At 40.3% G+C, this 230,386-nt stretch overlaps 16 protein-coding genes across 30 annotated transcripts; 7 read left to right on the top strand and 9 right to left on the bottom strand.

Moving 5' to 3' along the window:
- Nucleotides 1–5,408: 5,408 nt before the first annotated feature.
- On the bottom strand, nt 5,409–29,325 carry ldb1b (LIM-domain binding 1b). Of its 3 annotated transcripts, none has more exons than XM_031753515.2 (11): nt 28,897–29,325; nt 15,335–15,437; nt 13,839–13,883; nt 13,523–13,598; nt 13,332–13,434; nt 13,080–13,252; nt 11,657–11,779; nt 9,910–9,993; nt 8,636–8,759; nt 8,395–8,543; nt 5,409–7,638 (listed from the first exon to the last, which is right to left on the bottom strand). In XM_031753515.2, exons 1-11 carry the CDS (start codon nt 28,922–28,924, stop codon nt 7,408–7,410), a joined length of 1,239 nt encoding a protein of 412 aa, XP_031609375.1. In that variant the 5' UTR covers nt 28,925–29,325; the 3' UTR covers nt 5,409–7,407. The 3 variants fall into 3 exon arrangements, with proteins under 3 accessions (XP_031609375.1, XP_031609366.1, XP_031609382.1); XM_031753506.2 differs by lacking the exon at nt 28,897–29,325 and adding an exon at nt 21,093–21,228; XM_031753522.2 differs by lacking the exon at nt 28,897–29,325 and adding an exon at nt 17,891–18,284.
- Nucleotides 29,326–39,676: 10,351 nt separating this feature from the next.
- si:dkey-93h22.8 (uncharacterized protein LOC449943 homolog) lies at nt 39,677–50,667 on the top strand. Of its 2 annotated transcripts, none has more exons than XM_031753484.2 (11): nt 39,677–39,828; nt 41,975–42,079; nt 42,165–42,320; nt 42,726–44,409; nt 45,009–45,062; nt 45,151–45,931; nt 46,004–46,207; nt 46,514–46,580; nt 46,665–46,786; nt 46,878–47,029; nt 49,720–50,667. In XM_031753484.2, exons 1-11 carry the CDS (start codon nt 39,733–39,735, stop codon nt 49,818–49,820), a joined length of 3,522 nt encoding a protein of 1,173 aa, XP_031609344.1. In that variant the 5' UTR covers nt 39,677–39,732; the 3' UTR covers nt 49,821–50,667. The 2 variants fall into 2 exon arrangements, with proteins under 2 accessions (XP_031609344.1, XP_039469725.1); XM_039613791.1 differs by lacking the exon at nt 39,677–39,828 and adding an exon at nt 39,903–40,343.
- A 3,255-nt stretch (nt 50,668–53,922) lies between these two features.
- ogal (O-GlcNAcase like) lies at nt 53,923–61,723 on the top strand. The gene is made up of 17 exons (XM_031753472.2): nt 53,923–54,317; nt 54,488–54,539; nt 54,919–55,016; nt 55,944–56,074; nt 56,355–56,526; nt 56,655–56,753; nt 56,858–56,997; nt 57,093–57,237; nt 57,786–57,884; nt 57,973–58,229; nt 58,308–58,482; nt 58,921–59,006; nt 59,554–59,646; nt 59,732–59,820; nt 60,171–60,291; nt 60,381–60,510; nt 61,262–61,723. The coding sequence occupies exons 1-17, from the start codon at nt 54,245–54,247 to the stop codon at nt 61,396–61,398; spliced, it is 2,097 nt and encodes a 698-aa protein (XP_031609332.1). The 5' UTR covers nt 53,923–54,244; the 3' UTR covers nt 61,399–61,723.
- Nucleotides 61,724–61,764: 41 nt separating this feature from the next.
- cant1b (calcium activated nucleotidase 1b) lies at nt 61,765–71,415 on the bottom strand. 2 transcript variants are annotated; one of them, XM_031753440.2, is made up of 6 exons: nt 71,132–71,415; nt 69,026–69,206; nt 66,350–66,937; nt 66,119–66,259; nt 65,100–65,303; nt 61,765–64,121 (listed from the first exon to the last, which is right to left on the bottom strand). In XM_031753440.2, exons 2-6 carry the CDS (start codon nt 69,093–69,095, stop codon nt 63,751–63,753), a joined length of 1,374 nt encoding a protein of 457 aa, XP_031609300.1. In that variant the 5' UTR covers nt 69,096–69,206; nt 71,132–71,415; the 3' UTR covers nt 61,765–63,750. The 2 variants fall into 2 exon arrangements, with proteins under 2 accessions (XP_031609300.1, XP_031609308.1); XM_031753448.2 differs by lacking the exon at nt 69,026–69,206 and having other exon boundaries at nt 71,132–71,414.
- Nucleotides 71,416–72,364: 949 nt separating this feature from the next.
- On the bottom strand, nt 72,365–78,991 carry afmid (arylformamidase). Its single transcript, XM_031753461.2, has 11 exons — nt 78,694–78,991; nt 77,497–77,587; nt 76,710–76,814; nt 76,569–76,617; nt 76,400–76,485; nt 76,215–76,287; nt 75,902–75,999; nt 75,702–75,780; nt 74,094–74,229; nt 73,562–73,666; nt 72,365–73,247 (listed from the first exon to the last, which is right to left on the bottom strand). The coding sequence occupies exons 1-11, from the start codon at nt 78,718–78,720 to the stop codon at nt 73,218–73,220; spliced, it is 879 nt and encodes a 292-aa protein (XP_031609321.1). The 5' UTR covers nt 78,721–78,991; the 3' UTR covers nt 72,365–73,217.
- Nucleotides 78,992–80,601: 1,610 nt separating this feature from the next.
- tk1 (thymidine kinase 1, soluble) lies at nt 80,602–85,428 on the top strand. The gene is made up of 7 exons (XM_031753429.2): nt 80,602–80,814; nt 80,978–81,009; nt 81,418–81,531; nt 82,108–82,201; nt 83,972–84,061; nt 84,342–84,461; nt 84,801–85,428. The coding sequence occupies exons 1-7, from the start codon at nt 80,743–80,745 to the stop codon at nt 84,978–84,980; spliced, it is 702 nt and encodes a 233-aa protein (XP_031609289.1). The 5' UTR covers nt 80,602–80,742; the 3' UTR covers nt 84,981–85,428.
- Nucleotides 85,429–85,662: 234 nt separating this feature from the next.
- Nucleotides 85,663–94,836, bottom strand: syngr2b (synaptogyrin 2b). Its single transcript, XM_031753415.2, has 4 exons — nt 94,580–94,836; nt 90,068–90,305; nt 88,506–88,642; nt 85,663–87,947 (listed from the first exon to the last, which is right to left on the bottom strand). The coding sequence occupies exons 1-4, from the start codon at nt 94,697–94,699 to the stop codon at nt 87,657–87,659; spliced, it is 786 nt and encodes a 261-aa protein (XP_031609275.1). The 5' UTR covers nt 94,700–94,836; the 3' UTR covers nt 85,663–87,656.
- Nucleotides 94,837–96,622: 1,786 nt separating this feature from the next.
- On the bottom strand, nt 96,623–102,952 carry si:dkey-93h22.7. Its single transcript, XM_031753403.2, has 13 exons — nt 102,713–102,952; nt 102,589–102,615; nt 102,352–102,478; nt 102,088–102,269; nt 101,640–101,823; nt 99,641–99,744; nt 99,250–99,522; nt 98,848–99,153; nt 98,670–98,771; nt 98,555–98,582; nt 97,687–97,735; nt 97,521–97,586; nt 96,623–97,439 (listed from the first exon to the last, which is right to left on the bottom strand). The coding sequence occupies exons 1-13, from the start codon at nt 102,741–102,743 to the stop codon at nt 97,371–97,373; spliced, it is 1,548 nt and encodes a 515-aa protein (XP_031609263.1). The 5' UTR covers nt 102,744–102,952; the 3' UTR covers nt 96,623–97,370.
- A 131-nt stretch (nt 102,953–103,083) lies between these two features.
- On the bottom strand, nt 103,084–112,243 carry LOC116330917 (Fc receptor-like protein 5). 3 transcript variants are annotated; one of them, XM_039614088.1, is made up of 12 exons: nt 112,085–112,243; nt 111,969–111,995; nt 110,728–110,763; nt 110,334–110,615; nt 109,946–110,242; nt 109,441–109,713; nt 108,149–108,481; nt 107,733–107,783; nt 106,006–106,116; nt 105,884–105,908; nt 104,598–104,685; nt 103,084–103,310 (listed from the first exon to the last, which is right to left on the bottom strand). In XM_039614088.1, the coding sequence occupies exons 1-12, from the start codon at nt 112,227–112,229 to the stop codon at nt 103,290–103,292; spliced, it is 1,689 nt and encodes a 562-aa protein (XP_039470022.1). In that variant the 5' UTR covers nt 112,230–112,243; the 3' UTR covers nt 103,084–103,289. The 3 variants fall into 3 exon arrangements, with proteins under 3 accessions (XP_039470022.1, XP_039470023.1, XP_031609243.2); XM_039614089.1 differs by lacking the exon at nt 107,733–107,783; XM_031753383.2 differs by lacking the exon at nt 110,728–110,763 and having other exon boundaries at nt 112,085–112,242.
- Nucleotides 112,244–113,749: 1,506 nt separating this feature from the next.
- On the bottom strand, nt 113,750–124,564 carry tmc8 (transmembrane channel-like 8). Its single transcript, XM_031753372.2, has 16 exons — nt 124,244–124,564; nt 123,212–123,461; nt 122,096–122,244; nt 121,881–122,012; nt 121,741–121,793; nt 121,513–121,652; nt 121,293–121,440; nt 120,550–120,714; nt 117,402–117,559; nt 117,246–117,321; nt 117,050–117,147; nt 116,729–116,915; nt 115,832–115,989; nt 115,532–115,675; nt 115,336–115,414; nt 113,750–115,003 (listed from the first exon to the last, which is right to left on the bottom strand). Exons 1-16 carry the CDS (start codon nt 124,284–124,286, stop codon nt 114,932–114,934), a joined length of 2,052 nt encoding a protein of 683 aa, XP_031609232.1. The 5' UTR covers nt 124,287–124,564; the 3' UTR covers nt 113,750–114,931.
- Nucleotides 124,565–126,973: 2,409 nt separating this feature from the next.
- tmc6b (transmembrane channel-like 6b) lies at nt 126,974–149,627 on the top strand. Of its 4 annotated transcripts, none has more exons than XM_031753329.1 (22): nt 126,974–127,058; nt 128,119–128,198; nt 131,845–132,008; nt 133,604–133,734; nt 133,908–134,066; nt 137,541–137,696; nt 137,799–137,907; nt 138,170–138,254; nt 140,416–140,673; nt 141,405–141,604; nt 141,685–141,829; nt 141,959–142,114; nt 142,501–142,679; nt 142,775–142,865; nt 142,970–143,067; nt 143,209–143,304; nt 143,403–143,478; nt 144,495–144,628; nt 148,343–148,519; nt 148,619–148,697; nt 148,828–148,914; nt 149,022–149,627. In XM_031753329.1, exons 3-22 carry the CDS (start codon nt 131,953–131,955, stop codon nt 149,034–149,036), a joined length of 2,487 nt encoding a protein of 828 aa, XP_031609189.1. In that variant the 5' UTR covers nt 126,974–127,058; nt 128,119–128,198; nt 131,845–131,952; the 3' UTR covers nt 149,037–149,627. The 4 variants fall into 4 exon arrangements, with proteins under 4 accessions (XP_031609189.1, XP_039469159.1, XP_031609212.1 ...); XM_039613225.1 differs by having other exon boundaries at nt 126,985–127,075; XM_031753352.2 differs by lacking the exon at nt 128,119–128,198 and having other exon boundaries at nt 126,985–127,058.
- notum1b (notum, palmitoleoyl-protein carboxylesterase b) lies at nt 149,628–159,841 on the bottom strand. Its single transcript, XM_031753362.2, has 11 exons — nt 159,092–159,841; nt 158,222–158,274; nt 158,045–158,140; nt 156,356–156,416; nt 155,265–155,323; nt 153,629–153,731; nt 153,359–153,550; nt 153,017–153,114; nt 152,777–152,924; nt 152,646–152,693; nt 149,628–150,690 (listed from the first exon to the last, which is right to left on the bottom strand). The coding sequence occupies exons 1-11, from the start codon at nt 159,454–159,456 to the stop codon at nt 150,357–150,359; spliced, it is 1,557 nt and encodes a 518-aa protein (XP_031609222.1). The 5' UTR covers nt 159,457–159,841; the 3' UTR covers nt 149,628–150,356.
- Nucleotides 159,842–163,086: 3,245 nt separating this feature from the next.
- On the top strand, nt 163,087–186,077 carry aspscr1 (ASPSCR1 tether for SLC2A4, UBX domain containing). 2 transcript variants are annotated; one of them, XM_031753317.2, is made up of 17 exons: nt 163,087–163,210; nt 163,434–163,489; nt 163,941–164,055; nt 166,837–166,937; nt 169,522–169,579; nt 169,680–169,753; nt 170,916–171,447; nt 171,804–171,863; nt 173,289–173,428; nt 174,306–174,387; nt 174,470–174,536; nt 174,894–174,956; nt 176,114–176,166; nt 180,571–180,622; nt 180,750–180,819; nt 182,572–182,759; nt 185,801–186,077. In XM_031753317.2, exons 1-17 carry the CDS (start codon nt 163,121–163,123, stop codon nt 185,809–185,811), a joined length of 1,812 nt encoding a protein of 603 aa, XP_031609177.1. In that variant the 5' UTR covers nt 163,087–163,120; the 3' UTR covers nt 185,812–186,077. The 2 variants fall into 2 exon arrangements, with proteins under 2 accessions (XP_031609177.1, XP_039468891.1); XM_039612957.1 differs by having other exon boundaries at nt 182,572–186,077.
- LOC116330846 (UDP-glucuronosyltransferase 2A1-like) lies at nt 184,637–196,887 on the bottom strand. Of its 5 annotated transcripts, XM_039612958.1 has the most exons (8): nt 194,939–196,887; nt 189,378–189,858; nt 189,109–189,257; nt 188,893–189,024; nt 188,600–188,687; nt 187,662–187,881; nt 187,157–187,471; nt 184,637–184,957 (listed from the first exon to the last, which is right to left on the bottom strand). In XM_039612958.1, exons 1-7 carry the CDS (start codon nt 195,191–195,193, stop codon nt 187,192–187,194), a joined length of 1,605 nt encoding a protein of 534 aa, XP_039468892.1. In that variant the 5' UTR covers nt 195,194–196,887; the 3' UTR covers nt 184,637–184,957; nt 187,157–187,191. The 5 variants fall into 5 exon arrangements, with proteins under 5 accessions (XP_039468892.1, XP_031609160.1, XP_039468893.1 ...); XM_031753300.2 differs by having other exon boundaries at nt 184,637–187,471; nt 194,939–196,886; XM_039612959.1 differs by having other exon boundaries at nt 184,637–187,471; nt 189,378–189,877; nt 194,939–195,152.
- A 7,892-nt stretch (nt 196,888–204,779) lies between these two features.
- On the top strand, nt 204,780–208,090 carry LOC116331653 (myeloid-associated differentiation marker-like protein 2). Its single transcript, XM_031754414.2, has 3 exons — nt 204,780–204,813; nt 204,909–205,322; nt 207,117–208,090. The coding sequence occupies exons 2-3, from the start codon at nt 205,042–205,044 to the stop codon at nt 207,766–207,768; spliced, it is 933 nt and encodes a 310-aa protein (XP_031610274.1). The 5' UTR covers nt 204,780–204,813; nt 204,909–205,041; the 3' UTR covers nt 207,769–208,090.
- A 10,033-nt stretch (nt 208,091–218,123) lies between these two features.
- On the top strand, nt 218,124–227,151 carry pycr1b (pyrroline-5-carboxylate reductase 1b). Its single transcript, XM_031753289.2, has 9 exons — nt 218,124–218,275; nt 218,805–218,888; nt 219,007–219,077; nt 219,200–219,379; nt 219,762–219,869; nt 219,995–220,108; nt 223,856–223,948; nt 225,636–225,799; nt 226,016–227,151. Exons 2-9 carry the CDS (start codon nt 218,822–218,824, stop codon nt 226,191–226,193), a joined length of 975 nt encoding a protein of 324 aa, XP_031609149.1. The 5' UTR covers nt 218,124–218,275; nt 218,805–218,821; the 3' UTR covers nt 226,194–227,151.
- Nucleotides 227,152–230,386: the final 3,235 nt, after the last annotated feature.

Here is a 230,386-nt window from a genome sequence, read left to right as displayed (position 1 = left end):
GGGAGAATAACTCGTTGTAAAATGGGAATAACTGAGAGGGTCACATCTCTGCAAGACCGTCAAAAATATGCAGCAGTAAGGACAGATGTTTAGCAATCACGAAAAAACTGGAGCATGTTGTGGTTCACAGAAAAAGTTTTGTTGCACATATAAGTGAAGCAGAATCAAACCAAATAGCAGTACAGACCTATTTCACTAGAGATTAATTCATATAAATTCATTAATTCATTCATATATACAGCAGGTCCACTGCCGGTTCAGATAGAGGGAGAGGAGGTGGAGGTGGAGGTGGTCATCAAGTACAAGTACCTCGGGCTGTGGATGGACAACAAACTGGACTGGTCATGCAACACAGAGCACCTGTATAAAAAAGCCCAAAGCCGACTGTACTTCCTCAGGAGGCTGAGGTCTTTTAACATCTGCAGGAAGCTCCTGAGGATGTTTTACCAGTCAGTGGTTGCTGGAGTACTTTTCTATGCTGTGGTGTGCTGGGGGAGCAGCACAGCAAAGAAGGACTCATCCAGGCTGGAAAAACTGATCAGGAAGGCTGGCTCTGTGGTCGGCATGAAGCTGGACACTCTGGTGACAGTGGCAGAGAAAAGGACACTAAAAAAATTGTTGGACATTATGGACAATGCTGGGCATCCTCTGCACACGGCCATAAACAACCAGAGGAGTCTGTTCAGTGACAGGTTGCTTCTCCCAAAGACAAGAACCAACAGACTTTAAAACTCCTTTGTCCCACACGCCATCAGACTGTTTAACTCCTCTCTGGAGGGGAAAGGGAGGGGAAACAGGAGGACAAAGGAGGGGGAAAAACTAAGCTGTAGTGCCTCTTCACTTCACTGTGCAATACAGTGAAGTGAATACTTTTTGTGCAATACTTTTTGTTAATAGCCAACGGTGCAATAGACTTCAATACTTGAAATGTGCAATTCCCTTGTATTCTTATTCCTATTTATTCTATTTATCCCTTTTGTATATTTTATTTATATATGTCTCTGTATTTATTTGTGTGTATATATAGTATTCTGCTCACATTCTGTAACTTCTGTTGGTGCTGTGCTATTGGAAACCGAATTTCCCAGAGGAACCCACCCGAGGGATTAATAAAGTTTTATCTAATCTATCTAATCTCTAAATATAATGCTGTCTTTACTTGTGAGGACATTACTAGCCACTTTCTGATGGCTATTTTCGGAAGGGTTTTTTTTTTGCTTTTGTTTTGTTTTGTTTCATTTTTGAAGTGGTGACGATATTAATTTGAGAGTCTAAAAGTTATTTTTGCATTTTCTGTAGCCAGTGCACCTTTACTACACAGCCCCTTCTTGATGATGTTGAGCCCACAACAACCTGGGAATACAACTATTTGCTTTAATATATCACAGAATTTTAGCCAAAGATTCTAAATTACAAAACAAATAAAGTATTAAAATATTTACAGTACTTTTTATGGAACGGCAGATTTGTGTATTCTATTAACACTTAGATGTTTGTGACGATTTATTAAATTCTGTTAAAACAGTTTTTATAAAGACATTGTGTATTTTCACATATGTCAAAGGTTCAGAGAGAAGAGCATAACGTCTGAAGGGTTAAAGCTTGTCTTAAAGTATGTAACTTTATTGTTTGACCAGCTTATTTCAGCTTTCGGCCTTCATTACAGTCCAACTATTAAGCTCTTCTTTATACCACAGGGATTGCTTGCGGTAACAGAAATAAACATTTACCCACATCTGACTGTAATTCATTTTCAGTACATTAAAATCCTGGAGCTTAATTTCACATCTTAGTTTTATTTCTGTAAAAGTTACAGTCTTTTAATGGCTTTTCAGCAGCAGTTTTCAGTCATATTTATGTGACTGCTTCCTATGGAGTTGTGTGGAAATTATGCAGTGAGTTGAGATGAATGAACTCCCTTTTAACTACCTCATACTGCACGTTAATTTTGTCTGTATCTGTGAATTAGAACAAGTGCTTTGCCGTCTTTATGGTAGACCTGTTTCTCTGGACCGAGATAATATATATCCCAATGGTTTTGGCTGTAGTTCAAAACAGCAGTTAATGCATCCATATTTTGACCTCATGCGTTTTTGGTAAATTAACTTTTACAATCAAGGGGTAATATTTCTGGTAAGGAGTACATGGACCACCTCAATTTCCAAAATAAATTAGACAAGCTCTGCTTTTACTGTGTCATTAGACAGAGAGGAAGATGAAGCAAGAGAGTGGAAGAAAATCAGAACCTAATGAGAGAGGAGTAGAAGAGATACTGGGTTTAAAGAGTGAGAGAACATTAAGAAGCTCAGAAGCAGCCTGAAGTTACACAATAACCATCTATGCACACACGCACACACACAAAGTAAATATGCAAAGCCTATTTGGTTTTAACTTTGCAGGTGCTCATTGCTTGAAACTCTTTGTTAAGGTTGAAATTGATGATGAAACAGAAAGGAAAGTTAAACACTACCGCAGTCATTTCTGTCTGCCAGCTACTTAATGCCAGCACAGCTCAATAGTTCTGTTGTAACACATCAGCAGACATAATGACCTTTGAAAGAGAGTGTTTCACTAGATTTCACGCTAATGCACTGCGTTTAAATGAAGCTGTGGGCAGCGTCAGACAGAGCTAATAATGCAAAAATATTATGATATATTTCAGGATAATCTAATAACACAACAATATTGTAACAATGTAGTTAATAAAGAACAAGTACAGAATTAATCTGGAACAGTTTGATACATCATTCAAAAGTACTTCCCTAATAACTGTTAAAGAGGGGTCTAAAATGTTCTGTACATCAGAATGGTATGCTTCCAATATTATAAGATCCAAATATAAATGCTTGCATGGTTGTTTGCCAGCTTTAAGTCATAGTCAGAACCGTATAAGTGGAGCATTTCCACACCTGAGTCACTATTTATACACTGGGTTCAAACTCCTGAATAATCACAATGAGCTCAATCAACAATCAAGAGGGAACTTGATAAAGAATCAATAATCAATAATATCTTTTCATTATCCACTTATACGTCTTGGACAGTGAGTATGTAATAGATAACTAATTACTAGAGATCAGAGTGAGAGACACTACATTAGTGAATCTTATGATTAGTTCATAATTATCCTGCCATAGAGCACAATGATTCATTTTATTCATGAGTCATTTATAATTAGGCCTGTTGCAAACAATGAGCCTCGCAAAAGACTAACTACTCGTTATTACTAATTTCTTTAACATATGTTATTCTTTCTATCAGGAGTGTCTGTCAAACTTGTTTCACTTCATCCACATGCCGATTTGATTTCATGTGGGCTACGCTAGTAAAACCATTCCATAATTATGGAATAAAAACACCTCACACCCCATTTTCTTAAAATTTTTCAGACAGCGGAGGGCATTATTTCTTTTTTAATTGTTTTCTATTATTACATAGACAAGTCTGAGATGTCCAAAAAAATAAGTGCAGTTTGAAAAATAATATCTTAGTTTTTAAATTAAGTAAAATAATGCACATTTGATGTGCATTAAAAGAATACAGTAGAAAAGCACAAAACCTTCACATGTAGAGTTTCTGTAAATAAACCAAACTAGTATTTTTTAATACAGCAGCCCATTTTACACTTTGCAAAGCCAAACACCAGGCCAGTTCAGGGCCTTGGTTCCAGCACATGTTTGTTTGTTTTTTGGTCTCCCAACTGTTCAACTGTCCCAATCAGTCATACATAATTTTTTCTACTGGGACTTACAAAGACAAGTGACTCCCCCCAAATCTTCTATTCTGTCCCAACCGTCTGCTCTTTGACCCGGCAGAAGATCAAATGATAGCCTTTACAGCTGTGAATGTACCATGTGGCACAATAAGTGGAATAAATACCTGTTTAAAAATAATGATGGTAGGTAGGCGGGGTGTATGCAAATGTCTGAAGGATGTTGGTAACCCACAGTGAGCCTCCTGATTTGACTTCTGTAAATACAAGTGGAAACAATTTGGAAATAAATAAAAAGCTTTTTGGTACTGAATGGGTGAAGAAGGCACATAAACAGTGCATCATTAATGAGGTTGGTTTGGGGTTTTTTGTTACATAAACAAAGGACTGATGATGAAAGACCTGAATGACAGAACTGTTGGTTGCTGCTCTCAGGGGATATGAAATCTGTCTCACCAATAAGGGCAACATTTCTGGTTCCTTGGTGTCAGAAGCCTACTGGTTCTCGCTCTTCTCCCCATCAATGTTATTTTAGATGTGTGTTTCAGGGCACATGTAGACTTGGTTGACAGCCATTAACCACCCAGTAGGGCAGAATACCTGCAGGCTTTGGACATCCAGAAGGACAGCTTCAAGCCTGTGAGGCAGACAAATTCACACTGACTTCTAGAACAGGAGCTGGGCTCTAAAGGGTTGAGGGGTCTGTTTCAGAAAAAACAGAGGGATGTGCTATAATGCATAAACTAGCGAGGAGACAGGCAGGAGAGCAACAAAAATATTTGTCACCAACGCTTTCTGTTTTTCACCCCGGGCATCTGTGGTTACTGTATGATGTGATTGTTGTATGCAGAAAACTGTAGCTTTACTAGGACAACACCATTGCTTTTTTTGTTTTGTTTTTCAGATGTTTCACTAATGCAAAATAATCTTGTGAAGATTTGGAGGGGTTTTTAAACATTGACAACTAAAAAAATTTTTTGCTACTGTTTATTAAATTGTTTTTTTTATTCTTGCTCCACAAAACTAAACAGCATACTAAACATGTTGAGAGGCTGTTAAAGGCAGTTTACATGAAGGAAACCCAGAGTATCAACACCTCCAGTGGCCCTATTTGGAATTCAAAGAGTTGCATTTTTATGAAATGACGTACTCCAGGTTCTAGGTGATTTGGGTAATTAAACATAAAGTTACATAACGTGATATAACAGAGAACCTGCCCGATAAAGTGTCCAGTTAGGGCCTCTAGCTTTTTAAAATAATAAACTTGCACAAAAGGGCATTGTTTTTTTTCCAGTGCATTTTTACAACAATCTAATGCCGCTTAGTCTTTGAGTTGTGATCGAAAGTGGAAAATATGAAACATATTGCTGTAATTGCACTTTTTCTAAAGCACACTGTTAATCATGGGCTTGGTGAGACATTTCCTTATGCTTATTGGCTTATATGGTCTCACTTGTCTTGAGATGAAAGGGGATCAGTCTATGTGACACACAAAGTAAAGTGTGTATAATTTGTCCAAAAATAAGCTTTCAATAAACGGGTTTAAGCTGGTTAACCTGTTTCGTGTTTGTCGAATATTCACTACATAATGTTGGTTAAAGTTACGTAAGCCAAAAGGACACAAAATGCAACTAAAACAGTGTTGGCTTAAATAAGTTTTGAGTGTAAAATTTAGAAAAATAAACTACAAAGAAGCTTTTTAAAGTGAAAATGTATCTTTTTATTGGTACCATACATTAATTATCAAGGGCAGAAACTAACCAAATCAAAAAAATATATATCAAACAATGATTTTCCTACAGGGTCTGGAGAAGGTACAAGTCACCATTCAAACTCAGTCATAACTGTTGCTGGATTCAACAGTAACAAAATGGAAATGTACAAAACAATGACAGAGCTTCAGCTGTTCATTTATTAGACTTTACAGACTCAGCATTGCTACCAAATATGCAGACTGAACTCAATGTGAGGCTGGTTTAAGAAGATGTGTGTATGATTCTGGTTATGAATACAAATAAAGACAATTTAGACAGAAAACCTCTTAAAACAAAAAATCTGTTTAGCCAGTGACGAAACATGAAAGTCACTGGATAACTAAAGTTCAGCGAGCACATTCACTTGACATCAAGTTGTAATACACAAAATTGTGAATGTTAAGTGAAAAAAAAAAAATCACTTTCTGTATAGATGAATACATGACTGAATTTCTGAATAAATTAAAGAAAATAAACAGTAAAACCATCTCTCTATGGTGGCATTGTACCCCCAGGGGGAGTTGTAATTTACACGTTTTTAAAAAAGAGGAAGGAGGAAAGAGAGCAGGTGGGAAGGTAGAGGGGATGGGTTCATGAATTTTCTCCTTTTTCCTATTTTTGTTTCTTTACATTAGATCGGGATGGCTTTAGGTAAATCTAAGTAAGAATACATTTTATTACAGTCAGACAGAACTTTGCTACTACCTTAAATATACAAGCACAAATACACAAAAATTCAAATCTCAAACAAACAAAAAAAAAAAGGAACAAAAAGACAAAATAAAAACATCCACACTAAAGTATTTCTCTTTTATAAACATAAAAGATAAAAACAATATATTTTAGAGGGGGAAGGGATAAAAGTCCTGTGTTGCTCCTTGGTCTGTAGCTTTTTCAGTATTGGTAGAAAATAAAAAAGTAACAATTGAAATGAAGGCGTTTAATACAAATTAAAAAACATTCTAGGGAAATATATACTGTATAAAAACTCTTAAAATGTGTAACTGTGTGTGTGTAAGACTGTGCATGTGTGTGTGGTAAATGTTCTGTTTGAAAGACTGCATTCACTGTAGTCTAATCAGAGATATTTGGGCACTAGGGGGACTCAAAATCCTTCAATCATTATGTGTGTTTGTGTGTGTGCGCGCGCGCGTCTGTGTGTTTGATGTTTCCCTAGTGCCACATTTCACCTCTCTTACTAGTGTGTTCATTTCAAATGGTTTTACATACCGATCCTAAATCCTGGTCCATCTGCTTTAGCAAAGCCACCATTAAACTCACGCTGCTGCTTTTCTCTTCTCACAACTTTCACAAACACACACTCACACGCATGCAAGCGCACACGCACACACACACACACACACACACACACACACACACACACACACACACACACTCTATTAACAAACGTTATGGGCGACCCACACATCAGCAGAGCAGACCAGAATCCAGAGGCATGTTTAGCGTACGAGTGGACGAGTCGTCCCTAAGCGACTCGCCACCATCTTGAAGCCCGACTGCCACCTTCCCCTCCACCCCACCTGTTCCTACATGTGAACTTCAGTATGGATACTTTAGCGTGCACAGTTCTCCCCTGACTAAATCATCACTCGTGCTACCCGGTTGCCATCCAAAACTGAAAATTGGCAAGAGCAGATGGGACTTTTTGTCTATGAAATGAGGAAAAGGGAGCGAGAGGTGGGACACAGTGCCTAATTATCAGGAAGTCACCGCAATAATCAAAGTTGTGAAACTTCCTCCAGCTCGGCAAAACAGTCCGAGCCCCCTCGGGCTACCTGTGCTTGAATCTGAGCGCTACAGTGGTGTTTGGATTGGAGAGCAGATGATGGACTGTTACTGTTGCAGTCATGGCTATTGAGGTGGGGTGGGGGCCTAGGAGTGACAGGGAGGGGTTAGGTTGAGGATGCAGGGCTCTGGGCTCTACTGTGATGCCTGTGAGGTGGGGTTGTCGCTCTTGCTCTCCTGGCTGGAAGGAGCCTTGTTGTTCCAAGGCGAGTTGGAGCCCAGCGCCGGAGAGTTGTTGAAGCTGTCCTCATCATCTATGCCATTGGCAGCGTCGAACTGTGTGTTCTCCAGCCGTGTGATCAGGCGCTCATCCTCGTCGCCGAACTCCCCTCCCATCAGAGTGGGCTCTCCCACCACCATCACATCCTACGGAGTTACAAAACAGCACCATCAGACCACATGAATATCAGAACAGATGGCATACGATTTTATATCACACAAGTGATGCATTTAGTGCCTCTGAAACCACCCTGTAAAGCCACCTCTCATTTGTACCTGCTGTAGTTTTGGCAGGAACTTTGACCAACCAGCTGTTAATAATAAAGATGTATTTACTGTTAAAACACTTGCTTTGACCTGATAACAGTCAAACAACATCTAAAATGTTAATTCCAAAAGTAATGGCTATAGACTAATGACAACAACTGAATTTAAAGAAAATTTATACATTTTCTACCATGAAAATGAAACTATGTAACTGACCCAGAAGTCATAGCACAGTGCTTTTATTTTCCTGGGTTGCTATTAGTAACTTTTCCCAGCTATATTAAAAATGCATTAAATGGCACAAATTTATCTTCCAGTTAAACAAAACAAGAATGAACCCTGATGAGGTGTTTGCAAAGACGTGAGAGGGTTTAAAAGTGACATTTGTACTTCTACTAGCTCAGCCAATAACAAGACATTTCAACTGTGTTTTAGTTAGGGTTACGGTTAGGGTTACAGAATCTGAGTCAGTCCTCATATTTTTGTACACAGAATTACTTTGGTTTATTGAGTCCCGCTTTTTTGTTGCCACAATGACCTGAACTTTCCTTAGCAAATCCATGGAGCAGTTTACCAAAGAGCAAAACGAGGATGTGTGCTCAAATGACGGACACTAGATGGCACCAGAGCACTCACCGGAACTTGGCTGGACAGTGGGAAGCCACTACCAGGGCTCTTCTTTTTGTTGTTGTTGTTATTGTTAGTTCCTCCTCCTCCACTGATGGTGCTGCCGCCTGACATCCTACGCTTCCGCCGTTTGTTAGGGGCTTGTCTTGATGGCTCAGCTACAGATAAGGAATAAAGAGAGAAAGTTACACATCCAGTTACCACATATCAACGTGTCTGTGCGTCCTATCTAATCATGCGGTTCACCGACCGGGTGGTGCCACCATCCTCTGCCATTTCTGGAACAGACAGGTCTTGAGGCAGTCTCTGGGGCTGAGGCTGTAGGTCTTGTGTCTGGACATCAGCTCCTGCATGGGCTCCAGAATCACACACAGCTGGAAGAAAGAACAGAGAGATGCCACAGGTTAGTGATTACCCATTTTTCAAGGTAATTAGAGATGCTCCGCTTGATTTATTACCAGCATTATCAGCTGGTGTTCAGCATTATTAGCATCACTGGTTGACTTGAAAGTTTGAGATCAGACAATGCGATGGGACAAAACATCAAGCAAAACAATTTGTTATCACTTCGCAGCAACGTTAGAGTGGCTTAATCACTACAGAGGCATCTAAAGCTCATGTTCCAATCAATTTTCACATGGATGTGAGGTGGTGCTGCGTGCTGTGTTTAAAATGAGAAGCACGCCAGATGCAGAAAAACAAACAGCCTGCTAGTATCCAACTGGGTCTGTTTGTCAAGCATACAAGAACATTTAAAGCATTACTGTTCTGCAAGGGGATGTCAACAATAACTAAAGAGACAGTATTTTTCTCATGTCTCACACACAAAATTTAATAAACAGCTGTGATTATTTGACAGTCGGGTGGAGGATGAAGAGCTTTTTTTTTTTTTTTTAAAGCAAATGGGGAAATAGCTGTTCAATGAAATGTAAATTATGCAGACATAGATGCTAGTAAAATGATGCCAAAATGATGACTTATAATATCCCCTTAAAGTTTTAAAGGTTCCTGTCAACAAGCAGCAGCTCCACGCTTGTAAAACAAGATATTCAAGCAAAGCAATGCTCTCCAGAGCCACTACTAGTCAAAAACGCTCTACATACAGGCTCAGTTTTTGGTAATAAACAATTTCAACCATTCTTGTATCTTTACTGTACATGAACACAATGTGCTTATGTTGGTTGTCACCCCACAGGATCTGTAAAGCGTCCAAAAATAAAGTCTCCAGTTTGTACACACCTTGACTACAAGCTATATATTCATTTATAAACCAGAAGGTAATCATTCAAAGTGCTTTAAAAGCAGGAACTGTTCTGAACAGTCTTCTCACTCTACTCAGTGATGATGTATATAACATGTGCTGCTTTTTGGCAGGTTATTCAATGTTCCTAATTAACTGTTTAACATTCTGTAAAGTTTTCAGAGATGGAAATGTTTTCTTACGAAATTACAACTGGACCACGATCAAGACACAAGGAAAGAAAATTTTTCCAAATCCAAATGTTGCACATGCACTGTACTCACTCGGAGGTAGTTGAGGGTGGAGTTCGACAGGCCACATCTTGTTATGTTTTTGGACAGCTGGTCCAGCATCTGAGAGTCTTGGGCCTGGAACATATGGATAGGAGATCAGAAAGCTAGCAAACAGCGTGTGCCGGTGTGGGTTCCTACTTCCTCTGCATAGCTTATCCCACATAACCTCTCCATTCGGCTATTTTAAATTTGTTTATGTTTTATGATTGTGTAAACTCTTTGCTTTTATGTTGCTTTTTACTCTACTGTGTACAGTGACCTTGAGTGTTTTGAATAGAGATGGACCGATCCGATATTACGTATCGGTATCGGTCCGATACTGACGTAAATTACTGGATCGGATATCGGTGAGAAATTAAAAATGTAATCCGATACATTAAATATAAAAAAAAACACCTCACAAAACTTGCGACACGGCGTAACTCGGCTCATAACCGTAGCACCTCGGAGCAGTGTGCTCACGTGATAGAGCGGCTGTGTGTATTTGTAGCCTCGCTACCAAACCAGCATTTCATCTCCGAGGAAGTTATCCCAGAGAGAAGTAAAGCAAGTGTGTAAGTTCATCTCTGAGTGTGTGTAAGTTCATCTCTGAGTGTGTGTAAGTTCATCTCTGAGTGTTTGTAAAGCGTTCCCATGTTAAGCTTAACAACCGATATATGGAGCGACTGCCTCTCTCCCTCTCTCTCTCCCTCACCTTCCTGCAGCTACTTCAATCGTGAAACTGCTCAGCTGATCGGCTTTTCTGTCGCGAGTCCGTCTCTCTTCTTTGTTTTTGGCCCACTTTGCGCCAGAAAGAGGAAACCAGCGGCGGAACAACAGCAGCACCTTTAACCTTGATAAGCTGTTGTTAGAATTTATTTAATATTACTTTCTACACCAGGATCCTTTTCTCACGTAGCTGACTGCTGGTAACTGTGCAGGGGCGGATCTAGCAAAGTTTAGCCAGGGGGCCGATAGGGCATTAACAGGAAAAGGGGCACAAAGACATACTTTTCTTTCTTATTCTCATTTAAAATGTCTAGCTTTTAATAAATAATTATCTGAATCTTACACCTAAAGTTTTAATCTGATGTAAAATGTATAGAAGTCCATTACTGTATATAGTAACTGTTAAGTCTAATATACCCTAGTAAGCTATAGTACTTTTTCCTTTGGGAAGATACCATCTGTGCAGTCTGCAATTCTGTTGAAGAAAGATGTTGAATCTATTTAATTATTCTTGAAAAATAATTTAATTCTGTGCATTTTTTTTCACCCTGCATCAAATTAAAGTTGATTACATCGATTAAGCATCATGACGTGGAGGGTGGGGGGTGGTTCCCTATTTTTTTTTGCTGGGAGTTTGCAACCCTATTAGTTAGGTTGCTTAATATTTCTGCTAAGTACTCTTTAAAATACCAGAATAGGGAGGATGGAGTAGGTTTAAGTTTATTAGATTGATCAGTGTTGCTGAACTATAAAATATTTTGGGTGCAGTGTATTTTTTACATACAGGTATAACAGAATAGCTTTAGTGTTATTGTTTATTTAAACTTGAGTATGAACTTATACAAAATGCAGCAAGATATTAAAAAAACAGTTTTATTGATTAAAAAACACACTATATCGGATTCATATCGGTATCGGCAGATATCCAAATTTATGATATCGGTATCGGTATCGGACATAAAAAAGTGGTATCGTGCCATCTCTAGTTTTGAAAGGCGCTTTCAAATAAAATGTATTATTATTCACTCACATGCATGGCCAGTATACTACGAGGAATGAGTTCACGGTGTTGTCGGATACTGAAGTGCCACGTCTTTATCCTCATCATGTCGTCAAACATGAACTCCAGGTACAAGCGCCCTTCTACACACACCTGCAGAAGATCAGAGAACTGGAGTTAGTACACAACCCAAGAGAGACGAATAGAATCTATGCAGGAGTGGGTACATGTTTACACATTTAAAGATTAGTGTTTTTTGCAGCAGGGAATTCATTAAGAAATTTTTCAAAAATACTTTTTAAAATAATTCTTGTTTCTCACTACACGAGTAAAACAAATCCCTACGTTATCTGCAGAAAAGGACAATGCTATGAGCCAACTTCAGGATCAACAAAGTTGCATGTTGCCTTTCATTTTTGGGACAGTAATTATACTCAAAATAAGAGTGGAGAGAGGTGGAAAGAGAAGGTCACATCTATCATCAATGCAATGTCAACCAAGTTAATAATCACTTGCGGAGAGCCTGGGACAGATTCTGTGCACGACAGAATGCATGAAACACTCAAAATCTGATTAAAACGGCAACTAACCACGTCCTTAATGCTGTGGTAGCATGCAGGTAACTCGAGGAGGCGACCAGTTTTTGATCTACACAATCGGTTTTATTATTTTTAATTTTATTTCTAAACTTGTGTATCTGTATGTTAATAAGAGGAAATATTCCTGATACGATTATTTCAGGGACACAGCTCTAAACCCAGATGCTTCAATCAGCTGTTTGGAATGGACAGCCAATCAGATGAAAAGTGTCTTAAAGTGAGAGAAGCTAAATTTATATCTTATTGGGTATTAGGGCCATATTAAGAAAAAAAAAAATGTTGATCACTTTGGGAATAAAGTTAAAATTTTGAGATTAAAGATGAAAATCTATTCTGAGAAATAGTCAAAATTGTATTTCGAGAAAAAAGTCTAAACGTGGAGATTACAGTTACTGTTTCAAGACAGTTTTCTATACCCTCTACAAAATGCCTTGTTTAGATGAGTTGGTGAAACAAATTAATCAACTGTCTTGTGATACAGCATACATCCTCTTTATTGGATGAGGGTGGAACTATTGATATCCTTGCATCTGTCCACTGCCAGCCATTACATTTTTTACAAATCCTTTCTGCACCAACTTTTTTAACGTCTTAATACTGATCACCGCACTGTGTTTACATGCTAAAAGAGAAATTCTTTCCTTCCTTTTTACTTAAATTAATTATAAAGTACAATTTCACTAACTCCGTTTTTCTTGAAACAACTTTAATCTCCACATTTCAACTTTTTTCTCAAAATCAAATTACTCAGATGGACATAAACAAGAAATTTCATCTTTAAATATCACAGTTATTAGAAGTACCAGCTGTATTTGTCCCCAATACCTCCACAAACATCCCCTGCACATACACACCTGTGTGAACATGGGTTTTCCATTCTGTGTGACCATAGTGCACTGATCACAGTCGAGGGAGACAAAGTTATTGTGGAAGGACTCCTTGGGATGTTTCAGTACATAGTAGAGCTCAGTGGCACCGCCCTCAAATATACTCCGGAAGTACCTCGGGATTAACGTCCGGCCAATTGCTGTAAGAAGAAATCAGAATCTGAAAAATCTGACTCTGAAAATCTGAATCTGATTTGTGTCATTCAAACAGTTCCCTACTGTAACGTTTGGGTCCATCCTCCAGACAGAAAGTAATGGTCAGCATGGCATCGTCCTCAAAGAACTCTGTAGTAAATGCATCCCACCACAGGTTGTCACACTCCTACGTTGTAGAGAGAAGAAAGTTATCCATTAAACACCTTTTTGGCGGCGTTTAGCGTCCGTGTATGTGGCTGTGTATGCACACAAACCTCTGTCCAGTTCTGTAGTCGTTTGTTGAGCTCATATATTCTGTAGTCTGTCTGGTTGCCATATGGTGTGTGCCTCCTGGAAGAAACAAATTGAAAAGAACACAAAAGCTGGCAGTCATCAAAATGCAGTAGGGTTAACGCTCTCATAGATTCTTTAGATTTAGCTGGGTTTAACCCAGTTGAGGCTTACAGTCTTACTGCAAGATCTCTAGGCAATTAAGATAAGAAAGAAAAAAAAATCTCACAATCTTATCTGTATTTGTATTACTACAGTTTTTAAACCTGCCTGGGATAATGGGAAACAATGTAGTCTTACCCTATTCCTGGCTCCAGGTATGTGGGAGGGTACATTGGAGTGGGGCTATAGAGAAACAGGAGACAGAGACATTATTACATTCAGCAATAGTGCTAATATGCTCTCCTGAAGGAGCTAGTCTGCCTTTACAACCCCGGGACATGAGCCAAACATGGCACAAATTGGATGAGACGGTAAATATCAATTCTCAAATGCACAGACACAATCAACAACTGCAGCCGATTTATTTATTTATTTATTGCAAAATGACATCGGGTGGAAAAACAATCAAAATAAAAAAAGTGTATTCTCCAACTTTACTGAGCTACACAATTCAATGCAGTTTTTTGGCAGTAAATTTTCGCCTCATACAGCAGTTAACGGTTTAAACATTGCTCACAGTAGCTCAGCAGGTAATTGCCTTTATAATTGGTGGCGTAAATGATGAATGAATAACATTTTTCTACTCTGGATCACAGCAGTACTGATGCTCACTAAATGTTCACTAAATGACAGAAGATCAGCAGGCCCCCCTTTGCTTAAATACAAGGAATAAACCTTCAAATATTAAAGGTGTTTTACCAGTGCGTGGTAATATTGTACAACGTATGCAACACTTTGAAAAATGGCTTATATTTAGGATCTGATACTGGGAGGTAGCATCACTCAGTTATTACATTATTATGCCAATAGATGATCTCAAGGCTTGACGCTTTTTTAAAGCATAATGCGTTCAATTATTAATTGAGGTTTGCATGTTCTCCCAATCCCTGTGTGCGTTCTCTCTGAGTACTCCGGCTTCCTCCCAGAGACCAAAGACACGAATGTTACAGTAATTGGTGAGTCTAAATTGGCCATAGATAGGGACGTGAGTGTGTCATCTCTCTGTGTTGCTATGTGATCAACCATTTCAGCTGGGATAGGCTGTGCCCCCTCGCCCGTGAGTTCCATAAGTAACTAATAAAAATGGATGGATTAAATAAATACTGAACTAAAATTTCCCAGGAAAATTCACGCTTCACGCCAGCTTCACTCTAATATAACACACTCTTGCAACACTGATGTGCTCACAGTCACACCTACTACATGTGCTCATCTCTCTACACACTTTGAAATGAATGTGCAAGCGTTGAGTGGCTACACTGATCCCTCACAAAACGTGGGAAAACAGACTGAGGAGGATTTCTATCTGTTGGTTTGATTTTAAATTAAAGGCTTAAAGTAATTACGCATTTTCAAAGATACAAGATTTCCTCCATCTCTGTTATGCCGTGTTTGTAGAGCAGAGCTGAGACAGCTAAAGTGAGGATAATGCTACTTAAGTTGATAACTTGTTATGTTATTGTAAATCCACTGCAAAAACTTTGTGACAACAGTTTGAATGCACAGAAGCATTTGAAAAACATTTGACAGCTAACAGAAAACATACTTTAAAAACAACACAGTTGGCCCAATAAGCAGTCAGCTAGACTAATTTTTGGCAAGCTTTACAAACACAGCACAGAAATGAAACTCACCCCACGTCTCTGTCCAGCATGGTGCCGGGGTGGAAAGGGGGGAAAGTGCTACCGTTGGGGGGCTCCTTGGGGGAGTACAGCTTGAACGACTTGGAGGAACAGCCTGGAACAGAAGTGACGGCAAATGTTGAAAAAGAAAGCTTTGTGTACGGGGTTCAAATATATTACAATATATATTTGTAATATATATTATTATATTTAACTTATGGCAGATGAAAACTTGTGAGACCGCTAAACCTGACAGAGAACATGACGTGTGTATAGTAAGCATGTCAAATTTAGACACAAAAGATAAAGATAAAAAATTAATTAACTGAAAAAAAGTAAACTTTTCAATATCGATAAAGCTGAGGTTATGGAAAAAAACCCAACAAAACCAAAGATGATGAAGTCGAACAGGGCTGTACGAATCTGTAATACTGAGATTGAAAAGATGCAAAGGCCCATGATACGGCATCAGATCTTGCCTTACCTACTTGAAGCATGCTAGTATGGTAAAGTTGTCATGTTTAAAGATTATTTGGCTAAAAACTGAAGTGGAGATACATAAATACAGTTTCTTTTTTGGTCCATGATCGAATAACTGGACCTTTGCTAAAAATTGTTATTTTGAAAACCAAAGTAAAAAGTAGAGAACTGTTACACCTCTGATGCCTAATCAGCCTGAAATAACCAGTATGGTCCAGTTTTAACTGCACTCATTCCATGGCCTTCCCTGAATGGCTCATTTTTGGGGCATTAAAATATATAACAACACAATGGAAGAAGCCTCATGCTGCACTAACATAGAAACTGCTGCCTTACCATGAAGTACTAAAAAGTAAGTCAGAAGGAACCCCAAACACAATAGAAAACATACTGATGACACTGACACACACACACACACAAAGATCCAGTCCCTGTTCTACTCTAATTGCCTGGCTCTCTTATAAAGGCCATCCAGGCGTGGCGGCCTCTGGGTCACGACCTCTGCGTCACCATGGTGAAGCCCCACCTCCTTCATATCTCTCTGTGGTGTCTCTGCATATTAAACATATTTATGTCACTGTATTTCTGAAGGAAAGATATAACCAAAGAGGGTGGCTTGTCTCACAGGAAAGTTTGTTATGAAATGAGAACACAGTGACGTAAGATGTATAGTAAACAGTTAAACCAGTAAAAAGTACTAGTAACACTTAATAGCACATATCTGCAGACACACTGTGGTGAGGTGAGCAGAAGAGGCTGCCTCACCTTTAAAGTCACACACATTAGGATGGTGTTCCTATAAATAACTAATCTATGCATCATTATGAAATCTATTCTAGTGAAAGGAGGAATTGCATTCCAAATATGTTGTGAATAACAGCAGCCATCACAGCTTTTACAGACCCAGAGGTCAATTAATAAAAAAGTTTTCCATAAAGAGTATAGAGCCATAAAACATTTCCATCTTTCTAAAAAGTTAAAAAGAAAAGGCAATAAAACACTCATCTATTTGAAACCCTGGCTTCAAATCGAGTTAAAAACAAGCTGTTTACTATGTGCAACACTATGCTATGGGCTGGATGCACCACCAGAAGACTGATAAATAAATAAATAATCGATTCTTTGTGTGTCCATTAGTTGTTGAGAGCTCCATTAGCTCCTCTCCTCTCCCGTTAGCGGTTAATGACAGGCAGTCACAATCACATCAGCTGGACTCCACTTCCTCCACTGGGAATCGTGTTCCTCTCTTTTACAAGCACACAGTACACAATGTCGACAGAAACATACACATTAAACATACACACATCTGCTTGTGGACAGAAACTTTTAGAGCAGATCATCTGTCAAACTGGCACGGATGCCAAAAAACACTCAACTATCGACTTTTCTTCATGCTCAGCCGCCAAAAATCCACCCAACATCACAACATCAAGTCTCCTCTAAATGGGGATATAACCTGTCGTGGTTGTGGACTCCTGCCACTCAAGACTGCCACCATGATTGGTATAAGGGACAAGTATCCAAACGGAATTTGTGAGCCGGATGAACCTGAACCATATTGTGAAACTTTGAACGTAAAGTGACACCGGTTTAGGTTATTCGGCATCTATGCTTCATAAATTTAACTGCTAAAGAAGATTAGATGTAGAGTTGTGCGGCTACAAAGGCAATTAGAATGGCACCAAGCTAGCATATAGTTGCTAGCTAGGCTAAATTTATTACGGGACTCGAGCGAGCCTAACAACAAAACGCCAAACAATAATAATCTGAAAAGCAATACATTTATGTGAACAAACAAGACACAATACATAATCCCGATCCCCTCAACCACAGCGACGGTGACTGTGTACAACACTGCCTCGTAGGCCTGCAGGGTAGGCTAACGTCAGCTAGCCAGAAAACTGTTTGTAACCAGTTAGCTGGTTTTAGCCTTCCTGCTAACGCCTTAGCGTTAAATCCCTTCGCAACGAAAAAGCACTTAAAAAGAGGAGCAATTACACCGGCGGCAGTTCCTACACCAAATGTAAACGCTAAAAAAGCAAAACGTTAGAGTCAAGTAGTGTGTTTGGGGGAAAGCCGACCCTTTACCTGCAAAGAAGTCCAATCAGAAAATTGATGTTTACAGATCCGTGCTGATAGACCGTGTGTACGCTCCGTGCGTAAAAACGGATAGGCCCGCTGGACGGCGGTTGGCTGGACGCAACGTACCCACACAATACGTCCCTTTGAATTGGATCAATAAAAAATCTCCTCGAAACGGAATAAGGCCTAAATTGCGGGAGTCGGTCGGTTATGTTTTGTCCCGCATGAGGCCTTGTCAGTGGGCTGAAGCCTGCTGTGGGTTTACATATGGACCCCGATGAGCCCTTTGTTCACGGGAGGACATGAACAATAGCTGTAGGCCCTCCTCCTCCTCTCCCTCTGCAATGCATTTGCTCCTCTCTCCTCTGCCCAGCACCGCCAGCCGCCCTCTCCCACTTCTCCTCCTCCTCCCCCCACTAATGCACAACTGCACATAAAGGTTGTCTGGTAAGCATTTTTCCCTTCCTCCTCCCTGCATCCCATATCCCTTCCTTGTAACTGACACAGATGAGAATTGTCCTAATGCAACTCAGTGGAGATGAGCGTGGAGACAAAGATCATGCTGACTGCAAAGTGGTTGTCATGTTTACCTAATTAGTGAACATAGGCTTGCTGCAATCAGCTTGAGCTGAGGCAGTGACAACCAAGAACCTGGACCCAAGCAGGATGCAAATGTGATGCACATACATTTGCAGTGGAGCAGTCCCATTGGTCAAAAGTACACCAAGATCGTATAAATTTACACTTAAAGACAGCAGGATAAGTTTGTCAATTAATTCTGCCTTTCAGTTTGTATGCTGAACTGCCCAAGGTGGACAAGTAAATCCCTTAACATCAGGAATCTCTACCCTCTTTTCCTCTCTGAGTCTACGCGCGCACACACACACACACACACAGATCCACGCACACACACAAAGCACTAAGCCAAAAGGAGAATCCCACAGGCCTCTAAATCTGCTTAAATCGCCTCAAATAATAATCAGATATTCAGATCACAGCCAGCAGAGATCTCACCCATATGTCCAAAGTTGTGATATAAAAAGAACAAGCAGTATTAGGACAGCAATTTTTCCATATTTATGCAAGTGTCATATCTAACACGCAAACTGTTTGATCTACAGCATCTAACCCCAAAGGACAGAAAAGACAGATTATCCCGTATCGAGGATGTAAAGTAGTTTCCTTTCACCCACTAAAGAACTTTCCCCTCCTGCTGCACTCTTAAGGTTGTTACAGCCACCAGCACGAACACGGTTCTCATTAATACACCACCCATGCACACTGGGAGTGAAAACAATGTTTCATAAATGATTTATTCATAAATTAAGCCGCTGTTGCGAGCTGCTCAGTAAACAGGTCTTCACAGAGGATGCTGTGAGACTAAACACTGGTGCTGATCAGTAATATTACATTATTGCAACATTATAATAACATTTATCATCATCGTTGTTATTATTATCATCATCATCATCATTATTATTATTACGTTCATCTTCACCTTTTAACTGCACTATAGATAACACATATAAATGACTGGAAATATATACACCAAAAGTGACATGAGTAGAAATGTGATTTTTCTTTTTTTTAAGTTTATTTTTACACATTTTGGTATGCACAATTTAAGCTTCAAGCATCAGTTAAAACAGTTCTTTCAGTAGGTTATGACTTGCTGCCTTGTCCGATATTTAAAATCCCATTTGTTGTTCTGATGGTGTAATATTTTATCCTGAACCGGACTTGCACTTTGGTGTATTTGCAGTGGTATGCATTTTGTGTGCCCGTATACATGTTGCTCCATGATTCTTTATTTCAACGTACACAGGATATAAATACATGACAGTTTTAATGCAAAAATGTAATTTTCAGATACTTATAAGTCATTTAAATGTGTGCAGTAGATATAAGTAAAGATGCGATTTTTGTGCATTTTTTTAAACATTATTCTCATAATTTCATCCAGATTATTTTTTACTATTATTACTATGTTATATTTTTTATTCATGCTACCATTTTGATACGCTGAATCTAAGTGTGATACATTTTATTGTATTTTTATTTTTATGTTTTTTTTTTCATTTATACATTTAAAATACTTGTATTTGTTTTTCAAGTGATGGATCTGTTTGTTGGACATCTATCCCGCCGGGATCTGCTGCTCTTATATGCCCAAAATGAAGACAGCAACTCAAATATGAACCTCTTTGTAGACTCTGATGTATGAAATCCAGAGTATGGTGAAGTGCACTGTCTCCCAGAGCCAGGCATGTAGAGAGGATAAGCCTCTATAAGGCCTGTCTCTCACCCGACCAGCAACAAAGATGCCCGGGCTGACTTTATGTATATTGGTTTGACCATGGTAAGCCTGTGACATGAGCTCTTCACAGCTCACGAGGCTGCTGTCAGTCCTTTGGCAGCATCTTTGTGTGTCTAGTACCAGGAGGAGGTGTAGCCTGTTGTAGCTAAGAGTGTCTGTTGTGGGTGACTTATGTGGATTTGCCTATCTTACATTGGCTGGCCCCTGTCACTATGGCAACATGAGCAGTCATTGCTGACACAACCAGAGAGAGAGGCTAAGAAACATCCATGGAAATGGACACACAAGGGTTAATCCTGTGTGTGTGTGTCTCCCCAAGCTCACCCATTGAAATGGTACATGACGGGGTTAATCCCCAGTGCGTGTGTGCGTGGTGGGGTGATGGAGAGGAGGTGGGGGTGGGAGGTGTGTCAGGATAAGGCTTGAAGGGCTTACACACACCATCTCCTTTGCTCTCAGGCATAGGGACAGCCTTATCTTCAACCAGCACCCCAACCAGTGAGGCACACGGGTACACTCACACAGATCTGCCCAAACCTCGCTTCGTCAGCTTGCCTCATTTTCCTACAGTTAAACATTCACACCTAAAGCCATAAAGCCATGTATAATAAGTGCTCAAAGCGGGCACACATGGTGTTTTCACTAAGCCTACACTTTAAACCCACAAGTGCAACCTGTTTAAATTGACCTTTGTTAAAGTCAATAAAAAGAGAGTAAGAGACTGAACTTGTACAGCATTTTGGTATAGATATGCTGTACTAGTTCTTGCTTTTAAATAAAAGACAAATCAGAAATTCTTCTTTTCGACCGTTTTGTTTGACCTCAGAGGTTTTTGTTACCTCGTCAGCTGTGAGAAAGGCAAAAAGGAAAAGGTCAGCAAGACAGACTTACCTCCTTCAGACTCTAGCTGTTCTGACATCGCCATTTTGTCACCTACAAATGCACTTTCACAGCTACACACTGATCTAACTCAGAGCCTGAGTCTGTGTTTTCATGCCTCTCCCTCTCTCTGATATCTTCCATGTCCAGACTGTCAGGCTCAGGGGCACGAGGAGGGGGAAGGAGGATGCCTACAGTCTATGTGTGTGTGTCTGCCTCGCATGTGCATGTGTGTGCGTGCATGCTATCGTGCACATGTGCAAATGTGTGCAATGTGCCACTTCCACTTACTAGTCCACAGGAAACTCAACTGCACATGCATCTGCCAGAGTTCTGATAAGAACCATTCCCGCCAGCCTCCCTTCAGCACAATCCTAAGCACTGATCTCAGGACAGTTTTGTGTTGGTATGACTGCAGAAAAAGCCCTGACCGAGCTGATCCCAGCTCAAAGATGACTTCCAACTGTAGAATGAGTGACATCAGTTAAGTGCTGTTTTTTCCGTTTTTTCCACAAACAGGAATGAAAACAGAACCACTCCTCTTTTCATAGATAGCATTCACTGCATTTCTTTCCCAAAGCTAAAAGCAAGCCTACTGTTTCTCGACTTTTCCCACTTCACAATATTAAATAAGTACTTTAGACACATCAGTGGCACACACTGTCCACACGGAAGCTAGCTACATGTCTCTGGGGCTCGTTTCACTGGTGTCTGCCTGCCAGATTTGATACATTTGGCAGCTCAGGCCTCTTTACTCCATTATTGGATCAGATGGTGGGGGGGGGGGAGACAGAGATCTCTCTGTCTGATTCAGCTCTGATAAAAGATCCAAAAGACAAGCTGCCACTTTTTGGAGGAATGAGCTCTAACAGAGTACAGTGGCCAGCTTTAGATCAAAGAGACTGTGAGCCAGAAGAGCTGCAGACACTTAACTGCAGCAGAACTTCAGCTGTAGTTATTTTAATGGATTCAAGGTTAAGGGTTAAAGCAAAATGTCTTATCTCCGCAGAGAAATGTACAACAGAAGAAAGTAGCATTCACATTAATTAGCAGCATGGTGGCTCACAGCAAGAGGATTTCTTTGTGGAGTTCAAATGATCTCCCTCAGCCTGGGAGGGTTTTCTCTAGTTACTTCTGCCACTGAACAGCATCCCATCTGGGCCCAGGACACGCTCACAAAAGAGATTCCTAATCTCAAGAGTTGTACTTAGTTATTACATAAAGGCAAAGTTGGACAATGTGACAATACTGTGAGATTAATAGCAGTCTACTATCAGATTTTTTTTGCTACACTGTTTATAGTGTGTCGTTGCTGAAGTGTACTCAAGTGGGATGCAAGTGTATCTTGTGTAATATACACTGCTCAGACAATTTGTTGGGTACACCTTGCTAGTACTAGGTTGGGCCCCCTTTTCCCTTCAGAACTGCTTTAATTCTTTATGGCACAGATTCAACAAGGTGCTGGAAACATTCCTCTGAGATTTTGGTCCATATTGATATGATAACACAGTTGCTGCACGTCCATAATGTGAATCTCCTGTTGCACCACATCCCAAAAGTGCTCCGCTGGATTTAGATTCTATGACTGTGGAGCACATTAGAGTACAGTGAACTCATTGTCATGATCAAGAAACCACTATGAGATGATTTGACTTTGTGACATGGGATGATATCCTACTGGGAGCAGCGATCAGAAGATGGGTAGACTGTGGTCATAAAGGGATGGAGATGGTAGGCTGTGGCATTTAAACAATGCTCAGCTGCTAGTAAGGGGGGCAAAGTGTGCCAAGAAAATATGTCCCACACATTACACCACCAGCAGCAGTCTGAATTGTTGGTAAAAGGCAGGGTGGAGCCATGCTTTCATGTTGTTTGTTGTTGCAGCAGAAACGGAGGCAATGTTTTTCCAATCTTGTATTGTCCAATTTTGGTCAACTTGTCCAAATCAAAGCCTCAGATTTCCTATTCTCATCTGACAGGAATGGCAACCGGTGGGGTTTTCTGCTGCTGTAGCTCACCTGCTTCAAAGTTTGGCATGTTGTGCATTCAGAGATACTCTTTGGCATTCTTTGGTTGTAACAAGCGACTATTTGAGTTACTGTTCCATTCATATCAGCTTGAAGCTTTCTGTCCATCTCCTAATATTTATCAGGGCATTTTTGCCCAGAGAACTGCTGCTCACTGAATATGTTTAATGTTTGGAGGATTTTTTTAACATCAGTTCAAGATAATACGAACATCACGTTCTGCTTCTGTATCACCTGATCAAAGAAGTGCACAGGTAGCCTCGCAAAACAGCTTTACTATAGCTTGTTGGGGGTTTTTGTAGTCTTTCTTTACATGAACAACCACTGGAATCAAAAGTTAGAAATAACTGTCTAAACATCAGTAATTCTGACTTATGTATTTAAATCACAGGAGACCCCAAAAAGAGGGTATGTGTGTACGTGCATATTTCCCCCCCATAATTATATCTCGACTGTATCTTGCAGAAAAGCAATATAGGTAATAAGTTGAAAACCCTTACATTTAAGAACCAGTATCAAATGGTCTCATTTATAAGAATTTTATCCCTCTAACCTCATGAAATACTATTACTGCTGTGTTTGTCAGCTAGTCTGTACAAAACAGTGATATTAAACTCATTTCAGTGGAGCTTAAGTCCCAACTGGGTCTTATTTTTCTCCCTCAGTGTTCAGATTTAGATAATAAAAAGATATTGTAATGCTCAAAGCTTGAGTAAGCTTATTTTATCCATTCAGAAAATTAATTAATAAAAAAATATATAATAGGATTAATATTAATAAATTATTCATTTCTATCGCTATTAAATTTTGGATAATGTTAACATCCCCTGTCCAAAATAATGAAGCATAACACAGGGACTCTTGAAATTTTGTTATGAAAAATAAATAGTTTTTAATTTTAAGTACATTATTTTTTAGTGAAGGACTTTTACTTTGAAAGGACCTGACTGCTTTTACTTAAACGATCCGAATCTCTTGCACCCTACAGCTCAACTGTCAGACGGGAAATTGTTATTGATGCGTCTCATTTGCAAGAGAAAACAAAAGTGCGACAATCAAAACAAGCGACACTGAATATAAATGGATCTGCTGTTGCTCAGCAGAGATCCATCACTCATTCATCTGCTTTACAGTCAGGAGAAATCACTGTGGAAAATTCGGACTGACCTACAATCTGCAGCTTGTCCTTTGATAGCAGCGCCCTCTCGTGGCCACAGTGAGCCAGCGTCTTTGTTTTCATGCTGCCCTACAGTTTTTTTTCTCACTCACTGGGTGAATTCCCTACTCAGGATCGTTTTGGCAGGCAAACACAGACACACTGCAACCTGGGAAGTTCAGCGGCAAGTGCGTCACATGTTATAACAGGCCAAGAGGTGAAGGGATTAAATCAGGAAAAGGCTCAGCCGTGAGCCAGTTTGGCATTGAAATATATTATCTGTGTGTGTTACTTTAAGTGTCAAAAAAATCATGCATGTGCTGTAGTAACTTAATGAGCTATATTATTATCCATCATCTTCACTGTTGCAGTCCCCCCCCAACACCGCCACCCCCTTTTCTCCCTGGCATTTTGCAGGTAGCTTAGATTTAAGTGTGTGTGTGTGACAGATGTGCGTGAGAGTGTGTGTGGCGGCGGCTGGTGTCAGCTGGCAGCTGTGTGAGTGGAGATGACAGTGCCCTGATGCTGCGTTCTCTGTTCTCTGGGAGCCATTTTGTCTGTCTCTGATCTCAGAGTCAGGTCTGCCCCCCACCCCACACCCCCTCAGCCAATCACGTCACCGCTCAGCCTTGCAGAAAACATAGAAACACAGTCTGATCTCTCTCTCACTCTGTCTCACCCACTCCATCTCCCTCCCTTTCCTACAGTGTTCATCTCCTACTTGCTTCTCTTTTCTTGGCTCTTCTGCACTCTGCCCCCCCTCCCCCCCCATCACCTCTTCTCCCTCCTTTCTCCTGTTTCCTCCTCCTCCTCCTCTTCCTCCCTTAATCCACATCTTTCCTCGGTGTCTGCTCACTCCCTCTCTCTTCCCCTCTGTCACACCCTCCTCCTCCTCCTCCTCTCCAGGCTCTCTTGTTGTGCAACCCGTTTTTAAACAGCTCAGCCTTTGTGCGTTTTTGTCTGTTGCCATTTCAGCCAGAGCTGCAGTCTTTACTCATTTTCCTCCAATCAGGGACACCATGTGACTCTCTGCATGAGAGGGCACAGTCCCTTCCCCCTTCTCTCGCTCTCTCTCTCTCTCTCTCTCTCTCTGTCGCTCTCTCTCCTTCTCTTTCCCTGTCTCTCTCCTTACTCCTCCCCACTGCTTCCCCCACTCTAGCCAGCCAGCCAGTCAGCCAGCCAACATACGCTAGCAATCAGAGGAGTCAAAGAAAAAGAGGGAGTGAGGGGAGGGTGAGAAGGGAAAGAAGGATGAAGGTATATACACAGTGCAGACTGAAACTGTGTGGGAGAGGGGGGACAGGGGAGATATGGGGGAGAGATATCACAGAGGTGTGTGTGTGTGTGTGGGGGGGGCACAGAGTAGTGTGGATTTTACTGTAAGGTCAGTGTAGACTAGTATGAAGTCATCTAACTGATCTCCAAGCAGAAAACACAATAACCATTTAGTAAAGTTATTCCCTCACACACTTTGGCCCACTGTTTATGTCATCCACATGTCAGGACACATGCTGTGTGTGTGCATCCAGACACACACACACACACACACACACACACACACACACACACACACACACACACACACACACACACACACACACACACACACACACACACTCACGTACAAACTGTGAGCCCACACAAGAAGGGGGAGGATCCTTGTGCGTTGAACACGGCTCAGGAATGTAAACAACAGAGAACAAGACGAAAGCAACCAAAAGGCAGAAATTATATAGTTTCACATTTTACATGCTGTTGTATTTAGTCAGCCTTCACAGAGTCTCTGATCGTGGTTTAATTATATAAAGAGGGTGGCAACTTAAGCGTGTAAATTAACTAGCGTCACTTTAGGGTCAAGCTTTGGGTTCATTTGAAGTTGACTTGAATGAATGGAAGTGATTGTTCCATTTTAGGAGGCAGTGTTTACATTGGTCTTCAGTTACCTCATGTTGTGTATACATGTGTATCTGTGTGAGTGACTGAAGCTGTGTTAATCACACGTATTTTTTAAGGTCACCAGATGTGCATGAGAAAGTAAGATTGCACAGTTGCGTTGTCTTTTTAAAGTTTTGGTTTTGCTAAATATGCGTCGACATCTATGAAGCCAGGAGCTGAAAAGTGAAAGATGTCACCAGACAAGAAGCTACTCTGTCAATAAAATTTTTTAATTGAAAAAATGAAAAAGAGAATACAAAAAAAACAAAAAAAAAAACAGAAAAAAGCCAACAGCAAAAAGGGGAACACCAGAGAGAACAATATGAGAGCAAAAGTGGAGCGCAGAAGAGTGCAGTCATACATCTTTTTGGAAATTTCCATGACCACGTTGATTAAGTATGCAATCTGACCACAAGATAGCTAAGGCCCGGTTCTAAACAAATGCTCTCGCCTCTGCTGCGCAGGCTTGTTTAACGGCTGAGGTGGCAGCGTTTGCCTTTGTAACACGGAGCACTGCGCAGAGATTGAAAACACATGATTGAACACACACACACACACGAAAACTCTGATGCACCATATTCCCTGTACCATTGTGCGCTCCAGACAAATTGTTATCTGGTGCGTCTAGAGAGTTTGCCCTTGCTGATATCAAATCTGTCTGCCAATATCTTTCTATACTACCCAGCTTTCTGATCTGTCATCCTCAGTCGTGTCTCTTCCTATTCATCTGTCTACAAGCTTAAACTGTACAAGCCAAGAAGAGCTGACATTGTCTCTCAGTTTGCTTCTCCGAAACTTTCCGCCTTTAAAATAATCTGCAGGCTAAAGAGTTTCCAAACCGCAAAACATGGGACCAGTTAGTGCTCCATCTCTCTAATGACTAAAGTCGAGACTGGCACCAGGGAAATATGATACTCGATGAGTGGTTGGCTAAATTTCTTTATCCACATCCCGGCTGTTTGAGGGTTGACCACTGTGGCCGCTGTGGCCTGGTAGGCAGGAGAAGAGAGGAGGCCACGTCAGGGTTATGCAGCACCCTACACACACACGCACATAAATACACACAGCAACTCACAACTTTATCACACTTCCTTCTTCCATTCCTGCTGCTGAGAATTATACAGCAGCAGATTCTGAGAGCATCTATCATGATTATGAATACATTCGCAGCTATAGGATTATATTTCATGTCCTACACGTCCTATCAGGAGTGGTACATAAATCGCTGTAACACTTAATAATATATTGCCTGAGGCTGAGCAGTGCAGGGTTTATTTCTAGACCTTTATTTCTCTTGTTCTTTCCACCTCTGCCTGATTAAAGTCAATAAAACCAGAAGAATTATCTGTTTGCTGTCAGGCGTCCCACACCTAAACACAACTGTTTGAGGACTGCGGGGAGTTCCTCAGAAGTCGCACACCTCTCAATATGGTAGCCTAATATGACGGATATTACTCCCTCCAGGTCGCTCTCCGTGGCTCTGTTCCCAGAAGCCCTGTAGCCGATACTCAACTTCAACCGATTTTAATAAAATGGTGACAAGCGACAGTCGGTCTGCAGGGCTGTTTTTTTTATCGTGGCACGAAATGAAAACGGCCTATGAAGCTACGACTGTGGCGATATGACTGACACTTCTTCAACCCCAAAGACAGATATTTAACATGAATGAAGAAGCCTCAGATGTCACAGAAAACAGCAGCGAACAGAGAGAGGTGCAAGTAATTGTGTTAGAGTAAGGTCAGCGTCTCCCCTTCTCCCATTCGACTGTGCACTTGCTGACCTCGTTTTGTGAACTTAAAGAGAACTTCTAGGTAAAAGGCTCCCTAACAAGGCCATTATACATCCATGCTTTGGTTAAAGAACAAGACTTGAATCTTTAAAAATCACGTCCCACAGATGTAGCAGGGCACTTTTTTCCCCACTTTGATATCAGCGATAAAAACTGCTTCTGTACCTGCAAGAGAAGCATCCCCTCATCTCCCTCTTCACAAATCCTAAACAGCATACTCCTGTGTGAGCTGCGAAACATCAAGCATTCATTAGTAACTCTTCTGTGAGAAGAGGAGCAAAATCAATCATGCAAGCCTTTGATTCATGCCACTGATCTTTGCCCTTTAAATGTCACACTTTGATCCTTTTCCCCCCTCTCTTCTTTTCCGCTACCTCCGCTGTCAGATTTCCACTTTGGATGAGAGAGTAACTTATAAAGGACTCTGTTGTTAACCTGGGCCATTAGTCAGAAAGCATCAGCATCATTAGCAACAGCAGAAACAGCAAGAACAACAACTGGTGGAGGAAGAGGAAGAAGTTGCATTAGTGGCGCCACTGCAACAACTTCATGCACAGATGTGCGTGCCGCAAGCAAATATCTTCAGCATTTGATCTTGAAACTAAAAGAGTAAGATGATAAGAAGAACGCATGTTTGCTGCATATATCCTAGTATTTTCTTTGCACTTCATCAGCCATCGCAGAGGGTGACCTCCCATGAGCCTTTGCAAACAGAGCCCCAGGGCCTCGGGGCACCTCTTTCCCCATCTCTCTGCCCCAGTCGGTCACGCCACAGCAGCCGCTGCACTCACCAACCAAAATACAACAACAACAAAAACAACCAGAAAAAGTCAGCGGCTGGCAACAGCAGCAGAGGCAGCAGCGGCAGGGCTGTCGTTAAAGACAACCATCACCACGGCAGCTACTTACCGGGACACGCGCAGCCGCCCACGGACATCTTCTCACATGTCTGGTGTGAATCCGATCAGAATGATGGTGGTGGTGGCTCTGTTATCCCTGCTCTCTTCCTCTCCTCTTCTCTCTCCTCTTTCTCACCAGTCACTGCTGCCGCCACTGAGGCTGCTCACATGAGCGTCTGTTATCCCCACGGTTCACACACACAGACACATACACACACACATACACACCGCCAGGGAGCAGAGAGAGAGAAGAGGGAGTGAGTGAGTGAGGGAGGGAGTGAGTGAGTGACGGCGAGGGAGGAAAAGAGAAAAGAGAGAAAGAGGGGAAGAAAAGGTTAAAAAAAGAGCACACACAAACACACACACACACACACAAAGGATCAGATTCTCTCAGTTGTAGCTGTACACTGTGAATCACACTGCGAGTGTGTGTCCAAGTGTGTAAGTGAGTGCGTGTTATCGAGTGAGGAGAATACTGCTCCTGCCTCTGCTCTGCCCTCACCCTCATCAGCCCTGCAAATTACAGCTCAGGTGGGAGGAGAGAGGGAGTAAGAGAGAAAGAGAGAGGGAGGGAATGAGCGGCTGAGTGCTAGAGAGAGAGAGAGAGCGGGAGAGAGTGTGTGTGCGAATGTGTGTGTGAGCGAGCAAGCGAGTAAGCTAGGGCGAGAGAGAGAGAGTGGACTGTCAAAGTGACCTGAGAGGCAGATTTGAGAGAATAACAACCATGTGATGTGGGTCCCTTTTTTCCCCCCTTTAAATATGTAGAGACTGTTTTTTTCCCTTTTTTTTACTGCTGCTGCTGCTGCTACAATGACACACACACACAGACACACGTGAGCACACACACGTAGAGAAGTGAAGCTTTAAATGATCCTCAGGAAATCTGGCTGTGTGTGTGTGTGTGTGTGTGTGTGTGTGTGTGTGTGTGTGTGTGTGTGTGTGTGTGTGTGTGTGTGTGTGTGTGTGCGCTGCAGCTGTCTGAGTGGCTTGTTACCATCCAGAGAAGGTCTGCTACGGGCAGGGGGAGGGAAACGGGTGAGGAAAAAGGGAGGAGGATGCAACTAACATGCCTCCTCTCTCTCGCCTCTCTTTCTCACCCATCCGCTCTCTCGCTCCGTTAGTCTTCCTGTCTGCAGTATGTCACACAGTGTTGCTCTCTTGCTTCACTCATCTTCCTGTCTACTCGGCCATTTATCTCCCCTGCCCTTCCCTCCCCCCTCGCTGTCTCTCTCTCTCAGTCCTTATTACTCTTTCTTCCATTCTACCTTTCCCTCCCACTGTCTCCATCTCGCCCTAATCTTCCCTCCATCACTATGTCATTTCTCTTTCTCGGTCAGATGCTCAAGTTTGTGTCAGGAGGAGAGAGTCGTTAGGTCCACATTATAAGCGACATGACACCCGACCGCTTAAGGACACATCAGGTACTATCCTACTCTAATTGCCAAAAAAATAAATAAATAAAAAAAGACAGGACTCTGTCAGTGAGTTGTTGCGATTAACAAGTATTTTTTCCTCTCTGCCAAAGAACTATTAAGCTACATCACTGAGCCATGTAGTTGTACATGAGCTCTGCAGTTTATCCCGAGTGCACTTCCCTGCTACTCCAAAATACTCAGTTTGAAACTAAATGCGTATTAATCCACAGCTGACAATAGTTCCCAACAAATGCATGTCTGCTTTTGATCAAAGCCCCAGAACCCAGTAATTTGAGGAAAATCACATTACCTTTTTTTTAAGTTTAGATAGATATTATACTTAAACGATTTAACTTAGAACAAATTGGCTTTGTGGCTGAGTGCCACCTACATGGATGGTTGTGGTCTTTTCCTGGCATTTGATATCTTGTAAACTGGTGGTTCCTAACCAAGCTGCTATTTCAATGCTGAAAAAGTGCCAAAAACTCCAGTTCCTTGTATGGCCACTTGAGGCTGGCTCCTGAATCAGGTCTGATCCCACAGACTTGCATGTTCAGCCTTTCAGCACAAATAAGTTTGCAGCCTGGCACATAAAATATTATTAGTGGCAGGTCTGCTTTGATGTAGATGCAAACATAGGCCGCTACAGTTAATGGAGGTCTGCTACACTTCACCTCAGCTAATCTAAGTCACTGAAATGGACTTCTCAAGTGTGGGCGTTGGCGCCTTTTGGAGCACTTTAAGGCAAATGCAATTATAAGACAAATTAATTGTACTAACAGGCTGTCCAAGAAATCTGTGCTCGGGTTTGACATGTGAAGTTCTTTCACTGTATTTATAAGTTACTTACCACTAATTAGCAGTTAGCTGTTTTTATGCAGCTTATTAGTTCATAACTTAAGACTTGCAAGTTGGAAGCTTAGGAGCTTAGAAGCTTATAGTGTGTTGCATGCAAATTAACAATTTGCTTCCACACTAAGTCACCCAGCTCTGGTTGCTACTGTAGAACTCGGTTACCCAAATTTATCTTTATTTTCATATTCATAATTTTTGCAGTTATTTTCTCGTAAAATACTGGTAAAATCTTTCTTGTTCACCTTAAAAGAAAAAATAAAATAAAATAAACACCTACTCACCAATCAGCTACACTGCTAAACCAATTATAGTATGGTGCTGTGAAAGCAGCTCTGCCAATCAGAATATGTGGAGTTTTCCTGTGATGTCTGACACCTGGCAGCAACTTTGGGTGCTGGGTTGGTCTTGTTCTGGTGCCTCCCAAAGATGCTCATTTGGATCGGGATCTGGGGCGGTTTGACGGTCAGATCAAGATGTAGGGGCTCTTTATTGTGTTCTTCAGCCATTCCTGAGGGTGGGTTTGGGGTGAGGGCAAGGTCTCTGAGTAGAACACTGCATCGTAACAAGACAATCAATGTTATTCACTTCACCTGTCAGTGTTTTTAATGGTTGTGGCTGATCAGTGTATAAATTGTGCTTATTCAGGGATTTTAGCCATTAGAAAGGTCATGACCCCCACTGACATCCTAAGACTGAATACAGCACATTCTGCACATACGCACATTGCTGAGATGTCTAATTATAAACAAGAGCGTGCCGTTTCCCTCCAGAATGACATCACAGAGTTTTGTTAAATCTGGTTCTCTCTTTACATGCAACACAAGTCTGCGTAGATTGCCTCCCCCACATATTCCTACTTGCCTTTTTTAAGACACTTGCTCTTTGTCCCCCCTCCCTCTCTTCCTCACCCTCTGTCTCATTAGGCAGTATCTCATTTTGAGGAGGAGAGCGTTAAGCCAATCAGAGAGGGGAAGAAAGAGCAGAGGAAGGAGGGAGAAGGAGAGAGGGAAAGACGGCGAGGTTGCAGAAGGAAGAGGGCAGAGATGGAGTGAGTGAGAGAGGTGGTGAGGGAGAGAGAGAGAGAGACGAAGGAAAAGAGAGGGAGATGGATGGAGGGAGAGAGGGAAAGAGGGAGGGTGAAAGAATAAATAGCTCTGGCGCACTCGTCCCCCATTACCCCGGGAGGGCACTGTCGCCATGGCAATGTGGCAGAAAAAGGATAGCACAAGCATGATGAGCTTCTACACACACACAATTTTATAAATGAAAACTGTGATTCACACATGTATCTGCCCACATTAACAGTTTCATGGAGACATATTTGACAAGTTCATACTTTCAAATGGGTGTGGACACAAAGCACGCCGTCTTAAACTCTACAACAATCATTTATACACAGGCATGCACACGCATTAACAATTTGCCAGTTTGCAGATAGTCAAAGCCTGCATAACAGAGAAATAACCGAGACAAAGGAAGCCGTGGAGGGAGATTACAGTATAAAAGACAAGCAGTCAACACAAAACAAGAAGGTGAAGAAAAGGCACCGGCGAAGAAAATAACAAAGGAGAACAAGAAAGCCGTTTTTTAAATACCTAATCAAGTATCACCGTTGCCTGCTGTGTTGCCTTACAATAGACTTTATTGGATTATGATGCACATTTCCTTTAACTTATTTTTTTCTTCTTACCCCCTTTTTTCTCACTAATCTATAAAACAGTTCAGTAAACCCAGCATTAACTGATTATTTTGGCTCCACTTGGGGAAAGACAAATACAACATTGACAAATTATCACTTCAATAACTTGTTATAGCTAATGCATCAGCAAGCAGTTGCCAATTTATGCACCCAGAAGATGCAAAGCAGCATTAATGTTCATTTGAAATGTTTTTTTGTTTGTGTGTTTGTTTGGTTTTTTGTCCACCTGAGGAATGCTAGCTTAATATTTACTCATTTTTTTGCTCCTCCGTGATGCCCGACAGCTCTTGAGGGAAGTCTCTCTAGGCAGTCAACATTTTGCTGACTCTGTGTGTGGTGCACAGCAGGTAGCATACAGCATGTATATCAGGAATTCCCAAGCTGACACCAGAACAGGAACAAAACTGATGAAGTTGCCAGAAATGCTCCTGTGATGGTGATTTTCACAGCCCCACGACTGAAATAACAGGTTGTTAATCTTTATCCCCTCATAAATCCAACATACAGATTTATGGTTTCATACTCTCCCACATCAGCACTATACTTAGGTTTATTTCTGTTTTACTCTCTGGATTTACAAAAAACTTTAGGTTGTTAAGTGAAGTTCTAACTAATTGTATGCATAACTGGTTTAGACTCTTATTAATAAATTCAGTTACCTGTTGACTCCTCCTGTACTTCATGGTTTGATCAAACAAGAGGGTGAGGGCAGAGTGGACTGAACCATGTTCTGTGAGAGCATGGGTGGGGGTGGAGTTTCTTTGCAACTGTGTTCAGTTATTGTCCCGGTGGCTTCCCCCTTTTTCATTAATAATGGTTTGCTCTGCTTGTATATATGTTGAGTTCTTCCTCAATAAGTCAGCTTATTAACTGACCAACTTAACAGGTCCACTTGTACTTGGGCACTCAAAGGCCTTCATACTGCAAGTCTCATTCACCCATTTGTGCAAGCACTTTTTTTCTATAGAAGTGCTTTCTATCTAGCATTCACACATATTTACACTCCGATGAAAGCAGTATCTTGCCCAAGGATATTTCGTCACGCAGACTGGAGCAGCCAGGAATCGAGCTTAGTTCCCATTAGAAGATAACCTGGACTACCTCCTGAGCTATAGCCACCCCTGAACGAAAAACTAAAATTGCCCGTTTTTTTTTTTCAAATATAGGTTACAAGAGTGTGTTACAGCAACAGCAACAGTTTCTTATTTGTGTCGCATTACTTAAAAAGCATTAAAAATGTTGTTGGAATAAGTTTAACAGTAGCTGAAGTCAGTATGCTGCTAACATACTCGTGTAAAGCTGATGTAATGTTTGCCATCTTAGAAAATGCAATGCTCTAGTAGATTTTAACTTGTTCTGCTTTACCTCATAGGATATAGCCCATCAAACATTAATATACCAAGTCCTACTGAACCTCTATCATGTCTCTGTGACCCTCTGTGACCTGGATTAAACACGACACGTGCTTAGGTGCTGGCAGGTTTGACTATATCAGTATGTGCGCAGCAGCAAAGACAAAAGTTCATTTCCCAGGTCATTAGTCATGCCTGTTAGAAACAAGCCTGTTGCAATACTTTAATAATGTAGGAACCAGCAAATTAGCAGCTACAGAAGCGCTGCTGAAAAATTTTGCTCTAGAGAGTAAAACAAATCACCTAAAGTCAGTAGACTGAAGTTAAAAATGGCTTTAGTGCCACTCTCATGCCTTTGTTGCTGCATAGTTATCTGTTAAAGTTGTTTGGAAGGCAAATGTGGTGGTTAATTAGCTCAAGAAATCTTGTGTGCATCCAGCCTGAGGGCAAAGCAGAGAATGAAAGAGGCTGTTCTGAGCGAGCCAGCCGTCTGTAAACTCTTATGTAAGGCAGAAACTGCATCCTGTTTCTCTCAGCTACATTATTGATGTAGGTTTCTGTTACCATGCTGAGTGTGTTTGTATGCATACGTGCACGGAAACATGTGCACCTGTAAGTCACTATCTCTCGGATACCTCTGGATAGTCTCACCTCTGCTGATCTGCAGAAAGGGTGGTCTCCTCCAGCTGAGGTCTTGTCACTCTCCCTCCTCCCCTTTCCACCTCTCCGCATGCTCTCCTGTTCTTTCTTCACCTCCTTTCGTCTTCTGTATTAATGTAAGTCCCCTTGCACCACCTCCCCCTCCTTCTCTTTCTCTCTCAGGCCTTCATTTCTCACTAACAGATGTTCTCTGAACCATGTGGGAGGGCATTCCTCCACTCTGCTTTGAAAGCAAAGAAAAAAGAAGACTTACTTGAAGCAAAGAAAAAAAATCAAACGAGGACGAAAGCAACAGAGCTCCCCAACTCAGCAGTCTCCAAAGTAATGCCTGTGTGTCCTGCTTTTCCCCCATAGAGAAGGTGTCAAGTTAAAGATCAGAGTGCTTTTGCCTTTTTATAACACACTGCTCCCAGTGTTACACAATATTTGAAAGGTCACATAAGAGACACGTAAAACATTGCATGACCGAGCAGCAAAGACGACTGGAAGTCATAAAGACAAACACACACACACAGAGAAATGCAGCAAATGTGAGTTAGAGTGATAAAGGAAAGCTTATACCTGACTCCTTAGACCTCACAGGTTCTTTAAAAATTCAAACATGCCAAAAGAGCACTGTGGGAGTCTTCCTGCAGGTCAAGAGTGAGGAAAAGATGAGAAGTACAGGACAGATGAGGCATGAAAGAAAAGCAGGAGAGCTTTTCCTCCCACCAAGAATGAAAGTAAAGGCTGGCACATAAGTGAGTGAATTTTATATTTCTTTTTTTAAGGAATAAATAAAAAAAATGATAAAAAAGGAAGAAGAAAAAGGATGGGGGGGGGCATGTGGTGTGTGGAGAGTGGGTTAAATATGGGTGTTTGTGATTGTGGGGACATATACTGGCAGGGTGGCTGTGCGCTGGATGCGGCAGTAAGGTGACCCACTTACACAGAACTGCCTCTCCTGACACACACACACACACACACACACACACACACACTTGCCTCTGCACACTCCTGAACACACTCACACTGGAGACTGGAGGATGCTTTGGCCCCATTTCAGGCAGTAATGTGTTTCAAGAGTTGTGGAAGATGAGGTGGGAGGTCGTCGGTGTGTGGCAGCTGAAGAGACCTGAAGCAACAGAACAGAAGAAGACAGGGGATTAAACTATATAAAGCAACAAAAAGAGTGGGAAACAGGCGACAAGCTGAGCAGACTGCATGGTAGACATGACGTACAGTATAAGTACACATCGGGCAGACTTGTAAATGAGCAGGGTATGTGTGGTACCTTGTTAAAGTGTGTATCAGAGAGCACATTTTTCCTCCCTGCTAATCTGGTGCAGCCATTGACTCCACCGTGACATTCAGCAGAAAGGTCAGCTCCTTCCTGGTATGCACAAGATAACAGGACAGACACATCCACAGTCCTCCACAGGAAAAAAAGACAAGATAATACAAGATAGCACAAACAGAAAGGTGAACAACCTTGACATTTATTATGCAAATGTCTATGGCTATTTAAATAGCTTTAACTGTAGGTGGCTGGTATGGAGTTGAGAATGAACTGATTCACAACTTCAGATGGCCAATAGAAAACAAAAGAATGAGTGGAACGTAATAGCAGGTGTACAATATCACCATCTAGTGGGGAAAATACATTGCAGCAGTGGAATATTTCCACCTCCATGACCCATAAATAGGAACATGAGTTATTTCCCCTGAAATATATTTAAATAGCCAGGACCTAAATGATGTCAGTCATATAAAAGTGTAAAATTAAGGCTATACATTTTATCTGTCTGACTTTGATTTTGCTGGGTATTCAATTCAGCTGATTTCAGTTTAATTCTGTTTTATTGATTTAGCATCAGATCACCAATTAAAGTAATCTCAAGGTGCTTTTTATTGTAAGGAGAGCTTCTCTTATATCAGAGGGACAATCCCAATGATCAGGTGATCCCCTATGAGCAAGCAGGAACAGACCTCCAGCAGAACCAAGCTCAGGAAGGAGCATCTATATGCAACTGGTTGTTAATTGACAAGAATAAGAGGTGAGAAATAAGGAAAGGACAAACAATAAACACATTGGGGAGTGAAAAGAACTTCTCAGTACATTATGGGAAATCCTCCAGCAGTCTGAGTCTATAGCAGCATAATTAAAAATGGTTTACAGTCACCAGATTGAGCCCTAAATATAAGCTTTATTTTAAAAAAAGACACCTGAAGGCCCATTTTGAAAGTAGTGAGGGTGCCTGTTTCCTGAAGCCAAACTGGGAGCCGGTTCCACGAACAGGAGTCTGATAGCTGAAACCTGCCTCCCACTCTATTTTTGGAAATTCTGGAAAACACAAACAAGGCTGCAGTCTGGGAGAGAGGTGCTCTATTGGCATAATATGTTAGAAGAATTAGCACCACAGTCTCAAGGAAATACAGCATGACAACTTGTGCACAATTTTTAAAAAAGGATCTGATGCGTGCACAACAACTTTGACCTTCAGGTGCATATCTCTCCTCTGGCTTGTACAGAAACGAATAATTAGACAGTTTATCTTAAAACCAATGGACTCCTTCACGTAAAATATCCACTATAAATAGCTCATAGCGTGCTTCGTCTCATAGGTTTTATGAGTTAGCACTAGCTTCTTTTCACCTGGTGGAGATCTAACATTTACATTTACAAAAGACCTTTGTGTTAAATCCTGCACTTAGTGCTAACCATGTGAATAAAGTGAATAAAAAAATGAATAAGATCTCTGTTTTTAAAGCTTAATATTTATTAGGTAATAAGAGTCCAGATCTCTTTATTTCATTTCATCTTCCCAGCTTCTTCACATGCAATGAGGCAAATGGCTGGCAGAGTCAGACAGATCAGGGAATTCCTTAATAAACTAAAAATATAATATAATATAGCCACACCTGATCAGAGTCTGAAGCTTCGTGTATTTGCCATCACTTGCAGGTGAAGACTCACACAAACTTAATCTTCTTCACTTAAGCATTTCAAATGATGAGACATTATAACTACTGACGGCCACCTTCACCTGGTTATGGTTCAGACAGAGGCAACAAACTGACAACAATCTGTTGTTAGATCGAAACAAAGCAAACTCCCCAGCTACTGCTGAAATGATTAAGCGATGATTGGCTCAACTTCATAATCAAATAGAAACAAAGTGTAACAGTAAATAGAAAAGGAAACAAGAGGAAAGCACATAGTTGATGTACTGAATATGTAAATGTAATCAACCACAGCTGAAAATACTGATTTGAGCAGTTGTATTTATTACTCAGACATATAATAACAATTGCTCATATGTGACTTAACATGATGTGGAGCTGCAGAAGATGAAGAGGAAAGAAACGAAACAAAGCACCAATCACACCGAACTGCAAATCATATGAATAACAAGCAATAAATACAATCAATCAAACTGTGTTCACTCCTTTAAAGCTTTCTGTGGCCTCGAGTCTATGAGAAGACTAAACTGGAAAAACTGGACCTCACAAAGGTCCCATTTCAAGTTAAACAAGTTAGTAACGCCGTTGTTAATCGCTAACGGAAAACTACTGGCAAAGCAAATATTGTGATGTCTGAACATGCGCACAATCAGTTAGCCTGTTTTGTAGATGGGGCAGAAACCAGGAGGTTACAGTCACCATTTCAACGACTGACTTTTAATGTAGCTTATTATGGTATCTAACATTTTATGAAGCCACTGATGCCGAACATTTGCACTGATATTTTTACTGCACTCTCAGCAATTATAACACCAGCGATAATAAAGCACTAGAAGATAACTCCCACTTACACCATTAGTGCTCTCTCCATCAAAGCTTCATGCCATAAAACAGATTCAAACAAATGTCAGGCAGCCTGAGTTGTATCTGACTGTTTCTGCCTTTATTTTGATAAAATGCTACTTAATAAATTATACATATTTGTGTGGCATGTGTCCTTCTCTGCACAAAGTGAGATCTTTTTTCCAGAGCCAGCGGGGAGCAAGAAGAGCAGCGAGGCCAGACTATGGAGGCTGTGAGGGTGGGTCTTCTTACAGCAGTGGTAGGGTACCTCATGAAATCTTGATGCAAAACCTCAGGGACAAATTAAGAAGAAGAAAGGTATCACTTAAAGAGCCAGAAACGCTGAATTGTGTTTTCACTTTGCTAGATACTTAACTAGATACTGATATGGATCAGGTATACTTTATTATTGGAACAGGAAATCACTCCTACCTGGACCATTTTCACTTGTATTCATTTTAGAATAATTAATTTTAATTTAACATTTCACTTTGAGTGTCTTGGTTTTATAGAGAGTTTACATTTTCTATTGCTCATATCTATATTTGTACGTAGCATCTGTAACAAGACAATTCCCCAGTGAATATAAAGTATTCTGATTCTTCGGCCACAAGGTGTCGCTTTGAGCAATAACTAATGAATGAAAAATTTAAACCTGTAACAACAATCAACTTTTAATAAGTTAATTTTTTACTTATTTGATTGAATTAATTATAATTGGGTGGCATGAAAGAGTCCAGAAACATTTAAGTGCTTCTGAATACAATCCTGTAAAAAGAAAAGAAAAACAATTCCTTTAATAAGCTGCCTTTTATTTTACCTTTCATTTTCAAAACCCGCTTCATTTATTTGTCCCTAATTCGTCTCGCTTTGTGGGTCACTAAAACTATTTTTTAAGCTAAAACTAATTAATAATCAATGAGAAACGTGACGAGCAGACGGCTGACCTGGGATCTGATTTCTACTCGTGGCCTCGCTCTAATTAACTGAGTTGGGCCTAAAGACCCGATCTCAGATCAGTGCTATTCGCGCGCTTACAACCGGTGACCACGTGTCTCCCTTCGGCCTGCCAGCGGACCATGTGGAGAGGCAAGATGGCGGCGCGGTGGAGGGGGGAAGACGGGGAAATAAATGCCGGCAACAGCGACTTTATGGCCAGCAACACCCCCAACGAGGTACCGGTTTCCTCACTTTAGCTCATCGGTCATAAAATAGACCGCATGGTGGCGGGTTTCGGTGCTTTAGTCGGGCGTGTTTCCCCTGCGCTCGAGGCCACATGCGCGAATAACGACACGTGGCTGAAAAGAGCTCATAGTACTACTCAGGTAGTGATCAGGGAGCGGATCGATCCGCCTGTCATTTGGGTGCTGTCATTGGATGCGGGGAATGCTAATTGACAAGCTAGTTAATGAGGCTGTTCGTGTCTAGTTTAATGTTTATTAGTTTAGACGTTTAAACGGAGGGAAGCCGGCGAGTTCCCGCGGAGGTACAAGATGTTCAGATAAGGCAGCGCCCTCCGTACGACCCACACTGCTTTATTTCCCTCAACTATCCCCCAGCTGCTGTCCTTGCTTGACTGCCTGAAGCCTAATTTTAACATATTTCCAGGCACAGAAATGAACCGCTGCCCTGTCAAGCAAATGCTTGGTTAGAGGAGTGCAGGAAATGAGAGCTGCTTCACTTCCCAGAGGTGCTGTACAGATGTTACACCCGCCTCTAGGGCCTTAGCCGGCTTCCTACTCATTCAACACCACTTGCTCTTAAAAGCTGAGGTTTCACTTTCCTGTTCTTTCCTTTAAGAGAAATCCTCTGCTGTCTGACTGAGTGTCTGCTCCTCTTTGTGTTTAGTTATAGTATATGAATTAAACCCCACACAGTTCTTGTTTTAATACCATGAGCCACATAATCCCATTTAGAGCCTAAAATAGTTACAGGGGTCTTTTAAATAGCGGTCCCAAAAAATAGGCAAAGTTTGTTAATAAAATTAAATACTATTAAAACAAACATGCGCACTCCTGGTTCCCAGTGAGTTATAAGTGTGCTGTCACAGATTTAAATCTTTAAAAAAGAAATAGTATTTTATAGGGTTTCTTAGGTCAAATTATTAGACCCAGTATCCAACGTAACACAGGCACCTTTCCTTTCACCAGCTTCTTGATTGAGTTATTCCTTGTATAATAATGAGGTGGTGGGTGGGAGTGGTTAAGGATGGCTTCATTTATGTTTAAACTATCCAAAGAGGCATTTTTTAAAAATTATTTTGTGAATAATGATGTAAGAAAATGTACGCTATATGGACAAAAGTACTGGTACACCTACAAATTAAACTTACAGTAAGTGCTCTGGCATAAAAACCCAAACCATGAAGCTGCTGGTGGACCGTTTTCGTGCTGATGTTAATGCCAGAGGAGGTTTGGTGCTGTGGAGTTACTGAGTCAGCAGAGCACGTGAGACTTTTATGCCCTGTGCACCTCAGCGACCCCGCTCTGTAACTTTATGTGGTCTGACACTACGTGGCTGAGCTAAGTTCCTAAATGCTTCTACTTTGCAGTAATATCATTTACAGTTGATTGTGGAAAATCTAGGAGGGAAGAAATTTCACAAACTGACTTGTTAAAGGTTTGCATCCTATTATAGCAGCTCACTCAAATTCATTGAGCTCTTTACAGCAAACTGTTCTTCATGAATGTTTGTAAATGTTTCACTAGATACTTGATTTTATGCACCTTTGGCAGAAGGACTGAACACACCTGAAGATTAAGAGATGTGGTCCATTATTATTGTCCATGTGATGCACTTTTTTTTTCACTGGCCCACAGTCATTGAGATGTTGGTTATGTTAAACCCTGAAATGGACAACATTATTTGGGGAGTGTAAAAAACCAATGTTAACATTTTATTGACAACCGCTGTATTTCACAAACTAATTAACAACTTAGCTGCACCACCATTCAGCTACTCTAATGCTACAGATAGTGCTGAGTGTAGTAAGCAATCAAGTTATCGTGTTCTGTAAGAACAGCATTTCATTTAGGACGATACATAAGTCAGTATGGGTTTATGTGTGATCGACAAGTACTCGCTTTTTAAACACGATTCAAGTGTCAGATCTAATCAGTTTTTTGAACTTTTGTCAGAACTGGGACTTCCTGTTTTTGCTCTGGAGTTAGTCATGCTTCCTGATCTTTTGGTCACACCCAGGGAAATGAGTGTTTTGGGGGTTTTTTTGTTTTTTATTAAGCACGAAGTGTAAATACACTAATGTGTGTGCATGCAAATTAGTATAACATGGACATTGAAGTGTAATGTCTGTGTTTACAGCCAGTCCTGAGCAGGGCAGGTGTGGAAGGTATGGACATGGACACACAGTCCTGTGTGGATCACTCCATCCTGGCCATCTTGGAAGACTCCACCGTTGCATCGGAGGTCAGAGTCAAAGCAGATTGATCTAAATGATTTCACTCAGTCACACTGGCTGTGTATGTATTTTGATTTGGCATTCTCACTTCAGTGCAAGAGCAGAGCTGAGGAAGAAAGCGAGCGCCTGCTGTCTGCCCTGACTGAGATGCTGGACTGTGTGGAGGATGACGGCAGGACTCTGTCTCCTTTCGACACCCTGCCAGACACCAAGTTCCTCAGCCAGGCAGAGTACAGGGACAACACCGTGGTGAGTAGAAACTAGAATAAAGAATTACTTGTATTGTCCACAGTCCATTCTAGTAATCAGAGAAGAAGTAGGAGAAACGTTTCGACTGTTTCATCATGAAGCTAATGATGATCAGCTAATGTGGAACTTTACAAAGCAGGATTCGTGGGTTAGTGAGGTGTCTGTAAATAAAATACAGATTTTTCTGTGTCACAACTTCAGCTCTTTTAGATCACCATGGTAACACATGTTTATGTAGGAAGGAAGTGACATGTTACTGGCACAGTTGCAGTATGAGATTGGCTTCATTGACATGTTAGATAATGAACCCTGCTCTCACAGTTAACCATGTCTGCCTCCAATATATATATATATATATATATATAAATATTAGAGTCTTGAGACCCCTCTCTCTCATTTTAATAGGGATCATCATTTGCTCAGAGACTTAGACCAAGATCTAAAACACCAACTACAGCATCCACAACGAAGAGTGATGGAGAGAAAGGCAAGGAGGGCACACTAGAGAAAAGCGGTCTGTCACAGATGTTTAAGCTACAAGGCCAGATGTTTCATCCCAAAAATAAAAAGGCAGATGCCGAAGTCGAGGTTTTTACCTCGACTTCTCTCGTCAGCCTGGTGAAGCTCATGCACCCCTACTGTCTGAAGCTCCGTGTGGAGGAAAGGGATAAACCGACACATCCCACCATATTCTCCCACGAAGAGGTGTGGAAGTATGAAAGACCAACTGAAGACAGTGATGAAGAGATAAATGTAGTATCTGATGACGAGGCGCCTGTAATAGAGACCAAGATACGAGATGAGGTAGAGGAAAGAAGAGATAGCGGGCAAGTCCTGAAGAGCGTGCTGTTGAATGGAAACTCCAGATCACCCCCATCCAAAGGGAAGAAAAGGGTGAGCTTTGGCCCTGTTCGAGTGGCTTCGTTGGATGAATCAGTGGAAAATGGATTAAATGAGAGCAATTCCACAAATTGCCATACTAGTGAAAGTGAGTCACTTCCACTGAACAGCACAAGCACACTTGAAAATCCAGCAATTGAAGCCTCAGCAACGTCCTCGGAGGTGAATTATAACAAAACTGAGGACCAGCAGCCAAAAGTTCAGACAAAGGCCAGATCACTCAGCCTCCAACAGTACAGACAGCTGCGCCAGAAGAGACAACCCCTGGTAGAGAAACAGGGGAACTACACTACCAAGTGGCCCTCTGTTCCTGAGCCCCCTAAAGAGCTGACCCCCATCCTCTGTTTGCAGAAACAAAACGGCTGCAAACCTAAGATGCCGCAGCACTATCCAGACCCCCGTAAACCTGATTTCAAGTCATCCCATCTTGCCTCTTCACCACGCAAGCTTCATCCCTCAGAGGCCAAATATTCCACTAATGTAAATCACAGCAGACTGAACCACCAAAGGACTGAATCCAAAGTCCTCTCACCTGCCAGTCCACTGCTGGACATTCATCATGAAAGCAAGAAAAGTCCAGTGAAGAAGCCAACAATACTTAGTAGTGACCCCCCAAATCCTGTACTCCTTCCCCTGCCAGTTCCTCAGACAGCATCACCATCCACTTCCAACTCTTCATCAGCATCTAAAGTGGAGTTTCTGTCCAGGGATTCAAGCCTGCAGAGCAACAGACAGCCTCAAGAACTCCAGACTGAATCCTCAGCTGCACCTCTCCAGAGACAGACATTTTCCTCAGAGCTAAATCCCCAGGTGTCACCTCTAATCAAAGATTATAGCCAAGAGAGCCCTGCACCGCTTCAGGATATGAAGACAGCATTTAGTGAAATAGCAGATGATTCCTATATCTCTCAGGAACAAGAAAACTCACAAAGCATAAAATCACACATTCAAAAATGCAGTCTGAGCCCACCCGAAGGACCCCAGCACTTACCAGAAACTCCACAGGCACCAAGTCCTGACGCACAGAGACCAGTAAAATGTTCCTCTGTCAGCCCACATTTCAGTCAGCCACTTACTCACATAGATTCTGGAGCAGTAACCGAGGTCCTAACCCACAGTATGAGTCCTCCTGAGGAACCACCACCTCCTCAATCCAGGTGCAGAGTGCAGAGAGCAACAGCTGATTCAGGTAAACACAAAGGAATAGTTTCACATTTTAGGAGATATACAGAAGTTGATAGACTGTGAAATAAATGTAGAGCAGCCAGTTAGCTACACTTAAAGACTGGAATCAGGAAAAAACATTTTCAAGGTGAAATCTGCCTGATTTAAAACAACAGTTATGTTTTATGTTTTTTGCCACAAAGCATGCTTTCTCCATGTTTTTTGCTAGTATATACCATGTTGCTTTCACCACAGTGCGGCAGTAGAGCACTTATAAGCTGTTTGGCATCTACAGTGAAAGCAGGAAAATAACATGTTGCGAACTACCAGGAAAAACTGGTAAAACTTGTGTGGGACGATGACGTGTAGACAGGAGACGCATGCAAAGTTAAAGGCTGTCCAAAAAAATAAGAAGATGGTAGACTTGTGATAAACTCTGCATACTAGAAGATTCAGTCTTCATCTTTACTGTTTTCTCAAAGAACATATTCAGCCCAAGCATTTTGAGCTTACATGTGTGTTGTTATTATTTTGAGTTAAATGTGATGATGATAGGACTGAGAGAGAACTAAAGGCGAGCATCTTCCAAAGCGCTCTTTTCACCTTTGTTCTTTCCTTCATCAGGAATTGAAGCGACTGATCTGACCAGCTTGTTGGAGCAGTTTGAGGAAACACAAGGTGAATTTTGTCAGATTACTAGCAGCAGTGTAATAATGGAGGCTTGTGTCCTCTGATACATAACCTCCTTTTATTTGTCCTCCTCCAGCTAAAGAAGAGAGAGTTTGTGAGAACGAGCCATCGCTTGTTCGTGCTGCTTCATTAACAGCGATGTCCTCTGTGGGACCACTTGAATCTTTAAGCACTGCAGAAACTCAGAAACTCCAAGTGTTGGAGGCTGTGGATATCCCTGAGCCCCTCAGCACTGAAATCATCCTGAGCACTCAGCAGCCTGCAAGACGGAAAAATCCTCCATCCAAGGCCATTCAGATAATTGACCCCCGTCCTCTGCCGTCCAGGAAGACTCACACAATTCAGTCAGAGTCAGCTGCAGCTCTTGCTTCTCCTCACATGTATGCGCACGTATCTGCCGATCACGATTACTGCGGCTCTGTAGATCATTCTCCTGTAAATGCTTCTCAGCGTAGCAGAGCTAAACCTCCTTTACTCAAGGATGCTTCTCAAACCACAAATGAGCACCATGTGATGACCCAGGGTTCGCAAGCTGCAGGTGAAGAGAAGAACCAGATTACAACTGTTAAAACACAGTCTGTGCTTCAGCATCAGTCCGATCAACCCAGGGCCAGATCAGAGACCACAGACAGAGCTCTGCAGTTTGCAGACTGTGCTGCCAAAGAAGATCGTGGGAGGAGTGAAGACAAGCCAGCTCCGTGCACCTTCCCGACACCTCCACCCAGCCCTCCTGTCAGAGGCAGAGAGAAGAGGAGATACAGGAGAAGATCACCACGGTCTGACTCAAGCTCCAGCTCCCGGTCCTCCTCTTCTTCTTCCTCCTCCAGCTCTGCATCTCGCTCTCCAAAAAGATTAAGGTACTCATCTTCTATCATTCACGTTCAGCCTGAGCTTTTGCCTTTTGTGGCTACAATCTGTCGATCTTGCAGGCTCCATCGCAAGCGTTCAGAGAGCAGCTCGTGTTCATCGTCCCCCTCTTGCTCCGTGTCCCGATCCCCTCCTCGGCGGTACAGGTCAGGGTGCTGCACACCAAGATACAGCAGGTCACGGTCCAGATCTTGGTCCCGGTCCACATCCCGGTCCCGGTCACCATCTCCACAAATATGCCGTAAGCGGTGGAGAGACTTTTGCAGGTCAGTGAATATTGTTGATGAGCTGTATTAAATGCACGATGTGATATAATGAAAATCAAATGTAGGTGTTTAGATGGCACGCACAGTGAGATCAGTAACAAGATAAAATAACATTCTGTTGCTGTTTGGCTGTGTAACCATCCTGTTCAGATACAGTGCAGTTATTGCTAACTTCCAAAGAGAACTACTGCTAACTTTTGACATAAGGAACAATCGCACTGACTTCTCGATGCCCCTGATTTTATGTGATAACTGAGACATTCAGTGGGAACAAAATCTCACTCTCCATTTTCTTCATCCGTGCAGCAGCAGCAGAGAGTCCAGGAAGCTCAGGAGAGAGCACGAGATAAGGATTCAGAAACTGAAAGCCATAGTGAGTAAAAATCATCTGATGTACTGATATTTTTTCACTTTTCCAGTGGGCAGTAACTATATCGCATTTAATTCTTTCACACAGGACGAGCGCCGGGTGGTGTACGTTGGCCGCATCCGCAGGTCCATGACTCACGACGAACTGAGAGAACGCTTCTCTCAGTTTGGAGAGGTGGAGTGTGTGTCACTTCACTTCAGAGATAGGGGGTAAGCATGCACCATTACAGTTTAACACGTTTTTTATTGGCTTTACAGTGAAATGGGTCACCATTAAACTCAATATCTTTGGTTCCCACAGTGACCACTATGCCTTCGTTACTTTCTACAACATGGAAGATGCTTTCGCAGCCATCGATAATGGTGGGAAACTACGGCAACCTGATGAGATGCCTTTTGACATCTGCTTTGGTGGAAGAAGGCAGTTTTGTAATACAAACTACACAGATCTCGGTAGGTCCAACACCAACAGCCAAGACAAACACTACACTATAATGAAAGGAGAGAGTTACCGGACAAACCGAGAAATTTTTTTTCTCTGGAAAAAACTAAAAAAATTGCCCTAAAAACCACTGTGTTATGAAACAGCTGATATTGTCCAGGTGAACCTACACACGCTGTATCCTTTAATTTGTTATGACTGTACAGACAGTATACTGTGTATTCTACACAGTATAAGAGCACCAGCAGCACATGCAGGCTTCAAACTAAGGTCTACAAATATAATAAGAACAACTACTCATCTGTGGCGTCCGCAAGGGAATAAAAACTCAGCCTTATAATAGCTGTGTGAGAATGGACAGGCTGAAACACGCTTGGTTTATTCTACCAGAATAAAGAAAAAAAGAAGTTGAATGAAATCATATTAAATGTAGCCAGACAACCAAAAAATTAATTGAAGTTGTAGAGATGTGACATTGTGACTAAATCCAACAGATTAAAATTGAAAGGTGCTCTCAGGCATTTTTTAAAAAAAAGAAAGAAACCACAGTACTCGTTCAGACATGAGGCTGAGATGTTCAGCACAGGAAAAAGGGGGTTTATACCCAACACAGTCAACTGTTGTTTTTGCTCATTAATTTGCAGAGCCAAAGATACCAACCCAGTGATGTCCCAACCTGTACAACGTGGGCCATCTCTTTGGGTTGGGAATTAAAATTGGTCTTATATATGATAATTGTGCACATTTAATCTGTTTCATTACAAACAGAAACCAACTGTTAAAACACCTCATGACTTCCCAGCAGGACTAGCATGTTCGATTCGAGTCTATCGTGACGGATGATCTGATATCGTCGTGTTGGTGTTGTTCCCAGATCATCATGAAAATGTTGTTCCAGGTTCAACGTTGCAAGTGACCAATCACATTGTTGTGACGTTATTCTTTTGCGCGCCAAGTCATTCGTGCATTCCACGAAATTCCAATGTTGCAAGGACAATATCAATTCTGCTTAGCGTTTATTAAAGGGTTAGGATTAGGGTCAGGGTCCGTTGATCGGTGGACAGAGGCGGTTTCTCGCAGCTTAAGTACAGTTTTTTGTTTTACGGCGTTTTTTCCCGAAGTCGCAAAAGTATGACGTCACAACATTCTGGTTGGTCACTTGCAATGTTGATCCTGGAACAACATTTAGATGATCTGGGAACAACACCAACACGACGATATCAGATCGTGCCTATCATGACAGTCGCCTCACTTCTGTGAGAATAGAGCACTCCAAAAGCACCACTGTGTACAGCTGAAAACCTTAATCAGAAAGTCTCCAAAAGTTGAATCTGTTCATCTGGACGTAGCGTTTGGTGGGAGAAACGTTTCGTCACTCATCCAAGTGACTTCTTCAGTCTCAGCTGACTGCAGGTTTCCCCAAACCTTATAAACAGTACATTTGCATAATGACTGAAACCAGCCCACTGAAGGAACAATGGGCTGTGAGGTCAGTTCCTTAATCATAATTATGCAAATTCCCATGACCATTGATCAACAATCACTGACCAAAACCCACTGATCAAAGAACACTGATCAATGGCCATGAGTACCATTCACAGAGAGTCGGGGAATGGCTGCAATCACAGCATTGTAAGATGGCGAAAGATGTACCCTTAGGCCCCTCCTCGATTCAGAGATGGTCTTTCCTTTTCACGTAAATGGCCTCCTTGACTCCGCGCTCAAACCAGCGTTCTTCCCTGTCCAGGATGTGTACATCCTCATCATTGAAAGAGTGTCCACTGGCCTGTAGGTGTAAATAAACTGCAGAGTCCTGGCCTGACGAGGTAGCTCTTCTGTGTTGTGCCATCCGCTTCGCTAGAGGTTGTTTGGTTTCCCCGATGTATAAATCCTGGCAATCCTCCTGGCACTTAACAGCGTACACTATGTTACTCTGTTTGTGTCAGGGGACCCGATCCTTGGGGTGGACCAGTTTTTGGTGCAGCGTGTTTTGGGGTTTAACGTTTCTCCCACCAAACGCTACGTCCAGATGAACAGATTCAACTTTTGGAGATTTACTTTCCTGGATGATTGAGAATGCATCAAGACCCCTTAATCAGAAAGATGAATGGTGTAACTAGCGTAAGTTATAAATTGATTAGGCGAGTGATTTTCTAACTTTTTGTGCCCGAGGCGCCTCGTAAAGGTGAAGGTGCAGCTGTATCTGAATCCACACAGGTCCAGTAAACGGGCTTGTTGCTCTTTTTAAGCAGCTCTATTTCTTAGAAGGGCTGTTTGGTTTTAAGTAAACATTCCAGGCTTCAGGGAGGAGAGCCACCCAACAACTAATCCCTATTGACTTTTGTAGAGCACCGGCACTCTGGGCCCAGGTGTTGCCAGTGTTGCTGATTGAAAATAAGGCACACATCCTCTCCAGTGCGCAGGGAAAAGAACTGCCACACAGACAGGCTGAAAGGAAAGGAGGGCAGAGTGGGTTATCACACAGCCTCCGCAGACAGATGAAGCACTTGGATTAAGGGCCGGTGTCACTGCTGGTCAAGAGTTACAGTGCAACAGTGTTATCATAAACTGAAATTTTGAAGCTTCACAAAAGCTGTATTTGCTACAGTGCTCTGACACTATATTGTAGTATACGTCGCAGGCACCCTCCTCAACTTGTTGAACACAGCAGTGAACATGTGCACATCCCTCTCTTTCTCAGATGCAAACAGAGATGCAGAAGCGTCTCCTTCCAGGACCAAGTTTGAGGACCTCGACTTTGATTCGTTGCTGAAGCAGGCTCAGAGAGGATTAAAGACGTAGCAGAGCCGAGAGGACAAACGGCAGCACAAACCTGGAAGAAAAGGCCGAAGCATTTGTTTTGGGTTTTTTCCACAAACCTCAGAGCATTGTGCTCATACTGGCATGGGAAAAATTTTGTTATGAGTTTTCATGTTTTGCTAAACTATATTGTAAATGCATGAAGGTTTTTATGTGTACAGTTTATATGTACAAATATGTAGCACTTGTATGCATGCAGTTACTCGTGTATAAAGTTGACATGTAGCACTTGATGTGAGACAAGGTTTTTGTGTCATTCCAGAGCAACTGAGAAAAGTTTGTATATGAAAAAAAGGCAATTTATTGTTTTTCTGTTTAATTGGGTTCATTTGAGTGATTAGATATTTTCATGTAGATATTTACCTCTGACAAGGAGCTTTTGTTATTGTGTTGATTTGTGTTTCTTTGCTGTTCTGGACTGATTTAAATGAAAGTTTTTGAGGGCTTGGACTAATGTAGAAGGGATTCACTTTTCGAGTAGGTCCACATTTGGATCTGTTCTAGTAGTTTATTAGACATTTAGGATTATATCTTCACAAAGGTATACCAGACTTAAACAGGAAAATTGGGTGACATCATATTGATGTTGAACCAGATCCAGATAATTGTGGTTTGCTCCACTGCTTTACTTTCCATTGATGAGCTTGAAATAAAGGGTGTGATTTATTGTTCTTTACATAGAATAAACAATATTTATGGCTGTAACCACACTGCATTACCTCAGTTTCATCTTGTGCATTAATCTGGCTGCTATGTTTTTCATGGGGGTCTCCTTAATTGTTGGTTCACAATTAAAATCGTAACCTGTTGAATTTTCAACTAATTGTCATCAAGTGTGAAATTTATTTCAGATAATTTAATTATTTCCCATGGGCCCACACAACTGATTTTTTGGTCTCTGCAGTGCCCCCATTTTTTTTTTTTAAGTCTTTGAAAAACCTCTGATTCAAACCTGTGATTCTGGACTGCAGATACTGATAGTGACTGCACCTCTAATTAAATTGCTGTCATATTAAAAATTCTATAACTAGAAAGCACTGGTCCTCTGTGGAGAAGGTGTTTGTACTGTTATAGACTGTCTGTTCAAATATCTTGACATCATCACAGTACTTAGGATTAGATTTAGTTTCCAGCGCCACAAAATCCTCTCCTGGTTTCAAAAAACTAGAGCCAGCAGTTTTGTGGCTAAAAGTAAAATTAGCCTGATGATGCATTCGCAAAACCATACACTCGGGAGTGGGAGTCCTTTGGGTGATCTCCTAGCAGTGTGCTGATTTATATGCAAAGATGTAGTCAGTTTATTTCAATAGTTACTGTTAAGGTTCAAAAATATAGGGAAGGAAACACAGGAGGAATGCAAGTAACCACACTGGTCCAAAGGGTAAAGACGATGATTTTAATGACATGACACGCGTGGGAGAATGAGCGGACTCTGTAAGCAGACAGCCCCACAATCTCATCCTCCTAACATCAAAATACAGTTTTATATGCATCAGAGTATATTTAGTGACGCCCCCTCATTGCGTCATCACATACATCAGCTTCAAAACCACAAATGTTCTATTTGACAACTCAAGGCACAATTAAAAGTACACTGGCTTCCATCTTCTCCCCGGTGGTTTCCCGTAAGCCAGCTCAGCTCTCGCATCGTGCATCTACTGCTTCATCAGTCAACTCTCACCTACACCCTAACAGTGTGTGTGTGTATGTCTCTGCGCGTGCACAGAGTGTGCATCTGCTCTCTGCACCTTAGTTGACCTCACGTAGGCAACCAGGCTAAGGCCATCCTGTGTTGTGATGATCTTAACTTCTATGTAAAATGTATAAACTCATTATACAAACCCAGACTCTGGTTTTGGTTTCACTTTTGCAAAAGCACGCCGTTTCCTGTCAGCCTGCAACTCAGTTTTCTCACCCACGGAAGACTATATGTAAGAATATAAAACATTCGAAAACCTTTAAATTTTAGAACAACCTGTAATAAACCTGTTAATATTTGATTATGATAACCCCTGTAATATAAATTATAACTGAACCTGTAATAAAAACTAATATAATACCAATATATTTGAACATCTGAATGCATCTGAATGCAACATCACATGAAATGGTAATGACGATTATAAAATAGCAACAAATAATAGCAGTAAAATATTTCTATTCTCGATATTACCTACCAAGAAGAACCTCAATTTGTGCCTCAGAAAAGATGAGGGAGTGTGATATAAGGCCATTGGATCCATGGATCCATCCTCCCATTAAGACAAGACTTGCTGCTTTCATGCCAAATTCTGACGCTACCATCTGAATGTTACAGCAGAAATCGAGACTCATCAGATCAGGTAACATTTTCTCAGTCTTCTGTTGTCCAATTTTGGTGATTCCTATAAATTGTAGTTCTGTTTAGCTGACCGGAGTGGTACTGCCGTGGTCTTCTGCTGCTGTAGCCCACCTAGGTTCGACGATTTGCCTGTTCAGAGATGCTCTTCTGCATACATTGGTTCTAACAGGTGGTTATTTTTTGCTATCCTCCGCTGACTTTTGCATTCAACAAGGCATTTTCACCCAGAGAGCATCCCTCTAAATCCTCCAGATGTTTGTGTGGGAAGATTACCAGCACTTCTGGTACAACCAGCCATGTTTGAACTGTTGCTCAGTCTGAACTTCAGAGGGTTGCCTTGATTGTGTCTAGAGGCTGAAATGCATTGATTTTCCTAAATTGTGATTGGTTATTTATATTAACTGCTGTGCAATACTACACATTTTGGTATTAATCTGATACCAAGTAAATACAGGGCCAGTACTACCGATAGCGGTACCAATACAGATACTTTTAACCTATAAAGGCAGCTTATGAATGTGCGAGCATTGTTTCAGCTACAGGTACCTTGGTGTTCATCTGAACAATAAACTGGACTGGACTCATAATTCAGATGCTCTCTACAGGAAAGGGCAGAGCAGGCTGTACCTGCTGCGGAGACTCAGGTCTTTTGGAGTGAAGGGCCCACTCCTGAAGAACTTCTATGACTCTGTGGTGGCCTCAGCCTTCTTTTACGGTGTGGTCTGCTGGAGCGGCAACATCTCTGCCGGGGACAGGAAGAGACTGAACAGGCTGATCAGAAGGGCCAGCTCTGTTCTAGGATGCCCTCTGGACCCAGTGGAGGTGTTGAGTGACAGGAGAATGGTGGCTAAGCTGTCATCCCTGCTGGACAACATCTCCCACCCCATGCAGGAGACTCTGACAACACTGAGCAGCTCCTTCAGTGGCAGGCTGCAGCACCCACGATGTGGAACGGAGAGATTTCACAGGTCTTTCCTCCCCACTGCTGTCAGACTCCACAACAAAGACTTCAACTGATCAAACAGATACATCCACACATGTGCAATAGCAATAACACTAAGTACATTACTCTTTTTCTGGCATCGTTGTATTATACTTAATTGTATACAGCATTTGTATTCTATTTTATTAGATTGTATATAGTATTTTATTTTATTTTATTTTATTTTATTCTATTCTATTGTGTACAGTATCTTATTGATATCTTATTCCAGTGTTTTTTTCTAATTTTTCTATGCAACTTTGCACTGTCCACTGCTGTAACAAAACAAATTTCCCATGCGTGGGACTAATAAAGGTTATCTTATCTTATGATTTATTAATGTGCAAATTCTGAACACATATTAACAGTAGGTGATTTTTACTATCCGCAATAATTAATTAATACAAAAAACACACCTTTCAATCTTTCCACTTTACCTGGAATATAAATGTGCCTGTCTCTAAATCACGTCGGGTCAATCTGTAACTGTATTATAGGCTGTAAATAAAATAGATGTGACCATCAACACAGAAAGGTTCAGACATTGTTAATAGCTTGCGTTACATCTTTTTCATTAAAAAAAAAGTAAAACCGTTTATTTAAAACTCTTTAGTGGGCTACATACTGAACTTCGAAGAGAAAAACAAAATATCGATCCTGTCACCTAAGTACTTGGGTACTGAACTCCTGTGGCATCCTGCTTGTTTTGTGTGTTGTCCCTTTAAGCTGTGGGCACACTGTCCCTTTAAGACGTCCACCCGGTAGTCAGACACATGCGTCTGAATATGAGCTGAACTTCAGTTATCCGCACCAAACAATAGCTGCGATTCTGTATCGACCATTTACAGCTTTGGACGTTTATTGGCGTTAGCGCGATGTTGCGCAATGCTGCAGGTGTTTAACGCGACTGTTACTGCGCAGGCGTGAGAATAAGGTGCAATAAATGCGAATCAATTTAAAGGTTGGCGTGCATCGCTGTGTCACAGCTGTCAGTATCGCTGTGTCACAGCTGGAGCTGCAGACTAAGCATTGTTAAAGGCAAAAAGCAGGAAGAGACGAAAACTTTTAATATTACAGGAAAACATGTCGAAACCGGACAGTACCAAGCGACAGCCCGTCACCGGGACTGGGCGCTTCATCAGCGGCGTAGTAGAAGGTGAGCAGACCCGGAATCAGGGGCCCAAACACCACGGCTCCGCTAGATTACAGGTTCTTGAATGCTTCCAGCTACCCGCTTTAAAATGTATCTGATTAATCAATGATGCATTGATCAATTTTGGTAAGATGACGGGTTTTGAAGTCTAAGTCGACCTTTGCTTGTTACAGGCTTTTATGGGCGGCCGTGGACTATGGAGCAAAGAACAGAGCTGTTTAAGAGGTATGTGGCCTTAGGCACCGAGCGAAGAACTGGAAATGATGAACACAGTTCCTGAAAGTAATAACAGATGATAATAACAATAGCGACTCAAGCACCTGTTGCTTTTGACATATGTAATATAGCTGTATTCGCATTCATGTATTCATTTTTTTTTTTTTTTTAAATATCCAAAACTACAGTTGCGCTGAATCATTTGCATGAATGAAATGACATGCAGGTGATTTGCACTTCTTTTGCCACAGTTTCTCTTACGCTGGCAATTTCGGTTGTTATTTTCTGTTATTACTAGAAGCTTTTATTGTGATCAGGATGTGCACCAACATTTAAAAATGTTGCACTGAGAATTTCTAACCTCTGGCATAATGTTTTGGTTTTGCAGGGAACAGAAGTGGGGTTTGAACACATACCTGTACGCCCCCAAGGATGATTACAAACACAGGATGTACTGGAGAGACTTGTACGCTGCTGAGGAGGCGGGTGAGTCTCACTGTATCACATTCATACTTCAAAACCACAAAAATCTTTATGGTCTTGGAAGCAGATGAAATTCAGTTACACCTGTCTGCTTGAGTGCAAATATTTTCTTCTTATTTTTAATGATATGGTTAAAAAACAATCGGTGCACATAGCAAAAATGCTGCTGCGCATAAATATAGTTGAACCAGTTTTCTGAAATTTCTTAATCTCAACTATCCAGAAATAAAAGGACAATTTTAAAAGTAACACTGACTAATTCCCTGATCTATTAGCAGAGCTGTTTTGCCTCCATGCAAAGTCCGCCACCTTAACAAATGCCCATTTAGATTAAAAATCTATACTATATTTCCTCTCAGTATGTTAAACAATTTACTAATTTGCAACGTCCAGTTAACTACAATGGAACTGAAACTATGTGTTTAAATTTACGTGTGCATATCTGAGTCTTCATTCAATAGTCGTGCAAAACTCTGGTTATAAATTGAGCCCCAAACAATAAAAGTAAATTAAAACACATAAAATGATAAAAGTTTGGTCATTTTGCAGTTGTCAGCTCTTCCGAACTCATCCCCTTACGACTCATTGTTATCTCCTCAGACATGTTTAAAGTGTCTTTGGGTCGACTGTCTGGATGTTATCAAAAACATTACAGTCTTAAGTGCAATGAAGACGATTTGATGTTTAACCTTTTTCAAACTATCATGTCTTTGATGACCCCTCATCAAGTCAGTGGACTTCAGACCCACCTGTATATCCTCATAAAGTTTCCCCGCAGACACAAAAGCAGCTAAATCTAAGGTTAAACCATGTCACTTCAACTCTTTGTTTTAAATCTGTTCATTGATGGGAAGTAAAGGAATTGTTAACAGAATATGTGAACTGCATCATCAAATAGCATGTCTTCTTTGTCCATTTTTCTTTTCATAGAACAACTAATGGGCCTGATATCAGCAGCGAAACAGCACGACGTCGAGTTCGTCTATGCAATCTCACCCGGCCTGGACATTACTTTCTCCAACCCTAAAGAAGTAGCTGCCCTGAAGAGGAAACTAGATCAGGTAGGACTTTGGAAGCGGAGGTGATGGGTGCAGCAGAAAAAAATATAATATAATTTATAATTGGTTGTATCTCATTTTGTGGCTCTCCGAGGGTTTGGACAGAGCATCGCTTAGCAGTAAAATGGATGCATTTGAAGTGGGGTAGTAAAATTATACAGTGGCTGGTGTAATCGGTGTAATTCTAGGTGGAATAGCCTTTTTTATGTCATTGGCAGCAAGCAAAGTGATGCTAACTTTCACTTGACCCTGTTCACTGAAAGAAATTACATTTGTTCCTTAGGTCAAGGAGTTTGGCTGCAGGTCCTTCTCTTTACTCTTTGACGACATCGAGACTGAGATGTGTCCAGCTGACAAGCAGGCTTTCAGCTCCTTCGCCCACGCTCAGGTGGCCATCACTAACGAGGTGTACAAGCACTTAGGAGAGCCCGAAGTCTTCCTCTTCTGTCCTACAGGTCAGACAGCGAAACTGAGTTAAACAGGAGTACATGTGGTATACAGTCCAGTTAAACAGGGAGCGTTGTGGTAGAAAATGATGCACATTATTCTAACAGTTTCTTAATGATTCACTCTTTATCTTCAGATTACTGTGCTGTTTTCTGTACGCCCAGTGTAACCCAGTCCTCGTACCTGAACACGGTGGGAGAGAAGCTCCTGCCTGGCATTGACGTACTGTGGACCGGTAAGATTACACTCAGCCGGAGCCTGAACCTGTTTCCATGATCTTGAATTTCCCCAAGGTTAATTATTTATTTGTTTTTACTTTTTTTCCATTATTTTATTTAGGTCCAAAAGTAGTATCCCACAAAATCTCAGTTGAATCCATAGAGGAGGTATCCTCAGTCCTGAAGAGGGCACCAGTCATCTGGGACAACATTCATGCCAATGATTATGATCCCCAAAGGCTTTTCCTTGGACCCTATAAGGTTTTTTTTTTTCTCTTCTTTATTTTAACAGTGTTAGATTGTGTGTATGTACCAGTATGACTCCAGTGTCTATATATTATTGTTTTTTCAAAAAGGATAGACCCACTGATCTGATCCCAAAACTGAAAGGAGTGCTCACAAATCCCAATTGTGAGTTTTACCCAAACTTCGTGGCCATTCACACTCTGGCGACATGGTGTAAAGCACCTGCTGAAGGAGCACCGAGGGATGTGGAGATGGGTGAGTTTCTGTTAGTCATGATTTAAGAAATGCATTTTTTTTTTCTTTTTTGTAGAAGGTAAAACATTACAGGACTACCCTCAAGTGCATTCGGCAACTGTGTAGGGAAAGTAATTTGCAGTCACAATATACTGAACCCAACCTGCTCCTGATGCTTTCAGGAGTGCTCAAAGCTAACAGTCTGGCCTTTCTCCTCTGACCTCTGGCATCGACAAGGTTTCATCTTTTCCTTTTTTCCACGAAGAGTGCTTCAGCCTGCCTGACACCAAAAACTACGCCATGACAGTCAGATGTCATATTTAAAAAGAAAAACATGCACTTTTTTGAATATTTTGAATAGTATTTTTTGCTTCATAAGACCCACCCTGACTGAATCACTGTTGCCTGTGGAAGCAACATCAACATCTATTTATGGTGCAGATTTTTTTCCAGTTTTGACAGGAAATGCTGTCAGTGTTGTCGTTATGTTTGCTGGAAATCCACTCCATGCTGTCTGTGAGGTCACAGAGCTTAAACATTGTCTCACTTTCTCTGACCTTCACCTTCAGGTGATGAAGAGCAGGATCCTTGCTACAGCCCACAGAAAGCCCTGAATCTGGCCCTCACTGACTGGCTGGAGGAGTTCATGAGCACAGATCAACCAGGAGGTAGAGTCTTATTAAATATGGTTTAATGATATTAAAAGACATGAACAGGTGGTTGTCACTTTAATACACGATATGTCTGTGCTTCCAGGCCCTTGTCATCCTCGTCTGAAGAAAGAGTCGTCAGAAGAGGAGCCCATGCAGACAGACATGGGTGAGAGCCCCTACGTTCCTGGTCCCGGGGAGAACCCGTTGTACACAGCTGAGCCTCTGACCCTGGATGACCTGAAGCTGCTGTCAGACCTCTTCTACCTGCCCTACGAACACGGTACCACAGCCAGGACCATGCTGCAGGAGCTGGACTGGCTCAAAAACCAAAGTCAGGCAGCAGCTGCAGAGACAGACAAGGTAGTATTTATATTTAAATACAAACGCAGGTCATTTTTCTACATGTTGTCCTCCTACAGCTGTTTTCTGTTTTTTCAGACAGCAGAGTGGTGCTCAAGAGCCCAGCAGTTCGATAACATGTGTGAGGCAGTGGTGCAGATGTTCAACCGCCTGTCAAATGCCCCGAACCGCAGCATCCTGTACGATCTGTACAACTACATCTGTGACATCAAGAGTGGGGTCGGTCTGGCTCGAGCCTACGTGAAAACACTAGGTGAGAAAACGAATATATTCCACTGATATTGCAAACCAACACTGAAGGACTGCTCTATAGATGAAGACGTCGGGGCCCCTTAGTAGCAAATTAAATATCAAAATCACAATACGGACAAAATAACACTTGATAAACAACAATAAACTCAAATTTACATCTATATTAGCAAATACTTCTTGATTTCTTTGAAGAATTCTGAAACAGTTTGTGTGATTTTTCTGCTCCCACTGTTACCTGTAATAAGAGACGAGCTTGTAACCATTTTTTTCCAAACAAACATGAAAATCAGCAGGGAACTGCATTTAGATTATCAGCTCGATGATTAATCCTTCCGTCTTTTTAAAAGAAGTGATTATGCTTTCGTTAAATGAGGCGTGAAAGTGTGAACTGAAACTGCTTACTGTAGCTTTTAATATTTTGGTGTGTTGCCTTCCACAGGAGGTCACAGCCAACCCTCAGCCCAGTTATTGAACGATGATCCTGAACCTTGGGGCTTCAGAGGAGGCCTCTCTGGAGAATTCCAGGTAAACTAAGCAGTGCAGTGAGTTGTTATATAAAATCAGAGCAGTGATAATAGTCAGTAACAAGGCAAGGCCTCCAGCTGATATTTTGTGCTCCATATTTTATTTTTGCACTCCACTACAGTAGCTTTGCATTATTCACAGTTCAAAATAATGAATCTTTATCTTATACTGAGCCTTGGTGCAGCTCCTCGGTTCTTCTACTGTCTCAAACAAGCTGCTTTAGATCCTCTCCCTTCAAACCAGCTTTCATCTGATTGGCTGCCCTTCATAAAGGTGGGCAGGGCCTCCAGTGCTGTGTGCCTTGACATCATTAAGGTCCAAGAGTTAAAAAAAAACTGTCTGTGAAACCAAAAGCAATCTGGTGTCTGAGCTTCTGGCTTACAGTGATTATGAGCACAAACGTTTATTTTATTGTTTTGAAACCTGATCATGTTTAAAGTTACCATCCATCTGTAGTACATACTATATAAGCACCACCTTGTGATGCTAGATCCACCTGATTTTTAAACTTTGGGTTTCTGGTGTCTATTTTCTTCCACACCAACAGAGAATGCTTCCAGGACATGGAAACAGAGACCTGTTCAGACATCCTCCCATGACAGCAGTTTACTGCATACGACCCTACTGCCCCGAGGACAAGGTGAAGATGCTGATCATCAGTGATTTAGTTTTCTCTTAATTAAAATTTAGGAGTTATGTTATGGAGTATTTCTTTCTCTTTCTAGCCAGAGGTAGAGAGGATTTTCAGGGAGATGCAGAAAGCAGGAGAAGGCAAAACTGCTCTGATGGCTCAGCCACCACTTATCAGTGACAGGTAAGAGTCAGCTACTCTGTTAGTGATGTGACCTCACTAACCACTTTCCTCATGTTGATTTTTGGAAACTGTGTTCCTCGTTATTAAAAGTCCATGTGATTCACAAGTTGCACAAGCAGGAAGCATGCATCACTCCTCGAGTTCTCAGGAAGATCCGCCTCTCACTTTGAACATCCATTTTCAAAACACCAATATAGCAACAAGTGAAGTCATGATGGCTACAGCTATCTTTTATATACAGCAGGTGTATTGTTAAAAGGTGCTTTAAATTACTTGGGATGATAAACCTTTTTTCTTCTGTGAATGTGATCTTCCTCTTCATCTTATTTTTTTTCCCTGGGGCATTGCAGCCTGTCAGCAGGTGAAATCCCTCCTTCCCCTCTCTGTGGTCTCATCCTGGAGGATGACCTCGGGCTGTGTGGTTATGCACTGGCCCTCATTGATGCCAAACCAGCCGCAGCCAAGATCCAGGTGATTCAAAGCAAGATGTGAAAATTTTTCTAGAATGCAATATAACCACAAATGCTGTCACTTGACTGTATTCTATTTCCAAACTCCAGAGGGCAGTAAGTGGTTCAGTGTTTGAAGAGTTCCCCTCAGTGATTGCTCTGGAAATGCTCCCTCGGGTCACTGATCCTTCTCCAGCCAAGCGCATGATTGGTCAGCTGTTGTCCTCCATCAGGAGCAGTGGTAGGTCGAGATCTCACACTGTGAACTTGATCATTCTGGATGAAGCTCATCTAACTGCACATGTTGGGGTTTATGAGGCAGAAAATTAACCACATGGGGGAGCTGTTCCATTTAGAGCAACATCATTTTATATCTATAGATGTTTATGATATAAGCTGCTTTGCTGTTTAAGGGCCCTATTATGGTCTTTTCCAACGTTTGTTCTTGGATTCCAGTAGAGTGGCTTTGCATGAATCACAGTTCATAATAATCTTATGCTGTGTCTCAGTTCATCCTGTATGAAATAAAACATTTAGCTCCTCTTGTCTTTGAGGCTTCCCTCAATTTAAGACAGCTGTCTTCTGATTGGCTGCCCCATTCAGAAAGAAAGTTTAAGCAGGAGATAGGTGGGGCTTTGATGACCGTACTAGGGATGCATGCAGTCACCAACATCATAAAGAAAAACTGTAGGAAACTGAGTGTTTTGAGCAGGTTGAAGCCCACGCTGTTAGCTCTCGGGGGTTACTTTTACACATGCTGACCTTATGATTTGAAATGCTTTCCAAGATTATTGTGTGTATCCACCATTCTAACAGTATATGTATGAAAGAAAGTAAGGGAAAACATAATGGTCCCCTTTTAACACCCCCATATATACCTAATTATAAAGTAAGTCTCAGGATATTTACATCTGTGGTATACTTCAGATGAAGCTTTTATTGCTCCTTTTATTACAAAACTCCAAAGTAACCATTGTTTTTTTTCCTTTTAGGGTCCAGAGGAGCCTTTTGTGAGTTGAGGCAGAGCAATCGGAGGATGCTCGACTTTTATTCCAAACTGGGCTCCTTCAAACTCGTACAGATGGACGGGCTACCGCAAGACATCCTTGTAATGGCAACGAGCCTGTGAAAAAGATTGCTCATGAGTACTTTCCTCAGGTTTGAAGTGAGGAGATAAAAATCTGCTATGTGACTAATCGCTAACTTTGGAGCATGTTGATTCAAAATGTTGTCACATTAGGCGGTTAATCGGTGTGATCTTGCACCCATTGCCAAGTCTTTGTAATGCCTGATTAAATCTGAATAACTAACTAATGTATAGTGAAAAGTGTAATGCATTACTATTGATTTTGTAGACATGAAACTGTAAAATGTATAGGTATTTTTTAGATGAATTTGTTGATTTAATCAAGTTAAATAAAAGCCACGAAATACCACAGCAAATGCAACATTAAGATTTTGGTTTCTTGTTTAAATCACGATTCACACGCAAACATTTAAAGGAGAAGAAATTTTAATATCTTTTCAGAGGATACAGGGAATATATTAATGATTAATTATGGTTACATTAAACAGCTGGTGATTCACATGTTCTCTGGCTTGAGAAGCTTATCATAATTACTCGACACATGTGAGGCAACATTTAAGCTGAGGGGTGTAATAGGAAGCAAGTTTGCTTTAGCCAGGCTTTCTTTGCATAAGCTGGTTTGACAAAACCTTCAGTGACAATGAACAGGTGTGTGCGTGTGTGTGAGAGAGAGAGCGTGCTCTGACAAGCTTACACACAGAACATGTGGACAGTACCCCTCTGATCTGAAAACCATTATTTTCAATGGTTTGTGCAGCAACAACAACAGTTTGTAGCTGCAGTGAGCAAAGCACATGTGGAGTGCAAGATCTCTTGCTGGCACCACTGTCAAAATTTTAAAAAAATGTATGGCCTGACCACCAACCAGCCAAAAGAAACCAGGAATCCATTGGTTGTGTTCTGATTGGCTAACAGAAAATCAAAGAAGAGGTTATAGTGTGTGTGTGTGTGTATACAGAACTGTACACCTGTTGGTAACTAGACCACATGATTAAAGGCCTTATACATTTCAATCCAAACAATAAGTCTACAGGTCTACTAAAGCAGTAACAATGATATGAAGTAAAGAAATCAGAGTGACATCCTGCTGGAAGATCTGAAAACTGTGTGAAAGCAGCTTTAGGCCTTTTGCTTCAGGCTCTGTGCTCACTCACATGAAAGGGGGGCATTTGATGTCCTTTGACTCTCTTCTGCACAACATAAACCGATGGAGTGCCAATCAGCAGAAATGGGTCATGAAGTGATATAAAGAACATACAAAATATTAGGCTATTTTTCCATGCAGTGCAAACTTCATACTGGGGTTTATTTCTAATATGACAGCTGCGTATTATAGCTTTTAAACTGGATCCATTTAAACATTCAAACTGCATTCGAGTCTGAGAGTTCCTCATAATGAAGACAATATGGGTCTCAGGCTTTGGACTGAATTAAAGTGAATAATTGATTTTCTTAAGTGAATATTCTATTTAATAATTACAGACTAATCGATTCTCTGATTGGTCTTCTATCAGGATGTCATACCGACAGTGTAAACTAGACTCAGTAACAAAGTAAGACCAAAGAAAAACACCTATTTATGCATTTTCTGCATCACTAAGTTGACACAGTTTGTGCCACAGTAACTTTACTGCACTGTTGATCAGCAGTGCCTGAACAGGTTCTATATAAAAATGTATCCCCTCAGACGGGAACGTATCACTCTTAGAGTATGTCATGGGAGAACAAGTGAGTAAAGCATGCTGGTCTGTAAAGCCCAGATTACATTCAGCATAATGATCTCAAACAAAAGTAAAAGAGAAGATCTGAAAACTTTGACTCTAAACTCAACATAGCTCACTACCTGCTTAATTTTGCTGCATAGTACACCCCTCTAGACTTACCTAGAATAACTTATCATTTACAGAACAGCCGATATAAAACAAGTGAACATGTTTGGGCCTGTTCCATTTCTATTATGACAAAACCTCAGTGTGTCCAAACAGATAAATAAAATCCAAAGCAACAAGTGACCTTAAATATTTCAAGTAATGTATGAACATTAACTTTTATTTTTTTAAACGCTCTTTCGTCTCATTTCCGTGAGTGTCTGACCAGCAGAGTTCGGCTGCAGGAAAGGAGATCTACATCTTATCTGGTGTTTAACAGACTCAGTAGTGTCAAACCAGGAGGTTTAGACAGCAATGTAGCAGTGCTGAAATTAAGTAGTAATGCCTTTAAAACATTTGTTTTTTGGCTGCATCAGTCAGCCAGTCCGTGGTTGGCGACACACAGCTATGCTTCAGGGTTTCCCTTTTATCTTTTCTTGTGTCTCTCAATAATCGTAGTTATATAATGTCTGAATTTGGTCACATCATATTGCACAGGAACGCTGCAGATTCAGCACTGCCTCTTTCAAATAAACTCTAGCCCTTCATATTTTACATCTCCTATCTTTGTCTCAGGCAGCAGCACCTGGCCGCCTAGTGTAAACGCAATGATGTAGGTGGAAATCTTGCCTGCATCCTCCTCTGATTTTATTGCTAGGATGATTTGATCATCTGTGTCTGGGACAAATTTAAAAGAGGAGAAGCCGCGTGTGAGGTTGAGCGGTCCGACGCGCTGCACGCTGACGGAGCGGAAGTCTGCAGGGCAGGACAAGAGGAGGTTGGTGGCACGTCGCTCATCTGCCGTCTCTTCATAACGCTCGTGACTGGCACGGCGAGGGAGGAAGAACCACCGCTGGAGACGCTCACTCCAAGCTGCTGATTCGTGGATAAGGTAGCCTAGAGAGCAAGGAAAGGTAACAGAAATGAATGCAAGGAGTTGGAGGTAATTTCCACATTTCACAATGTTTTGTCCTTTCCCAAACATTTTGGTTTCAATAATTTATAAGCTCTTCGTTTTGTGCCTGAATTTGGCTTTTATACATTATCAAGCTTCCCATTAAGCCCAGTTACACCAGAATTCAAACCCAATGTGGAAAGCAAAAGGGGGATGAAATGAAACCCACTCACAATTGTCTCAAGACAATTTAGCTTTGTATAATGTTTTTTTGTCCACTTGCCTCCATTTAACAATGACATTCCCACAGAACAGGATGCCTTAGCTCGCATATCTAGTTGACTACATCAGAAGACAAACAAAGCGTTGGGAGGACAAAAGTGCAACTTTCTCTAATGTTTAGCCAGTTCGTGAGAGAAAAGTAGTTGACCTCTTACTTAACAAGTGCTGATTGTTACTTGTGTGTTACTGTTCTGTTAAATAACCCATAAACCAAATGTTTTTGGCTGCACTGAAGGTAAAAAGAGTAAAAAGTTGGATTAAGCTGAGTTTTTTGGTAATGTACAACTTTGTGGACTGCTGTTGTCCTCATAGCAGCCATGCTGGCTCCTGCAGAGGATTACAAGACATTTCCTGTCCCCGTCTGTATTTCGCTACACTAACAGGGAAAACTGGACCAGCTTGATTTTGGTCTGACTGCAGTTTCAGAAGAAAACTGCAAATACTAGTCCTAAAAAAAGATATGAAATCTGTATTTAACAAAAAAAACCCCCAAAAAACAACCCTCAAAGCAGTAAATGTTTTAATTAAATAGGCAAATATAACACAAGCATTTAGCAAAATTTATAGGTTATAAGTTGGTTTACACAAAGTTTAATAGTAAAAAGAAATAAAGCCTGATTACTAATTCAGACTGTACTGAAAAAAAAAAAAAAAAAAACCCAAAACAACAAACAAACCCAAAACACACCCAACAGTACCTGGTGGTTTGATCCCCGCTGCACTCCGTAGGGCGTTGTAGTGAGGCACCCAGTTTTGATGCTCCACCTCTCCACTGACGCCAACAACTTTTACCCACTCGGGATTGTTGTTGATGACGTCCCCAGAAGTCGTTGTCCATTCCTTCCCCAGGCCTCCAACAAACAGGTGCTCATCCTTTACTGCAAGCCACTCTGCCTTGAAACCTACACAAGCAAACAAAACACACACGAGTGAGACATTTTTGGGTGTTTATTTTCCAACGAACTAAGAAAAACATTTTTGACAGCACCAGTGTATGACTATCCAAGTGGACTACCATGCAGTGGTTTAGTTTTATCATATATAATTTATTGCCTAATAGTGGATAACTATTTACATGAGCAGTGGTATGCTGAATTATTGCTAAATAAATGGACCATTAACATCCAATGGACAGTGCATCACAAGTCTCATTACAGCAGTCTCTCTGTGGCATTATAAACAGGTTTGAATAGTCTCAACAGGGTGATTGTCCCCTGAAATGATCCCTGAAGTTTTGGAGTCCATATTGTGTTTTTAATTTACCAACTTAATTGGCCATCTTTAGTCCACCTTAGCATGTCCACAGCTGCTGTTATCTCTCTTTATTTCATTAAGAACTATATTGTGCTGTTCAAGACCAGCATATTGTTCAGATTGTTTTCCTCCTCTGGACATAAAGATCCGTATAAACCCAGTAATACATTATATTTGAAAGCGCTGCATTCTGGCACGTTTCAGAAGTCTCCCTGCAGGGACACTTCCAGGTGTATTTTTTCAGCACCAGGTTTATCTTTTAGAGAAGCCAGATCAGGTTTCACAGAGCAGGTGGAGAACATGACAGGAAGTCAGACATAGGAAAAAATCTGGTTAGTTAAAAAAAACAAAAAAACAGAATAAACTATTTGCTCTTGAAACACTCCCAGTGCCGCCTGAAGCTGTGGGAAGAGCACTGTGGGGTTTGCAAGTTGAGACTTCAGGAGTTTTGAAAAGGACTCACCTTTGGAGACTGAGCCATCACCATCAGGTAATATAACCCAAGGAACTGCCTGGTTGCCCTCAATCCTGTACACCACACCTGTACGGTCGTCCACAGTGTACAGGTGACCATTGAATGCTACCAGCTCAGATAGCTCCATACCTGCAGAGGAGTTAACACATGTAATTTTAAGCACAAAAACAATATTTAGATGCAACTATAAATCTGAGTTCCTTCACTGAGTTCACATACCTCGTCCTTTCTCAGCCAGATGGCTCTCCAGGGTGACCGTCTCCGCATCCCATTCCACTTCCAGTCTGTCGCCGGAGGCTGAAACAGTCAGGTGACCTCTTTTCATGTAGCTGAACCACGTCTGATCCTTCGAGCTCTTTGACGCCTTGTCCAAGTCTGCAATCACTCCTATGCGGTAACGGGTGCCGTGCAGCGTCTTCTCAGGTGGACTCAAAGGATATGTGTGATTGTACGGTTTTTCCCTCCTCTGCTGGCGGCCGGGCTTTCGTGCAATTTGTCTATTGGTGTCCCTGAATAAGTCATCCTCACCCTCATCGAGCATTTGAAAGCTGTGAACCCTGTTCCGGTAGTAACCTTTGGTTGGACGCTCCCAGTCCTCTACAGTCCCGTGCAAATATAACATGAGCACTAACGCGAACAGGGTCGCCACGGCGATCGCTCGCCATTTTGGGTGGAAGCGTGTGTCAGAGGTAGCAGTTTGAGTCATGGATGCTAAGGCCAGAGGGAGGCCTCGCACAGCCATGCCAAAGGAGGTCATTGAAGTATCCTTTTCATCCTTACTGTCTGTGGTCTGGGGGTGATTATGGTCTGGAAATGAACACAAAGAGGATTATCAGCAGAGGGGCATGATGGGGGATACATTAAAAAATGAAATATAAAAAGTCAAAATCTGACAAAGAACAAAGTGCTCGGAAAAGAAAATAGTTCCTACATCAAACTGCTCACACCAAGCTTTACTGAATATTTATGTAACCGCATTTTGATGTTTAAAACAGAAACTGATGATGATGAGCTCTCCCTTTCCAACAATGGAAACAATAAACAAATGATATAGACACATATCACATCAAACATTTCATGTGCATTATGAGGTACTGTAAAAAATGAAAGCTGATAATTAAATTTGCAACTTTGATCAATTTTCAACAAAATATTTAAGTAAATTTTGAGTAGAAAAATGACTAAAACTTGAAATATATAGAAAGAATGAACAAAGGGCAGAGGACGACCAGAAGGAAAACTGGGCTCTTGGTCCTATTGTTCTGTATTCACAGCAGGTCTTTGTTGTGCTGTTCAGGCAGAATACTGAGGAGGTAGCTGACCCATCCTACTTCCTCTGAACGGAGGGGGTGCCAGTTACCAGATCTTTGCTCCGTTTGTTTCATCGGTTTATTTAAAAATGAAGGCACTGGTAAATATTATTGGTACATATGAGCTATGTGACAACAATGTTTAACCATGTGGAGCTGCCATCCCTGGTTAGACATTTAAGACTTTAAACAATCAGTTTAATAGTAACATAAAACAGAGTCAACATAAAACAACAGGGCAGATTAATCAGACTGCATACAGGAAGCTTTTGTCCAATTTACCTTTTTTTTTTCCCCCCCAAATGTGAACCTTATGTTTCTTTTGTTACTCTCAACAAGAACAGGAACAGGACAGAACAGGAGGGTGCAGAATAAAGGGACTTACAGGCTAAAAGTTAACGTTTTGTATACAAATACGATTTAGCAACGTATATCACAGCAGGAGATATGCTAGGATCTGGGTGGGGGTACAGGATGTACTACACTAAGCAATGTCCCTCTGTGGTTTCAGAGAAAAGCTCATTAGATTACAAGAAAAATGCAATGTCATCCAGTTACAAGCAAGGCTGGGATGCTCAGTTCCTGATAACACAATTTTTTAGTTACTCTGTGACACAAAATTTGTGTGGTAAACATGTTTTTATGATTGTGCAGTGGTGTGGCTGTATCAGTTTGTTATCTTCTCCTGGTAGTACATTTAGTGAATGAATGTATTAAAGCGTCACATCAAGAAAAAAGTTAAACAGTATGCTCAATAAACGTTGAGTTTAACAGTAGTGACTGTTTTAACAAACCACGGTCTACTCAGTTAAAAATGGGTACTTGGATCTACTGCGTGTTTCACAAATAGTTAATGAGTTGCCTGAAACACAAGAAGTGTGTTTGTTTTGTAAAAACAAAGGGTGCCAAGGTGACCCTCGATAAACCGGCACAGTAAAAAAAAGCTGCACCACTAAAACAGATTGAGGGCTTAATAAAGTATTGTAATAATGTGCCATTATCATAACTAAAAAATATATTTAGCATACATCTTAAAAGATTACCTCACTTTATTTGCTATACAACAATTTGCAATCCGGCAGAACTTAATCCTAAACAGTGAACATTACTGCAGCTATAAATTAAACACTGATAGCAGAAATAAATAGAACAAAATATAGTCAAATTATATCAGCAGCATTACAGCAGCATCAATAAAACTCTGTCTCTCTCTGTTAAAGAGCAACGACATTAACCAGGAAACAAGCCTATGCTTCAAAAGCCTCACATCTGAAAATTTGTGTAAAAAAGGAAACCAGAAAAAACTTGGCAACATCCTGTTTTGTGTTATTGAAATAATTCACATAATCTCACACCACAGTTTTTCCAGCGGGTGCCTCTTCAACAGTTCTCTAGACAAGTTCAGACTTCCCGATTAACATGCTCTCCAAACCACATACACAAATACACACATGTCAAATTAGCAAGCACTTGGCTATGAAACAAACCCTTCATTGTTGCTACTGAATATACGGCCCATAATTCGTATCCCTGGAGAGCCAGACACAGCCTCACTGTACGTTGTATGAAGAATTCAATTATTCACCCTTGCCTCGCCTCTTCACTCCTGAACACGCCACGACTGTCATGTTTGTTCTCCTTTGCACGCTTCCCATAATAAACTCCCTGTCCGCCTTCCGCCAGCCCTCATTCCCACATGAATATCTGATCTCGCAGAGTCGCCTCCTTTTCTCTCCTCGTCGGCTATCTCAAATTTCTCCCCCTTCCTGCAGAGCCAAGAAAGTTTCAATAATGAATTAAGAAGAACAAAGGAGCCCTGGTCAGCAATTACAGATGAGTAAGCTCAATGAACTTTTAGGTCATCCTGAAGCACTTCGAATCAGGACCAAGCTTTGCTTTCTAACAATATATTGGTTACATTTTTAACAAAACTAATGAACAACAGGGAACCAAGAAAGACAAATAAAGGTAGGCACAAAGGTTGGCAAATTCAATTTCTACTTTGATCTTTTTTTTATTGTGTTCTGTAAAGGGCGTTGTAACCATGTTTTATAAAGTGGCCGAATGACAAAGTTTATTTTCTTGACTTTTATTGCTTTTCAATGTCCAATAAACCCTGGTCATTTCTCAGCTATGTTAACAAAGCTATCACCTAAGAAGTACACCCTGTTTTCAAGGTCAAGATAAAACCTTTCTGAGTAAATAAAGAAAAATATCATTTTTTTTTCTCTAGTTACTAATCATCAACTTCTTTCTTATCTTATTTAAGGCTGAATAAACGAAGCTGGGCTTGGAACCATGAATGGTATGAAAAATGGGTGGAGTCAAAGTAACATCACACACTGGTTTGTGGTCATGTTGCGAATTCCTGTTATACAATGTCTTCTGATTGACAAATCCTTAACCAGTGACGATATCCTGGTAATCCTCCTTTCTGATTCTCAGAATGACCATAATTATATAAAATAGACTTGGAGTTTTACTCAGTATGACCTGAAAGGAAAAGGGTTGACTGAGGTCAGAGCATAGGGGCAGAGGGCCGTTTTCAACCTGAAGCCCTTTTGCAATCACCTGAGTCGCTTCTTGGTGCTCATTAGAAACAATGCAGTTCATTTACCACAGGATGGACCAATAAAGTTACAACAGTCTGAGGACGTTAACACATCTCCGTTGTGAGATCACTAAACAAGAAAAATTAGCTGCACAATCATTAATACTTATATTATGATATATCAAACTTAGAAAATAAACACAAACTGGGCAGATTAAAGGTTTGGCATCAATAATACGAACAACTAATATATTGCATTGTATTTAATTGCGGTTTCTACTTCTTCTATCATAAATGCACTCTGTTACACCGAACTACGTGTTTAATAACCATTTAATATTACTGTATATATTTTAACTTTAAATTATTTGTATAAGATATAGATAATAGAGCCTTTTTATTTTTAATGACCTTTATCGCAATCTACTTATTAGAGCTATTCCATCTATTCTGTTTAGGCTGTGTTCATTATTTAACAAGTATAACAAATCTGAGAGTTTCCCAACTTTTGGGATAAATACAATATATCCTGTGGTTTGTTTTATGGTCTTATATTACAGTTTTGTAAACCTCTGCGTTCACTTTTCTACTGTAAAGACTAGTTTAGCTGATCTCCTTTCTGCTCATCATCTTAACAACTGGGACAGATCAGCACATCTCTCTAAGCTAGTAAATACGTGGGACACTGTTTAAACGTGTAAATAAGTACAAAATAAAAACGCTTAAGTCCCAGATAAAGTGAGGTATCTCTCACTAGTTGCCTGTTGAATAACCAACCCCCCACCTCCCCGTCGCTTGGTGTCTACCTGCGTCCACGAAAGCAGAGATAAGGCGACCTGTAAAAAACCAAACAAATCACCCCCTGGCTGTAAACTTTGCCCGACTTTCTCACACAAGCACAGCCGTAGACTGGAGCCTCAAACTGTGAAAACCTAAAGGATTTAACGTATTTAAAGTAGCCACATAAGAGTTGGCTAAACACTTTGAGAGTTAGAAACGCACCGGCACCCGTTAGCCACGCAGCTAGCGTCGGCTAGCATCTTAACGTTACTAACAACATTTATTCCTCGGATTTAAAATCAGTGAACTACTTCAAGGGTTTAATAGGTCGAGCTCTTCGCTGAGACTCTGAGGACTCACCTGGTGTAGACAGTCTTCTGTAAATCAGCCCGACTGTCCATCTTTGATGGGACTGTTCGGTTGGAAGTTTCTCGATGATTAGCTCCTCCTGTTCCGAGACTCCGGAGCAGCTAAACTGGGCGTCTGCACATCCAAATTATGGCTCAGTAATCACCATGACTACTAACTTACTAATGATATCCAGTTGACGGGAGAAATGTCATCATAACCACTGTAATCATCACTATCATCGTTTTAAAAGGCTTCAAGATCAAAACAAAGCGCTCCTGAACCACCCGAGTACACATCAATTACCCACACCATTACGTCAGTGAAAACAACACATATTTTTACTTTAAAATATGTACTTTAAAAAAAAATAAAATATGTACTTTTTAAACTTATTTTTAATTTATGGCATGATTGTGTTATTTAAAAGAAAGCAAGGGGGTTTCCAGACTTTTAAAGGGGGAGGGGGGCTTACAGTACTGTAAGTAATATTAGTATCAAACTACCTTATTACCTTAGTACTCAATATGTGGAATTATTTACATTATAATGTGAAGTTTTTTTTTCCTATAGCCTAAAGTTAGGTTTGTACACACAAAAAGTATGGCACTGACTGTGAAAAAAAGTATAGGCAGAGCTTTTTAAGGGAGGAAAAACAGCATTTGGTGATGTCCATGACTTCAGGCTGCAAAAGACTGCAAAGGGTTTTCATCCAAGGGTCAAAACAGTCCTAATATTGTGACTTATTCTAGTTTATCCATTTTCTTTTAAGCCTCTGAAAATGAGCAGCTATGCGAAAAACATTTGCTGTAATCCTTAAACACTTTTGTTAAAGCCCTTGAATTAAAGCTGAAAGTCTGCACTTCAATCACTGCTTGAGTTAAAATCTATCACTATCCAAAAACTTATGGGCCAAACTGTACAGTAAAACTGTTGCTGGAACTGCCTTTAGAACAATAAAACAGAACTGATTAGTTGCCATTTATAGTTTTCAATATAAATTTTCAATTCAATTCAATTCAATTTTATTTATATAGCGCCAAATCACAACAAAAGTCGCCTCAAGGCGATGAATGAATGAAATATCTGTAATATTTTAAAATGGAATATTGCATTAGTTATACTGCATGAACATGTAATTGTTGTTTTCTAAGTATAGTAATGGATTTAGAGTCCCTCACCACCTTTGCACACTTGTATTCCAAGTTTAAATCATTTGCTAAACAAGAAAACAATAAACAAAGATAAATTTGACTGACAGCATTATCGCTTCTCAAATATAAATATTTACTGATTGTTCTCTTTATAAGTAACAATAAACAGAACACAGTGTACATAGTCATGTAAACAGTTTTGTCAGATGTTAGAGTAATGGCCATAAGTAGTGATGTGCATCAGTTTCAATTTAGTTGTATCTGCAATTTAAAATAAAGCCTGAATATTCAGATTCTTGAACTAGATTAAAATCAAATAAAAAGTGCAAAGACACATTATTTTCAGCAACAACATATTAAAGTTCCCTGGGTGACATATAAGCATTGTGGAAGTTATCATAAAAAGCTACATTCGGTTTCATTATTGTTGACCTAAACTCCTATTGTTGTCCAGCTCATGGAAAAAATACAATAAAAATTCACAAACCAGACAGACCCACCCACACACAAACACCGGAAATATACCAAAACTAACAATCGACTCTGCAAGGTATGAGACAGGACAAACATTTTGCACAATAGCTGTTAAGTAATCTGTTAAACCGAATCTAAAATTATAGTTTTACTACCACTGCCATTTTTATGTGACTTAGTTTTAGGCACACAATTCATAGCATGGTGGCTGAAACATACAAAGCTTAGGCCTTAAAAAGAAAAAAGGAAGCAGTAACTACAGTGAACAAGGTCATAAATAGTGAAACTAGACATCAAAACAATCCACGGCACCTCATTGACAAAGGATCCAAATGGACACAAAATGTAGATTTACCACAGTACAAATCTGAAACAATGCATATTTCAGTCAGTGTTGCTGCATGATGGCTCTGTTCAGAGGTGTTTGTTGATACCGAGGTATGTTGATATTAGATGATGGATAAAACACCTCAGCTCTTCCCCATCATCTTCAGGAGAAGCTACAAAGAAACCAGGAAATTAAGATGATGACAAAACGTATAGTCCATAAACATGTGCAGAAATTAGGTTCAAATCAACTACATTTGTTGAACATTTGATGGAAAGATAATCTACAAAGGCACTTTTTTGACTTGTAAACTTTTAGTCTTTTTAGTAAAAGAGCGGCTGAATGTTAGGAGGTGAAATTTGACTAGGCTATAAGTTAATACAGTATATTGATCTCATAAAGCTTTGAAAGACAGGGTGAGTGGTAAATAAAAGCACTGACATTCATAATCATTTTCAATAACTTTGGTTTTGTTTGCATATTTACCTTTGTTAGGTGATACTCTCCGTCAACCAGCTTCTCAATAATACTGAAGTGATCTGTATTTGCCACATCCTCCATGGTCACATTCAGTCCTGACGCCTCCAAAGTCTTAAAAGGAAATACAAGAGGTAGCAAGAAAAACGAGCAGATTTGCATAACATCGTATTTAGAAAGTATATTGATGTTTCCACCAACAAAAGACACACAAAAAAGCTTGACCCCATGTTTCCGAGTCAAGTCATAATGCTTGTGATTTCCATCTTAAAAGACTGTGGCTTGTTGGGTGGAGACACCAAATCACCACAAGGCCAGGAGATGATTTAACAGAACATTTTAGGAATACATCATATGTTGTTTACAAGAACAATGACAAGCATTTCCTAGTTTGAATTTAGATTTTTTGGAGCTTTTCTTATATTGCAAATTGAATACGAGCTCGAATTGAAAATTGGACAAAACAAGCAATGGAGCAAAGAAAAGGCACAACAGCTAAATCATTTATCTTGAATGCTTCTTCTCAAACATGGGTACTGACTTTGTAAAATTCCTCAGACTGCTTGCGAAACTCTGGCGAGTCGTTCTCAGCAACAGCCACAACAATCTGACAGCTGGAGGAGGAGAGTTTGAGCTGAGGGACCAGCTTGCTGGGGCTGTTCCTAACTGCCACCTCCCTGCAAACAGCAGACACCCGGGAGACAGAGGAATGAGGCACTGACTGGCACCACAGGCCAACAGAGGACACACAGATGCACACCAGGACATTTACACGCACAGTTTCTCCATTGTGATGAGCATCACGACATTCGTTCACACAATGCTCTTTACGTCACACGCATTGGCACTTGGAGCCAAATGCAAATGGATTACTGCAGGAGTCCTTAAACTCATTTGGACAATGACAAATGAGTTTAAGGACTTTTTAGATTTACACATTGAGAAGGAAGACAAATGTGCACATCAACCAACCTCAGCTACCAAGCTTGAGAAAGTAGGATAATTAAATCGGGAAATTGCATAAAGTGTTTGCAAGTTGTGAAAGTCTAATTACTTTTTAAACCCAACTTCAGTTGGTAAACAATGGGATTACACCACTAAGCTTCCAAGGCAACCTCCTCCAAACATTCAGGTGTGTTAGCACCAATTAATGTAGCCTCAAGTAGAGAAGCAGGCTAGATCTGGTAACTTATTTCTAACTACACCCCCTCTGTTTTTAAACACTGCCAAGGAGGTTAAGTGATCGGTTTGGTTTGTGTGTTAGAAAGAAATTTTCCTAAAACAGTAAGAAAAATCTTAACAGAAGTGGGGTTTAGCCAAACTTCAAGTGACTCAGTTTTGCAGTTTATCCTGATCCGGCTCTGGATCCAGGAATTTCTGATAGGATTATTACATAAAACACAAGACAACAAAGAAGTTAAATAAAAATTTGGAGACATCATATGAACGTTCTCTAGAACATACTCTTATTATGTCTGCAGCACATGTAGTAGAGTAGGACAGCTTAAGAGGTAGGTTGCTAGCTAATTTTGAAAGGTTAAACTGTAACACCATAATCTTCCTCTTATTCATAGAATCCAGCTTACTTTATCCATATATGTAAATATTATGATACTAGTTAATAACCAAATTTTAAAGGGCTTTGAGGCCTTAAGCGCTCATAATAAACAATAAATTGGGCAAAACTGGTGAATTTGGGCTTTATCAGGGCATATTAACTTAGATGTTTTTTTTGGTATAATAACCAACTGGAATGTAACTTCAACATTAAAGGGAAAAAATAATTCCCAGTAATTCCCAGTGATCCAGAATTAGATCTGGATCATTTCCCCTTTCAATGGACAATGTTGCTGGGAATACATCTGCTGGACCACCAACAACACTACAGTCCAAGACAGTGCTTCAACAGATGTTCAGTTGAGAGTATACTATGATACCACATTGCCGCATCAGCCTCATTCATTTATTAATTTTTTGAAACCCACCCTGTTTAAGTATAACTACTGTTACCAAGCACAGGGTTGATGTCCACATTGGTGTTTCTAAATTCAAATAACTGTAAAAAGTGAGTTGCAAACACGATGGGGATGGTGCATGTAGTTGTACTAAAGAAGCTCTCCCACAGTCTGTAGTGTGGTGAGGCACCTACTCTGTCATCTTCAAAGGCTCATTGACGTAGGTGGACAAGATGGGCAGCAGGTCATAGATGCCACTCACAAGAAAAGCACCTAAAACACAATCAGAAAACCAAACTGTATCATGTTTTAACCTCCTATTTTGTTAATACTAAATTACTTCTGCCTCATTATATTACTGATTACATGTCCCGTTTCAACTGGCAGCCTTCACCTTTAATCTGGGGAGTGATGCTGTACTGGGACCAGTCAGTTGAGAGGACCATTGCAGCCAGGTGTGCCCCAGCAGAGTGGCCACACAGGTACAGACCACTGAGTGAATCATCAGAATGACACAGTGCATTTACAGCAGAGACAGTGACATTTTAGTCAGCTGCAAATAGAATTTCATTAGATTGGGAGGCTTTAAGATGACATCCTTCAAGCCTGATGATGATGAGCTTTCACATTCTTCATCATCAGGTTTAAAGAACTAAAGAAAGAAAGAAATACAATACAATACAAATATAAAAAACAAGCAATGCTACCTGATGTGAGAATACTGCTGAATGACAGACACAATACTCCTGCGAACTTGTGATACCATCAGGTCCATGTTACCTGAAAAGAAAGGCCACAGCAAGGAGCTGACATTTTTCAGTTCATATTCTGAAATCATCCTTTTTCACCTGAGAGAACGGAAACAATACTGTCAAAAATGGAAAGGCTCTACCTTTGGGGGCAATGTCGTAACCGACTGCAACCACCACTACACCTTTATCAACAAGCGGAACAGCCATGAACCCAGACTCCTCTTTGCTGTGTGACCACAAAACCCAAAATGAATGACCCAGAAATCTACTTATGGATGGAAATGTAGAGATTCCAGCAACAGCACAGACCTGAGAAACTGCCAGTAGCCTCCATGTATGTAAACAACAAGATGGACATCTGAAAGAGAGAGGAAGAGGCCTGTTAATGCTATACCAGCTTCCCTGTACTGGGAGGATAATAGTGTGTGGGGGAACCATGCATGTCTGTACCCAGAGAGTTGATGTTGGGTATATAGACGTCCAGTTTCTCTCCATCTCCCTCCCCATATGGCACATTGAGTAACGTTTGAGCCACACTACGGGCTTGCTCCGTACCTGAACAGCAGACAGCATTAGGTACAACGCCATGATTACAGATACAAAGAGATCAAATGCATGTTTGCTGACAAATTAATTAGAAATCATTCTGAGCAGTGCTGCATATTTTCATATCAGTAGACTGTTTTCTGTTTAAAGAAAAACATTTTACCACTTGAATTAAAAACATTTATCAAAAATGAAAACAGGCAAAACTGGTGATTTCTATCAGGAAAAAGGTCACAGATCTAAGACTTATAGATCTAAAAAAAAATGCCCCAAATTTGTTTAAAGCTCTTTAAAACTACATGTATAATGACAGAGGGACTTATTAGCATTACTTATTCACTGATGTTTTGTTTTTAAAAAGTACTCACACTACATTAAAGATCCAAAATACGTAGTTTTATGAGTAATATGCACAGGTGTAGGATCTTGTAATCTGGCAGATTAAAGAGTAAGTCTTAGAGTAAGTCATTAAGCACTGTGAGTGTTTTTATAAATGCTGCACAATGAAAAAAAATGTGGCTTCTCTGTCAGAATGTGTGTCAAGGCTTCAAAGTAAGGCACAAATAATCGACCCGGACACAGATTTCCCCGAGTATCCGACATTGGCACGACACCTGTGTTCCTGCTGCCCTGCCTGTTCGCCACAGCCGGGTTTCACAGTCGTGCGTATCCAGCTTCACAACAAACCCACCTTCCTTTAAAGCCTTCACGTGGGCTTTGATCACGTCGTCGGCCGACATCCTGCGGGACCACCTGGTGGGGGAATACTGCCTCTCGAGCTCCTGCAAGACAGAGAAACTCCTGAGAGCTGCGCGGCCATGAAAGAAGAGACACCAACCACCACCAGCCGGCGACCAGCGACGTAAATACGGTGAACAGCGCCCCCCGCTGCCGCAATTACACCGCTGCTTTGGTGCTTATATTACTCCAAGTTCTTTTTATTGTTATCAGAATGGTGAGTCATGTGATATAGTTGACGAAAACATGAAAAAAAATATTTGGAAGGTGAAATAGCTGCGTGAAATTACACCAGGGCTGCTAAAAAAAAAGAAAGAAAAAAAATTATACTGAAAAATATTATTAAATTCACACTGCAGGAACTGTCCACTACAGTTAGACTGTGTATTTTGAGCCACTTTATCTGACAATTACTTAAAAAAAACTTTTACAAACTGTAGTAGTGTACCTGTTTTTCTGATTTATTTTGCTTTGTTGAATTTATTAAGCTTTTAGTAAGTAAGTAAAATGTATTTATATAGCACTTTTTAAGACAGATTCTATTACAAAGTGCTTTACAGGGAATATAAAGACATATCAGACACACCAACTTTATAGAGGCACTTCATCACATTATATTCAGCTTTTTATACATATTTCTGTTGTAGTTTATTTACATTTTTATCATTCTTTATTACACTATTTAACAGAATTCTTTTTATTTTAATATTTTACCTTATTGAACTATTTTGTTGTGTGACTGTGTATTTATTTTTATTGCTCTGTTCTTTTTTATTAGACTATGTTGTTGTGGGTTGTGTTTGAGTTTTGGCAGCGATATCGCAGTAATTTCCCAACTTTAGGGATCAATAAAGCATATCTTATAATCCAAAGTACCAATATCCGGGTGTCTGCCCTCTGTGGGGGATTTAATTGCGCACTCCATTTTCTCATTACACGGAAGCTTAAAAAATAATAGCAGAAAAATATGTCTTATAGGTTTTATATTACTGCCCAAGTCTGTTGTTTCAGTAAGCCAGGTAATTTTGCAGACGGTTCCTAACTCAATCCTGTGCAGGGTGGGTGATCTCTTCTTGTTTTCACACTGAATTAAGACTGGACTAATCCTAATAACACAGAAAAACAAAAATCATAAAAATTAAGCTCTTACCTCTTTCTTCATCTCTGTCCAGTGCATCTTTTTCTCCTGTGGTGTTTAAAGTCGTCGCTGGCTGATGAATACAGAAGGCGTGCTGTCAACTGTGGACTGAACTTCAGACTGACCCTCAGTTTAGAAAAATAAATAAATCAGCCATGCCTGTTGTGGACGTGGTCGGCTATAGTTCAGAAATGTTTAACCCGAACATGTCAGACAGGTAGTGGGAGAGGCTTCAAACCGTATTGTTTACTTTACAAAAATGGGAAGTAACGGTTGCTAAAAGCTACATTTTCTTTATTTATATCTAGTTCCGGGATTTGATCAAACATGTGACCTAATGCACAGCTATACAGGAAGTACAGCTTTACAAACAGTGCAGTTAACACTAATGTAATGTAGAATAAACCTACACTACAAGGAGTCATAGGACAAGTAATAGCATAAACTATAAATTATTCAAAAAAGCTGACAAAACAAGGAAAACAGAGGGTAGCTGGAATCTATTTACCACAGTCATTTGGATGAGCCATGGGGCAGCTGATGGAAAATACAGACTGTGCATTGAATGAAAATTGGATGTTTAGTAAATTAAACCTAAATAGATATTAAACAAAATGAAACATGAAAATTTTTTTTTATAGTTAACAGTGGTGAGGTTATTTCTTGAAGAATACAGATACATACATATACATATACATATACATACAGATGAATAGCATGTAAATACTGTGGGTCTTTAACCTTGTGAATAAATACTTACTAATACTGGCTAAAATAAGTAAACATAGGCCCACTGTTTTGTTTCATAAACACCAAAGATAATAATTACTAAACTCCATATACATATCATTGTTTTAATAAAATGGATGAAGACAAAAAAAAAACAAGCTTTGTTATAAGGTGGTGCTTAAATTATGCTCAGTTGTTACTAAGGAGCCAAACTTTGTCAAGAAAATATACAATATAAAACCATGGGTCCATCCTGATACAAGGCATACATCCACATTCTGGACCTATCTGAATCTCTCAGCAGACAAACGAAGCAGCATTTTCCCAATCCATTTCCATTTTTCTTCTATTGTCCAATTAAGATGAGCCTATGCAAACCGTAGCTTCAGTTTCCTGCTCTTAGATGAAACAGGGTTGCCCGGGTGTTTGTCTCCTGTTGCTGTAGCGCATCTGCTTCAAGCTTCCACATGTTGTTCATTCAGAGATGCTTTTCTGCACACATTGGTTGCAACGAGTGGTTATTTGAGTTGTATTTCCTATTAGCTTGAAGCTGTCTGTCCATTGTCCTCTGACATCAACAAGGCATTTTGACCCAGAGAACTGCCATTCAGTGGATATTTTCTCATTTTTGAACTATCAAGTAAAAAATCCCACTAGGCCAGCAGTTTCTGAAACACTCATGATCACCTTTCTTTGAACTTCAGCAGGTTGTCTTGACCACCTTGCTTCCATGATTAGATACTTGTGCAAACAATCAGTTGAACAGGTGTACTTAATAAACTGACCAGCCAGTGTATATTACAGTGAATTGTTATCAAGTGGCCCTGCAATTATATCAAACGAGTAAAATTACCCCCATGCATCTACAGTAGATACTCCTGACATGTTAATGCATAAAATATATGAAACAAAACCTTTTGCTTTTATACTTAACATGCAAACATTACTTATATTATTTTACGTAAGCGCAGAGGGGTTTTACTTTACAAATATTAACATAAAACTGTAAATTATTAAAGAAAATATGCGCTTTTAGCCTAAAAAAGAGAGTTTTTCTTTAGCCCTCCATTTTTTAGGGTAACGAAACACCCCTCTTGGCTCTGATTGGTCAATAGTGGCAGACATGAGCCGTTGAGCCTGTTTGGTGCAAAAGATATCACATGACTCTCTGCTGATTGGTGGAACTGTGGATAAATTCGCCGACAACTGCCGGCGCGGGAGATTCAATTTCTTGTTTCCTGACTACTTTACCATTTTGTAGATAGCAGCGGTTGTAATTACCTGTTTTTTGTGTCTTTTATTGTTTTATTACTAAGTTATTGTGTATTTTAAATGAACATGGACTGCGTAGATTTTCCAAGAGTCCTACCGAACTCACCGAGGAAAGCCCGGGGACAAATTCAGGTAGGTGTCTACAACAAAAATCACCCTCAGGTTAATTAAGAAAATATAAATACTTTAAACGGTGCATACCTGTGGTGATAAATACTGTTAGCTGTTTATCTAAAGGGTAAGAGTAGTCACCGGCTTTCACGTCCTGACATCGGCTCTTTGTTGTCGTTTGCAGGTCATCTTTGGACCGATGTTTTCAGGCAAAAGGTGAGTTCTTCACTTATAAACCTATAAAGAAAGCATTTTTAGAGGCGTTAATTAGCCTTTTTTTTTTACTTGTCCAACGTGTAAAATTATGTTAAAACAAACTATATCAAGATTTTCCGCCCAAACCGAAACAGCCCGCCAAATTCTGCATTGTTTATCCGGCTCCCATTCATAAAAACAGTTCATGTTACTGTACAGCGTGCAGTTGATACACATTAATACAGCATATGGTACATTTTAACAACCTGTGCACTGATTTTTGCACTATTTTCATACTAATCATGTTACGTAGCATTCATTACCGCGCTTACGTGTGTGTGTGAGAAGGCCTGCACTATAGTTTTATGTCCATGTAGAAAATAAACATCCGGCTTTAACTGATGTATGCAAACTTTATTTACTCTGCAGCACTGAACTGATGAGAAGAGTGCGCCGTTTCCAGATAGCCCAGTACAACTGCCTGGTGATCAAATATGCCAAAGATACACGGTACTCCGACGCGGGCATGGCCACTCATGACAAGTAAGCCTCGTTTTTTCTGTTTACTTTGTTGTTTAGCTGAGCTGTTCATCTCCACAGAAATACCCTCTGGTTTTCATAATAGGAGGAAGAGGAGACATTAGCCCTATGCAGTCTTGCTTAGTAGTTCATTTTTAATTTGTGCACAGCTGCATGCAATTTTCCGACAAGTACACCTTAGGCTGGAAGTGCTCTCCTTGGACACATTAGTCCTTAACAATAATTTTGTTGTTATACAGCAGAGGTAGAACACCTGAAAGCATAATCCTACTGATTGTCTTCATATAATTATGAACATCAAACAAATGCAGCACTTAAGTAATTCTCTAAAAGATGAGTTTTAATAACAATAGAGGAGAATCTGCATTTGCTGCTTCCTTTTACCTTAATCCAAGTTATGACACGTTAGCACCAGCTGACCTCTAGTGGTGAGACTTCTTAGATGTGCATTTTCTTGTGGAGGAGTTAAGTGTGCAAATGGATTGTGTAAATATTTCAGCAGGTCAGTCACAGCGAATGCAATGACTGTGCAAGTCATCTGTCTGAAGTTAAGTTCCTTCTCTCTGGTACATCTTTTAGAAGCACAATGGAAGCTGTACCAGCAAATTGTCTGAGGGATGTGCGGCCTCTGGCACTGCGAGCTTGTGTGATTGGAATCGATGAAGGACAATTTGTAAGTCTATATATTTACATTTTACATTTACCCCATTGTTTTTTGTTGTTTTTTTCCCTCCTTTTTTGAAAAAATCCTATACTGCTACCTTTCTGACTTTAAAATAAAGTCCTTGTTTTTTATTAGATATTTTGATAGACATTTACTTTGTTTTTATTTAGTTTTTCCATTTTAATTAATATATTGGTTTTATTCATTTTTTTTGTTTTGGTTTCTTACACTCTTAAATTTTTAATAACAATTGTGCTATTTTTTTTTTAAATTTTCTCTAGCCTTATTTTTAGTTATTGTTATGTTTTTTCAGCCTTTTTCTTAAAATTTGGGGTTTAAAATATTTCTTTAATGTAATTTCTGAATTTCATTTGATGTGATCTTATTCTAAACTTACATTTTAGCTTATTTTTAATTTATTTAAAATTGGTCATCACTGCATCACTGCAAAGTAACATTTTGTTACTTTGTCAGCCATCTGAAGAATTACAGTTGGACTAGCCTGTAGTGATGGTAAATTCGATTCTTTTTACTGAATCGAGTTTTAATGAGTCACTCACCAAAGTGAATCGGCTTTCTTGAGTCATTTGAGTCACTGAGTCAGTTGACTAAAGAGTGCAAAAATGTATATTTTCACTCAAACTTAATTTGTTTCTCTTTTAATGTAAATCCTACTGCTAAGATGAATGAAAGAAAGAAAGAAAGAAAACTATTTTTTTAGAGCAAAAAAGAGCAAAAAAAATTCTAAAGGGAACATTTATTTATTTTTATTTTATTTTATTGGTATTTTCCTTAAATGTGTCAAATATATCTAATCTAAATGTCCACTGAGCTGTGAGCCAGGGGGCGGTAAAGCGCCTTAACATTGGTTGCCAACCAAGAAGAAGAAGCTGTGAGCCAGGAGGGAGGGGGTGAGTGAGTGATTCGTAACAGGAAGGGAGGGGGTGAGTGAGTCAGTGATTCGTTCAACTCGTTTGAGCTGTGAGCCAGGAGGGAGGGGGTTAGTGAGTGAGTGATTCGTTCAACTCGTTTGAGCTGTGAGCCAGGAGGGAGGGGGTTAGTGAGTCCTGAGTGATTCGCTTATGCTATGATTCAGCACAGCAAGGGAGGGGGTGAGTAACTCAAATGTGCTGTTAGCATGCTAGCTGAGTGATGCTACTGTGAACCGAGGAGCTATTGTCTTGATGTGAGCTTCTACTCAGGGTTTTTTCTTCCAGTTCAGAGCAGAAATGTTTTTGTTAAGAAACTGGCTGTTGTTTTTTCCCCCACAATTTTAATTATAAGATAGATATATTTCTACTAATGGAATTTTACTCAGTTGTATATAGCATTTGTACTCTATTTTTATCTCATTGTATATTTTATTCTATTTTATTCTACTGTATATAGTATTTTATTTTATTCTATTCTGTACATTTGTGTACTGTATTTATTCTTATTTTATTTTATTCTAATTTTTGCTTCATAACTTTTGCACTGTCCACTTCCTGCTGTGACAAAACAAATTTCCCACATGTGGGACTAATAAAGGTTATCTTATCTTATCTTATCTTATCTTATCTTATCTAACAGCAACAGGGATGAGTCGGTGAGTCAGTTGCGCTTGTGAATCATGATTCATGAGTCAGTAAAGTGATTCTCGAGTATTGAACGATTCGTTCACGAATCGAACATCACTACTAGCCTGAATGACCAGTGCTAAAAAAATTATTTGACTTAATAGTTTTTTACTTCCGTAGAGAGCTTCATTAAATACTCTTTGCTTCCTTCATGTTGCAGTTCCCAGATGCTGTGGAGTTTTGTGAGGAGATGGCTAATTTGGGGAAGACAATCATTGTAGCTGCCTTAGATGGAACCTTCCAGAGAAAGGTGAGTAGTGTCCACATGTCAGTGTGATACAGGTAGACTGTGGCTGCTGCAGGGCAACGCTGAGCACCACTCTGGGAAAAGGGGGTAACAAAATGTCCCAGATGATGAACATTTTTAAGGAAACGCTGAATAATCTGCAGGAGCAGCACTGATGCAGACGGCTCAATGCGCTCATTATTCCACACTACATTGTGTCTATTCTTTTCTTCTAATGCAATTATACCTCTGTTCATTCAGTGATATTGACTGTGCTTTTCTGCTGTCCTGCACATTCTTGTAGCCGTTTGGAAACATCCTGAACCTTGTTCCTCTGGCGGAGAGTGTAGTGAAGCTCCACGCTGTCTGCATGCAGTGTTTCAAAGAAGCTGCCTACACCAAGAGGATAGGAGCTGAAAAGGAGGTGAGGAGGCATAACTAAGGCTGTGATAAAAGAACTCTTCAAAGGGTGGTGATGAGACAGACTTGGTGTCTGTATGCAGTAAATATATTAAAAACATAAAAGAAGTGTTCACTTATATTTAATTAGTGATTCTGGATTGAACTGGAACTAACTCTTCTTTGATGAGCATGATGCTGATGGCTTCAAACAAATGAAAATATGCCATAAAAAATCCAGTGATATAAGATAATGAGAATTTTTCCTACCATTTCCTGTATTTTCTCCAGCGCTTTAAAGTTGGAGATGGAGAGTCTGCAATAAATCTGTTGTATACTTATCAAGTCTTGTCTGTTTTTATAGGTGGAAGTGATTGGTGGAGCAGACAAATATCAGGCGGTGTGCAGAAAGTGTTACGGAGGTCTGATGGTTGGCAAAGAAAACAGTTCTCCCTTCAGGAACGAAACTCCACAAAATGCCCTCATAGGAAAACTCGTGGACAGCGGTGTTCCCAGGAAGCTCTTCTCCTCTCTACATCTCTGAAGACGAAACAAAGACTTGGTGCAAAAGCTGAGAAATTTAATCAAGTGTGTGTGTGTGTGTGTGTGTTTGGGAATGGAAGCAGATTGCAGAGTAAATGGGTTTTTATCTGAAATAACAACTGAATCTTTAATTATTAGTATGTCTGCTAAAGAATTTAATCAAATCAGATTATTTGGTTTGTATTTGGTGTCTATTTGATATATATATATATTATTTACTTGAAGCACTTAATAACCTTGAATCTAAGTAAACAACCTGCTGTCATAGAATCCAGTGTTGTGGTGATATCTGTAACATTTGTTTAGGTTGCTTTTGACATCTTTAACTGTAGCATTAGTAAATGTAAGGTGTTTAACAAATGTATTGACATTCACAAGGCCATACTGAATGGAAACACAGACTCAAAGTTTTACTATGTATTGTCAGTAAAATGTGTGGTTAAACTCGTTGCCATTTCTGAGGAATTCTTTGCTTTTAAAATGTAAATGTTTAGTGCATACTGTGATATGTAATTAAATACACTCACAAGCATCTGAGGCCTAAAATAACCTGTTTAAATCCTGGCAGACTCAAAGGCTGTGCTGTGAGCTGTTATGTTGGAATGGGAAAGTACAGCATATCCTCTGCAAACTATATTAAACTTGTACTACTGCAGCATATGAATGAAGCAGCATGCACAAGATGCCTGAACCTATGACTTTATTCAACAGTTGTGCATCCGTGACGTTGACATGAAGGCAAAAGAACAAACTGAACTTGGTCAAAAACAAAAGTGGAAATGATAGAAAAACCAATGAACCAAGCACAATTTGACAAGTGTTTATAAAACCTGCAGACCATGCAAATCATTCCAGTCTCACATCTAAAACATAAAACTGTTAACCCAATTATGATTAATGTTTAAGCAAAAGCATAAATGCAGGATACTTTGTACTTGATATGTGCAGCAAATAATCACACTTTACATTTTTGTCACTGAGGCAGACATGGCTTACTTTTGAAGCTGCAAACAGGAAATAATATTGAAGAAAAAAATCTAGTAGAAACATTTCAAGCTCCTTTCACTGACAACTTCAGGTTGCCAGTTTTGATTTCAAGACTTTCCACAGTATGGAAATTAACAAAAACCATTCACGCACAGCAGTGAGGGCAGCTGTGATGCACAGCTGCTTAACCTTGAAATAACTTCAAGATTTAATCATGGCACAATTTACTATCATTCACCATATTACATATTTCATTCAAATTTCTCCCTTTGCACAAATGATAAATAAGCAATGTTTTCATACAGCTGGCTTCAGTAATTTATGCACATTTTTGAAGGAACAAACCTTATTCCCCATCCATGGTTATAAAAGCAGTAGCATAAGAACAATGTTTAGTGAGTATGAGCCCATCCAACTGACAATTCAGAGTTTGCACACCCACGCCAAAACTGATGCCAGGCCAACTTTTGAGTGTAATCAGATCGACAACAGCTGAGATTAAAAACCAGCAAACATTTAACTGTTGGGCACAAAGCAACATTGCAAAACCCCAGATTTTCTAAGTGTATGTGGTGAATGCATATGTTGCAAATTAAGCACTTATTCTGTAACTATACTAACACACTGGGTCTATTTCCTCTCCCACAGTGTACACAGAGAAGCAGATAATAATCAGGGTTGAGGAAACCAAATGTCACAGACCTTGGAGGAAGTGTGAGGCTGATCTGTTCACAGGCTTGCAAGAAAGCATTGTAAATGGCAGTTAATAAATTACTCGTCTGTATTAGGATATGGTAAATCTGTTCAATGAATGCATAGTTGTGTGGAATCTCCTCCCTCTTTTCTATCTTAAAGGTGGTATCAAAGTCCAATGAACGCTGCTGCAGGCTGGAAACATTTAACCAATTTTTTACAAACACAAATCTGCTGTATTGCCTCAGGCAGACCTGATTAAATTCAGGGTCCTTACAGTTAGCAAAGATGGAAAAGAATAAATTTATGGATAGAAAATTTTATGGTTGTATATAGACTGCCAAGTTTCACAAAATACAACTCAGGCAGAATTTGGCTTTACAGTAGTTTTTCACGCTAACAGTCAACTACCATTTGCTAATTAAATTAATACCTCGTAAACTCGTATTTCCACAGGATTAATAAATTGAAAAAACAAAACAAAACATATGACCAAATAAAAAAAAAATATAATCAGGCACATACAACCATGAAAATGGCAGTTTTACTTGTGAATTGTTTGTATAAATGCATATCCTCAAGTTCCAACAGATTCATGAGCAACACATTAAATGCCGGCCTCTTCCACTTGCCTTGTGGCTGTCATAAGCACTCTTCATAATGTCACATTATGTGACCCTCTTCTACCTCCAGGATCCGCTCATTTGAGGTAAAAGTTGCATCTTTGCACAGGGGTCTAAGGTCAGATTACCCAATCATCAGCACTAATCTCAGCAGTCAGCCTAATGTCTTAAGACCTGATCACAGACCCACCGACGTAAACAGCAGTGTTCCTCTTCTCTAACATGGAGTTGCACTGTTCAGGTTCTCAAATCTGACATCGTTAAATCAGCGTGAAACCACATCAATATGATATAGCTCTGCGGGTGTGCAGTGCAACTGCAGTCAGTCCACCGACAGACGAACACCACCTGGCCCATGTGACCTCCCCTCTGTCTCAGTAGCTGGGCGGCTGGTAGCCAGCATCTACCTTGGGCGGGAGGTTTTGGGCGAGAGGAGGCTGCTGTTGGATGTCAGGCAAATTGCTGGGATAGGCTGTATAAGTGGTGGGGGTGTAAGTGGTGGGGGTGTAAGTGGTGGGGGTGTAAGTGGTGGGATTGTAGGAGGTGGGGGCATAGGTTGGAGGATAAGGGGTGGCAATATCCGGCACCGTCTCTGTGTAGGTAGGGATGGCAACATCATTTATACCATGGCGGAAACGACCCAAGGCGAAGTATGTTAGGATTCCCTGCATGATGAGAATAAAAATGTTAAAGTCATTCAAGCTTCTGTGAAAAATGTGCAAGTAATAAATCACACGAGAGGCCGATGAGCATTTTTTCAGCAATAACAGAAATAATGCAAATTTTACACAAGATTAAAAAATTAATGGGAGATACGCATTATGCACTGATGAGCCAAAAACACTGAGCATTCCTGCTTAAAGTGTTAAACCTCTGTTTTCTGCCAGAAACAGCTCTGACCTGCTGAGGAATAGGCTGGAAATACAATTTGAAGAGGCTCTGTGGTATCTGGCACCAAGATGTAAGCAGCTCTTTAGAGTGGACTTATTAGGCTTTTCCTTACACTGTTATCTTAATCTTAATGAAAAGCTACAAGACTGGGGTTAACAAACACATTAAGTCTTGGCAAGGGAATCAGTACATTTTCTAAAATGTTAAATCACTCTTTTGAATCAGAAAAAAGTACAACATCAAGTACACAATCAAAATATCTACAATATACTTTCAAAACTAAATTTTACTGAATGATAAAGTGACTAAACCAAAGCTGCAATCCCACTCACCCAGGTGGCGATAGAGAAGAACGAGAAAGCGATGCTGGCACGTGCGGCGTCTTTGGGGATTGAGTGGTCATCGGGAGTTTTAGTCCACTGACTGGCCAACAGGCAGAAACACACAAACCACAGGAAGGTCCACACTCCTAAAACAAACATCCAGAGAAACAGACGCACAAATGATCACCTTTTCCTCACTGGATGGAGGAACAAAAGCGTTCAGCTGAAAATACAGATATGAAAAGATAAACAACAGGGTTCCCCCGTCTCCATCTGCTCACACGAAAACGCGCCGTTTTTCCAAACTATCACTCTTTTGTTTTCTTGAAGAATGGCTGACTGTGGAAAGCCGATGTCTGTTTATTTTCATCTGAATATGTGAGGTCATACTCCTCCTCCACCCTTCCACGTCTAATGTTGCAATGATGAATACTGCGTTATGTCAGGGAAACAGTCAGCAGTCTGTCCTAGATTACACCAACACTCAGAGGCTTTCTACATGAAGAAGTTCACGCTTTAGGAACAGCTTGAATGCATGAATCACTCACTTTTGGTGGTGAAAACACTCAATCTATAATCTCCATAAGATGTTCAATTAGTTTATGATGTGATGACTGCAAAGGCTGTAGCCATTTAGCTCATGCCAAGTGGATGGGAGTATCATCTTGAAAGAGAGCACTCCCATCAGGACGCAAATGATTCAGAGAACCAAGTTTAACTACACATTTAAAATCCCTGAGTTATCTTTAAAAAAAAAAAAAAAAAAAGACAAAGAAGCACCATTTCAACAATACATCTTATTTTATCTACGTCATTGAAATGAATGAAAGAAAGAAGCAGATATTTCTGACCTCAAAATCGGGAAATGTTCTGTTATTTTATTGTTTATCTTAATTTGGTGTAGTATGAATGGCAATGGGAGAGCTCTTTATCCGTAGAAAAAAAAAAAATCTAAAATTTATGAAAACAGTTAAAAATGCAAAAATCTATGCCTTCTACATTGCACATTGTCCAAAACCATCCAGTGGGCCAGACTTGAGTCTTTATTGGGCCCATTCTGGTCACTGGGCCTTTATGTTTGACACCCTTGCACTATAGGATTAAAGGTGATCACTAAGAGCTACTTTGTATTAACATGTAGTGGCGCTTCCCTCTATGTCAGGAGTGGGTAATTCATATTCCCAAGGACAGATGCTCCAAAGGGAAACAACAGCCCAAACAGAGTCGAGTGGTACAGTTTGGTGACTCTAATTAGCAGAGGTGAGGCCCAGGAGATAGCAATCACCTATAGCCACCTATCAATCAAAGCAGCCATGCCCCAACTTTAACTCTTCATAGAATCCAAATGAGTGAGTTATAAAAATGGTTTCGCCCTCTTTACAGCTGCTACGAATAGATAAATTACATATAGAGGCCGAAACTATGTTTGCACCAGGCTGTAAACACGCTTCTGCAAACACACCCGCCCACTTTGCATCACCACCAATTATTTTGCCTGTCATTGCCTCAGGTTTTTCTGTCAGTCTCTTCTTCCTTGTGCAATCTTTATAAAAATAAACATTCATGCTCACCTGAGAATCCCAGGTCAGCTATGACAGCAAACTTCCTCTCCTCTGCGTTGCTCATAAAAGGCAGGTAAACGTCCAACACGAGGAAGGCCACACATGCCAGGAAAGCAATCACCCCGATACCGACTGCATAATGACACGCTGAGTCGTTGTGATTGAAGATGCATTTGGCTTCAGCTTCGTAGTGGGTGTTGACATAGCCCTCTCCTGTGATACAGGCAAACACCACCATGGCAAAAATCTACAGAAAAACAGAAAAGAAGGCGGGCATTAATGAAAACGAATGAAGAGTAAATAAATGTGGAATTGTTGGTAAAAGCTGATGTTTGCACCACTCACAACATCTCAAACTAATCAGGGTCCAGACATCCTCCTAGATTCAATTTATGAATGATGTGTAGGGATATCTCAGCCCTGGCAGAGGTGTCCAGTCTTAAGCTGATCTTGTTTGACTTAACGTACATATAAACTTATGACGTTCATAGCAAATTCAATAAGCTAAGAGTCAACAAAAACAGATATTTTTCTATCATGTGTAACATGTGCCACAAATCTACCATTATAATATTGTTGTTTAAAAATAAAATTCATCCAAAACTGACTTAAATAAATGGATAGTATCAAGTATCTTTGATGACAGGTGGATGTATTCAGTTTGGTTTTGTGATGTTCGGCATGTACAACTGTGCCCTGGAGAGCTACAATAGGCTAGACGGAGATACTGTGTGAGCAGTTTAGAGATACTTTAGGTTCGTGATTTAAAATAGAAGAAAACAAAACAAAACAGAAAACCTGATAAAAATGCAGCAGCAGCTCTGTCACTGTCAGCTTCTTGCTCGCTCTCTCTTTAACATTTGTCAGGGTCATTGTCAGTTAAAGTAACATTATCATCCTTTACTTGTCTCCCATCATGCACACAGTGAAACAGAGACCAGAGGAGAGAAACCAGCATGACTTTAAACGACAGGAAAATGCAGAAATGACTCTCATACCAAACTACAATGACAAAAAATACAAATAATTCTTCTTGGTTACACTACGCATTATTTAAATAATTGATGATTAGTTAAAATTTATGTATTTATTTACTTGTTACATTTTGTTTCACAGTCATTTTTTATGCCATGTCTGATGTTACCTCATAGTCAGGAATAAAGTTTATGAATTTTACACTGGTCAACACTTTGTATTGCCAAGAACCCAACAACTACATCAGTGTCAGTACTAAAGAAGTGCTGTATCACTGTGCGTCTGTGTCTCTGCATCAAGCAGAGGTTGGATATTTAGAGTGAAGGTCACCAAAATTGCCAAAATGGATGGAAAATAACAATCTGCATTTTAGATATGATGTTGTTAATAAACATAAAACCCAGAAAAGATCTTCGCCTTTCTTTGGATTTGTGAGTTCAGTGTAGCTTACAGAATGTTGGCGTGCAGATCAAAAATTAAACCTGTTGGGGAAGTAAAGAACTTTGTGCATTCAAATGCTATTTGTTTTTCAGTTTAACTTTTTGCAGGCATTACATGACCTTTTCAGCTCCTTCCAGACAGCCATTGTTCTAACTTTATGAAAAATGAAAGTTCCTAGAAAATATGTAATGTGCTGCAGCCACCATGAAGACAACATGTATAATACTTTTTTAAGCAGCCAATTCTTCAATAATGTGTTTTTGTATGCAACAGCTGGAAGTAAGATCAAAAAGACGCCTTGTTTTAGAACTCATGTGAGAAAGTTAGCAAACACCCCCAGGTTTTTCTTGTCTTCACACCACATCTATCAAATTGAAATGACACTATTTAGCAACAACAAAGTCACAAAAGCGGGTGACTTTTGTGGAAAATGGACAAGCTACATAATTATAACATAACATCTTTTCTCACTACCAACTCTTGAAATATCGACTTTCCTTCACGTTAGTATGTGGAGTGTTTATTCCCTCTGACAGGCTGTCCCGTGGTTGGCTTCACTGTGCTCTGGTTACCCACCTAACCATGTGACCTACTTCTGAGTGCAGCTGCCTGCCATGTGATTCCTGAGATGCCACCAGCTCCCTAACATTGCTTATAATGAGATCTGGGAGGAGGACAGAGAGGGACTGTTTAACTGGTGGGAAGGAAAAGAAGGCCAAAGTCCTGCTGGTGGGATGAGACCAACGATACAGAAAATGAGCTGCAGACAGAGACATTGGAGAAGTGAAAAGCGGGGAGGCGGGGGGTTCCCTAAAATGGAACAAAAGTAAGACAGGGACTTTCAGAGGAGTAGATGGAAATTTTTGTACATTTTTAAAAGAACAGAAAGTGTTTGTGCAATGAATAACAAATGTCAAACTGACGCACAAGTGTCACATGTTGATTTGAACTTTCAGTTGTCAATAAGCAACACAAATAAGATTTGTTTGGATGACTTGTTTTTGCATTAAACCTAAATGACACACATTTAGTTACATAAATATACTGCAAATATACTGTTTCAGGGAAGGTGTAGCTGCTTTTAATGGCCAGGAGTGAGTGTATGCCCTTTTTTTGTTTCAGGTAAGGCTGTTATAGCCCTTCCACCCAAAAAGCAAAAAAAAAACAAAAAAAAAACAAACAAACACCAAAATAAACAAACAAACAAAAATATGTAACAATACAAGTGATCAAAATAACCAAAATATAAAGACACTGTGGAAAAGAAACAACTGAACATACCCTTTATACAGGAAATGTCTTTAGTTTGCGATCAGATTGGTCAACCAGCGCGAACAGGAGTGGGTGTTTACGTTCACTGAGAATGTCATGTCTACATGACTGTGTCCTAAGTTTATATAATAATAAAGAGACACAAAAACTCACACTCAGCCCAGTTTAAACCAAGCCAAAACTGAATGTTTTAAACAATATTTGAAACAAGGACGCTACCATTTACGAGAAAATCAGTGAGAAATCAACATTTAATTGTCAGTGTTAATGGTACTAACACATTTAACTGCCCTTTCAAAGGGTTTGCATCTTATTTAAACAACAGTTGCTGTTCATACTTAGAAAGGTCTCTCAATCATATGGAATTATAAGTGCAAACTCAGGAAGGCATGCAGAAAGTTTGCCCTGGAGAAGCTACAAAAAGCAGTAAGATGACAGAATGTAAGCTGAGTCATATTTACTAAGAAAACTGGTATAAAAGAAGAAGATAAATTCCACAATCTTGTTGTTGGAAAGTTCTGAGGAACTGGAGGCGGTTTGGACTTCTCCTTTTCCCATGTTTTGGAGCACACTATGTGGTATGTGGTAATGTGGTATTCCAATAAAGGTTAAACTGTGTTGAATGATATTGCAAAAATTTTTGTATTTAAAAAATATTTGCCTAGTTACAACAGCCGGGCAGCATATTCCATTCACTGTTACACAATTCATTCGTTACACACAATACTGCAGTCCTGCAATAAATGCCAGCGTTAATGGAAAATGAAAAAAAAGTTAAATAAAAACTATGATAACACTGGTCCCGGGACCAGGTGTGCTCCTCTTTCTGTGCAATCATACATGCAGGTGTCCTTTTCTAAGATTACACGGTGATCCAGCCTGGAAGAATCTGAGATGAGCACAGCTGCACTGCATACGTGTGCGAGTCAGAGGGGGAGATCAGTAGCACACATTCACCAAGCATAACAGAGAGAGTGGGGGGTATCACCTTACCTGCCTGTTAGCCCCTGTTTACCACTGACACACACATGCACACAGACAACAGCTACAACCAAGGGCACAGTCTGTCCTCATCTGCCACACTGAAAACTCTTCACTCTGCCGGTTAATATGTGAGCTCGTCTTTGCCCGGGCCTGTCCTGCACGGGAGAATATTAATCTTCATTTACAAAGCACACGACAGTCAAGCTTAGTACATTCTGTGGAGATGTAGTAGCTCGACTTCAACTAGGAAGTGTTCAAGGACAGTAAAACGGTCCTTCGGTGTCTGCTCAGTCACTCAGGGTTGCACAACAGTATATTTTTCACTATATCAACGGTCTCATTGAGATTAATTGAGGACTTAGCACATCCCCGCAAAATCTAATGTGTGCCTTAAGATTTACCCAGCAACAGGTGATTAGGGCTGTAAAAGTTCCGAGAACTTTCTCTCAGCGCGATTTCCCCTTTTTAATGCAAACACCACCTACTCTGTCGCTTCAGCCTCGAATAATACAGACTTTTACAACCATCGACTTCCATCCGCTGTGTGAAGTTAAATTATGAGAATGTAATCTCGTGGATTATAAGGAGATAATTATTAATGCCGATATCTGGTAGGTAGTGTTTTCCCGGAAGTACAGTTTTCAGTATTTATTGCTGTGACAGCAGCAGCGGGGGTGACCTGCGGCGCTGTCACGGAGAGTCTTGCTGTAAATACGACGCCCGCCGGAGGAAGCGCACAAAGCTGCCCGCTGTCCCGTATTACCAACATATCTCATCTCTTCACCTCTGTGCGCGGACTTGCTCACATACCCCGCTGGACCTTCAGTTTCAAACACAAACAGCACTCACCCAGCTGAGAAAGCGCACGATGGTCTGAGGCTGGCGGATAAACTTGTAAAAGTCGAAGCCTCCTCCTGCAAACGCAGCTCCGTACGCACTTACACCGCCCGTCTCCTCCATGTCTGCCATTCAGCCGATCCTCCGGTGCGAGTAGACCTAAGGGGAAAGCAACGCTCCAGTTACAGTCGACTAACACTACCAGCTATCGCCGCCTCCTGCACTCAAGTGGGAGCAGCTCAGAGACACCTGAGCAAGCGGCTATGCGCAGAAGGGGCGGAGCTACACAGAAAACTGTTGGCCAAGTTACTCTTCAGCGGGAAATACGTCGTAACAAAACTTGGTGGCGAAGTAACTATCAGCTACTGTGATTGGTCCGCTCAGCATCACCGACGCCTACTGCGCGTTTTCGGCTACTTTTTCACTGGAGTCTTCAGCGAGAGAACAACAACCATCGCGATAATACGATCACAACAACGTTAAAAATGATAATAATAACAGCGTCAACATAAGGACTCAAAAACGCAGACAAGCTATTAGAACTGATGAGAAACGCTAGCGGGACAAATAAGTTTGCCTCTGAAAAAGCAAACAAACCAACACACACACACATACTTCACATACTTGCCTTTTATATCTTAGTGAGGACATCTAATTGACATAATGCTTACCCTAAACCTAACCATCAAAAATAAATGCCTTTAGCCTAAACCTAACAAGAACCTATCTGTAACCCTGACACTAAAGCCACATTTTAAGCCTCAAAAATGCCTTCAAACTTGTGTGGCTCGGGGACGGTTGGTTACTTTTATTAGTAAATAGGCCGTAGTGAACAGGATTTGTGAAAGGGTTATACATGAAATAAAGAAATTTTTGACTCTGCATATTTGTACCAATATTGTCATCAATCCAGTCCTTTTTGGTTACTTCCAGTAAGTTTTTAGAACTGTGATGTTATATTTGTTACAGTTTCTGCTGCCACCTTGGTGAGATCTCTCTTGAAAAACACATTTTTAATGTCAATGACACTTTTTACCCGGATAAATAAAGGATATATAAAAGTCTGATTGCAGCAGCTGCTTTTGATAGGAATGCTCTTTCTGGCTCTAAATTACTTGATATGATCAATATTTAGCGATATGACTCACCTATTTTTGACAGATTTTAAGTAAGGTTATAGTGTAGCAGTTAAGGGGTATATGGTTACATCTTAAGTTAATGTAGATTTCCGACTAAAGCTTTAATTCTGGAATGACCCTGTTTACCTGTTAAAGCTCTGCAGAGGTTCCCTGCAGAAATCTAAATTTTCTCAGAGCCATTACTTACCAGAATTTCTAGAACTGACACAAGCACTTTTTTCGGTGCTTTTCATCTGGCATTCACATGCATTCATACTCCGATAGATGCATCAGAGCAGACTGGAGCAGACAAGGATACTACAACCAACCTTCCGATTGGTAGGTGACCTGCTCTAGCTCCTGAGCTATAGCCACCCCAATGTATCAAATATGTATTCAATGTTAAATGTATGTTTTGTTTTATTTTAATGGACTGCATTTTTATTCCAGGTGTGGTGAGGCTAAGAATAAAGAAGCTTATTTCAGACACAAAAGAAAGCCAACTATAGGTCAAAATCTTGTGTTATTATCTGAAAATTTCACAGCAATGGCACAAAATTTAAGTTATTTTCTAATTTAGAAAAACAAATGTTAGATATTTGCGTTTTTAAAAAAGTAGATAATAACCCCAGATTTTGACTCATAGACGACTTATAGGTGGCAAAAAAGTATTTTTTCCCAGCGGCAGATACAACCTTTCACATATGGCGGCAACATTATGCAGAACAGAAAGTGTGCAAAGTTTAAAATGTTTTTTTTTTTAGAAACAAATTGTTTATTTGTCAAGCAACCAAGTGGTTTTACTGACTATAATGGCCATAAGCTCATTCATGTACACTTTCCTTCATGTATGACTAATATTCATAAATTTTCTAATGTAGTTAATTATGTGTTTCAAAAGTCTTTATCCAGAAACGAGTTAAAACAAACACAAATGTACAAACAAAAGATGATTTATTTAGAGAATCCTTGTATAAAACGCTTGACTCATGTGTTTCAATATGCTATCATCATTTTTCACACCAAAATATAGATGAACTGATAACTTTGTAATAATTTGACTAACAAATAATTACAATAAAATCATCATAGCCCAGCTGTGTTTTCATCCTTTCTTCTATTTCAAACACAGTCTAAACAAATTTGTTGTTTTTAAATATGTAATATTTAATATTTTCTGCAACACTCAGAGTCAAGCTTGCTATATCCTGGTCTGTTAGCCAGTCTTCACTGCAAAACATTACAATGTAGAGATTACGAGTGAAAATGATGATAAAAATAAACAGACCAAACAAACACATTAATTACCCCACATAACTTTTCTTAATCTGTGGATACAAATCGCCCAATTCCTGTAAAGCACAAAGAAAAGCCGTGGAACAAGTAAACTGACAAACTCATGTTAGAAAATAATTTTGCAATCAAAAAATATCACACAGGCACATATAAATACACAACAGGGGTCAAAAATGATTCCACTGGTTAAAGAGATTTCTTTCTTTCTTATTTTTGTTTCCCTCATCCTCATCAGTCTTAAACTGGGCACCTCTGACTTAACTCCTTCATCACACTGTTTTACAGATAACTGGTAAAAGTGCTCATCCTGTAAGGACGCTGTAGCACTGACCAAATGTTTATTTCACTACAACAGTTCACGCTTAGAGAGCAAACATGCACGTAGTTCTTTAAACTAGTTCATCCTTCAAAGTCTTCTTCTGAATCTGGGGCCATTCATCTTCAGAGGATTCAGATGCCTGAGGGGAGAAAACAAACAAAATACTTCACTGGCTCGTTTATCTCTAACTGGGTGACGAAAGAAACTGATCTGGCCTCACCTGATCGAATTCATCCTCTCTCGCTGTTTTCAGCAGATCAGAATCGTCACTGTGGACTGAAAAGTCCTATAAGAAGACATTATTGAGTGGTGCTTACTGTGTTGGGAGTAAAATGGTACAACACATTCAGTGTGTCATTGAATGCACTAAAGAAATCGCCACTTACCAGCTCGTCCTCATATACAGCTTTGCTTCTCTGCATCTCCAAGCTCCACCTGCAAAGAGACAAAATGCACATGTAGGCTACAACTGTCTTAAGAATGATTAAGTGTGCAAGCACAGACATTTTTACAGTCCCGTACAAGGGAAGGAGAGAAAGGGGTGTGAAAAAAGTAGCCAAATTCAAAACAACTACAGTTACTTTAATGCCTCAAAGTGATTCAATCCCCACAGACTTCCATGTTATTCATTTTATTTTATTAATTATTCATATCTGCTCTTAGGTTGTTGAAAGCTGACCCATTTTAGTGAAGTCAAAAATAAGTAAGTAGCATTTCATGTGACGTTTTTATAAGACACATTGATCACTTGTTTGAGTTCCATTATCATAAAAACCCCAATTTTTCCAAATTCCCAAATCACAGTATCCCATGTTCAATCTTAGCTCCCCAAATCTAACATGTCATTAAAGACAGGATCGCAAATTTACTCATGGCTCTCTGGTAACCCTCTGATGGTGAGTCTTAACTGTAGACAAGAAGGGTGTAGCATCTAACATACAGTAGAGTTTTTCCCTTGATAGCTTTAATATTTAAGCACAAACAAAGAAGAATCTAGGCTTGAACATTACATTCATTGTTGCTGTTCTTTGAAAAGCTGCTGTGCTGCAAAAGGAAAACAGGAAGCGGGGCCACTTTGTTACTTATTGTCCACCATTGTTTCTTTCAGTGGCCTATGGTGGATAACACCCCAATAAAAACAAAGAAAAATCTGACTCTGGAGGAAGTAGCACAGTTCACTTCACATAGGAAGCATTGACATTATAGTTACTATACTTTTCAGCATTTTCAGAATTAAACAAAGAAATAACTCACAGAGACTTTTCTCCATACTGCCTCTTCCCTGAAACAAATGTGAATAATGTTATTTCTCAGCAGCAAGTGCAAAGGCTGTAAAACGAGATGAAAAAAAAAAAGCATCTGTACTCACTGAAAATCACTCCAATCCAGCAACAAGCAGACATCAGGAAAATCAAAAAGGCAAAACTTCCAAATACAACTCCCACTACAAAGTCAGGAATGCGGTTCAGCACTAGAGGGGGAGGAAGATGAAGAGATGATTCAAGCTGTCACCTGGTATTTGTATGTTTGACTCAAATCAACTGTACCTTCTTTATCCAAATATCGCCTCTTGCTGCTTATGGCGGTGCTGTTGTCGAAGCTGTCTGATACTTCACAGTAGTACGTCCCAGCGCTTTCCCTCCCCACAGATAGCAGGAGTATCGATCGTTGTGGCATCTGGTCCACCACTTGGTAGTAGGTTCCTCGATCCTGTAGGAGGGTTTTGTTGTGGAACCACTGATAGTGTGGATGTGATCCCTTCTCCGCTTTGCAGTAGAACCTCAGGCCAGTTACAGCGTAGTTTTCTCCAGTGTCGTAGTCATAATGCATTGTCACAGGTCCACTAACAGGGACTGTTGGATGCCAGAAAGGGATGTCAAGACAAATAGATGTTAACTGTAAAAACACATGCTTATCTCAGTAATTTGTTAACAGTTTTAAAAACATACCAACATTCAAGGGCAACCACTGACTGTATGTGGTCTGTTCTCCGTTGCTCGCATGGCATCTGAGAAAGCCTAAGTGGCGGTCCAAGACCAAAGGAAGCTTAAATACGTAATGTCTCTCTTCCACTGTCATGTTGATGACCTGCTCTTTCCCACGGTACAGCGAGTAGGTGATAGGCAGATCTCCTTGTGTTGAGTTACAGACAACTATTGCAAAATAATTTTGTGGCTCTTCCTTTAACACAGTGAAGGAGATGTCAGGGGCTGACACAAACTCTGAAAGAAGAGTAAGAAGAGTGATGTTATTTTGTTGATCTGCTGTCAAAAAAACAAACCATGATACATTTACAAAAACATGACCAGGAGGGTTTTTCCCCCCAAAATGAGTGCTAACCTTTGACTGTGATTTCAATCTCAGAGCTGTTGGAGGTGAAGACTGTTTTGTTGAAGACGTTGGTAGCCACACACTTGTAGGAGCCACTGTCTTGAGGATTTGTTCTGAGGGTGACAGAGAAAATTATTTCTGTAATATTTGAATTTATTGTTTCCATAGACTGTACAGAAAAAATAGGTGTAAATATATGGCCAGCAGGGGGCGACTCCTCCAGTTACGTAAAAGAAGTCTAGAGGAGTTCTAGAGTCTATGAGACATCGACTCTTAAATCGTTTTCTGATAAGTTTATGGTCCAATCACACTAGTTTCAGGTCCCTGTTAGTTCCTGTTAGAGTCAAAAGAAGAATATCAGGTATGCTTTAGGGTGGGCCTACCTGGTAAATTAAAAACATTGTATCTGTCAAAACATTTGGTCTGAATGACTGTTGTGTAAATTAGCTGATGATTTCTTAATCAGTCTTAAATGATTATTCTTAATGGTTATGCAATGTTTTCTCTTGCATATACTGACAAACAGCAACATCTACGGTGGCCCTGAGAGGCCAAACGGACTGCAACTTAAGAAAACACCAGCAACAAGAAAAACGCTGCAAAAGCACACAAAACACAACGGAAATAGGAAAAACGAAAACAGAAATAGGAAAAAACAGTGCACAAGGGAAGTGTTTCTGGGGAGACAATAAGCCGACGGACCAGTTGCAGGAACCAAAATATGCTAAGAATTGCGCTGGGAGACATTTAAAAGAAATGGAGGATCTATCGGTTTTGTGAGGAAAGAAAAGATGAGAGGTAAGTGTGTTAGCCTAACTATTAGCCTAAAAATCCATCATCAGTATTATATGAATCATGATAAAACACACCTACCATGTTTTGGGTTCCTGCAACATGTCCGTCGGGTTATTGTCTCCCCAGAAACACTTCCCTTGTGCTTTTGGAAATTTGTTTTTTCCTATTTCTATTTTCTTTTTTCCTATTTCCGTTGTGTTTTGCAGCGTTTTTCTTATTGCTGGTGTTTTCTTAAGTTGCAGTCCGTTTGGCCTCTCAGGGCCACCGTAAAACATCAGACATTTTGGCCCACTCTTCTTTAAAATACTACTTGATTTCATTGAGTTTAGTATTCATTTATGCACAGCCCTTTTAAGGTCCTGCCACAGCATTTAAATCAGAGGTGTGGACTTTTGACTGGGCATTCGCAACACCTTGATTCTTTTCTTTTTCAGGCATTCTGTTGTAGATTTGTATGTATGCTTGGAATCATTACGTGACCCAGTTTGGGCAAAGCTTTAGCTGTTGGACAGATGGCCTCACATTTGACTCTGGAATACTTAGAGGTGTTCATGAACAACTCAATGACTGAAAACATCTGTGGTTGCAAAACCAGCCCAAATCATCAGCTCTTCATCATGCTTGACACTGAGTATGAGCTGTTAGCTGTGTTTCTGTTTCACTAAACTTAAACTTGGTCGCACTTGGTGATGATCAGGTAATCAAGTGCGTTTGATTTGCAGCACCTGGCTGTGACTTGAGTGCACAGTTCATGTTGTTTTCTCAGTCAGTGTTTGACATATCTTGAATGATTTGTACATCACAGAAGAAAAGAGGCTGCAGCATCTTGTTTACTATAAGTTTGTCATATATGATTTGTGCCACTGATAATTTTCAGGACAGGTTCTTCAGAGAAACTTTTTATGATACGTTTTATGATACTGTTTGTGTTTTCCATCATGAGCAGAAAATTCATTATAATTCTTTGCAAATAAACTTAATAGTTCTTTTTTTAAACATTATTTGTGTATGGACAAAACAAATGGCCCATTTTTATCTTCAACTAGTATTTTTCCCCAAATATCATAATACAAATTTAATTACAGTGAGGATTTTACAGTGAGGTACAATCAGTTTTTAGATAACCCTACACTGTCAGAATCTCAAATGTAAGTGGACTGTTGATTATTAATAACATGCACCTGCTGGATTGCTTCATTTGATTGTCACTAACCTGTAGATTGTGAGCTGGTTGTCATAAATACGACGGAGGGAAGATGGCGATACAAGCTGATCATTGTGCAGCCATTTGTAGGAGATATAATTTCCAGCGCTAAGTTGACAGATTAGCTGAAGTGTTTCTCCCTCAAAGAAGTCATCTGGACCTGAATTGATGATCCGTGCACCTTTCACCGGCTCTGCAGGACAGACACAAGAACAGGCTGAGATCCTGGTGCACTTTCTGAACAACGGGAATGCTTATTGAGACTGACTGCTTTTTCCCCAAACTTCAGCCCCCAACTTCAAAAACAAAAACAGTTATGTTTTTTTTTTTAATCCATAGCAGCACAGGGTGAAACACAATGAAACAGTTTTATTTAAAAAAATAATTAAAAGAGAATAAAGACAACACAGACTGATAGTCAGCAACTGTTTATATGCATATAAATAAAGGGACTCACCAATAACCTTTAAATAGTGTAGGTTGCTGGACGTGGAATTAATATGAGAGATAGAGCGGTTTTGTACGCTAGCCACACACTTCAGATAGCCGTCATGACGCTTTTTGATAACCATGGGAATGTTTCCGGCCAGCCCTTCCAGTAAAGTGTATTCACCCAATGCCTTGTTGGGGTCATCCTCCCTGTAAAAAGGGTAGTAATTAGAAAAATTTCATCATTTAATGTAATGTGTCTCACCACAGTGGTTAAATTGAATGTACCCACTTAAATATCTGCAGCAGGATTTCGTGATCTGTTGGAGGGTGCGGCACTTCACATTGAAACTCTACATATGTTTTCACCAAAGCCTCGTTGGGGCCATACAGTTGTGGACGCCCCAGAAAAAACTGACCTATAAAAAAAAAGAAAGAAAGAAAGACAATGAAAATATTACAAAAAGAATCAACAGCAACACAATTAAAATAATCCACTACACACATACAAACAGTAACGCTCACTTACTGCTTTCCTTGAAGCAGCAGCACAACCCTGCAGGGATGGAAAAAAGAGAAAGAAATGAAAGAGATTAGAAGATTTTAACATTGCGAAATATTAAGTTTACTGTGGTTCCCTTTGTGTTGCTTACCCAGAATGACCACAAAGAAGGAAGCAAACATCTTCTGGAAAATCAACAGACTTTAATGCAACATTAGTCCTTGAAAATTATTACAGGGAGCTGCTGTGGGACACAAGTGTGACAAATTTTGTCAGTTTTAAACTGAGTGTTCAGGCAATGCATATGGAAAAGTACGCACACACCCACTTAGAAACATGTGCAAATAACTGATAGTGTTACTCTGGACCTCCCTGCTACACTCCGTGCCTCTGTCATATCAGCTAACTAACTGGTGTTGTTTGCTATGAATATCATATGTACACAGTGTAAAGTAAAACTGAAAGTAAGATGTCTTTTTGCATTATTTTAATAAAAAAAAAGCAAAAACAACAGAAACAAAATGTAATCTAATAATTAAAAATTTATTTGCATCAAAATAACAGTATACAGTAGGTAGGCAATGCAATTTCGCACTTGTCTATAACTGAATGTTCCAACAGTGCCATGTAGACAGTTCAGTAACCCAAGAACATTAAATATTAAATATTAACATAATATAAACATTTAAAATTAAATATTGTATTAGGAGGTGAAGGACTCTTGTGCATCATACTGTGACCTCAGTGATCTGAAAGAGAGAGAGAAAAATGTTACAATCACATCTAAGAAAGCTGATTTTAACTTAAATGGAACTTTTTCTGCCAATTTTTGATTCTTGGATCCAGAAAGAACAGCTTTGCATGACTGACAGTTCAAAATAAGTGCCTTTGTGCAGTCACACATCTACACACAGAAACACACGAACAACAACAACAGACAGCGGGGACCCTCAGGATCTGTTTTTGCTATTAGCTGGCACCACACATGAAACATCAGCACAAGCACACATAGTCATGCAGGACACCGGTGTTGTGCCAAACAGTGATTTCGAATGTCTTTCTGTGTTTTTTTTAACGTCTAATATCTTTACTTATTTTAGTAAATAGACTGTAGTGAACAGGATTTATGAAGGGATTATACATAAAATAAGGAAATGACTTGTTTTTGAAGTATTTTATGACTCTGCATATTTGTACCAGTATTATCATCAATCCAGTCCTTTTTGTTTACTTCCAGTAAGTTTTTCGAGCAGTGATGTTATATTTGTTACAGTTTCTGCTGCCCTCTTGGCGAGATCTCTCTTGAAAAACACATTTTTAATGTCAATGACACTTTTTACCCGGATAAATAAAGGATATATAAAAGTCTGGTTGCAGCAGCTGCTTTTTGATAGGAATGCTCTTTCTTGCTCTAAATTACTTGATATGATCGATATATAATATAGTGATATGACTCACCTATTTTTGACAGATTTTAAGTTAAAAAGTCATTTATAACAGCTTAAATTCCCCCAATCATTTTTTGGCAAATACCGGCGTGGAGCTTACGGTGCAGGGGTTAAGAACTAATAAATAAACTAATGTTTTGTTGTTACAGTAAGGAACCGTTGGTGCAGCTCACTAGCCTGTGGGTTTGGCATCTTCAAAATCTTCATGTAGTTTACACTGTTTGAGTCTGAAAGCTTACGCTATATATTTATGTCTCCTGAACACTTATTAGTTGTTATCAGTTTTTTCAAGCATGTGTGATTTCCTTGCAGATTCCAAAAATATCCCCCTGAGAAAAATACATAATTTGTGGTCAGAACAGGAAAACTGACACCCTAAGGAAATGGAGAAAAAAATGTCAGTGCATCATGCTCTTCATATTTTCCTTGTTTTATGTACCAAATTCAGTAGTTCTTTACAGAAATCCTTCAATGAATTTACATATATTTATTTCTTAATTGTAGGAAAGAAAGGGACATTAAGAGTGTGACTGGACACTAACATTTCACTGATCCTGAATAGTAGTATTATAGTTTTTGCTTGCATACCTGATTTTGAACATCGCAATCTGTAGCGGTAGTATCAGCCGTATTTCCCCCTGACTGGTGTGTCAGTTCAGACTGAAGTGCATCAGAGCTGGGGTGAGATGGTACAAACAGTTATGAAAAGGATGATTTGACTAACAAATAACCCTTCCTTAGCGTTAAACAGTTTATAAAAGCAAATATGTGAAGAATGCACATGCAAATAATAACACAACTGCAAAAGAGCCATATCAAATCCATCCATCCATCCATTCGCTTCCGCTTATCCTTTTCAGGGTCGCGGGGGGCGCTGGAGCCTATCCCAGCTGTCATAGGGCGAGAGGCGGGGTACACCCTGGACAGGTCGCCAGTCTGTCGCAGGGCCAACACACAGGGACAGACAACCATTCACGCTCACATTCACTCGCACATTCACACCTAGTGACAATTTGGATTATCCAATTAACCTATCCCCTCAAACCATATCAAATCAAGTCCAAATATTTTAAATATGAGCCTGTTTGTGGTTAAAATATTTTTAAAGGCCACAATATCTTTATTCCATCGAAAAGCATAAACTTTGAAAGTTTCCAACCAATAAGCTCAACTCTGTGCTGATCCCTTTTAAAGAACATTCGGTTCAGGTCATTTAAAAAATTGAGCCACTTTGCAGCTGAATCGAACCTTCTGACTCTTCAGAAATTAAGTCAAACTCTAAGACGCATTGACTGGAACAACTTACCTATGGAGGTAAAGCTCAGTGACATTTGAATAATTTTTTAAAGCATATAGACTTGCTTTAATGTGATAATGTCTCAGTATTTCATTGTAAGGTTACTGTATTTCATCTGTTTTATTATTTTCTGTTTCATTGTTTGTGTTTTCTGTCTTTTTTTGTTATTCTCTTTTCAGATTTTTAATTATTTTTACTTTTTACTTAATCAATTTAGCTGCTGGGTATTCATGTATTCTTTAAAGTGTTTTATGAATAAAAGAATATATAAAAATATTTGTTATTATCATCTGCCTAAGGATGCACTACACAATTCATTAATCCCCCCCCCCCCAAAAAAAAAAAATACACTGCAATGAATTGCATGATACATTTTTAAGGAATAAACTGCAAAATAATATCCAATAATAACAATAATAATATTTTTTTTTTTAACTTCATCAGAAGATTCGCTAAATACTCCATTAAAAAAAAGAATTGTCTTGCAATTATTTTATTTTTCAGGCTTTAAAGAGTTATGTAAATGTAAGAATATCACACTTGGTTATAGTTGGAGTGTTTGAGGTGTAAAACTTACTTTGCTGGAACACTGTTGGTATGAGCTGGAACAAAAGTGACAGATAAGATAAGAAGATACGAAGTTTTAATAGAAATTCCTGCGTGTGTTCCAATCAGTGAATTGCTGGTTCTCACACACACCTTGCTTGTTTTCAAACATCTTGTACACGCAGGCTGAACCCACTACTAGAATGAGGAGAACGAAGCAGCAGAATGTGATGGTGACAGCTTCTGTGATGTTCATGCAAAAACCTGAAAGAGATGAGACAAAGACAGTTTCACACTCTGAGGCAGCACACACACTGCTGCACAAAAGTTTAGGGTCATATAGTGTAAACTGTATCATGTTGCAAATGACAACCAGTAAGCAATAAAAATGTTATTAATCAATTATTAATGACATAGTTACATTTTTACGCAAATTTTCTTCATTAAAAAGGCTAACAGAAAACACTTTTTAAATAATGAGTACATCTGAGACTATTTTGACAAAAGAAGTGATACATTGTTTTAGCCTTTAAGTTTGATTAAGATCGAGTTTATTCTGCTGGAAACTTGCTAAAAAGTGAAGATTTCAAACTGGCTCTATTCCGAATAGATTTGGGAGTCCCCAGAGCAGGACTGAGCAAGAATACAAAGAGTCTCCTGACAGAGACACAAACACCTCATTGTCTCCCTTCATCAAATGTTTCCCACAAACCTCAAGCTGCAAAATTGTGACAAATGTCCAAATGTGTTTGGATTAAAAAGAAGAAAATTTGTGTAAAACAGAACAAATCTGTCAAGCCTAATGGCGGAAATGTTCTGGTTTGGGGTATGATGTGGTGGTAAAGATAAGCTTTGTGCAGATTAAAATGGATTTAGTTGACAGACGTTTAGGATCGCTCTTGTGGGGAGCCAGCTTCCTCGTACAACAGGTCAATCAGCACAGATCCAAAATATGCAAGAATTATGTAAGAAAGAAACAGCTGGTGTTCTGTCTGGCTTGGCCACCAAACACATCTGTTTTTGCCTATTGAGGTGATGTTTTTGACATCTATTCAGTACCCATGAAACCAGTCTAACTTGTATGTGTTCACAAACAAAAAGCCAGCTGAAATCCAGTTTCTTTTAAAAAGTGCAATCCAAAAAATTCAAAATCTAAAAAAAGGGGAAGAAACGCAGGTGAACACAACTGACAACAGGCGAGAATAATGAGGACTCAAAAGAAGACAGACAGGAAACAATGCTGACACAGGACACAGGAGAAAACATCCTTCAAAGTAAAAGCAGAGAATAACCCAAAGACACTGACAGGCATGAAGACTAACACCTACTACTAACAAGATGACACAGACCAGGAAGCACAAGGGAGGCTATGGTGATAAACAAGAACCCTCTTTTTCTTCTTCTTCTTTCAGCTGCTCCCTCTAGGGGTCTGCCCCCGTCTCACCCTATCCCTAGCATCCTCTTTTAATCCCAAATGCAAGAAATCACAAACCAAAACTTATTACTAAAAACAACAAAGTAAAAACACTACATTAACAAAGGAAGCATAACAGGAATCCTAACAATAACCCCCAAAAATCAAGACTTTAGTCACCGAAAAAAGGGTGAAAAAAAAAGAAAATTAAAGAATTCAAAAAAGGAATTACTGACAATCAGTGAAGACTGCAATGCTGTAACTGCTGTGCATATAATCCTTTGACAAAAGCAGAATTTAAAGGGCAAAATAACTTCAAATTCATTATTTAATGGACTGTATTTTTCATCACTCTGTACTTTCATTTAGTAAATACAAATATTTTAAAATGTTTAGATTTTTTTTTTGCATGACCCCAAACTTTTGTGCAGAAATAAGGTTAATAAAACAAACAAAATATTTTTACTTTCACTTGGTGGCGTTTCGGTTGAGGACTCTGCTTGAGACATGGAGTTGACTGAAGGCATAAAAAGTGCAGAAACCCACAGGAAGACACATTTATATTAAATGATGCATGTGAACAAAAGCCTGGGTTCAACAGATATTCTTTTTAAAGCATAATTTGGCCTTCTTTGAGAGAGCTAGACAGAAAGCTCAATACCACACTCATGTCTGGACTGTGGCATAAAGATTCAAGGGACGGTTTTAAGGTGGAAATGATCTATCATGACTGCTTATTTCAATTGGTACTATATGTTTTCTTGCAGGTTAGAACCATTACATGGAGTTTATAAACCTGACCTCAATAATAAAGCAAGTTAGTATACTTCCCAAAATGACTACTCCATAAGTTTTACTCCACTCTTAGTCCTGGTCTTTCACCTGTGACTTGGACCAGCTCAGCTGCACTCTCCACCCAGGGCCCAGCGTCATCGTAGTTGTCCCTGGCCCTGCAGCGGTAATACCCAGACTCCTCTGGGCTGAGCTTAGTGAGGACGAGGGATCGTCTTCGGTCAGCGAAGGCAATGTGAGGCAGGATGGGCTGAATGTGGGAATCCGGATGAGACTCAGAGGGAAGGACAGAGTCATTGAAGAGCCACGAGATGTAAGGAAAAGTTCCTCTGCTGACGTGACAGCTCAGCCTTGCTGTAGTCAGTTTGGAATCAGCTGTGTACAGATATTCCACCTCCACTTTCACATTTCCTCCAACTGGGACTTGACAGACAAAGAAAAAGGAAGAGAGGGTCACAAATCACATAAAATATAAAGTTCATGTAAAACATATCAATGCAGAGGTGGATACATTTCACTGTGTGTTATACTTGTATAACTATGCATGTGACAAATAAAGAACCTTGAACCTTGAACCTTAAACATACAGTCTAATGGCCAGCAGGGGGCGATTCGTCTGGTTGCAAAAACAAGTCTGATTGTGTAGAAGTCTAGAAAAACGACGCATTCCTCATGAGTTTGTGCTCTTACTCGATAGGTTTGAGTCCACTTGTCTTGGTCCTGTGTCTATCCTTACTAAAGAGTTTTCCTATTTGTGATTTTTTTCTATTCTTGTAATTCTAGTTTAGTTTTTTGAGTTATGTGCTTGAGCTTTTTAGTTTTATCACAGGTTGAGTTTTCAGTTTGTTCCCATGTCTGTGGGAGCCGTGTTTATGTTTTAGTTACTTCCTGTTTTATTTTGGCAGCCTCTGTGTGTTTAGTATTTAGTTTTACTTCCCTGTCTCTTCCAGGTGTCTCTCACCTCTTTGTGGATATAGTCGCTGCCTCCCTTTTTCGGCCTGTTCAGTTCAGTTCCTGCTGATTATGCTTTATGAGTTTTTCAGACATTTGGATTCATTAGTTGATTCTCTGTTGTGGATTTTCATAAACTTCAACTAAATAATGGTCAGTCTTTTTTTTGGATCCTTTTCTGCATCAACACTTACTGAACGCAACTTCACTTCTGTTCAGTTTTATTTAAATAGTGACAAATCATGATGGAAATCCTAGTTAATCCCCCTATCTGAATTGTTTACACATTGAACTTCATATTGTATTGTATTGTATTGTAAGCATCTCTAATGGCCATCAGGAAAAAGAATGCACCTTTAAGTCACTTTTGCATAGGCTGCATCCATCTACAGTCTATGGTAAAGACAGAGATCATTCACACATCTTCATACCTACTTCCAGGTTCACGGGCTCACTCGTGAGGTCCTGATTCTCGGTTTTCACCCGGCATCGTGCCTCTCCCATGTCCAGCTCGGGTACTACGACTACAAGGAACCAGGCAGCGAGGGTCTGAGCTGCTGTGGCAGAGTCCACTTCTTTACCATCTAGTAAAAGATAAAAGTTCACCGGAGGGCTCCCTCTTGTTGACCAGCACGTCACATTGCCATGGTAACCGGTTCCCTCTTTATGAACGGAGAAGGAGATCTCTGGCTTTGAAACATAGACTGGTACAGGAGGAAGGAGGAAGAGTTTTTTAACTTCACTTAAATGGAAAAAATATCAGTCCCTCAGTGCTAATGAAAACTCATTAAAATTGCCCTCTGGGAACATTACAGTGGACCTAATTGCATGCAGATCTATTCAGTAGTTCATGAGATATTTCTGAACTAAATTGGCTGATAGCGCCAAGTAGCTAACATAGTAGTTATAAACTTTATAAATTCTGTTAATATATACCTTTGATTGTCACCTGGACCTCTGTGCTGCTGGAAATCCTCTTGATCTCATTCACGCTGGTCCAAGCACTACAAGAATAATTTCCAGCATACTCAGGAGTTACCCTCTCAACCAACAGCTTGTTTCCCACAAAGTGGAAGGGGAGAGAAGTGGAAGATGTTATTTCCTTCCTGTTAAAAAACCAGCTGTAGGAAAGGTGGGACCCCATTTCAACATCACAGCTCAGGGCCATGCGTGACCCCTCATATGCAACTGGGGGGAAGGGTTCAGAGGTCACTCTGGTATATGATGGTGGAGCTGGAAATCAGGGAATAAAAGACAGTTGGTGAAGAAAAGGGGAAAGTCAGTTTAGTAAGCTTAAGTGAACTACCCAGCATCCGATACTTACTGACTACTCTCAGCTTAATGCTGTTGCTGATTTCTCTGGTTCCTCCAGCTGTGGCCCTGCAGTGGTATGACCCTTCTGACGCTGCAGTTACTTTGATAGGGAATAATGCAACTTGGCCACCATGAAAATCTCTATCGCGGCCAATTCGCACACGTCCATCCTTTATCAGCTCATAGATGACTGGTGGGGAGACGTTAGGTGCAACACAACGGAAAACCACCCTTGGGCCACTGAAGGCCAGGTCAGGACCAGTCAGCACCGGGCGAAGAGAGCTTGATCCACCTAAAGAAGCAAATGAAACAACTGTGCATGCAAACTTGAAACTATAAAAAGATATAAAACTATGCTCAATAACACCGGCTAAGTACCGTTCAGTCTATGTTGCCACCCTTACCTGTGCCCTTAAGCTGTGTGTAGTGACTGAAGGAAGCTTGTGGGTCGAATTGTAGAAATTAGGTTCTTAAAAAGGGTGACTGGGGTCAGCCTCAGAGACAAGGTGATGAACTCTATGATATGTTTGCTCAGAGTAAAGAAGCTATTCAGCATCAATATGCAGCGACCTAGGTAAGTGACTTTGAGCATACAATTGTGGTCAGAAGTTTATTTACAACCTGCATGGGCATGAATTTCATTGTAATATTGGACTTTTAATGATTCATTTGAACTGTTTTTCCAAGGCTGTAATGTTAGTACGACACTGATACAAAATTATAGATACCTTTGATGTATGGGAAAAACAGATGTATGCGGAATTTATTCCCCCCTTCCTGATTTCTTAGTTTTGTTTTGTTTTGTCTTTTAACATTTGTCACAACCTTTGAGATGTGATGTTAGACAAGATTCAGATTATCTGAGGCAATTGTGTGATGATATCATGTCAATATGGACCAAAATCTCAGAGGGATGTTTACAGCACTTTGTGGAATTACAAAAGCTTTTCAAGCCATGTAATGGAAAATTCAATGAGTTGTGAAACAAATGACAAAAAGCATTATTTTCTTTAAAATTAAGAGTAATATGTAACCTATTACTTTTCTTTTAGTAACAACCCCAGCAATGGTGATTTGCACCTTACAGGGACCAGTCTTTAACTGCTGCTGGCAATTTTGTACATCAATAATTATAAAAAAGGTCCTAAATCACATACAGGGCACTCATTGATCAATTTTGCTTTATAGAATTTGAAAAGTGGTTTTCCTGGTATTGCCGACTACTGACTCCTATCTGTAATTACAGCCAGCAGACACAGGGAAAACAAAGACACATTGGAAGTTTTATGCTGTGAAACAGCAGGGATAACCACAGCACCACTATACTGCCGATGTGAAAGACTGATACAAAATGAAACACATCAGACATTATTGAATGCTTTTCATTAAAGTGAACAATAAAACTTTAAAATCTAAAGAAAAATATCAACTTTCTTGTTGTTTTTGGCCGAACACTGACTGTCCACATTAGCTTCAATAATTAGTCCCAGGAGGGACAGTCATGTAGAGTCTTAGTGTAGGGACAGAAATGGGTTATTACTGTAACCTTGTTTCTGCGAATATTTTTAAGAAGCAAACATCTGAAAAGCGTGAAGATCTCTGCCATCTTAGCTACATATCTTAAGCACCCAGTTAACACACTTACTTATCTTGATGAGGAAACTTGCCACAGCTGGAAAAAACAACACACATTAACAATATTATTTAATAATAATAATAATAATACATTTTCCCAGTTTTACATCAAATTAACCGACTCACCCAAAACTGGCAAAAAATAAAGAGCCTGACGTTTCTCCATAACCCTCTCATGTACCTTTGGGCATGGTTTCTTCAGCTTGCCAAGGCTTGCAAGGGTGTTACACATGTGTTGCAAGCAGATAACATACTGGGCTGTTAACTTCATTTTAAGGATCTCTGTGATGTCAAATGCAAATATAACTAAAATGTGCACGAAGATTTTGATCAAATTGGAGAAAAACATACACAGACAATATTAAAGGACACAGTGAGGTCACAGTTAAAGTCTTTGAGTGACTGTGATCGCCATACTTTCAACATATTTTGTTTACTGTACAAGTGTATGTGCATACATTCCTTATATACAACAAATTGTATCCATAACCTGCATAAATCCACACTATACCCAAGATGTTAGGAGAAATAAACGAATGAGACTGCTTCCTTTTGATGAATAGTTTAAATGCTTTTGATTAACATGTCAAAAACATTAAATACAGTTAAAGTGGTAAAAGGTAAGTTTTTCACTCATCTTCCATGGGAATAAGTTTATTTATTTAGCTTTTGGTATCTATATTTTTTTGTTTATTTAAGAGGGACAGTGCACATTAAGGGACATCAGCAAAAAAGATGCAAACAGGCCAGATTTCAGAAAAGTGCTCCGGACAAAGGACAGTACACAGATATTGAGGTTTCTCCTGTGACATCATGCACACATTGCTCAGGTGTTTTCCACCATACTGGATGTGATATAACCATTACTAGAGAAAAATGTGTTTTCCCCGACTGTTTGGCGGTGGTTCTGGAGGTTGCTGGCTTTCATTGGGTGAAATCGGTGCTGCACCAAAAACCACCTCCAGATTGCCTTGATTACTACCTGGTTGCCTGTAGTTTTCCATGTTTGTCTGCAAACATCTGCTAAGTATTAGGGGTAGTAAAATCTAAAAAAAAGTGTGACGCAAACTGGAAATGGTAAAAGTTTGCCTTCGAGGTACAAATTGTGCCTTAGAGCTCCAACATGTTTCAAAAGACAACTTTTACTGTGAAGGCAAATGGTCTCCAGATTATATCCCACTTTTCACTACAGCTCTGAGTAGCTGGACAGTGTTTATAGACAAGTCTATCACTTCCATTCAAACTACCGCCTCAGCAGTATTCTACCAAAGGGCATGGGTTTTTGCCAACCAGTCTGGAATATTTATTTTTTCCCTCACGACTGGTGGCTGGCAGCTGATCAACCATCAGTATGACTAAGGCTTTATTCACTTGGCTCTAGAACGGCTGACAAGTTCAGTTCATGTGGTTAGTGGTCACATGTCTGCAAAACCTAAATATAACAAAACACGCATAAAAACACCAATGCAAAGACGTGACACAAAGTTAAAAAATTATCACGGATCTAGTTAGCCTTTACACGACTCGAATATACTGATTTAACGAAGACATAGTTTTTACCTAAATTGAAAAAAAGCCTGATAATTTAGCAACTATGATTCTTATGAGTGTGATGTGCATTGTCAGCATATAGCAAGTACCATATAATGGTTTAAAACACCATGTTACATTTGACCTCTGACCTCTCCTTCAGTAGATTGATCTGAAGGTCAAAGTGATAATAATCCTATATAGAATTATTTAAAATGACATCAAGTGTTCAAACTGATAAGAACATGTTCATATAGGATGTTCTGTGAATATAGTTTATTTATTTTATTATGATGTTATTATGTACAGTAACAGGTTTTAACAGTTTAAATACATAACACTTTGACGTGTACAGTGTTCCCCAATAGGAATATTTTTTTGGAAAACAAACTTGTCCTCAAAAGCTTTTTTCACTTGATATTTTTGCCAAAAATGTAAGTGAATTTTAATAACTGCAAAATGAGCACGACACATGTACCATATACATAAATAAAAAAATAAGTATACACAAAATTATGGAAAGTAGATTAACGGGGAAATAACAAAAGTCCACACTTTGTACTTGTTTTTACTGCACTACAAACTTCTTGAAGTATGTTTAAAAAGAACAAAGAAAACAGGATGGACAATATACAAAATACAATACTATTCCTATAAAAGTAAATACTGCCCAGAGAGTGAGACGCCTCGGTGGAAGTTTGTGCTCTGAGAGTGCTTCTTGTTTTAAAGGGCTTTACTCCCGTCTGTACTAACACGGTGATACTCAATAAACCAACTTGTGTCACTCAGGTACTTTCAGCTGCTCCCTTTATTTACCCAAGTAAATAATTTGGCAACCCTCCCACTGATCCAGGTTTGGGACCGGCATTACCTTGTGACCACCTGAGGCTGGGTTTGTCTCCTCCTGGAATTAAACTTGAGATCTTTAACAGATTAACAGATAAAACAGCAACAAGTTAGTAACATAACATGCCTAGTATTGTAGCTAACATTCGTGCGTGCTACCACTGTAATCCGGACTCAGGAAACATCTGTATTAATAGACAAGTGCTGTTGTTTTGTTTGGCTGTCTTCCCTGCCTCGAGGCAACAAACCCACACACATTTTTGTGTTTTTATGTGTTAAGCCCATTGAGTTTATATGTAATGAAATGTGCTATAGAAATAAAGTTGTTGCCATTAAAAGGAGGAAGGTTTTTATAGTTAAAGTATTTACAATATAAAAAGAAAAAAGGGGGAAAAGATTATATTTGTGGCTCTTATCTTTTATAAAGCAAGAGTTAGCCTGCACTTTCATTTTTCATTTCGGCCACCTGTCAGCTGCCAGAACCGTATTTTAGTTTTAAGAGGAAGTCTGTCGAGACCAAAGCCACTTTTTAAAAGCATAGATGGGATGTTTTTAGTGACTGCGAGTGACGTCTTCTTCGATGACCGCAGAAAGAGCTCAGTGTTGCTTATTTCGCTGCCGCAGCATCGTGGCGTGCTGCTTCACCAGGAAACGCTTATCAGAGCTGCTCTGTGGGGGAAACACATGCATGCAAATTTTTAACCTTTTTTTACAGAAATGCTTGAGTGGCAGTCGTTCAGGAGCCTTTGATGCTCTCGACCTAGCCAGTAATGAGCCATATTGTCATGTAACTTTGCACATGTGCAGTAGAAAAGATTTTATTTAGTTGTAGATATATGTAGATGTAGTTTCTTTTGTTCCAGTGACCACTAAAATTAAGTTATGGCTCTTAAACCATTCACTTATTTAGGAGCTTTAAAGTAACTAGCCTGAAGCATACCAGCTTCCACTTGCCAGCCAATATGGTGGAGGGAGTGGAAGGATTTTGGACACATGCTTACCATAACTAGCATGTCTTTCAGTCTCTCAATGGCCCTCTGATTGGCTCGTCTCCGAGACACATAAGAGGTTAAGAATATGCTGAGGAGACAAAATGAAAAGTGTTGAAACAATCTTAAAGGAGGGAGCTGGTAAAGGTGAACACTACAAATACAGGTTTGATATTTGTATTGGGTGCGGAGTTATTTGCATACTTACATCTCTGCTAGTATTAGTGGTAGGGCGAAGGCCTCAGAAGTCAGATAGCGGATAGTGGTCTGAGCTGGGCTGGGGAGACTTTTCACACAGTCTCCAGTCACATTGAACATTGTTTGTTCATTTCTAAATGGACCGCAGGAGGACCTTGGGATGGCAGAGGTAATGCAAATGAGAGAAATGAGCAGTAAATAAAGATAAAATATAAATATGAGCTTTAATTCTGATCCTAAAAGGTTTCAAATTAAAAATAAAAGAAAGAAGGACGGGTGGTTTTAGATGCAGTTGGAGTGAAAACCTTACGCGTTTCTGCCCTCGGTGCTTTGTAGAGGATAGTGGTTGAAGCCCAGTGTCGCTGCACACATGAAGAGACCAAGCAGCAACATGAAATGGAACAAAACTGAAGAGCTGGACCCTCGAAACATCCGCTGCTCTGGCACACAACACCGCATGACACTGAACTGAAGACACAAAGGCACAGCAAAAAGGTTTTAACACATTTTATACTAAAACCAGACTTCTATATAGCCATTACTTAATGTACTCCACTTATTTTATCCCCAAATTGGTCAGTTTTTCCTTCAGATTTTATTTGCCACACTGTTTTGTTTATTTCAGCTCACCGGAGGTTCTCAGTCTTTCACCTGTCTACCAAACCTACATCACCAGCCCGCATTTCCCCTGTCAGCTCACCTGAGTACATCTTACCCATGTCCTTCAAGCTTTTTCCCCCCTGCTGACCTGTTTGATGCTTCTTGTTTGCTTAAAGATCATCTTGATTTTTTGCCTATCTGTTAACAATATTTTTTAAAATCTGATTTAGGATGCTATTTTAGTAGGGTTACTCAAAACACTGGGTGGATTTGCATAAAAACTTTACCAGATGTGGGGCTTGGACCCGAAAGCGATTAACCTTTGGATCTGATCTGGAAAGGATTTATTTTACAGATCTTTACTATTATAAGAAAGGGCAACATTTTGTGTCACAACTTCCCAAATGTGTGTTAAATTGTATCAATTGCCTGTGTCTATGTGTTAGCCCTGCGACAGACTGGCGACCTGTCCAGGGTGTACCCTGCTTCTTGCCCCAAGACAGCTGGGATAGTTGTTTTCCAGCTTTTTCTTTTACAGTTGTATTTAACCAATTTGAAGATACAAAAAAATAAAGTGAGAAATATAAAGAGTTTATAATAATCTAACCTTTTTAACGTAGAATGTGACAACCAATGAAACGATTCCTATGACAGGCAGCAGAGGGCAGTAATAGACTCCCACCCAGGACACAGTCTGACTGTAAACAAGGTCCAGCACATTGAATGGTATCAGGAAGCGCTGTTTCCCTGATATTCGGGCCAGCAAAGATCTTGGATAAGTCTCTTGTACCAACCTGTTAAAGATAAGGGAGATGGCTTAGATCGAATCTGTCCTACCATCTACTAAGGAGAGACATTGTTGGTCTTTCCATTCAAACCACAAAGATGACTGAGAAAGAAACAGACTGTTAATGTCAATCAAACCCACTTCCTGGGGTAGTTAAAGAAAAAGACACTGAAGAAAGTGGCGAGGAAGTTGAAGATGGACAGCTTGTACATCTCTCTACCAAACTGGTTCTCCTTGCACTGAAACAGTGAAGAGACACAATGATTTTTTTAAAAATGGATTCAAAAAAATAATTTAAACCCTTGATGATGTGTCATTAAAGCTCAGTTTGTACCACCTTGGCATCTTGCTCTGTTGTTGTGAAGACAAAAAATAAATAGATCCCCAAGGAGGCCAGCTTTAAGAAGATGCTCCTGAAGAAAAGAAACAGTAAATACACAAATACATGTGTGCCTGTATGTAGAGTAAAAGTTGATGTCTCTTTTCACCTTACCTCAGAAGCGTGACATTCACCTGCATGGTGAAGGAGTAGTCTTCAAAAGACGAGATCTTACGGAAGATGTGGGGCAGGACTAGATTGACAAAGGTGATGGTGATGGGAGGAAGATACTGGAAGAGAAGACTGACCAACCAGTGGGGTTGAGAGTTGCCCTAAGACACACAAACATTATCAGCTATTAAGAAAATTCATCAAATACATACTTGAAAAAAGCAAAAATATTTATTTAATTTAGGAATGAGAAAACCAAGAAAGGCAAGGCAAGGCAAGTTTATTTATATAGCACAATTCAACAACGAGGTGATTCAAAGTGCTTTACAGAGACATTAAAAACAGAACAAATAAAAAGCATGATTTAAATTTGATTAAAACAAACAAACAAACAAACAAACAGTAGATAAAATCAGAACAGTAGATAAAATCAGTAGTTAAAATATAAGTTTTGAAATTTAAGCTTAAAAGTGTGGATTTGGTGTTTTATTCAAATGCAGCTGAGAACAGGTGAGTCTTCAACCTGGATTTAAATAAACTGAGTGTTTCAGCTGATCTGAGGCTTTCTGGGAGTTTGTTCCAGATATATGGAGCATAAAAGCTGAATGCAGCTTCTCCATGTCTGGTTTTGACTCTGGGAACTGATAAAAGACCGGATCCAGATGACCTGAGGGATCTGGAAGGTTCATACTGGGTCAGGAGGTCACTGATGTATTTTGGTCCTAAATCATTCAGAGCTTTATAGACCAGCATCAGAACTTTAAAGTCTATCCTCTGACGGACAGGCAGCCAGTGTAAAGACCTCAGAGCTGGACTGATGTGGTCCACTTTTTTGGTCTTAGTGAGGACTCTAGCAGCAGAGTTCTGAATGAGCTGTAGTTGTCTGACTGATTTTTTTAGGTAGACCTGTAAAGATGCTGTTACAGTAATCAAGCCTACTAAAGATGAATGCATGGACTAGTTTTTCCAGGTCCTGTTGAGACATCAGATCTTTTATCCTTGAAATATTCTTGAGGTGATAGTAAGCTGATTTTGTTAATGTCTTAATGTGTTTTTCTAAGTTTAGGTCTGCATCCATCACTACATCCAAATTTCTCGCCTGGTTGGTGGTTTTTAGGTGTATAGATTGAAGTTCTCTGGTGACTTGTAATCGTTTTTCTTTGGCACCAAAGACTATTACTTCAGTTTTGTTTTTGTTTAGCTGGAGAAAATTGTGGCACAAGCAGCCATTAATTTCCTCAATGCATTTACCAAGAGCCTGTACAGGGCCTCGGTCTCCTGGTGACATTGTGATATATATTTGTGTGTCATCTGCAGAGCTGTGATAGTTTATTTTGTTGTTCTTTATAATCTGTGCCAGTGGGAGCATGTAAATGTTAAACAGAAGGGGTCCCAAGATGGAACCTTGGGGAACTCCACATGTGATACTTGTCTGCTCAGATGTGAAGTTACCTATTGATACAAAGTATTTCCTGTTTTCTAAGTATGTTTTGAACCAGTTTAGTACAGTTCCTGAAAGACCTGCCCAGTTCTCCAGTCGTTTGAGTAATATGTTGTGGTCAACTGTATCAAATGCTGCACTGAGATCCAGTAAAACTAAGACTGACATTTTTCCACTGTTTGTATTCAGACATATGTCATTAAACACTTTAGTCAGAGTGGTTTCAGTGCTGTGGTTCTGTCTAAAACCTGACTGGAAGGCATCATAGCAGTTATTCTGTGTTAAGAAGTAGTTGAGCTGTTGAGAAACTGCTTTTTCAATGATCTTACTTAAAAATGGGAAAAGACAAAAGTATTGTTTTAAAAAAGCATATTTGTTAGGCGTTAAAGGAGAGAGGGCCCAAATTCAAGACATGAAAGCACATTAAACAACAAAAAGGCAAAACTTTATCAGCTATTAACATTAGTATCAGTATCAACCAGGCTCTGCAGCACCCCTTTATCCAGGAGAAGATCTGAAACGCTGAACGCCACACACTCCCAGATCAACACAGACAGAGCCAACCACTAAACCAGCTCTGATGGGAACTCTGCAATGAGGCATCCAACTCACAGACTTCTGTTCAGAATGTCTTGGATTTTTTTTTTTTCGTCCTCAGCATCATTTTGTTTATGGATGCATAATTGTGTTTTATTGTAAATAGATCATTGAAATGTATGAATAATAAATGTAGCCATTCTTGAAAATATAGGGTTTTGGGTTTTTTTTGCAATTGTCACTGTAAACTTTTCCCTGATATCCAATGAGTTACAGAAACATTATCAGCTATTAAGAAAATTCATCAAATACATACTTGAAAAAAGCAAAAATATTTATTTAATTTAGGAATGAGAAAACCAAGAAAGACAAAAGTATTGTTTTAAAAAAGCATATTTGTTAGGCGTTAAAGGAGAGAGGGCCCAAATTCAAGACATGGAAGCACATTCAACAACAAAAAGGCAAAACTTTTATGGCTGTTATTAAAAAAAAGAAAGCGGAGACACAGAAAGCCGGCTTGCCTTAAAAAAAAAAGAGTTGACATTTAGCAAGGGACTGCACAGAGGGCTGATTAGGCAAAGGTGGAAACAGTGAACACATGTGGAAATTAATATGGGGCAAACAAGCTCTAAGGAGGGAAAATAGGAACTAGAGACACAGAGAGTATGTGTGAATAGAAAGTATCAAATAGGAAGGTTAGAGAGATGACTCAAAATTAACTGTGTGGCCGTCATTATAAGAGCTGTTTGAACTCTCCAAATACCAAGGATACTGATTCCTTTATTAACTACTGCAGCATAGGAAACACCAGGCCACTCTTTATGAAAGGAGATCATCCCACATGCCATCCCACAATAATAGTGATGTGCTATCCAACTATATATGAAAACAGTTAACAGAATTGACTAAGTGGCACAGGTCACGTAAATGTTTAAAAAAGCAGATAGATAATTTTTTTGGGGACTATTTGAATGTACCTGGAGAGAGTCCTCAACAAGATAAAACAGGGAGGCTAAACCATAGACAAAACAGAAGTAGACAAAGACAAGCGCAAACCAGAAATACTTTGAAAGTGTGAATAGAAATTCTAAAGTGGGGAGCGAAATCAAATAATATAATAGATGCTAAAGAGGAAACCACATTATTTGGCAATACTTGGCATCAAACCGTTACCTTTTTCAGAGATGTTTGTGTGGCGAAGTAGATGAGGTAAAAGGCTCCGCCAAGCAGAGATATAGTAATCAGGTTCAGGATGATTCTGAGCAGGTAGAGACGGACCTTCTCTCTAAGTGTCCTTTGAGCCGCCCTTAAAGAGAAACTCTGCTCCTCCAGGAAAAGCTGCAGAGGAGCAGAAACTATTATGATGACCATATCTGATCCACACCACTACCTGAAGACTCCAGCAAAACATCAGAAGTACAGTAAACACATATGGACCATTCAGAGCACCTAAACTGTCTGCAGCTTTCCTTTGGAGAGTGCTAACCACTGCGCCACCATGCTGCGCATGATTTTACCCCACGGGTGTTAAAGGATGTTTGTGAATGCGACAACTTGAGAACAAGGCGCTTTGAAATTCATACCATAAGTGCATCCACTAACGAGTTCAGATCTCAGTGATCTCAACCTCAGGGTCAAGGTCAGAGGTCAAGTTTTGTGAAAATCTTGTGAATGTGGTAAGTCAAGAAGAAAGTCACGTAGGATTTTCAAATTGATACAATACGTGCATCCAGTAGGAGGCTGAGGGGGCGGTCACTGGTGGTCTTACTATTATATTTATTTAGTTTTATTCTTCTCTGAGGTGTATGTATGAAAACATAGTTAGACTTAATGACTTCACAAACTTTTCAGAAACTTCACCACCAGTTTGGCTAATTTACGAGCCTGTATGAGGGTGTCACTGCCTCGGCATTCACCTTGAGGTCATTTCTGATGAAGCCGTGTTTGAGAGCCGCAGCAGTGGGATCCTGGATGGTGAAGTCCCAGCCACAGAAGATCTTATAGCTCACGTTCATGCTGTAACGCTTCCCGAGCATCCAGGTGTGCTTGTAGCCGACTGTTGTTCTATCGCAGGTGAATGTACGTAAATAAAACATCGTTTTGACCTCTTATGTTGCATTGTTGTGGATCACTTACCTGCGGACCACCAGAATGAGACTTAAAAATATGACTGAGAAGATTCCAGCAAGGTACAGCAACGGTGTGTTCAAACACTTTAAATCCAGGGATCCTCGTGTATAAAAGCCATAGAAGACAAGGGAACGATTCACATAGCCCTGCAGAAAAGACAAGGAAAAGATTATAGGAAACATGTGGGGCTATTGCTAATAAATACTACACGTAGATTAGAACACAAAAGCTTACAGTTCCCAAGAAGAAATTTAAAGCAGAGTCCCTTTCGTTATATGTCAATGGTTCTGTAAAATCAGAGAGAATAATTATTTTTAGATGTCATCTCCTAGTTGTGGTTAATTTGCTGCCATCTGTTGTCACAGCTGACTTACCATACTTGTCACTGCGATAAAATATCGATGGACCCACAATGAAACCCCCGATAAGCACGCAGTGTAGCAGGTTCAAGTAAATCAGATATCTGAGGAAAACAAAATAGGACTTCACCCCAACTCCAAACTTGCCTGCAACAAATAATTAGGTGAGTTATAATTGAGTGGTTCAGTCACAGCACATACTAAGTTAATTCACCACAAATCTATCTCACCTTCGATGGTCCGGAGGGTGTGCTGCCAGGGCACCAGGCCAGACAGAGCTTCTTTTATCTGTTCCCTCACCCTCTTCCTGTTGGTGCTCTGGCTTTTCCTCCAGGACTCCCAAAAATTTATATCATTGACTTCCAACTTCCTCCTTTCCCTAGAAAATAGCATAAATATCACATTTAATGAACTCCTGTTTAATTTAACATGGCAGTTTTAGAGGTTAATCATGATATATTTAATCAAAAATTAAAAAAAAATGTATATAAGCTATCAGACATTTTATGTTTTAAAGAAATCCAACATTAGTTAATGCATAGCCTCTGACCAAGTACCAGTTAAGTATCTCAGCAAATGATTGAGGTCTGTACAAAAAAAGTGCTCACTTCAAACACTTTTTTTGTTGTCTTAATACTTCTGTTAACACTTGTAACTGTCGTTTGGTTCAAACCTGTTTAACAATGGCATTTCTCGACCACAGCTGTAATGTGTTAAGAAGTTTTAGTCAGCTAAGATGGCTGAAACAGAAATTAAAGAGGAGGGTTTGCTGGACTGCTACTGTAGCTCAAGCACCAGCATATGATAATTATGATCCAGTAATGTGTTTTTGCTTTAAGCTGTTCCTTGGTGCTAATACTTAATTTAGTGATTACTTGGGTAAAAGTTCTAAGAACTTGTTTTGCTTATTTGCTAAACAGCTATTCAGTGCAAATGCGTTTTCAGGGCCATGTGTAATACCTTGAAAACTGAGCATGAGCATGAGCACAGTCGGGCTGAGCATGAGCCTGAAAATCAAGCCGACGGTTAGGATTTCAGATCCCTGTTTTTTCCAAGATCACCTCTGAGCTTTGAAAAAAATCTGGAAACAATCCTGGTAGGTGCCAATGAAATATTTCCTACAGGTGTGCGGGATCATAAGCATACTTGTACTGGGTCTTAAGTGAAAAAAATGTGGAAACAACTGCTCAAAGACATACAGACGCAACTGTAATATGTTTCTTTAAGTAAATCAGTAGTATTCAATTTAAGTAATAAGTTAACTGCATGGGTATTTTATACTTGTCAAAGTAAGACGTAGCTCAAAAAGAAGCAGATTTGGGAAGTCTGTAAAAAGATTTACTCACTTGGCACCCCTCTTTCCCTGAATACACATGGCCAAGTTTCTGAGTGGCTGCATAGATGTTTTGTCTCTGGGTCCTCTGGACAGCTGGCCACTCTTTTCCCCGGCCTCTCGGCCACCCTGGTTGGTTTCTTCCGAAAAGTCATGTCTGTTCTGCTCAGGTCGGGAAGCTTGAATGCTGGGCAGCAGGTCAAATATCTCAGTCTGATAGTACTCACAGGAGTCTGAAGACAGGGTGGACACAGTGCTTTCCTCTGGGATGAACACAGAAAAGTAGATTACAGTACAAGTTTGTAAACAAGCTGCTGTACTGTTGCTTGCTCTGTCTGTACTTGTTCAGAGTTAAGTTGCTTGCTTTGTAACCAAAGGTATATTTAGCTCACAGTAGAAGATCCTAATGCACATAATACAAACAACTCAATATAGCAAAACACGATATGTGCACAAAGTTCCTGTTATCACAAAAAATCCCATAAAACAAACATAAAGTAACTAAAAGGAATCAAGAAAACATTGTTTCTGCACAATCTGTGCAACTTGGATATCTGAGAGAGGTTAAGTCTTCAAATGTCTCATCTTTCCAGCCAGCAGTGCAAAAAACAAATACGCTGTATTCACTTTTCAGTGAGATAATAATAATAATAAATCAACAATCATATCAGTTATTTATTTAGTTTGCACCTCCTATTGTTTTGCAAACTTGGAACAGTTTACTTTTTTTCTCTGTCACTTCTGTGTTTGAGGTAAGAATCAAGAAGTTGAATTATTTTTGGACGCGCACATCTTAATAAGTCAAAACTTTATAATGTTTAACAAGTTTTGTAGTGTTGGATGTGACCTGTGTTAGATTAAAACCATCAGGGCAACCAATCAACTTGCAGTAAACTGCCAAGGTACCGTGTACCGAGCATAGTACAAATGGCCAGTTTGCCATTAAGTGTCACACACTCGTACATACTGTGAGTACTGACACCATGTTAAACAAGCACAGCATTTTCTCACATACTCACACAGGCACATTTGTTTTTTTCATTACCTGACATGAGCCTCATAAAGTCGACACTTTCGTGCGCCTCCATTTTCCCCTTGAACTTCCTCTTTAATCAAAAATGAAATATAAAAATAAAAAGTATCCAAACTTCTTACTTCATCTAGATAGCATTTCAACAAGCTTCTCCGTGCAAGATGCAACTTAAAGTTGTGTGAAGAGAGAAGTTACTTCCGCAATCTGCATTAAAAATATCACACACATCGTCACGCTGAAATGAAGACCTCTGAATGGCTGGTCTGGAGTTTGTTTGTTCCTCAAGCTCTCTGTGTATGGCTGACTGTTTTGTTGCAGGTGAAACATGTCAGATCTGTTCACACTGAGAGCGAATGTCACAGCTTCAGGAAATCACATGACAGGATGCACTCCCAGGCGTTAGTCTGATGCCAAGATTACAACAAATACACCCAATCTCACTGGACTGACAAACACTAAGTTGAGAAATTTTTAAGGTTATTAACTGACAGGCGTGATAAAGGTTTTGGCCTGAGACAGGACATGTGCCACAGAAAACTTTTTGGTGTTGTTTAATGTGTTGATATCCACAATTTCATTATATTTCTAATACATTCATACATTTTCTAATTTTAAGTACTTTCTAATGATTTCTAACACAGTTTGATCTGTTTACAGCTGATTGCGCCAGTGGAATCCACCACAGTGCAATGCGAAGCAAATATTTATTTTAGGTTAAATTTTAGACTTTGTTTACACAACATCTTTAAACTATCAGCGAAATAATTCGGTAAGCAGTCATCATTTTCCTTTTTCAGTCAGTTCTTTACTGACTAATCAGCTGCACTTGGAAGTGTTGCACCCTTTGCTCTAAGGCATCTGATTGCTGTAGCAAAGAGGCTCTTTACACCCACTCACCACGCATCTAAGTCTTCTGAAATTTCCAGTCAAAACCATTTACAACGAAACATGAGCATGAGCGTCATTTCTTATGCACTCTTTCAACACCACTGGTTTCAATTCAGTGGAGACTGTAACACTTAGAGTTGATTTTCATTTGTACTGACACACTTTTCAGTTTTATCTGGTGTTACTGGGTTATTATAACAATTTCAAGACTTGTACTTAAAGCACATCTTTATTTATAATTTATCTCCATTGCATCAGAGGAGCAGTGTACACACTTTTAGGATGTAGATATTGCCTAGGACTAACACATGGCACACTAAAATGTGCCCATTGCTACTTTTTTCATTAAATTAAAGAGGAGCATCACCTTTTCAGAGGAAAATCAAATGTAAAAATCATGATAGAGTTCAAATTAAACTATCCTATGAAATTATGACAAAAAAGTAGTATGCAGAATACTGAGGTATGACCTAGCAACTGAACCTTTTAAATGAAGATTAACCAGTTCCCCTTAGTGTGCTTTACTTTGACATGCCTAAGCCAGCTGGGAAAACCACCAGAAAACCAAAAGAGAGTGGAGGAAATAAAAGATAAAATAACCCAATGTACACACATAAAAACCCAGGGGGAAACAGTTTATGGGTTATAGTTCTGCAGCAAAATAAAAACACAGCTGTGCAAGTGACTCCACAGCTGGGGGCTGGTAGTTTGTTAGTAAACTGAGTCTGCAAATAAATTTATGTACTGCTTTCTATACACAGATTTGTCCATGGTGGCAGCAAGATGCCACATATGTGATCTTCTTAAAACCCAGTTATGTGTTAAGTTAAATGACGTAAAATAAAATCGTCATTCAGTAAAGAGCCTCACGCAGGTTATTAATAGTTTTTACAGATGTTTGTACAAGTGAGTAAAAGGGTAAGAATAGATCTCTAAGTCTTTCAATAGCTGTTAAGTCACAGCTAGGCTAGTAATGTATGTATTTATACTTTGAAGGCCAGGTAACAATTTGTGCATGTTCACAAGGAGGCACATGTCCGGTGTGGGGGCACCGAGCCCTCGACAAACACACGATTGCCTCCCTGATGCTACATTATGAACACTATTGGGCTGGACTATTGTTAATCTGACAATTTCTGAAACAGCTGGCTGAAAGCATGGACGTTTACATTACTTAGGTACAAGTAAATTATGCTGTATTACTATAGATCAGACATCCCATCATAATATAAATAATTAAATCAATCAATCTCTAGCTGCACCATTACAGTGGTATACATACAATTAATCAATAAATATGATCCATTATGATACCTGTCATTCAGGACATTTTACATAATGGGCACTTTTAAGTACTTTAAGGATATTTTGATGGTATAACTTTGTATTATTTAGTAGGAATATGACTTTTAATTAAGTAGAGTCTGAATAAATATTACTTGAAAAAACTTGCTCTTGTTTAGTGCCACTTTTTAGTGCCACATTCAATGTATTCGGACGTGTGTGCGCCCGTTTTCTTCACTGTCTTTATTTCCCCATCATACACGACCTCATTCTCTCCAACCACAACTACTAGGATGTTCTTGGTGCCCAGCCCTGCCCCACTGAAAAAAACCTGTAAAATTGCGAATTGGACTGAACCAAGAGTGCCAAATCTGTGGGGGGTCAGATTTACATTACGTTGTTATCAGTTACGGGTCTTACCGATGAATATGTTGAATCGTTTCGAGATCATATCACACAATAAGGCATTAGCTTAGTTTTTCTATGAGTGAAGTAATTTAGCTTCATATTTTATAATTTTACTAGCTTTTATATTACAGTAGAACCCCAGCATCCCTTAATGGTTTGTCCCCGCTGTCTCCTTTAGTGTGCCGAGTGTTATGACTGACAGCGGTCGGTTACTAAAGATAAACGGGTCTGTTACGGTTCTGAGTGGGTGAGTGAATACGTTTGGTGAGTCTTTTTTGGGAGTTTAGCTGCTGTTTATCTTCATTTGCTCCTGTTTGTAATTTCTGTTCAACTTGGTTAAAGTTCAACTTCAGTCTTTGGCAACTTGTCGACCGCCTCTCGACGGCAAAGAGAGAAGTTGGTGTTTTTAAAGGGGTCTGTGACTCTGCTCTTTTTGTTTCTGTAGGCTGTGTTCAGCAGAAAAGCCTGCGGATGTAATTACAGCGTCGGAATCTCTGGATAAGCATTTTGTTGTGTGTTGTGTTACGGGAGAGTGGGGGTTTTTTTTTTTCAACAGTCTCCGTTTTCCCAAATTGGCAGACACGTTCAGATTAAAAGGTTGATCTGTGTTTCAGTTTGCAGTTTGGAGCTTTAAATGTTCTCACAGATAGCGCTGCTATGTTGTCAGACCAGTTGTCTGTTTGTCGAGAAGCTGATAATTGATCGCACAAGGTTGAGATGAGTCGGAGCAAGTTTACCTTTTACTGTGCTGTTAAAAAAAAGTTGGATCTAAAATCCTCATTGTAATTTCTGATCTCCACTAATAATTAAGATTAAGCTTTTATACTAGCTTTTAAATGATTTAGTAAATAGACCTCCAAGTACATTGCACTTCTTTGACCACCCAAAGTGCTTTTTAAGTATTCAGACATAGATATTGTGAGAGATGATGCACGAACATATTTTTTCTATATCTCCCAATCTTTCTTTAACAAGGAAGAAGTAATAGGTGCACTACTGGCATTCCTTTAAAGCTGTGTTGTAGTTTGCAGTTTCTGTGATGTAGCCAGGAGTAAACCTATCATTTAGAGTCCTCTGTTCTGAATTAAAGAGACTATTGTGGGCCTAAATGAGTGTGTGTGTGTGTGTGTGTGTGTGTGTGTGTGTGTGTGTGTGTGTGTGTGTGTGTGTGTGCGTGCATGTGTGTGTGCGCATGCCTGGCTTTGTTAATTGCATGCACATTTTCATTATTGTCTGTTACGGTATGATCTTTACAGTTTTTATTGCTCAACATATGCCCATTCGGCCAACCTTTATTTCCTTTACAGTTAAGCAGAGTTGCTGCAAGAAAATCTACCTCTCTTTCTCTGTGACCCACCCTTTCACGAGGCTTCACTCAAACTTTGAGGTATTGTAATCCAAGTCTTTGTTTTGGTGCCATGTTAACTGCAGCTTCGTGCTTTGCTGCTGCCTCTTGTTGGCTTTTCTCAGTACTCACTTCTCAGTTTTTGAAAGCTAGAAGGGTGGAGAAATTCCTTTCTGTATACCATCAGACCATTTTATGATATCAGACAGTGTGTTGATTTTTGGAGTGTGGTGTCTTCATTGTGACTTGGTTAAACTCCTCTTCATTGCCCTCCAGTTGGATCTGTCCAAGTGTTCGTGCTACTTTTTGAGCTTTATAAAAGACCCTAGTTTTGTCTTTTAGCCCTTCCTGCTTTGCTTTCGTTACGCCAAAAACACCAAATTCCCTCTCCTCAGCTTTTACTTGTTCCTTTGTATTCAGTTCAATTACAGTTGCATTTCAATCTGCATGAATGATTGTTCATATTGACCAAAACATTTGTACTATACTTAAACAACCCTACATTAAACTCCTTGTGTGCATTGTTCTCTGGCTTATTTTGTTTGGCTGTCTTTAAGATCAACTTTGACCTCCCTGTCTAGCTCTCTGTTTGACCCATTCCCACAGTATCCTGCACTGACTGTACGCTCTCAGAGGACTGCCTTAATATTAGTTGCACTTAGACATTGAAATAGGAAAAACAATATGACAAAATACAGAGAGTGACTCAAGCTGAGCAGTGTTGTATGACCCTGCTTTGTTTGCTTGTTTGCCCTGCAGAATTGAAAATTTGAGATAGAAATATTAGTTGCATAACAAGCAATGCACGTGAAATGCATATGGAAGGAAATGGGTGCAGAAACATGATCCTGGAAACAATTTGGTAATCGGAAAAGTATGTTTGAAAGGGAGAGAAACCATATGTGTGCAGTAGACTGTCCTAACAGAGCCTGAAAAGAGCAAGTGCAGTAAAAAAAATATTTAAAAATTGGTAGTTCGGCATTTCTCAGCCATGGAGTCATTTAGTTGGTGACCGGACTGATATGCAGAGCTCCTCCCAACTCTTTCCATGCTGCGTATGTTCACACAGAACAAAAACAAAGAGTACCAGCAATCCAGGTCTTTTCTTTTATGTTTATGGATCATCATTCATGTGTAAGATTAAACTAAGCACCCTTTGTTTGTTGCTGGCCCAGTAGTACAGTTTCAAAGTGGCAATCACATTAAACCAGTGGTTGTCCACCTGTTTGCTGCCATGCCTGATATCAGAAGCTGAAGAAAGGATGCACCCCAAAGTTTTAATTGTTATTAATAACAATGAAAAATGATCAATATTGAATTTTACTTAAAAATGCATACCATTATTGCAGTAGGATCATGTTTGTTTAGTTTCATTTCATATATTCTGGTTATCTGTGTCAAAAGTTAAGAAATCGTATGATGTATATTTATATATGTCATATTATGAAAATAAGATGATATGTACTGATTTCAGTGGCTGATATTTATCTGCTGTGTCACTGCAGATTTGCTCTGGCTAAATATGCAGAAATTGTTGAAAGAGTTGAAAATGATCAGAGGAAAAAAAAAAAAAACACTAAAGAAAAGGGGGACTGGGGAAATGGGGGGGGGGGGACCCAAAGTAAGAGGACTGGAAAAAATGCTGTCTGCATCAGGAAACCGTACCGGTGACATGGCTGTGGTGACGTAACTCACCTCATGAAGCTCATGACAAAAACCAATGTCGCAGCCATAAAGGATGGTGGTGCCCCTGAAGCTCACCAAGTAGAGCGTGCATCCAGTGTAGTGAATCCTGATGTTCTTACTGCGGTGATCTGGGTCAGGACAGCCATTTATGTGTGTGTGTGTGTCCCTGTTAGCACTATACTGGCTCATCAAGTTTAAAAAAAAAAGTTTCCCTGAAGCACAAACAATATTGAAGGCCATTTATTTACATGACCGGATTAAAAAGTGTGGCACATGACTGATTTTCTGGGTTGTATGTGACAAGGGTAAGAGCTTGGTAGAAAATGATCTCTCTGGTGGTTGAGCAATAGATTCGTTTGTGGGGATTTCTGAGAATGATTGGAACTTAAATTTCCTCTTATATGAGTGTGTGGGTTTTGATAGCTTATCGAATGATGAGCTTTGCATTATCTGCTAACTGATCTCCACAGAGACATGCAAAGGAAATACTCATATGTACTATACTAGAGCATTATAGTCTTAGCAAACCAGCTCCAGCGCAGATGTTTTTTATATTTGCTCATCATGAGCACTGTTGAGCTAATGTTTCTGGTGTGGGAGCATGTAAACAGGAAGTGGATCTAATGTTTGATGGAGTTGAAATTGTTTTCACAGATATCCTCTGTTATGTTGTCAGACCAGTTGCCTGTTGTTTGAGAATCTGATAATTAAACCCATAAGGTTGAGATGAGTCTGAACAAGCTTACCATTTACTGTTTTTGTTTGCTTTGTTTTTTTTAAAGTTGGCTCTAAAATCCATATTGTAATTTCTTATCTCCATTAATAATTGAGATACATTCAAGCCTTTATAATGGCTTTTAAATAATTTAGTAAATAGACCTCCAAGTACATAGCATTTCTCTGACCACTCAAAGTGCTTTTTAAGTATTGTAACACAGATATTGTGAGAGATGAACCACAAACATAATTTTCTATATCACCCAATCTCTCTTTAACAAGAAAGAAGTAATAGGTGCACTGCAAGCATCCCTCAAACCACTGGACCTCATTTCAGGGAAATAATTAAAGAATAAGGACAGATCTTGCTGCAAAAGTGGCAAGTATGTAATAAAAAGCTGTGAGCCAGAGACAAACTGAAAAAACAAACACCAACATGTATGGGCTTGCTGCAAAAAAAAACAAGTTTTTTGTTTTGTTTTGTTTTTTACAACAATCATAAATATGTAAAATATGAAGACATTGTGGAGAGGTGTTTCTATTTTTTTTATTACCCTACGTTTAATTTTCATTTCTGTAATGTTATATAATGTTTAGATATAATTTAGATCAGTTATAATAATGGATAAAGAGGGGTTAATCAGGGATCTTCCCAGCAGTGTAGTGCCTCCTTACTTTGAAGTAGGTTGTTTTTTTTGTTTTTTTTTTACAATAAGCTATCATTTCCAAAGAGCAGAATTTATAGCTGCTCCAAGGTTAGCTTGACATATAAAGCAGTTGCCCAGAAATGAAAGCAGAAAATCAAGTGAACGATGTTCCATTTAAATGGCAAACAAGCCATCGAGCATGCTTCCTCAAAATCTCTCATATGACACAATCTGATAGAAAAATCGTACAATGTGTTAGTCTGTCTCTATTCATAAATATTCATGTCACTGGTGACACAGTGCCATCTGACTCTGGCCACACGCCTTATTATAAACCGCACCACAGTGGAGCTCTCAGAATTGTAGACAGAGTGACACAGTTCCTCACAGCAAGTCTCCCTGATGCATCATGCAGGTCACTTTATTCTCTTTGTAAAGGCCAGGGAATGTTGACAGCATTGCAGTGACACTTGATACACATTTACACTTAAAGCACACCTGTAACTTTAATAACCTTTCAGGGCAAGCAGCAACAAGAACATAGCAATCAAATTCCAAGCAAGTGCACTGGCATTTTCTTCCCCCTTACCTCTAACACTAACGCCCCGCCTCCTAATCCTCCTCCCCCCTCCTCCCAGGTAGAAGATCAAACACCATGGTGGAAGTAGAAGGCAGGTTTGAGCAGGCACGGGTGTGAACCTGAGAATTACAGCTGGATACATCGAGACTGTCGGCAGAGAAGGAAAATGGCCCGAAATGTTAACTTTGACCTGAGCCACCCGCTTATGGAAGCTGGACTGGAGTAAGTGTCACTGTAGGGCTCTGTGTTACTTCATGTTACTCTTGTTTTGTTTTCACACTCTTCATTTTGATTTTGTCGATATTCCTTTCTTTTTCTTTTTTTTCTTAACGTGAAGGCCGTGAGAGCGGGAGGGAAGGGTTAAATGGGAAGGCAGAACAGACTGTACTGTGGTGCGGGGTTTTTGTCTGGTTTTTTTTCTATCCTTTTTTTTTTTTTAACAATGCGACCAGCTGCTGAGCTCCACTTTATTGTCCTTGTTTCTGTTTAGTTGAACAGATCATGACTGTTTGCATGCTTGCTTCTTTTAATTCCTGTGTAGAAGTCACAGGGAAGCGAACTTGCTGTTTGTCCTTCTAAAAAGGAAAATGGTTTCTCCAGCTGGCTTAGGCGTACAGCATCTAAATCAGGAGTAGGCAACTTTTTTTTTTTTTCTTCTCAGAGGGCCTGTCTGACTGGGATTCAAGGCAAGGAACCACAACCCCACAACAACTAGGTAGAAACAGGACATGGGGCTGAAATATGTTAAAACTAATACATTTTGGTCAAAATAGTTTTACAATAAGCCAAAACCAAGAACCTTGTTAGAAAATGTTTAAACTTTATGTCAGTCTGGCATACAGTCAATGTAATGCGCGCATTAACTTTTATTATTTAATGCATGGCTGCATGAGTAATTGGAAATGGATAAAATATGAACAAACATGGTCACATTCGTGAATCTGAATTGTCATATTTGTCTGACATTTCTTTTTTACCATCTATGGAACATTTTGCGTATCAAAAGTTTCCTCAGACACAGACTAGTGCCCGACATATCCTCCTCTGTGTGTTCCATACTCGCTGTTGAACCTCTCTCCTAACCTCTGTACATGTCTAATTTGGATTCATCGCTCCATAAGACATGGTGTCGCTGACTTTCATTTCAGTTCTTTTGCAATCTGGCATACCATCCCCTGTTTCCGTTACTTAAGAACAGCTCAACACCCTTCCAATGAGATCATTTCTGATGAAGCTTTGAACAGTAGATGGTACAGTTAAAGAAGCAGATGGAACAATCGTGCCCCGTGGCAGGGCTTTTTTTTGTTTGTTTTTTTGTAAATTCCTGGCACTTCTTTTGTCCTGTAATTTTCCATTTTCCTGAAAGTTAGTGACTCACTGCAAACTATGTGAATCTATGCAAAGTTTCTGGCTTGTAGCTCTTTGGGAATTACTTTGTAGGCAATTTTAGCCATTTTTGAAAGACCTTCAGAAAGCCTGGAGAACTATTACTCATGACCACTTAAAAAAAAATAACAAACTTTGGCTCCTTGGAAGATAAAATTAGAGATGACTTGAGACTTTTACACTGGACTGTGTATAGCGCTTTTTTGTTTGTTTGTTTTTTTGCCCAAATGTGATATAGATGGTGCAGGAAGAGGCTCGCAGCCTCCCACTCCCACCGGGGCCACTGATGGCTAAGTCAGAAAGTGTTTTATCTGTAGGTTACTCAGTGGTCACTGGCCCTCAGAGCACTTTGAAGCCTTTGAATCCAGCCTAGTCTGTACCACCCTATTTCCTTTTTTATCAGTCCTCAAGCCTGTGCATCTCTCTGTCAGGAGCCCGGCAGACGAGGAAGGTGTTCACGACTCATTTCAGCAGCTAATAGCAGAACACACTGACGATGGAGCAGAATCCAGTGCCTTGGAGCTGCAGCAGCTGCAGAGTGATTTGGATGAGGAGAGTCGAGGTACTGTCTAAGAAAGACTGTTTGCATGTGTTGAACTCTTATTTTTCATTTATATAAATAATATATATTCTCTTTCTTCATGCCTAAAATGTCTTTACCACTTGTAACACCTTTCAATGCTGCGTTGAAGTGCAAAGGCTTCATTTTCTGTCTGTCTGTTTTTCTGTCCTCAGACAATATACCATTGTGTGGCCCTGAACATGAGCATAGGAGGCAGGGGGCAAGTGATTTGGAATGTGATGGCGGTGAAAGAGAAATGGACCAAATCCAAGGTGAAGGCTGGTCCTCGGACACCTTGAAAATCCTGTCCTCCATGCCCAGTCGCACAATTGGTGAGTCCTGCAACAAGCAACTATTAATCATAAGGAGAGGATTATACATAGAAATAAATAAATCAGTTTGTTTTAAAACCTTATGAGCACACACTCATCTGGATTACTTTGTGTGTGTCCAACATGTGTTTTAATATAATTTTGACACTTATCTCTACGATTTCTGACACATGCTGATTCAGTGTGGTGACTGTTCTACTTGAATCATGTCTGGCATGCAGTGCAATCCATCCAGCACTAATCACTAATAGTGTGTTGGCTCAGGCAGATTTAAAACTATGTAACAGCTGCAGAGCTCTAAGTCAGAACATTTTCATGTTTCTTTTACAGTTGAAAATTTTTTCTTACAACTAACTTAACTCATAAACAGCCTCACACAGTCTATATGCTGTTTTCCTTTTGTTTTTACATTATTGAGAAATATCAGACTTCTCAAACAGTTACCGCAGAATGAGAAATGAGAATTGTTACCACAGTTTGGTTTATGTTGAAATCCAGTCAAAATCTTTAATATAAAGTGTTCTAAAAGCATGTTCGCCATAGTTTCTGAGAAATATACAGACCTGGAACACAAAATACTGTCTGAAAGTTGGTCTTGTTCAAATCGCTTTCAAAGATATCTTATCATTTAAAAAAAATAAAAATTTAAAAAAATGGATAACTCGTCTTTATCTTTCTATCTTTAAGTTTTTCTATAGCCGAAACATTAACAAAACCTGTTTGTTTTGCTTTTTTTTGGTTTGTTTGTTTGGTTTTTGGGGGGGTGGCGTTTGTTTGTTGGAATAGCTTAATAAAATAAAATTAGATTAAAAAAATAAGTTAAAATAAATAAATGTAAATGTAATTCGCTGTTATGTGAAATGCTGAGTGTAAAATAATTAGGTGGCCCTAGAAAGTAACTTAATGAATTCAATATGGTCTATTCGATCATATACTAAAGTAGCTTGCTAAATAAACACTCAGTATACCACTGTAGTGGACAGGGCAGTGCTGACCAGTAAAATAAGGTACTGGTGTAGCAGTTGTTAACATGGTGTTACCAGTGTTGGGTAAGTTACTTTAAATTAGTAACTTAGTTACATTACTAGTTACTTCTATAAAAAAGTAACTCAGTTACTTCAAGTTACTCGTTACTTTCAGAGTAACTAGTTACTAGGGAAAGTAACTTTGGTTTTACTCAGAATTCTCTTGTTAAGGTGTTGCTTCCGTAACTGGATACCCAGCAAGTTTGCCAGTCTTCTAGCTTGCTTACTTGGCACAAGTGCACTGTGCCACCTACCAATAGAAAGGAAAAAATAATGTGCACATTTCCACGAGAGAAATCCCACGCCTGGACTGTCGTTGACCGCCGCCATGATTCTAGCCTGCTTTTTACATCCAACACAAAAACTGCAGTCGTGGTGCTTTTGATTGTACTCAGAACTTGGAAATTCTGCCTTCTGAATAGGAAGATGTAGGTAACACCAGACTGCAGATGAGCTGCATACAGAGCTGGACTGGGACAAAAAAATCGTCCCGGGCATTTTGACTAGAGACCGGCCCACCATTATAGGAAAAATCATAAAGCCTTTGAATGAAAATAAACACTGTTGTGACAGTGATGTACACTGTTCTGATGGTATATATGTATCAATCTATCAATTGTTTGTTGTAAGACTCAGATAATTATTTTTTTTAAAAGCGAGACATTTTAAATGAGAATAATAAAGAAAAGTATTTCTTTGTGCCCCCCTTTCCCTGTTAATGCCCTACCTGGCCCCCTGGCAACACTTTGCTAGACCCGCCCCTGCACAGTTACCAGCTGTCAGCTACGTAGAAAAGGATCCTGGTGTTATTTGTCTCTCAGAAACAGCTCATAACTTCCCTTCAACTCATTCATGTCACCTAAAAGGTAAACCTGTTTCTCCATCACCTGTTCAGCTCTGATGATTCAGTAAGGACATCTCCTGGTTTCATCTTCATGTTTCCCTCTCACCAGATAACCAAACCGATATCATGACCAGCAGCTTTCACAGCTGTGGCTCCAGCAAACATCAGCTGATACTAGAAATTAATATTAAATAAATTCTAACAACAGCTGATCAAGCTTAAACGTGCTGCTGTTGTTTAGCGCGACATCCGCTGGTTTCTTCTTTCTGGCGCAAAGTGGGCGATAAATAAACAAGAGAGAAAAGCCGATCAGCTGATCATTGATCAGTTTTGTGATTGAAGTAGAAACGGGAGAGGAGAGAATGAGAGAAGAAGAGGCAGCTGTGCAGCTTCAGCTTTGTGTCTTTTTCATTGTAGCTGAAGTCCGGGACAAACTGTGTTCCTTTTCACCTCAATACGAAACGCGTAATATTTTCTCTGAATACGAGACGATTCTGTTTTTTACGGGACGGTCGGCAACTCTAATAATTAACCGTATGAACAAAATAAAGTTCAGCATCAGTAACATAGCACCCACCCAGCTGTATAGAAACTCTGTCATGCTAGCTAGCACGCAGTACGAAAATGTCAGCATAACGAAAATAAACTCCACCTAAACTTGGTTTATATCTGACTCCGATAGACTGCAGGTCATAACTTCTTACCTGAAGTTCAGTTCACCTGACACGCGGACCGGCGGCCGCTTCGGGTCTCTCCTCTTGCCTCCCTTTTCCTTCATCCACCTGCTGGCTTCCACCACTTGCTAATGTTACTGAATCTGTCGAAGCTCCGTGATAGCCACCGCAAGAAGTAACGAATAACGAGCCTATCTAAATCCCAGTAACGAGTAACGCGTTCCTGGTTTTGGCATAATAACTAGTTACCGTGCTCGTTACCACAATAATAACGTAGTTACTGTAACGCGTTACTTAATAACGCGTTAGTCCCAACACTGGGTGTTACTGCTTGACGTAACATGATGTTGATGTGTTTTAGCAGGAAGCATTTCGTTTATCACCTTCCTGTTTGTGTCAGTTCAGGAGAAACAGGGTGGCAATGAAGATTGCTTTATTTCTTTGCAACATGGTGCAATATTTTAAACATGTGAAACACAACTTAGTATATAGACTCAGACTATATATCAGACTTTTAATACACCCCAAGCCCCCCGAAAATGTAATTCAAAAAAAAAAAAAAAAACTTGCTGGCTTAATCTCTAAGAATGTAACATAATTTATTTATATTTATATTTTATATAAAGGGTACCTAGAGCTATAAAATAAATGTGGTGTAGTAAATGCTTTGTCTCCCTTTAGATTTACCACACAGGCTGTTTGGAAGTAGCTGCTAGAGAGAGACGAGGTGGCTCCTGTTAGCATGCCACAAAGTTTACAAGAAGTCTGCAAGATTTAAAGCTTTAGCAGTTTATCTGCATCAAATGGTGCTTCTTAATGTACTTATTTTTTCACCCAACTTCTTGTTTGGGCGAAACAAGAAGTTAGAAGAGCTCTCAGGTTTCATGAAACTCCTTCGAGGAAATAATTGTTGTTGATCCTGTTTCTGCAGGCCGCAACAGGGGAGCCATCATCTCTCAGTACTGCAACAAAACCTTGAAGCTTAGGAGACGCCGGCAGACCAGACCATCCATCCGGGACTTCTCTCCCTCCTCTAGACCGTCCATACGAAGCTATGGCATGGAGGGAGACACTACAGATGCAGAAGGTGGAGGCTGTCAGACGAGTGATGTGCACTGTTTACTCTCTGATTAAATTATATTGCATTAGAATGATGTAATATAAATTATGTTGCTTGTGTTTATTATAGTGAGTAAGAGGGAACGTCTGGTGAACAACCTGCAGAACCTGCCTGTGAGCGACCGGGTGAGGATGCTTCGAGGAATGCCTCTGAGTGTCGCTGAGAAGAAAGAAATCAGGTATGTTCCTCGTAGTCATCGAGTTGTGTTTTATTTATGTTTGCAGCCACATAAACTGACTGCCTGCTTAGTTCTACTCTTTCTGACATTAGCTGTGCATCTTATTCACACTGTATACTGGATTTTTAACACTGCATATAAATGTAATGAGCTGCAATCTTTGATTTCATTAGAGTATTTACAAAGTTTATATTTACTGGTCTGTAAATACTCTTTCACACCATGCAACTGAAAATGATCCTTTGTTGGTTTTTGTATACAGGAACTTAGTAATGCAGAAGGAAAAACGGATACTTTCCAACAAGAAGCTTTCCTGTTACAGTCAACTCAAATACTACATCATCATTGTAAGTTATCCTTTGTATTTCTGTTTCTGTGATTTTGAATTCCTTAACAGATACAAGGAAACTAGAAACTGTTATAGTTGTCTTTCTATGTTTGAATTTCTAATAGTGAGGGCGAAAAAAAAGATTTAAAAAAAAAAAACCCTTGTCCACACTGAGTTCAAAACTCACTTTAACTCATTTATGTGTGTTTTTTTTTTTTTTTTTTTTTTTTTTTTGTTTGTTTGTTTGTTTTGTTTGTTTGTTTTATTGAGAGGGAAAAAGTGTCAATACTTGTATAAAACAAATACAATCAGTATTTATGTTACAGGGTAGGTGTGAAGAGACAGTCTGGTAGTAAAGTGTTAAAGAGACTAAACAAAAATAGAAAAAACGGAAACTCAGAGATGGGGAGAAACAAACTAAAATGAACACGATAGCAGGTGTTAATGTGTAAATGTGTATATTAGTAGATATGGTTTCATACATTTAGTTGAAGTGTTTGTGTGTGTGTGAGAAAATCTGACAAATATTATCTTGCTGTGAGTGAAGGGAAAAAAATGAAGATAAGTTTGTCACACAAACTGCTAAGGATTGTAGAGATGAGGACCCAAAATGCACAAGACGCACATTGTGCTTCCATCATTGTTTTCAGTTTCATCTTGTTCTCCTGCTGCGTCTTATCAATCTTATCAGTTTCTGGAGTATAACCTTTTTGTCATGTACTTGGATTTCTGTGTTTGTGTTTATAAGGTACTGTTCCTTCACTCATATGAACATTACTGGCAGAAAGTCCAAAATAAGAAGAAAGTTCGCTTGTCATTAGATGGCAGAGAGGAAGCACAGAATAAAATTCAAAATAAAACTGAAAACAAAACATGAAACTAACACAGACATGAAACTAACACTTATCAGAAGAAGACAGAAATACTCAACATGAACAAAAACACTCTGAATAGACCACGGCTACTGATAATAATCAACCTGAACCACAACACAAAGTAACACAAAACTAAAACCCAACAGTATAATAATTCTAAACTAAACACAAAAAACCAAAGACACAAAAATACCACAACTAAGACTCACAATATACCAGAATAATAAAGAAATCAAAAGTCTAAATTTTTAAACAACAGCCTAAAGAAAAACGTCAGCTTAAACATATTAACTAAGAATTTGAAACTCAAATACACGAGCAATCCACATGCTTGGCAGGAAAGAACCCCACAAGGCTCAGGTGCTAGTCAGCAAACACATCATCTCCCAGATGTGTTTGATTGTGCAAATTGTCAGTACTTGGCTAGTGCAAGATTAAAAATTTAAGTTCTGCTCAAACCACATTTCAAAGCATAAAATCATATATGAGCATATCTGCGTCTCCTCTGCATTCCTTCCTGTTTTTTTTTTCGTTTTTTTGAAGTTTCAGCTGGGTTATTCTTGTCGTGGTCACTGAGGTGTGATAACATGGAAACATAAGTGAAACTCATAAAATGCACTGTGGATAAATGTACCCAAGGTCCTGATGTGTAGAGGAGTGTGGGGTATATGTGTGATATTGTGCAATGTGCAGCTTGTTACTTTGTTAAACGTTTCTACAGAAATTCCAAGGTACTGACAAAATGTAAACCCTACCTGAACCAAAGAAGCGTTTGAGTCGCGACACAAGCCTCTCAAACTTTAGCTATGTAGTAACTGTAGCCTGATAGCTACAATGTGTAAGAGTGCTCATTCATTACATAGTAAGGGACAGGTTGTTAACTCAGCTTTAATTGTCAGCAGCGGGGGAAAAAAAAGCTTTCGACCTGTCTTCATGGTTTTATATGTAACGATTGCAAGATCTGTCTCCATCAAAACTTCACAATTCATCCTTTTAAGATCCTATAAAACATTATTTAATATTAAAGATTTATTCAAGGTGCTCCAAGGGTGTGACGTGCTATTGTATTGTAATCAGTAAATGTGTCACATGAAAACGGAACATTTGACTTTCATGTTGCAGCTGGGGTGGTTATTTCCTGTAGGTCTTCCTACCGGTGTGATTGCTCTGTTGCCCAAGCATTTATGACTTTCTATATGAGTCACAGCGTCTCAGAAAACCACAAACGCATGTCTAGTTTGTCTTGTGTTGCTACAGTGATTTATTTATTTTTTCCACCTGACTTTTCAAACTGTCTCCTTCCAGGCTGCAAGAAAGAGCTGGTACAGCTGGTTGTCCTTCCTGCACTCTCTCGAGCCGTGGCAAACGCTGCTCAAGAGAGTGAGCGGGCGTTTCGGGACTGGAGTCCTCTCATACTTTCTCTTTCTCAAGACCCTAGTCTTTTTCAATGTCTTCCTGTTCCTGGTTACGGGTGCGTTCCTGGTGCTGCCTCAGGCTGTGCATCCTCCAGACGAGGCTACAGAGACAAGGTCATTCTCTGGACTGGAGCTCCTCACTGGAGCGGTAAGCTGTCTGCTGCGATGACTGTTGCAGCGTCACTCACTGTTTGAAGTGCTCATACGAAAGATGGCCAAAGTTTTAGCGGATGTCCAAGTTGGTCAATGAGTTCAATTCCACCATCAGGCCGGGGCCTTTCTGTGCGGAGTTCACATGTTATCCCCGTGTTTGCGTGGGTTCTCCCCAGCTTCCTCCCACAGTCCAAAGATATACACTTAGTGGGGATAGGTTAATTGGAAACACTGAATTGCCCATAGGTGTGAATGTGAGCGCAAATGGTTGTCTCTGTCTATGTGTTAGCCCTGCGACAGAGAGGCGACCTGTCCAGGGTGTACCCTGCCTCTCGCCCTAAGACAGCTGGGATAGGCTCCAGCACCCTCCATGACTCTGAAAAGGATCAGCGGAAGTGAATGGATGAATGGATCAACTGAGGAGTTGCACCAAGGCCTAGTATAAGATAAATAAGGATCATTTTGCACTGAACTATAAAAAGAAAGAATACAAGTTTTAGCTGTTTGGTTTGGAAATGAGCATAACAAATAACATTTAAGAATTTGATATGTTCCCTTATTTACAGGAAGTGTAGTAATAATAAGACAAATTATTTTTCCAAGCAGTTCCTGTTCCCAAGTTGAAGCAATGCAATTTGTTAACTTTTCACCGTGTTTGTTTATTTATATTTGCCTGTACTTGCTTGTAAAGTAAGGACGAAGTTTCTGTTCTTGTGTTTGTCTCAGGGCTCTTTCTCACATACCGTTATGTACTATGGATACTACACTAACTACACACTGCCTAGGCGCTCCAGGGGTGAAGGGAGAGGACAAAATGCCTCCGCATTGTCAAGTGACTCACAGCAGTTCTCCTACAACATGCCTCTCGCATACTTTTTCACCATCGGAATGGCATTCTTCATCACATGCATCATCCTTGTATACAGGTACAGATAAAAACAGACCTCGTACAACTATATCCACATCAGTCTTGCTTTGTTGTTGTTTACATGTCATCTCCCTACAGCATGTCGAAAACATTCGGTCGGAGCTTCAGAATCAACAAATCTCATAGTATCTTGACTATGAAGACCTTCAGCTCCTGGGATTTTAAAGTCATCAAGAAAAAGTCTGTTCAGATCATGTCTGAAAATATCTGCACACAGCTCAAGGTAAGCATGCACACAAACATGATTCTCGTTCACATTGTAGACGCTGACTGGCAGGAATGTGCTGACCTGAAACATTCATTGTGGTCTGTGTCTCTCCCTCACACCACCCTTCTCCTCCCCCCTCACCAGGAGCTGCTGGCAGAGCTGACTCAAAAGAACACCAAGAGCACTTTCTGCAAAAGGTTCTGTAGGCAGATGGTTCATGGAGTGGCATGGACAATCTGCATAGCAAGCACCACTGGCTGTATGGCTGGCGTTTACTACTTCTCTGAGTTTATCCACAAGGTGAGGCTGGATGGATTTCCTCCCCAGTTTGTCATAAAGTCTTTTTTTCCATATGTCTCTTTAAACAGGGAGCTTGTTAACACGGGATGTTAACTTCCAATACTGTACTTCCTGTATATCACACAGATTAGTGACTATGTGCACAGTTTCAGCATCACAGTAAAATCTAAATATCTCCTGCTGCTTCTAAAATGAATTGAATCTATTTATACATCTTATATTTCTCACTTTTCTTACAATTTCATTCATTTCAAATTTATGTATATCTATGAATATAGTCAGGTTCAGCCATGATATGTATCAACTAAAAATATTGCACAATCAAACCAATATTTTCCAGTAACGTAACTGAACAGTTTATCCACACCTTGTTTCTTCCTGCTTAGGACCTGCAGCAAAACTATCGTAAATTTGAAGGGAACCCTTTGATGAAAGAGGCCAGATTGTTGTCTCTGCCTACGGTGGTTTCTCTCATTAACCTGCTGTTACCTGCCCTGTTCAACCTCGTCGCCTGGATGGAGATCTACGAGTCACCCTCTGTTTTTGCATATGTCGCCATTGGCCGGTACGAGCAGAGCATTATGTGGTTGAGTAATGTCAGAGGTTAGAGTACAGAACTGATGGATTTGGTTGTTAACAGTCTCGCTCTGTGTTTTCTAGGAATTTGATGTTGAAGACGAGCATGCTTGGAGTTCTCTGCTTCCACTGGCTGGGTCGGGTGGCTCCTGAATATGAAAGCATTGGCCTGACGGTAACATAAACAAGAAATTACACTTTGAAGCTAGCAGAGTAGACAACTGTGTGAATAAAGGGTTTCTAATCACAAGTTTGTTTTGACTATGTCTGTTATCTCAGTGCTGGGAGAGTTTTGTGGGTGAGGAGCTTTATCGCTTCCTGCTCATGGACTTCATCTTCACTCTACTGGACACGCTGTTTGGCGAGTTACTTTGGAGGTGGGTCACTTCAACAAGTTCTTTCTTGGTTTGTCTTTTTTTTTCTCATTAAATGTAATTAAACTTTTATCTCTTTATGTTCTTTTAGTCCCGTTCTATTATTACATTAACTCATCTCATGTCTCCTCTGGCCCTCGGCAGGTTGTTTTCTGAAAAGGTGCTGAAAAGGAGGCGGAAACCAGTGTTTGATATCGCCAGGAACGTTCTGGATCTCATCTATGGACAGACGTTAGCCTGGTACAAATCTCATTGTTTAGATTTGCACACAGTGAAGTGGCCCTGCTGCGATGAGCTCTTCATTCTGATGGATGAGAAATATCTTTGTGTTTCTTCAGGTTGGGAGTTCTCTTCAGTCCACTCCTGCCCGCGGTGCAGATTCTCAAACTATTTTTGGTCTTCTACATAAAGATGGTAAATGCACAAAAGAGACACTGACATTCAAAAAGAAAATCAGAAAGCACTTGGCTCAAGGTGGAACTGGTTTGTTTGTTTGTTTTTTTTACCTGTTTTACCTACTTTTTGGCACTAAACAAAAATTACATAAAAATTAAATTATAATTTTTAGCTTTGTATATATAAATTTTCAGACAGTTAAATTGTCATCTTTCAAAGAAATGCTAATTTTAACTATTGTGTTGCAAAAGAGTTAGTGAGAGCTTATTAGAGGTACAGGGTGGTGGTGTGACAAAGAACCAAACAAAACAAAAAGGAACTTATAACAGAAGTGTAATAGTTAAGCCTGACTCTTAACCATCAAAGGTGAAAAAGCAGCATCCTGCCAGTGTCTCAAAATACTTGCAGTGTGGCGTTTGGGGAAGTGAATTATTACTGTCTCGCCAAAACTCCTGCTGTTTTGCAGGTATGTCATACAGAGGAACAAAAACAAGCATGTTACAGACCTCAACATTACAATAAATAACAAATATCCTGTAGCACAGGACTGTAATCTTCTACATAATACCAGGAAACCTTAAAATCTGGATGCAAACTGGAATGAGGCCAGAGGCACGTTGTTCACTTACACTTCACAGCTGAAGTTTGACTTTGGTTATAAACCAGCTGCCTGGAGCCTCCAGTCAGGCTCTGGGCAGCTGTGGAAGGTGGGATGAGGCAAAGCAGTGAGGGACAGAACGCTAGAAGAGACCCATCTGCAGGCAGCTATCCAGGACGGGTCTGCACACACCAGTTATTATACAAAATGGTTAAATCGTGTGTTCACATGTCTGTAGACTCGTTCGATTAATTATGCAGCAATGTAGCCTTAAAATATTGCATGTCATCTCTGCTGTTTTACCTTTAATTTGCCTGTAGACACTGAGCTCAGTGGGCCACATCGTTACTGTCAACCTTTCTCCTGAACCTCTGACACTTCTTATGAAGGATGTGACCTCTGACCCCAGCTCTTGTGTTATTTCTTTATTCCACAGAGCAGTGTGATGATGAACTGTCAGGCCCCCAGGAAGCCATACAGAGCCAGCCAGATGACAACCATCTTCATCACTCTCCTTTGCATCCCCTCCCTCCTCGGCGCCTCCGTGTGTGTCACATATACCATGTGGAGGTACTCGCACACAGGCAGCTCAAAGACGATTTAACCCCCTCCTTCTCTCTAGCTACTACATCTGCAACTCCGGCATGTTCGCATCAACATTAATGCTGCATGAATGAAATCGGGTCACTTACTATTCCAGTGAAATCACAAATGCAGAATAATCCTAAAAAAAAAAAAAAAAAAAAAAAAAACACACAACAACTTGTAGCACTCACAATCTGCAAAGCACTTTATTAAGCAAACAGTAGCTTTGTTTTAGTGTTTATCATTGGTTCTACTGATTACTACACTGATTGTGAAAGAGGGGTTACGTAATTGTTAACACTTGACAAGTCAAACCGTTCTTCAAAGAGCGAATGTCACGACTGGGGCGGCAGTCGTGTGGTTGAATGAATGAGGATCCAAGATGCAGATGGCAGTGGAGATGCGAGTGGAGCTTTATTTACAGCGAAAAATAACAAAGGTGAGGGCAGAACTGAACATAAACCTAAACTGAGTAAAACTAACAAACAAACCAGATAACGTAATGACACCGAGAGATATACACAGAGATAGCAGATGAAGGCGGCTGGGCAGAGAGACACAGAATTAACACCGGGTAACACAGAGAATTCACAGGGAAACACAGACGACGCGACGAGGAGCACAGGCAGACACGCAGTATAAATACACACACCAGGTAATTAGGAAACGGCAGACAGGCGGGGACACAGCTGGAACTAATGGACATAACGAGACAAACCTACAAAGTAAAACAGGAAACTCACAGACTGTTTTACACAACCAACTGGGGACACGAACAGAACACAGAGGAGAGACACAGGTAGGGATGATAGAAACACAACTCAAACCCTAAGAACAAATACAAAATCAGAATAAACTAGACAAATGATAATAATAAACTTAATAAACCGACCGGAGGCCGGCCACGCGGAAGGCGGCGGCGACAACCCCGTTCAGGAGGGCGTCCACGACGGCGATAATCACCAGCCGGCAGCCTAGAAAACGGCCGGTGATGATGAGGTGCTAGACGTGGACCGGATGGCGGCGTGCCAGCAGCAGAACCAGGCAAGGATGAGGCTGAAGCTGCTGCCGAAGCCGAACCAGGCGAAGCTGAAGCTGCTGCAGCGGGCGAGGATGAGGGCGAGGATGCTGAGGCTGCTGCAGCGGGCGAGGGGGGAGACACGGAGGCTGGACCAGGCGAAGCTGAAGCCGGACCAGGCGAAGCTGAAGCAGAGGCGGGGGCTGGACCAGGCGAAGCGGACGAGGCTGCTGCAGGCGGCGTGGACGAAGCAGATGAGGAGGCTGCTGCAGGCGGCGTGGACGAAGCAGATGAGGAGGCTGCTGCAGGCGGCGTGGACGGGCTCCTCGGGCCCTCCAGCTGACGAGGATGAAGCTGCAGCTGGCGGCTGGACGGGCTCCTCGGGCCCTCCAGCTGACGAGGATGAAGCTGCAGCTGGCGGCTGGACGGGCTCCTCGGGCCCTCCAGCTGACGAGGCAGAAGGCTGGACGGGCTCCTCGGGCCCTCCAGCTGACGAGGCAGAAGGCTGGACGGGCTCCTCGGGCCCTCCAGCTGACGAGTCTTGGGGCTGGACGGGCTCCTCGGGCCCTCCAGCTGGCGAGGCAGGAGGCTGGACGGGCTCCTCGGGCCCCCCAGCGAAAACAGTCTCAGAACCAGTGGGCACCGAGCCCCTGGCACACACAGGACAGAACCAGCAGGTGCAGAGACCCCTGGCAGAGACAGGACAGAACCAGCAGGCACACGGGCCTCTGGCAGGGACAGGACAGACTGCAGCTGCGCGGAGCACCGACCCTGCTCAGGCAACGACAGCCGGGTGCAGTCCTCAGCTGGGTTTTTAGCCTCCAGGGGCCCAGAGTCAGCTGAGGGCTGTAATTTAACCTCTGGTGAGGCCCTGGAGCAAGTAACAGTCTCTAAACTAGCCAGCTGTTGAGGAACGATTACATTTTTAACGTGTTTGTCTCTCTGCAAAAAATACATACTAGAAAAAGAGTCCAAAATGGGAGGCACAGACACAGCCTCCCGTATAGAGGGAGTCGGTGAAGACGGAGATTGCATAGATGACAGGGCTAGCGGGGATACCGGAGGCTGAGCTGAATGCTGCTGGGCAGCTAAACGAGCTTGCGGCTGGGCAGCTAAACGAGCTTGCGGCTGGGCAGCTAAACGAGCTTGCGGCTGGGCAGCTAAACGAGCTTGCGGCTGGGCAGCTAAACGAGGTAAAGACTGCTGAGCAGGAGAATGAACAGGCAACAAACAATTCTTGTTATCTGCTGCACAAAACAAAGCCCCTGAATAAACTGTCCCACAGTCCAAAACAGAAAAAGGGTCCTTCTCACTCACCACAGCCAGCAGTTCTGAAGTCCCAATATCTGGCTGTGGGGTGACGTGCCGGTGGCGCGATCGTCGCTTCCTCCCTGCGGACGGCTCCGACGGGCCGGGCAAAACCTCCAGCAGGGGAAGCTGACACGACTGTTCCGGGATGGCCGTAGTCCACTGCTGCTGGATAAAGTCTGTGGACTCGTGAGCATGCACCACCTCCCGGGCTTTATGCAGGTTGCGAATTAAGTCCGAAACTCCCTTGAGCTGGCAGAGGTAGGGATTTCCTTCCAGGATCGCCTCGATGGCTTTTAACCCCACCGCTTTCACCCTTGCGTTGGTGGTGTGGGTTACCCAGTCCATCAGGCGTTGGATGCGTGCGAGGTCGCTCTCCCCAGACAAAGCTGCTGGATCCATCTTGTGGTCGCGTCGTACTGTCACGACTGGGGCGGCAGTCGTGTGGTTGAATGAATGAATCCAAGATGCAGATGGCAGTGGAGATGCGAGTGGAGCTTTATTTACAGCGAAAAATAACAAAGGTGAGGGCAGAACTGAACATAAACCTAAACTGGGTAAAACTAACAAACAAACCAGATAACGTAATGACACCGAGAGATATACAGAGATAGCAGATGAAGGCGGCTGGGCAGAGAGACACAGAATTAACACCGGGTAACACAGAGAATTCACAGGGAAACACAGACGACCGACAAGGAGCACAGGCAGACACGCAGTATAAATACACACACCAGGTAATTAGGAAATGGCAGACAGGTGGGGACACAGCTGGAACTAATGGACATAACGAGACACAAACCTACAAAGTAAAACAGGAAACTCACAGACTGTTTTACACAACCAACTGGGGACACGAACAGAACACAGAGGAGAGACACAGGTAGGGATGATAGAAACACACAACTCAAACCCTAAGAACAAATACAAAATCAGAATAAACTAGAGAAATGATAATGATAAACTTAAAGCGCTGGGTCACCGACCCAGGACCATGACAGCGAATGGGTTTGAGTTTGAAGAACAGATTGGTTCTGCTGCTCTGAGAGTAACCCAGAACTGGTACTGTTCTCAGTCCAACAGCTGGAAACCTCAATGGAAACCTTGGAATTTAAGTGGTAGCCTTGAGCAGATCATGTTTTTGACACTAAGAGGGAGGCAGGTCCCTGTAATGTGACTGTATCCCTAAGAGATGAATAATAGATAGAAACACACGTGTGAGCTCAGCCTTAGTGAAAAGTTATAAATTCATGACTAGGTTAGTTTCAAAAAACTTTTTCTAACAATAAGAAACAGAACTTGATTCATCTTTTGTATTCCGGCCTGCACAAATACTCGAGGCATTCACACATCTGTTGTTTCTGTGTCTTCAGCATCACACCGTCTACTTCGTGTGGTCCGTTTCGAGGGCTTAGCACAATGTTTAAGGCGGGAAAACACTGGATGGAAATACTGGAAAAAGATAATCCCAACCTGTCCGTGCTGTCCAAGGCTCACACATATTTTGTGGAAAACCCCTTTTTCCTGTTTGTGGGAGCAGGAATCTTTCTGTGAGCACACACACATACACGCACACACACGATCTATATCACTGATAGCAGTGTTAACTTCTTAATCACTTGATTGTTTTGTGCTTTTCTGTTGATCAGGATAGTGATCTACTTCCACAGTCAGGTGGTGGACGGTCAAAGGAAGATCATCAGTTTACTCCAGGATCAGATACAAAATGTAAGGCACCACCTAGTGTTCAAATACAGATCTTGGGGTTTTTTTCGGTCTAAGTTTACCACAGTGCTAGGATGTTATACACTGAAATGTATTTGTACTTTTCTTTTTTTTTTCCCCTGCGTGTCTTCAGGAAGGAGAAGATAAAAAGTTCTTGATCAATCGGCTGCAGTCTGTCCACAAACAGAAACAAGACGCTGGAAAACGTCTTAAAAGCCAAGTCAGTCACTTTTATAACCACCAACATTTCTAATGCTACAACACCAGACTGCACATCCAACCTTTTTCTTACTTTCCATGTTTTTTCCTTTCTTTTTTTTTTTTTAGGACTCTACATGTTGAGGCAGCCAATTCTCCAGAAGACAAACCTCAGTCCACCAAGCACAGAAATTTTAAACCTGTGTGGATAAAACTGGAATACTAACCAGGAACTCAAAATCACTATGCAGCAGTAGATGTTTGATTTTGCCAAACGTAGATTGTTGAGGTGTGTGTAGTTGGAAGGAAAAGGGACTGTTTATTTATCTAGATGGATGTTACTTGTGATGTTGCTGGTTTACTTTAAATATGCACAAACTGATAAAGCGTTTAAGAAAAGGCAGCCTCACAGTGGTGGGATATGAGAGGAACAGAACAGAACAGTCTGAGGAGCTAAACAAGCGGATAAAACAGGTAAATCTTTGTAATAAAACGGGCAGCATAATAAGAAATCTTTAGCCCTTCCTTCTTTTTTTTTTTAGAAGCACTTTTTATAGAAAATGTGAACAAAAGTTTATTATTACTGGAAAAATATTCTGCTGTGTGTTAGTATGTATGCTGTAGGTGGATTTATTACTTGTTGGTGTGACTGTGTTTATGTTGTAAATGATATGTTTTTTCTAGGGTGATAACTTCCACTGTTCTGTTTTGTAAGTAAATTATCTTTTTGTCATATTTCAGCGTGTATTTGTCTTTATTAGTGCGTTTAAAAGGAGTGGGCACAACTACCATACAACAAAATATAAGGTTTACAGCCTGAAGAACAGTATGGACATAATGCACTCTACAAGCATACACTTTCTTTTCTTTCTTCTTCTTTTTTAAACAAACATGCAGGTAAAAAGCCAAATATGTAGTTGGTGGTATGTAGATGGTTAACTGTGTTTGACCATAAGGAAATATAAAAATCTCTTCAGTAGAAAAATAAATAAATCCTTTAACCGTGGCCTGAAGAACAAAGTAATATTTCATCTTTATATTAGTAAATATTACCCATTAAATTATCTTTTCCATAAAGAGAAAAAAAGCAGCATATTTGGTGAAGGGTTGAAACAGCAGCACCGTAGATGGGTTTCTGAACTGGATATTTTAGAGGTGAGCACCAAAGTCCCACAAAGAACATGCTGGAAAAATCCACAACAACAAACTGGGAAGTGTTTCCAGTCTTTCCCATCAAAACTCTGGAGACGGACCTGCACATATAAATGATACAGTACATAAAACTGCATATGCATGGAGGTTATGTTGATCTGATGTGATCTCATATACTGTAGTTTAAGAGCTCAAACACTGGTTTGATTGTATTCAGCTGAACAATATTGTCAAAACTCATGAGGCACTTTTGTGTGTTTATTTTGTTGGTGGACATCTCAGTTTTAATCCACTCTCTTCTGAAAATGTGTCTCAGTTCCCGTTATTGAGCATGCCCAGTAGCTTCTTGGGCTCCATCCCCTGCTGCTGAGCCATCTTCTGCACGTCGAAGCCCATGTGCTTCAGGAACTGGATGACGCTCATCTCTTGTCCTGTCAGCTGGTCCCGAATGGTCGGGCAGGAGGGGTTGCAGTGCGGCCACGGGCAGCTGTCGATCAGCTGTAGAAGGCAACCTCTCACTGGAGGGGTCATGTGCTTTTGGTGGCTGTGGCTGCTGTTGATGTGGAGGTTGTGATGGAGGCTGCGGTCCCAGCAGTGGAGGGCTCTGGGCAGGGAGATTCCTTTCACTCGGATGTCTGTCCAGTCCCTGCAGTGATGGGAAGACCAAAGAGCAAAGGTTACTAAGATGAAGAACAGTCCACAGGAAAAGTGCGCTCAAGTATAAGAAACTGATGCTTCATGAGTATTTCATTGTTTGATATCTCAAGTGCATTTAGTAAAATTCATGGAGACACAAGTTGGAGGGGACGGGTATGGATCCCTGCCTTATGTCCAGGGAAACAGACAACCTCACAGAAGGACCTCAGTTTGTTAGTCTGGGAAACTCTCTGGGACAGCGAGGTGCAGCACAGGGACCTTTTTAAGCCCTGTTCCTGTTCACGCTCTATACGGCAGATTTTAAATACAGCTCAAAATCCTGCCATGTGCAAAAATATTCTGATGATACTGCTGTTGTAGCATGTATCAGGAGCAGACAGGGAGAGGAATGCAGGAACCTTCAGGGACTGGTGCAGTAGGAGTTTCCTCCATCTCAATGTGTTTGAAACCAAGGAGATGGTGGTGGATTTCTCAGCCATGCCATGGTGGTGCACTCTTATAAATATCTGGGGTTCTGTTGGATGACAAGCTGGACTGGTTCCTGAACACTGATGTTCTCTTCTTTCTTCTATTTAACTTTTTATCCCCTTTTTCAAAATATTTTATTTATGTTTGGGCAGATTTTAGATTCTTAGATCAATATAAATTACTCTCTGACAGTCAGTATAGATTCAGATTGAAAAGATCAAGATCACTGGCATTAATTGAATCAATCGAGGAGATTACAAATGCTATAACATCAGAAACAGTATGCAGCCGGATTATTCCTCGATCTCAAGAAAGCGTTTGATACAATCAATCATGACATATTAATTAATAACCTCATGCTTGGACATTGCTTGTGGTGTTCCACAAGGCTCTGTACTGGGTCCAAAATTATTTATATAAATGATATTCGTAAGGTATCTGATATATTAAAATTAGTGTTATTTGCAGACGACACAAATATTTTTTGTTCTGAGGGGAATCTAAAGGAGCTGCTGGATACGATCACTTCAGAAATGTGCAAAATCAAAAAGTGGTTTGACAGGAACAAACTATCACTAAATCTAAGTAAAACTAAAATTGTTCTATTTGGGAATTCCCAAAGAAACTGACAAGTGCAGATTGATATAGATGGTGTGGAAAATGAAAGAGTTCTTGAACAAAAGTTTCTTGGTGTGATAATAGATGATAAAAAAAAGTACGTAACAACATTTCAAGAAGTATATCAATTTTGAGACACATTCCCGATTGTCCAGATTTCACTGTATTTGCATTACAGTGCAGAGGTTTGGGGCAATACTTATAAATGTTTGCTATCATCAATCTTCATATTGCAAAAAAAGGGCCATAAGGATAATCCATAAAACTGGTTACAGAGATCACACAAATCCACTATTCTTAAAATCAAAAATACCAAAATTCACAGGTCTGGTTCATTTTCTCACCGTGCAAATGATGTATAAAGCAATAAACAACCTCCTTCCTGACAATATTCTAAAATTGTTTTCTAAAAGCGAACAGGGACACAATTTGAGGGGGGAATTAAATTTAAAACATCCCTGTATCCATACAACGCTAAAAAGTTTTTGCATCTCTGTGGAGTGAAGCTGTGGAATAGACTAAGTGAAGAAGTGAAACAATGTCTCAGCACGACTCAGTTTAAAAAGCGGTTAAAAATATGGTACAGGGAGGAGGCAGGGCTTTGATCAGGTGTCCTCACCCACTATTTTTACAATGGGGATGTGTATATATGTGTGTGGGTGCACAAGTACGTTTATATAAGTATATGGGATTATTTTTTTAAAAATTGTTTTCCTTTTGTTTTGCTTTGTCTCTTTTTTCTCTGTTTTTGTTGTTCAATACAAAAATACAAAATACAAAGATTGTTTGTTTTTAAATGGAGCTGTTGGATATTTGAATTTACCCTATTTATCTATCTATGGTTTGATTTTTACTTACGCTCTCGTGATGAGCTCATGAGACAGGCATGCCGGTGCAAACATCGCCCTGCCCGTCAGAAAGAGCACAGTGTCAGAAAAACAGAAGTCTTATTATATCTGTGAGCATGTATGAGCGTTTTTCTTCCTTACGGTACGTCACGAAGTGTGTGCCTCAGCTCCTGCCCCAATTTCTGGATGTACCTCCACTGGCCCTCGTGGATGGGCTGTCCGGTCAGGTGGATGTTATCGACCGTCAGCTGGGCCTCGTCAAAGAGCCACTGTGCCACGAACACCGGGCCTGCAGGGTAGAGAGGACGTTCCGTGGGTCAGACTTTAAATGACGCATCATCTTCTGTCTAGCTGAGAGGCTCGGGGTGTGTGGTGACTCACTTTTTAATGTGGGGTAGACTTTATATCCGAAGAAACAGTTCCACTCCTCTCCCACGTGAGCCTGTCTGCAGCTCTCTGGCACCAGTCCTCCCCAGTACCTGCACAAACATAAACCATCGCACCTTTTCAAAATCTGTCTGACCGTCCCTCCCACACTTCTTAGTTGTAGCTTCAATTATTCATTCATTCGCTGCTCCATGCGACTACACTCTGGTGAGTTTTTTGGGTGGTTTTTAGGTTTTAGGTTACTGCTCTTATGGTGCTTCCAGTTTTTAATTCTGGAAAATAAATAATAAGAAACAAAGTCACTATATCACTCCTTGAGCGCCATCTTTATCTTACCTGATGCCTCTCTTTATGGCTTCTGTGGGAGCACAGCTGATGGTATCCAGGCAGTCTGTGAATTTGTACTGTTTGTTATCCAGGAACCATCCAGAATCAGCCAGGCCCCTGACCTGCACCCCTGTATATCCCTGGGCCTCCAGCTGCTCTGCAACCTGGTCCACATTCAGCAGGACGCCTGTCCCACCGGCACTGGAGACGCAAACAGTGAGTTAACAGTGAGCAGCCGCCTTTGGTGAAGCGCACGGACACACATGAAGCTGAACTAACCTGCTGCCTGCCAGGAGCAGAACCTTGGCGTTTTCTAGCCCTTTTGTCAGCAGCTCATTCACCACCTCCTTAATGATCAGAGAGCCCATGAACGCATAATCACCTGAGAATAAATATAAATAAAATATGAATAGAATATAAATGAATATAGTTATTTTTAAACATGAGGCCACATGGCACACTGAAGCCTGGATTATACTCAGTTGTGGAGACGGGCAGCTGAGTAGTCTTGACCTTGCTGTGATTTGGTGGTATATAAATAAAAGGAATTGAACTAAATGACCTCACACAACACAAAGGATCTACTGTTTTAAGACTGTTGATGCAGTAGGCTGTACTCAGGATGTGGAGAGTGTAGACTGTGATAGGAGACCTTGGCCTTCATATCAGATCAGGTGAACCAGTATAAAGAGAAAAAAGGTAAAGGGATAGGACCATAGACTGTATATTAAAAATGGATTAAGCCTCCTGACATGAAAAGTGAAGCGGCTTAAACCTACATTGTTTCTAATGGCCAGCAGGGGGCTTATTTTTGTCTGGAGAAAGAGACCAGTGTACATTTCTTATAGAAAAATAAATAAATAAATAATAATGCACTAGTATCAAGTCTTAATGAATATATCATGATGCTCATTTTGTAATTTATGGTCCCTTTTAGAGTCAAAAAGGAGGGTAAGTCAAGAAAAAGTGGCAACTTTATGATTGATAAGTCACTAATGATTATGGTTTGTGTCTTTGTTTCTCATCATAGGTTGTCATGAGAACTGCATAGCAACAATATCCTATGATTTTAAAAAAAAGAAGAAATATTTTTATCAATATTTTGTAAAAAAGATCGACAGCATAAACAACTGTGTAATTGTTCTTTTTGTACTCCTTTGTACATCTCTCTCTATATATATTTATATATAGTAACAAATTACCCATCCCCTACTTATTCCAACATGTTCACACTTTGCACTGCTGCACATATAAATGCCATGTGTGCTGTTTTGTCAGTATTGTCTGCTGTCGAACACTGAGAGCAAAGAAATAACCAACACGGTCAACAAAGCTTATTACAATTGCTTTAAATTTTCTATAAATGTTGTGATAATGTCACAGATTTCTTATTGTAGTAATTGTGAAGTGAAAATCTGTGACAACCCTGGTCTACGGGTTAAGTTGAGGGCACAGCGAGTTACACAGAGGACTTCCACATGGAAGACTGAGGCCTGCTCTGTGTGAAGCCAAAGTCAGCAGTGACTTGTTTTTATTAGTGTGTATGAAGCTCGTACACGTGTGACGAAACACAAAAGAGAGGAAAGGGTTGCAGGAGGAGGGGTGACTATTTCTCCAAATGCTGTTTTTCCCCTTCTTTTATTGATTTCTGCAGTTTTAACGGATGAGTGAATGTGGGCTGGTTTGTGACGCATAAATCAAAGATGTTTTTCCAAGTGCCTGAAATGCATCTAATAAAATATAATGAGGTTTTCAATAAACCAGAAGAGGAAGCTAAAAAATTTATAGATCTTAGAGCTAAAAGAGGCTCCACACACGAAGTCCTTTGACTCCACTGATAAATCTTTCTTTATAAATCTTTCTCTTAACCAGAGCCACAAGCTCACACACTGAGCGATCACGCACTGGGTCTTACTTTGATCTGTCTTCGGGGTGGCTCCGCTCCACACGTCGCTGGAGCAGTACGGGATGAACCTGTGGGGGGCGCGGGAGAGAAAGACAAACGCTGTTAGGAGAACACAGGCAACCTGGAATCGCAGCCAGACTCGTTTAGACATTTAGATTTGATGATGCTGACAGATTAAAAAGCCCCGTTGGCTGTGTGACAGTAAACAGAACACAACAAGCACAAGAGTGTGTTTAAACTCTGAGAGCAGTTAGAGGAAGCCAGTAAAAGTGTAAGAAGTCACTGCTAAAACAGAACAGAGACGACAGCGATACAGACAGCCGGGCAATAATGACAAAAACAACATCACTGTGTATCTTATATTGTATATATTCTAAATGGAATTATCAATAACTGCAAGGAAACTTGCAAATAAACTATTTAAGCTTAAAAGGGTGTTGGCTATGCTAAATTCCAGCTCCATGTTTTCATTTTTTGACACACTACTGAAGATGCTTTGCTTTATTTCTATGATTAATTCCTACAGTGTGATAGAATTGGGCTTAACATTCTACATATTTCATTATTTTTGGCTTCTATTGGCTATCTATGCTGAATATATGCTGACCTCATCACTCATCCACCACTATAACTGTATATAAAAGACAAAAAATGGAAAGCTTTCTGATAATTAATGCTATTTGTAACTTAGTATCAAATTTAAACAGCATAGTTCTAGGCAATAATCTTCTTTAGTGTGCTAAATTTGCATTAACCCATGAGAAGTAGTTCACTGTCTCGAGCATCACCTCAGCCGTGGCAACACCCTGTTATGTCATAAAAACTGACTCAGTTTCTTTCAAATTAGAGCTTGTACTTCAAAGTAAAAGCATATATTTACCACAGAGAAGATCACAAACTGAAAATATTCATATGAAGCAACCAAAATGTTAAAAAAAAAAAAACCCTCATTAACATAAAGATTTTAAGACTTGTGCATTCAAATACATGAATGAATGCTGACAGAAGCGAAGGAATTATCCCTGAAAAAAACAAAAAAATGTGAGGGAAAATGCACAAAAGCATTAAATGTACAGAGAAGGAGCGGCATGCTTTCTTACACCATGTTGGCGTTCCACCAGTGAGGGTTTTCCTCCGGCTGCGGAGACAAAATTCCCCTTCCTGTGAAAGAAGGGAAGATGGATGAGATGTGACATGATGGTAACTTTATGGATAAACTGTACAGTTAAAGAGGTCAGAAAAAGGTAAGATGTGCTGCGACAATTCTTTAATCCTGCTTTGTGTTTTACTGTTGAAGGTGATTCCCCTGCGACAAACAGTCATTAACTTTCTCTGCTTTGGTCAGCAATTACACGTAGGCACTAAAGAGCCTCTGCGGCTGCTGCACTGGCCACCAGTGTAAAGTATACAGAGTCGGAGGGAGAGACTCATAAACAAACAAGGAGTTCCCTGATGGTTGGAGGGAAACAACCAGAGAGTTTGACTCACGAAGATTAGTGCAATCTCAGCTAAAGTGGAAACGCAAACACTTCAATGGATCTCATTCATTCAGAGGAAGTTTTTATTTCCTGCTGAGGAAAGTGAAGCCTCTGTGAGGCTGTGCAGAGAATTCACAAGATCTGCTCAAACCAGGGAACACCTTCATGCCTGGCTATAATCACTGAACATTTCATTAGGTACAACTCTTCATTAAAGCAAATATATCGAATGGGCAAATCACAGTGCATTTTGGCATGTAGACAAAATGAAGGCGATCTGATGAAGTTCAAACCGAGCATCAGAATGGGGAAGAAAGGTGATTTAAGCAGCTTCTTTAAGCTATTGTTGGTGCCAGACAGATTGGTCTGAGTATTTTCTGAACTATCTACTGGGATTTTCCCACAAAACCATTTCTATAGTTTACAGACAAGTGACCCCCCCAAAATAAAAACTATCCAGTCAGCAGTAGTTTTCTGGATGAAAATGCCGTGTTGATACCAGAGGTCAGAGGAGAATGAACAGCCTGCTTTGAGCTTTTAGCAGTAACTCAAATAACCTATTGTTATGAGGAAAGTATGCAGAGGAGCATCTCTAAATGTGCAACATGTAAATGCTTGAAGCAGACAGGCTTCAGCAGCAGAAGACCGCACTGGGTGCCACTTCTGTCAGCTAACATCATGAAACTGAGGCTACAAATCAAAAACTAGTATAAATTATGCTAAAGGTATTCATTTAATTTAAGTAAGGACAATATTCTTGAGTGTTTCTTGTGGTCAGTGGTTTGATCTCCGTCTGTTCACCTCTGGAAGTTTCATTGAGCAAAATACAACACTGTATATCTATGTAGGTTCTCTCTCATCCACCGCATGAAAGTCAGGAGTGCTTAAAAAGCAACTGGGCTTCTTTAGGTTCCTGAAAAAGTTTTCCTTTTCATCCAAGAGGCTGTGTTGGTTCTTCAGAACTACATAGAACTAAATACAATATCTTGCCCAAGGAAACTTCAAGAGGTTAACAGGTGGAGCCTGTTTTGGTGTGCCTGCTTTATTTATTCAGACAGCAGTAATTTTCATTAATTGTCTATTCTAATAACTACAGCTGTTCTGGCTCATGATAACAAGCTTTTTTGGTATTTAATGGAGTTTTACTACAGTCAGCTTCCAAGCACACTTCATGATGATGCCATGTGTCAATTTGTGTAGACTTAGAAAAGCAAAAGAAATTGTGAGCTGTTAGTAAATGAGCAGCCAGATAGAGACAGCAATGTGTATGGTAAAAGTGGATTCTGCAAGCACACACTGTAGGAACTGTACCTGTTCTGGTTAGTGGCCACTTGGTGGAGCTCATCAGTCTCCTCATCGTCTCATACCTGCTCTCACAGGTCTGACTGTCGAAGCAGTACCATCCACCTGAACCACACACACACACAGGTTACAAATAGCTGCACTGACTTCCCCGTGTTGTCTGAATCAGATGTATTTCATCCTCACCTTCCAGGAACAGCAGCCACCTCTTGCTTCCTTTTGACTCCTTGATGTAGTAACTGCACAAGAACAGCAAAACAAAGCAGCGTGAAAGCGCTGATGTATTCACACATTCATGAATGCATTCAAACAGTCTCCACACACTGGGGATGCTTCCTGTTATCCTGAACTGACAGATCTGGCTCTGATCACTAAGCTTCTCTGTAGGAGCCAGGGTACTGCACACCCGCACATGTCCGGTCGTGTTTTTTCACATAGCGACAGGAAACTCACCATGCTGCTGGCAGCACGCACACTCTCACACTTGATGCGGGTGGTATATCGAAAGATTCATCTCATTCACAGCGATTTAATTCATATTTTGCCCACAATATATTCTAATTTACACCTGGAACAGAGTTCAAAAACTTTGACATTGAGTGGAATTAACTGGTGATTCGCACAGGTGGGAAACTGATTATTTGATTTCGTCCAGTGTGGAAAACCCTACATTTGAAATGCCACAAATCTTTGAACTATCATTAGTTATAATCTTTGTTGTCATTACTCTTAATTTTGCTTTATCGTAAAGTCGCCAGAACAAGGATAAATGCCCCTCTCTCTTCCTCGCTCGCGCCCTCCCTCTCGTGTACGCGCTAATTTGCAGCGTGCATGGCGCTCTCTCTGATCTGATCCTTTGATCCATTTTGGTCACATCCGGAGTGACACGGGAATGGAGCACACGGAACTAAACTAGTAGTAAAACGCAGATCGGATGGTGGGTGTATCTACCCCTCCGTGTCTCAGATTCTTACCAATTAATGACAAAACTGTGGTTTTAAATCACGCCTGAAGGTCATTAAGAAACTATGAAGAATCTGCAGGCCATTCACTTACCCTGCAGGTGACCCGTCGTTGCAAGTCACAGACACGTTCTTCAAAAAGTGCAGCTTCATGTCCTGATCCAGCTTTTGCGCAGAGCACGGATAGAGTGACTGCGCTAAGTTCTTTATCTGCACTACAAAGTTGTCCATGTTGCCCTCCACAGCTGTGAAGTCTAACGGGAAGCTTTCTGCTCCTTCCACCCGCTCCCTGTACGGCGGGGGTGTCTGCTGCTGCTGCTGCACCCTCCGTGTTTGCGCCCGACCGCCGCGCACTCTCCTCGCCTCCACCGGTGCGCTCAGGTGGATGAAGAGCAGCAGCAAGCAGGAGCGCACCGCGGACAGTCCAAATGAGTTTCTCGCCACACCACGGCTCTGCATTTCTAATTATTTCTGGAGAACGTTCCTCGCGTGTGTGCGTGGGCTCTGAAGAAAACACAGCATATCCTATGAGTGGGTAGATCGACAGGAAGTTCTTCGAAAGCGCACGGAGTCTTCAAACAAACGATCTCCTATACCAGCAGTACTGGGTAAAAACAGCTTATGGGTCTCCATGGTGCCCTGAGAGATGGGTATCTGGATTCAAACTCATGCAAAATGCGCGTGCAGTTCCAGTTCATTTCCTTAAATCGCGCGCAGTTCGTCCAGTAAACGGGTTCTTCCGTGCGTAAAAATATCTGAAGTTTCGTCCAGCTCAGTCTCACCAGTGACCTGTTGCCTTTTGGTTCAGGTCTTATAAGCTGCGGATGAAGCGGGAATTTATTTGAGGTCCTCCCCCCTCCTCCCCCCGTCCCCCCTGCCTTCCCCCGTGCTTCTCACTCCCGCGGGCCAATCGTTATTATCGTTGGCGGATGCTCTTTGCGGGGCGTGGGGCTCACACCAAGAGCGCGCGTATGCCTGGCACGCCCCCTCAGTCGGTTCACTCATACCCCCGGCCCCTTTGATGTTGTGTCATCATATGACCGCGCTGCCTTTGAAGTGTCTTTGATTGAACATGGTGTGTGAGTAAAAAACGCAGTTGGACACGCCGTTCCGCTGCAGAAGGTCACGCCACTGATGCACATGTTTTGCGGCTTTTTATGCGCTTCAGAATTAAACTGCATTTTCTTTGTGTTTGTTGCTCAAGATAGATAATCAGATAATCTTTTGGGCTATTTCACAACAGAAGATAAGGTCGCTGGAAGTTTTTAAATCATGAGTGTGGTATGTGTAGACACAGCGATAGGGCGAACACACTAAGTCACACTAAAGCATAAATCAACACTTATTACTGACACGTAAAATATTTAAGCTATGCTTGCGGGATGTGAGTTTAAGATTATTGTGTGACAGTTATTAACTCTGTTGCAACTGTTGACTGTATTGAAGACCTTTGACTCATCCTTATTGTAAATGTGAGCCAGCGCTTCATCTGCTCCACTTTTTACTTTTCCTTTACAACCATTTTTTTCCAAAACTGCCTTCTTATTGTGTCGTTAAACCTCACAGATACATGAACAGAATCCCAAAGCAGTTTGAGAACTGGCACTGGCTGGCCTGGTTGGAGAACTCATCAGTGGTGTCAATGTCATTTTATATGTGACCAATTTAATTTCAAGTGTGCTGGGTCAATAAAAACATTGTATGATTCCCCATTAAGACAATCTTTGTCAGTATGAAGTGGTTTGTGTGTTCTTCTGTCGGAGATCTTGTTTTCCAGCCACTGGAAAAATAGAATAGAATAATTCTGCACATCTAGGTTCAAGAGAAAAGAGATTCTTAATCCCTGAAAGCTTCTTTTTCTAAGAAGATGGTGAAACTTGGATAAAATGAATCATTCGTACAGCCACTGCAGTCATGTGATTCATTTTAACCACTTAAAACAGAGGTTAACTCCTGGTGAAGTGAAAGGTTCTCTGAGATTTTCACATCTTGTTAAGCCATCCAGGAGGCCAGACTGGACCTATGGGTGGGACACATGTAGCCCATGAGCCATATGTTTAACACCAGAAAGCTATTTTTGCCCATATTGTTTCTTTTACATCTGCTCATCTTTAAACGTCCCCATTCATTCACCAGATCCACCGTCCTCTGATGTCTAACATTCACACACTGCCTGTAATTTGATTTCGATCTTTGATGGGGTTTTTTATGATGAAAGGAACACTTAAAAAAGGTCTCTCAGCATGTAAAACCCACTGCAGATGCCTTTATAAGTTTGCGCTCTATCCAGACAGTTTTGAAGTTTCAGTCCTGCTGAGCGAGGAAGGAAACTGATTGTTTGTTTGTTTGTTCAGATGGTGGCAATTTCCCACTAGGACTGAGAAGTGCATTCATTTCTGTCTGTCTGTCTCTCTTTCCCAGGTGGACTTTGTCTTTAAATGTTGCTGTTGAAGCAGTCAGTCAATCAGTCAGTTGTTCGGCCTCTTAAGCTCTGGCCTCACACCTCTCCATCTGTTGGCACCACTTGTCATGTTGTTTGTCTCGTCTTATTCCAGCTTTGATCCAATTTGATCCATGCTGAGAAAAAACAGCCTTGATTGTTGTTGCTCAAACTGCATACATACAGTACATTAGGTTTTCCATATGGAGAGCAGATTGACTGTGTGTGACTGTTTTGTGGTCAGTTTACAGACAGGATCAATTTCCTTCTCTCATGAGGCCAGATTGTGTTTTCTTATTATGCTTTTAAGGTCAAGGGAAGAGTAATGATCTTCATATTGTTTTTAGATGCACACTGTACAATACAAGCTGCGGAGGTTTTTTTTTTTTTCACAGAATGAATAGATAGATTTTTTTTTTACATTGACTCTGATGTTGTTAATCCACTCAAATTATTTTTTCTAACACACAAACGGATGTGTAGAAAAGACCTTTCCAAACTTAAGTCTCCCCTTCCACCTAGGTTAATGTAGTGACTGTAAATTCCATGTAATTCACATCATGTTTATAATTCATAAATAATTCAGTTAGCTGGATTTAGACAGACTAGTCAATAACCCTAACCCCTTTGGTTTATTCTGACAAAAGGGAAAGTAAGAGTTGGCATTAATATGATTAATGAGGTCCTATTTCTATGTAAGTGCTCCAGTAAGTTGTTAAGTAAGCGGTACATAACATGGGATCCAATAATAAAAAAATACAAATTACAATTGTATGCATCTGTTAAATCAGAAATTTAACACTAGATTACACTAGTTTCAAGTAGACAAAAATTATTTCCCCCTGGGAATACTAAATATAGACCTTATAATATCACACTGTCCCAATGGAGCAGTTCAATCTCTAAAAGCAGAGTTGGAGGCAAATCCTTCAGGTATCAGGTTAGCTCCTAGTTTAGGTTCAGGAAACAGACACCCTCCCTACTTTTAGATTCGGCTTCAAACTTTCCTTTTTGATAAAGCTTAGCGTTTGGGATGGATCAGATGAGTCTAAAGCATCTTAGTTATTCTTTTATAGGTTCAGGCTGCTGGGACACTTCCCAAAAATGAGTAGACCATTTCTTCTCTAGTCCACTCTTTTCACTCCTGATGCATTTACATGGCACTACCGCATGGCATTAAATTGTGTCTACCCTCTCCCATAGCATGTGTTGTGTTTCTTTCTCTCTGTGGTCTTTTTGAGACAATGGTTGTTTGAATTGGCACCGTATGAATAAACCCAAACCGAACTGAATTTGGTGTTAAAATATTTCACTGTAACGTTTTTTAAAAATAAAAGACAATAAACTACTAGCCAGTCTAAACTATAGTAAGGCTTAGTATATGAATAAATAGTACAAGTTGTGTTCTTAGTATTTTATTTCATGTTGTAGCACTTTAAGAGACAAGCAGATGTCTCTTAAGTGCTATTTGACTATTGCAGTGGGACGCTAAAACATTGTGGGGGTTATTTCTTCTTAATTTTTTAAATGTTTGTATAATTAACATTATTTTGTTTGGATAATAACGCTCATAAAGGTGAGACGAAGAAAATCTTAAAAGTTGAACGAACTGCACCTTTAAGTGATGCCGCGACAGAGTCAATAAAGCTTATTCAAACAAACACTGTGACGTCAGGACACGCAATGGCTGCTAGTGGCACAGCTGTAACGGTTCTCACTCCCAATGGGAGAAGGCAAACAGTTAAAGTGGCTCCAAACACGCCGTTACTGCAGGTGAACTGTTATAGAGGAGCGTTTCATCTTTACTTAGGTGGACGGCTTATTGAATTCTGCGCTTTGGTTATAGAACCGGACTAAATTCCTTCCCTCCGAGTTAGCTTGCTGGGCTAACAGTTGTTAGCCAGTGACTGATCAGTTTGTGTTTTCGTGCGGATGAAATCAGATTATTTGGGAGATTTTGTGGCATAACTCGTGTTGTAACATTTTCCGCCTTCAGGTGCTGGAGGAAGTCTGCAAGAAGCACGGATTTAACCCAGAAGATCACGGTTTGAAGTGAGCAAATGAACGTAGCTGTATATCAGTTTTTGTCCCTTCAGATTAAAAGCCTTTCACCTGGATTACATCCAAATACACTTTAATACATAAACAATCGCACTGGACAGTAGCGGAATAGTAATATGTGATATATCCGTTTATTTATATTGTTAAAGAAGTTAAGCAAGTTAAATGTTGTAAGCGATTTTCACATCTTGTACAACTCTGTTTTGGTTTCAGATCGTGTTTACTTATATTTTAAAAATCGGTGTCACTGCAGGAAAAAAAGAAACAAGACAAATTATGTGTCAAAAAATGAAATCAAATTGAAATTTGATAACTGTTTGTAACTGTTTGTACTGTCCTCAGGCTCATACATCATTCTTCACAGCTGTCCAACTACTCCACATGAAACATTTAGTCTGATTTAATTGCTCTCTTTCTTCTCCACTGTGAAAATTTTTGGCAGGTTTCAGAGGACTATTGTTGACCTGACGCGGCCATGGAGGTTTGCAAACCTGCCCAACAACGCCAAACTGGAAATGGTGACGAGTACGAGGAAACAAGTTATAGCTGACAGCCAGGTCAGTTCAAACAAAGTGCAACTTGGGGCTCAATGCTTAGTCAGATTTTAATCTCCGTTATGATTTTGCTCTCAAATTGTTGAGAAAACAAAATGATCTTGACCATCTTCTTTGCACAGCTTTCATTTAGAGTGGTACGTTTTTACTCTCCCTAAAAGTTCAGCTTTTAGTTTAACCCCAACCAGGGTGTCTATAATTCAACTTTTGGCTACAAAGATCTAATCAAGGAAGTAAATCGTTGAAGGTTTCTTATGGTGAACATGTGAAAGAATATCACTTAATTGGAGCTACCCCAAAGAAGAGTTTGTGTCTACTCCTGACCTCAAACTAGAAATCTTTCGTAGTTGAAGAAAATGCCCAGAAAAAGACACTTTTTAAACTCCAGTATCTACGCAGTGTCTCTTAATCTAGTGAATAATGTGCATATTTTAGAATATTGACCAAATTTATCATGATTACGACTTTTCCTATAAGCAAGCAGCCTTGGTGCATCTATGTATATGTGGGTGTTAGAGAGAGTCAGAAAGGAAGGAAAGTCTCCAAAACCAGTGTTTGGAGACTTTCCTAGCTACGCCATTTTTTATTTTATGTTTTTTCAGATTCATGGTGTGCATGAATCAGAAAAAATGTGGAAACAATTCTTTTTACCTCAAGTCTGATTGCAACACAAAACATGCTCTTAATAAAAAATTATTAAACAAGAGCTCATTTCCAGGATCAGCATTGCCAGAGTCCTTTTTATAGAAGTACCACAACTCGGTATCCTTTTTGAAATGCCTCCAGTCATTTATGTGGGCAGTTATTTGAAACACCAGAGTGAAAAAATATCTGCTTAACTTATTTTAAGTGACTTTGTCTCAGTGAAACTTTGCCAGCCTTTTTAGCCTTGAGTGGCCAAGGTAAACATGTTCAGAACATACTTCTTTACCAGGGTTTTTCCTGTATATGGTAAATGGTAAATGGCCTGTATTTATATAGCGCTTTTTCTGGTCCCTAAGGACCCCAAAGCGCTTTACATATCCAGTCATTCACCCATTCACACACACAGAAGTGTTTGTGCCCAGCAAAGAGATTTTAGCCTTCCATTAGAGAAAGCTCACCAGGACTTTGATTTTTGACATGTTTTATGTAAGTGGGGTTTAATTAAGTTAAGCTTGAATGGCGCGTTTGTTTTTTAAATAACAGGCGAATGCGTAGACTTCTGTTAAGAAAGGTCACATAGGCTATTTGCCTGGCGTGCATGTTGTTCAATAAATAAAATTAATTTGAGTCCCCTTAGGGCTATTTGTCCCACTCATGATCATGTTTGAATAGCCTTAAGTAGCTTCATGTGTGGGTCAGTCAGCCCCGTGTGTGGGTTTCTTTATTGTCCGTACCTGGAAATGCCTGAATTCTCTGTCACTGCTCTCTCTCTGATTCCTATCCAACAAAACACTTTGTTGTAGCTGAGCTGTAGTTTCCTATGACATCATGGCATCATAATCCATGCTGTAAAATTCACGGCTGGGTTTGATCTGCTGTTTTTGTTCATTTGATGGATGGTTGACTGTTGATACCTGGCAGATTTTATACAGACGCACACACGCAGGCACCTCTGGGGCAGACTGGTTTGTGGGAGTGTTTCGTGTTTGACCGTTGACAGCCAAAGCCCTCGTTTCATCTCTCCCGGTGTGCTGACATGCAGCGTGCTTTCTGTGCCGAACAACACCGTTGCAGAGTAAACAACTCGCAGAGTGACTCAGAGAAAGAGCAACAGAGACTTGCACTCATGTCTGATGTTACTTATTTTCAGGCTGAGGTAGGCCCACATGTGCAGCTTAATCATCTTTGATTATCAAAGAATTTTCTTCCTGCTAAATGTATCAAGACTGATGAGCCAAGAACTTACAAATGACCACCGTGGGGGATTTTCAAAATCAATTCCTTTTCGGCATTTAAGGAGATGTTTGTGAGTCCAACAGCGTGAAGTGCTTGTACTTTAGATTTTATTACTTTTAGCTTCTGTCAAAAGAAAAAAAAATGTAAATAATTTAAAGAAAATCTTACTGTGATAATTATGTGTTTAAAGGGGCCTCATTGTGCTTATTTCCTCCTCCTTAGTTTTATTCTTGGACTGTTAGAGTAGCTATGCATGATGGACAGTCCAAAATAATCCTTATTTATCTTAACCTGGGGCTGGATGCAGGCTCTGTTCATCCTCCATCCAAAACGAGCTGTTATAGGTGTTTAAAGCCAACTTTCTTCTGATTGGCTGCTGCCTGGAAACACAAGATCTAAACTGCAGTTAGCTGTGACTGCTGTGCTTGAGGATGTCCACTTTCACCGACATCGTGCAGATCCTAATGTAGGAAAAACCTGGTGAAACTGAGCATTTAGAGCAGTTTGAATCCTGTGCTCTGGGCTCACATCCATTACTTATATATATGCTAAACTACTTATTTTAATCTTCGGTCATGTTTAACATGTTCATCCTCCACTGTAAGATAACAGAAAAAGAGGAAAGGCATAGTGAGCCTACTTTTTGGTTGATGTCTTTCTTTTTTATTTATGCGGCATAAAAGCAGTGTCTTACTCAGATCCAGCTGGTGCCCTTTGTTAGATCTGTCACTATCCAACTTACCGTAATAAATGAAACAAATGCTAATCAGAGCTCTGGACCGTCTCATGTTGATAGTTTAGAACTGCTTTTTATTTCCATTATTGTTTTTATTTGGTTAATGGTTAAAGAGCGCCTTTGGTCTTTATGCTTAATCTGTGTTCCTGTGGTTTCATACGTGGCAGGTGCGGATTGCACTACAGATGGAGGATGGCTCTCGGCTCCAGGGTTCGTTCTCCTGTGGACAGACTCTGTGGGAAGTGCTCACACATTTTCCAGAAATCAGGTGTGTGCATGAACAATTGTACAGGGTCAGAATCTGTGTGTCTTTGTAAAAAAACAACCGTTAAAAGGCCTCAAAAGTAAATTAAATTGTGTTGAATGCCGACTAAATAGATTTTTATGTTGTTAGTTACTGTGAGAATTTCTAGCACACAGGGCCTCCCTTTTCACCCCTGTTCACATATTTAGATCATGCAACGTGGTTGTATGTATGTTTGTTTTGGAAAAGGCTAGATTTTGATCCATACTCGAAGTGCGTATTCCCACGAGTGAAAAATTGCACAAAAAGAAGACTTGGAATAGGAGGAACTGCAAGAATATGGTAAACTTGTAGAAGAACAAATAACAGATTTAGAAGGCAAGAAACTACAGCAAGAAGAAATAAAAGACCTAGAATGAGAAGAACTAAAAGAATTACTGGAAGAAGAAAAGACTGAGAGAGCTGCTAGAAGAGTTGGGGGGGAAAAAAAGACTAGAATATGTATCAATAGAAGTACTAGGACAACAGGAACGACTAGAAGACTTGGAAGAGGAGCAAGCAGTAGAAGAAGAAGCTGGCAGAACTTAAATAGAAGAATTATAAGTACTAGAATTAGAAGACAAAGAACTAGTACAAGAACAAGAAAGAATAGAAGAATTAGAATACAAAGAAATAAAAGACTTACTGGAAGAGTGGAAAAAATGAAAAGATGTAGAAGAACTACAAGTAGAGCTAGAAGATGAGAACTCGTAGAAAAAGAATTACTAGATGATGTAAAAAACGTACCGCATTTTACAAACCATAAGGCGCACCGGATTATAAAGCACACTGTCGATGAATGGGTCTATTTTCATACATAAGGTGCACCAGATTATAAGGCGCATTAAGTGAAACAAAACAGTCAGATAAGTCAAACTTTAGTCAACTCATTCTTCTTGCTTCCTCCACTTCCGTACCATTGATTCATTAATGTTGAATTCTATACAGCTGCTCTATTCCCATTTTGTTGCAGTATATTAATAACTAACCTGGTATTGTGGATGGATCATCTCAGTTGTTCTTCTGACTGAAGTTTGGTCCATTTACAGCATCCTGCCATGCAATTGCATTTGTCCCTAACCATTAAGGAATGCTCATGTTAACTTTTATTGAGTGGAAAAAAGTTAGCGTTCATCCTCCAGCTTCACTGTGTTTATGTTATGCTAACATAGCTGTGTTAGCATAACATAATGATGTGTGTAGCACATCATTGTATACCAGCTAGCCAAACTTCAGTAACCTTACAAACGTCACTGCTGTTTAGTTTTCTGTCTTCATTTATGTTGGAAGTGATAGCAGAGCTGTACGCTTTAATGTTAAACTTAACCGTTACACCTGTTAAAGCAGCAACGCTGATCATTTTATTAAAGATGAAAGAATTTTTAAAGGGTTTTTAACTCTCAGTGATGCCGCAGTGGTCATTTGACTTTGGGCCCTGAAACGGGCGGAGTTTGGTAGCCGTAATGCTCTGACAATTCAACAAGCATTGCGGCTCTGTAGCTTACCAAAGTCGTACTAGAACGTTTTTTGACAGATTTTTGAGTGCCGATTTTACCACATAAATTCGGTTCAAGGTCAGTAAGCACAACCAGAATTCATACATAAAGCGCATTGTCAATTTAAAAATAAATAAATAAATAAAAAAAATTAAAGGATTTTAAGGGCGCCTTATAGTCTGAAAAATAAGGTCCTAAAAAATACCAGAGGAACGAGTAAAAAGAGTAAACCTTTGATTGGTATCGCTATTTAGATTGGTACATTGATGTCTTGGAAAGATTTTTGCTATATTTGAAAGTTTGGTCGTAATTCATTTAAAGTGTAATATTTAAAAAAAAGAATTGAAAAATAAAACTGAAACTGGAGGCACGAAAGAAAGCAAACTTTGGTCATGGTGTTACACGAAGAGGTTAATGGACTCAACACTGCATTTCATCCATCTTCCATAGCGTGAAGATTGTCACAACGAAAGCATGCCAAGATAACATTCCTTCTTCTCACCACTCCCCTACTGAAGTTTAAGCTTCATTCAAACACACACACACGCACAGATGCAGCTGTTGCTCAGTAGTTCCAGCTGTGCGGTCCCAGGTGCTCATGCATCCGTCCAGCCCTCATCTCCACTCCATTAAATGACATCATTGCATTTGTTGATACTTTTCCAAGCAAGTCATGCTTCCATGAAATGAATGTTAGCTCCGCGGCAATGTAAAAAGCTCAAGGAATGTTATGAAGCACAGAGGAAAGCTTTGATATTCAGAATTGAAGAGAACAATAGTAAAACATTTATGGTTCAATTAGGTACTACACGGGATTGTGCACACATGGTTTACACATGCTGATAGTGTGCCACTGCATTGCATGAGGTTTTATTGTAAAATCACCAAGCTTATTATCCTCAACAAGGAAAAGCCACTTGTGGGTTTTGTTTAAAGTAAATGAAAATCATTTGGCCAAGTTTTAATCTGTGTGTGTGTGTGTGTGTGTGTGTGTGTGTGTGTGTGTGTGTGTGTGTGTGTGTGTGTGTGTGTGTGCGTGTGCGTGTCTTCTCAACCTCACCACCTTCCTCCAGTGTGTTGGAGCTATCTGACTCAAGATCCACTCCTGTGTGTGTTTACATGAGAGATGAGGTATGCAGCGGTCTTTTAACTCTCCCTTTCTCAGGAGATGAAAGTGAATTTTATGATAACACAGCTGCTTGTCCACATGTGCGTGTCTGTGGATGTGCAGGTGAGTGGCGAAGAAGAACTAAGGAAGGCCTCTTTGAAGTCTCTAGGTCTTACAGGAGGAAGTGCCATTGTCAGGTAGGCTGCTCGTTTTCATGCTTCATGCATTTTGTGGGTGTGACTTTATTAATTATGTATCTAAAACATCATATATAGAGAGTCTACAAGATGACTGCAGCTGTGACAAGCAGAAAAGTGTCCTTCAAGATGGTCTCCTTTTACAGCGATAAGCTGCATCTACCGATTTGGCACCCCCTGCTACATTTGGTCACTCCCTAGAAGTCCCTTCTGACCACTTGCAGATTTGCTACATCTCCTTCTCTGTGTTTGAGGAAAAGGAAGATGTCTTAGAAAGCCAAATAGGGCTACCTGAATGTCTTGGCCAAAAAACTCAAATGTTTTCAGTGTACTGTGAACAGGTGCAAGATGGTACGTGCCACAAATCACCCTATTTTCTGTCAGATGCCTCAGGATGTTCCAGTAGATATCTTCACAAATCAATGGTGCACAACACAGTATAAGTCTGTACTTGGTTGGCCATGCTATCAGCCAGTAGTCGTTTCCATTATAACATATTCTATTACAAGTCTCCCTAATGGGCGTATTTGTTGTTGGAACGTTATAGTATAGTTACACCACAGACACGTCCGGTGCATTCACAAAAAAGGCTTGTGGATGTCCACACTAAGCCAAACATTCATTTTTTGATGATGGAATTGATGTCATTCATGTCACTTGTACAGACGTGGACTCATTTACGGATGCAAACACTTTAAATGTAAAATTAAAAAAAGATGGCCTGAGAGCACACCATCATCTCGGCATATCATGGTTATGCTGATAAGACAACTACATGCTCAGTGCACCTTATGTGGACACTGCAAGCTGCTTTTTGTTCTCTGGGTCATTGACTAAGAAATATCATCAGCAGTGATGATCTTCGGCATGAAGTTCAGGTGGGTTTAACACAAAAGTTGATACTGGTGCGAGTTTTGAGGTCTCTGGGGGAAATCGTAGTCAGAATGGGAGTAATTCAAATCTAGTAGGAGCTTTAGGTTTGGTCCATAGTGGAACCAAGGAGATTACATTGAAGGGGAAAGAACTACATTTAACCTTTTTTTTTAAATCACCCTGTATTAATACCATATAAACTGTTTGGAGCTGAAAATCTTGATTTTTTATTACTAAGGTTTATGCTTTCTGGTACATTTACTCGCTTTTTTTATGATTTATGTTTAAGGTTTTTACTCAAAAAGGAAAAAAACTCGGGAGAAAAAGCTGAAATGGATACACCCGCTATGCCAACTACGCCCATTGCCATGGAAACCACACCCAGTCCATCCCCGCAGCCCGATCCCGCTCCATCGGTTCCAGAGACGTCAGCAACAGATGTGCCATGCCCAGATAAGACGGCGGAAACCCAAACTGTGCCATCTTCTGCCACATCTACAATCACACTACCCGTTCAACAAGAAGACGCTTCAAACCCCCAGGATGCCGTTCAACCTAAAGCCCCTCCCACAGGAAGTCAAACGCCAGAGGACGATGGTGAAAAAGCAGGGCCGTCAGGACTAAACTGCCACCCATCATCTCCTACTTCTTCAGCTCCTTTCATTCCTTTCTCCGGAGGTGGTCAGCGCCTCGGCGGTCCAGCTGGAGGAGTTGCACGTTCCCTCTCGTCATCATCATCCTCATCTCTGTCAGCGCTGCCCGCTGCTGTCGAGTCACCCAAAGCCAAGAAAGCCAAATCCAGCCACGGTTCAAGCACAAAGGTCAGCCAAACCATGAGTTTACTCGGCCTGCCAGGTGTATGCACTTTTTTTGTTATTAGCTACTGTGTCTTCTTGGCCCTTATGCTGCCATTAACCAGTTTTCAACATAAACCACAAGGTCACAAAAATATAAAGACGATGAAAGATAAAAGCTGAGAAATCTGAAGCTCATATTGATGTTTTCTGTTAAAGCCATGTGTTTGCACATTAATGAAAACTTACCACTTCAAATCAGATTATGTTGCTTATTAAGGGCATTTTTTGTTGGCTTCAAGAATTGTCCTTTTTAGATTGAATGTTTACAGTCCTGATCTGATAAGTAATTGGTGAAACTGGACCTTTTCTGTTCCTTTCAGTGTAAAACCACTACCAAGGTGCAGCATGATAGTATGGGTGATGCGGAGGAGTTCTTAGAGGTGAGTTTGTTCTGTAACCTCTTTATTTCAGATGACCAATTTCTCTGTTTGTGAATTTCCAACTCCTTCATAAATTAAGTGTTTTCATTTCTGGAGCATTTAGTCAGTTTAAATTGAACTCTGGTTCGTTTTCCAGCTTGGTGTAGTTCGTTTGTGCTGGATTGAACACAGTAAATCACCCACACCGAGACCCTTTGAGAAACTTACCGTACGAATCTATGCTTGGTACTCTGAAATGTAGCAAGGCACTATAGATGTGCCAAGGTCTGTACGGGTTAGCAACTAGCTGTGAAATCAGTGTAAATTCTCGAGCTTCTCCACTGGCCCAGAACGCAGCACCTGCTTCCTATATTTACTTCTGTTGCTCCCTTCCCCAAACCCATTTGGCCAATAAATGGGCTGATATTCCCACGTGGTTTGTAGTGATGCATTTTGGTTTTCTTGGAGTTCACTTGATTTGAGTTTGAGTTTACAATCTTATCAAATGATTCAGACTAGGGTAAATGAACTGTACGTTTAAGTCTTGACACCCAGAAGTTGTTTTATTTTATTTTGAAACTCTTATCTGAGTGATTGTGGAGAAAGCCAAAAGTAATTTTAGTGGCCACTACGACTAAAATCTGGATTTGATTTATTAGAAGCTAAGTGGCTTTGCCTCAAAATAAGGTTTATGTTACACTACAATGCATACATCCAGTTTCACCTCATTATACCTCAATGCAGAGTGCCGACAGAGTCGACATCTCAGCCTCATCTAACAGAACACTGAACAAAATACATGGTGGTAAACTTACATCTTTACCACAGTAGATTGGGATGATGATGATTAGAGGAGCTCAAACTGTTGTGAAAATCTGTGCAATGCAAATAGTTTAAAAGTTTCCTGGTTCAGCTGTGGTCTGGCTCTTTGTGGGGGGCGGGGGCATCACTGGTGTTACAGAATTTGTTTGTAGATGTCTATTGGTCAGTGATTGTCAGCTTTCTCTTCAGCGTGCTCTTAACAACGTGGAGAAGCAGGGGATCGAACCGCTAACCTTCTGATTGGTAGATGACCCTCTCTACCTCCCGAGCCCCAGGCAGCTCTATTCAGTTTGTCTAAAGAAACCTTTAAATTCAAGGCACATTAAAATTAATGCAATATTGTGCAGTAAATTATGAATACATTTAAGAGAAAACTCAAACATTTAGACAATCATTTAGGAGGAGCAGCATTTGGCGATGGTGGGGAAGAAGAACTTTCTTTTAACAGGAAGAGATGTTCAACAGAACCAGGCTCAGGGAAGGGCAGGATTCTACCGTGGCCGAAAAGGGAATAGGGGCCGTGAGAAGTAAACAAGACTTCTGCTGTGATAAATAAAGCTAAAATTTGGACACTTGAGATCCAAATATTGTTGCGGACACTCTTATATCTCCCTCTGTCTGCAGCCAGTGGAGAGGGAGCCTCTCATCTACCACCTGGACTCGACATCCCATCAGTCTGAGGACTATAGGGATCTGCCGGACGAGTTCTTTGAAGTGACCATGGATGATGTGCGGAAGCGCTTTGCCCAGCTGAAGAGCGAGAGGTGGGGAAGGAGGAAATGGTTGAGTGACTGGGTGCAGTATTTAGTACAAATACCTTGTTGCTGCAGAAACATGTCTGGATCCGATGTGTTTCTGCGCTGTTTGGAACAGATAATTAGTCAGTTTGGCATTCGGTCCTGCGGTGTTTTGTCGATGTATAACCCTTAATTGCAAAAATACCCTAGCAGTGATGAGAGGCCATAGGCAGGGAGAATGCTGGGCATCACTGTGTGCATTTTGAAGTTTCTTTATTTTTACTTTTTTACTTGTTTATTTTTTAAAATTTATGACCAGTTTGAAGTTTTTAGTTATTTATGAGCACTTCTTCAAAACAGATGCGTTCAAGTTTATTCTGCAATCTCTGGATGTGGCGTCAACAGACCACAGCTGTTGAGACATCGTGTGTGTTTGCAAACATGTTCTCATTTATAAGACAACACACAAACACTACAAAAGCTTCTAAATATGGCACGCTGGGAGCAATTAGTAGTTCTGTTTCGTGTAGACGTTTATCTTCCAGCCATCGACCAAACACCGTCAGGCTGAGACCTCACCGCTCACATCCTTTAATCTCTGTCTGCACTGACATGGCTGCCTCATGGCTACTGCCATGTCAATGACTGCAATTACCAAGGGTGGAATTAAGCCGACCAAAGCAATTTGCCTGTAACACGCACGCACGCACGCACGCACGCACGCACGCACACACAGACACACACACACACACACACGGCCACACACGAGTAGGGGTAGGAAAGAAACAGTGATTCTTTGTTTTCTTTGCACGTCTTACTCATTGTGGGTTAAACAACCTGCTTTTTATTTCTCGACTCATTTCATTGTAACTCTGTGTCTCTCTCTCTGTCCCTCATTCCTCAGGAAGTTATTGGAGGAGGCTCCGCTTATGACTAAATCTCTGAGAGAATCACAGATAAAGGAGAAGATGGATAAATATCCCAAAGTAAGCTCGTACACATAATCACATTTTAATATATGTACGTTTAAAACAGGTGCACTATAAATAGCCCACTCTGCCTCTCCAGGTGGTCCTGAGGGTCCAGTTTCCAGACAGATATGTTCTACAGGGCTTCTTCAGGCCTCTAGAGACAGGTGTGTGTTTGTGTGTGCCTCCATGTGTGTGTGCACATGCATTATGGAGAGTGTTCATTTCAGCTGGCTAGCCACAGGTATGGCTGCAATGTGAAAGCTACTTGCGGCTCCCTCACCACATTTACGACTGTAGCCACACCACAGTGACAGAGACTGAAAGAATGAGACAGGTCTGTAATTCCAGCGATGAGATGCACCTCAGCCCGAAAGCAACACGACAACCAGCAGAACAACAAATTGCAGGGAAATTCCTTCTGACAAATGAATTACAGTCCACACAGAGACCGATGTAGCTGCACACAGCCCAGTTTGTGCTTCAGCTGGTAATCTGTGTCTTTGTTTGTGTCTTATGTCCAGTTGATGCTCTGAGGCACTTTGTAAGGAGTCACTTGGAGGACCCTCAGCTCAGTTTCTACCTATGTAAGTATCGTTAAATTTCCCCGCATCGTCATCTTCATCCTGTGAAGGTCTGACCATGTTACAACATCAGTTTCTGCTTCTGGTTTATTCCAAATCATAATAGTTCTGATCATAATTACAAGCACATTGAAATAACCAGAAAAACCTCAAATCTGATGACTGGCTTAATCCAAACTCCTTTAGTGTCAAATCAATGCAAAAATAACACTTACAATTTTGACCAAAACTGCAAAAAATGCTGATAAACTCAAAATTTTTAGAGGTCTACATGCATTGAGGCAAACATTTCTATGAGCCTGAAAAAGGAGGAATTGTCTACAAACCTTTTGGATCCGAATTATCAGTTTGAATTGTTTTCATTTGAATTGAGTGGATTTGGATTTTCTTTAGTTAGATTTTACTGATAATGTCTCTTGTTTATTTAAACTATGTCCAGGTACATTTGAGCGAGCTTAAGATGTATGAGGTTACTGGAAAGTGAGGTTTGGTGACAGTTATCCAAAGCAAAACTTTTTTTTTTTCCTTATAGAGTAAGCTACATTTAAGAGACATTTTATTAGGTACTGAGTCGAACCCCTTTTTGCCTTCAGAGGTGCCTTCGTTCTTCATGGCACAGATTCAGAGAGATGCTGGAAACATTTTTGATTTTGGTCCATATCAACATAACATCACACAGTTGTTGCAGATTTGTTGGCGACACATCCATGGTTTTAATCTCCAGTTCCGCCTCATCCCAAAATGATCAACCTTAAAATTATTAGCAATATCACCTGCTTTTATTATTACCATTGTTTAAAAAAAAAAAAAAAAAAAATTTAACTCCACTTGTAAAAATGACAGGAACAGGAACAACCAGTTTTAGCCTTGATATGTGCTGCCTACACACAAAGCTTTGAAACTGTGTCAGTTTCCCTGTCATGTTTCCAAATTACAGATCAAATGTAAATAATAAGATTTTTTTTTTTTTTTGGTTAAAAGCATTTTTTTTTTTGGTTAAAAGTTGCTCCTGTTGTTTTGTAAAAGCTTAAGTCTCTGTGCTGCATCCATTTGTTTTTCATTCATTTGTCAGCATTAACTTTCCTGTGTTTATGTATATGTTGTATTAAAGACTTATTTACAGTTTATCATTTTGACCATTTTTCTTATTCCTTTTTCAGTCATTACCCCTCCAAAAACTATTCTGGATGACCCTTCAGCTACGCTTTTCCAGGTAAGACTCCTCACGCTGTCCTTCGATTACCTTGATAGAGCTTCTAAGTAATAATACTCAGTAATAAAACAGCTGAATTAAACCGAACAAACTTCATCACTGTGAAACTGCAGAAAACAACTACAAACCTTTTTTTTTTTTTTTTTTCCTCAACATGGACATAAAATATATCAGCTGGTCCTCCTCTGCTCTTCAAAGCCTCGCTACATTCCCATTCTCCCTTCTTCCCTCGCTTCTGCTCGCACTTGTTCCCCCCTCTCCACTGTCCTTGACCCCAGCTGGGCTTGATTTTTCCCAGACTGGCACATGGGGTTAATACAGACCTTGCTTTGATCTCGACACACACACAAACACACCAGCGCTCACGCACATACACACACATGCAGAGCAATGGGCAGCTTTGATGCTTTGTAGCCTTTGAGTTTATTCAAAATGTGAAGAGATACATATGCTTGATCACCTCGACACTCCCGCGCGCTGCTGGTTCTTGTATTTTTAGACACTTTCTTTTGGCAAACATTTTGTCATCGGCGCCTTTCGTTCTTTCACTTGACACTTTGATTCAACCTGAAGCGCACAGAAGAAGAAGTGGAGGAAGAGGCGGATTTTTGAAGTGATATCGTGTTGTGATGATGAGCAAGATTCAGCTCCTCTGAGGGACTGCTATAAAAGATAACAATCCTCAAAAGTGCACTTTGAAATATGGCTGCGTTGGTGTGTTCATACCCCTTTGGTGTCACGATCGCTCTGAATCACGTCTGATGTTCTGATGTCATTCTTTGTTTTTCATCTTTTCATCCCCTTCTGAACTCTCCCTGTCTGTTTTTTCACTACTCGTCCCTCTCCTGTACCCCAACTCCGGCTTTCTTTTCCTTTTTTTTTTCTTCTTCTTTTCTTTCCTCCTCCAACTCCAGCACCCACATGGTCCCTCTCTCCGGCCCTCTCCTGTGCCTCACCCCTCCTCTCTCAACCCCATGTCTCTATCCATTAGGGACTTAAAAGCGTTAAAGTGCACAAAAACAAAATCTTTAATCCGCCTTGGTGTCATTTCTCCCATACGCACACTCTGTCTGGCTCCGCTTCCCTGTCTATACATCAATCTTCGACACACACATTTAAAGAATCTTTAATCTTTTTTTGTCATGTCACATAGACGTTGGCGCACACACACACACACACACACACACACACACACACACACACACTTTAATCACTTTGTGTCATGTCAGGAAAGGAATGTTTCCCAACCCAGAAGTCCTTTGATACCAGTCATCCCCTCCCTCACCCGTCTCCCCCTCTGTCTTCCATCAGGATCCGTTCTGCCTCTTTTCCCTTTTCACTCTCCATTCCTCTCTACTTCTTTTTTTTAAACACACTCATCCTCTCTCTCCCACATACACTGGTCTCTTCTCGTTGGCCTCGTCTTTTTCCCGAATGGAAATGTTGCTCCTGCTGCCAGACGGAGCAGGATTGCAGGAATGCCTGTTGTTTCACTGTAACACATTGTTTCCTGCTCACAGGGCTGTAATAATAGCAATTAGGCCAGTGTGTCCCAATTTAGCAACCAGAGAAAGGACAGTGTGTGTGTAAGACGGCCTGTGGTGTTGGGTGAACCCGCCAGACCCCAGCTACAGCCTTTATTTTACACTGCTGATTATCTAAGAGTCTGGAGGGAAAGTTATATGCAAAATGTTTTATGGCATCATTGCTGCGTCTAATGTATATTTTAACTGCTGATTAGAGTGTCTGAAGAGCCTCATTCCTCTAAAAAAGAAAAAAAGATATTTGTCCTCCAAGCAGCTCAGCAGCAATCTTAGTTTGAGCTGTCATCTTCATCAACTGCAATTACGCTGATTATCGGGACATTAAGACTGCATTATAGGGAATCCCCAATCAACAATTTTGACACAATAAACTTTAAAAAAAAAAAGCTTTTTTCTCCTTCAACGTTAGTCATTTCTTACTGTTGCAGAATTCTTCTGAAGAGTTTTGGTCCTGAGTTTTTAAAATGTCTGGTTTCTGTCTTATTATGTCTTTGCACATATGCAGTTTATGTGAACAGAGATGACCTCTACCATGAAGTTCTTCAGGCACAGGTAGAAAACAGTTACCTGTTGGGAGGAACTGAACAGAGCCCAGTCTCTACATGATTTAAGTCATTTTGGATCCAGGACAAAATACAGTCCTCACAAGGATAAAAGCAGGTTGTCGAGAGTGACAAGAAGTGCAGTTACTTGTATTCACAAGCTGTAGCACACATATATTCAGCAGACACATCTTAAATACAGCAGTTAACTTTGACTGATTAGATATTTGTGTTAAAACGCAATCAAATAGCAGCATCTCGGCACATTCAGGCAGGTAGACGTGGTCAAAACGACGACCCGCTGAAGTTCAGGCCGAGCATCAGAATGAGGAAGAAAGTGTCTGTGAATGTGGTACGGTTGGAAGACCACACCAGGTGTCAGTTCTGTCGGCTAAGATCAGGAAACTGATCAGCAAGTCACACATGCTCAACCAAATTGAGCAATAGAAGATATAGAGGATATTTTCTTGCTGCACTTTGGGAGCCATCACACCAGCTGTTTGGATGGAAAAGTCTAGATGGGTTTATAACAGGGGTAATCAGCATTTCCACCTCCTTTTAAATGTTGCTTCTGATCAATATACATTGTTGATGCTATTGTGAATGTCATGAACAGAGTTTTGAGATCATTTATAGGATGATTATTGGGGATTTTAGTAGCATTGGTATGAACTGTTAGTTCAGAAATTGAAAGTCGGGATTCAGAAAGTGGATTTTAAAACGGCTGCAAAACCCTGCAGTGCTTAGGCTGTTTAATTTATGTGAAAAGATGCTGTTAGTGTTGTATTTTAGTGATGTGTAAACCATTGTTCTTGGTTGTGAAATCACATATAAATCTAAAAAGATTTTTATAAATGGTTTTGATTGCTGATCCACTGGGACGCACTTAAATGGAGCGGAGCTATCCTTTTTTTCTCTGTCACCTGCTTATGAGTCAGAAAATGTTTATGAAGTTTCATCTGTGAGACTGAAGGAAGCTATTGAACCTCTCCTTTTCAGGGCATTTGTTTACGTGGTAATAAAGATCTTTAGAAGGCACATGTCACTTTCTCACAGCTCTGCATGTTTGTCTGTGACAAACGGATCAGTTCTTTCAGGATTCCTGGAGCGGAGCGTCTGGTGCTCATCAGTGTGTCGTAAGAGGATCTGTTAACTAGATGAAGAAAGAGGGAAAGCAGCAGAAACATCTTTAGGACTTTAGTGTTTTTAATTTTGTTTTAATGTCTTACATACACACTTACCAATAAAAGGCCCTTTGAAGTCGTGAATCGTCTTAAATTCAGCTCGGATGGGTCGTAAACGTTTTAATTAAAAGAATTTCCAGAACCCACCGCCACTATTTCTACACACTGAGGGTTTCGTAAGAGTAGGTAACATTAGCTAGCTTTAACTCATGCCTAAAAAAACAATATAAATACAAAAAGGCACAAATTCTCAAGCCAGGCGTGGGTCAGTTTAGATCATTTGGCCTCGAGGCTTATGACACACTGATGAAAAACCCTGATGATGATTATATTGAAGAAGGCCTTGTTGGCCAGCCTGCTCGATGGTCTCAGGAAAATGTGAGTTTAACAACGAATGTCTTAATGATAAAGATTAATCTTGGTTTTAAAAGCTGGTGCCTAGAAATCCTCACAACACAGCAGCACTGGTGTGCTGATGTCTTTTTTTCTTCACCTCCTACACCTCATATCTTTTTAGATTTTTACTTAATACCCTGATTATTGCATTACATTTAGATTTATTTTTGACTGAGCTCTTTAACTTTTTTCTGCTTTCAGCTGCTATCCTTATTTTTTTTAGACTAATCTAGTCTTAAATTCAGCTCAGACTTATTTACACCTGCCGACATTGTGGCGATGATGACCACTTGCTGAAGCTCCTGTGCAGCAGATGTTGTCTTTCCTTTCTCTTAGACTGACAGACGTGCGCCCTGCCTGCCTGTCTGTCTGCATTTCCACCTCATAATTGTACGGTTGATAATTTCTGGCTGCAACTGGCCCATTATACCCATTAAGACTATCACTGGAGAGGAATGTGGTGCTTCAGGGGTGAAAGTGTTTTCACTAACCATTTGATTGGTGCTCAATTTGTGGTCGGCTTCAAAGAACCAACGGTTGCTGGTTCAGGTCCCCTGAGCAATGAATCATCCCCAAAAATGAACCTGACTGACTTGGATGTGGCGGCAGCTCTCGGTTTGCGTGTAGCGGGAGGTGGTTTTGTTTGGATTCTTCCGTGTTTTGCAGAAATTGTAATGTGTGCCAGACATTTTTAGAAGCTTCCGTTCACTCCTGCTCTGCTCCTCTGTGTGTCTGCAGGCCGACCTGTTTCCTGGTGCGCTCGTGTACTTCGGCTCTGATGTCAAGACAGGTTTTTGTCTGATTTACTTCTTTCATATGCTGATTTGGATTAGATACTGGTGTATTATCGAGGAATGTAATGTAACAAAACAATAGCTTACATTGTCTGCGCGCGCGCGCGCGCGTTTCCTCCACAGATTTTTACATGAAGAGAGAACTGCTCAAATCCCCCGTCTCAGCCGTGCAAGCGAATGAGTCCATTGCAAGGTATGTGCATGTGCACGTGTCCGTGTGTGTTTTAAATGTGCAGTTGGTTATGTGTGTGTTTGGGTGTGTGTATATATGCATTTGTATCCCGCAGCAACCAACCTATTTTCCTGTCACAAAGCTGTCATCATTGGAATCCCTTTGAGGTTGTGCCTAAACAGCAGGTGCCCCCATGCGCCCTCATTTCCTACACACGCATACAGATTCCCTCTCGCTCTCTCACTCACACACACACACACACACAAACACACAAACACATACACGCACACCATTTTCCAGTCTGTCTAAAGATAGAGCCAGCTTCCCAAAAGTCACCCCCACCTGTTGTCCTTCAGCTTCATTAACAAGACCTCTGTTTCAGATCCCTATCTCGTTTAGCTTCAAGCTCAGGGTTAGTCAAACTTATATTTTTCTAGCATGTGTGATTCCTCATAACTTTAGAAGTAAATACATCATAGTTTCAAAAGCAAAACTCCACCTATTTAAGCAGGATTCATGCTAGTGCACTGGGTTTATTGGTGTAGGTGTTATCCAAATCTTGCATCCTACTCAGACATGGTGGTGTGCAGTCCTCCAGAAAACCAGCAGTGATGGTTTATAGCCCAGTAAAATGTATCAGAGTTCACGAGGTAGAGGGAGAAACGCAAACAAAGAAGTGTGCTAATCTCACTTCAAATCATGAGTAATGTCTTCTCCATGGTTGATTGGAGGACCAACAGCAGTACAGGCGACAGACTAGTTGTTCCACACGTTTTGGACGCTGCCCCCTGGTGACAGCAAACACCTACAACTTGTAGATGATGGTCTATGAGGTTATGCATAGGCCCGACACACAGCTAGGCCAGTTTCCAAAGAGATGTAATCATTGGTGATCTGAAGGTTTGATCTGTTTTTTGTGCTTTAGAACAGTTTGGTTTGGGTTTCAGCTTTCAATCATGGATATGATAGAGGTGGTTAGATCATATGAAAGGTATGCTTTCACTTTTTAATTTTGAGAGTGCTTGTTTGAGCATTTTTTCAAACTCTACTATTTAAGAGTTAAGTTCTTAAATATCGGCCACTTCAGTAAATGTCATTCTGTTTAAACAGGGTGACATAAACAGTCAGCTAGCCAGATGTAATCCAGTATTGATATTCAGCTGATATATTGGTCTGTTCATACTTTGGTTATACATGATGTACTCTCTGATCCAGCTGTGACAGGTTCAGGTGAGGAAATTACAAAATGCATTTTCTGTAGACAGTAACTGGAAAAATCACCATATGGGATAAATGTTTGGTCAAAACAAATCACTGTATCTGTAAGATTCCCCTTTTTCTACATTTACTCTGTTTCAAGTTTTCAAATTTAGTCGTATCTTTACATGATTGTAGTTTTTATCTATGAAATTAAGGAACAACATTGGTGTTCACATGTTCTTTTTAATAATTTAGACTTATTACACTGATCAAACAACTTTGATGTCCTGAAACCGTTTTTTAAAATCAATTTTCATTGATATGAACTAAAGTGCCTGGATCACAGAGGGCCTTGGGCTCAGTGGATGATGTCTCCATAGTTTGGCGAACATTCAGTTTGCGACTATTTTCCTTTGGCATAAGATGGCATGTTCCCTTTACTCCCTTTACCAAAATTTATGTGGGAGCAACCAATTATGACTCAGACAAATGTGACAACTTTGTTCAGTGCAGCATCCTCTCATACTCACGTCATTCATTTTGTTCTCTTTTTTATGTCCCTTCCTACTTCAGCTGCATGCTCCAGTCCTCAACTCCCTCCTCGAGCTCTGGTGGCTTCAGGGAGCCGCTGCCTCCCCCAGAGCCTACAGTGGAAGCCAGCGGATCCACACAAAACGAGGAAGACCCATTAACACAAACCCAGGCAGCCAAACCTGCCAGATCTGACCCGGGCAAGGTGCCTAAGTGGCTCAAACTTCCAGGTCAGGACAGAAAATAGAGCACAAACACAAAGAGAAAGGATCTGTGTTTAAATAACACTGTGTTGTTGTTTTTTTAATAAAGAAATTCCAAGTGCAGTTTACAAGGTACAATAACTGTTTCACGCATCTTCAACAGCACATGGAGTCGAACCTTGAAATCATGAAAGTGAGGTGCAGCCAAAAAGTTATGAGAAGAAAATGGTTGATTTATTATTTCACTCCTTTAAGATCCTCTCCTCGTTCATCTATGGCCCGCTGTGCTGGGCTGCTGTCATTTCACACGGACTTCAAATACATAAACATTCAGATTGAAAATTGATGAGGAAAAGATTGAAAATTGATCTGAAATTAGTGAAAGAAACTCTGACATTCACAATCACGCCTCTCTCAAATCCCAGTAAGCATCAAACAAATACCAGTTTGAGTCCACTGCCTTCTTTTAGTCCTCGCTGTCGGTTTGAATAGTTAAACTTTCAGACCTGCACAAAGAAAACCTGTAGGCACAGCAGAACTGCACCAAACACGTTAGCTGCAAAAGCTCCTCCAACGCATTTAACTCAGAAAGAAGCATTGCCCCCCACCACCACTTTTTTTTTTTTTTTTTTTTAATGTTGAGAAAGAACAGAAGGCTTTGAGGCACACGATTCATGTCATGGTAAACACACACACACACACACACAAACCACAGCTAATAGGACATGGCTTTTTGAAAGCTGAATTTGTGATGACTCAGAGGATCAGGATGCATGTAAGGATGATCCAATTAGTTCAGGATGGTCACCCCCTCCAGCCCAGGAGACCACTACAGACACTCATCGTGCCCAGGGAGAGAGCCTGCTGCTGGGCCACATCACACAGCACGAGCCCCTGTGGTCTGTCCAGTCCCAGCGCCTCTCTGTTGTTCTACTGTGGTTGTCTCTGGTGGTCACCGTATTGATGTTTTTGTTTGGTACATGACTCTCTTCTTCTCTGTCTTCATCTTGTTTGTGTTTCTGTTCATTTTATTTCTGGCTGATCTCCGTGTGTGTCCTTGCGCTTCTCTGAAGAAAGTCATGGCTGTTTTGTCTTTCATGAGGAAAGTTAAAAGAAAAAGTGGGGAGGCTGGCTGAATCAGGAATTATAGATTCCATGTGTGGACCACTACAGAGGACACACACACACGGAGCATATGAGGCTGGTTGGCATGTCTTCGTTAGTGTGTTCAGTAATGGGCAGAGTGTTTTGATGCTTTCCCGAGGATTCGGTATTAGAGCCAGCACACTTGTAGTGTTCAGCCTTCTGGCGTCTTTCTGGCCCTCGATTAAAGCCCGGCATCTTTTAAACTAAACTTCTTCTCCTTCCTGTTTCACGATGATCTGCCTTGTGTCGTGCTGACTGGATTTATTGCAGGTTTCATGCTGTGAAGGGTGTTTTGAAAAACAGCGCTGGGGTGGATGATACCAGGTTTGTTTTTAACTGGTTTTCATTGCATCCAGGCTCGGTGTTTGTGTATTGATCTGGACAACAAAGCGTGTTTAACATATTCAGGATATTTTTTCCTTATCTGCCTTAATTTACTCTGTCATTAATCAGCACATGAAGGCAGTCATCAACTTTCTGCGTGTTCATTTTAAAGGACAAGTTACAAACAGTTTACTCTTAGATATGTCTTATTGATGCTTGCTGGTTAAAGAAAAAGCTTTTGATGGTCTCTGTGTAACTTCAGACTCTCTCACTTTCAAAGCATAGAGGTCTGAGGGTTCAACCAGGAATGGTGGTCAGTAGGTGATGGTTTTGTATCTGTGGATCTCTTATGTCAAACATGACCCGTTTCTGCTGGAGTTAAGGTCCAGAGTCAACCTGACATAACTAAACATGTCCAAAATTCTACTTGGAAATACAGTTTTCTATATGGTTTAATGTCATAAGTGGGTTGTTTTGAATTTTGGCATTTTGAGTTATTAGCAACATCAACTCAAAATGCCAAAATGAGACAGTGGTGAGGTATGCTGTAGGAGTGACAGATGAGTTCAAGGTGGGTGTGGGATCACATCACGGATCTGTTCAGAGCCCCTTCTGTGTTTGCAGTGATGATGGACAGGCTGACCGATGAGATCAGGCGGGAGTCTCTGTTGAATATTGTGTTTGCGAATGATGTCACGATCTGTAGTCAGAGGAGGCAGCTGGTGGAAGAGAGCCTATAAAGGTGGAGGTATGCACTGGAGAAAAGAGGAACGAAAGTTAGTCCAAGCAAGGCAGAACACATGCGTGAAAATACAAGGGTGGCAGGTGTAACAGTGAAGAAGTAGTGAACCTAACGAGTTTAAACACCTGGGTTCAGCCATTCAAAGCAATGGCCGATGAACAAAAGAAGTGAAGGGGAGAGTGCAGGCAGGGTGAAGTGAATGGCAACATTTAAAAATGACAGCGAGAGCAGCAGTGATGTATGGTTGTGAGACAGTACCACTGATAAAAAGACAGGAGGCAGAGCTGAAAATGCTGAGCTTTGCATTGGGAGTGATCAAAATGGACAGGATTAGAAATTAGTAGACGTCTGTGAAGGTTCTCAGTCATCCAGGTCATCGTAGTCAAAGGAATTTGCAAAGAAAAGCGTCTGGACTTCTTTAAGTTGCTTGAAGACGTTTCACCTCTCATCCGAGAAGCTTCTTCAGTTCTAAGGTCAAATGGCCGAGAGTCCCAGTAGTAGACATTTCTCAGTTTAGGGACAGCTCCAACTGAGGGTGAGGACCAGGTCAAGGATGTGCTCCGGCCCTGTGCTGCATTTCTTCACCCTCTCTTTCCCCATTTTTCTGTCTATCTTTACTATTTCACTATCCTATAAAGGCAAAAATGCCCCCCCCAAAATTGAGCTGTAAACCAACTGTTACTGCTGGCTCAAAAGATTTGCATGCATAGAAACACCACTTACTAACAAAAGATAAAATAACATGGTAAAAGAAAGGGACAAGAAGGAGGGGGTAACTAAATGGGAGCTAAGAGAAATACTGTTTATATTTTTTGTTGGCAGTGCGTTTAATGCCTGCTTTCCCTGTCTTCTAAAGGTAAGAAGTAAAACTTCTGCTGTGCTAAGGGAAGGACCGACCGTGACAGACTGACGCAAGTTAAATGTTCGCTATGCTTCACTAGAGGCTCGGCTTTGTGACCTGCAGTGGATGTAATCCATCAGAGCTGAAGCCGGGGTTTTAAAATGGTTAAAATAATGATTGAAATGATTGAATGTGTTAATTGTCAAGAAGATCGGTGTGTTTGATTCCTGCTGATCTGGAAGAGTGCTGAGAGAAAAGTGTAGTGCAAAGTGAATAAAGATTGATGAACAAATGTGTCTGTTGTATTTAATTTACATTTTAATTATGCTAGCACTTGATCACATGATGCCACTTCTAGGTAAATTTGATCAGGATCCACAGTTAACATTTTCACCATCATAATATTTCTCTTGTTTGTTATTTATTCGTTGCTGTCTACTATTCATATTTTATTCCGGCAAAGTTGGTGTGGAGCACCGACAATTTTCGTTCCATTCTATTCTATTCTGTTGTCTACAGTTTGGAAATGCCACAAAGTATTGGATAGGTGGCATTCAGAGAAGCAGAATAAGGAGACGACATAGGTTTGTGGTGTCAGTGCACCATCTGTCAAAGTTGCTACCCCCACACACAACATTAAAAACAGCTTTGATGATTCTCCATCTGCTTGCATTACACTAAAGCCCTCCTCACAGCAGGTTTAGCAGATAACAGGTGCTGTTTTGAAGGTGAAACGTCCCTGGAGGCTTAAAGAACTTTAGCAGGAAAAGCACAGGTGAGACAAATTTCATTAACGACGGCCCATTTTATGTAAGCATCCCAGTGAGCTGCGCACTCCACAATCTGGATCACTTTAGTGGTTTAGCAGTCATTCTTAACTGTGTTTCTCCTGCTGAGGTAAACTGTTGAACGTGTCTAGGGAGGGAAAATTTGGGTCAGTTTCTGCAGTCAGAAAAAGGCTGGACTATTGAAACTTTCTCAGCACGTGTTCAGTATCATTTTTCCTCTCTGTCAAGGGAAAGGAAGGACAACTATTTCACATTGCAGAAGTTTAAACTGGTTTTCAAGTATAATAAATATTTTTTCTTCTTTTTGGATGTTTGCAACATTACTTAAGTCTGCAAACTCCTATCCATCCATCTTCTCCCACTTGTTTGGGGTTTAAGAGGGGCGGGAGCCTGTAGCTCTCATAGGGTAAGAGGCACAGTGGACCCTGGGCAAGGTAAGGAAACTTGCAGTAACCTTCCGTGCTCTGTGGTTGTAAATCCAGCATGGCGGACAGAGGACAGTGAGGAATGAGACCTCTTGGTCTTCTGCTTTCTGACTGGCTTACCCCCACTGCCATTTCTTCCGCCCCAAGCAAGCTCTCACCTTTGCACCCTTCCCAAAAAAAAAAAAATCTTTCTTCAGTCCTCCTTCTCTCTTCCTCTTCGTCGTCTGCACTTCTGCAGGAAGCAGCGTATGACTGCCCAACACAAAGCAGCAGCAGTCATCAAAGTGACGAGCAGGACAGCGCCCGTGTCCAAGCTGTGGTACTGGAACCAGTTCAAATTATGTGAAGCCAACCGCAAATGCCGAGCTCCACGATGTCGCATAACAAACTCCAACCAGAAGACGGCAGTATTCAGTGGGGTCACCGGCTGGTCGCGGTGCACCGCCGACAGACGTTGAATGCTGGTCTTGTAGCTGTGCATCATGGGAAACATACAGGAAGTCACATGGCTGTTTCATTGTTAAACAAAAGTGCACTTTTAATGTAAAGGAGCAGGGTCAAACACAGGAAATCAAAATTTAGTAACAGGTCCAAGTGCATGGAGATCGGTCTTTGCACAGAAATGTGCATAAAATAACTTTTTCACAGTATAATCACCCTTACCTTGGCTGGTTGACGATGGCATGCAGTGCTTCTGCCAGCTCCTCAGCTGTCACTTTGTTGAAGTCGAGAACAATGGCAGTGCCGAGGTGGCTCATACGGTTAAGATTATAAGACTGATCGCCAAACACCGGCAAGCCGACCAGAGGCACGCCGTGAAACACAGCTTCGTACAGACCGTTAGTGCCGCCATGAGTCACGAATGCTCGTGTCTTCGGGTGACCTGAGGGGGGAAATAAACAGAACTTTTATTGTTAAAGAACCTCACAAATATTTTTGAAAATGTTCGAAAAAATAGGCCTTGTTAGGCTTTTCTTTTGAAATCACACTGAGCTAAATCAAGGTGAAAAGGTTCGCTTTGACTGAAGAAGTGCTTTGAAACTGAAATTCTAAGTTTTGCTATTTAATTTTTTTTTTTTAAATGTGTTTCAGAAAACAAATGAATTATTTTGTTGTGGGCGTGTATCAAGAGGAAGAGGCGGGGTGCAAACTGATGATTGACAATTTATAAATTAGCAGTTTGGTTGAAGATGGCCACCACTTCCCAGGCTGACGGCAGCCAACAGGTAAACACCATTTCTGATTATTCTATGATGGAATATATTAACAGTTGAATGTTTGTAACATGTTGATATACATATATGTTTAAAGATGTATTATTCCGTCTTTAATTTGCAACAAATGTGACACAGGAGCTGTCTATCATTAATCTATGCCCTGTCCCTCCCCCTTGATACACGCCCACAACACAAAAGCAAGGTCAAAAGTCTGAAACTTAAAAAAAATTTGATTCGAATTATTTTAATTCATTTCTCTTTTTAAAGACATTTTTTATTCATTTTAAACAGCACAATAATTTCAGTTTCTAATCACCTTTTCAATTTAAAAAAGAAAAAAAAAAACCTTCCACACAATCCTATAATAACATAAATGAGTCACACCGAGCAGATCGTTCTGAGGGATCCAATCAGAAATCTTTATGTTTGGCGCCAGTGCAGGTGGAGCTTCACCACGGTGACGCCAAATCACCTGAAAGGAATGATATACTCATTGGTTCAAAGAACCAACAAACATCCAGGTAAAGTTCTTGCACTCAAAGCACTTTACCCAGCTTTCCCCATTCATCCATTCGTACTAGCACTTTTTCAGTGCTTAAGTGCTTTAAATACATTCATTCTGCAATTGATGCAGTGATATGATAACCCATTCTCTGTTTGCCTGTGAGTGCCCTGACCTTCTGAGGGATTCGTCCTAAGGCGGTGGCGATGACGTTGGTGCGCTCCATCGTCAGGTTGGGTACCATGGAGCCAAAAGAAACCACTACTACACCAGCATCACCCGAACTCTGCACAAAAGCCTCCAGGTCCTGTAAGATGTGACATCATCATTACATCATCATTTAACTGTGTCATTTCAGAATACAAGTACTGTCAATGATCAGAGCTCACACCTCTGGCAGCTGATTGGCCGGTCTGCAGTTCAGACCACCCACGTGTTTGAAGTTGGGTGGGGTCGGCCGCGGCGTATCGATGTCCCAGAACGTCCTGATGAGCCACACGTCAGCCTTCCCCAGAGTCTCACACACACTGGTGGGAGTTCCTGTCCATACAGCAAATAAGGAGTATGACTTCAAAATAAAAGCTTGGATTAGTTTACTTTTATTCCTTATGCCTCATGAATTCAGACAGACGATGACATCAGTATGATTTCACCTCTGACCTTTAATCTCACTGTAGTATTTATCCATCGTCAGCTTCCAGGCCAGTTCGGTAAGCACTGATGACACCACATATGTCACCAAGTTGATTAGTCTCTCCGTGAATGTCATGTGGTCGTTGTACAGCACAGGAGCTACCGGGACATAAGATGGCAGAAACACAGCGTGGCCACAGTGACGCTCAAAAACACTGCCGAAACTCAAGCGTAGCGAGATGACGAGCGGCACGCCGAGCACATCAGCCACCAGGTCGCCACACATTACCAAGGAGTCAAGTAGGACGACGTCGAAAGCGGCATCCCGCAGAGTTGCCATCAACTGATCGTTCTTTAGAATCCCGTCACACTGCTGCCTCGCGAAGTCCAAGGTCCGCCCCATGAAGTCGATCAGCTTCATGGCCACTTGCAGCGTTGAGGGGTCGTGCATGGAGAAGTTCAGAAATTCCTGAATGGTGCTCAGATATTCCTCCCTGCTGTACGGCACCTGCAGGGAAAAAAAACACCTGATCCAAGTTATTGATTCTTGTTAAATATCAACACTTCACCAAGTTCTTTTGATTCCTCATAGGGATCTGATGGAAGACAACATACTGCTCAGTAGTATCAGTTATCGCCTAGTAAGGGTGTGTTGTGAGTTCAAAGACAAGCACAAACAAATCATGAAAACAGAAAAAAAACGTTTAAGACTGAGGTCTTATATCAGGGGGCTTCCCTGGTAGTGAACATTCACTGAAATAATGTTAAATCAATATCAGATTATCAACATTATTTTCATTTATTCAATGCTGAAATCTGACATTGGTTTTTCATCACATTTTTACATTTAACATTGAAACAACAAGGAAATCATGATTAAAACAGGACTTTGCAGGTATTTCAATCAGTATCAAGCCACTGCAAATTATTTAAACCTGTGGAAAAAAATATTATGCATCATGTAAAAAAAGGATAAACATTATCTGTCAACCATTCTGTTACAATTTAACAATTTTTAAGCATATTTTTAAGCATAAGGGTTTATCTAATATAAAAATGACAATGGACATCTTTGCATCGCTTAAGAAAAAAGTTTATTTTATAACATTATAACATTATTTTCTTTAACATATTACTTTAAATTCCCTGTTTTTTGTTTACACCAGGATGGAGGTGGATATCTGGCATCCTGCACCACCCAACCAATCTGGAGCACTGCCTGGGCAAAGGAAAATTCAGAAACTCAATTTACCCCCACCTGCTGAGTTAGGCCATCTAAAATAAAAAATCAAAAGCACAAGAAAGAGAGGCTCATCTGAACTCAGATGATAGCCTCTAGCCAAAACTCTTTAGCAGGGAGAAAGTCGACACACTACTAGGCGTACACTGTACAGCAGTCGTGAGCGCTGTCCAGTGATACAGAAGTCCCACTGACTTCTGAACGCAGCTAATAGTCCCTGACATTTCTTTTAACTGGTGGCTTGTCTGCAACTGAGTGACAAATGTCTGAAACACCTGACTCCACGCCAGCATTGACCTAAAGTTGCACCTCGTTGACCAACGTGATTCCATTATGAGTGCTTTTAAAAAGCAGTTAAAAACTTTTCTATTCAAACAAGCCTGTTGTTGATCTAAGTATTTTATATTCTTTACATTATTTACATTTAATAATAATAATAATAATGATAATAATACATTTTATTTGAGGGCGCCTTTCAGAAACCCAAGGTCACCTTACAAAAAACACAATTAATAAAAGGAACAGTAGTCATAATATACATAAAATAAGTTAAAATTACAAAACAGAGCGTGACAACAGATAAAATCAGCATTAAAGCGAATAAGCCAGTTTAAACAGATGTGTTTTGAGCTGTGTCTTAAATACGGAGAGGGAGTCAATATTTCTTAGTGCAGGGGGAAGAGAGTTCCAGAGCCGGGGAGCAGAGCGACTGAAAGCTCTGTTTCCCATAGTAATAAGGTGTGAGGATGGAACAGTAAGATGAATAGCAGATGATGATCTGAGAGGGCGGGAAACAGTGGTGATATGGAGCAGGTCACACAAATATGAAGGAGCAGATTTATGGATACACTTGTATGTAAGAAGTAAGATTTTAAAATTTATCCTGGCTTCTATGGGCAACCAGTGAAGCTGCTGTAGAACTGGGGTAATATGAGCACTTAACGGAGTACGGGTTATGATCCGAGCTGCAGAATTTTGAAGAAGTTGGAGTTTATGAAGGGACCTTTTAGGGAGACCAAATAGGAGGGAATTACAGTAATCAATACGGGATGTAATAAGACTATGGACAAGGATGGCAGCAGCATGAGGGGTAAGGAAGGGACGGAGTCGGTTAATATTACGTAAATGGAAGTAAGCAGACCGGGTTATGTAATTAATGTGAGACTGGAATGAAAGAGTATTATCAAGTATGACACCCAAACTCTTAACCTGGGGAGGGAAGGGTGGGAGAATTTTCAATGTAAATGGAAAAGCTGTGGGATTTGGTTACGATAGATGGTGTACCGACAAGTAAAACTTCAGTTTTATTACTGTTAAGTTTGAGGAAATTGGAGGAGAACCAGGATCTAATCTCAATAAGACAGTCTGAGAGGGAGGTAGGTGGGAGGGATGAATTGGGTTTAGAAGAAAGATAGAGCTGGGTGTCATCGGCATAACAGTGGAAATTTATATTATATTTTCGAATATATAACCAAGAGGAAGCATATAAATAATGAATAAAAGAGGCCCCAATACTGAACCCTGGGGCACACCAGCAGAAACAGGAAAGAGAGTTGAAGAATGGGATTTAAGTTGGATAAACTGAGTGCGGTCGGAGAGATAGGAGGTAAACCAGGCAAGGGGGGTATGACTAATACCAATGGAAGCTAACCGGTTCAGGAGAATATTGTGAGAAATGGTATCAAACGCCGCACTAAGATCAAGAAGGATGAGAATGGACAGGAGACCAGAATCTGCTGCCATCAGAAGGTCATTGGTAATTCTTAACAGAGCAGTTTCTGTGCTATGATTAGGGCGGAAACCAGATTGAAATTGTTCATAGAGATTATGGTCATTGAGATGTAAATGAAGCTGGTGGCGACAACTTTTTCAAGAATTTTTGAAATAAAGGGAGATTTGATATAGGCGAAGATTATCAAAGTTATTGGGGTCTGCACCAGGCTTTTTGAGAATTGGGATAACAGAAGCCTTTTTCAGTGCTTCAGGAACAATTCCAGTGTTCAGGGAGGAATGGATAATGCTGGTTATGAGAGGTGCTAACAAGGGAAGACAGGCTTTAACTAACACAGTGGGGAGAGGGTCAAGTTGACAGGTAGATGACTTAGATTTTTTAATGAGATTAGATACGTCAGTTATGGAGGGAAGAGTAAATCTTGAAAATAACTGACAGGAAGACAGTGGGGGAACCAGGAAGTCTACTTCAGAGTCAGGAGCTCCTAAAGAGTTAAGTTGACGGTGAATGTCTGAGATTTTACAAGTGAAAAAAGAGATAAGAGAGTTGCAAAAATCAACAGAATACATCTGGGAGGGGAATGTGTCTGGAGGTTTTGTAATTTTACTGAACAATGAACAGAGGGACCTGGAGTTACCTTCACTAGAACTAATTAAACCAGAGTAGTAAGCAGATTTGGCTGAGGCAATGCAGTCCTTATAGAACAAAACATGATCATTGTGCATTTCTTTATGTACAGTAAGTCCGGTTTTCTTGAATAGACGTTCGAGTTGGCGTCCTTTGGCTTTAAGGTGACGCAGGTCAGAGGTAAACCATGGAGCTGAACGGGAAAATGAGACAGTTCGATGTTTAAGGGGAGCAAATATGGTAAGAAGGTTATGAAGGTTGACATTATAATGAGAAACAATTTCATGAGGGGTTGAGGAGCTGTGGATAGATGGAAGGTCATTTAACCTCTTACATTGTGTATAATGTCTATTGATTGCATTGTTTATTTTAATCTTTGTGTACAGTGCTTTGTGACTGCCTGTCTGTGAAAAGCGCTTAATAAATAAACTTTACTTACTTACTTATTTACTTACTAGTAGTGTTGTGCAAGTTCAGACTTTTATAACAAAGGATATTTTAAGGACTTGTTTTAAGGACTTGTTTATCTTACTGTGCTTAACTGGAATCTGAAATAAGACAAAAAGATAAATAAAAAAATAAAAATAAATAAATAAAAAGAGGGAGAACATGAAATTCAAATACATACTAATTACTTACACATTATCCCCCAGACGTTTCTCACAAATTCCAATAAAAGTTCACCTTCACAATTCCACCCCTATAATACAGTTAAAATACTCTAATTATCTGAGTATTAGGTTTGTTTTAATGAAAGAGCCCTGAGAATTAATCTAAAGAACTGCTGCTTTATTTCAATCATTCCACTACTAGTATCTGTGTCTAACAGCTGAACTGTCAGATGTGTAGAAGAATACACAAGTTTAAAGTTACCCATTGTGCAAATGTTACTAGCTTTTGCCTCTGAGCACTGCTGTATGTAACCTTTTCATTATTAAAGTCAAAGAAAATAATATGATAGACACCTGTGTGCAGCATCAATAAGTTTAAACTGTTTATTTAAAATCCTAAGAAACTAGGAGGGTTGGCTCTACATTTCAAGGCTTACAACTATCGATAACACCGTGTAAATTACGGTACAAAGTGCGTAATTGTAAAATAATAAAAACGTAGTTAGAAAATAACATTTTGAAGCAACTTTATAGCCAGCCATTCTTTTTCGCTTATCCTCATCAGGGTCACGGGTGTGGGGCTGGAGCCATAGGGCGAGGGGTGGGGAGTACACCCTGGCTAACAACTTTATAGCATCATTGCTAATATAGCTTTCTGCTAGCTTTATGGAAGGAAAATTCTGAAAATTATGACATGAAAATTTTATATTTTCTCAGATATTGTGTTGTCTAAGAAAAGTATACTTTTCTCATTCTGTTTAAGCTAACTTGCCCTACTATTTTGTATGGGCTAATTTTAAAAATATTTTTATGCTATGGAACCAATTTAGGTCTAACTCTCTAATAAACTTTTTAAAGGTTTAAACTATAAACGGCAAGAAATATTCACTTTTTTTCCAATTCAACTTTAAAATAATGGATAAAATCATATATTCTTACCTGATATATTGAGCGTGGTGCAGTCAGCGCTGACTACTATGGTCAACTATAAATGTTTTCAGTAGTGGACACATGGAATGTACCACTGTGAGACGGGTGCTGCGGAATAGTTCAGGTAACAGCAGCTTTAATTTCCCGATTGCTGTCACCTGGTCAACTATGAACAGATCAACAATCAACTATAACGGCACAACAATGAATCAGTGTTATTCTAATGTCATTACTACTACATCGCCAGGTAGCGCTGACGTTACGTGAAAACTACTGCTTGTTATCTGGGTTTCCTCGGAAAATCTGAAACGGAGTAAGATCTGAAGCCCTGGATTGCGTCTTTCAGTTCTGAAGAGTTTATTCTGCTTTTCTGATCGATCTGAGTCTCTTTACTTTTCTTTTTGTTCTCCGTCAGACTACAAACACGCTGTATAACCGCCAGTGTTACCTTGAAAACCAGGAAGTTGAACTTGGCGGCGTCGCGGCTGTTGTTGTAGTTGACAGTAGGCGATGCATCGGGCACTAGGATGGTTACCGAGTGGTTTTTCTTCACCAGCTCTTCTATGATGGTCCGCATGTTCAACCAATGGCTGAACTCTCCCGGAAAAACCAGAGCATGGCCTCCGTGTACTGGAGCGACAGAATGAAGGAGAAGGAGGGAGAGGGGAAGAAGAAGAAGAGGATACGTGGGAACCTGCATCATGTGTGAAACAACAAAACGATCCCGAGTTTGTGAGCAAATTAAAGTCAGATTGCAGCTGCAGGTCCAGAGTGTAGTCTGCCTAGAGGTCAGCTACGGGTTAAGAGCTGCACTCTGATAGGCTTGCCAAGTCTGTTTACTTTCACATTCCTTAAAGCAACAGCCATTAATCGAAGACCTAAAGTGAGGCTTCCTCTGAGCCCATGCCACATGAAAACACAAAACACGTTTATATTTATAGTTCCACTGACAATTTCTCTGATTTCTCAGATTTTTATCAGTCAGTGCTCAGTTCGGATAAAAAATATTTACAGTAGGTGACTCTAACCAAAGCCTCATAATAGCATTTCATATCAGACAGTCTGTGAAAATATAAATCAAACTTCTCAGAGTAACAGTGTTTCCTGAAAACCCTCTTCAATGTGACCAACTCTCAGTAATATTTAGAATAGTCAGCAACACAGCACCCAAAAAAACTCCAGTACTGAAGATTATTTCAAAAATCCTTTATTTTTACAGGTTTCTTACTGAGATCAGGAGCTTTATTCCAGAGAGACCTCTGCACAATCAATATGTTCAGAGAGGAGATAGCCAGACAGGCAAAACACAGATACAACGATTAACAAATGTTTATTCAGGTGTGACCTCTGATACATAAATATTACCTCTGAGAATGTTCTAGTGGAATAGGAGAGCTTTATGGGAATACTGTGTTTAACTGTAAGTGGATGTGATTAATCAGTGTGGCAAAGCCTCGTGAAGGTTAGCAGGCAAAGAAAAAAAAATGGTAATGCTTTAATGTAGACGGTTTCTGTATAAAAATCCAATTTTACATTTAGTGTTTTGATATGTATTCAGCATGAGGTTTATAACTGTGAAAGGTTCGGATATAAACAGATGGGTAGAAATCCTCAGGTAACCCCATCAACAGCATTACTCAGTTTCATCAGAGTTTAGAACATATTTATGATAGATTACAGACGTTTATTAAAAGCACATTAGTTTTCTGTCAACCAAATAAGGGGAAGAACCAGTAGTGTAAGAAACACTGTCATCAGCATAAAAATGTACATTACCTCAGTGTAATACTGATTATGTCAATAACAAAAGAGATGTAAGGATGGAGCCCTGTGGCACATTTTAGTGATTGAAAGAGAGCCTTAAAAACATTGGAGACCAAGTTCTACCAAACATGAAACCATTTAATGCAGTGTGTTAATCTGTGTTTAATCTGTTATTAATGATTAATTATTGGGTTTGATAGTCTACCAATTGGAAGGTCAGAGGTTCAAGCCAGATGCTGATCCCTGAGTTCCCCCAATACAGCCATTGAAAAGTAAATGTGTGTGAATGAAAAATTAAAAGCACTGGGGTATAGAAAAAGCACCTGCATGAAAGTGAGTGTGAATGAGGCTTGTAGTAAGAAAGTGCGCCGAGTGCACAAATTTATACCAGTCTATACTAAGGGCTTGATTTATTAAATTGGCAAATATTCTGCTCTTCCTGCTCGGCGTATGCACCACCACAGGAAGCAGCCTACCATAAGGCAGCAGCGGCCATTAAAGTGACCAGCAGGGCAGCACTGGTGTCCAAGCTACGGCACTGTAACTAGATCAGGTTATACGCAGACGCCGAGCTCCACCATGCTGCATCACAAACTCCACCCAGAAAACAGTGGGATTCATTTTCACTGCTATGCAGATGACACGCAGCTCTATCTATCCATGAAGCCAGGTAACACACACCAATTAGTTAAACTGCAGGAATGTCTTAAAGACATAAAGAGCTGGATGGCCGCTAACTTTCTGCTTCTTAATTCAGATAAAACAAAGGTTATTGTACTCGGCCCTGAGAATCTTAGAAATATGGTATCTAACCAGATTCTTACTCTGGATGGCATTACCTTGGCCTCCAGTAACACTGTGAGGAACCTTGGAGTCATTTTTGACCAGGACATGTCCTTTAACGCACATATTAAACAAATATGTAAGACTGCTTTCTTCCATTTGCGCAACATCTCTAAAATTAGAAATATCCTGTCTCAGAGTGATGCTGAAAAACTAGTTCATGCCTTCATTACTTCCAGGCTGGACTACTGTAATTCATTATTATCAGGATGTCCTAAAAACTCCCTGAAAAGTCTTCAGCTAATCCAAAATGCTGCAGCAAGAGTCCTGACAGGGACTAGGAAGAGAGAACATATTTCTCCTGTTTTGGCTTCCCTTCATTGGCTTCCTGTTAAATCCAGAATTGAATTCAAAATCCTGCTCCTCACATACAAGGTCTTAAATAATCAGGCCCCATCTTATCTTAATGACCTTGTGGTACCATATCACCCTATTAGAGCACTTCGCTCTCGCTCTGCAGGCCTACTTGTTGTTCCTAGAGTATTTAAAAGTAGAATGGGAGGGAGAGCCTTCAGTTTTCAGGCCCCTCTTCTGTGGAACCAGCTTCCAGTTTGGATTTGGGAGACAGACACTATCTCTACTTTCAAGATTAGGCTTAAAACTTTCCTTTTTCTAAAGCATATAGTTAGGGCTGGACCAGGTGACCCTGAATCCTCCCTTAGTTATGCTGCAATAGACGTGAGCTGCCGGGATTCCCATGATGCATTGAGTTTTTCCTTTCCAGCCACTCACTATGTGTTAATAGACCTCTCTGCATCGAATCATATCTGTTATTAATTTCTGTCTCTCTTCCACAGCATGTCTTTCATCCTGTTTTCCTTCTTCACCCCAACCGGTCGCAGCAGATGGCCCCGCCCTCCCTGAGCCTGGTTCTGCCGGAGGTTTCTTCCTGTTAAAGGGAGTTTTTCCTTCCCACTGTCGCCAAAGTGCTTGCTCATAGGGGTCATATGATATGATTGTTGGGGTTTTCTCTGTATTTATTATTGTGCGATCTATTGTACAATATAAAGCGCCTTGAGGCGACTTTTGTTGTGATTTGGCGCTATATAAATAAAATTGAATTGAATTGAATTGAATTTGCGTCACTGTCTGGTCATGCACCGCCCCTCCCTGAGCCCGGTTCTGTTGGAGGTTTCTTTCTGTTAATAGGGAGCTTTTCTGTCACCAAATTGCTTGTTCATAGGGGATCATATGATTGTTGGGGTTTTCTCTGTTTCCTTTGTATTACAGGGGGTTTATATGGTAGGGTCTTTACCTTACAATATAAAGTGCCTTGAGGCAACTTTTGTTGTGATTTGGTGGTATATAAATAAAACTGAATTGAACTGAATAGATCTCCCGGGAGATCAACAGACGGCTTGGTGCTGAGGCTGGAGTGATGCAGATGCTGTACCGGTTTGTCGTGGTGAGCTGAGTGTAAAAGCAAAGCTTTCAATTTATCGGTCGATCTGCGTCCCTAAGAACGAGATTGTAGATACAAGCAGCAAAAATGAACTTTCTCTGAAGCATGGCTGGTCTCTCCCTTAGAGGTGAGGAGTTCAGCTATCCGGGAGGGGCTCAGAGTAGAGCCTCTATTCCTCCAAATCAAAAGGGAGCAAGTTGAGGTGGTTTGGGCATCTGACAAGGATGCCTCCTGGGCGCCTCTTGGGTGAGGTGTTCTAGGCATGTCCCACCAGGAGCAGACCCAGGACACGCTGGACAGATTATATCTCTCAGCTGGCCTGGGAATGCCTGTGTGATCCCCCAGACAAGCTGGAAAAGGTGTCCGGGGAGATGAAGGTCTGGGTTTCTTTGCTTAGGCTGCTGCCCTCACAACCCAGCCCCGAATAAGCAAAAGAAAATGGATGGATGGATGAATTGGATCGATAACCCATAAGCTGGACAGGAATTGGCATGTCATATATTTGTATCATTATGTACAGCTACTTTAAATACCATATTCATTCAGTCTTTGAATTCAACTCTAATTGAGCTTTCCTCCAAACTATCAAGGTGTCTATTATAGCCCACTTCTTCAAGACCTGTGTTTGCAAATCCAGTATGGCGAACAAAGGACAGTGGGGAATGAGACCTCTTGGTCTTCTGCTTTCTGATTGGCAGATCTACACTTGTCCCCACCCCACCCCCCTATACTACCCACCATCCCATTCCTCCCTTCAGTGACAAGTGCAAGTTTTGCATGACAACGCTCACAAGAAGCATGGCAAAAGTCAAAGCGCTCAATGTGTGAATTTCTGACTTGAGAGAGCGCAGTTCAGCACTTGTGTTCGCTAATTTGAAAGGTTGTAATTACATTCAAAACACAACTGTGTGAAAAAATTTAGGAGAGAAAATTTCAAAATACAAGTTCAGATTTTTTCTACATATTCTCACTTTTTATTTTGCAAGCTCATTTTGCATCATATTTACCTTCATAAACGTGGGATCTTTCCAAAAATAGACATGAAGGCAGCAGGGCCAAACACATGCAGTCAGGGGGTCAATGTTAAAGTCATTCTATAACAGCAAAATAGACCAGAAATAAATAAAAGCACTCTCCATAATTAAAGTGCTTACAAAGTATGACTTCAGCACTTGTACACATAGTATAAGTATTATGTTATATCGCACCTCAGTGCAAAAGACCAACAGACATTCACACACCAGCAGGTGGAGACACAGACTTAAGGACTGATCTGTGGCTGCTGTGGTTCATGAGGTGGGAAAATATTAACATTTATGGATTCAGGCTGTCAATTAGAATAAATGGAAAAAGCATTTAAGCAACTTCATGATATTGTTTAAGTAAATCTGAATCTCACCTGCACAATAATGTGATGTAGATTTTTAAGCACATTTTTTATATGTTTAATATGTTAAATGTGAACAAGTTTCACTGTAGGATACTTTTACTCCCCAGTGACAACATCGTACATGTCCTCAAGCCTCATTTTTCACCCCTCTGATACAAATATTTGTCTTCAAATGTTTCATAAATTCTTATAGGCCCGTCTCTTTGCTACCACAGTTCTCTTCTATATTGGAAAAGATATTTTAGAATAGAATGTATCACTTTCTCACAAAAAACAATGTACTATATGGACAGCTGTATGGATATAGACCCAAAAGAACCACAACACATGCCTTAATGGAGTTTAAAGATACAGTAACAACTGCTAATGAAAACAAAAAATATGCTATCTGGAGTTTTTTAGATTAAAAAAAATCATTTGATACAGTCAATCACAACATTTTACTTAACAAACTATGCACATATGGGTTCAAAGAGGTGGCATTATCATGGGTTAACAGTTACACATTGAGGAGGTAATTTAGCCATATAAATCAGCTGGACACATCTAAAACCTGCAGAACAACGGCCCTTGAGGCCTGGAGTTCCCCACCCTTGCTGTACATTTAAAAACCACAAAGCTTCCGAGTCCAAAAAATGGAGGTAACACAGGGAACCTGCTTTTTGTTTTTTAATTTCCATCAGGAGACGACTCATCTGGTTTTTTTTAAAAAAAGAGTCCACAGTTTATAGAGAACTGTATGGGAAAAAAGCTACAGGTCCCTTTTCTCTATGTTCTCAGTAAGCACTTCCCTGTGGACTTTATCAACCCAGTCATTGGTGTCAGGTCATGTTAAATAAAACATAAAGTCTATTTGCATATGTGGTCAACAGTCAAAACTCAAGGTGTGCTCGCCGGCAAACAACCTGTCAATCACATCTCATTTGCCAATGAGTCTAAAGCATCTCTCAGTTTCTCAGCCAGATCCACTTCTTGTTCATCAAACCATCTGTCTAAATATCAAGATGAATAAGGTGAAAACAATCAACTAAAATCTCTTAACAAGACTTCCACAACCACTGGATGATGTTACAGCATCTCCATCCATCTATACCTCATCCTGACAATGACTAGCAGTGCCTAAACTCTTCAGTTATTTGTTATAGTCAAGACTTATTTGGTTAAATACAAACACTGAATAAACAAAAACAAAAATGAAAACAGGATTTCGTGATGTCTGCAGCTCTAATAATAAGGGCAAAAAGTTACTTCTGCCAGTGCAGCACTTGGGTGTTCTTTTCACCATGGATGACAGAGGAGACCTGAGGGGGGTACTACAAAGCAAGTTCAGCAAAGCCAGACTTTCTTTGACTCGACAAAACCTAAAAACTCAGCCAGAGACAATAATCAGTATCTCAGTAGTGGTTTTTTTTTTTTTTACTTTCTGTATTAACTTAGGCTTTGTGCTTCATCATCAGCACAGTTTGCACTGCTGCTGCCCATCTTCTTTCTGCAGTGTAGGACACAAGTCAACACTTGGATTTAATAAGCTGCTTGCTTCAGCAGAGAATCTCCCCCATAAAGCATACTGTAAATAAAAGATTAGGTATTTTAAAAAATGCGCTTCCACATTATTTTAAATGAAAATGAACATAATAAGCTGCATAATAAGTTACAATTTTAGCTCAGCCGGGTAAAAAGAGACCCACCTTCATGACACTGAAAACTGTGACTTTAAGCTCAACATTTAAGCTCAACATAGGTAATTAATGAATTAATCTCACTCTGAAATGAGCCCAGGTCTGCTGGGTAACTAGATAACATCCGGCTTTCATGTCAGCTGTAATAGCTAGACTGTAATAGCTAGACTTAGAATGTATTACATATTTATTCATATTTATACAGTTATATTTAAAACACCAATATTCAGAATGATTTACTGTCATGTTTTATTAAATTAAGTCAAATAAAAAAAATAATAAAAAAGAAGAAATAATAAATTTTGAATATTTTGAATATTTTAGGATATAGAATATTTAGAATATTATTTAGAATGTTTTATTTTGTACTTTTGCTTATTTATTTAAAACTGAACCCTTTGTGTTTCAGTCCTTGAGACTCCTGTTTGCGTGTGAGTACCAGGTCATTGTGTTTCTTCCAGAGTGAGGATCATCTTAGCATGTGAGGACTGATGTGTATATCCTCCATGTCATGGTCTTTGGTTTTGAATTTTTATTCTCAAGTTTTATTCTCTGCCTGGGTTTATTCCAGTTGAGGTTTTAAATTATTAGTTTAATTTTTTCTTTTTTTGAGCTGTAATACTTTTTTGTAAAATTTGAATTCTGAACCATTTGTGCTGGTTTAGATCATGTATTGTTCTAGTGTTAGTTTTGAATTCTGGGATTTTATTAAGCTCCATTTAATGTTATTGGTCGTGTGTTTAGTTCCCTCAGCTTTTGTATCAGGGTTTATAGGTTTCTTTTGGGTTGCTTCCTGTTTTACCTTGACATTTTTTGACATTTTTTCCTTTTTTTGTGTTATATGTTAGTTCTGCTTCTTGTCTGTGCCTTCCTCGCTTCCCTGATTGTCTTTACTTGCCTTAATTAAGTTCAGCTGTGCTTTGTTGGCCACCTGTCTCCTGCTGTCTAATCATCTCTCTGTGGGCGTTTATCAATATGCGTACTTGTGCGTACTTGCGTTCTCGTGTACTCGTGATACGTCATCAGTCGGAGACCAAGTACTGTTCCAATTGGCACGCATCACGCCGAGAACGCTTAAAAGTCCCGGATGTGTTCTCGATCCGCCCGTTTTATCGAGCATGCATCGGTGTAGACTTGGGACAGCTAAATATCCCAGAATGCATTTCGTCCAAAACTCAACAGCGGACTCCCGGCATCATCGTCGTCGTCCCCCCCAAACCGCTCGCGGACTTCTCACTACTCAGGTTAAAGAAACCCCAGCAGCTGTCTATAGTATTGAGTGTCCACTAGAATAGAAATAAAAGCGTTCTAACATCTCACCTGCTTGTTTTTATTAAGGTATGTACACGTATGTACATGTACACTACTTTTATTAATAGAGGTTTCACTACTGAGGTTAAAAATGATATATAAGTCACTTAGATCACTTCTAAATGTTAATGTTTGGTTTATTTCAGTGTTTTATTTGTTCCTGAGTAAATCGGTTTGGCTGTGATTAAAGTTAAGCTTCATAACATGTTACTCACAGTTAAATTAGGAGGGGACGGCAGTAAAAACTCCGGACCTGTGACATCATCACGCACGCTGGTGTTCCGACTGTACAAATCACGAGTCCGTGCTCGCGTACTTGAGAATTGAGAAACGGCCGACGAGTCCGTGCTCGCGTTCTCGGCGGGTACGTACTCACCGAGAACGCGAGTACGTACTCGCGTACTTGGGCATTGAGAAACGGCCTGTGTGTATGTGTCCACATTTCCTCCATTGATGTGTTGCTGTTTCCCTTTTTGATGGTGGATATTTTGGGTCTGTGTTTTTTCCCGTTTGGACTCCTTTGAACTCCTGGTTACAGGACTAACGTTTTAGATACGCCTCCTCCATCCTGCATTTGGGTCCTCATCTCTATACTCCCCAAACTGATTCTGCCACATACGAAATAAAATAACAAAACACTGGATTAAAAAATGAAGGAAAACAATGGGTGCACAAAAAAATGTAAGCCTTCTCGGGCTGATAATTTGAGCTTAAAGTAAATGTGCATATTTCTGTTTCTGAGATCCCAAAAGGTACGCGTTTAGCACTTTGTGACCAGTTTCATTCATTCTGTCTTTTATATCAGCATAATGATGATGATTATTACAGAAAGACATTTTTGCGTTCAAATCTCCTCTAGAACATTTGCTCACTCTGGGTTATTCTCAGTTGATGATAAATGCAGATGTTAGATATATAATGTACAGTATAGGTAGACTAAAAAAGTCCCATATACCATAAAAGTAAAATGTAAAGCACTTTATTGTCTGAGAGTGTGGTCGTGCTGCGTCTACTCACCCAGAAATTTAACAGTTCTGTATTAAATTGATTGATTTAACAAATGAGTCAGGTATTTAACCTGTTTTGTTATTCAGCTTCACTGGGGTCATTTATTTCACCTCATTCCACAGGGTCTGCAATGTGTCTGCATGCTTCAGCTCCACGCCCAACCACATGTACACAACCCTCCAACACTCATTTGGTGATGGCCCAACCCCAAATAACTTCCATTCTGGTCTGACAGACCAACGGCACCCCCTCCTCTGAGCACATGGGAGGAGAAAGTAAGTGCGACGGTGCGACAGAGGGAAAGTACGAGGATGAGACCGAACATGCCAGAATCTGCATAAATGATCCAAGAGCCAGGAGGAGGTTCTGAATCAGCTGAGAGTTTTGCGTGGACCTGGTTCTGATGTTGTCCAGTAGGAAGAGGCTCATCAGGATCTACAGGAGATTTTCAAAACAGTCCTCACGACTTCATTCCTGGTTTTGAGTCTGTATATTTGGGAATAATCAGGATAAACTCTCAGAAGAAAGGTGAGTGTGTGTGCCTGCCTGCCTGCCTGGCTGCTTGAGCTCTGACAGAAGACCTCAAAAAGGTGTCTCTGCCCCTGCGTGAGACACTTGGTGACATGCTCTGATTCATCAACACATAAATACAACTGTCCTCATCAAGTCGACTGAGAGAGAGACGAAAGTGAATAATTCAAAATACCTGAGCATCAGGATGTCCCAACACACATTTACCGGACGTTTGAGCTGAAAAGCAGAGGCATCCATTCATCATTAGTGGCGTTCTAAGTTTGGAGGCAGCGGTGATTTCCACACACATGTCAGTGGTTTAATTTTGTCTGAAGGGATGCAAAGCGAAGCCTTAAAGTGAATGATGAGAGCACAAAAGAAAGAAACAAAGGCTGCTTCATGAGGCCAGAGAGGTAAATGTAGAATAAGCTTATTTTTTAAGGTGGAGCTATACCAGTGTTTCAGATCTGTGAGAGTGACTCTTTCTTTTTGCTTCTTTTCCCCACAGATTTCATGAAGTGGATGGATTCAATCAGATAACCTGAGATCATAAAAGACTCCTCATCATCCTAAATTGTGCCAATTCTGTGGCCCTAAAGAAGTTCTGTCTTGAATATTTCCTGTACACTTCCTGGACAGTCATGGATTCCCACAGTGGTCCCTACCTCAACCATAAGGCTCTCTGCTCACCTCTGGGTGCAGCCCGGTTATGTCAGTTAGCTTTGGGCTGTGCTGTGATCGCGATGGTGACCCACACTGCCGGCTACAGCGGCTCACACGGCGTGTTCTGCATGGCGGCGTGGTGTTTTTGCTTCGCCATGTCAGTGTTGGTGTTCTTCCTGGATGCAACCCGTCTCTACAGCTACCTGCCCGTATCCTGGGACAACCTCACAGTCACGTGTGCTGCCTTTGCAACGCTCATGTAAGTCACAGAGTCAACCTTTGAACTGGAAGTTGCATTTTGACCACCTTTCACTCATCATACCAGTTTTTTCACATGCAGCAAATTAGTATCCACCCAACAGAAATACCCAAATACATCTAACGGATAAATGATTGCATAAAAAGAAACAAACATTATCTTCTGAATCCTTTTAGGTGAAGAAACAATAAAAATATATGCACACCATGATCAAAGGTCTCCCGCTGGCAAGTTCTCTCAAGAATTAATTAATTAAATCTGCTATTTAATCAACGGTGGAAAAAAAAAAGAAAATTAATAATGTAAAACTGCTGCTCAGTGATGAACAGCAGATGATTATCATTCAACTACGGTTTTCTCCAGCTTTAAGAAATATTTTTGCACTTTTCATTGCACTTTTTTACAGGTAGCAATTGTTGCTTATCGCCATCACTGGTGTTTTCCAGCATCAGGCAGTTAAAAGAAGATTTTGATAAATCTTCTGTATGCTCTGCACTCACTTTTTGCACAGGCAAGGTTGGCACCGAGCTGCTAAATATTTACGTACATAGGTGAAAAGATGCCTTTTTTCTAAAAACTACATTACTTAGCAGGCAGATCTGAAATGAGAGTTAAATACTGGACTTAATTCATCAAGTGTCCCTCCAGATCAATGCTTCTGTTGCTGTACTGGATGTGCTGGATGAGTAAACACAGCAAATATTCACCACATCAAGTTTATGGAAAATGGACAGCACTTATATACAATGTTTCTACTCATCTGAGCAATCAGAGCATTTCCTACTACAAGTGTCATTCACCCACTGACGCTAAACATGTATTCATACAGTGTTTTTATCTACGTCTAATCCCTTTCTAACACACTCACACACACACGCACTGATAAGGAGTCAGGGATCTTCCAATTGGCAGATGACCCACTCTACCACCTGTTGTGTATTGTGTTTAAAAAAGCACAAATAAAGAAACAAACACAGTTTTGACAAGAAAAAAGTATTGCAGTTTGAGATCTTATGACCTGGTCTTTACTGCTAAACACACTTGGATCAGGTGTTGTTAAATTGTGAGACTTTAGGGATATTTGAACCGTTCTTGATTACAGCCATCTTTAAAGCCAGACTGATGTTAGGACTGACTTCCTGCGTAAACACACCTCTAATCAACTCTTACCTATGTGCTGAAAGAGTCACAGCTTTAACAGAGGTAGAACGTTAACCTTTCATTGCAGTACTGGGCACGTAATCACACTACTGTCACTGTGTGAGGTTTTTTTATGGGACTTTTGATCCTGTACAGGATCCATACAGGATCAAAATTATATATACAGGCTGAAAAATCTACATATATCTTTACTAATATTTGGTTAAATGTCCCTTAGCAAGCTGTACCTTGGCCAGACCTTTGCAAAGTGATGATACGTATAAATAACTTCTACATGGGTACAGTTGTTTGAAGTGACGATCTTAGAATCTGCAATTGTTTAGAAATAGCTCCAAGAGACTTTCGAAGCCAACATTTTGCAAATTTGTTGCAGTCAGAAACTTGTTTTCCAGTTATACCAAAACCAGTTATAATGGGAAGGTTAAGGGTCAGCCTCACTCATAATTTAATGCCATAACTTAGAAAATAAAACAAGATTCTTGTGAACATAGTTTGACTGCTGACCTATTAAAGACTGCACAGTGTATATTTTATATGGCGTATCTTATGAGACATCACAGACATAGTTGAAAATGTAACCCTGGTTTTCTCAGATTTAATGAACTCATATAGTTTTCTTTCCTTCTTCTGCAGGTATGTGACGGCCTCTGTCGTTTACCCTCTGTTCTTTGTGCAATCCGAGTGCCCTTACGCTGGCTGTGATGTCAGAAATTTCCGCATTGCCGTCACCGTCTGCTCCATCCTTGGGACTCTGGCCTACGGGGCGGAAGTGGCCTTGTGCCGAGCAAGACCAGGCCAGATTGTGACGGGTTATATGGCCACAGTGTCCGGCCTTCTCAAAGTTGTTCAGGGCTTTATAGCCTGCATCATCTTTGGTGCACTGGCCAACCGGAGTCAGTATTCCCAGTATGCAGGCACAATCTACTGCGTTGTTGTCTACGCTTTCTGTTTTGCCCTCACAGCACTGGTGATCATAATGACTGTGTGCAAGCGGACCAAGGCTGTGTGCTGCATGCCCTTTGACCGCTTCGTGGTAGTGTGCACCCTCCTCGAAGTACTGCTCTACCTGAGTGCATCAGTGGTGTGGCCAGTGTTCTGCTTTGACACAAAATACGGCTCCCCATGGAGACCGTCGTCCTGTCCACAGGGGAAGTGTCCGTGGGACAGCAAGGTTGTGGTGGCCGTGTTTTCCTTCATCAACTTTGGACTGTATTTGGCCGACCTGATCTATTCCCAGAGGATACGATTCGTCTCCTCACATAGGCCCAGTAACTCGCGGGCCTAGCAGTCCTTATTTGGCATTGGTTTAGCAGGTTTAAGTTATTTATTTGCCTCACAGTTTAGGATTTTTGATATTTAAAACCATAGAAAAGGTAAATTTGTAATGCACAAGTTTCCAAACCCAGGTGCTGCACTTACTCTGCTGCTGAGACGTCATGAATTTGAACTGAAAGCACTCTTGTGGAATTTCACTGCCACACCCTAACATGGCAAAACTGACCCCTTCTTTCCTAGGAGCCAGCCTTACCCAGGCAGTCTGGACCCAGTGGTATGTCCTGCCAAATCCTCATAATACAAGATACTCCCACTATTCTTGACCTGTGGCACAACACACACTTCCTTTCTACTTGTATTTCTGGTCAAATAATACATAAAAGTCTTGAATATAAATAGCAAACCTGGTTTTGGCATCCATGGCATCCCTGTCATCTGCGAACCCCACACCAGCGATCTACGGACTCAGGCTGCCAAAAATAAACACGAGCCGTCTGCACTCATACTAAAGCCATGACACAGCATTTATAAGAGGCTGGTGTCTTTAAAGCCTCTCTATGAAATGCTTTCCTCAGTCTATACAGATGAGGAGAAAATTATCAGCCGCCCTGTAAAATTTAAAGTTTTTGTCAAAATTTTCCCAAGTGCCTTTTCAACAGAGCAAGGGATTTTCCACATAGCTTTTCTAAACAAGCTAGTTTTCTTAAGAAAGCATAGATTATTTCTGTTTGCACCCAATACCGAAATTATTTCAGAAAATAACAAAGAATTACCAAAATCAATTTACACAGAGTATTAAAACCTCAGCAGTGTTTGAGCTGTTGCTTGAGAAAGCATCATGCGAAAAGCCAAAAGAAATCAGTTTAGACTTGAGAAAAAGAATCGCTGATGCAAAGCACGGCATGGATATACAAAGTTATCACAGCATTTCAAGAACTGGAGAGAGAGAGGTATCGTGAAGAAGGTCAAAGAGAGCCACAGAGTACAGAACAAGCAATACTCTGGAAAGAAAATGTGATGTGATGTTTAAAGATCCCAGAAACACTGCCAAGACACTATTGAATGACTTAGCCAATTCTAGTGACTGCTATTGCAGTCACCAGAACTCAGCACCCCTGTACTGTGAGATTGCAGAAAAACTCCTTCAAGCCAGACTGAAGTACGCCAAGGACAACCTGGAGAAATACTGGAAGCGCATCCTTTGGTCAGCTGAGACAAAACTAGAGCCCTTTGGCCACAGACAGACACAGCTTATGTTTGGAGAAAGACCTGGAGAAGACCGTCCCCACAGTGAAACACACTGCTGGGAGTATTATGCTGTGTAGCTGCCTCCGTTTATCTGAAACTGGGAATCTCTATGCACCAAGGGACAGTATGAGCATGGTCAGGGTGGTCAAGAAATGTTTATACAGTCTCACAGATTAATCACATGTAACTCAATATGTGTGCTTATTTTGCTTTTTCTTGTTTTCTGTCACATATGTACACATTTTTATGTTACATATATTGTTATGATGGTGGATGCTCATATTAAATATAGCCAGGATTCAAATAATGAGGTCAAAGTATGTAAAAAAGCCAAGTTTCAGACCTCTTTTTTTCTACTCTTGGGTCTGTATGATGTCATAGAGAGTGTAAATGACTATTATGGTCATATAGCTAAGCCCCCAGTATATGGTAAACTGTGAATCATGCAAAGCTACTCTAGTATAGTTAATATTATGGAGATGAACGGGAAATGAATCCCGTTTAATTGATAGTTGAAAGGGTTGTACTATCCTTATTAAAAATGACCTGTGTGATAATCTTGTAAACAGTATTGAGACACTATGTGATTTTACATTCAAATAAACTCAGATTTGTTGATTTAAAGCTTCTGTAATAACTTATCTTCTCATGAGTGAACTAATTACTGAATCTTTGATTGGTGATCTTTGATATTTGTAGAGACCAAAACAACAATGATAACACTGATTATTGGCCTTGCTTTTGTTTTTGTATGGAAACTTGATTTAAAATGAGCTCTAATGTTGCCCTGCACACTATCTTTGATAACATCCCAGTGCTGTGTTTAAGGCTTGTGCTGCCACCAAGTGTCAAAATAAATAATGAATTCAGCGCAATATAATATAAAATATGTTTATATGTGCGGTGAAAATAGTGTCTACATACATTCCGTTTCTCTGAGCAGAGAAAATGTCAAACGTTTGAGCTAAACTTTAGTAAGTTTTGTTCAGATTTTACATTCACCTCTGGAGTCTGCAGACATGAAGCCAAATGACTGAAGTGGTGAAACACAACCTGTGTAATGATGGGTGGAAGTTTGTCTGTCACAGGATTGCTTGTATATGTTCACAATGTGCCGTCTCCTGTATGAGCCTCTTTCCTTTTCCTTTTCTTTCTTTAACGTCTTTCTACTGTGCAAATTCAGGATGACATCAGTCATTTTGAGCGTATGACCCATCAGATCTTCAGACACACTCTTCAGGCTTTGGTTGTAGATCATTAAATTGCCAGACGACCTGATTTTGTACGCCGCCATATCTGTGCACCTTCAGGGGGTAAAAAGGAGCAAAGACAGGGGTCTTTCTCTGTCTGCGGTGCTAGCATTCACAGGGATAAAACACAAGAAGAGATCTGATCCGCTCAGCCTTTCTTTGTTCTCCTCCATTAAGATTTCTCTCTCCTCCACATTTTCACACTCCCTCCCTGGATTTATTTCTCACACATCATACCAGTTACCTCCTCCTCCTCTTTGCTTTGGTCACCTCAGTGAATCTCATCTCTCTAATCCAGGATCAATGTAGTGCCCTGTCACATCTGTGAGTGCTATGGATGTATTATAATAAGTCCTCGGGAAGCTGCTGTGGCACAGCATACGTCTCGCAAAAACTGTTCTTGCTGCTCAGCAGCAAATCCGCCACCAGTTGGCTGCTCTCGTCTCCAAATCTGTCTAAGACAGCAGAAAACGTCACTGTGTGACTTGGAGATTTGCTATTTTCAACATTGTGCCAATTTATGGAAATTAGTAAGTAAATACAAGTGAATAAGATGTACCAGATGATCTGAAGAGGGTTTATCTAAACTGCTGGGCTTTGTAGCAAAAAATAACTTTGTATTGTTAAAGTAATATTTTTATGTTGTGTCTGTTGCTTTGAAAACATTTAGATCCTCTTATATATTCTGCACAATTATTTCTGTTAGCTAGCTCTCTGAAGGTACTGCTTGATCCATCTGCACTCTTCTCTGGGGTTATATTTCCAGAGTGAGATGTAACATCAGTTGAAAATGACAGAACCCAGAGAAAGCTACCACTGAAAATGATGGACACTGTCACCACAGAGCAATCTGCAGCTCAGTCGAGGCCTGCATTCTGCCCGCTCCTCGGCAGACCTCCATTCAGCAGCTGTTCCATGTTTGGCACTCATTTTTCCTCTCTATCCCAAGGGCCTCTGTCTTAAACATAGCAATAGATGAAGTCGCCTGACAGAGATGGGATGCGGCAGGTGTCCATCATAACTGTCCCCTCCTCACCTTCCTGCTGGGGGCACATGGAGGGACGGCTGGCTCACTGTTGTCACTAATCTCTGATGGCACATGTTGTTGGTGTCAGACTCCCCCTGCGGATCTCAGCTCTCGTTTTGCCAAATGTTGGGTGGAACAATGCTGATTTTTGACTTGATTTTTGGTCCCAGTAGATCTCAGTCTGCTACTGTATGCAAAACAGTGTGGGAGCTTATTATGAAAGCAATGGCATGGTACTTAAGAGAAGCATCCAGCATTATGTAATCAACTTCAATATTGATTGCATATGTTGCTAGGCTACTGAAATGCATGCCATGACAGTGTGTGGTGTTGAACATATATTGTGCAAATCCTGTGTGTGTATATTAAAATGTGTTTTGTTTGCCTGAATGAAATGACAGAATAGAATGTAAATAAAACAGAATGCATGATTTGCAAATCTCATAGAGCCATATTTTATTCACAATAGAACACAGAAATAATATTTTTTTAAAAATATTGAATAATTAATCTGAGAAAATGCACCATTTTAAGAAAAATATCTCATTTTGAATTTGATGTCTAAAAAAGGACCATTTTTACTACTGTGTAGCATCGATTCTTCTTTAAATAACAGTCTGGAAACTGAGGAGGACAGTCGCTAAATTTTTGGGAGGAGAATTTTGCAACGCTTGCCTCAAGGCGCTTTATATTGTAAGGTAAAAACTCTCCCATAATACAGAGAAAACCCCAACAATCAGATGAATCATTATGAGCAAACACTTGGCAACAGTGGGAAGGAAAAACTCCCTTTTAACAGGAATAAACCTCTGACAGAACCAGGCTCAAGGAGGGGCGGCCATCCACTGCAACCGGTTGGGGTTGAGGGGAGGGAAACAGGATGATGCTGTGGAGGAGAGCCAGAGAATATTAATAACTAATGATTAAATAGGTTAGTGAGCGGCGTGTAAGCACATAGTAATCAGGGGAAAAACTCAGTGCATCATGGGAAGCCCCCAGCAGCCTAGCCCTATTGCAGTGTAACTAAGGGAGGAATCAGGGTCACCTGATCCAACCCTAACTATACACTTTAGCAAAGAGTAAAGTTTGAAGCTTGATCTTAAAAGTAGAAAGCATGTCTGTTTCCTGAATCCAAACTGGAAGCTGGTTTCACAGAAGAGGGGCCTGAAAGCTGCATACCATTCTACTTTTAAATACCCTAGGCAGCATATGTTTCTCTAAAGCCTTTCAGATTGCATTGTGCCTTTCCAGATGTACAGGCTGCCAATACCAAACAAGCACCCCCACATTTCTACCTCTATAAAATGCAAGTGTGAACTGAGCGTTGATGAAAACTGGTAAACAAAAGATAAATATTCTCTGGTGAACTTTAGACCACAGTTTGCTCTCCTCAGACCCCTCATGGCTTTATCCACACCACAAGAGACCTATATTCAAGTGGTAATATCAACCTGGTAAGCTAAATACAGGTACCAAGGATAAAGACACAGAAGGAGTATGACTTATTGAGGCTTCTCTCCCACAGATTCTTCTGGGATTTACAGTCTGATTTGTTCCTGAGATTTTGAGATGTGCTGTGGGAAATCCTTTATTAGTTTTGGGTTTGACATTCAAATGAAAGCTGACATTACACTGGATGCCTTAACTTCCCCGCTGCCATTTCCTTTGTATTCTGTCTTTGCCGCTTATTCTTGTCTCAGACTGCAGGAGGGTGACGTATGGCAACACTTGGGAAAGATTTCTGTCTGTCTGTGATATTAAATATGCACATCTCCCCTCACTCAGCAAAGCTACTTTTCTCTCTCTCGTTCTCACATCGTGAAGAACACAAGCACGAATACACACCTCGGGCCCCTAATCACTGCAAGCAACAATTTGTTGTGAACGCTTCACCTAGATCTGCTTTCTGCTGTCGCTGAAAAGAGAGAGAGAGAAAAAAAAAGATTTGTGCTCTACGGGTATTTTTAATAAATCTCTCGGGGTTTTGTCAAAAAAAAGAAAGACAGAATGAGTGTTGTCACGCCTCAGCACACATACCGAGTCTGAGTGATAGATAGAGCAGAGGCAGGCAGTGGTAAATTGACTTTGTCTGTCTGTCAGACTGAGAGGCAGCGTCGTGGGGATATATCACTGTAAATTTCAGCTAGTTTCAGATTAGGTTCATGGAACAGATTTGTGGGTAATTAGCTTATTCTGCAACCAACAAGAGAAAGAACACTGACACTTTGTATCATCAGAAGGGAATATTTTTCCCTAATTCCCAACAATTTTCCCTTTTCTTCTGAATATAAATGCATACAAATGCAGAGACAATCTTCTTCTCACTCCTTTTTCAGAAGGAGAAAGCGTCTGGTTGTTTTACAGATATTTAACGAGCTTGAGGAAGAATGCACATTTTGCAGTTGCACACAAAAAATAAATTATTTTCATTTAAATATGCTCACACTTTGTTGTTTAGGTAAGGAGAGTGTTTCATCGTCGGTCCAGTGGAGAGCACTACTGCCCTGTAAAGAGAAGGTTGTGGGTTTGAACGTACTGGTTTCCTGAGGGCTTTATGGAGTTTGCATGTTCTGCCTGTGTAGATTGTCTCCTGGTACTTCAGCATCCTCCAACAGTTCAAACCCATGCTTGGTTGGTAGGTGTGGATGTGAAGAGTGTGTGGTTGTCTTACTTACTAAATAGACTGGCAACTAGTTCAAGCTGTATCCCTCCTCTCACCATGTAACAGCTTGGAAAGGCTTCTGTGACCCTTTGGCAATCGAAAATCTTTGTGACTTAAAGCAACTGATAAATGACTGAAATTTTCATTTTCATTTTCTGGTTGGTTGGCCAGATGATTTCTAGGCCTTTGTGACTGGGGATGGATGGATGGATGGATGGATGGATGGATGGATGGATGGATGGATGGATGGATGGATGGATGGATGGACTTTTGAGGACTCACACGTTAATCACCCTTCAAGGTTTTTTAGAGGTGGTCCTTGCTGACCTCAACATATGATATACTGATGTGTAGAACCATCAGCTGATCAATCTATACCACACAATATCAGCCATGATGGGCATACTCAAATGATGTTAAGGTGAAAATTAGTATCATGAATCACAGTGATGATGGGTTTTTAAAATGTATTTATTTTTTATCTTACATAGTGTGTTGTAGACAAAATCTGGAAACATTTGAGTTGCTCATACAGAGATTTTCAAACATAGATATAATAATCTTAGAATTTTTTTTTGAATCATCCACAGTGATTTCCTCACTTCTATGAAGGTTGACCAATATTAACACAGAGTGCACAGATTTCGCAGCACTCTGTTCTTCCCTCTGCCGACAAGTTTTATATACATGCCGATTTCCTTTTCCAGCAGGACTTAACACCTGCCGACAGTGCCACACAGACTGCCAAAGCTACTACCAAATGTTTGCGAACCATGTTTTTACTGTGGTCAACAGGCCGGCCAAATCACCAGACCTGAACCCCACGAGGAATCTGGGGAGTATTGTCAAAAGGAAGACGACAACCACCCAACGCAAAAAGAAAGTGAAGGCTGCTATCAAAGCACCCTGGGGTCTATTAATACCTCAGCAGTGCCATGGATTGCCTCCATTCCACACTCCACTGATGCAGTAATTCATGTTAAAGGAGCGCCAAGTAAAGAAACTAACATACTTTTCAGGAGTTGGACATTTGTTTTATGATCCTCTGCACAACATTTATTGCCATATCTATAAAAACTTTACACTTTAAGTATATTTTTAGTATTTATAATTATTAATAATCAGTATTTAGAATTTTACCCCTTTAGATGAGTAATATTTTATTATGTATTTCACTATTTTCTCACCTACACTAGTGCTAAGATTGACCTGATACTGAAAATTTAAAGACATGTCAGGCAGAAATTCTCCACATTCTCCATTTATCCCACATTTTCAGTATAAACAGGTAGAGGAACACTGTGTTTCATCACTTGCCACACTGGCGGGTTTAGTACTTTTCATAAAAATACACAAAAGTACTGATATTTATAGAGGTTTGTCTTTGTACTTCAGAAGTCATCACCTCATTTTTGTGATTCTGCGCTGCAGACAGAAAATCTTCTACAAGATTGACGTTTTGATCAAATGCACTGAAAGCATGACTCATCAAAACATTGCGGGTTACCAGAATTGGCTTGAGATATTTTAGGGAGCTGAATATGAATAGATGATTGTTATTCTAACAGGAGACTGCAGACCAGTTCTTTTTTTCTTTCCCCTTAGATTTGACAGAATTTGAAATAAAGCAGAACTGAATAGCACATACGCTAATGAGCTATGGAGTATGAATACAGTTTGGCTGCCTATCCCTTGGTAGTTCACCAGCACATATTCTCAGAATTAGCCAAGAACTTGCCCTGTAACTGTCAGTTTAATGCTAAAATCTCCCCTCTCCACGTTTTAAAAGGTTCAGCCCTCTTCTTGTCTATCATGCCTGTCTGTTCCTTTCATGTTTCCCATTCCATACCAGCCTAAATTTACACACTACGGGAAGAAGTGATATGTCTCCTTCACGGGACCACATTCCATTTATTTTCTCACAGGAATGCACACTGAGGGATTGCTTATGCTCCTGTCTATATATAAAGCAGAATGCAAGGCTGAGCTCTGAAAGTGCCAGCTGTTCAGATACTCAGAGTCCTCAGTCAGCTGGGCTCAGTGATATAATATGTTTGGCTAAAACTGAGATGAACCCAGATTTAACTAATAATTTAATTAATATCAGAGTCTTAAATGATAGTGTACCAAAAAAAACTGTCATCAGGAGTTAAAATGTAATCTATCTATCTATCTATCTATCTATCTATCTATCTATCTATCTATCTATCTATCTATCTATCTATCTATCTATCTATCTATCTATCTATCTATCTATCTATCTATCTATCTTAATGACATCAATTATCACAGTGATTTCAGCCAAAAATGTAAAATTTGGATTAAGCGCTTAAGACCTTAAGAGCTCATATCACTGATTTTCAGTTCAGCTCTTGCGTAATTTGGCATACCTCTGCATTTTTCCAGTTTCCCTTCCTTAAGAATGGTTTAAAGACAGCCACCCTTCCACTGAGACCGTTTCTGATGAGGTTCTGGTTGAACAGATGGATCAGCTGAAGGATCAGGTGCATCTCTCAGGTCCTGTGTCAGGTCTTTCCCCCTCATTTCTTAAGGACATGACTTTCAGATACTGTTCATCTACTGTGAATATTTTTTTAGGCTTGCCACTTCTTCTAACCTCCAATTTTCCAGTTTCCTGAAACTTGTTAAGGACACACTTCAAACCACGCTGCTATATGCCAAGATTTTGGCTAATAGCTCTTTTTTAACACCTTCTTAGTGGTAAAAAACTATTTCATCCCTGTCAATTTGTGTTATCTTTGGCATTTTCTTCTAGATTCAACTAAAGAAATACAAACAAATTGTGTTTTTGTGAGAGGATGATAGTAATAAAGTGCATAAAGGTATCATTTAAAATTGCTTCTTTAATAACTTTTTAATATTTTAATAATTCATGTGTTAAGTGACTTAAAATCATGTGACACTGATCAGGTACATGGACTGGACTGAAAATGAGTGAAAAAGCAGCTAATGTCCAAAAAAACTTTGACAAACCTCCAGAGAGCCTGGAGAACTAATGATGAAGACCAAAAGTGGCGTTTCAAAATGATTGAAAAGCAGTGCTGTTATTGGCTGTTGTTTAAATGTTCTACAGCCTATAAATAAACTAGACGAGACAGGCAACGCAGAGCATGTTTGAGGAATATTTAAAGGTATATTTTTTTCATTTCCAAAATTATTTTAATTTCAATTCAACACTAGTATTAATCCGATATTAATACCAGCATTGGTACTGATATTATCAATCCAGCCACATCACTTGAACACTTGAGATCAGGGATGTGAAATCATGGGCCACGTACAACCCACTTTGATTTCAAGTGGGCCAAACCAGCAAAATTCCCCTTTCTGTCAGTGTAAATAGTACATCTCATGTAGTTTTTCTACATAATAAAGAAATGCTGCTGTGGTAAACAAGCAAAACTGTCAGCACGAATGTATAAAATGGCAGAAAACGCCATATGGTAGTAATTCAGATAAGATAAGATAAGATAAGATAAGACAAGTCCCACACATGGGAAATTTGTTGTGTCGCAGCAGAAAGTGGACAGTGCAAAGTTACAGCAGCAAAAATTAAGAAGAACAATGGACTAGGATAAGATAAAACGAATAACATACTATATACGATAGAATAAAATACTACGTTGTCAGAAAAAAAATTACACTTAGTGTTATTGCACACGTGTGGATGTGTGTGTTTGGTCAGCTGCAAAGTTTTTGTTGTTTGTTCTAATTTCAATTAGAAGAGAATAATTCATATTAATTTACTAAGAAAAAAATTGTTTGGTTTCCTCAATGGACTCATGGTAAAAAATATATATATATATATATATACATATATATATATAAATTTAAACTACATAGTGAAAAAACAGACATTTTTTGTGTTTTAACTGTTATTGTTACCTAATACACTCGACTAAATACTCTGTTAGATTAGCACACGGTTCATGGTCACATATTATTGTCTTAATAAATGCTGGAAGTTCCGGTTTCACTATATGAACATGACCTACTTTGAAACGCTCAGTTTCTGTGGCCTGTTACTGTGACCTGTATTTTTCCCGGGATGAAGCTGATGCAACTCCACCCCGCCCATATTTCATAATCAAGCATCTCCATTGGTCAGAGACTCCGAGTATCTCTGTCGTGATTGGTCCTCTTTGATGTCCGCTACTTCTCTGAGCTCACATGTGGGCTGAGAAAAGGGAAGCCACGTTGACACAAAAAACTGGTGTTTTTTGTTTTTTTTCTGACACCGGGAAAGGGCTGTCACGTCGCCACTTTATATCCATCAACTCAGAAACATCAGTTGGAGCGTCTGGATAAGGTATCTGAGCATGTTTCATATGTATCCGCCATGTTTCTCAGTCATTTATAGGTGTAAATCTAGCTAAAAAGTTAGCCGGGAAGGGACCTCAACGGCTAGCTAATTGCTTTATCATTTCAATAAGGATAACGCTTCATAGATTAACGCCCCCTAATAGCTGCTAATTGGTTGTGTAAGTAAGTATTTAACACCGAAAACATGTGAAATCGTGGTTTACCTGGATTTGTACAGTGCAGACACAAACTCAGTGCCTTTAGCTCCGTGCACATTCAAATAAAGGCTGAGAGTATTTGGATGATATAGAGCATGTAGATGGGTTTTATTTAGACGTAAAGCTGACTGTAAATCAGTAACCGCACTCATATCCTGCTGGAGTCACCCATGGGTGCTGGAAGAGTGTCAGATGAGTGTTTGGCCATCATTTGTTGTCTCTGGGCCAGCTCCAGGACGTTTCTCTCTACTAGTCAGGTGTCAAATGTGAAAAGTCTGATCGACTGAGATGACTTTTTTTCCCCCCCTTCCACTGTAGGACAGAAGTGCCACATCATGAGTGTTGGATTCATTGGAGCGGGCCAGCTGGCTCATGCACTGGTGAAGGGCTTCACTGCTGCAGGTGATATGAGTCTTTTAGCTCTTTTTCTCCACTTTGTCTCTCTTTCTTGTGACTCTGGGCCTCAGTAAGGACTTATTTTACAGCTGTTATTTATTCCTCTGCTTCCTCCTGTCACCAGGTGTGATCGCCACACACAGGATTACAGCGAGCTCCCCAGACACAGACCTGCCCACGGTATCGGGACTGAGGGTGAGAAGTTTCCTCATAGTTATTGTGATATCACCTGTTTCCCTCCCCGCCTCTGCACGTCTTAACATCTGCAGTTTTCATGACAAGTACCTCTGTTTTTTTTTTTTCCTCTTTTCCTGTAGAAAATGGGAGTGAACCTGACAACAAGTAACAAAGAGGCCGTCAACAAGAGTGATGTGCTCTTTTTGGCTGTAAAGCCCCACATTATCCCCTTCGTTCTGGATGAGATTGGGCCAGACATCGAGGACCGTCATCTCATAGTGTCTTGTGCTGCAGGTGTTACCATAAGCTCCATAGAAAAGGTGAGCATTGCTCTCTTAGTTCAGTTTTTCGATTAAAGGGGCTGTACTAAGAGAGCACTAATAAATAAATCTAAAATAAAATATGAATAATGTTGCATTAAAATCGGTCAAAGTATTTACAGCATGTTCTCTATGTGGATGATTTCATGTTTGAGTAAATTTAATAGAGAGACCGTGATTTGGGTTAAGTTTGATAAAGTAGGTCTTTGTTGTACTTTGTAAGGAGGAAAAGGAGGAAATGTACACACCTAAATGCTCCAGATGTGTTTTACATCTCCTGACTTTTTTCTTGCATATCACTAAGTTAAATTAAGCTGTTCTGGTGTGATTTCAAACACGTCTCCTTTACTGACATCACCTACATTTCCTATTAATTTTACAGAAGCTGCTTCAGTACCGCTCAGCTCCTAAAGTCATGAGGTGTATGACAAACACTCCAGTGGTGGTGAGAGAGGGAGCTACAGTGTATGCCACTGGGACACATGCAGAGGTAAAGAGGGATGAATCGCCTTGTTTTTACTGTCATAAAATTAAGATGTATGATCAGGTAGTGGGATTTCAGTTTAATTTCAACCCCATTAACATACATTTTGTCACTGTGGCATTTTTGTCAAGGTGGAGGATGGGAAATTATTGGAGCAGCTGATGGGCAGCGTAGGCTTCTGCACGGAAGTGGAGGAGGACCTCATTGATGCTGTCACCGGTCTGAGTGGCAGCGGACCTGCCTACGTAAGTCACTTCGGGGGTGGTTTTGTTTCCCGGAAGGATGACTGTAAAGTCTGATGGATCCAGGTTTTGGCTATTACAGTGAGGCCTGGCACAGATGAAATAATCTGAGTAATCCTTCATCCTAAAATAGACTACATTGGAGCCTGGTGCAGAATTCATTCATTAAAGAGGACCTGTTATGCTCATTTTCTATTCTAGCCCATTATGACTCTGCTAGAATAGGTTTTTGTGCGTAAAAATGTTTCAGTGCCTCCAAAGAAGTTGTAGTCTTTCCCAAATGGAAAATCACCAGTAATCTGATAAACATAACCCTTTTTTTAAGTTATTCTTGTTTTGTTTGTTTGCTCAAGGTTAAATACATTTTCTCCAGACGTCCAGTAGACTTCTTTAAAGTCAGGTAACAGTGACAATATGTGGTCATGTGATGCATATGTGGGGTGTGAGCCCCCCTAAGGACAAGCTTGAGCCAGGTAAAGCGGTTCAGTTAATTATTAATCAGTTATTCCCTTTAAACTGTACTTTTATCTAAATCCTCAGTTCATCCACTGTCTGAAATGAGCCGTTTTAGATCCCTCTAAGTTAAATAGGGTCTGGTATTCTCATTTCCAGATCTCTATTTCTTTTTTTTATTGGACTCGTCTAAGTAGTAATAGTTATGCATGATGGAAATACAAAATTTGTTTAGCAGGCCGTCTGTACAGTCTAAAAAAAAAATGGTTAGCTTCTGGCCTCAACTTTTGTAATCGGTATTTGATCAGTATCTTAAAACAGACAGCGTCGGCCGTTGTACAAGGCTGAAGACACAAGTGTACGATCATGTCAGTTTTTAACGCAATTTCAGTTATTTATCAGTACAGACGCTTAGAGATTTACACATTATACAGAGGGAGATGTTGCAACACTTTGAAAAGATGAGACTTCCTGGAACAAAAAAAAAACTTTGAAAAGAGAAAAAATATATTTGGTTCCAGGTCTGACTTCCTCCCCTTTTATACCACCAATGATGTTGAGATTTTGTACTATACTACAGCGAGTACTCGCACCCTCAGCACTGGTATTTATGATACAGAGCAGCATCACTGTAAACATAACACTTTTTAAAAGAAAGTGTGTTATTGTTTTATTTGCTCGAGCTCCACTCCAGCTTCTCTGCGACCCTGAACTGGATAAGGAGAAGAAAATTGATGGATGGGTAATAGATCCCCTTTAAAATTTTGCAGCATCCTTCATCTTACAGTGTGTCTTAAGAGGAATTTATTTATTTATTTTTATCAAACCACCCTTTCCATTTTGCACTCAGAGCTACTGGGATTTATTTGGATTGATGCAGGAACGATCTGATACGCTGTATTTTCGAAGACTGGTTGCTATTACTTCTGTTTATCTTCAGCTGTCAGGCTTCACAGCCTGGCCTGAAACTAATCGTTAGCCTTTGATAAATTATTTAGTCTATAAGATGTCAAAAATAATGATGTGAAGCGTTCGATTCATGACAAGATGTTGAGAAAAGTAAGCACTTCTTCATAGATGTAAGCAGAAAATGTCTGTTTTTCTGATTAGGTTGATTCAAGAACACATTGTTTTGGCTTCGTACCTGCTACTCACGACTGCGCTGACTGTTTAGAAACCCTTGTGTGTTCACTGTTTTTCAGTGACTGGTAATATTGTGTGCATGGTCTCAAGCTTGAGGTCTAGATACAGGAAAAAAACATTGGCAGGTGTGTATGTATATATCCTGTCCATATAAAGGACCTTTCGTGTTTGTGCTGTTGTGGTATTTTGGGGCAGTTTTGTCATATCCTGTCCTTGGTAATTACCTGTAGAGCCACGAGTGCGTTTCCAAATTTCAGTCCTCTCTGCTTTCGAAAATGTCACATCAAATTTCGTGTGTAGCAGGCCGATGTAAGCACTGGTGGAGGAAATCAAGAGTAAATGTGTCTGGCTGATGTCTGCATAGAATCTGAGCTTTTTTTTCTTCTTGGAAGATGGTGTTGGTGTTAGAAGTAAAACGTTCATGGGGAAAGTGGTGTTTAAAACATTTTGTACATGTTTTGTATTAGATTTAGGGCTGTGCGATATGACCAAAATCTCATATCCCGATATTAAGACATCTATCGTCCGATAACGATATAAATCACAAAAATGCAACATTTTCTGTAAATTCTGTGAATCTCGGGCAGCTCGACTTGCGTGAAGTGTTTCCAGCTGGGCGTCGCGTACCTGGAGTCGAGTGTTTTAACTGATGCATGAAACGATACATTTTTAGACGTAAGTTGTAACAGCCGCTGTTTTCTTTGCGAGTATTTATTACACAGCGTGCTGCGGGGAAAAGTCTGTTCTAACGTTTGAGTCTAAGGTTTATTTTTTTAGCACCTGACGGCTCTTTTTTGCTTCTCATCCGTAAATACTCTGCATCTTCCACGTGATTCAGTTTATTTTGAAAAGTCTCAACAGGATATTGAGCTTTATTGTGAAAGATTTATGTGGAAAATAAACAAGCGGACACGCCGTGTTTTTACTGTCGTTGTTGCTAACGACAACGCATAAAAACAAGTGCTTGTCTGTCTGTAGTGTGGTTATATTAAATATAAGAGAAAGAGAGAACTTAAAGAAATTAATATAGCCACTACAGTCACCATCAAAATAATGAAAAAATATTGCCGTAAACAGTTTACAAACGATAGCGTAAAATGAAACGATAGACGTTTTTATATCGTCATCCGATATATATCGTTATATCGAACAGCCCTAATTAGATTTGAGTGTTGATTCTTTACAAGCAGTTTTATGTTCTGTTTATCACTGGAATTAAAGATTTTACTTCCAAAATAAGTCACTAGAGGCATTTAATATAAAGGCATGCCTTTGGCGAGACTTGCTTGTAGTGGGACTCTGGCTTTGGGCAGGTATTTCTAAATGCATTTGAAGGGCTCTGAGGAATATTTTCTTTTTTCTGAGCTGGCTGTTCAACCGCATATTGTAAGAACTAGTTCTGGGAGACCATTTGGTTTTCTGTCTCATACTATGCATATTTAGTGGAATGTAAAGAATAAAGGAGAAGCGTAAGAAAACTAATCAGTAGCTTAATTTGATTTCTATTCTTGCTTGTAGTTTGTTGTCCGTCATTGTTTCCTTCACCATCCAAAAAGTCAAAGCAGATGGTTGTGTCTCCCTGTTACTCATTCTGCTATTAAAAGGGAGTTCTTCCTCCCTACTGTCGCCAAGTACAACTCACAGGCGATCGTCTTACCTTATATTATAATGCGCTTTGAGATCACTGTTATGCACGGATGCTTCAGGAATAAAACTGAATTGAACTGAGAAAAAAATAACATTGTGCAGTGAAGCTACTGCCTCCTGTCTTTTACTGTTGTGGTGCTGCTGGCCAGTTTAGAACTAGTTGGATGCATTTCTGCCTCCAAAACAAATTTTCACATGGCACTGGCACAAAATTAGTACGAGAGGCTGCGACAAGAAGTGGACAGATGATTTGCAGATGCAGCTCACAGATTGTGTCCACCATGATTTTATTCCTTCCTCAACTTTTTCTGCATATCGTTATGTAACATTGTATTTCTCAAATCTGTTGAAATGTGGGCTGGCTCTCAAAATAAGCCAAGGGAGAAATGGTTCTGGTCTCAAATGGGCCAGGTGATGGTGAATTTTTGTGATGGGTTTAGATGCTTTAAAGACATGTTGATGACTTTCTTGTTGCTTCAAATAATAGAAAATGTTGTGTTTATGCAGGCGTTCACAGCCCTGGATGCTCTCGCAGACGGAGGAGTGAAGATGGGACTGCCGAGGAGGCTCGCTGTCAGACTTGGAGCTCAGGCCCTGTTGGTCAGTAGTGCTAAATCTGTGTGTCACATTCAGGTCTCTTCTGTTGCACTTATTCTAAATATTAAGTTTCCTTGATCTGCTACGCTGCATGTTTGGAGGCAACAAAATTATTAAGCTCGAGTTGCTGTTTTCAGTGCATCCAGCAATTTTACCGTCTGATAACTGCTGACTTTTGTTCAACGAAAAAATAATGAAACCCAAGAAAAATAAACACCTGCGGGGCACTCGGGCTTGCCAAAAGAGGAGGAAAAGAAGAAGAAAAGGATATATTTTGATCCTGCAGCTCTTTTTCTGCAGGGTCTGCACAAATTTTAAATTGCTCTTTTTAACATTAAACTTAAATGTAGTTTGATTCTGTTTATACGGCGCTGTTGGGATGTGATTAGGCTTTGGCAGTTTATCAGAGACATTACTGAAAATTACTAATTTCAGTTTTTGTTATCATGGCAGTTGCTTCAGGCTTCGTCTTCACTGTGTGTGTGTGTGTGTGTGTGCGCACGCGCTTGTGCTTACAAGTGAGATGTTATTATGAATTGTTTTCTACACATGACTTGAATGGGCTGCACAGATACATCTGGGGACTCATTTGGCCTTTTTAAAAAATAAATAAAATAAAAATGTATCTTTTTCAGTCCTTCAGTTGAACAATAGCATCCACAGTTGATTTACTTGAGGATAACTCCTTAGTCTTTTATTGAATGGCCTAACCCATCCTATCTCATGGTTTTGTTTTGGGGGGGGGGGCGGGGTTCACCGCTGACTCGCTGGCGGGGGGGCTGTTGTGTCGATATCATGTAGCTGCTTCTTTGCCCCGTGTTTGGATGGGCTCCATCTCCTTCGTTTTATACTGCAGCTGGCAATGAGCTCCATTTCAGCTCCTAACCAGAGCCTGGTTCTTGTGCTGTTACCCTGAGCTTTGTAAGACAGCACAGCAGAACAAGGACTGCTGCTGGCGTATGCAGCCCAAGACAGTTGTATTCCAAGTTATATTTTTGGGCGGTGGGTTGGGTTTGATTGTTTGTTTTTATAGCCGTTATTGTACAGAAAGTAGGGACAGAGCTGGGAGGAATGACATGCAGGAAATGGTCCAGGGACGAATCAAACCCCGAGCCCCTGCAGCATTTCTGCGTACGGTTCGCTCATTCAACCATGTGAGTTAAAACAACACAGAGATTGTGTTGAGCTGAAGAATTAGAGACAGTTTTTGGACTGATGGGTAATGATATTGCTTTCTTTTTTTTCTTTTTTTTTTTCTTTTTTTTTTTTTTGCCTTAGTAAGTAAAAAAATTAACACGATTAAGTAAATTAAGAGAAATGGTAACCAACCTCACAATCATCCAAGGTGTCATTCAAATATTCACTGGACAAAAAAAAATATTTGGCTGGGGCCATCAAATGTGATTCTGCATTACATTGCATTGCATATGAGCTCCATTTACAACAGAAGTGACATAGGATAAAACAGATCAGCAGAATTTGGAAACGATAAGTGAGAGAAGACGCTGAGAAGCAGGAGGTTAAAGCTTCACTACCCCTTGTGGCATACAGAGCAACTTTATTATTTAAGCTACGCCTCAGACTTTATTCTCTTGTCCATGCTCTATAGAAATGGATGCAAACACCTGCACTGTTTCTGCAATACCCCCTTTATTTTTACATATTTCTCATGTCCCCGTTTCACTTTCAGGGAGCAGCAAAGATGCTGCTTGAGTCGGAGCAACACCCCGGCCAGCTGAAGGACAATGTGTGCTCACCAGGGGGCGCCACCATCCACGCCCTGCACTTTCTGGAGAGCGGTGGCTTCCGCAGCCTCCTTATCAACGCAGTGGAGGCTTCTTGCATCAGGACACGGTGAGAAAATCAGAAAGTCATTAAAAAAAATTAAAAAATTGCAACTGTATAATTTTCAATTGACCCATTTCCCATTCGCTCTACTTTTAGTCCTGACTCAGTTTTGTGACATTTTAAATTGTGTCTTTATCCTTTAGTTATAGTTATCATGGCACACACAGACAACCCTTCATTTTTACTGTACTCCTGACATTAGTATTTCTCTTGTCCTTGCAGGGAGCTGCAGTACCTGGCAGACCAGGAGCGCATCTCTCCAGCAGCCATTAAGAAAACCACGTTGGACAAAGTGCTGCAGCAGCCTGGAGTCACAGTCGGTGGAGTGGCTAATGGGAACGGCAAATCAGGGCTGAGCTTATTCAATAATCACGGCTCTGGGCTCAAGAAGAAGAACTGAGTACACAGAGTGGCAGACACACACACAAAGACACACAAACATGTTACAAGTTTAAGTGTGCCGGCACGTGCACATGTGGACATTCAGCCATAGAATTTCAAAGACAGACTCAGGACTGCTCCGAAATCGAATCCAAATGACTTTGCAAAATTATTTATTGATACTTGAGTGACAACGGACCTCGTGATGACATCACCACATTACACACAAGCACAGATGTACTTGTGCACGCTGCTCACAGTTATCGCCTTATGTTGTGATGTGGGATTGCTGTATGCATACACTCACTGAAGAGCAAAAGTGCATTAACAATCTGTCTGTCTGTGCTTTAGCTCTACGGTCTCTAGGGCTGTTAAACGGTAATGACCCAGTGGGCCATCATGAGGTCCTGGTGCACGCCAGGCAGCAGATGGTTGCAACATCAAGCTGTTAATGTACGTCTTAAATGTGTGTCTTTAAAAAAGAAATGAAACAATGTAAATCATCATGTACCAAATAATTATCATTTCTCTTTGTCTGACAGTGTTACAAAGACTGAATGCAGATGGAACAAAAATGTTAACTTTTTTTCTTTGTTGTCTGTCACATATAAACACTATGGTTGAGCAGGTTAAGGACATTCAAAGATCATTTCAAACTGTTATACCTCTGACTTCAGCATTGCTGTGCTTTATAAAACCCAAAGGCACTAATTAATGTTTTTTTTATGGAGAACAATGTGATGTTCCTATATGGAAGGGCAACAAGAAAGCTTGAATCATCTACACAGTGCATCACAGATCATATGGATTATGATGGAAAGGTATTAGACCTGCGATCAGCCGGTCCTGTTTATTTCTGTATTGCTCTCTGAATTTTTACCCCCATAATGTTACATATAATGTATATTTTACCTGATGCATCAGCCACTGAATTGGTATGCAAGTCAAAAAGTTGATATTAAAGAAACAGAATCTGTTTTCTTTGTTCATCCTCTTTTTTTTCTTCCCTGTTTCCCGAACGCCATTATGCATGTTTCATTTTTATAGTTATAGTTTACGCTTATGTCCATTAGTTGGTAATTAATGTGCACCCTGGCCTCCAGATGGCGTCCTCTGATCAATGTGACCCATTTAAGCGCGCCTGTAAAGATCAAATTACCGTCTTCATGCTGCTGCCTGTTAATAGAGGCTTAAAAATCAACCTTAATATAGCATCAAATATAACTAAACCACCTCCCTTATTGGGAAAGAGCATTAGCTGTAGTGCTACAATTACATGTTTTATACACTCTCCATTCTAAACTCTCCCCGTGTCGCGTATCGTGTCCTCTCATAGGTCACCGCCTTCTGAATTCTTTCCCAATCAGATCTCCGTGTGCTAAATTTAGACCTTGTGTGTGCTTTAAATAATGAGAGGTAGACCTGTGTTTCCTTGCTGGCCTCGAGGTGCATTGTGATTGGTTGTTTGAAGAGGAAACGCACTCCAATTTTAGACACCTTCTGTTAGCAAGACTTATGACCAAGGGGTGGGGACGTGGTTTTCTCTCCAGATTCAGTCCTCGTGTGTCCTTAGTCCTCGACGAGACATGAGGGGGGTGCAGCAGGTAATGGGAGGCTACTAAAAGTACCACTTAAAGCTACGGAGGACCAAAACTGCCAAAATGGAAAAATAAATAAAACAATAAATTCTCAGTGAGAAATAGTTTTAGGATTAAATGTACCAGATATACTCGAAGCTGTAAACTTAGACATCCGTTTATTCAAAAATGTTGAATAAATGGTGGTTTTCTAAATATTTTTTAATGAATCTCAACATGCTAAAAGACTATTACTTAAAAGTTTAGTGTTTATTGATGTGGAGCTTGTTAGATTGATCAGTTCAGTGGTTCCCAGCGAAGTAACCAGAAAGCGGTTAGCTCTAAGAGTTCATGAGATATTCTGTAATAGTTTATCACCCCAAAATCTGCATCACTTGTCAGATTTCCCTGTATTCAGAGAGTGGCGCAAGCCCTAAACTGAATTCACTTTTCGTGAGCGTTATTAGTGTGTTACTTGTTTTATCTGCCTGTGTGTATTTTGTGAAGTTCTAATTTACACTGCTGTTAGTTTGTGCTTTTTCTGGTGATCGAGGCCAGACAATTCCCCCCATACAACCTAAAATGAAGCCCAGTTAATACTCCAGTAATTATTTTTCAAGCAGAATTTCTTCACAAAATGTTTGTTTTTGATGGATGATGTTCCCATACAGACCATTTTAACCTATGTAAATTCTACACTCATAAGTTATTTTATCAGGTTATTCAGCTGTTCAACTTCTTAACACAAATATCCTATCAGCCAATCACATGGCAGCATCTCAATGTATTCAGGTATGTAGACGTGGTCAAGATGAACTGCTGAAATTCACATCGGGGCCGTGCGGGTATTAGATGCCTCGGTTTTGTGTTGTGTTTTGTCCTGCAGGAGCTAACTGGAGGGTAAAAAGCCTCATGAGTTCTACACTGGCCCAGTGAGCTCTGTTTTAAAAGCTTACTCCTTCCTGCATTCACACAGACTCTTACCACCGCCTGCTTTTTGGGTTTCTTTCTTCTGTTTTTTGCAGACACTGCTACTTATCCATACATTCTTTGCATCACTGTGTTGCCCATAAATGCCAGTTCTTTTAAGTCTAATATGTTTTTGTAAATGAATTCCCATGTTTTTAAGTCTCGTCTCCCATTCCTTGTCACAGTCTGTGAGGTGCACTGTGACATGAGTCAAGCATGCATAAATATAACAGTGAGTGACCAAAATAAATTAACTCTTTGGCTTACAGAGCTTTTCCACAAAGAAAAAAAATGAACAGAACATTATTTTCTTTGCCACCCAAATGTAAGTAATGGTTTCAGGCTGGAAACCCCTAGAAAAATGTTCTTGCATGTGCTAATTTGCCCTGCTTAGTAAATCTGGCCCTAAATATCGAGTTTTGAATTAGCTGATAGAAAAGGGCAGAAGTTCAGGTGCATTTGGGGAAATTAAGAGACAGTAGCTACAGCAGACTTCAGCTCTGTAAAGTACTTTTCCGATTTTTGGGCCCATCACTGCGCTCCAGGCTGCTACATTTTGGATTAACAAATGGCACTTTGTGTTGGAATGAGATAGGCCTGTGGGTGTATTCAGCCAATACACAGGTGCATAATGGCGAAGCAAAATGATGGAAGAAGGGTGATGGTTTGTGAAGAGCCATGTCCTCATTATAATTGAACAATTTATAGCTGTTGTAGGATTAGTTTATTTTCCTTAAACTAATACACACACCAGTGTCCCTTGATTAAATTGCGTCCCTCATGCTCTCAGCGCACTCTGGCTGTTTATTTGTGCGTGCAATGGTTTTTCTCTGCCACTGAAGTGTCTTGGTAATCCCTCTTTTATTCCGTAAGGTTATTCTCCGCTTGCTCCCGCCGCTGTCCGTTAAGATTAGCCATTCCTGGAGAGACTTCCATTTGCTTCTCATTATTAGACTTCTGTTACCTTTCGTTGGTCGGGCGGCTTTGAGCGCCTCTCTTCCACCCAAGGTGAAGAGGATGTGCTCTGTGTCAATCATCTTGACACTGGCTGAGGGTCTAAGATGGCAGTTCAGTGGTAGTTAATCCTGAGTGGAAAGTTTGTGCATAGTGTGTGTGTATGTGTGTGTGCGCTCTCGCTCAGCATGGGATTTCTGTCCACAGGTAGGCCAGATGCTACCTGTCATCCCCATTCAATCAATGTAATCACTGACCTTTGCAGTAACACGGTTGTTTGCATATTGTGTCAAGGCCAGGAGGAGTGCCAGAAACCAAGAGGAGTGGATAGATGGAACAAACATTCATCTAATCCTCTCCAAAATGATAAACTCACACAGACAAGCGAGTAAATAGGTGTTTGTTTTTCAAGTTCCTCTGTTTTTGCTTTCTGTGCACTCAAGTGTGGTGTCAGCAATCTGTGTGTGCAAGTGTGTGTGTTTGTGTGTGATCTGAGAGCTGATACAGTATCAGCTTTGTGCAGCTGTATGGTGAAACGGCCCCAGAAAGAGGAAACACTGACGGTTATCACACAGCCAGTGAATCTGCAGTATGGGCTTCCCTCTAATGCCAACTTGCAAAGTACAGAGCGAAAGGATTCCTGGAAACGCTGACCTTTATTTGCCTGATACTTATCAAGGAATCAGACAGGTGCACAGGTGTGTACATGATG

Source organism: Oreochromis aureus, linkage group 6 (genome assembly GCF_013358895.1).
Source record: "Oreochromis aureus strain Israel breed Guangdong linkage group 6, ZZ_aureus, whole genome shotgun sequence".
In the NCBI taxonomy this organism is placed as follows: domain Eukaryota; kingdom Metazoa; phylum Chordata; class Actinopteri; order Cichliformes; family Cichlidae; genus Oreochromis; species Oreochromis aureus.
The sequence above is the reverse complement of the archived record's forward strand: the minus strand, read 5'-3'. Positions and strand labels throughout refer to the sequence as shown.

What these genes read in the sequence shown, in the direction of transcription:
- si:dkey-93h22.8 (XM_031753484.2), top strand. Translation starts at nt 39,733, where the DNA reads ATGTGGAGAGGCAAGATGGCGGCGCGGTGGAGGGGGGAAGACGGGGAA. An exon ending in CCAGCAACACCCCCAACGAG is followed by an intron (nt 39,829 to 41,974) that starts GTACCGGTTTCC and finishes CTGTGTTTACAG; the next exon opens with CCAGTCCTGAGCAGGGCAGG. An exon ending in GCAGTTTGAGGAAACACAAG is followed by an intron (nt 45,063 to 45,150) that starts GTGAATTTTGTC and finishes GTCCTCCTCCAG; the next exon opens with CTAAAGAAGAGAGAGTTTGT.
- cant1b (XM_031753440.2), bottom strand. Translation starts at nt 69,095, where the DNA reads ATGGGAAGCGTGCAAAGGAGAACAAACATGACAGTCGTGGCGTGTTCA. An exon ending in AGTGAAGAGGCGAGGCAAGG is followed by an intron (nt 66,938 to 69,025) that starts GTGAATAATTGA and finishes GTTCATTTCCAG; the next exon opens with ACCATAATCACCCCCAGACC. An exon ending in TCTGGCTGAGAAAGGACGAG is followed by an intron (nt 66,260 to 66,349) that starts GTATGTGAACTC and finishes ACTCCTCTGCAG; the next exon opens with GTATGGAGCTATCTGAGCTG.
- tk1 (XM_031753429.2), top strand. Translation starts at nt 80,743, where the DNA reads ATGAACATGGACTGCGTAGATTTTCCAAGAGTCCTACCGAACTCACCG. An exon ending in AAGCCCGGGGACAAATTCAG is followed by an intron (nt 80,815 to 80,977) that starts GTAGGTGTCTAC and finishes TGTCGTTTGCAG; the next exon opens with GTCATCTTTGGACCGATGTT. An exon ending in GAATCGATGAAGGACAATTT is followed by an intron (nt 82,202 to 83,971) that starts GTAAGTCTATAT and finishes TTCATGTTGCAG; the next exon opens with TTCCCAGATGCTGTGGAGTT.
- notum1b (XM_031753362.2), bottom strand. Translation starts at nt 159,456, where the DNA reads ATGCAGAGCCGTGGTGTGGCGAGAAACTCATTTGGACTGTCCGCGGTG. An exon ending in GTGGCTGCTGTTCCTGGAAG is followed by an intron (nt 158,141 to 158,221) that starts GTGAGGATGAAA and finishes TGTGTGGTTCAG; the next exon opens with GTGGATGGTACTGCTTCGAC. An exon ending in AGTCTACCCCACATTAAAAA is followed by an intron (nt 152,925 to 153,016) that starts GTGAGTCACCAC and finishes TCTACCCTGCAG; the next exon opens with GCCCGGTGTTCGTGGCACAG.
- LOC116330917 (XM_039614088.1), bottom strand. Translation starts at nt 112,229, where the DNA reads ATGAAGTTAACAGCCCAGTATGTTATCTGCTTGCAACACATGTGTAAC. An exon ending in GCCCGTGAACCTGGAAGTAG is followed by an intron (nt 108,482 to 109,440) that starts GTATGAAGATGT and finishes TTGTCTGTCAAG; the next exon opens with TCCCAGTTGGAGGAAATGTG. An exon ending in CGAAACGCCACCAAGTGAAA is followed by an intron (nt 106,117 to 107,732) that starts GTAAAAATATTT and finishes CATCTCTTTCAG; the next exon opens with GTTTTTGCATGAACATCACA.
- pycr1b (XM_031753289.2), top strand. Translation starts at nt 218,822, where the DNA reads ATGAGTGTTGGATTCATTGGAGCGGGCCAGCTGGCTCATGCACTGGTG. An exon ending in CCACGGTATCGGGACTGAGG is followed by an intron (nt 219,078 to 219,199) that starts GTGAGAAGTTTC and finishes CTTTTCCTGTAG; the next exon opens with AAAATGGGAGTGAACCTGAC. An exon ending in CCACTGGGACACATGCAGAG is followed by an intron (nt 219,870 to 219,994) that starts GTAAAGAGGGAT and finishes ATTTTTGTCAAG; the next exon opens with GTGGAGGATGGGAAATTATT.
- afmid (XM_031753461.2), bottom strand. Translation starts at nt 78,720, where the DNA reads ATGCACTGGACAGAGATGAAGAAAGAG. An exon ending in GGCTACTGGCAGTTTCTCAG is followed by an intron (nt 76,486 to 76,568) that starts GTCTGTGCTGTT and finishes GTGGTCACACAG; the next exon opens with CAAAGAGGAGTCTGGGTTCA. An exon ending in CATCACTCCCCAGATTAAAG is followed by an intron (nt 75,781 to 75,901) that starts GTGAAGGCTGCC and finishes ATTGTGTTTTAG; the next exon opens with GTGCTTTTCTTGTGAGTGGC.
- aspscr1 (XM_039612957.1), top strand. Translation starts at nt 163,121, where the DNA reads ATGGCTGCTAGTGGCACAGCTGTAACGGTTCTCACTCCCAATGGGAGA. An exon ending in GCCCAGCTGAAGAGCGAGAG is followed by an intron (nt 173,429 to 174,305) that starts GTGGGGAAGGAG and finishes CTCATTCCTCAG; the next exon opens with GAAGTTATTGGAGGAGGCTC. An exon ending in CGGCTCTGATGTCAAGACAG is followed by an intron (nt 180,623 to 180,749) that starts GTTTTTGTCTGA and finishes TTTCCTCCACAG; the next exon opens with ATTTTTACATGAAGAGAGAA.
- tmc6b (XM_031753329.1), top strand. Translation starts at nt 131,953, where the DNA reads ATGGCCCGAAATGTTAACTTTGACCTGAGCCACCCGCTTATGGAAGCT. An exon ending in CATGCCCAGTCGCACAATTG is followed by an intron (nt 134,067 to 137,540) that starts GTGAGTCCTGCA and finishes CTGTTTCTGCAG; the next exon opens with GCCGCAACAGGGGAGCCATC. An exon ending in ATGAAAGCATTGGCCTGACG is followed by an intron (nt 142,866 to 142,969) that starts GTAACATAAACA and finishes CTGTTATCTCAG; the next exon opens with TGCTGGGAGAGTTTTGTGGG.
- LOC116331653 (XM_031754414.2), top strand. Translation starts at nt 205,042, where the DNA reads ATGGATTCCCACAGTGGTCCCTACCTCAACCATAAGGCTCTCTGCTCA. An exon ending in GCTGCCTTTGCAACGCTCAT is followed by an intron (nt 205,323 to 207,116) that starts GTAAGTCACAGA and finishes CTTCTTCTGCAG; the next exon opens with GTATGTGACGGCCTCTGTCG.
- tmc8 (XM_031753372.2), bottom strand. Translation starts at nt 124,286, where the DNA reads ATGGAGGCGCACGAAAGTGTCGACTTTATGAGGCTCATGTCAG. An exon ending in CACCCTCCGGACCATCGAAG is followed by an intron (nt 122,013 to 122,095) that starts GTGAGATAGATT and finishes TATTTGTTGCAG; the next exon opens with GCAAGTTTGGAGTTGGGGTG. An exon ending in AGCACCGAGGGCAGAAACGC is followed by an intron (nt 115,676 to 115,831) that starts GTAAGGTTTTCA and finishes TGCCATCCCAAG; the next exon opens with GTCCTCCTGCGGTCCATTTA.
- ogal (XM_031753472.2), top strand. Translation starts at nt 54,245, where the DNA reads ATGTCGAAACCGGACAGTACCAAGCGACAGCCCGTCACCGGGACTGGG. An exon ending in AGCCTACGTGAAAACACTAG is followed by an intron (nt 58,483 to 58,920) that starts GTGAGAAAACGA and finishes TGCCTTCCACAG; the next exon opens with GAGGTCACAGCCAACCCTCA. An exon ending in CCACCACTTATCAGTGACAG is followed by an intron (nt 59,821 to 60,170) that starts GTAAGAGTCAGC and finishes GGGGCATTGCAG; the next exon opens with CCTGTCAGCAGGTGAAATCC.
- LOC116330846 (XM_039612958.1), bottom strand. Translation starts at nt 195,193, where the DNA reads ATGATGCAGGTTCCCACGTATCCTCTTCTTCTTCTTCCCCTCTCCCTC. An exon ending in ATACTACAGTGAGATTAAAG is followed by an intron (nt 189,258 to 189,377) that starts GTCAGAGGTGAA and finishes CTGTATGGACAG; the next exon opens with GAACTCCCACCAGTGTGTGT. An exon ending in GCCATCGTCAACCAGCCAAG is followed by an intron (nt 187,472 to 187,661) that starts GTAAGGGTGATT and finishes CATGATGCACAG; the next exon opens with CTACAAGACCAGCATTCAAC.
- syngr2b (XM_031753415.2), bottom strand. Translation starts at nt 94,699, where the DNA reads ATGGCAGACATGGAGGAGACGGGCGGTGTAAGTGCGTACGGAGCTGCG. An exon ending in TCGTGCGCTTTCTCAGCTGG is followed by an intron (nt 90,306 to 94,579) that starts GTGAGTGCTGTT and finishes GTTTTTCTGTAG; the next exon opens with ATTTTTGCCATGGTGGTGTT. An exon ending in AGCTGACCTGGGATTCTCAG is followed by an intron (nt 88,643 to 90,067) that starts GTGAGCATGAAT and finishes TGTTTGTTTTAG; the next exon opens with GAGTGTGGACCTTCCTGTGG.
- ldb1b (XM_031753506.2), bottom strand. Translation starts at nt 21,126, where the DNA reads ATGGCGATGTCAGAACAGCTAGAGTCTGAAGGAG. An exon ending in GACTACAGAACTGGACAGAG is followed by an intron (nt 13,435 to 13,522) that starts GTTTGTGTGCAT and finishes TCTACAACGTAG; the next exon opens with GAGTGTGACAACCTGTGGTG. An exon ending in GGATGGACCCAAACGTTACA is followed by an intron (nt 13,253 to 13,331) that starts GTAGGGAACTGT and finishes TTCTTCTTACAG; the next exon opens with CAATTGGCCGGACGTTAATC.
- si:dkey-93h22.7 (XM_031753403.2), bottom strand. Translation starts at nt 102,743, where the DNA reads ATGTTTGCTTCCTTCTTTGTGGTCATTCTGG. An exon ending in GTGGTTGCCCTTGAATGTTG is followed by an intron (nt 99,154 to 99,249) that starts GTATGTTTTTAA and finishes GGCATCCAACAG; the next exon opens with TCCCTGTTAGTGGACCTGTG. An exon ending in CTGTATATGAGGACGAGCTG is followed by an intron (nt 97,587 to 97,686) that starts GTAAGTGGCGAT and finishes GTCTTCTTATAG; the next exon opens with GACTTTTCAGTCCACAGTGA.